Source organism: Desmodus rotundus, chromosome 2 (genome assembly GCF_022682495.2).
Source record: "Desmodus rotundus isolate HL8 chromosome 2, HLdesRot8A.1, whole genome shotgun sequence".
Lineage (NCBI taxonomy): Eukaryota > Metazoa > Chordata > Mammalia > Chiroptera > Phyllostomidae > Desmodus > Desmodus rotundus.
Genome location: NC_071388.1, coordinates 191,784,425 through 192,069,358, shown reverse-complemented (window position 1 = coordinate 192,069,358; position 284,934 = coordinate 191,784,425). Strand labels below are relative to the sequence as shown.

The window sequence follows — 284,934 nt, the reverse complement described above, 5'->3', positions numbered from 1 at the left end:
AAGCTATGCCAGAGGCTGCTTACACTATCCTCATTTTTTTCAATTCTTTTTTCTTCTTGTTTTTCTGCATGGTTGTTTTTTGCTTTTTTATGTTCCAAATCATTGATTTATTTCTTGGCTTCCTGCATTCTACTGTTGTTTCCCCATAAATTGTTCTTTATTTCAATTTGTGTGTCCTTCATTTATGACTGGGTCTTTTTTATGCTGCTGAGGTCCTCACTAAGTTCCTTAAGCACCCTTATAAACTGGTTTGAACTCTGCACCTGATGGATTGCTTATCTCCATTTCATTTAGCTCTTTTTCTGGAGTTTTGATCTGGTCTTTCATCTGGTCTTTCATGTTTCTCTGTCTCCTCACAGGAAGAAACAGACCCTGTGTCTGTTTCTATGTATTAGGTAGAGCTGCTTTGACTCCATGTCTTGGTAGTGAGGCCTAAGGTAGTAGGTGTCCTGTAGGGTCCAGTGGCACAGCCTTCTCTATCATACAAGCTGGATACTCGAGGTGCACCCTTCGTGTGGGCTGAGTACACCCTCCTTTTGTAGATGAGCTTTGGTTGCTGTTGAGCTTTGGTTGCTGTTGGCAGGTCAATGGAAGGGATCTACCCAGGCTAGTCAGCTGCAAGGGCTGGCTGTGACCACTGATCACCAACTTCCATCTTCTGTGGAGGAATAGCTGTGTAGGGGCAGGGTGGTGGTGCTCCGATGTGGTTTGTAGCTATCCACTGGGTGTGTTGGCCCTGGGGTTTCCCCGGTGGTGCAGGCCAAGGTCAGCCCCCACCTGTGTTTTGCCTGGGGGCCACCCTGCCTGAGCTGTAAAGCAATCTGCAGATGGCTGCTAGTTGTGCTGGGTTTGGAGATTCTCAGGTGAAGCCAAGCTGTTGCTCTAATCTGGCTGCTGCTAGCGCTCACTGAAGCCAGCTGTTGCATGTTTGATAGGAGTTAGGAGCCAAGACCAGCCACTCTTGTCAAAAAGTGTGGGAAAGCAGCTTGGGTAGGCACATGAGTTGGGTGGGGTCGAGCCTCTATGGATCTCCAAGGTGGGTCACACAGTATTAGCTAGGTTGATGGAGACTCAGATATAGCACCAGACTATTGGCTCTGTGGTTGGAGGGCTCAACAGAGGGACAATAGCCTCTGCTTGCCCCAATGCCAAACACTTCAGTCTCTCCCTGTGTGCCACTGGTGCCTTTCAAGCTGCCACCCTGTTGCTGGAGTTCATGTGTGGGTTCCCCAAGAGGAACTGCTTAGGGTTCCAGCAGCCTCCTCCACCGAATCAATCCCTGCTGGTTTCTGCAGCCAGAAGTTGTGGGGACTTACCTTCCTGGCACTGGAATCCTGGGCCAGGGGCCTGGTATGGGCCTGGGACTCCTTGCTCCTGATGTATCCCTCCCGAATTTTTACCTATGTGGGTGTGGGGCCAGCCCGTTCTGAGTGTGTGCCCTTACTACCAGTCTGGATGGAAATGGTTTCTTCAGTTCTGTAGTTGTCAGACTTCCATTCAACTCTGACATTCCCGAGTGGTGGTGGTTCTGTGTTGTAGTTGTAATTTTGATGTGGTGGTGCTAAGAAGTGAGCCTTGTCTGACTATGTCACCATCTTGACTAGAAGCCCCTGTGTTGATAATCTCTTAAAGAAAACGGTACAATGGTCTGTCTTCTTCTTCTTCTAGGTCTCGTCTTCCTAATTCTCCCTCTTCATGTTTCATACTCAAGTGCATTTATCTTGTACCTAATCGCCTTAGGGCCAGTTCTCACTTGAAATCTCAAAGTGGTATTTACCAGATGCCTTGTGATTCACAAGCAAAGTTAAGGAAGAACCCTATGGTTTTCTTCCCTTCTCAAAAGCATTTTTTTTTTCTTTAAAAAAGACAATACCCAATTTTAGGTCAGGTAGTAGTGGTGGTTGGTGTCAAAGGAGAAGATATTTTGCTGGAGGTGGGCTTTGCAACATAGCTCAATAACAGTATGGAGGTGGGTGCCTTCTCCGCCGTTATGCTGCACCCTTACGAAGTACTACCTATTGCTTGTCTTAATGTATTTCCATCTACCGATGCTGGCCAGACAATTTTCCTCACATAGAAAATATGATTGCTTTGTCACCAGGGTTTTTGTAGGCCTGAGAAACCATGGGCTAATATCAAAATGAAATAATTGGATTAGGTCATTTGAAAGATGTATTTATTCAACAAACCTTTATAGAATATCTACATGTAACTTGCACTGGATTAGCATTAGGAACATTAATAAAATAGTTTTCAAACCAAAAAAAACTCTTCTCGATGACATGGTAAAATCAAGACAGTGCCAACATTAAATGCAAAATGTGTCAGTAACTTGGTAGAAAATCCTTCCTCTGGGCTTCCTCATGTAAGGAAATAAGAGTGAAGTGTCGTTTAACAAATATTGCATTACTCTTCTCTTGATGGTACACAGGAAGTTATTGTGCAGAAAATCATGGAAATTGATCAAAAGGTTTGTGGTGCTCAACCTCCAAAACAGTCCCCAGTGATGCCTGCCATCTGATCTTCTTAGGCTTGTGTGGCCCTGTCTTGCACTGCAGCAGGGTTGGTCTCAGTGGCCTGAACCCACTGCAGAAGTGACAGGACAGCGTCCTTCTCAGACTCTTGCTTATCCAGCCTCTTGCTCACTAGCTCAGGAGAGGTCAGCAGCCATGTGGGGGGCAGTCCTATGGTGAGGCCTGAGGGCCGGGGAACTGAGGCTCCAGCTGCAGTCCCGCCCTCAGACTTGGGCAGCTGGCTGACAGCCTGGCTACAACTTCACCAGAGACCCTGAGCCAGAAGCACCCTGGTAGGCCACTGCCAGAAACTGCAAGGTGACATGTTTATTGTCCTAAGGTGCTATTTGGGGGAAAAATGTGTTATACTGTGTGGAAATAACTTTCTAGACACAAGGAGGAGCCATGCCTGTGCCCTGGGCTGCTGCCTTGCCGCCCTGGTCTGGAAATAAGTGTGCTGGAAAAGAAGGGTCTGACTTGCTTTGACTAGTCTTCCTGAAATGTATGGATTGCTCACATTTACTTTAATGTTTAATATTAGAAGGGCTTAGGGTCTTTATTTAGAAGTTTGCTGATGTTTTTGTGACCAGAAATATGCTGTGGGACCAAAACTCCTGTTTGTATCAGTTAGCCTGTGGTAAAATTGGGTCTTTGTTTGTCATTTCTGTGCAAGTCCCAGTCTCCAAGAACTTGTGGATGAGGAGTTCTTCTTTCTCCTCCCCAAATGAGGTGGACTCTGAGGCCTTGGTCAATCGGATAGTTTCTATTTGTCTTTTCCTTGTTCTTTATTCTATCTCTCAGAAAAGCTCGCTGCCTTCCACCCCATTTTGCAATTCACCAAAAAGAGATTGTCCACTTCATGAAGTGTTAAAGTTTGTATATGTCACCTAAATTATCTTTTAAAATCATTTATAAATAGCTTTTGGAGACAAGGAATGGGATTCGAAGCTGACTGCTAATGGCTGAGGGGACAGCTAGACCTACAGGCAGGGCGCCAGCAGAACCCTAAGAGTTCACTCTTCATCTCGTGGTTACCGAGGGCTGTGGGTACGTCACTCTGGATGAGCTCTGCTCCCATGCATGCAGCTCTCTGATGCAAAGCAAACTTTATCTTAAAAAAAAATATATATATACACATACACACAGAGAACATATAATATGTATATATAACATATATATATTGAACCCTGAGCTGCCAGGATAGTAGGACATAGAGTTTTCAGAAAGGTTCTGGGCTCCTAGAAAGGACCCAGAGTAGTAATATTGAGAGTGTGCAATGCAATGTGTGGCAGCTGTTGGGGGACTGACAAAGCCTCAAGGTAAATCTGCAGCATAAACTGCTGGGGGATTTAGGGAAGTCACTAAAGACAATAAATTTGAACTGTTTGACCATCAAAAGCAAAGTGGGAATCAACATTTTTTCCATTCCCCCAAGAATCTAACCACTTTTTACGACCACCAATCTGGACAAGAAATTGTCACCTCCCTCCTGGAGTATTCCAACAGCCTTCTAACTGTTCTCCCCCTTTCTCCTCTTGCTCCCTACAGCCTATGCTCAACAGAGTATCCAGGCAGAAAAATCCTTTTAAAGGCATATGTAATCATGATTCAACTCTGCTCTGAAACTTCCAATGGCATCCCCTCTCACTCTGAGTCAAAGCCAAAGTACCGCTACTCACCTACAGACCCTATGCCGTCTGGCCCTTGTTCCCCGTCCTCCTCCATTATTACCCCTCTTCCTTGTTTCGCTGCGACCCTATGGAATCAAGGCTACTTCTTCAACATCCCAGGCATGCATCCACCTTCAGGCTTTACTCCCTTATCAACCTCACATCTTCCCTCATTGTCAACTTTTCAGAGAGGCCATCCCTGACTACACTTTTCATTCACTCAGTATAAATTTACTGGGCACTCACTCCATGCCACACACTACTGCAGAGTCTTGGGTTATAACAGTGCATTATACGGACACAAATTCCTGCCCTCATGGAGTAAGGGGAGGCAGGTAATAAGCAATCCCTGTAATATAGACATAAATTTGACCTTAACTCTTACGGGATAAAAGTAGAACATATGATAGAGTCCAAACCGATGCATTTCAGTGATCAGGGCAGGCCTCACCAAGAGGATGACATCTAAGGAAAGACTTGAGGGAGAAGAGGGAGTTACTACTCAGGTGGTTACAAATCCTCTCCGCACCTTCCCATGCTTTCTATCCCCTTTTCTGCACAATTTCCTCTATATGTAGTCTTATCTCCATTTAATGTATGGTCAATTTTATTTACATGTGAGACGATTTTATTAACTTATTTCATCTCTCAAAGTAAAATAATGGAAGAAAGAGCCTTGAAGCCTCTGAGAGAAGCCTTTCTCATTTGAATGCATGTAAAGTGTTGCTTGGAAAAAAAAAAAAAGATCTCCTTAAGAGAGAACAGACTTGGCAAAAACCAAGTACAAATAGACTTTAGAGAACCTTCTGCTTCTGATACAGAGTCCCGTTGGATCTAGCATAGGAAATCAATCAATAAGAATACCTGATAGAAGATAAGAATATTTATAACATTCAACAAATGATTTCTCTCTCTCTCTCTCTCTCACCTTTTGTCAGATAAAACAGGAAGACCGACTCCTTAAGTTCTGAGAGGGGGTATGTTTTTTAAAGCCAAAGAAAGACTATGGCAGAGAAGGGCTGCAGTGGTTTTAACATTCTTAGAACTATTTTGATGACAGGGAATCAACTGTCCCTGGATAAGCCAATTAATTCAGAGTGAGTTAAATATAAGCCACGGGTAGGTCAGCATCAGATAAAGCTCCAATTTATAACCCTTGGTAAAGCAAAGCTAATTTTTCTATACAAGAGAAGCCCTAGCTATTCATATTTTGGTAAATGGTTTATTAAAACTAAAGCATTCTGTGAAATTTTATGATCAACGTCCTTTCTATCTTTCATTAATTACAAAAAAGTCACTGGCTGTCGGTAGCTCCAGGTTTGATGTGTTTCTGTAGCCCTCATAGCATGGTAAAGAATGCTAGCTTATTTCACTTAGCATAATGCTCTCCAGTTCCATCCATGCCATTGCAAAGGGTATAAGCTCCTTCTTTCTCTCTGCTGCATAGAATTCCATTGTGTAAATGTACCAAGTTTTTGTATCCACTCATTTGCTGATGGGCACTTAGGTTGCTTCCAGTACTTGGCTATTGTAAATTGTGCTGCTATGAACATTGGGGTGCATAGGCCGTGAGGGACAAATACCATGTGATCTCACCTTTAACTGGAACATAGTCAACAAAAGAAAAAAGCAAACAAAATATAACCAGAGACATTGAAATTAAGAACAATGTAACAACAGCCAGAGGGTAGTGGGGAGGGGATAGTGGGGAGAGGGATCTATAGGAGCTACTATAAAGGACACAAGGACGAAGTCAAGGGGGAGGGTAGAGGTGGGGGAGGGAGGTGGGACTGGCTGGGGTGGGGTGGAGGGATGGGGAGAAAATGCAGACAATTGTAACCGAATAAAAATAAAAAAATTAAAAATAAATAAATAAAAAAGAAAAAAAAAGAATGCTAGCAACCTAAGGAACTTGGGAGACACAACTGCGACTGTTTGGGGGCTGATGGACTTGTGTTGCTTCATCCAGATTCTTACTAATCATCAGATCTCTCTTGTGACTAATAGTACAGCATGAGTTTGTAAGACTAGCTTCATTATTTGGGGATCAGATCTGGAGCTTTGGCCTCATTAACAAAGTAAATAACAAGCTGAACTAATTGGTCACAAATCACAGTAAACTTACAAAATGATTATTTATGGTACACCAAAAGTAAAATCTTAAAACTTATTTGTGACAAGCACAACTCGTGGTTTATTTATACAATTTTAAAGTAATAGAAATAATAAAAAGAATAGTGCATCATACTTCCAGGCATGAGGCTTAAAATACTGAATAATTTCTTAAAGGAATGTTTTGCAATCTTTTTGAATTCATAACCCCCGTTTTAGTGGACATAAAATTCTCATGCTTCAGTGGAAAATTATTGCTGTAGTTTATGTATTCTCACCACCAAAATAAAATTATGAAGCTTTATTCAGTGTAGTCAAATATAAGATATTATAATGTTGTTTGCTTTTACAAACTACAAATGTACTTCCCGAAATGTCTGATAATGTCCTTTCTTGTTCTTCCCCTTCTGCGCACTTTATCTCTAACTAACCGGGCTCAGAATTGAAAGCATATGTCCTCTGATATGGTTTTCTGCAAATGTGTGCACGTGTATAACTTCAAAATATAAAGATAATTTGCATACAAGTAAATAGTATGGATTAAAGTTTTTAATTTTTAGTCAATATGTCAACAAAACCAGGGCAAACAAGAATATGAGACTGATTATATGTTTTTAAAAAAGCAAAATGAAGAAAAGGAATTCTGAAATTAGACGGCTAGATTGTATGTAAACTGGCCAGTGTCCTTCATGCTAACGAACCATAACCTTCCGTGTTAGCTGCTCTTTAGGACCGAGATTTGCAGGTGATCACTTCCTACAAGTTAAACATTTAACTTCAACTACCTCAGACCCTAATGGTAGTGATACCAAAAGATACCAGAATCATCTTTTCTCTGAATTTCTGGTAAATTTTCTTTTTTAAAAAAGATTTTATTTATTTTTAGAGAGAGGGAAAGGGAGGAAGAAACAGACAAAACATTGATGTGTGAGGAAAACATCGATCTGTCATCTCTTGCACACCCCTAACCGAGGACCTGGCCCACAGCCCAGGCCTGTGCCCTGACAGGTAATTGAACCTGTGACCTTTAGGTTTGTGGGATGATGCCCAACCCACTGAGCCACCCAGTCAGGGCTCTGGTAATTGTTCTTAATACAACTTATGTAAATGTGAGCGTACGATGCAAATAGTAAGTGAGGAAGGGGAGGGCAGTTTGGGGGCAAGCTTGTACAGTGATCGTGTAGCATCACACTACCCTTCCCGATCCACAGATCTCCCCAGATTGTTCTCCCTAGCGTATTTAGGATACATCGGTTATCTTACTCCAACTCCTGAGGAATCCTCTTGACTCCTGCCCTTTTTGGCTTTCTGTTCTTCCTTATCTCATGTTGTTCTGCTTTGGGACTGACTGCTAACTTTTGATGCTATCAATGCTTACATATTCTGGAGAATAAATAGACCTCCCATGATTGGATGCAGAGGGTAGATGAGCAACTTGCTGTACTTCCCTTTGTTACTCTATCCCTTAATTCCTTACCTCGCTGCACTGGACTGTACAGATATATCTGACACACCTGTTGTGTTGGAAGTAAAGAGAATGATGACATAGAGAAAAATCTTGAACTCTATTTACACATCATTGTCCCTATTGCCCAAGAGAAAAGTTCCCAAAGGCTAGAACCTTGTTAAGGATTCCCTTTGTGGACACAACTCAGATTCTATCCCCAGTCTCCTGCCCTTGATTCCACATTTCCAAGCAGTTGCTTTCTTATCCATACCTACACTATATGAACTTTAATTCTCTTCTGGAAAATCCACTGCTCTCTTCACAGGGATGTGTTTGAGCTTCCTCGCCCACGTGACCTCTAAACATAGTAATCCATGGCTTGCTATTTCTGAATATTCAAGCTGTGATTTCATCCCTGGAGGCTGCACCATGAAGTGGAAGGTGGGCACTAGACTCCAGGTCAAACCTCCTACATTTCCTCTTTCCCACCTCTCTCCCAGTGTTAGATAGAGATACACTCTCATTTTGGAAGACTGCAGTTATCAAATTTAATACATGCACATAGACACATATTTCCCAAGGACAAAGGTGCTTTCAAGAGAGAAAGAAAAACCTTTAGCAAAATATAACAATTTGCCAGGGTTCCTGCTAACATATGCATAAGACTTTACATTTATTACATTGAGTGATAATCAGTATCATTTAACATCGTTATTTTTTTTAAAAGATTTTATTTATTTATTTTCAGAGAGAGGAAAGGGTGGGAGAAAGAGAGAGAGAGAAACATCAGTGTGAGAGAGAAACATCAGTTCACTGCCTCTCACAACCCCGAGCCAGGGATCTGGCCCCCAACCCAGGCATGTGTCCTGGCTGGGAATCAAACCAGCAGCCTTTTGGTTCACAGGCCGGCACTCAATCCACTGAGCCAGGGCAACATCATTTCTTTGAAACTGCCTTTTTCAAGTACTCTCAAGCCATTGAGCCCTTATTCTGTACCCTTTGGATAAACTTTGAAATGACCGCATTTCTGAGAGCAAATTGGATGCTCCATTTCACTTTTTTAAGCAGAAGGAAGAGCCATAAAAGGGTTTATTTTCCTCATGCCAAGTATCATTTTCTCACTTCTTAGTACTCAGCAGGAGACTTCTTCCACTTAAACTTACTCTGTTTGGCAAAAATAGGGCAGAAATTTCCTAAGCCTTGTTATGGGCCAAAAATCGTGCCCCCTCAAAATACATGTTGAGGTCCTAAGCCCCAGTACCTGTGAATGTGAACTTATTTTGAAATCAGGTCTTTGCTGATGTGGTCAAGTTAAGATTAGATGGTGCTGAATTAGGGAGGGCCTTAATCCAATGTGACTAGTGTCCTTATAATAAGAAGAGAAGACACACACACACACACACACACACACAGAAAGTGGCCATGGGAAGACAGATAGAGAATGCAGTTTGCTATCACAAGCCAAGCAATGCCTAGGACAACCATGAGGTGGAAGAAGAAGAAAGGATTCTCCCCTGGATCTGAGGGAGCATGGCCTGCCAACACATTAATTTTGGGTTTCTAGCCTCCAGAACTATGGGGGAATACATTTCTGTTGTTTAAAGTCTCTCAATTTGTGGTGCTTTGTTACAGCAGCTCCAGCAAACTAATACAATCATCATTGTCACCATCATCATAGGTACCATTAATGACATCTGCTATGTGACATTCACTGTATTATTTGCTTGGTTGATTTGTGTGCTAGATGAGAGTGTAAGTTCTGGAGTTGAATTCTGGCCCACACTTCCTGGGTTTGTTACCTAGAGCAAGTTGTATCATAACTGTTACCCATTATTTCCACAAACCATTTTCATAGTCTTGAAAAGCAGATATTAATATTTCCATGTAACAGTTTCCATGTATTTCCTTCTGCAGTATAGAGAAATTCACCATTTATCCATGGAAATGCAGTTAGTAAATGGAACTGTTGGGTATGTTTAAATACGTTTTTTAATTTTGAAATAATTTTAAATGCATAAAAAATTACAAGAATAATACAAATAATTCTCACATATCCTTCACCCAGATTCCTCAACTGTTACTTTTTCTTTTACCATATTTACCATTGGCTTTCTCTTCAGATTGATATAGATATATAGAGTCACATGTATCTTTATACATATATGTCTATATATATATTTTTGGTGCATATACACACACATACACACACACACATTTTGTTGGGTTCATTATTGGGAGTGGAACAGTTAGGTCATAGAGAATGCGTACGTTCAGTTTTAGCACATACTGTACTACCAAATAGTTTACTAAAGTGATTGTCCACTTTTAATCAGTATTTGAGAGTTTCATTGTTTCATTTAATTCTAGCCGTCTGGTGGGTGTATAGTTGTATTTCACTGTGGTTTTAATTTAAATTACCCTAGTGAATTACTGAGGTTCAGTAACTTTTCATATACTTACAGACCACTTGATTATCCTCTTCAAATGTGCCTGTGAAGTGCTAGATTTTCAATGTCCCTGTCTGACCCCAAAGTGGATTTTTTTTAGTTATTATGTAAATTCTTACCCATTATGTAGTAAAGTTTTACTTGGTTAATATGAACTAAGTGAACACTCTAATAACAATGATATCGTAAGGACACTGAGCTCAGTTCTTGTATTGTCCATCACTGCACACACAAAGCTTAGTGCTTCAAAACAACAATAAATGTTTATGGTATTACAAATGTACGATAGGTCAAGAAGGTGGGTGTACCCGAAATAGGTTAGTTAGGCAGTTCTGGTGCAGGGTTCCTAATGATGTCAGAGTCAGCATGTCAGCTGGGACATCTTGGCAGTGCGGAGGTCTTGCTTCAAAGAGGCTCTCCCCCATGGCTGGTGGCAGGAGGCCTCAGCTCCGCACAGCATGGCCTCTCCACGGGGCCGCTTGGTTTTCCTCACCACATTGTGGTTGGCTTCCACCACAGTGAGCGATTCAAGGGAGAGCGAGGCAGAAACTGCCATGTATTTTGACCTGGCTTCAGAAGTCACGCTTCATCACTTCCACGGCTTCATCACTACTGACTACGCAATAGGTGAGCCTATTAGAAGTGACTACGCAAGGCCATTCTGGAGGCTGGCTGCCCCAGTTGTTCTTATAAACTCAATTTCCCAAGCTCTTTTAAAAATGTTAATAGAGGGGCCCTGGCTGGTGTAGCTCAGTAGATTGAGTGTGGGCTGTGAACCAAAGGGTTGCTGGTTCGATTCCCAGTCAGGGCACATGCCTGGGTTGCGGGCCAGGTCCTCAGTGGGGGCCACATAAAAGGCAACCACACATTGATGTTTCTTTCCGTCTCTTTCTCCCTCCCTTCTGATCTCTCTAAAACTAAATAAATAACATCTTTAAAAAATGTTAATAGAGGAGAAAATGCACTTATTTAATACATGTGTATTATCATGACAAATATAAATTTTGTTTAGGGTAAAAAATTCTATTTATTTTTTACAAATATTTTAGAGATTTGTGGGAGTAAATGGCTTTGGCTATTTTTGATAGTTTGCCTTTTTCTGCAGAAGGGGTGCCTTTCTTGTATATTCTTATAAGAATATCTATCAAAGCATCAGAATTCATGTATTCAAAGAAATGTTTGTGTACATTGTATTAGTCTGCTTGGATTACTACAACAAAATACCAGAGACTGGGTGGCTTAATGTCAGAAATTTATTTTCTCACAGTTCTAGAGGTTGGAAATCTGAGTCAGGGGGCCAGTGGGCTTAGGTTCTAGGGAGGGCTGTCTTCCTGGCTCACCGAGAGCCACGTTTTTGCCTTTCCTTGGTCATGCAAGTGGAGAGCAGGCTCTCTCTCTCTCTCTTTTCTTATAATGCCACCAATCCTATTGGATTAGGATCCCACTCTTTTGACCTCATTTAACCTTAATAACCTCCTAAAAGCCCTATCTCCAAATATAGTCCTATTTGGAGGTTAGAGCTTCAATGTATGAATTTTGATGGGGATACAATTCACTCCCTAGCATATGTGAACATATCTTGGGTTCTTCTTTTATTTTCCTCTTAAAAATATTTGATGACATATGGAATAAACAGATTTTGTATATATAAAAGTGTTTTGCTGTGAAGCCCACATCTGTACAGAGGATCAGCAATCAGCAGCTGTTTCTCTATGTTAGTAAGTAAGGGTGAGGAATGAACAGAAGAGAAGAGGGAAGGTTAAGAGAGACAGAGCCTGGGCGGGTCAGAGCTACTGCGTGTTGAAGGTTATATGCCTTGGAAGATATGGTCAAAGATATATGCCTGCCCTATCTATCTATCTATCTATCTATCTATCTATCATCTATATATCTTTAATATCTTTTACTGAGTGAACCAAATAGTCATCTTTCCATTTTTAACCCTTACCTGAGGAATATGTGAATAATAAGTCGGTTTTCACAAAACATTCTTGTTCTTACAGCATTTAAATCCATTAATTTCACCGTGTTGTCTTATCGGGTTGCTTAGAGTTATCTACCATATTATCATAAAGTCCCGTCCTGGCTCAATAGTTTCTCTTGGTTATATGCAAAGCTGAGAAGTACTCTTTAAAATATAGTCTTCTCTTCTGTTTAGTGTTGCTGGTGTGTCTAAATTAAATAAAAAATACTAGATGGAAGCTGTATGAAATAAGATATTCATCACAATATCAACATAATTACCAATTACTGAGGAAACCCAGGCATCATGGCTAGCTCTTTGACAGGCATCATCTTCTTACTATTGCAACCCTATAAAGTAGCTTGCATTATTATCTTAATTTTTATAGATGAGAAAATTGCTGTTTAGAAAGAGTAAGTAACTTGATTAAGGCCACATAGCTAATAAATGTCAGAGCCAGCCAGGATTTAACCAAGTTTGAAACCATCTTCTTAACCTCTGTAAAAAATTAAGTGTTCAACAACAGGGGAATGCTCATATGCATTATAAATTCAATACAATACAATGTTACACAGTCATGAGAAATTATGTACCCAAATAATTTGTATTGACTTTGGAAAGTGTTTGTATTTTAATAGTAAACAAAAGAATAAATATGCACTGACATGATATACACATAATGATTTCATCTATATAGAAAAAAATCTGAATATCCATAGGGGGACAAAGGAAAGAAGTATAAACAAGTATTAGTAATGTTTATCTCTACATGTGGTAATACTTTGAATGATTTTTGCTTTCTTATTATACATTCCTACAATGAACATGTATTACATTTATAATCAGGAAAAACATAATAAAATTTTTAATATTTACAATAGGGGAGAGGAATTGAAGACTTGGTTTCTATGACTAAAGGAGGAAGTCCATTCAGTGGCTGCTGTATCTGTGCAAAGGTGTGAACCATTCTGCCTGAGATCTGTTTCTGATTCGTGTGGCTGTCAGATGTTCAGACACAGTGCAATGTTCTCCAGCTTGCTATAGTCTCCTCTTCTTTCTGCCTTATGGTGGCGATAAAGCAGAAAGTGTGCGTTTCTCATTGGCAAATCGGCATTTGAATGAGATGGCTTCTTTTCTCTGCTTTAAAAAGATAAAAGGAGTTATCAAGTAATGTTTTCTTTCATCTCGGGATGTTGGCCCCTCTCCAACAATTGGGATTTATTGAACTCCAGTGCTTGCAAATTTTAAAACCTAACACAGGGGATCGGCTCACTCTGAATTTTACAAATCAGTGGAAAAACTCAAAACAAAAGCCCATTCCAGAACATGTTAATATTTATCTGTTTGGCAAGATGAATGCTTGTAAACAAGCATTTTCAACTGTGAGCTTCAAAAATAGCACTCCGAGATCTGTATCGATGTTAAAAATTTGCATAGAACAATAAAGATAGGACAAAGCCTAGCCCCGGCTGGTGTGGCTTAGCAGAATGAGTGCTGGCCTGAGAACCCAAGGGTCACCAGTTTGATTCCTAGTCAGGGCACATGCCTGGGTTGTGGGCTAGGTCCCCAGTAAGGGACACATAAGAGGCAACCACACATTGATGTTTTTCTCCTTCTCTTTCTCCTTCCCTTCCCCTCTCTCTAAAAATAAATAAATAAATAAAATCTTAAAAAAAAAATAGGACAAACCCAAAGGAAAAAGTGCTTTTTAAAAAATTAAGTCTTCTAATCCATATTCTTAATTAAGTTATATCTCACTTATCTAGATGTGTCATTTATTTTGACTTTAGCATCATATGAAACAGGCATATTGTTGGTATTTAATTAAATAGTGTAGTTTCATGAAAGCCTATAAACCATCGAGCTAGGCAAAAGAAATGATATTAAATCTATATATCTGATGAGCATAATGATTTCTAATTAGTTCACTATTTAGCACTGAAGTTGTCAAATCTAAATCTTGACATTATATGTGATATTAAGTGCTTTACTGAGATTAATCAAATTGGAGGAAAATTTTTTTAAAAAGACTATATATACGTAGAATCAGTACTTTTGCATAAAAAGATTACTTGTTGGATTTCAATCAACAGACCTTAACATCTAGATCAATGCTTTACAAATCGACATTGATGATAAACCAGGCCACCTCCCACCCCCACCATCAATGTGTTGTAGACGAATACTCTTATAAAATACACGAAGATTGAAGTACCAAAATAACAGGAAAGAGAAAATAAAAACACAAAATGGAACCACCAATTTTAAATAGTTTCAACTGACATACAATTTTGTCTAATTTTCCTAAATGTTTTAAATCCTTACTCTCCATTTCAAAACTCTTCTTGTCGTGAACCAGTAACAAACAATTCTTGGACCTGCAGGGGTGTGCAGACCCCAGCGTAGCGCTGCTGTGGGTTCCTCTGCTCACCCCCAGGCCCCACTCTCTGGCTTGGGCTGGGAATCTGATGAAGGGGTAGAGTGAGGCTGACTTCCTTATTCTCACCTCCAGCTCCCCTTGAGAAGGGCTGCAGGCTGTACTTACAGCGTGTGGCACCAAGACCCATCACCTCTAGTGTCTCATGTTATTCCTGTATTTATAAATGCCGGGGGGGGGGGTGTTCCCCAGGTTCCGTTGGCTGTGGTTTCACGTGATCCCTCCAACCAATGCCAGAGGATCCCAGGAAGAGCACACGCTGCTCAACCAGCAGAAAATGTCCCTAAGGGTATTATTCCTGTATGGATGAAACAGTTAACAGTTCTTGCATTATCTATGACAATCAGGGTCACAACAATGAAGTTTGAAACATTTGTTAGAACCCAATGTAATTGCTGACACCAAGTCTCTTGCTATGGCTTGTGCAGCCAACTTAATCTGATTCGTTTGATTTTTTTTCCCCAGTTCAGAACTGATTCTTAAGGTCAGCTCAGGATTTAGAATTTATGCAACATTTCAAAGCTGCTTCTTGCTTCCTTGCTGGTTGATTCTAACACCCCACAGCTTAAGTCTGCCGGCGGGGGGGTTGTGGTCCACTTGCTTGGTGTTTTCTACCAGAAGTAGGCATCGTTAGTGGCCGTGCTGTCCGTGGCATAGTAAGCATGGCAATTGCTTCAAGAGATGGGGAGCCGAAATTTCTGCAGCTGTTGCTGCTTCTCTCCCATCATCCACTGGCCTGAAGGTCCCCCAGATGACAGAAAACTATAACTATGTAAAAGTTATATTTGGTTTTTGAGTATTTACTTACTTCAATATTCTTGAACTCAGTCTGGAAATGACTTCACTTTTCAGCTATTTTTGCCCACCATTTTTGAATTTAATATGTTGTACTTCTTCATCTGTGACAGAGACAAACTTGTGGCTATATCTGCTTATGCCTCCTGAAGTCCAGAAGGTCAAAATTCTTTTCATCATAATACCACGGTATTATTTTCTTTTTGGACTCTCTCTCTCTCAAGAGTGAAGTTTCCAGTGGCTCCCTGACAGGTAGTGATGTCATTACCCTGACTGCTAATGGAGTGTGTGCTTCTGTCTTCTCTCGTGTATTTTCTGTAATCCCAGTCTTGATTTTGAACATGGCAGATACCGATAGATATGTCCTCCATAAGCTACAGTTGTTCATGGTCTTCAATAATTATGAGAAGTATAAAAGGGTTATGAGACCAAATGCTTTGAAAATGGGCACATTAGAAGAATAATGTGGTAATTTGTGTTTCCAGGGAAATGCTGAGACAATTTGGCCATGAGACCCATAGGAGACTTTTCTTTTTATTACCTGGTGTCTAATATGCCACAGTTATTGAGTAACGACCTGGCAGGGGAACAGATTTACCTTCAGAGACTCCAGCAGGAACACAAATTGCTAAAACTAACACTCACCCCTTGATTTCAGAACTTCTGACCTCCAGAACCCTGACACGTTTTTGTTGTTTTACACCACCACGCTTGTGGTAATTTGTTACAGCCACAATGGGAAGCCAATACAGACTTGTTTCAGAGGAAACAAAAAACAATTTGTTGACTCTCTGCTATGTGCCAGGCCTGCAGCGAGATAACATAGTCAGTGTTTAGAAAAACTAGGATTCAAATTTAGGTTCGCCTGCCTTCAGAGACCAAGTTACTCTCACTAACCTAGCTTTATCCTCCAAAATAAAATGTTATGTACTGAAAACATGGATTTCTCAAAGGATAATTCTAGAAGTCCTTGGCTACTAAAGATCTACTTCATAATGAGTAACTGTACAGTTGTTCAGCGTATTCCAATTAGGAGTTATTTTTCCCCAGATTACTCCATTTATCCCTAACTAGGAATTAACTCTCCAGTTTAGCTGCAGCATGTCCGTTTACCTCTGAAATGAAATGTGCCAGTTGTTGAATGTCAAGCTCTGCCTCACGAGAAAGAAGTTCTAGAGTGAATCTCATTCAACATGAGTGAGATAAGATTATTTGCTTTTTATATTTATTTTTTTAAAGATTTTATTTATTTATTTCTAGAGAGAGGGTAAGGGAGAGAGAAAGAGAGGGAGAGAAACATCAATGTGTGGTTGCCTCTTTTGCACCCCCCACTGGGGACCTGGCCCGCAACCCACACATGTGCCCTGACTGGGAATCGAACTGGCGACGCTTTGGTTCTCAGGCCAGCGCTCAATCCACTGAGCAACACCAGCCAGGGCTATTTGCTTTTTTTAAAAAAAATTGATGGTGAAACATGCTGATTCTTCTGGACTAAAGCTGTGTATTTACCTACTATATTAACATCCACCACCAATGTTTTAAAGGCAGGATTTATTTAACAGCAAATCATTTAGGCTGCATGGCACTTGCTTTGGGAGGTAGCTTAAATGTAAACAAGGTAAAAAACAGATCAAAAGATGCAGATATTCGGGGATATAATTCCGGTGCTTCAGAAACATCACCAATTTGGGCAAGCCACATTGATGGGTCCACAGCTGAAGGCAGTGACCGCATGCAGGTTATCTCCATCTTCATTTTATCTTACTCCTACTTTTCAGAGTACTGAGAGTGTATGTCAGTCATTTCTGAGTTGCTGTTAGGCCAGACTCAAGATCACCAAGTCTCTAAATAGCCTCCTGGTATGATCACAGCCATCTGTACTGGGTTCCTCACCGTGGATACCTGCACTGAGGAGAAGCCCAGGCCCATGAGTACTGGTGATTACTATGAAATATTTGGGTTGGCTCCACTGTGCTGGACTACACAGGGTTGAAAACACCCCTCTGTGTCTTTTGTCAAAGGCCTCACTAAAAGAAGTTCCTCCAAACCTTCTCATTCTATTGTGGGGGGTGAGGAGTGGGGATAAACCCAAAGAAAAGAAAAGGGTGAGTTGGATGATTCTGCCCACTAAGATCCAACTGAAGTGGTCTAATCCTCTACTTTAGATCAGGTCTTCTTTTCCCAAGACAGGAAGTGGAGTTTGGGTGGGTGATGAGAAGAGCAGGTTGAAGGAGTCAATTAGTAGGTTAAAGCAGGGCCTAGCTCTGTTTCTAGAGCAGCAGCTGGTGGAGAAGCTGTTTTAATGACAGACGGTAAGTCAGAAAGGACAGGACCTCTAAGAAACCAAGACCAGCTGGAGAACATTGCCAGAGAAGCATAAAAGGTTTGTGCCCTTTCCTTATTCTAACACTGGAAGTTCTCTCCCACCCCTTCAATACCATGGCCCAACAAAGAGCCTCTTAAATGAACATTGTTTTTTTTAAAAAGACTGCAGGGCAGGGAGGATCGGAGCCCAGATACGACCCCAGAGGCCAACGATGTATGTGTCCAACAGAAGGTTCATGCCGTGGTCATGACTGACCTCCCCAGGCACGTCTGGGGCCTGTCAACTGTATCAGTTGAGAGGTGAACCAGAGCTGGTGCTCTTCCCCACCAGCCTTGCACATTGCTGGTGCTGCCTCATTCCTCCAGCATTCCATTGAAATCGAGGGAGGCACTGGACTCTGCTGGTTTGCATTGTGATGAGAGGTATCTGAGCACAGCATCTGAACGCTCTTGGGATGCTATGCGGCAGTGCAGCTGCAAGCATGAATCAATTAATCGGTTGTTAGGTTCAGACTCTCAGGCAATGGCATAGCCGGCTTCACGCTGGCTTTGTTATATATGAGATCCCCAAAAGAAGAATACCTTATCTAAACTCTCATTATATTTTGTAGTAGAATGAATGGATCGATAATAAGTTTTGTTCCAATATAACATTAGTTTCAGAAGAATTTGCCCTTTTTTCTTTCTCTATCAAGAAATATTATAACCATAAAAATGAAGGCTTTTCTACTTATGGGCTCTGTGACAAGAACAATGGTCTCCTTTCTAATAGTAATATTTAGCTTATATTTTAAAATAAACTTGGGTATTTATACAATGTAGAATTAACTTCATTTCTCAGAACATGGACTTACATTTGCATGTTTTGAAAATTAACCTTTTTCACATGACAGTGAAATTAGATAATTTATTACTAAAATGTAATAATTTTACTTTTTTAATTTAACTTTTTAAAATTAGGAAATACATCAAGTATACAGAAAAGAATAAAGAATAACATTCTGTAAATCCATTATCTAAATATCTACTAAATATGTAAATCTCTATTAAAATAATATTATGCCATTTATACTTGAACAGTTTCTGAAGAAATATCACACTGCAGATATAACTACGCTGTCTTTATATTTCTCCCACCTTGTTACCCTCCCTTGCTCTGGGAAGTAACCACTGCTATGAAATTAATGTTCATCATTTCTGTAGTTTGTATGTTTTACTATGTATACATAGAAACCATATAGTCTTGTTTTGCATATTGTCTTACTGTTCATACCTTTCTCCAACCTGAAATTTAAACTCAACACTTAAGATAGGATTTTTGTCCTGAGGAACTTGGGGTGTGGATAGAGCTGTATAAACCCCAAGCCTTTAAATTGGGATGCACGTTTCAGGTGCTACATGAACTTCTGAAATTATAGGCGCATGTGTATTTTTCTGAAAAGTAGGTCCGTAGCTTTTACAACATTCTCAACTCCATCTTTGACCTCAGAAATCTTTCTTCAAAACGTTGAGATTCCGTTAATGGTCAAAGCGCTTTTTTTTATAATAGCGATGTATAATTTTTTTATTTTTGTATGTTCTTCTATTCTGAGTGCAGCATTAAAAAAATCGATAATCCCATTGATAGGCTGATTATTTTTTTCTTTTGGCATGTCAGCGATGTCCATTTTGAAGGCAGGGAATGATTTAATAAAACGGCATATACCACTCTGACCACTAGAGGGCACTAACACAACTAAAAATAGAGACGGTGTCTGAAGAGTAAAGAAATACAAATGCCAGAGGAGTTGCTTCCAAGATCTTCACGTATTTATTTATCTCTGTTTACAGATTTCTACATTGAGCTTCTAATATGTTCTAAAACTTTCATGTTCCAATTATGTGAATGTTATCAGTCTCATAAACAAACTCAAAGCAGGCCTGACTGAAGGGGAGGCCTTAAATCTAGCCCGCTAGATTCTGGCTACTTATCGAGTCATTGCTGAATTTTTATGATGCCAATTGCTGGTCAATTAATTGACATATTTATTAACAAAAATAAATAACATGACTTAGGAGTTTACATAGACAAAAACTGCCTCTTAAGACTTTACCAAAAATGCTTTGTCATCATTTCTGCAACCCTTGTATACATTCACTCTTTGGGAACATTCCAAGGTTTTCTGATTTCTAGTCAGCTGAGACTGTTTTACTTATTTATTCATTCCTTTCCTTGTTTAGAATAAATTTATTTTTGGGATTTAATTAAGCTGTAGCATGGAGTGTTTTAAAAATGTCATTTTACTTATTTCTTTATTTTATTCTATATTTCTCCCAGAAATCTTTAATTTTATTTTAACTTTTATGTTGATACAGACTAAGAATTATCTAGTGAGGATGTAGCCACTTATTAATGCATTTAATCTGCTGAACAAAACGAAGATCCCCATTCAAATGGAGCTTATGGTCCACAGGGGGGGGCACATGATAAACATAATGACATAATAAGTAAGTACATTGTATCATTTGTTAGAAGGTGCTAAGTGCTATAGAAAAATGGCAAAGAGAAGATAAAGTAATGTGGATTCAGGATTGGGAGTTGCAATTTTAAGTAGGCGGGCCCTTTTGAGAAGGAGGTGAGGGAGCCTATCCCATAAATACCCGACAGGAGACAGACAGAATGGCTAAAAAACAAAAAGCAAAATAAAACCAAAACAGGCCCACACGCCGGAGAGTACCTGACTTACTGCGAGTCACAAAGGAGTGAATGGGGTGGGGGGAAACGCTGGGGAGGGGAGGCAATCGGAGAGTTGCTATGTGGGGCAGCCTGCGGGGAGACTCCCCCCCACTGCTATGAGGACTTTGGCTTTGACTCCGAGTAAAGGGGGTGGCCGTAGAGTACAAGGACGTGACCGAGCGAATATTTTAACAGGATCATTCTGGCTGCCATGCTGAGAATAGTCTGTGTGTAAGACTGGAGGAGAGAGGTAAGAGTAAAAGCAAGACAAGTAAATTCGTTTAATTAGTAAAAGGGTAACAAGGTTTGTCCATGTAAGCTCTTTGGTCCTAGATTTCTTAACTCTAGCAATCAGATGTCTCTCTTAGCCCCTTTGACAATTTTTATAATTAAAGCATTTAATTATATTCCATTTTTGTATTAACGATGATATACTGCTATTGTTAGTAATTGGATCAGAATAGGATTTGGTCTCATAAATATCATAAAATATTTATCAGGAGAATACATTAAAGGCAATTCCTGATTATTTGGGTACCGAGCACGTTTGTTATAGCCTAGTTCTGGGTGGTGTTTTAAATTCTGGAGCTGTTCTTGCGATCCTAAATATTTGCTATCCAATATGTGCCACCAAACAAAAGATGCTTTTAATATCATCTGCAGGGAAACATCATTAGGAAGTTTGGCTGGTAGGACAAATAGACATCACATCTCAAAGAATTTCCCAAAAGCTTCTAAATTTTGGAGAACCTGCCGCATTCTTTGCTTCGCTGGCAGAGAGAGCGACCTTGAGAATTGGTCGTGGAAGTCAAATATCCCCAGTGCTCTGGGCCTTCCAGCACGTGGAGTCCAGTCAGTGGTGTGTACTGGTCAGTGTTTAACGACCGGCACTGGTGGGGATGGGGTGGGAGGGGGAGGGAGGAAGAGCCCTGACGCAGAGTATTTGCTACCTTCTGTGGTATAAATATTCCCAGCTTTGTGCAAGTTTATGCTACTGATGGGACCCACAAAATTCTTGAATGTTTAACAATCACTTGTGACAGCCAGCTTCAGAACACCACAGGGTCCGGTTACAATGAATTGAGCCCCTATCCCATTTACTGTAAGAACGCCAGGCCCCACGTTGCCACCCCCTACCCTTCTGCCAGATCTTCCTGGGAAGCCCCAGGTGCTTGCCTCCTCCAGGTAGGGCTCTCTGGCTCGCTTTTTCAAAGTTGCTCTGTTCTTAACAGCCTCCCATGGCTGCTGGGTCTGCTGCTGAGTGGCCTCAGCACTCATCCTTCTCTAGGAGGACTGTTGTAGGTGACTCTCTCTCATCCTCACTTCCATTCCCTCCACAAGGCTTGCCGACTCCTCCTTGAAAATAGATTCTACATCACGGATAACGTTATTCTATTCTTCTCCCCTACCCGTCTCATCGAAGGCACTGTCATCTCTTTCCTGGAGTAGCCTCATACCTGGCCTGCTCCTTCCCACACAGCAACCAGAGCTATTAAAAAAAAAATCAAAACATAATGTTTTCATGTGCTAAGAACCAAACAAGAGGAATTACTTCAACATAAGAACAGACAAAAATCTTTTCCTATCAAGTTTTTCATACGTCAGCATTTAGCTACAAAACAGGTATCAAAGTACCTCATATTAAAAGAAAGTTTTTCAATGGGTAAGTGTCCCTTGGTTTGATAAAATCCCTTTGGTATGTAATCTCCAATCTCGAGTGGTGGAAGCAGGGTTTGAGTCCAGGCCTTTGTGACTGGAGAATCTATGTTTGACCATCCAGCAGGACGTGGTGCTAGAGTCGTGGCCTGGGCAACAGGAGGACTCAGAATCACCGACCTGCCCTAGGGCTGGCCTCAGAGAGTCCAGATGGCTGTGGGGGATGAACCGCAGGAAATGGGATGGGGGGAACAGTTATAGTTTCAAGATGGCCCGCGGCTGTTGCTGGGGAATCTGAATGCCTGTTTAGGGGTGGTAGTGACGAGTGGCTCCCAGAAACCCAAGCTCTAATGTGGCAGCAAAAGTGGGATTCTGTTCCCAGCTCTGATTTCCCTCCATAGTTTGTTTCATCTAGACCACAGAGGGCAGAACGCTGACACCCCCAGTTCCTGCAACCTGGGGATGGTGCTGGAGGACTGAAGAGGAGAGTGACAGTCCCCCGTTGGCACTGGGACTACGGGGCAGACTCTGGGAGGGGTTATCTACTCACAGGCTGTTACCAGCATCAGCATGAGGCCAATTTGTCCGTTTATCATATAACTCAGGAAACTTGACGTCCTGTCTGAAGTTTCCATTTGCACTTACTGTAGGGCTGGCTACGGAATCACGAGCATCATTTAAATATAATCTAACTTTCACAATAAGACTACAGGGCATTGAGCTGTGGTGTCTTTGTATTTCAATTTTATTGTTATGGAAGAATGGGCTTATTGGCAATTTCTTTTCCTGACAATAATTCATTAGATGCTGTCAACAGCAAAAATCTTAATGGACTTTAGCTATGTGAGCCATATGTGTTCTTTCTTTCTTTCTCACCCTCAGGGCCGTTTGGAATGAAAGATTCTCAGGAAATGGACAACATATTGTCAAGTTTGAAAGCATATGGGGCTGAACAGGATTCTATTGAAGGCTCGTGGTTGTATAATCCAATATTTATAAGCAATTAAAGTTCACCAAAGTCTATAAAAAACATGCCACAGCTGTGAATCAAATTAGTGCCTTGACCTACCCAATTACACAAAGAAAACATCAATATTATAATTAGGCAGCCCATTCCTTTCTTAGAATTAATGTAAATAGTGACTATGCTTTACAATCAAATGAGCACTGTCTTTTCAAACTCGAAGAAAGACGCCTATGCGAAAAGATGCAAAATTCCACGTAGCAGAGAGTGGCTTCATGTCTGATTAGTAAAACATGATAAGGAAGTTGTCTTCTTTTTGGTACTTCAGCCCAAAATTTCCTTTTGATTCCCATTAATCCCTCTCTTCTCTTGTAATGACCGGCTGCGCATAGATTTAAAGTCATTGCTTTGTCAGTTGAGGTTGAAGAGCAAAGAGTTTCAGGTCCCCTCGGAAGCCATTGCTGAATTATGCAGGAATTTCAAACCACACCCAAATGCAGGTGTAAGTCACAGCCAGTCATCTGCCTGTTGAGGTCCTTCATCCTTGTCAATGAGAGAAAGATGCTTCAGGTCTAGAGCGGGAGCTTCTGTTGTGGTGGAACAAGGAAAATCATACAAGTCCTGTACGCACTTCCTGCCTCTCGCTTGTCATTCTCACGATTTCCCCTCTGCTGTCCTCCATTCACTGGTCAAAGTTTCCCATCACAGAAACCATTCACGAAGCATGATCCTGCCAATAAATTTAAGAAATCTAGGTGGAAAAGTATAGTGTAAGAAAGAGTTACTGTAAATTGTCATTTTTAGTTGGAAGGATATTTTGGGGATCTTCTCTAGATGGAAATGGGACTTCCATCAAAATCTTTTGTTCTTTAAGTAGTCATTGAAAGATGCTTAGTTCTATGACTTCTAAAAACGAATTTTTGAAAAGTGTTTTGCTATGGAAGGATGGTGGGCAACAGGACAGATGTTTTGTGAGTTTCGATGATACTTATTTTATGTCTGTATATTCAAAGTAACTCTGCATGAGCCATGAAATGAGTGGGTCTGGTTATTTCACTAATCTCCAGTCAGGCTATCTAGTAATAGACTTGTAGGCTGTTTTACTAACAGCTGTGGCATACCCTTGACACCGTGATTATTTGCCCTTGAGATTTAGGGTGGCTTTTTGCTTTACTATTTTTTCCAGAGCATAACTGGTACTGTACAGACAACTTGACACCTTTTTGGGGGAGATATTTGCACTGGAAGTGTAAAATATGCTATCAGCATCTTAAATGAATCTGTACCAGAGAGGGGCTTAGAACATATCACATCTTGTAAAGACTTTATAAAAATAATTTGAAGATGATGCCAGAAATGGGCTCCGAAATTCAAAATGCTATCATGTATCCTTTTAGACTTGATGCATTTCTTTGACTACACAGGATGAAGGCAACTTATTTGCATCCTTACTTTCCTTTTTATAAGGAACTTGTTTCAGGAAGTCTGAGTATTAAACTCTCCCAACTTGCACTTTTTGTACTAAGTCACATGTTTCAATTCCTCACTCCTCAAGATATCATTGAGATAGCTAGCTACAGCTTGTTATTACTTCTTGACTTGGAACCAATTCTTGTACTGAATAAAAATATATACTTCTTATATTGATCAGAGTAGGCAACCCATTCTGTCATCACCTTCACAGCCGTTGCATTCCTGCCAATTGAATTGTTTTCTAAGTAGTTTACATCTTCTGTTTGAAAGAGAACACCAGAACAATAGCATTTTTTTAGAGTTTATTTATTTATTTTTTGAGAAAGGGGAAGGGAGGGAGAGAAACATCAATGTGTGAGAGAAACATCAATCATTTGGCTTCACACACCACCAATGGGGGACCTGGCCTGCAATCCAGGCATGTGCCCTGACTTGGAATTGAACCGGCAACCTCTTGGTTCGCAGGCCATGGTTTAGTCCGCTGAGCCACACCAGGCAGGGCGACAGTAGCATTTTTTTCCCCTCTAAACTTCCCTGGTTGCTTATTGAACATTGAATGACAGAGTGAATCTATTCTGTATTATACTTCAGTCATTGTCAGACACCACGCTTGATTTATACTTTCAGTTCAGATAAAGTTCATTAGGCATTAAATTGAGTGTTTTGTATAAGTCGAACTGTAGTGCATTAATGTTCAGTTAGGGTATTGTATTTTCCCCACGAATCTATTCTCTCTCCCTCCCTTCTTTTCGTGTGTCTGTATTAGCAAAGGCAAGTGGAAGCTGCAGGTATTTCACTGACCTGAGCTGTCAGTCTCTCCAGGTTGTTCTCGCCTGCAGCTGGAGATCCCATGGCTACAACCAGCCACACATCTATATTATTTCATTCGGAGTTGAGTAGACATCCCCTTATCTCCAGGGAGCTCACAGTTGAGTGAGGGAGCTGATGATCTTTCCCCTTGAAAATCGAATCTATTTTATGACTCTGTGAACTTTCCACAGTAGAGACATGTTACCTCTTACCCATTTGTATACAATTTTCTTTCATTGTTTTCTGCTATGCTGCAAACTATTTTTTTGTGACTTATTTGACGTTAATTGCTTCAGTCAACTCTTTGAAAGATACAATTACATTTGTTTTCTTTCAGTCCTCTAGCAACTTTTCAGTTCTTCGAGACCTTACGAAAATAATTTAGCTCCTGTGAATTCATTAACAACTTCCCTTCATAATGTAGGATTCCTGCCAGACCTGCCAATGTGTGCACAGCAGAATCAAAATGAGCATTCCCCTTAACCTGCTTACAAACCAAAAACAAACGGGAAACTCCTGTTCTTTTAATGTAATTTACCTTGAAATTGTCCATTGTTATTTTCTTTTAAATGAGAGCGTTTTTTTCTTATTCATCTTAGACCACAATTGTTTGAGAATTTTCTTCTATCAACAGGCTTGCGGTGTTTTAAGGGAAATGCATTGATAATATTTGTAAAGCTCACATATTTTCCTAAATTCACTGAAGTGGCATTAGTTTCCTAATTGTTAGTGGTGATAATTTTTACCATGAGAATAATTTGTACTCACACGTCCTGTTGAGGTCGTTCTTGCTTTCCATTTTTCCAGAAATTAGATCCCTTCCATAAGATTACTTGTCAATCATTTTATCTGCTTATATTTTCAGGATACAACAAAAATATTAATCATTTAAATGTTTAAACTTTTTCTAGCCATGAATGTAAGTGGTCAATATCTAGTCTACTATATTTTAAAAGATATTTCTACCTTTTATTGTACGTCATGGGAAGTTATTATTTACTTTCTATTTCTTTAGCTGTCTTACTCATTGATTCCCAATCTTGTTTTTTTTTTAAATTTGATTTTGAAATCATTTCAATCTCACTAAAAATTTACAAGAACATTACAGTGGGCTTTCCATTCCTTTTGCCTAGATTCACTATTTGTTAACATTTTCCAACATTTACTTTACCATTTCCTAGTGCGTGCTCTTTCTCTCTCTCTCCCCCCATCTCCCTCTGTGTGTGTGTGTGTGTATGTACACACACATAAATGTATATATGTATGTATCTTGGTGATAGACAGAGGTACTTAAATGTAGATTTGTCTTCATGAACTATTAGAGAGTGGGTTGCAAGCATCCTGTGCCCTTCCCCCTAAATACCTCAGTGTGCATTCATTTTGTTAGACTAAGGGCTTTCCCTTACATAACCACAGGACAATGACCAAACTTAAATTTAACATGGATCCTACATCATGACCTGATCTAGAAAACATTTTCGAATGTTACAGTTTCGCTAGCTGTCTTACTGATACTTTTCTCCCAGTCCAGGATCCAGTCCAGGAACCACGTTGCACTCAGTTGTCACTCCTTCATTGGAACAGTACCTTCTTTAGCCTTTGTTTGTCTAAAATGACATTCATGTTCTTGATGATTTTTTTGATTGAGAAGATTTAAGTTCTCCTCTCCTAAGAAATTTCAAGTATGTAATACAGTGTTACGATTATAGTTACCATGTTATACATTAGGTACTCAGACCTGAATCATCTTAGCTGCTAAATGTTTACACCCTTTTACAAACCTCTCTCTTTATTTTTCCTACCTTCCAGCCCCTGGCAAGCACGAATCTGTTCTCTGTTTCTAAGTGTTCAGTTTCTTTTTTCTGGATTTCACATGTAAATGAGGTTACACAGTATTTCTTTTTCTGTCTGGATTATTTCCCTTACCATAATGCCCTCAAGGTTCATCCGTGTTGTTACAAACAGTACAATTTTCTTACAGCTGAATAAATTTCATTCTACATACATACCAGTCTTCTTTGTCCACTCAACCACTGATGGACACTTGGGTCGTTTTCAAACCTTGGCGATTGTCAGTAATGCTGCAATGAACATATGAGTGCAGATACCTCTTTGATACTGTGTTTTAATAGTTTTGGATTTATACCCAGATAATGGGATTACTGGATCTTATGGTAATTCTATTTTTAATTTTTGAGGAACCTTCATACTGTTTTCCACAGTGACTGCCCCAATTTATATTCCCACCAACAGTGCACGAGAGTTCCCTTTTCCCTACATAAAATGACATGAATATTTTTGAAGAATAGTGGTTAGTTACTTCATAGAATGTCCCTCAGTTTGAATTACTTTGAGATTTCCTTCTGATTAGATTTAGGTTTTGCATTTTGGAGGAGGAATAGCATTGAAATTACGTCTTTCTCAGGACACATAACTCCTCATCTCAAGATATCCCTTTGTAATTTGTTCCACTTTGTGGTACATGACTAATTTATGGGGAGATGTTTGAGATTATATACATATCCTGTTCCTCATGAAACTTTCATCATCTAAGCATCCATGAATGATTCTTGCCTAAATTAATTATTTATTGATTAATTAATTATTAATCAATTGTTCGAACCATGATTTTCTATATCTTTTATTGCTTCTACATTATAATGGGAAGAAGAGCTTTCCTTTCTCCCTCATTCATTTATTCATTCATTTTCTTATATCAGTATGTATTCTTGGATTTTTTTTTAAAGACTTTATTTATTTTTAGAGAGAGGGGAAGGGAGGGAGAAATAGAGGGAGAGAAATAGCAATGTGTGGTTGCCTCTCAGGTGGCCCCCACTGGGGACCTGGCCCACAACCCAGGCATGTGCCCTGACTGGGAATCGAACCAGTGACCCTTTGGTTCACAGCCTGAGCTCAATCCACTGAGCTACACCAACCAGAGTGGATTCTTATTTTAATTATTCCAGTCATATGTTATTGTCCTTATTATTTATTTATTTTAAATTTTTTTTAGATTTTTTATTTTTAAATATATTTTATTGATTATGCTATTATAGTTGTCCCATTTCCCCCCTTTATTCCCCCCCACCCTGCACACCCCCTCCCACCTGCATTCCCCGCCTTTAGTGCATGTCCATGGGTCATACATATAAGTTCTTCGGCTTCTACATTTCCTATACTATTCTTAACCTCCCCTTGTCTATTTTGTACCTACCATTTATGCTACTTATTCTCTGTACCTTTTCCCCCTTTCTCCCCCTCCCACTCCCCTGTTGATAACCTTCCACATGATCTCCATTTTTGTGATTCTGTTCCTGTTCTAGTTGTTTGCTTAGTTTTGTTTTGTTTTTGTTTTAGGTGTGGTTGTTAATAACTGTGAGTTTGCTGTCATTTTACTGTTCATATTTTTTATCTTCTTTTTCTTAGATAACTCCCTTTAACATTTCATATAACAAGGGCTTGGTGATGATGAAGTCCTTTAGTTTTACCTTATCTGAGAAGCACTTTATCTGCCCCCTTCCATTCTAAATGAAAGCTTTGCTGGATAGAGTAATCTTGGATATAGGTCCTTGCCTTTCATGACTTGGAATACTTCTTTCCAGCCCCTTCTTGCCTGTAAGGTCTCTTTTGAGAAATCAGCTGACAGTCTTATGGGAACTCCTTTGTAGGTAACTGTGTCCTTATCTCTTGCTGCTTCTAAGATTCTCTCTTTATCTTTAATCTTGGGTAATGTAATTATGATGTGCCTTGGTGTGTTCCTCCTTGGGACCAACTTCTTTGGGACTCTCCCAGCTTCCTGGACTTCCAGGAAGTCTATTTCCTTTGCCATATTGGGGAAGTTCTCTTTCATTATTTGTTCAAATAAGTTTTCAATTTGTTGCTCTTCCTCTTCTCCTCTGGCATTCCTATGATTTGGATGTTGGAACGTTTAAAGATGTCCTGAAAGTTCCTAATCCTCTTCTCACTTTTTTGAATTCTTGTTTCTTCATTCTTTTCTGGTTGAATGTTTCTTTCTTCCTTTGGTCCACATCTCTGATTTGAGTCCCAGTTTCCTTTCCATCACTGTTGGTTCCCTGTATATTTTCCTTTATTTCACTTAGCATAGCCTTCATTTTCTCATCTAATTTGTGACCAAATTCAACCAATTCTGTGAGTATCCTGATTACCAGTGTTTTGAACTGTGCATCTGATAGGTTGACTGTCTCTTCATCACTTAGTTGTATTTTTTCTGGAACTTTGATCTGTTCTTTCATTTGGGCCATTTTTTTTTTTGTCTTGGTACACCTGTTACATAGTAAGGGGCGGAGCCTTAGGTGTTCACAGGGGCAGGGTAACCCACATCACTGTGCTGTGATGCTGTATGTGGGGGAGGGGTTGGAGAGGAAACAATGGCACTTGCTCTGCTCTCTGCTGGATTTCAGTCAGTTCCCCCATTACCACAAGCAAATTGGGCCCTTCTGGTGCTGATTCCTGGGAGGATGGGTTTGGGTGCATTCTAGGCCCCTGTGGGTCTCTCCAGTGAACTCTCCTGTGAGGCTGGGAGTTTCTCCCGCTGCTGCCTCAACCCCCACAGGTATTTTCAATCAGAGGTTTGAGGCTTAATTTCCCCATGCTGGAACCCTGGGGTTGTGCAGTCTGTCTGGCTCCCCAGTTGTTCTGCCCGGTTTATCTGCACGCAAATGAGGGACCACCTGCTCTACCAACCTCCACCTCGCTGGGTCCACCAGCCGTGGCCTTGCCTCGAGTCCTCTCCACCTGCCCATCTCCACCCCTCCTACCAGTCTGGATGAATGTTTCTTCTTTAACTCCTTGGTTGTCAGACTTCCATACAGTTCGATTTTTTGTCAGTTCTGGTTGTTTTCTGTTTTTAAATTGTTGTTGTCCTTCTTTTCGTTGTGCGAGGAGGCACAGTGTATCTACCTATACCTCCATCTTCGCTGGAAGTCTCTATCCTTATTATTTAAATCAAAGCACAAATTGTCTCAGATTTGGTTAGTGGGGGCTCCTTTGGGACTTTGTTTTTTTATTCTTATTTTCTTTTGCTCCATACATAGATCCATAAGAGTTTTATTTGCTTATATTAATTTACTATCTGAATCACAAAAGTTTCATCTTAATGAAATCATCAGATAGTAACATTTGGTAAAAGTATAACTTTCAGAAGGTTAAAAACATGACTCCTACACAGCCATAGTGAGTGTTAATTATTTTACTCTTTAGCGAAGGGACCAATAGGGTGATAAATCTAATTAAAAGGGGAATTTGAGGGCCTGAGTGCTTATATTCAATGAAACATGGAATGCTGAAATAAGATTGCACGGTTAGATATCAAACTGGTTAATCATGCTGCATAGCAATAAAATTTTAAGTGTTTGTACTATCTTTTCTATGAACAGAAATCTGCCAACTAACATCTGATTTCACAGAGACCAGGCACATACGAACATTGCATTCTACTCTTCTACTTTGCTAGAAAATCTAAAATTTCCATTGGTGTCTTTTGTGGATCTTCTTAAATCTCTCTTACTGCAGTGTAAGCCCATTTTACCTGGGAAGTTAGGACTTGTCTGCTGTAATAGTCCAGCCTGAATGGGAAGACTCAGTGGACTCTTGGCCTCCTCCTCTTTAAAATAATTAATTGTTTGCATGTTTTCTGTTTCTGTTTTTTTATCTTTGAGTGTTTTTTTCTTTTTCTGAACATTAGAAGTTTTTTCACAATTGTTCAAACTGTGGAATCCCAAACAGGATACTGTATTCCTCTGAGTCCAACAAATACTGAGTACACGTGGCATCTGTGTTACTTCAACGTACCCATAGCTGCAAATGCTGTATGGGGTAGCACTCTAGACTTATTATTTTTTGACCCATAAATTAAAACATAAGATATCATAAGTTGCCAGATTTTCTACTTATTTTTATAAATATGTTTATGTTGCTTACTCTTTAAACATTCATTTATTCATTAAAAATATATTTATTGTTCTAAAAAATACATACATCAAATTGGCTATCTTAACCTGTTCAGAGTGTACAGTTGAGTACCGTTAAATGTGTTCCCATTCTTGAGCAACTGTCCCCAAAACTTTCTTATTTTGAAAAACTGAGACTCTCTACTCATTACAAAATGACTCCTCATTTCTCCAAACTCTTTTGCTGACCACCATTCTATTTTCTGGTTCTACGGGTTTGATTATTCTAGGTAATTCCTGTTAGTGGAATTATTCAATATTTGCCTTTTGGGAACTGGCTTATTTTACTTAGCGTGATGTCCTCAAGGTTCATCCATGTCTTAACATGTGTCAGAATATTTAAGGCTGAATGGCATTCCACTATATGCACATACCACATTTCATTCATTCATTCATTCATCAATGGCTACTTGGGTTGCTTCTACCTCTGGGCAGTCGTGGACAATGCTGTTATGAATATGGTTATGTAATACCTCTTCAGGATTCTGCTTTCAGTTCTTTTGGATGTATACCCAAAAGTGTAATTGCTGGACCATATTTTTAATTTTTTCAGGGACCTCCATCCTGTTTTTCACAGTAGCTGCCCCATTTTATATTCCAACCAACAACACTACACAAGGGCTCCGATTTCTGTACATCCTGGCCAGCCCTTGTTTTCTATTTTTGTGATAGTAGCCATCCCTGTAGCTATAAGACAATGTCTTACTGTGGTTTGCTCTGGCACTTCCCTAATGATTTGTGATGTTGAACATCTTTTCATGTGTTCATTGGTCATATGTGTATTATCTTTGGTCACTCATTTAAGTCCCAGTTTGTGTTCTGAGTGCTAGAGAAACATGTATAAATGAAGAAGTTTCTAGACCTTAAGAAGTTCATAGTTTGCTTAGGAAACTAGTCTGTGAGCAAATGACTGTGAAACAGAGTAAGAAATGTCCTGAGAAAAGTGACGCAAGCACGCAGAAAGTGCTTTCCGGTCATTTGTCTCACCTTGTCACCTGTGATTCTTTCCTTCTTAGTATTTGCTTCTGAACATATGGATGGTCGCTAATACCTTATTCCATCCGAGATAATTTACAAGTTTTCCCTTGCAGCTACTTACACCTACCTTTATTATTCAGTGGCTATTGCAATTGGGTTGAATTTCCTCAGGTCCCTTATTGACCAGAATAAAGCAAAATAGGCCCCTGAAGTTTATGTCAGTTCACACAACTGTTCGTGGCTGTCACGATGCCTCGGGCCTGACATATTGCTTCCCTGTCAATTCCTAAACTCTAGGAATTCCTTACCTACTTTAAATTTAAAAGGTCAACATTCCCTCCCTCAACAATCGTTCTTTCCTTTCTGCAGCGGCAACATGGCTTGGGCACTGGCTGCATGTTTCCCTCCCAGTCCCCTTTGACAGAGTCAGGAAGAGTCAGGAGGAAGAGGAGCACAGGGGAATACGGGAGACCCTCTGTTCCGGGGCGCTGCCTGTCCTTGAGAAAGGGTCACTGACTAAGAAACGTATCCCTTCAGAATTCAAGTTTATATTGAGTCAGCCACAGTGCTTACAGCGTTACCAAGCAAACTACTTGGTACGAACCACAACCCTAATACCTTTATGTTGGGATATCAGAAATCCATTTATTTTCACTCAGGAAATAGCTAAATTAGTAGTAGAATCAGACTTTTGTGAAGTATAAACTAACAAAGGCCCAGAGCAGATTTCTCCCTGCAAGGAAAGTATCAATGATTCCTACGAGGCTGAAAATTAGCCATTAATTGCCTATCAACATTTGACTAAATTTTTTATGTTCTTTAGTTGTATGTATGTCAGTGTGGGGTAATTTGGTATTTCTTGGAAATCACTGCTGCTGCGGTATTCGGGGATAGGTAAGAACAGGGCAGCATTTACTCAATTTGCCAGAAAAATAGTTTCAGTTACAGCCTGTCATTTTCTTTCCACCCTGAGACAAGATTTTCTGAGTATAAGGATATGATCCCACATATTAAGCTGGACAAGAATAGATGTTAAAAGTCACTCACAGTTATACTGACAGTTGAGTATGCCTTCCATTCTAAAATCTGAACAAATGGTGACTTAAAATGTAGAGTTGGAGTAATGTTTAAGAACTCGATGTCAGTCTGTTTCCTGAGCGTTATTTGCTGAAAGGTATCTCAGTAAATTATAGCAAATAAAATAATGAGCAGAAGTCTGTTCTACTCCTGACAGTTTGTAGTGTTACAGCACAATGCTGTCACAGTGTGGTCCTCATCTGGTAGTATCTCAATTTCTAGAAGCTTTTTATAAAGGCAAATTCTCTTTGATATGGGCAATTTGTAAAAAAAGACAGCAATTTCCAAATGAATCTTAAGAAGAAATAGAAAACTTAAATAGCCCTATAACTCTAGAGAATAGATGTGTAAAAACTATATACTAAAAGCTACAAAACTTTGCTGAAGGAAATCAAAGAAGACTTAAACAAAAGGAGATATTTGCCAAGCATAACTCGGAAGTCTCACGACTCAGATAGCAATGCTCATTCAGTTCTCTCCATATGGAACCAATGCAATACCAACCCAAGTCCTGGCAGGATAATTTTAAAGGAATCAACAAGCTTATTCCAAAATCTACATGGAAATTCAAAGAACCCAGAAGAGCTAAAACAATTTTGAAAAAGAAAAACAAGTTTGGTGGACTAATAGTACCTGATTTCAAGGATTACTGTGAAACTACAATATTCAACACAGGTTAGAACACAGATGGAGACACCAGACATACACGCACACATACACCGCCCACCTGACTGTCACAGATAGGCTAGCGTGATTTAATGATGCCAAAACAATTGGATATGTGTCCAGAAAAAAATAAACCTCTATTCATACTTGGTACCAGACCTAAAGCTAATTTGAAATGGACCTAAAAGTGAGAGCTAAAACTGTCAAACTTCAAGAAGCAAACAGGGGATAAACAAACACTGAGTTAGGCAAAGAGTTTTTAAAAAGGACAGGAAACACAAACCATGAAGGTCATGCAATTTCATAGACCTGACTCCTTACTTACTGAACTGTAACCTCTGATTGGTGGAGCCCAGGAACCTGTTCTAACAAGCTCTCCAGGTAACTCTTTGCACACTACAGTTTGACATGCACCATCGCAAGTGTAAACAAAAAAAATTCAGATTTCTCCTCATTTCACCATGAAAGTAATTGGTGAGTAGAAGAAGTATGGAAAAGAAAAGACCTCTGAATGTTTTGGAAAAAAACAACAGACACCGAGAGTTGAGACGAATTAGAGTGCCCAGCATGGTGCACGTTCCAGGAAGCCAGATGACCTGATCCAGAGAGTGGAGGATAGGAAAGGACAAGCATGTGATAGGGCTTACGGAGTGAAAATCATCAGGAGATTGTCTCAGCCTTAAGATGTTTATTACAGGGAGAAGAGGGAAATAAGGGGTGAAATAAGGGTGAGATAAGGGTGAATTTACTTCACCATTCTTCAAGAAACTCAAGTTAATGATTTTAGAACATTTCCCAAGTTCCTTTTGGTGGCTTGATTATATTTTGTTGAACTCAATATTACTTGAAGATTTTCCACGTGGGTCTCTGCGTTCATCACAATTACTGAAGGTCTTTTTGTCTGCTGCTCAATTACCTAACAACTATTCATCTAGTGAATGTGTGATGTGCTGGAGAGCATACTTCTCCAAGGCATTACCAGATTATTTAAAAAGGGTCATTTCAAAAACGGGTCCACGTCAAGGTTGCCGTTGCCATTAGCTTTGCAGAGTTGTGCCACCTCTCTGTACATTACAATTTGGGTGTTAGGTGACATGTTTTAGGATGGTAGGTAGAGTTCACAAGAAAGCTTCCTAAAGGTTCACCTTTACAATGGCCCAGAAACATACCCTGTCCATTTAAGATGTGTGCTTTATGTCACAAATTTGATGTAGTGTTAATTAAAATGCAGTCCAAAATGGATGTGGTTTCTTCAATTCTGTAGTTGTCAGACTTCCATTCACCTCAATTTCTGTCCTTCCTGAGTGATGGTTGTTCTGTATTTTAGTTGTAATCTTGATGTGGTTGCGTGAAGAGGTGAGCATTGTCTACCTACGTTGCCCAATTGACTGGAAGCTTGCATTGTATTCTTAATTTACTTTCTGCCAATTACTTTAAGGTAACCTGTGTAGTAAATTACGTTACAATTCAAACTTTCCCAGTTAAAATGTTAGGCTCAATGTTAATGGTTCCTTCACTCTGTAACATCCTGCTAAATCTTCTAGCACGTTCACTAAAGATCAAGGTTGTCTTCTTGCTTTGTGACTGCCTTGTCCTGGAGAGGCATTGCAAAGAGTGAGGTGCATGTTTTATTGACAGAGGAAATCCTGCACTGAGAATAGCTGTCAATCAAACCAGCTCCCTGCTCTCCTTACTATAAAAAAATGCTGACAAAGATGAATACAATGGACAAAATAAACAGGAATAGAAAAGTAGAACAATTTGAGATCTCCTTACTATATCCTTGTCACAGATCATTGAAATGCAGTTCTATCATGATGTTATTAGAATTCAAAATATATCTTATTGCATTTGTGGACAGAAATAAAATGTTACTTAATATTCTCAAAGCATTTCGACTTGCACCACTTGTCTAGTTCAGCCTATGGGATTGAGTAAGAGACTTGTTTACTGATCTTATATGCTCAGTCTTTAATGAATGTATGACTACAGTTTCTATCCACAGTTACCAAGGGTATTATCTATGCTAAAACTCTTGGCAAAGGAAAAGGCACCATGAAAGAGGGATGCCTCCATGTTGTTATCTTACCTTACAACCTTGACAAATCATCAATAGTCTACGCTGCCTCAGTTCCTTCATCTCCATTGGGATCTTTTCCCAGGGGCTCTCCCTCCTCACCAAAACACACACACACACACACACACACAGGGTGTGAGCTAATTGCACCCTGGCCATTATGTACACTAAATTAGTACCTTCCCTAATGGTATGTCTAATCTAGAAAAATAGCTCATGTGGATTGCAAAGCTTGAGTAGAATGCAGGTACATCTGAGGTACAGAGACACTGGCAGAGGCCAGGTAAAGCTCTTACTCAAAGCTGTGGTGGAAAGACCGATAGCACTAGAAATGGGTTGGAATAGATTGGATTCATTACAAAGATATTCTCTGAGCTTCACTTGTTTACCCACCTTACAGAAGGAGGTGAGAAGAAATACTATTAGAAACTGGAGAGCGCAGCAGGAAAGAACAGTAGGAGAGGGCTCTGTGGTGCTACTCATGACAATTGCAGTTTGTCCCCACCTCTGCCTCCAGTTAGAACAGAGTGCCTTTCAGGGGGCCTTTTTTCAAAAGAGTCCTGGGAATGCGACCTTTTTAGGTTTAGAAGCAAGCCACTAGACTTAGTTAAGGTTTAACTTTCTGTCCTCAGGTGCAAGAGGGCGGAGGAGATCCTGGTGATAATCTCGATGTAAAAAGCATAGGCCTGTAAATCTGGGGAACAATTTGACACGGACAGACAACCATTCAATTCCAAATGTAAACCTGGTTTATATATGTTTTTTGGGGGACTAGTCATCAAATGCTTTACAGGAATTTTATTTTATTATCTTATTTTTTTAATGCTGCGATTTTATGGCAAATCCATAGAATGACTCTATCTGAAATGTTAGCTCTGATGCCTAAAGCTGAATGCATAAAGGAGGGAGAGAAAAGGTCTTAACAATTTTACTTTGCTATATTTTGTATTCGAGTAACTTATAATAAGAGATGTGAGCTAAATTGAAAGTACAAATGGAGTGAGTAGCAGCTAAAACTTCTTCAATTGATATCTTCAGGACTATAAACTCACCCAGGGGTACTTTAGGGCAAACAGATCAAATCAGAGTTCATTCAAATGTCAACATAATAATGTCAGAAGAGCAAGAGCATCCATTCTGTGTGAGGGTGGGAGGGAGGGGCAATTCATTACCCACCAATAAAAAATGCCAAGATGGCCAATAGAATCCCTATTGCTATTTTTGAAAAATATGTGGGTCAGCATTTACAAGCCTGGCAAAACAATCAACTATTTCTTCATAGACTAGAACCAGCTGTATAATGATCAGAAAGTACTTTGCTAGTTGATCATGATTATTAGTAAACTAAAGTTTCTTCCACCATCTGATTTTCTTTTATTTCATACTAGAAAATGGATTACTCCATATCATTATCCTTATTTAATAGTTGGTATACTATATATATTATGTATAATATATATACTTTATGGCCTGTCCAGAAGGTATCCATCCATGTAATATGAGAAAAATAAGACATTTATTGAAGAAGATACAAGAAACATTGTACAGAGGATGATGATGCCTCAGTCTCCTTCAGAGTAGGCACCTTGGGACCTCACACAGTTCTCCCGATCACCATCAGCCGCCCCATCATATTTTCCTGAATCTCATTGATGGTCTGAAATCTCTTCCCTTTCAAAGGTGATTTTAGTTTTGGGGAAAGCCAGAAGTCACAGGGGACCAAGTCTGGGCTGTAGGGGGGTCTCAGTCGCCTGGGTGATTTGATGTTTTGCCAAAAAACTGCAGGAGACGTGATGCGTGAGCAGGCACATTGTCTTAATGAAGCTGCCAATCACCAGTTGCCCATAGCTGTGGCCTTCTGAATCAACTGAATAGTTTCCCAGAGGAATGTTCAAGCTTAACGCAAAATTTGGTGTGGATTCATTGCTCTACTTGCTCAGTCATTTTGAATGCAAAGGCCACACAGTAGGTTTGCTTAGTCAACAGTGTCTACCACCCCCACAAACCAGTACAGTGAAGTCGTCATTGTTTACACATGCACATTCCAGGCCATTCTCCTTGGCTGCCAGATTTCATCGATGTTATGCAAACCATTCTTGTTATATTAACAATGGTTGGACTTTTTCTATACAGATCACACACACACACACACACAATATATATATATATATGTACACAAATGGTATTATATAAAAGGTCGTGCAACTTATTTTTAACAAAATATCAAGAGCGTCTTCTCATGTCAGTTCACATTACGTGGTTCTTATTGGTGGTTGCAGAGTATTCCATAATCTGGGTATTATTTAAATATGCAATTTTGTGATTGAAGTTGTTTCCCACTTCCATTTTTTCCAATTCTTAAAATTATTCACTCAAATCTTTTAAAGTCCCCAAGTGTATCTCTAGAGAGCAGATTTTTGAGTGATGGTAAGCCTGGATACCAGTGGGTTGGCCTTAATTAAACACTGAAGCAAACCTGGCATGATCTTGAACTGAGTTCCCAGAGACATTGGTGGATCTGACAGAGGCTTAATAGTTTTAGCAGTACTGATTATCTCCAACTCTTTGTTGTTTTGAAATATTTAAAAAATAAGTTATGTATTCATTTAAACCTTGTATGCATTGGCCATACTGCAGGTTTTCTTCTAATATTAAACTTTTGTTGAGTGAGGTATAGATTACATAAAATAACAATAGCTAACATTTATTCTAGTTTTCAAATTTTAGTTGTGGTATATATGATACATCACATATACACATATGGTATGCATCATTGTTGGTATGTATAGTTGTATACAGCACATACGTACAAAGTTAAGAATCATAATAAAATGAATACTTATGTACTCAACACTCAAGTTAAGAAATAAAACTTGATTAGCACCTTAGAAAACCTCCAACGCTCTACTTCGATGGCATCTCCTCCATCCCCACCCCAACTCCATGTTACCATTGTACTGATTTTGTGTGAATAACTCCCTTGTTTTTCTTTATCATTTCATCACCTAGTTTTGCTACAGAAGCACCCAGGTGTATGATCCCAAACATTTACTTTTCCTTATTTTTGAGTCATATATACAGTAGGTGGCACTATACAGCATGTATGTTTCTGGGGCATGCTTTTTTTGATCATTCTGTTTTTGAGTTCATCCATGTTGATATTCGCAGAAGATTATTCATTTTTACTAAGGCACTATATTACATTTCATAAATACACCACATTTTATTTATCCATTTTACTGGTAATGAATATTTGTGTTACTCCTAAGTATTTGTTATCCTAAGTATACCCTAACATAATAGTGCTGTCATAGACATTTTTTCTACTAGTCTCCTGGTGCACATATGTAAGATTTTCTGTAGACAATGGTATTCAAACATTTTGCTCAAGTTGCATAGTAAAAAAATATTTTTCTTCACAATTCAGTTAACACATGTGTACATAATGTGTGAAAAAAACAAGTTTGCAAAACAATACTTACTCTTACTAATTGCAGTATATTCTGATGCTTCTATTCGATTCTTGTTTTATTTTTAAACGAGGAGGTAACAACCCACAGTTTGACATATCCTGACTTAGGAGTATGTATACACCTAGAAGTGGAAGTATTATGTGACTGTATATGCACATGTCCAAACTTATTAGAAAATGCCACACTCTTTCAATGGCCTTTTGTGCCTCTTTCATCAGTCATTCATTCCTTTGACTATTTTTCAGTTGGTCTGTTTTCTTTTCCTTACTGCTTCATACTGTACATATTCTGGATGCTAATCCATCATCAGTTAAATATATTGCAAATATTGTGGTCAATTTGTAGCTTATTTTTTCACTCTTTTAATGGTGCCATTTGATGAACAAAAGCTCTTAATTTTTTAATCTTTCTTAAGGCTGTTGAGTTTTTAGGCCTTGCTTAAGAAATCACTTTTTTACCCTGAGGTCATAAGGATATTCTTTTATATAATCTTTTGAAATTTATATATTATGTCTTATAAATCTTTAATCAATCTGAAATTGAATTTTTATATGGTATGAAGTAGGAGCCAAATTTCATTTTTTCCATATGGATATACTAAATTATTTCAGTACTATTTCCTGTAGTACCTTTCCTCCACTTCCGCAGTGCCAACTTTATTATATTATCTGTGTGGGTGTCTTTCTGGACTCCTGGTACCAATGCTTCACTGTCTTAATTGTAGCTTTATAGTAAAGCTTGATATGTGGTAGGTAAAGTTGCTTCAACTTGCTTTTCTTCTTCTGTGTTGTGTTGACCTTGGTCCTAAGCTCTTCTGTACACATTATTTTAGAATGAGTTTGGTAATTGCCCCAAAATAACCTTTGGAGATTTTGATCAGAATTGCACTGAGTCTCTAGATCAATTTGGGAAGAAGTGACTTCCTTAGGATAGAAAGTTTTCCTACCCAGGGAAATGGCTTCACTCCTCATTTCATTTAGGTTTACTTTAATGACTTTAATTTACTTTAATGTTTTATAATTTTCTCTATAAAGATTTTCTACCTGTTGAATTTATTTAGGTGTATGTTATAGGTATTATTGCTATTCTGTTTTTGTTGTGTAAAAATGTGATATATTTTAAAATATTTTATATCTACAACTCTTTACAGTGTAATATTCTGTCTATAAATCATTTGAGGTTTATACTGATACTATCATATCATTGATAAATAATGACATTGTTTTTCTTCCTTTCTGATTTTTATGTCTTTTTTTTTTCACTTCTTTGTTGTAATATCCTGGAGAACTTGAGAACAATTTTGGTTAGAAGTGGGAGAGGCTGGCATCTTGTTTTGTTCCTGATCTTAAAGGGAACCTTTACAGCATTTGTCACCGAGTACTATGCGTGCTCATTCCAGTTTTGTTGTAGTGAAGCCGTCTGTGACCAACACTGTGAAAATGTGCGCCTAGCACTTCTTCCCCTTCTCCTGCCTTATTTTTCCCATTAGCATTTCTCATTATTGCTTGTACCACACATTCAACTCTTTTTATTTTGGGTTCTATTTCTGAAGGAAGCAAGCAAGCCATACAACTATTTGTGACAGTGAATAAATAAATGAGCTGTTATATTTGCATTTTACTCTCATTATTTTTATGAGATATATATCCTAAATATTTATTTTATTTTTTGTAAAGCCTTGAGAACTTCTAGAAGTTTCAAAATCACTATAACTGTTGCTATTTTCTCCATCAATCTGAAAATAAACCTATTCTTTTTTATAAAGAAACTATAAGACAAATTTCTTCCAGTTTAGATATTTCCCCCCCAAATAATATTGTAGCAATAGTGTTTTATACAATTGTTTATAGTAAATTCACAGTATTTAAATTATACATCTTATTAGTATGAACATTTATGACATTTTCCTCCCTAGGAAGATTTCCAGTTCTGAAGCACCAATTTACAATTGGATCAAATTTAATTTATGCTTCACTTGATTGAAACTCTTTCCCCGTCCTATTACAAAAATGTTTTAATGAGACTGAAATCACTCCATTTTAATACTTAATTCAAATTTTCTAGCTCAGTCTAAAATAATATTATATATTGCAGAAAAAGGCATATTTCTATAACAATGAATTAACTAAACAGTTGGATATATGTCAGCAAATCAATTGTGAGCCTCATATTTTTTATCTATAAAAATCCAGTTGGTATGCTGGTTTATTTTCCTTTTCAATCTTCTCCAGTCTTCCTTCCCAGGATATCTTCCAAAATAAAGCTGGCACTAGGAATCTTCTTAGGAAGGAACAATATTTGGTATGGAGAATAATTCTTTAAGTGTCTTTGCTGATGGGGAACAGTGCACATGGGAAAGTGCCTCGCTTAGGGCCAGGGTGGGGAGCAGGAAAAACAAGGGCATCTGGGTCCAACAGCATAGTTAGGGGTTCAAGCCAGAGTTGATAAAAATAGTTAAAAGGGTTTTTAGGGAGGATGGTTAATATTCAATTTAAAATCTTTTGTGTTTCTTAAAAGTAAATATACTCTTTCCAAAATGGTCAGAATGTTAGAGTATAATTTTCAAATTTAATATGACTCATGCAGATATAAAATGTATGTGATTCATTAATTAATACAGGAAACTATGACATAAGGCTAGTTCAAATGAGGATAAACATGAAATCAACAATGCTTAAATGAATTTGCTAATAGATGCAAAGCTGGTTCGTTTCTTATAGAGCAGTAACATTTTATGTTTGCAGTCAGTCTTTTCTGTGAGGCAGAATTGAATTGTATCTTTACTGGACAAACTTTATTTCCATTGCTTGGATAGGAATCATTTGCATTCCTATCAGTTTTTAACAATCCCGAGAGAGTTGTAAAACAGCCTAGTTAATAGAAAGAGCATCAGGGGCACACACCTGTATAAAATCAGGTAATCCCCGCAGGGTCCCGTGGACCATGGCTAGGCCTTCACTGGAAGGACACACAGTAATCCCAATAATCTTCTTTGCTCATTTCCAAGTCACTGAAAATTTTTTCTTGGCAGAAAAGACAAGTAGATAAATTAAGTTGTATGAAAATTAAGGAAGAAGATCGGCATACCTGTTTGCGCTTATGTGTGGAGGGAAAAATAAAATAGCACGGACAGAATGGTGTGGCAGTGCGGGCAGTGACGTGCCTACCGGCAACTGGAGCCCAACACTTAGTTGATCCAAGAATAAAAACTGGGAAGTCTTGGGGGAGGACGTTGGATTACTTATGGGAGGTAAACAGGGGCCCACTCAAACTCCTCTGGATTTTAACTGACTAGGTGACCACACCGCCGCTGATATCTTGGCTGCGTTTGTCATAAAGTGGTATTCAATTGTGAGAGGTAAGAGTTCTACTTCTCTCAACTTCCATGGGGGAAGTTTTGGAAAATAAAACGTTTCGAACCTATTCAGTAATGGTAACATCTTCAAACATAGCAGTGATTTCATTCCTTTTCCAAAGGTCAGTTAGCACTTTGGTTTGTCTGAAGATGAACAGATACGCTTTTATCAGCAATGGCTTTTGAAGTGAACCTGGTCATAGCGGCTGAGGATTATTCTAATCTATTCTGCCCATCTCTGTCCCTAGCAGGGGCTGTGGATGGCCATTTGACTGATGAGTTTGACTTTGGCATCAACTAGGGAGATCAGATTCCACCTGGTGTCGGGTTCCAACAACCACACCAAATTTGAAATTGGCTATTCTAGCTTCTTAATACTATAGTGTCATTTTGCAGTCTTTGGGAAGTATTCAGGGCTGGTTCCAAGATGCAGCATAGCAAAGTGGTTGAAAATTCTGATTCTATAGCCACACTGCCTTGTTTTGAATTATGATGCTCCCCTTTACCAGTCACATATCCCCGAGCGAGTCACCTGACTTCTCAGGATGCTGGGCGTACCATTCTCAGAGAACTGAAGTGAGCGTTAAATACATCAATTTGTGTCAAATAAGCCTGACACATACTGAACACTATATATATATATATGTATATAAATAAACTTTTGTTCTTAATTGACAGTTTTAGCTCAAAAGGCCAAGGTTGATAAAATGTTTTCATGAGTAACAGACTTCCAGACACACACACACACACACATGCACACACACACATACATACATATATATAATTTAGCAGAGATGTATGGTATGTGAATCAGAATTCTATCAGAGAAATAGAACCAGTAGGACACACACACACATGCACACACACGATATGCATGTAACATGCATTACACACACATACACAATATGTGTAACACACATGTATATGACGTGTGTGACACACACACACATACAGAGAGAGAGAGAGGAGACTCACTGCTGTAAAGGAACTGGCTTATGCAATTGTGGGGTCTGGCTGGACAAGCCCAGTATCCATAGGGTAGGATAGCAAGCTGGAATCTCTTAGGCAGCAGCTAACACCCCAGTCCACAGATGAGATTTCAATTGGATCAAATTTAATTTGATCCTCAGGGAAACTTCAATTTTCTTAAGGCCTTCCAGCTGATTAGATGAAGCCCACCCAAATTGTCAAGAAGAAATTCCTTAAAGCTGATTATAGATGTTCATCACATCTGCAAAATTCCTTCACAACAGCTCTTAGATTAGTGTTTGATGGAATAGTAGCCTAGTTAAGGTGACACACACAACTAACCACACAAGAGGCTTTCAATTGTAGATTACACTTCCTGCTGTCTAGGCTTTTTATTTATTTATTTTTAAATTATTGTTCATGTACAGTTGTCTCCATTTTCCCTCCACCACTGCCCCCACCCCACTTCCCACCCTCAATCCTTTCCTCCTTTGGCTTTGTTGATGGGTCCTTTATACCTGTTCTTTGATGAACCTTTCCCTTCTTTCCCCATTTATCCCCCTCCCCCCTTCCCTCTGGTTGCTGTCAGTTTGTTCTTTATTTCCGTGTCTCTGATTATATTTAGCTTGCTTGTTTGTTTTGTTAATTAGGTTCCACTTATAGGTGAGATCATATGGTATTTGTCTTTCACCACCTGGCTTATTTCACTTTAATGCAGGATTAAGAGAAAGGCTTTCATCCTGGCGCTACTTCACAGGCACCATTTATTTTTGATTCAGAGAGATACAATTAAGCAGTAATTTGTTAGCAATATCTAGCCACCAATATCCAGAAGCTATTTTTCCTGCTTGATAGCACTTTAAGAAAATCAAGAAGTCAATTGTTCTTGGCACAGGATTCGTCACCTCATCATCCACTTGGGGGCACAACTTTCCTCACTGACACTGAAGAGAGCCTTGGAGTTGGGGATGGGCCTTGCTCTTCTACTTCTGAGAGGCCCAAAGGATCCAACATCACACAGCAAGTCAGTGTCCGAAATAGGTCCACAACCAGGTTTTCTAATTCCCAGTTGAGTCTTTAATCTCTTCTGATCTTTTCCACTGTCCTATTTTTGACCTACAAATTTTCCTCAGCTGTTTCAAAGTATAATAACAAAAGGGTTAATATTAAATCTAACGATGCTATAAAGCATCTTCATTTTTTTTCAGCAAAGTTAATGTTAAGACAGCTATAATTTCATTATTTTTTAAAAGATTTTGTTTGTTTACTTTTAGAGAGAATGGAAGGGAGGGAGAGAAACATCAATGTGTGATTGCTTCTCAAACACCCCCACCTGGGACCTGGCCCACAACCCAGGCATGTGCCCTGATGGGGAATCAAACCAGCAACCCTTTGGTTCTCAGGCCAGCACTCAATCCACTGAGCTACACCAGCCAGGGCTCATTATTTTTGTTTTTTTCCTAACAGTAGTGGGGTGAATGGTAGAATATTGATAATATAATGCTGCTGATAAGCATAAGAAAATCTGAAGAGAGAATAGATACTTCAATTTGAATCACTAAAAACCTAAACAAATGCTTATATTTCAAATGTCTCAACCTGTGTAAAAGTGGGTAAAAGACATTGTTCTATTGGTGTAGTGACCACTAATGGTTACAAAATCTGCCGTCCGGAATCCAGCAGGATTCTTTCAAGGGAACACTCGTCTGTGTGGACACAGGAGACGCAGTCAGGCTGGTATGAGAATTGCCCATGAGCATGTCTGTCTCCTTACGTGCTCCTTAGAAGCCTTTTGAGAATCATTCATCTTTTTTAACCTCTTTTTTAATGCCTCGAATATTCTTGACACATATCTGGCAATAAATATATGAGATGAATTAAGGGCACTCCTAGAATTAATGGTTTCTACTTGCCTTAGCATAGCTGACCAATGATGGCAAAACACTTCCTAGATCTTTTGAGATGCAACAAATAGTTTGTGTCTTTTGAAGTTCTTTCATGAATTCCATCTTTCTGTCATTTCTTTTTTTAAAACTTAAAAAAAAGATTCAGTTTATTTATTTTTAGAGAGATGAGAAGGGAGGGAGAAAGAGAGGGAGAGAAACATCAATGTGCGGTTGCCTCTTGAGCACCTCCCACTGGGGACCTGGCCGGTAACCCAGGCATGTGCCCTGACTGGGAATGGAACTGGCGACCTTTTGGTTTGCAGGCCAGCACTCAATCCACTGAGCCACACCAGCCAGGGCTCCTTATTCACTTGACACCTATTAATTGAACACCTAACTTGGGCCTGTCTCTGTTCTAGACTTTAGGGAGAGAGCAGTGAATAATATGAAATTCCTTGATCCCACGGGGCTTACATTTTAACAAGGGAGATGAACAGTAATCAGAGAAATTGAATTTTAAATCATGGGGTGATAAATGCTAAAAAAAAAAAAAAAAGGAAGAGGAGGAAAAGGAGGGAAGGAAAGAAAAGGAAAAATTCAGAATAAGAGTTTATGCTAATGGCTAGTGATTGAGAGGGAGGTTGTCCTTCTCATTCTCGGTGATGATTGATCTTTAAGTTCCTCTGACAATCACATCATAATCCCTTTTCAACCTCAATTCTCCAGTGTGGAATCCCAATCCCTGTCCTCTGGAAGCTTCACCTGTCTCCCAGTAAGAAAAGAAAGCTACTTCCCTTCTTGTGTTTTGACAGTGTTAGAGTCTAGATCTTCAACCAGATACAAAGGTATACTTCCCTTTGCATAGGAACGGCAGGCTCTGAAGAAGGGTTGGTGGGTTCTGCTCCCTCAAGGTGGGGGAAGAAGCTGAACCATCAAAGGCTACAGCTAGGCTCCTCCCCGGTTACACAAGGCCAAATCATCTTGCTAGAGCAAACATTAATTTTCTCCTAAAACAACACAGTTTAGTCTCCTATGAGGAAATCGCCTCTTTGTAATGTGGCCTTGACTGCCCAGCTTGCAAAACAGCACCCCGGGGGCTGATCGTGATAAGCAGCCTGGGACTACTTCCTGTGCCGGTTTGGATTTGAGAGCCACAACCCTACTTGGGAATGGTGAGGAAAATCTCCAAGTCGTCTCAATTCATCTCCCCACAGACTCAGGTATAAAATGTGGACATTGATTCTATAGGCCAAAGAGATGAAAGAATTGTTTTTAAAAATCAAAGGACAGGAATCAGCTGAGCTTTAGGATGATCTTAGACTAATGATAGGATGTACCGATAACAACAACAGCAACAACAAGTAGCCAGAAAATGACTGCAGGCTCGTAGATGGGAAGCACTGATGTCTGTGCTAACGTCGTGGGAAAAGCCAGAGACAGATGCAAGGCACATTGCAGAAAGAAGTTACAGAGCTGGCAACAAATGAAATAGGAGCAGCAATTGAGAGACACCACGGTTTCAAGTTTGGAAACCATGTGAAAAGAAATAAGGGAGAAAGAAAGAAGCAAAGGGATGATTAGAGTCGGGATGTGGGGCTGAGGAGAGTCCCTTGGGAACCCGTGCCGTTTTACATGTGCACGGACATTCTACACTGTCCACGAGAAAACTTCTCAGAATCAGTTTCGTGGGTCCTGGCGTTAGATGCTAGTTTGAATCTTGTCTCCACTCCTTGCTACTTATGTGACTCTAGCAAGTTACTCTCTCTGTTCAGAGCCTTCATCTGTAACAGGGAGTTAACAGTTCCTTCTTTCTAGAAGCCAAGTAGACCACTTTTGTGTAATTCTTGGAATACAGTTAATGGTATATAAAAGTCATAATCCTTACTCCTTGTTCACTGTTTTATTTAACCTTACTTAAAATAAAAATCATATAAAAATCCTAAATTATCCACACGTAACATAGGATCACTTCCTCTTTGTTTGGTTACAAGTTTGATTCAAGCTTGGTGGTCAATAACTGAGTTCGTTATATTGATGAGACACTTTTTTATGTTGATGAGACACTGACAGAGTATTTGGCAAAACTCACTGCCTAAAGAGATCAGGAAGGTTTTGTACACTTTTCAGTTGGTATTCATGATGAGAATTATGTGCCAAATCTTAATCAAGGCGATTTCACTGGAACATGTGTTTATCAAAGGGTTGATCTAAAAAGGTGTCTTATGAAGAAGGAGTCCCCGCCCTGATGGGTGTACAATAGCAAATCAGTGTGTTGTGTATGGGCATGAAGAAACAAGGTGTGTCAGGACCATCCGAACGCCCTCACAGCTTATGAATAAATGTGATATGCAGATGTGTGCTCTTGTGCTATTAGAAACAAAATGTCTACTTTGGGACTTGGCTACAATTCCTTAAAGTTTAAATGCTCATTACTTCCTTAAAATCAAATGCAGACCAGGCAATTGTTATACAGTTTATAAATATTTTAAAGAAGACCCTTCATTTATTCAACATTTGAGTGCAGACCCCATGGAAGAAGGAAGCAGACCTAGGGAAATCTGTCAGATCTCACCCTGAAATTTATCTCTGCCTGTCCTTAGATTCCTATACATCCCTGAGTCTAGTTCTCCCTTTAAAATGGAGATAATAAATCCACCTTGCAAAGTTGATGCTATCATTGAATACGGTGATGTCTTCAAAGTGACTAGAACTATGCTTGTATTAAATAAATAGAATTAAGTTAATTTAAATGTTATTATTAAATTAATATAATTTTTATGTTTTACATTATATTTTATTGATTATGCTATTACAGTTGTCCTAGTTTTTCCCCGTTGTCCCCCCCCACCCAGCAACCCCAGTTCCTCAGGCAATCCTCACACCATTGTTCATGTGCATGGGTCATGCGTGTAAGTTCTTTGGCGACCTCATTACCTCTCCTGTACTTTACATCCCCCTGGCTAATCTGTAACTACCTATTTGTTACTTCTTAATTCTCTCACCTCTTCATCCATTCCTCCACATGCCACCTCCTCATCTGGCAACCATGAACACCCTCTCCAAATCCATGATTCTGTCTCCTCTTCTTGTTTGCTTAGTTTCTTTTTTAGATTCAATTGTTGATAGACATGTATTTATTGCCATCCTATTGTTCATAGTTTTGATCTTCTTTTTCTTAAATAAATCCCTTTAACATTTCATATAATAATGGTTTGGTGATGATGAGCTTCTTTAGTTCTTTCTTGTCTGGAAAGCTCTCTATTTGCCCTTGATTCTAAGTGATTTTTTTGCTGCGTAGAGCAATCTTGGATATAGGTTCTCACTTTTCATGACTTTGAATATTTCTTGCCACTCCCTTCTAGCCTGCAAAGTTTCATTTCAGAAATCAGCTGACAGTCTTATAGGAAGTCTCCTGTAGGTGACTGCTTTTCACTTGCTGCTTTTAAGATTCTCTCTTTAGCTTTAGCCTTTGGCATTTTAATTATGATGTGTCTTGGAGTGGGCCTGTCCATCCATCTTGTTTGGGACTCCCTGTGCTTCCTGAACTTGTGTGTCTATTTCCTTCACCAAATTAGGGAAGTTTTCTTTCACTATTCTTTCAAATAGATTTCCAATTTCTTGCTCTTTCTCTTCTCCTTCTGCATTCCTATGATGCAAATCTTGGATTGCTTGAAGTTGTCCCAGAGGCTGCTTACACTATGCTCATTTTTTGGATTCTTTTTTCTTCTTGTTGTTCTGATGGGTTGTTTTCTGCCTCCTTATGTTCCAAATCATTAATTTGATTCTTGGCTTCGTACACTCTGCTGTTGTTTCCCTGAAAATTATTCTTTATTTTAATTAGTGTATCCTTCATTTCTGACTAGATCTTACTTATGCTGCTGAGGTCCTCACTAAGTTCCTTGAACATCCTTATAAACAGTGTTTTGAACTCTGCATCTGATGGATTGCTTATCTCCATTTCGTTTAGCTCTTTTTCTGGAGTTTTGATCTGTTCTTTCATTTGGGGCATGTTTCTTTGTCTCCTCATCTTGGCAACCTCCGTGTGTTTGTTTCTATGTATTGGGTAGAGCTGCTATGACTCCCTGTCTTGGTACCATGGCCTAATGTAGTAGGTGTAGTAGGTGTCCTGTAGGGTCTAGTGGCACAACCTCCCCTATCACCCAAGGTGGGTACTTGAGTTGTGCCCTTGGTGTGGGCTGAGTACACCTTCCTGTTATAGTTGAGCCTTAATTGCTGTTGGCAGGACAACAGGTGGGATTTACCTAGGCCAGCCAGCTGCAATGACTGGCTGTGACCACTGACCACCAACCTTCACCCTCCCTGGAGGATCAGCTGTGTGGAGGCTGGGTGGTGGTGCTCTGATGTGGTCTGTAACTTTACACTGGGTGTGAGGGCTCTGTGGTTTCCCAGGTGGAATAGGCCAAAGTCAGCCCCAACCTGTATTCCGCCTGGGGCCACCCTGTCTGAGCTATAAAGCAATCTGAGATGGTTGCTACTGTGTTGGTCTTGGAGATTCCCAGGCAAAGCCAAGCTGTGAATATAGGCTGGTTGTTGATAGTGCCAGGCCGGGGACCACCTAGCAAGAGGTAAGGGGGTTGAGTGTTCACTGATGCCAGCTGTTTCTAGTTTGATAGGATTTAGGAAGTTGTGAAGAATGAGCCAAGACCAGATATTCACATGGAAAAGTCATGGTTAACAACCTGGGTGGGCCCATAAGTTGATTGGGACAGAGTCTCAGGGCATCTCCAGAGCTGGGTGAACAGTGTTACCAAGTTGATGGAGTCTCAGATATGGCACCTGCCTACCAACTCTGTGGATCTGTGGGGGGAGGGCTAAGAAAAAGAACAATGGCCTCTGCCTGTCTTTCTGTCTGGTAGAAAGCTGTCCCCCAGCTCCCACCTTGATGCCAGACACTTCAGATTCTCCCTGTACATATGCCACTGGTGCCTTTCAAGATGCCACCACAGTGCTGGAGCTCAGAGAGAGTAAATCTGAGTAAGTCCATCTGTGGGTTCTTTAAGGGGAACTGCTTGGGACTCCAGAAGTTTCTTCCACTGACTCAATCCCTGCTGATTTTTACAGCCAGAAGTTATGGGCAGTTATCTTCCTGGCACTGGAAACCTGGTGTGGGTCTGGGACTCCTCTCTCCCAAGATATCCCTCCTGAAATTTTATCCACCACACGTGGATGTGAGACCAGCCCGTTCCTCATCTCCACCCCTCCTACCAGTCTGGATGGATGTGGTTTCTTTAATTCTGTAGTTGCCAGACTTCCATTCAACTCAATTTCTGATGGTTCTGAGTGATGGTTGCTCTATATTTTAGTTGTAATTTTGATATGGTTGTGTGAAGAGGAGAGCTGTGTTTACCTATGCCTCCATCTTGACCAGAGTCTACATCAGGGTGACTTCTGACCATTAAATAAATGTTTAATAAATGGAAATTACTGCGACTATTATTGCATATGCGAAGTATTATAGTGATAAGAGACAAGTACACTGTCCCTGCCATCCAGTGTCTCCAGTCTCATGGGGAAATACACAACCCTCTTCATAGTGATACAAGGTTAATCCCAAATTTTACAAATTAGGAAATTCAGTCAGAGGCCCTGGATGGGTAGTTCAGTTGGTTAGAGTATCGTCCACATAGGCCAAGTTTGCAGGTTTTTCCCCTGGCCATGGTACATGTGAGAATCAGCCAATGAATGCATGAATAATTGGAACAACAAATCAATCAATCTCTTCTCTCTCTCTCTCTCACACACACACACACACACACACACATGAATAAATTTTTAAAAAAGGAATAAAGAAATTCATGTGGAGTACATTTCACAGACTTTGCTGTAAAACATACAATCTTCCTGAGACTGAGCTTGTCCTAGTATTCAAACTCTTTTTAAGAAAGGAGTTTTAGGTCTATCAAAGAGTGATCAGTTTATAGGTACCAAAGCAGAAATAGTTTCAACGTTCAGCAAATACTAGCCTAGTTGAGACCCCGTTGAGTGATGGCCTCTGCCCTTGGTTTGGTCAAGCGGAGGATTTGCTTCTGTTCTGGTGTGCCGCAGTGGATCACGACAGCCTGGTCTCTCTTGCTAATTAAACACTTCTGTGTTTTAGCCACTTCACATTTTCCTTCCAGCACATTTGACATTGCAGAATAGTAAACGTTAACTTTATCAGTCCTGTATACGTGTAACAAAGCTATAAAAGTTTGAAGCACATCTTAAGATGCTGAGGTTCACTTTTCAGGGAAGCTTGCCTGATTTTTTCAGAAGAGAACTGCTTGAAAATGGATGAATATCACAAACCTAATACAGAGCAAGAGAAGTAAGGCACATGAGATTGCATACACCATGATTCATTTATATAAAGTTAAACAGGCAAAATAAACTGTATTATTAAAGGACGGTAGGACTATTTTTTAGACAAAGCAAGAAGACGATGATAAAAAGTGTCAGGTTAATGAGGGTTAGAGAGAAGTTGTGACCAGCTGGACTATTTTTCAACCAGTGCGCATGCACATGGCCCTCCAGGCTGCTCTCAGTGGTGCTATTCTGACTTTCCCATGAACTTGAAACTATCTGGAAGAATAATACCCCTAGAGATTTGGACGGTATTACAGTTACTATTATTGTATAGCACACCACCCCAAGCCTTAGTGATGTTTAAAAAAATTTGTTGTGCTCACAGAGTTACCCAAAGATTAGATAACCAAATTAATGGCTGATCTAGGGCTTGAATCAAGGAGCCCTGAATTTATTAATTACTTTGGTCACTCTGGCTCTTGGCCTCCCTGTGATTGCAGCTTTTCTTATTCCCCTCCAAATATTTTGGTGTTCAGGTAAGCAGGAATAATAGAGGAGGCAATTATTGTCTCATGTTTTTCATTTGCTAGGGAAACTGCAAAGCTGAGGATAGCTTTGAAAATCTGCCTATTGATTTGTCTGAGAGCTTTCATCCGCCAGCCTCTGCTCAGGCCAACACGTTGTCGAGATAAGGCAAGAACAGAAGAATCAAAAATATGTTAAAGGAAACATGTGAGCTGAAACACTAACTAGGGATTTTTAATTAGGACGGAGGAGGGAGGAATGATTTATCTTAAAAAACTGTCCAAGGAAAAATCGTAGGTGAGGTTAGACAGGGTGAGTCGCACCTTCTGGACCTCTACACGAGGCTGTCTGTTGTTTTGACTGTAGAAGAGATCAGTGCAACTCAGAGGAAAACAAAAGCTTGGGTCCGGCTGGGCTTCATCAGGTTCCTGCTGCGAGTGCTCTCTTCCTTACAGGTGAGGTTGGCAGGTTTGCTGACAGACCGGCTCCCCCCTCCCAGGAGCTCAGGCACTTTCTGGTGTGGCATGTGGGGTAAAGGTCACGTGGTAGAAGCCGGCTCAGAGGAATGAAACAGCAAGGAGCAGACTGGCCATACGCTCAGTGTTAGCTGCTGGTTAGCTTTCTTTAAAACGGATTCTCGGAGTAAAAAGAAACACAAACCCCTGTCCCCAGTCCCTTATACCCATGCTAGTTATTGGTTTCATTTCAAAATTTTCGGACACACTCATCTACCCAGTGGACAAGAAGAGATTGTCATAGAGCTGTCGTAAAATATTTATATTTTTAAAAAATTTGGGTGCAAAAGAGTAATAATAATGTTCTATAGCATTGGGAAGTGCTGCTGAGGGAAAGCATCAGAGAATTTGTCCAGACCACTTAGGTTAGTTAACACTTGCCATCAAAAATAAAATTCCAGGGCTTAGAGGATTGAAGAGAATATGAAATACGCATTTTTTAAGATTTTATTTATTTATTTTAGAGCAAGGGGAAGGGAAGGAGAAAGAGATGGAGAGAAACACCAATGTGTGACTGCCTCTCACATGTCCCCTACTGGGGACCTGGCCTGCAACCCAGGTATGTGCCCTGACTGGGAATCGAACTGGTGATCCTTTAGTTTGCAGGCCGGCACTCAGTCCACTGAGCCACACCAGCCAGGGCTGAAATACTTCTTTAAAAATATCTTTGTGTGTATATGTGTGTGACGACTAATATACCAACCAAACGTTATTGTTGACATCACTGTGATTTTTCACAGTGACAACTTCTGAGTCCTCTTCCTTCAAACACACTATGAATGGCCCTTCACTCATGGAGGGACGTGGCTCACACGTGTTCCCACTGTGCAACATTTCTCACTCATTGCTGGGTGGCCAGCTGTGCTGCTTTCTCCACTCCTGTGCTTTCCTGGACCTCCTCGCTGGCTCCAGCTCACCACACCCCCCCCCACCTCTTGACTTCTATGGGGGCAGAGGGGGTCCGCATGGGCAAGGCCCCAGCTCACTTCAGTCATGCCCTTCCTTCTGGTTCTTCTCCATCATATGGCTTTTAAAGGACTTTCAGTGAAGTTAGTAAATAGTCACACATCAATAAAAGACAGGCAGCAGGCTGAAAAAAGAAAGACCAAAGAAGTCTGGGTAATCTGTAAACAGTTGTTAGTCACTTCTTAAAAGATGTTAGGAATACAATTTTAGAAGTTAGCACATAAAGAATATTCCATTTTTGGTCAACCAAAAGATTGTGCAGTCTTTTAGAATCAAACTTTCTCCATTTCTTTCTCTCTCTGATTTTTGGCTACATTTTGGTTCATGGTTATTTGAAATGATCTACCAATTATATGCAAAATAAAATAAGTTCAGCTTGATAGTACCTGCTATTCCAATGATCTCTAATGCACTTTAGTGTTTGCCCGAGTTGAATATGATTGTTTTAATTTTTTACTTAAAGAAATAGAAAGTTCAGTGATTTGCACACAAGATCATTTTTTTCATTATGGGATTTGATTACCATTCCTAAAGTCTGTGGATGGACAATAGTTTTAACAAAAACTGAGCATCCAATTATGTATATAATATCCTATACATTGAAGTATGTTCTGCAGGCCAAGTGAAGATACTGAAATATTTTAGACTATCTGGCAATTTTTTCATTCTGGCAATTTGGTATATACAGGCCCTATCTGAACTTCCAAATTAGCTTTTAGAGTATGAATAATTTTGCCTGCTAGGCAGCCAACAGTCAGTGTTGTGTTAAAAAACAAAAACAAAGTAACAGCTTGTGAATGAAACAGGCTGTAGGAGGAACTGACTAGGATGGATTGAGACCATTAGAAAGGATCAAGAACATGTAGATACTTTGTAGTTTAAAACTAGAAGAAAGCAATTCATGTTTCAGTACAAGCTTGGTACTATTTACATAACTGTCCTATTAAAGTTGAGATAATATTGTAGTTGATCCTTTACGTTTAGGAGCTTTATTATAGAATAAATTTAAAATCAATACATGTGAAGTTCAAGAGAGGGTCATTGTGTAAAAATGTTGGTAGTGATAAAAAATCCTACAATAAATGCCTAGAACATGAAAATTTACACTGAACTTTGCATTTAGATATGAGACTAATATATAAAAATGGGTCTGTATAGAGAATTCTTAAAACCTAACTCTTGAACAAAATTTTGGGGTCTTCTTGCCAAAAAAAAAGTATCTTTCCTGTTAGAAAGACCAGGCTCCTCTTTGTGGTGCACCGAGGTTAGTCTTCCCCAGATACCACCTGGTGGCCGCGGGGGATTTTCCTCTTAGAGACAGACCATGCAGAGGTGCGCAGCCCTGCTTTGTTCCTCACTGTGTTTCCTCCGCACCTCTTTACATCAAGTGCACTTCTGTTTTCCATGTGAAGGTTATACAGCTTGGACTGGACACAAAGTCTCAGAAAGGCCCTTCCAACCACCGAGATGTCTCTTGCCCTGAAATCTCAGGAGGCCCCCTCATAAGGCCTTTGCTCCTCAGGTTATTTGTGTTGTCTCTTTTTTTTCCCTTGAAATAAAAATAACTTTACTTTTCGCTTTTATTATTAATTTTCATAACATTGCTTCTTTTTGTTGCTGTAGCTTTTGTTGGCTCTAAGATCAAAGCTGGTATATTCTTCCACCTTCTGGGATTCCTTTTGGATACCAGGCAAATAGTCATTCCATTCAGCCAGGCACCCCGCTATTTTGTTTTGGGGAAATCTTGCGGAGCCCTTTCCCCCATCATGAGAACATAATTTCCTCCCCCCACGAATTCACTGAGCTGGACTGTCCGTCCATCACTGAAGCACTTTTAGACTCTCTCACCTGCTCTTCCACCAGCAGCGTGAACCGTCAGCACGTAGCCTGCAAAGTAGACACATGTTTGTAGGGAAATTGAACTCACCAGATAGAGTAGACCATCTGAAGGGGGTTGCTCCCACTTTTCTAATGAATAGAATAAGCTTGGAATTAGATACAAAATCATGAGCATTTTTCTGAGTGGTTATTTGTTAGATTTATTTGTGTCTGTTTAGATTCGTTGAGGGGGTATATTTTTTTCATTCTCTTTTCACTTTAGTTTTTGAGTAGGCAACACATATATGTCATTCAAAACAGAAAAGTATATATTTTTAAAGATTTTATTTATTTTTAAAGAGAGGGGAGGGAGGGAGAAAGAGGGGAAGTGAAACATCAATATGTGGTTGCCTCTTGCGCACCCTCTACTGAGGACCTGGCCTGCAACCCAGGCATGTGCCCTGATGGGGAATCGAACCAGTGACACTTTGGTTCACAGGCCCACGCTCAATTCACTGAGCCACACCAGCCAGAGCCCAACAGAAAAGTATTTTAAAACGTATACACAAGGGAGTGTATGCTTTTCCATTTATGCTTTTATATTCACACATATAGATAACCTTCATAATTAGTTCTGGTTTATTTTTTCTGTGTTTCTTTTTGCAAAAATTAACAAATACATGCATGTATGTTTATTTATATTACATGTTATTTTCACTTTTTCTTATGCAAAAGACAGCACTGCATATAGTTTGCTTTTTAACAATAAAAACCAGTTCATAGAGATCTTTCTTGTTTTTTTTGTCAGTGACTACACAATACTTCATTATGTAAATATTGTAATCAATATTTTTAATAAAAATCCCCAAATAAACTTACAATGATGAAAACTTTACATTATAAAACGTGTTAAAGATTGAAAGTCTATGGAAGTCTATTGGGAAAGTGTTAGTGTGTATAGTACTCATAAAACAAAACTAGAAAACTAAAACTCCACATGGTAAGATTTATCAATCACTAAAATCTGATATCAGAATCAAAAAATTTTGACAAAATTTAGAAGTATCAAATTTGACCTGTGAACACTGAGTTTGCTGGAGGAGCTGCTAGAGAAAAAAAGCACAATAGTAGAAGCTATAATTGGAAAAATACAACATTCTCCAGAAATTCAATAGAACAATCATAGCTTCAGAGTAGTATTTAAGTTGGAAAAAATTGATCTCAATAAAATCAATCTCAATAAAAAGTAATTTCAGTTACATTAAAGATAAAAGTGAAAAAAAATAACTGCACTGTATAGAAAATTGATCAAAGAATCAAATTGGCTTAATGGAATAAGCTTCAGAAAATATTTTCTTGATGACATGGATCATGTTTGTGTAATTCTATGTAAAATACTTCATAGAGGATCAAATTATGTGCTGGGATATGAATGGTATCAGAAAATGGTATCAGGATCCCAGGATATGTCCTAGCATATCCTGCGCTCCTTTTCTACAAGTTCTTGACTTTTTTCATCTCCTCTTCTCTTTGCTGTCTTCTAGGGTAGGGGTCCCTAACCCCCAGCCACGGACTGGTACCAGTCCATGGCCTATTAGGAACCAGCCGCACAGTGGGAGGTGAGTGGCGCATGAGTGAGTGAAGCTTCATCTGTATTCACAGCCACTGCCCATAGCTTTCATTACTGCCTGAGCTCAGTGCGAACCCTACTGTGAACTGCACATGTGAGGGATCCAGGCTGCACGCTCCTTAAGAGAATCTAATGCCTGATGACCAGAGGTGGAGTGGAGGTGGTGATGCTTGCTCTGGGGAGCGGCTGCAAGTGCAGATTGTCATTAGCAGAGAGGTTTGACTGCACAGAGACCATAATAAATGGGTTGCTTACAGACTCATATCCAAGCCCTATCAGTGAGTGGCACGTGATAATTAAGCTGCATCTGGTGGCAGGCTCTAAAGCCCCCAACCCTGCTCCATGGAAAAATTGTCTTCCACAAAATGGATCCCTGGTACCACAAGGGGTGGGGACCGCTGTTCTAGGGTCTTTGAGTGTTGTTTCAGAGATGCTTAACTACGAATCAACCGATTTTTCTTTGAGGCTCTTTTGTGTTTTCCCCTTCCAATGCCTAACAACTCAAAGCCTTCTTGCTTTTCAAGCCCTTGACTTTATCAGGTAGGTTTGACTCTTGTTTCCTTCTTTCCATCACCATCACGAGTCACATATCATCTTTGCTGACATTTGCATATTTCAAATATCCACTAGCCTGTTGAAGTGAGGAGCCTGCCTTCCATGCAAGTGCCCTTGCCACCTTTTAAAGAAACTTATCCTGACCGTCTGGCTCCCTGTCTCCATTCTCTCCCCTAACCTAAGCTCTGGATTCCCCAAGCACATTTGTCCCATCTCTGGCTGGGCTGATCCTCTTCTTGGTTGGGTGAATTCCAGAAGCTCTTGGTGAGGAGCTCCCGTGGTTAAACATCTCACCAACCCTGCTGCCATTCCCAAGTTGGCACTGTGCCATGACTTGGGAGTCACATTTAGGCTTGTGCTTTGGTAGATCTTCGATCATGTGTCCTGTTCCGGACTCTGTACAGCTGTCTTCTTACTTTTTGCCTGAGTTTCTGTTTTTGACAGCCTGCTTCGTACATTAAGGCTGCATTGTCAGCCTTTTTAAGGCCTGGAGCCCAACCCTTGAACTCTAGCCTCAGGTCTGGGACCCTGTTTCCTATTTCCAGAGCTTTCTGATGTTTATCAGCCACCTTCCTGGCCAGACCTCTGAATATTAACTACTCTAGCCTACCCATCTCCAGGCTAACTCTTGTTTAATGAAATCCCCACCCTTTACCTCATGTTGAACCTCCCAGGCTTTGACCACTTGACTAGACTCCTTTCCAGGTAGGATGTAGGTCAGATTATAGTTCTTTCCATTCTTAACAACGCGTCTACTCTCTAGCATCTGCTCAATACTAGGAAATAATTTCTTGTCCAAGTCTTGGGTTGAACTTTCATTCCAAATTCCCACTTTGACAAAACCTTTAACATATTTAAGTACCCAGATTAGCATTTTAATATATTATTATTTACTTTTTTGGGGGGGGGGGTTACCCATTAATGTTTATTCCCTTTTGGGAGGGATTACTTTTGATTTGTTGTTTGTTCTACAATGCTCTTATTTATTCTTAAAATAACAAACAATCTGCCTACTGTCTACATTTGTTCAAAGACTTCATATCATCATTGTTCCTAAAATAGGAAGGTCATCCCTGATTAATGTGTTGAAAACTTGTTATGTACCAGACCACATGAGACACAGAGGTAAATAAAATACATTATTTGTCCTTAAGGAGCTCACATACCTCACAATTACAATACAATATGATTAAAGTTTCACCAGATGGGATATGCAAGGAACTCTGGGAGCAGAGAAGGCTTGACTTACCTGCCTTGGAGTAAGAGGATCAGGGTGGTCTCACAGCTTGAGTTGGTCCCTGAAGGATGAGTAAGAGTTTGCCATTGAGGGCAAGATATTCTTGGCTGAAGAAATAGGAAGTAGAAAGATACCCAGCATGCCAGAACATGGCCCATTCCACTGAAAGAAGCATGAATAATTTGGGTGTCCCCATTGTAAGCTCTGTTGAGGGGGAAGAAGCAGGAAATATGGCTGGAGAGACAGGTTGGGGACCGATGGGGAAAGATCTTACATGCTATGCTAAGGAGTTGGGACCTAATTCTATTGGTGGTAGGGACCTATCCCTGACAGTTGAGCAATTCCTCAACTACCTATGGAGTAATCCAGTCCTTGGCTGCCAAAAAATGTATTCATAGCATCGTAAGGAATCAGTACGACTTCTGTATTCTAGAAGTTACATAATATTGGTATGATTCTTCCAAAAGGCAGGTACCATTCTAAGCACTATCCTTACAAATAACCTTTTCTCACATTTTACATTAAAATACATTCTCTTACTTTATGGATAACTTGCAGAAAACTATACTTAATATCACTTGATACTAGGTTATTATGATATTCTGATTTTTATTTATTCACTTCTATTTGAATTTTATGTTGAACATAGAAAACTTTTTATGGAGAGTAAATTTGTGTTTGTGTGTTTGAGCATGCGTGAGCATGTGCATGAGAGTGGAAAAGGGAGAGAGAGGGAGTGAGAAATGGAAGGAGGGAGAGTTTCCTGATATGGCAATGTATGTTTGTTTTTCTCAAGGTTGGTTGTTTTGAACATAGGTGGCTTCTTCTCTGACTTGCTGTTCGGATAAGCTCTCAAATTTTTCCAGCAAGAGACAAATTTAATTTTATCATATAGCTCTATAAAAGGAATTAGCAAGTAGCCATGAAGATATTTTCATAGCTTTTCCCTTTTACAAATATTTTTCAACAGCTGTGCTGAAGAGAAGCATAAAAATACACTCCTGAGAATGGTTGGTTTTCTGCTTTGTATGTGTGAACTTTAATGAAGTGCAGCAGGATGCATTATTTATTTATTCATCATTTATATAGCATTACTATGCACAAGGCACTTGGCTAGGTGCAAGTTTACAAAGATAAAGGGTGATTCCCTGCTTTCTGGTGCCATCTTGGTGTCTGTTAGTTACTTCCTCTTCTGTGCTCCCAGCTTGCGGCTACTTCACTGTTGTGGGTTTGGCCCCACCATCTTCCTCAGAAGACAGTGCCTGGACCACTGGAATTCATTGCCAGCACCACGCCAGAACAGAAAATACAGAGAAGAGACAATAGCCAATGACACAGGGATGTGACATCATCTGAAATTTCTTCTGTGCCTGGCTCCCTATTTTCTCCCAGCTTCTTCTACTCCCTACCAGTTTCCTCCGAGCACCGGGCTGGTTTACAAGCTAAGACACCAGCCATGTATATCGGGCAGGGTTCTCCAGAGAAACAGAACCAATTGGATCTAGATATAGATAGACACATACATGTAGGTACATGTGTGTACAGTCAATTCTTGTTACTCGCAATGCACAGAAGTCATGTTCTGTTAAGTTGCTGCAAAGACTTAAATTAGCACGTACTGAACCATTGCTCCTGGGGGAATACAGAGTTGGTTTCCTGGGGTCACTGGCACAGTGTTTTAGTCACCTGATCAATATATGTTATATATTATAGATTGTATGTTACATATTACACATATTCGATTCATTAACATTGAACTCATGGCCAACAGAACTCTAACTTATGCCTGAACAAAGTTTATCTAACACACATATGTTCTCTGTAAGGCATGTCACAACCTTTTTGCACCAGAAACACTAAACAGCATTTCTGCACTATGCTGGGGTTGGGGGGCAGTTGTCATTTTAAATAGCAAAAAAAAGCATAAAAATGCAAAAAATGTGGCATTAAATACACCACAAAAAGGACTTGTCTTTATGGTATGAACGCTGAAACAAGAAGGTTGAGATTTGCCCATTTGACCTCAGATGGGAACAGGTGCTTTAAGCGACTCAGAGTTTTTGCTCTACTGTGCATGTCCACAAGTGACTGCAAAAGCACCGTGAGTATTGGTGTTGGGGATACAAATACATCTTAGCAAGTAGGCAAATTGCAAATATAGAATCCACAAGTAATGGGGATCGATTGTATATGTGTATCTTTTATATGTATGCGCATATATGTCATATAAGCACATGTGTAACACGTACATGTATAAATATACATATATTATCTACATATACATATGTACTATCAACAAAAGGATGGCTAAACCTATAGAGAATTTTACGAGTTTTTTGAATTTATTTGAGTCAAACTTATGACATGCTGGGAAGCAGGATCTCAAATTCTCTAGACAATGACAATTTTGCAGTTCTTTTTATAGATTTGGAATTAAGAAGAGAACATACGGAAGATTACATGAAGGTGGGAGAAAGCCAGATAGAGGCAATTCTATGGTCGCATTGCAGGATAGTTAACAAGATTATGTGCTCCCTGGAGGGTGGTTACCCACTGAGGGGTCTGAAAGAGAGGATTACTCTGGCATTTCCAAGGTGTGTGAACCTACACGCACAGGAGCAATGGACAGGGTTTGACTGTCGAAGGTATAGGCCTGGGGCATGCCTACCCACCGTGACCTGCTCAGTTAGGCATTTATGGTCAGACCGCCCTGTGAGTTTACTCTTGGTCATTGGACTTGTGAGACTCATGGCAGAGCCCCTTTTTTGTTCACAGTGCAAACACAGACACACTTGCATACAGAGTGCAAACTCCGGCAGGAGTTCCTGCTGCAATCTTGCAGGGTTTCTTCTCGGAGAAACCCCGGTTTTTGCTCTTAAGGCCTTCACCTGATTAAAGAGAGTCCACCCATATTATTGAACGTAATCTCTTTTACTTAAAATAAACTGATTGTAGATGTTATCCACATTTCCAAAAGACTTTCACAGCAAGACCAAATTAGTGTTTGCTTAAATAACCGGGATAACTATAGTTTAGTGGAGCTGATGCTGGAACCAACCCCCACACCCTGTAAATAACTTTAATCTGAGGTTGGTTTCTTCACTCTTAAAATATCTTTTGACTATTCAGTCACCAAATATCTCCACTGACTATTCCCTTGCAGGGTTTCTGTCCCACCAATGGCTAGAGACCTTTCTTTTCTTTAGAAATATAAGATAATCATCATTTTGCTTCTTGGGATTATGCCTTCAGGGCATCATCTTTCATCTCAAGGGATTTAGCTAAGTATTTTCTCACACAGCTAGAAAAGATAATTCAATTTTCATTTTGTTCTATCTAGATGGGGATCCAGAAATAAAAGGTTAGTGGTAGATTTGAGAAGGCGCTTGAAGGATGACTAGGGTTGGAGGAGGCTAGATAGACTGGGTTTGATTCAGCAGGAGGGACAAGTGTGAAGAGTCCAGAGGTGAGGTAAGTGCAGAGTATGATTGAAGCAGGGTGCAGCCAAGAGGAGGGCCCCAAGAAGGGATTTGTAATGGGGTCCAGGACTCGGGGTGTCCAGGAAATATTAGAAAAATGTATGTAGGATGTCCTCACCCCCACAAGCCTGAGCCAAAGGGGATGGGACACATGGAACAGGGCCATTCAGAGCTGTTTTGGGTAGCAAGAGCTTTGCAGCTAACCCCTGGCACAGTCATTTAACATATCTATAACCTTTAACTGGTTTCATGGATGTGTTAAGTAGCTGTGGCCATGCTTTGAGCCAGGGGGATGGGACCAAATTCCACCCAGGATGGGACTGGGAAGTAACTCCCCCTGGTTACAGGGCCTGCGTGAGAGCGTGGAGATGATTGGCTCCATGCCATGGGGCCACACCTGCCCAGACTTACTATGGCAGCCCAGTAAAACTGGAAGAATACAGGGATGCTGGCAGGTGTAGCTGACTGTAGGAGGAGTCAGAAATGGGGCTGCAAAGGAAGATGGGCACTGGGATTTAAACCTAGGCCCGGCAGCCATAGAGGAAGGAGAGACCACGCGGCTTCAAAGAGTGGGGAGGACCACAAGGTTTTGGGGGAGAAAAGAGGAGACCACGCGGCTCCAAAGTAAATGGGGAGGAGACCATGCGGTTCTGAAGTAAATAGGGGGCCACGAGGTTCTGAGGGGAAAGGAAGAGGACCACACGGTTCTGAAGGAGAGTAGAGAGGACCATGTGGTTTTGGAGTGCTTCTTTTTGCCACACGGCTTAGGCAGCAGGAGAGACTTTGCCAGGAAGAAAAGGGGAGAAAGGGCTCTTGCTGGTGGGCCGTGAGAAGGTGACACATGGCTTTGGATTAACTGGAGATTGCAGCAGCCACACAGCTGATGGTGCCGGGAGCCTGAATCACGGACTTCTACTTCTTTCCCTGAGACACAGTACCCCAGACTGGGCACAGGGAGAGGGAAGGACTGTGCATCTGTGGGTATTCTAGAGGACTTTAGTATCTTATTGAAGACATTAAGCCATTACTCTAAGTCTGTGTAACTTTTAAATAAACAATTCCTTTCCTTTTCACCAGTCTCTGGAATTGAGAGACGTCTTTCCTCTGGCGGTGGGCATTGCGAACCTAGCAGGTGGGCGTGGGGGAAGGAACCTCCAGAGACAGAAAGGGGGAATCCTTTCTGTAATAATTTATCGTGAAGGAACCACCCCCTCCCCCGTGCTCTGTAGCATGATCACTGGAAAAGAAATTGTTCTGCACTTGTGGACCTTAAGTTTCATGTTTGTGAGCTGTGGAAGGTGGACACAGAAAGGTGGGCATGGTCCGTATTACAGACACCTTTGAATGAAACAATGAGTGATGAGGAGTTGATTGTACAAATACAGCAGTTTAGGCTGGATGTTTTTATTTCCATTTTCTAAGGAAGAGAAAGATAATACAATGAAAAGAAGGATTTGGGGGCTAAACATTTAATAAATTACTGAAGACAGTAATCTTCACCCCCCTTCTCACTTGTCACTTGAGAAACCCCTGTGAGAGTCCCATGTGCAAACATGGCTGTCGGGGAAGTTGTGGCAGACTGAAAGGGAAACATTTCAGAATGTGAAAAACCAGCCTGCCCCTCTTTATTCCAGACAGTGACCCCAATGAGTGCTGAGTGCGTCCTCTGTTCTGTTCCCCAGCCTGCAAAATACAGAAATCACAAAGTACCTACTGAAAAGGCTCTGTCTTTTGTTCTCTCTTAGGCTATGAGACTTTGGGAGGTATTTACAGGCAGTTCAAGTGCAAACGGTATTGAATAGTTCTCCCTTTTCAGGAAAAAAGAAAACAAAACCCAACCAAAACTCAAACAAGTTGCCTCCAGGTGCGTCCCAAAAGGCACATTGATTGACTTGGTTCAAAAAGAAATTAAGGATGTAAATGTGTTTGAGAAAATTATTACCCAAATCACAACATCCTCTTCAGACAGTGATTTGATTGAATACTGAAAGGAACATTAAAAATCTTCCAGCAAAAGCCTTTGCCAAAGTATTAAATGATAAACTGGTATGAATTCTCTTCTCCCTCTGAGAGAAGATCTTCTTTGCCTTTGATATTAACTTAGGTTCATTTACATGTATAATTCAGACACATTGATATGTGGCCTTCTGTCAAAATGTCGTGAGATTTCATATTTAGAATTACTAATACTCGAAGTGAGGTAATGAACATTAAAATTATTGTCTAGACCACTGTCTGTCACTGATGTCTTAAAGCAAATGGGGTACAGTGTGTCCCAAACTGAATATGCTGACCTGAAATAACAATCATTAAAATAGTTTTCGCCTGTACATCAACCTTTTCAAAAATATTTTATATTTCTTACCTTTTTTTATGCAGATAATAAACACCTGAAGTTTTTCCTGATCAAAGAATTCTGCTGTATCAGTCGATCAGTTTATTCCTTCTATATCCATAAAGGTCAGTTATTGTCAGACCCTAGAGATGTGGTATGAACAAGACAGTAAAGGAAGCTGTTTCTGTGAAGTGTAAATTTTACAAAGAGGAGACAGATGCTATAAATTAAACGAATGTGTAAGAACATCTCAGAACTTGAGCTTCTCCTCCCCCCTTCTACCACTAAATCTACTATTGACGATTAATTTCATAAAACAACATCATCCATCATTTTAAACTATTGCTTATTTGATGAAGTTTCAGCAGTAATTTTGTAACATGCCTATGTGGAGTTAGGAGCAAAGAGGGAACAAGAAAGAATGTGGATTTTTTTCTGATGTTGAATTTTTAAGTACCTAACAGATTGCATTTTCCTGTGCTTGCTCAAGGATGGTTAATGGATAATCCTAGAAAGATATGCTGTTATTTTACTATTATGTGACTGGTCCTCTCATGATGCTCTGTTCTTGCAGATTTGCAGGGACCTAGGAGCATAAAACATAAACAAAAATAATTTGTATTGATCAACAATTCATTCATTTGGTCAATCAACCAAAATTATATGTTGTAAGTATTTCTAAACAATGCCCTGTAACTAATAACTGTAGTTTTCAATACTCAACCAACTGGAAAAAAATGCATTTTTAGTTCTTAGTTGGATCGAGTCTCTCTCTCTCAGCTTCAATAACTTAACAGTTGCTCAAGATTCCCAAGTTGAAGGCAGAAAGTCAGCATCCGAAAGTCAGGGCTATCTCTGGCCTTAACCTCTTATCCCATTTGTTGGGACCTTATCTGTCTTTTTTTACAGGGAAAATATAATTTTTTTCTGTAATATAATAAATGCACATCAGAAATTGAGATTTGGTTGTACAATTATCGAACAGGTTGAGGTCAGAGCAAGCCAGCAGGAACTCAATTGAAAAGCCTGCTATATATCTCTCTATGCAAAATGTGGCCCAGAACCCATGACTCTGGCCTGGTTTCAGTGTTGATACAACTTTCCAACCAAAGGTGCAAGAGGTGCGAGAGACAGAGACTCAGCTTGTTTGAGAACTAATAATGGATTTTTTTTTCATTTGGTTGAGATCTGAAAATTACAAGATTATGGTTATTAGTAATAGGACATACTTTAGAAAGGATTGCATCTTGCTGATTTAATAAAGTTTCCAAATATGCATATTTTCCCCCATTGTGTCATAGAGTGTTTAAATTGTACACTTACGTCTATATCCCCTGCTTTAGAAAGAATAGCAAATTATACTTTTGTAGGGGAAAAAGCCCCTCAAAAATACCAAACACTGAACTTTGAGGCAGAAATCTAGATTAAACAATTGAATAATTCTGTGACTTCGGACATGGCACTTCATATCTCTGGGCTTCAGTTTCTCTCATCTGTAAAATGAGAGGGGTTCTTAGATGATCTCTAAGCTGCCTTTCAAGCTTCTTGGTTCTTCACCCACCTTGAATAATCAGTCAACATTAGTCTAGCTGTGCAGGGTTCCCTCACTCGGTCCCGTCTGAAATCCACTTTCTACCAGTCACCTCTCAGTAAATATGCCGGTTGTCCTCCAGTGACTTACACGGCTACCCCAGTGGTGACGGGGGAGGAAAACATATTTTAAAAATGAAATATTTGGCCTATTTCTGTGAATATATTTATAAAATATTTTCATTAAAACGTATTTTCCTACGGAACAGCTAGCTGTATGGAATGCTGGGGAATATGCAAAGTTCAAATACAATCAATTTCGAGTCCATTTTGTTTTGCTAACTGTCTCCACACATTTGTTACATGAAGAATTATTTCTGTGCCTGAGATGAAAATCAATGAACACTTCTGAAATGCTTTTAAAAAATAAATTGGAGCCGATATTCAAGGAGTGAAGTTCTTCCATTTTCCATGATTGCACATAGGCCTAGATTGCCTTACAGAGAACTCCCTTCTGACAATCCTTCCCCGGGTCCTGCCTGCCGCCGCGTTTCTTAAGTCTGTGAGTCCTCGTCTCGCAACTGCTTCTGCCTTCTCATCGACTTTTAGACTGTCCACCCGCTACGTGAATCTGCCAGTCTCTTCATTTGAAACAAACCTTTCTGTGGAACTGTACATGTTTATAGTTAAAAAAAAATTAACTCACTTCTTTGGCGTACAATTATGTAAGTCCTGACAGATAGTCACATAACCAGCACTGCAAGCAGGATGCAGAGCAGTGCCGAGTACCAAAGATTTCCTTGAGCTGCCCCTTCTTAGACAGACCCATCCCCAGGCCTACTCCTTGTCAGCGACTGATCTGTTTTCTGACGTGAAAGTTTTGCATTTTCCAGAATGTCATATAATTGGAACTACATAGTGTTAATTTTTTGAGTCTGGTTTCTTTCACTTTGCATAATGCGTGTGAGATTCTTTTTTGTTGGTGTGTGGGCCCCTAGTTCATTCCTTCTCATTGCTGGGTAGGATAGCACTACACAGAGGTACAGTTGGTCTGCGCACCTGCTGAAAAAGGATATTGAGGTGTTTCCACTTAGGGGCAATTATGAGTAATGCTGCTATAAAATTTATGTACAGGTTTTGTGTGAATGTAAGTTTTCATTATTCTTGGGCAAATCCATGAGTGGAATTGCTGGGTAGTATGGTAAGTATATGCTCAATTTTACTAGAAACTTCCAAACTGTTTTACAGAGTGGCCATACCATTTTCCATGCTCACTAGTGACGTATGAGAGTTACAGAAACCTCTGATAATACTTGATGTTGTCAAGGTATTTTTTGTTTAAATTTTTTGCCAGCCTAATAGGTATATAATAAGATGTATCTTTTTTTTTTAACCCCAAGAATGTCTTTTACATTATGAAACAAAATACTTACCATTCCCATTTAATGTACTTGCACTTGTTTTAAATCACTACCATCTGGAGCAATCCCAAGGACCCTGAGTGGGCTTTTGTCTCACATCTGCTGGGCCAAGAGGATGTATACTAGAGACCCATTCCCAGCACACAGGCGGGTTTCCACTGTGACGAACCACACATCTTGAGCTATAGAAAGCAAGTGTATAGACTAGCTCTCTTTCCCCTCTAGCCCGCTACCGAGGGTTCAGAAATAACCAAATACTCTGCAGATCATGCTGCTACCAAACTGTTTTAAATTAGGAAATATTTTAAATAATAAGAAAGACACATTTACTTTCTAGTGCAGCCTACAATATAGGACTGCCAAGTTTAATATGAAATATGTGACACCTTTAGTCCTGTTTTTGATAAGAATTACGGCTGAATCCTTTCTTGGAGCTGTCTTCTGCTCTCTCTTGACTGAGAGAACTCCTGGTCTTTGGAGTGAGTGCGCCACAGAGTTACGGTGTTCAAGGCACACTTCAGACGGCTGGTATGCTCACCATGACTTTCATCCTTACAGAATCTCGAGTTCTTCCTGTGTCCCTCAGTTACTTGACTAGCCTGGCTTGCCCTGTCTGCTTACAACCTGGTATAGCCGGGTTTCATATTAAACAGCGGTTAGGGGCTCAAGCAAGCAAGAAAAAACTACCTATAGTTGAAGTTGCTATTGAAATTCCTTTAGGAGGATGCCAGCTTGAGGCCACCCCACTCTCTGGCAGCTGAATTCAGCTCAGCTAGTTTTTCCTCCAGCTTTGGAACAAGCTACTTGTTCTTCAAACACAGTTGGCTTCTGCTTAGGGGCCATGTTGTAAGAAAACTGTCTTCTGTGTCTGAGTACCAGAATTCTATTTAGTGCATCTGATTCTCACACTCTGAGAAGCTCAGTGGAACTGAGATAAACTGAGAGAACAGATTTATGTCTCTCACTTTTACTCATCCCGGGCATCCATTCGGCATATTGAGAGAGATGGCAGGTGGGATTTCTGGCACCATCTTAATTGTTATTTTTCTTTTTGCCTTCCTTGCCTCCCTTTGCCCACCTTCCCAAGGTATATAGGTAGATGTCCACAAGAAAAATACTATAAATGTTTGTGAGCCTACTTATCTACACAGGTAGCATAGTAACTGGCTACTGTATTCTTTCCCATTTCCTCACAATTACATGGGGAAAAGTTGATGGATTTTATATACCTCTTAATGTCCAGTGGCACACTGGGCCAGCCCTACTGCTGCCCTGGGCAGCGCCCCCTGCAAGTGGCACAATGGATGAGCTTACCCACAGAGCAGCCATACCCAGCATTGTTCTTTCGAGAGCGAGAGACGTTCTGCCGCTGCTTCTAGCCTGAGGCCGTAGAGTTCCCCTCTTGAGGTCTGTAAATGCTCAGGCAGATTATAGAGTTGGGCTCATTAAAATCTGGCTTTAGAGCAGTGGTGGTAACTAACAGAATATAATGTGTTATTACTTCCATTTTCATATCCTGAAACGACTGCGGCATTACTCATTGGAGACGCATTAGACTTTTTGGACGTGTTTTTATGTAATTAACTTCACAAAAGTGAAAATGCCAACAAATTTCCAAAATATGGCAATGGAAATTTCCATGTCTGGTTTCATAATACAAAATAACCTGTAGCTTTTATTACATACTGTTTACTAACTACTGTTGGTGCATAATAAACAATAATATGGAAAAATACATAAAAACTCATAAATGCACTTAATATAATTAAAAATAGATAAGAACTGAAAAATTGCTAGCACAGAGCCTTACATGTAGGCCTTCATTAGATATTAATTTCCATGTTTTCATTTATCCTTGACTCTCTATATTTAAAAGATGGTTTTGCTAAAGGGTTATTCATGGCAAAAGGTGAAAAATAAAAAAGAGGGGAGAATGCTGAAGTTAGAAGAATTAGTCTTTGTATCACTCATCTCACTGGTTGTTTTGGGAAGATTGAGTGACGCCATAGAAATATTATGCATCAGACAAACCTTATTCAAATCCCAGCTAGTTGTGTGACCTTAGGAAAACGACTTAATTTTCTGAGCATCAGTTTCTTATTCTTAGAATAAGCGAATATTCTGAAGATTCAAGGCAGTAGACAATAATGCTGCCTCACAGAATCATTGTAATAGTTTAGGATGAGGCCCTTAAACACTCAATTCATTGAATTTGTTTAGCTTTGGTTCCCAACAACCTTCTAACCATGTAGCTCCCTAAGTAAGTCTCTCTAGAGGGAGGTTTTGTAGTGAGCACATGTGATTCTGGAACTTCTCAGTCATTTCTTAGAATAAACCAATGATTTGCACTTACCTAACTAGCCATGTTGCTTTACCATAGAAAAAGACTGCACCCTTCTCAAAGGCATAGGCAGGCTGGCTACCAGTGTGTTGAGATCGCACCCTAAATTATGCTATCTTATCTCATGAGGGTGGCTAAGTGTGTTTCATTTTTTCTCCCAGAGATGGACCAGCATTTTATATGCAGGTGAAATTAAGGTTTTGACTATAAGTTCAAGTGTATATATTTAACATGATAAGGAATGTCACCCAGGGAGACATAAACAGAAGCAATAAACTTCTTTCCAAACTACTTCTGCGTGCCCTTTAAAATTTAAATTTAATTATTAAGAAAGTCATAAGTAGACATAATGTAAACATAAAAAGTATCACTTGGCTTATAATAAAAAGCTCCTGATTCCTGCTACTCAAAGGCAACCACTTACAACTCTTTAAGCTGTTTCTTCTGGTATTCACCTCCATGTTTCCAAATTTCATGCTTCTTGAATCGATTGCTTGATTTTTGGAGTTTTAAGCACTTTCTATTTATTTCATACTATGGAAGAAGAGGATTTTGCTATTTTACAAATACCAACCAATCTTCATCCCTGCTGCTAACTAACACACACACACCTTCGATATAGATAAATCAGTTTTGTTTAGAATCATTCTAATGGCACATAAGCATTCTTCACAGCTGAGACATTGTTTGTGACTATGCTAATTGCACATCTTTTCTTGCACAACTTTTGCTTTTTTCTATAATGAACAGTGAAGAACAGCCATGTCATGTGATCACACTGTAGGACCTAGTTGGGAATATATGCCTCTAACTCTTAAGTTCTTATCCTTTAGTGATCTGTGCTGTTTTCTACTTATAGAGCTATTACTATTTAGATGTTAGATTTCTCAGATTGATTCAAAAAATAAAATTTCCTCTAATTCCAGTATCTCTGCATTTAATTTGTGCATTCTATTTTATTTTTCAGTGCTTCTCTTTGAAAGGTTTCAGAACATGCCACCCCAAAATATGCTAGTTTGGCATAGTGACTCTTCTGTGCTAAAGGCACTTACTAGGCACAAGAAAGGCACTCTGAGCTTCTGTTTTCTTCCTAAAAACGGGAGATCAAGCTCCCATGTAAAGATGCTTTCCCTGCCCTGGTGGAAAGGAACATTCTTATCACCAGAGTCTGGGAATTGAGGCTACAAAGAACCTTTACTAATTAACCTTGTTAAAATAACGATTATCTTCTTTTACCTCCTTATATATTTCAGTTACTTTTTCACAATTGCTACTCTGCATTCAACCTAGTGTATTAGCAGTAGGCCTAACTGCTCTTTTGAGTCTGTATTTTCTTGTGAAGTCTTCAATGTACCTGTAAAACTAAAGTCTGTGTGCTTTTCTCCCATTAATCTGTTTTATGTCAAATTAATTCTCAGGATTAGGGGATGATCCTAAGAAGGTAGAGAAAACATTTTGCCACTACGACATGTTGAAAGGTTTATTTCCGCATCATATATTTAATTTTCTTTCTTTTTTCTTTTTGTAGCAAAACATTCTTTGCTTGTTTTTATGGGCATCTTCTTTTCGATTGTTGCAGCGTCTGCTCTTTGTAGCAAAATGGATTTAAATGCTTTAGTTTCCTTTTGTTTACTCCCTTATCTTTGTTTCTGTGTGTTTCCTTTTTCTGTTTGTTCAGTCTCTGCATTTCATGTTAAACCTTCTGTTGGTTAGCTGGAGGTTTCTGGCTGTTCATTTTAAAAGAACTATTATTGGGAGTTGTTTCTTGACAATTTGGCCATCTGTGGACCTTGCCCCAGGGCAATTGAATGTGGGGTCTGTCTCTCTTAGTGGAAAACTACCAAAATGATTCCTCGAGGTTTTTCTTCTGGGTGGATCCGTTTCCCCAGAAAGAATGTCTTTCATTTTCTACCTAATAATATAAAACTGACTGCAAGCATTTGGGGAGTCCATTAAGGAAAAGGCGCTAGTGAAGGGAGTAGGGGATTCTATAAGCCCTTATACATGAAGAGCTCTGGAGAATGAACCACATTGTATTCGTTCTAGCAACCCCTGTGGCATTGAGTTAGATGCCTTACACATTGCGACCTGGGGGGAGTGTGAGCAGTTTGGCTCGGACACTTGTCACACAATTATTCGTCAGGATTGATTTAATGTTTGCGTGATGCTCCATGTGTATCCGTTTAAAAACGGAAAGAGGATGAAGGGCCTTCCCCAAAGCCCCCCCTTTGATCAGAGTGCATACGTTGCTCAGCTTCTGACTGCACAAGATAAAGCCTCTGGCAACCTCCGTATGAAGGGCTGAAACTAGTTCCTGGTACAGAAGCTGTTATTAGTAGATTCATAATTGTGAGTGACTGAAAATTAATTTATTAATTAAACAAACATGTCATCGAAGCATGCAGTTTTGGTAAAGTGATCTTTACTTTGAATAATGTCCTATCTTCAAGTAGCTTGTATTCTAGAAGAGACACATGAAAAATCGACATATTAAATAATTATACTTAAAATAACATAAAAAATAATAAAATACTTAGGAATAAATTTAACCAAGGAGGTGAAAATTTATAAGACATTGATGAAATAAATGAAAAGATAACCTATGTTCATGGATCAGAAGAATTAATATTGTTAAAATGACCATATTACCCTAAACCATCTATGCAATTCCTATCAAAAGTCCAATGACATTTTTAAGAGAAATAGGAATAAAACCCTACAATGTGCATGAAACCACAAAAGAATAACCAAAGCAATCTTGAGAAAGAAAAACAAAGGTGGAGGTGTCACATTTTCTGATTTCAAACTTTGTAGTAATCAAAACTAAATAGTACTGGCATAAAAATAGACATATAGACAAAAGGAACAGAATTGAGAGCCTGGAAATAAACACACACATACACGGTTAGCTTATATTTGACAAAGAAGCCAAGAAGACTTAGTGGGGAAAGGATGGTCTCTTCAATAAATGGTGCTGGGAAAACTGGATATCTGCATGCAGAAAAATAAAATTGGATCACATTTTACCCCATTTACAAAATTAAAATGATTAAAGACTAAAATGTGAGACCCGAACTTCTAAAATTACTAGAAGAAAATACAGGGAAGAAGCTCTTTGACATTGGCCTTAGCAAGAATTTTGGGGGGTATGGCACTAGAAATGTAAGCAACAAAACCAAAGATAAACAAGTAGAGCTAAAAAGCTTTAGCGCAGCAAAAGAATCAATCAGCAAAATACAAAGGCAACCTAAGGAATGAGAGAAAATATTTGCAACCATCTATCTGGTAAGGGGTGGATGGATGTCCATAACCTATAAGCAGTTCATAAAACTCAATAGCAAAAACAAACAAACAAAAAAACCCAAAACAAAAAAAGAAATCCGATTTAAAAAATGGGCAGAAGACATGAATAGACACTTTTCCAAAGAAGATACACAGATGCCCAACAAATACATGAAAAGATGCTTAGTGTCACTAATCATCGGGGAAATGCAAATTAAAGCCTCAGTTAGTTATCACCTCATACCATTTAGAAGGGTTATTATCGAAGAGATAAAGGATAACAAGTTGGTGAGGATGGGGAAAAACGGGAACTTGTACTTTGGTGGTGGTACGGCCACCTTTAAAAACAGTATTGAGGTTCCTCAAAAAATTAAAAATAGAACTGCCATATGATTCAGCAATCCCATTTCTGGGTGTGTATCCAAAGGAAATGTAATCACCATTTCAAAGAGATACCTGCATCCCCGTTCATTGCAACATTATTCACAATAGCCATAAAGGGAACAATGTAAGTGCCCTTAGAGAAATGAGGCAAGCAGAGGACTTTAGCAAACAGGAAGCTAAAAAGATTAGCATTGTCACCCGAGAGAATAAAGAGGGGAGGGGAAAGGACTAGCACGTAGAATGAAATGATGGGAAACTAGGTTAGACCCTTCAGCAGTGCTGGCCTGTTGTCCTTGGGGGGCGAACTCTGAGACCTACTAGTGCTTTGCCACAGTGAAGTGCTGATCCTCACTGCATTTCCATTCGTTTGAGGGTCAAGGGCAGCTTGTGTTCTCAGTGAAGAGGCCAGGCTCAAAAAGAAGAGGTTGTTTTAAAAAAGATATGTTATTGAAAGGGAGATCTTGCAGAGCTATTGGCACCATTACTGCACGTCGTTTCTGCACGTCGTTTTTGAGAAAGGGGCCCTGCTAATCTTCTGTGTCATTCCAATTTCATCTATGTGCTGTCGAAGTGAGCACATTGCTTTGCTCATGTGTGATGTGTACGGATGTGATGCAAAAGGGAGCTTCTTCCCATGACTGTCCAGGTAAATGGGAAATAGTAATGATTTAAGTAAATGTTATTCATTCAAAAAATATATATATACTGACACTGTGAGTCAGGCCCAGTGTGGGCCCTGGGTCACGACATGATGTCAGTAGGTCAAAGATCCTGACGTGTGTTCAATCCAGTGAGGGATATAGACAGCAGCCAAATAACTACACGCAAAGATGTAAATTGCAACAGTAGTAAATGCTATCAAGGTTATAAGCACAGTGCTATGGATGTTAGATTAGGCATTTTTAAAGGAAGTGATCCTCCCCATCCCCCAAAAAGAAGAAGAGTGAGATCTTCTATGATCTTAGAGATGATAGAAAGTGTGTGCGCGCGGCCCTGGGCCCGGGGGTGGGGGGAGCCTGGTTAGGCGGCACTGAGAGAGGACCAGTGGAGAGAATTTGGGAGGAGGAGGGTGTGAAGAGAGCTGTCAGACCAGAGAAGGTTTGGACCATAGTACGTTTTGTGGCCCATGAAGGAGTTCTGTCCTTTTCCTAAACAGGAAGGAAAGGTACTCAAGGGCTTTAAAGGTGGTTGGTTTCTGACATCTCTACGTCCGGGCTTCGGAAAGATCACTGTGGCCGCAATCTGGAGAGCGACTTGGAAAGGCAAGGGTTAGTTAGAGCCCATAACACTGATCAAAAGTTACTGGGAACTGTTACATGAAAGCAGCACTTAATTTATAAGAGAATAAAGCTGTAAAGGATATCAAGAAATTTAATCTGACATTCTCCTTGCAGACCTGTGGGTGTTGCAAACTTCCAGGACAAATGACTTCATAAAGTCTCCAAGAAGAGAAAAATCTGCCATATCTCTTGGGAACAGATACTGACATTTGACTTTATTACAGAGGATCCCATTCCAGTGTTTTAGAACGTGATGCCTCTTATTGAATAACCTTCACCACAACACTGAGAAGCAAGTTGGCATCATTGTTTCAATTTTATAGATGTGGAGTTTAGGAAATTAGATTTGTTAGCAGTGACTTTCTTCCCAACCTTCCAGTTCCCTGAGTTGTCCAGATGACCTGGCATTCAACAGAAATGTCCTGGAGCAAGTTGGATGGAAGTCAAGTGCAATGTTACTTAGACTTGTTGGGTGTCTCCCTGAAGCTATTTCAACCATGAGGCTACACCCTTCGCCTACGTTTTTACTTTTTACATACACAATGTGTACATTTTCCACTTGACTTCACCAATCCCTCTATTTTACTTGTTGACCTGTAAAGGCAGGTTTATACACAATAGTTTTATGAACTAATAAGGACTTTGCTGAGTTCTCAGCCTTACTCTGTATGGATTCAACCAAAGCTGTGTGTCCAATGTAGTGCAAATGGTGGGGCTTTCAAAGGGTTGATTCATTTTAATCTGATGGAAAACAATGTATGTAAACTTTGTCTATTTTTCCTTAAGTGATAAAACATAAAGTCTACAAATTGTTTAAAAAATTAAATCAAGCCCTGGCTGGTGTGGCTCAGTGCATTGCATGCTGGCCTGGGAACCAGAGGGCTGCAGGTTCCATTCCCAGTTACGGCACATGCCTGGGTGGTGGGCCAGGTCCCCAGTTGGGGGCACATGAGAGGCAACCATACACTGGTGTTTCTCTCCCTCTCTTTCTCCCTCCCTCCCCCTCTCTAAAAATAAATAAATAAAATATTTAAAAAAATAAATTCTAACAGTACTATTCTATCTTAAAAGTTAATTTTAATGAACATTTCTTTTGTGATCTAATTTGTAATATTGACTCCCAACTTTCTAGACTTTCTAAGATGTTTTGACAGTATATGATGCTCTAAAATAATTCCTGGAGAGTGTCAGTGGGAGCAAGTTTTCATTATCTCTCTTCTCCCGAAACAGACATTCCCCTGGCCTAGAATCTGAACTCAGGATTTTTCATTAGCTCTTTTTAAATTGCATCAGAGAAAGTAGTTTAAATAGTTTGATTATTTGCCACAGTAGGGCATTATCACAGAAGAAAATATTTTTGTATCATAAAATGATACTATAATAGATACTAAAATTTATCTTTGAAATGCTGGCCAAGCCTATAATGCTACATTCAGGCTTGGGTCATTCAGCTGCAATTACCTGAATAATTTAGGCAAAAGCCATTTATTTGTTTTTAACTAAAACACCCGAGTAACAGAAAAAAGCCTGGGCTTTATCGAAATTAGGTATATTTTTTACTTGAACTTTTATACCATGTCAAGCCGGTGCATTTTCCTGAAGAGATTTCTGATTATTTAGTCAAAGTATTTTGAATTTACTGGATTCTGTAACTGACTAAGTAGAAGTATGGAACAGTGAATTTAGCGAGTAAAATTAGTAGGTAAAAGTTTAAGGAGCTGCAAGATACTAACATAGTCTCAAAGTATCTCTCCCAAAGTATTTAGCAGACTCCACCTTAACCCAGGCCTCAAGGTTAATATCTGATGTGCGATACAATGACGGCGCCGAAACGGTGTGCTGGAGAGAAGCGTCCTGCTTTTTGGTCACGTGGCTAGGGTAGAATAAAAAGCCTGCGCGAAGGTAAACCCCATCATGTTTATAAGTCAGGGCCATAACCTTTATTCAACATAGTTTATCTATTATACTTGAGGGGTTAATAAGAGTTTGATTCTAAGCAAGTACTAATTTATTTGACACTTAGTGAGCATTTGCATGCAAATCTAGTATAGAACACACACAGAGACAAACATGTTAAGACAGAATTCTATAAAATATTCTGTTACATGATTGGCCTACATGAGGTTCCAGAATTTTGATTTAAGTATTCACAGGGGGTCTTCCTAGTCCAGGTATCTTTAACTCGGGGTTTTATAAAACCAACAAAAAAAGAAATCAGTTAAACATAATTGAAATGAACACCCCAAGTAAAATACATATCCATGAGTCCATATTTATATAAATAATAAATGAATAAATATGCAAAAAGTAGACAAGGGACCACACTCCTTTACAGAGGAAGGTAGGAGATAGAAGGTCAGCATTATAACACCACAGTAGTAGTCGCCGCAGATCCTCCAGTGGGGACTGAAGCTAGTGGGCAAAAACTGAAGCAGGAGCAAGGTGTTTGTGTAGTCTCACAGAACCGCGTCCAAAATAAGTAACTATGCAGTGAAGAAAACTGGCAGACGTCCCCTTGACCAAGGACTCAAGGTTAATGTCACCAGTAATAATATATATTGATGACATGTGCCCTTTGAAATAATGCCCTGAGAAGGGTTCTTCCCCTCTCTGCTATCATTCCCAAGTAATGCAAACCTCACTCTAACCATGAGCAAGCAAGCCAAACTGAGGTATGTTACATTCTGCAAAGTGACTGATCAGCTCTCCACGAAAGTCTCAAGTTCTGAAAAACCAAGGAGCAGCAGCAGATAAGACATGACAAAGCACTGTGGGAGCTTGGAATAGAACAGGAGCTCTTTGGTGGAGAAATGGGGGAACTCTGAATAGTCTGTCACTTAGTTGAAATAGCGTGGTGCCAATGTACTCACTGGTTTTGATACTCGTAACATTGGTCCTGCAACACTAGGGAAGCTGAGTGAAGTGTACACAGGAACACCCTGGACTATTTTCACAACTCCTCTGTAAGCCTAAAATTATTTCAAACTGCATTTTTTTAAGTTGTGTTTTTTTCCTTTTTATTGAATGTGTTGGGGTGATACTCACTAACAAAGTGATACAGGTTTCAGGTGCACAACTCCACAACACATCTGTACACTGTGTGGAGTGTTCGCCACTCCTAGTCAAGTCTCCTTCCATCGTCAATCCCCCCATGCCCTCCTCCACCACCTCTGCCCCCTCCCCAGAGCAATCCCCACACTGTTGTCCGTGTGCATATGTATTTTTTAAACAATGAACATGGAGGCTGACACCATGAAATGAGGACAATGTTCACTCGTGAACAAATACCTTAAGTAGGGAAGTCTAGGTCACTAAATCCTTCACCACCTGTCTTCTACTCCATCTCCACCACGTGAAACATGTTTGTTCTTCAACTGTGGGCCTTTTGATAGATGGCAATGGCTTGATGTGACTGTCATTAGAGGTAACATAATATGCTCTTGATTTTCACTTGTATCTCAGCTTTTATTGCACACCGATTAATTTCAGCACTTCCCTAGAGAGGAATGGTGAGAGGATCTTTAGAGCAGATATCGTGTGAGAAATATTTCAGTCTCCAGATCGATCAGGGTGCTTGTTTCTTTAGCAACTTCTGGGTCTTCAAAGTCCTTTCTTTGCAAACAACCATTAGTTGTTAACATGTCTTGTTATGGGGTATTATTATCTGCAAAGTACAATATAAAGGCTTTTTTCTTGTTCAAGCTAACTTATAATTTGTCCCACCTGATAGCAATGTTCTTTTTGCTAGAATATTTTGTAAGAACATGGCAAAGTAGTTCTCAGATCTCTTGTATAGCAGTCACTTTGGAAAACATTTAGACAATTTTTCAAAATGTTAAAAATAGAATTATCATATGACCCTGCATATGATACTAACATACTCCTATGTATATATTCAAGGGAAATAAAAACATGTCCACAAAAAAATTTATACACAATGTTAAGAGCAGCGTTATTCACAATAGACTAAAAAGTGTACACGCACTCATGAAGTATTCCACTAATTAAAGGCAATGCAGTATGAACAGATGTCACAACATGAACTTTGAAAACATCCTCAATAAAAAAAAAGAAAAAAGAAAAAAGAAAACATCCTCAATGAGAGAAAGTTACAGAAGACCACATTCTTCATGATTCATTTACATGAAATGTACAGAATACGCAAATCAACAGAACCAAAATACATTAGTGATTGCCAGAAGCTAAGGCAGAGGGGAAGTGGCGAATAATTGCTAATGACAACAGAATTCTTTTTGAGGTGATAAAATATTCTAAAATTATGATGATGGTTGATCAACTTTGTGACTATACTAAAAATGACTGAATTCTGTACTTTAAAGGGTGAATTTTATGGTGTGTAAATTATATTTTAATGAAGCTAATGTTAAAAATTTATTTATGTCATATGGATTATTTGTGGTAGGAGAATGATGGGAAGGGTATCATCTTCTCTTAGGGCTAGTAATTTTATGTATCCTGCTGTTCCATGGTTACATGTCTGTTACATGTATGTGGGAACATGCACACACATACAGCATATTCAATAATACCACCAATAGTTAATTTATGATATTCATGAAATCAACATAGTTTTATTATAATAATATAGCGAATGTGATATGATATGATATAATTCAGGAAAAAAATTTCAGCAACATGTTTTCTAGACATAATTTTGTATCTAGGATTTATATCTTCAAATCTTAAAAATTCTTCATCTTCAACCATGAGAAATGTTGGGCAGTATATAGCTTTTTTGTTTGTATTTTAAACCTTTTTAGATTGAACTATAAGACAATTTTTTTAATATTAGTAAAGCTTGCTGTTTTTGCAATGTGATTAATGAGAACAAAATGTGTTTGGGGTACCTCATTTTTCTTTAATAATTTCTGTTAGTCATAGTTTTCATTATGACTGAATCAAATATAATTTATCATGCCTCTTTCTAATAGAATTTTAGAAGTTTTTCTTCTGCTTCTGAAATTCTGAAGAAGCCAAGTTGACATTTTGTTTGTAATTATTTCTCTTGGAATATGAAGATTGCAAACTAACCTTTTTCTTGAAATACTCAAGGCCTCTATATAATTAAATAGCTAATAGTTAAGTGATATTCTTAAAAGTTACTTTATTTACTGCTGTAAATACTAGCACATTAAGCTATTCTACAAAGATTAGAACAGGAGTATCAAACTCATTTTCACCGGGGGCCACATCAGCCTCGCAGTTGCCTTCAAAGGGCTGAATGTAATTTCAACTCCTTAACAGTTAAGGAGTAGTTGCACTTACACAGCCCTAAAATTATTTCGGCCCTTTGAAGGCAACTGCGAGGCTGATGTGGCCCCCGGTGAAAATGAGTTTGACACCCCTGGATTAGAAGTATGGTATGATCTAATTTCTGTTATTGTTTTGTATTATTGCTTTTTTAAAAAAAAAAGGTATAATTGACATACAATATTATATTAGCCGCAGGTGTACAACATAATGATTTGAAAGTTGTGTATATCATGAGATGATCACACCAGAAAGTCTAGTTAACATTCGTCACGGTCCATAGTCACAGAATTTTCTTTCCTTGTGATGCGACTTGTAAGAAATACTTTCAGAGCCGTGTTCAAATATGCAATAGAGGGTTGTTAACTATAGTTGCCAGCTGTGCATTATAGCCCCATGACTTATTTGTATTATCACCCAATTAAAAAAATTAATTGGGTTAAGAATGATTATATTTGTAATAGTTATTCATGATTTGCTACATTAGAAGTCACACCAAAATTAGTGACTTAAAACAACAATAAACACTTATTATCCTCACTTTTTGTGGGTTAGAAACTTGCTGAGTCTTATCTTGGTAGCTCTGGCTCAGGGTCTCCCTGGAGACTGCATTCACAGGCTGGCCAGGATGCAGTCCTCTGAAGCCTTGACTGGGGTGGCAGACCTGCTGCTAGGCTGGCTCACACGAATGACTGACAAGCTGGTGGTGGTTGTTGGCTAGACCCCTCATTTCCTCCCAATGTGCCTCTTCTCAGGCTGCTTGAGTATTGTCATAACATAATGCCTGGCTTCCCCAGGACAGGTGATTCAAGAGAGGGCAAGGCAGAAGCCTCCATGTCTATTTTGACATAATCCTAGAAGTCATACTATGTGATTATTGTTTACGGTGGTCAGTTCTACTCAGTATAGGAAGGTATTCATCAAGGGCAGAAATATCAGGAGGTGAGGGTCCCTGGGGGCCATCTTAGAGACATGGTACCACAGTAGTCTTTTTAAAGGTAGCAAGCTTGTGCATTCTCTTCTAACATTCATATTAACTGTCAATCTATTTTCCTATTAACAATTTCAACATCCTTAATAATTTGTTTTATACTTTAACAGCTTTCAAAGCCCATCATTGTCACCACATTTTATGTGCTATAATGAATATACATTTAAATGTCAATTGACATAGAATTTCAATGACAAGCCTATAAAGAAATTTCATTCCTAATTGTATCTAAAAATTTTACCAATATTTGATAGAAATAATTAAGGTAGTAATAATAAATCCAAACAACATGTCTTATTCATATGACTGACTATGAAATTTTGCCTAGGCATAATGGTAACATGCGCAGTGACCTAACCATAATCACATACACGCACCGGGACGTCTGAAATGACATTTGCTTCAGTGTTCCACACTGTCTTCGAGCGGCTGAGGCTGTAGGACGAATTTCGGTCAAATAATGAGACCAGAGCCAAACTTGAGGACAGTTCTACTATTAAAGAACCCGGTGACTTCTGATATGAAAGTTCCTCCTCAGTAAGGAACTGGGGCTCGCCCTATGGGACTACAGCTGTTTTAGGAGGTCAGTCTGGATCACTGGGTCCCCTTTGCCTTATCCTCCTCCACATTTCCTCTGTGCCCGAAGGTCTGACGTCTGAGGGGGATTCCGGGCACTTGATTCCTGATTGTAATGATTTTTAACCTGTGCTTGGCAGAAAGACCAGTCTTGTTCTTTTAATTTCATGCTGCTGCTTATCACCTTGGCAACAAAGAAATTCTACTTGTACTCAAGAGTTTCACAAAATCTCTTGCGAACATTTCCATGAGGTTTTGACTCTCATCCCTTTAACTTCGCTGATTCACATTTAGTTTAGATTTTCTGAAAAGGAGCAGATGCCATGCACTCCCCTCTTTATCTTTGTGTTCTAACGCATCCTCAAGTAAAATCCCTCCCTTTTCTTACTGTTATAAAACAAACAAAGCCTCTAGGAATATTCATGGACACAATTGGGGAGTAGGTTTGCAGGAAATCACTTGACACCATTAATATTTCAATCCCAGTACTTTTAGCAAAAGAAACATGAGGTGAAAATTTACGCATATGTTGTGATGAGGTTGAAAATTTACGCATGCTGCAAATAAAATGTAGCTTCTTTATTTTCTTTAACAGATCAGATCTTCCTTACAACATTTTAGTTCACTGGATAATGTGGAGGAAAAGACAATTCTGCAAACTTGGTAATGTATCGTTTAACAGTCTTTTCCAGTTTGCATAACCTTTTTATGATGGCTCAATGTGTTTGGGATAAATCCTCAGTTTTTCATATTTCTTCTTACTCCCTGTGATCCTCTCCAAGATGATGAAATTTATGGAGGGCTGGGTTTGTGAACTAGAAGTATCAAGATCAGGTTTAGGAAATAGGAGGCCCACCGTCCCACATTCATTGTGGAACCTCATTGGTCTCCTCTGGAGCAACAGGTCTTGCCTGTTCTCTGGCCTTGTAACCCCTCAGGCAGTTCTCTCTGATGCTGTGGAGCATCATGCTGGTTCCCACCACCTATGGCCATTCACCAAGACTGTTCGTCCAGTATTGAAGTTTCCCTACACTGCAGTCCCTTAGTTGTTCATCTGATGAGGTTGTTCATCCAGTGAAGTGTATAGCACTTGCTTGAAATTTCTCCAGTTCTGCAACCAACAATGCTATTTCATAAGAAGCAGTTATCATTTAAAAAATGTATTGAAACCAAATACCTTTCTTTCCCCTTGAAGTATTTGTATGTAGGTGTAGCTGTTTCAGAAACTTTTTAAAAATCAAGAGATAAAAGAATTTTTGAGAGGTTAGTTTCCAAATACCTAAAAAGTTATGCTGGGTTTAAGTTTTCATTTGATATCAATTTCTTATGACTGCTGAACATTTGCATATCATCAGGTTGTTGGGGCCCTGTGTCACTCAAGGCTCCACCAGGGAAGCAGAACAAATAGATCTATATTAAGACATTTATTGCAAGAAGTTGGCTTATGCAATTGTGGGGGCTGGCCAGGCAAGTCAGAGCTGTGTAGCCTGGGACATCGGGAGGAACAGGCTGAAAGTCTGGGGCTAAACCTGCAGCCTTCATCAGGGAAGCCTCAGTTCCACTCCTAAAGTGTTTCCACCACTGAATCAGGCCCACACAGATTACCTAGGATAATCTGTTACTTAAAAAATTAACTGTTTGTAAACTTCAGTCACATCTACAAAATATCTTTACAGCAACTGAGCGTAGCCTTTAAGTGAATCCCTAGGGATTTCCTGACACATGGAAAGACCATCACGGGTCCCTAAATTCTTGTTCCTAGAATTTCTCAATGTTGCTCATGATCTAATTTTCTGTCCTTTATGCCTTTAAACATAGCAGTTTATGTGCATGTTTACCTGATAATTTTTGATATTTAAATGGATTCATTACTAACTTACAAAGAAGAGTCAGTATATTCTAAATGTAGATAATGGATGTTCATAAAAATCATATGTGATATTAATTTCTATAAACCTTTTAAGACTTTATTAGTTCAGACTTTATATTTAACCAGAACCTTCCAAAGAGCAACCTTCTCTGAATTTGAAGTATAACTAAGAAATCCCAATTGATACTTAGTTTTTATTTTAGTTAAAAAAATTTTTTAATATCTTGTATTTTTTCCATGACCATTTATGTCCTCTATATCCCCTTCCGCCACCCCTCACCCCCACCCCCCAATCACCACGCTGTTATACTTTGTTTCTAAATTGTTATGAACAAGTCATTTACAGCTACTTTCTTTTTTTCCTGTGCTGAAACTAACATTTTTAACACATTTGTGTGCATTTGTTCAATACTATCATGAATGTATAATTTCTGCACTAAGTCCGACCTTCTTTCCTCACTGACCCTATATAATTCAAATAGTACTTGCTTTGCTTCACTATATCATGTTAATGATGTCAAGTCAAAGCCTTAAAATAGATTAAAAAGCAGAAGAAAATTTAGTTATGAATTATCATTGCTACACAGAAGTACTACTTTTATAACTTGTAGAAGAATTAACAATTCTTTTTGAGTTTGAGTTACAATAGCAGATATGTAGCAATGCTGTCGTTTTCATATCAGAACAAGAGAATGTAGAGGAGTTTGTCAATCCATTGAAAGGTTGAATATTTGTACCACAGATGATTATTTGACACTTAATTGTTCATAAGGCAGTCATCCAGATGAAGCAGAATAAGCTTGCTTTAATTTCCAAAAAGTATTATAAGCACAAAAGCTCCAAAATGTTAAATCTTCAAAAAGAATTATAGACCCCTGAGAATATGTCACAGATCCCAGAGGGGTCTATACTCCTACTCAAACTGTCTTAGGGATAGAAAGTGGCTGTATTTCATATGGCCTGATATGTAATTGAATATTGCTCTGAGTTAGAAATAATTGCTGTTGAATTAATCTCATTATCTTCCTTGATTATCATTGTTCTGGAGGTTCCAAGCGATCAAACATTATTTTAGCCAATAATAATAACAGTAAACTATAAGGAGCGGGTGAAATTTTTAGTCCTTTAGGAGCTGCTGCCAGAGTTTTTCATGGAGGGAGATTAGCCCTTTTTCTAGTTACAGATCAGCTTGGGGATACATGCATCCCTCTGGAGTCTGGAGCTCAGGAAGCATAGAAGCTTCAGAGAAGGAGGCAAAACTACTCGGCAAGAGAAACGGAGAGGGATTTAATTGTCCCAGAATGGGAGAAGCAAGATGGAGTAAAGAGAAGAAGGAGATGGGAGGGGGCTAGAGAAGAGGTTGAGCTGGTGAGATTGAGAGATCACACACACTTTGTGACCCACTACTCTGCAATAAAGGTAGTGCACTCACCAAATCCTTTGTGTAGCTTTTTGTTTTTGCTTTCCTGTAGAGGCCACCATGGGTTCCGTTTCTACCTGGGTTGTGTAAGATATTAACTCAAGCCACATGCATAGACTTAAGAACTGGGGGACAGAGAGGCCCAAGCTAACATGCATATTGTTTATATTTATTTGATCCTTTAATTTAACCCCCCATCACATGTGTGGACTAAGCAAAACTACTTTTAGGCAGAGCATTTGAGCTTCAGAAACGGACTTAGCTGGGAACGACTGACTGGCTTCTGTATCCAACTCCTCACTAGACCCCTCTGCTCTCTTCCTCCAAACGCTATGCTGCTTTGCTAGGCAAAACCAGTCTCCTTTAAGAAAGCTCTTGTAGTATTCTCTCCCCTCGTAGTCAGTTAGTGCCTTTTCTTTCACATGATTTGGCATTTCTCACATGGCCCCTAGATTAAGAGATGAAGTTGCTATATCAAAATGGCACCTTGCCAATGATCTCCTGAGGCTGCAGAATCACAGCGTCAACACAGCTACATTTCGTGGGCCCCTTGTGCTACACAAATGCTTGTTGTTTGCTCTGAGCAATGAACTTTCATTATTGAAGGAAGGCTGAAGGCTTGAGGGTCAAGCTGTGGGTGAGAATGGGATTATGTTTCCCATAGGAGCCTTAGTGGTAGGAAAGTTTGTGTAAGCCTCTTGGAGAGTTTTGAACAAGGTTCTTCTTTATTATAGTCTATATATAGATTACGACCAGCTTTCAAAACAATTCCGTGGTCCAGAGAGAAACCCAGAATGGATAAGATTCGCTTCCTTGTAGTCGTTCAATTGTTATTTTACATTGAGATAAATTGTTTCGTGTTATGTGTGAGCACTTCCCCGTAAGAAGGTTAATGTAGGGTGGAAGCAAGGGAGGGAGGTGGGTTTGGCTGGGGTAGGGGGGAGTGGTGGGGAGAAAATGCAGACAACTGTAACTGAACAACAATAAAGTAATTTATATAAAAAAATGAAGCCACTTTAAGCAAAAAAAAAAGGTTAATGTAAAAACTTAAAAATTGATGGACATGTAGTTCTTTCATTTACAATGGTTTGGAATTCATATGTTTAGAAAAATACTGTGGGTGTATCTATATGCTACAAAATTTTTTTTTTTTTTGGTTTAAAAGATCTGTCTAGTTCTCTGGTGCAAGACTTTATTGATACGGCCATATGCTCTATTTGTCACATGCTATTGATAAAGCACCCATTAAAATGCATACCTGGAGGGCCAGATGTTTCATTTTTATTATACACCATTATCTTCACTTTTACAATCCATGTGTGCTTACATAATGTCTAAAATTTTGTGTTTCTTTACATACTTATATGCTTTGTGTCTCTAGTTACATGATTATAAAGAAGCATATGTGGGCATATACTTATGTCTATACAAACACATACAACAATGGATATTTCTGAGTATGAACTTGGGAATTTATTTCATCCTATATAAAAAATGTATTATGTTCAAAAGTCCAACTATCAGAAGCCAATATACATGATGATTAGGTACCCCTTTCCATTTCTACTTGATATCTTTTCTTCTCCTTTGTTTCAAAATATTGCTCGTGGGGGGGGGGAAGGGCTGAGGAGAGGAAGGTGCTATTAAAGGGAGGCCATCTGGAGGCCCCTGAAAATCAGGATCTTAATTCCCTGCAGACTGGCCTATCAATTCTTTCTTCACCAGGCTTTTCAACTAAAATATTTAACTACTGAATTGAATTGAAATCACTGACCAGCCCCTTTTCCCCAGCCCTATGCTTTCAAAGTAATTTAACAAGAGTCAACATGGAAAGCATGTAGAAAAATTGTGTGTTGTGCAACACTGAGGGGACAGATCATGGAGTTTTCTTTTTCCCATACTGAGGGTTTTGAATTTCAAGATACTAGGAATGATCGTTTTCTAGGTTACTCAAGAGAAATCAATTTTTCTAACAAAGCTGGTCACCAAAGGCTAAAACACATGCAGAAATTGGTTATTATATTTTTTTGATAAAGAAAAAAATGACATTAGATAAAAACATAGGTTTGTCTTTTAAAGCTGCTTTAGGTTTTGTGGCAGAGAAGATGTAAGTTCAGGAAACAATAGTCTTTTCATTTTTATGTTTTCCTTTAAAGTAAAGCATTAAAACTTCAGTTTTTTTCATTTTTAATCAATTGGCCAAAAAATACCAATGTTTCTTATTTCTCATTTCCAGAAGATTATAGACACACATGTAATAAAATTAATTAATTCAACATCCTTTACCTGTTCAACAAAGCAAATTATTACTCATGCCGGGTGAGTGGGTGAGTAATTCTTCGCAAGACTCTAAACCACCCTGAAATTCCCAGACTCACACGGCTCAGTGGTAAGTAGGGTAATCAGTTCATCAAACTGGCTCACCTGACAAGACCATGTTATTTGTGATGAAGCGTTCTGTCCATTCTGCCTGTGCCAATTGTATCATCCTGAAGAGAAAAGCTGCCTTATAATTTAGCTGGATTGGGTCCTGCTGAAACCTCCTTAAAATAGATCTTACTTGGTTTTGTGGGTCTTTACCAGTTGTTTCTTGACAAAGTTCATCCATCCCCGTCATCACTGGAGCGTCTCAGTGCTGATAAAGCACCTGAAAATCCAGAATCTGATACCTCCTTCACACCCACCTGCTTCACAGCATTGGCTATCACTGCCTTACATCGAAGGTGGATCTTACGTAATGAGGTATTAGCAATTGGTGCCTCATTATCTTAAATGTCTGGTGGAGCCCCACCCTTCTCGTAAAAAAAAAAAAAAAAAGATGCTGTTATTTTTGCCATGAGTTAGCTTCAGTTTCCCAACTTATTGCATGTTTCTACCTGGGTTAAATGCGTACACTTGCCATGTTTTCTCATCCATGCTTGCTTTATGAGGTCCTGTTGAAGAACAGGCTTTGCAGACATGGAGACCAAAGTTCAAATCACCATTCTGACAGTCAATAGCTGTGTGACTTGGGGAAGATGCTTGACCCATGCTCTCCTATCTGTTGAACATAGATGATAATACTGACCTCACAGGTTTATCATAGAGATTAGATCCTGTATATCATGAGTGTCCCATAGGACCTTAGTGTAAAAATCAATTAATCATAGGGAAAGAGTAAGTAGCCACTGATGCTATGGGCAAAAAATTTGGAGGTGAAAGAGTATATTTACACATCTGCTTACTATTAAATACCGTAAACTATTTCATCTCACCAGTAACTCACTCCCACATTTTTCCCCACTCAAAATAGAGGTTTCAGGTCTAAACCTGAATCTCTTATTCTACTAATATTGTCATCTTCTCACAGCACCATTTCTATCATGCTCTGTCTCTTTACCTGAGTTGCCAGGACTTCCCATCTAAATCCTCAAGATGGTATCCTCTGTTCTTATCATTAAAATCTCTAACTTTTCCAACTGTATCTTCTATCATTTCAAACCAGCACTTAGACCTAGTCAGACCAAGGTTCTAACCATTCTTCAGGGATCTAGAATTAATCCCCAACTCTTACTTTTTCATAAGGCAGGGCCTTGTGTTCAAGGGTCTCAGACTGCAGGCAGCAAGACAGACAGACTGTAATAGGAGCTAGAAAGAAGTAGACTATCTTTATGAACAGAGATCCATGGTAAAACAGATGCAGAGGTGATTAAGTCAGCCAGAGGTGAAGGCGTGGTGGGTGGAAGTGCTGGGAAAGGCTTCAGAGAGGAAGTAACATTGGAGTCATTCATTGAAGAATGAGCAATGAGCAGGATTTCATTTTGGGCAGAGGGAGCAGCCTGACGAAAGCCTGGACGTAAATATCCTCATAGAGGGCATTCCAGCAGATGACAGGACGATGGCTGAGAGTGGAGAGGCACACCTGCTGAAGCTGGCAAGGGCCAGGCTGGGACTTTCTTTGATGCTGTACCAAGAACCCTAAACAGAGCAATCTTCCTTTTCTAAATTCCTGGTGCAATTACTCTTCGTGCACTTATTTTGCTAATAATTTTTTATTTTCAATAGATATCTACAACTGATTTATAGGCTCTGAAAGAACCAGAAAACCCCTGAAGCTATTTACTTTCCTTCTCAGCTCTTCCCATGACAAACAGTGCATAAGGTCGGAGGCAGCAGAGACAGAGATGAAAAGAACAGATTTAGTGTTCGAGTTCCCTCTCTGCTGCTGTTCTTATTGTCTTCCTTCTAACCAGGTGAACTTAGGCAAGTCACATCTCCTCTCTGAATATCACATTTCTCCTTTAAAAATGGGGATAATACTTGTTTCTACATGATAGGCCTCCTATGATGATTCAATAAATGCTTAACAAATGTTTCTTACTCAATTATTCAATAAGCATTAATTAACCATGTACAGCAGGGCAAAACCTGTGCTAGATTTCTACTATACAGTGATGAGTTAAACAGACAAGACAGGGACTTTGTAGTCCAACATTTCTTATCATTACTATTATTTTTTTAAAATATAGATCTCTGATAAATGCTATTAAAACAAATCAGTGTATCTCAGCTACATTAATATCCTGTTCGTGGTTGGACTGATTCCCTCTTGCCTTGGTTCTGGAGAATGCTACATGTGAGTCGACTGACAAGAGCTACTACCTCTAATGCTCAGGGAGCCTGTCAATCACACAGTGTGCAGCCTTGGCAAGGCCATCATTCTAGTTAGAGTAAGCAAGTGAAGTGCCCTGGAGGGAACCCTAGATAAGACCAACTTCCGGAGAATGATCAAGCAAGCTCCAAACTAACTCTGGGCACGGCCCAGTCAAATTTGGGCTGGTTGGTCCACTCTTCAAAACTTGTGATTACTGGAGCTCAGGAATGCAGAAGGCTGGGATTTGGGGATTAGCTAATTTTTGTTCACGCTATTCCATGATAAAGCTATATTTTTGCTTTTAATGCTAGCCAAGTGAATGCATGAAAACAAGCAATGCCTAACTTCTGGTAGATGTGATGATTCTTTGCTTAGTAAAGGGATGGACCTATTGATCACTAAGAAGTAGAGTCGCCAGCAGAGAAAGTGAGTGGAGGCAAATACAATGGACTAAGACTTGGAAGTCATCCTAAAGACACGCTGGGTCTGCTGGCCTCTGGCAGAAGCACTGGAATGAATGACTGAGCAGTGGGGCAGATCACCGTAGCCCTGACAAACACAGTAATTTAACTTCTCGGTACACCTGTACGAATAAAATCTGTGAACGGTTTTCTGGTAAATTTTATGGGTTGTATTTCTCTATTTTTGCCTTGGTTTATTTTCTGCTCAGTTTATCTTTTTGTTTTTTTAAAAAACACGTTTTCAGCAGCTTTGTGTCCTGGAAACAGCTTTTTTTCTGGTTGCGAAATTGTTCTCTTTTCCTTCAAGGGGAAATCCTAAGATACCTGCCAATAACACCCCAATCTACAATCAGGAGTGTATTCAAAACTACATCTTACTCAGTGAAAAAAATTACTGCCTTTAATCTCCTTCCACATTCTCTCTCCCATTTTCTTTTAGTTGGTCTAATAATTACTTCAAATTCTCTTCTGATCAATGGTTATAATTACTGATTTATGTAAGATATAGCTTCCAAGATTCTTGTGAGTCAACACCTTTTCTACAATGAAATCTTAAATTATGTTTTTAAAATCAAATTTTATTTTATTTTTTGTTTTTATTGTATGTTTCCCATTACCATTTAGTTCCCTTATACCCATCCCCCCGACAGTCACCATACTCTTATCCATGTCCACGAGTCCTTTTTCCTTTTTGCTCCGTCCCCCCACCCCCTACCCTCCACCTGCCCTTAGTTGTCATCCTTCTCTTTATCTATGAGTTTGTTTCTATTTTGCTTGTCAGTTCAGTTCATTAGATTCCACATATATGAGTGAAATCATATGGTATTTGTCTTTCTCTGACTGGCTTATTTCACTCGGTATAATATTCTCCAGGTCCATTCATACTGTCACAAAGGTAAAACTTTCTTCTTTTTTACATCTGAGTAGAATTCCATTCTGTAAATGTCCCATAGTTGTTTTATCCACTCATCTACTGATGGCTGCTTGGGCTGCTTCCATAGCTTGGCAATTGTAAATAATGCTGCAATGGACATAGGGGTGCTTATGTTCTTTAAAATTAGTGTTTTGGGTTCCTTTGGATATATTCCCAGAAATGGGATCACTGAGTCAAAAGGCAGATCCATTTTTAAGTTTTTGAGGCATCTCCACACTGCTTTCCACAGAGGCAACAATCTGCATCCCCACCAACAGTGCAAAAGGGTTCCCCTCTCTCCACATGCTCACCAGCACTTGTTGTTTGTTGATTTATTGATGATAGCCCTTCTGACAGATGTGAGATGATATCTCATAGTGGCTTTGCATTTTTATCTCATTGCATTTTTCTGATGATTAGTGATATTGGGCATCTTTTCATAGGTCTTTTGGCCATCTGGATGTCCTCTTTGGAGAAATATCTATTCATGTCCTTTGACCATTTTTTAATTGGATAGTTTGGTTTTTTTGGTGTTGAATTTTGTAAGTTCTTTATAAGTTTTGGATATTAACCCCCTATCAGGTGTATCAGCTTAAAACCAAATTTTAAAAGAAATTTGAGAACCTTAAAGAAAACACTAGAAGCAAATATGGTCCATATAGATGCCAAGATATAGAAAAGTACAAGTACCATATGATTTCTCTCATATGCAAAGCATAAAACAGAAAGCAACAAATGAACAAGCAAAACAGACTCCGAGACACAGACAACAGTATGGTGGTTTCCTGAGGGGAAAGGGGCTGAAGGGATGATTAAGAGCATAATCAGGGTCAAATATATGATAATAGGAGAAGACTAGACTTTGAGCAGTGAGCACACCATTCAATATGCAGACGACGTATTATAGAATTTAACACCTGAAACGTACATAAGGTTATTAACAAGTTACTCTAATGAATTTAACTTAAAGATATAGTTATTCAGAATAGGGCAAAATTTGGACTTCGATTGTCTATGTACCCCAACTTAAACTACTTGGAATTGTATCTTGTGAAAGATTACCCCAGGCCCCAAGGAATAGTGTGTGATGTTTGGTGGTATGCCACGGTGTGCCTTCAAGAATAAAAACAAAAACAACTTATATACATTAACCACCTAATGTGTAGTTTTGAAACTGTTTTTGAAGAAATAATTCTGGGCAGTCCTGAGATATAATAAAATACATTATCTTCATCAGAAAATTTGAGGTAGTAGATGAAAGTGTCTGGGCAAGGGGACAGCCTGAGAGAAAATCTTTTCACCAAAATTAAACAAACAACAACAAAACAGCTCCATGATTATAGTGGAGAGGTGATGAGCAGATGCTGGGGGAAACCATTTGGAACTTTCTGAGTTGACCTCTCACCTACATCAATCATGTGGTGAGTCGGTACTTTTTAACCTGAAGTAACCTGACTGAATAAAGTGACTGTGTGCCAGTAACGTACCTAGACTGTAGAGTCACATCTCAAATTCCACCTTGTCTTCACAACTGAATAATTTTTATGTGTGAGCCAAACCACTAGTGAATTGTAGACTGTGACAGATGGCAGAGAAGGAAGATAAGGAAGCAGGAGTTCAAGTCTTCAGCAAAGCTTGAGAAAGCCAGATGAATCTTGGCACTGCATTTCTGACACTGTCAGCTGTCTGAAGAACACTGTGTCTTTAACCTTGTTTGGAAAACAGTTAAAGGGCCAAATTCTTGATATTCAGGACATAGTGCCTCATGAGGAAAGGAGTCATCACAGTAGGGAAAGAACCACATTGAGGCAATGGGCATGTGCCAGCATGGACTAATCCACTTAGCCCCGGGCTGGCTGTCATCAACACCGCAGAGTTGGCATGGGGACCAGGAAGCTGAACATGAGGGACCAGGAAGGGGAGCACTTGCTGCAGGTGTGAAGGGAGAATTCAAACATTGTTTTAATTGATTGCACAAATAGAGTGATGGAAAAGTGCATTGAAAGAGAGCTTTACCAGCTTTGGCTCGGAGTGAGTATTGAGCACTGATCATGTATAAAGAAGTGCTGTCATGCAAAATAGTCTAAGCTCTCAAAGAATTTGCAATCTAGTGGGAAAATAAGACATACAAAAGTAATGATAAGGCAAAAACGTAAGTTCCTTGAGATAGATAGAAACAAAGAATTATACTGGATTCAAAGGCAGGAGAGAAGATAGCTCTTGAAGTATATCTAAAAAAGGCTTCATGGAATATTTGTTCTAGATCTTTGAAATATGCCATTGGAATTTTAATAGGAATTGTGTTGAATCTGTAAGTTGCTTTGGGTAGTATGGACATTTTAATGTTAATTTTTCAATCCATGAACATAGTATATGCTTCCACTTATTTGCATCTTCCTCAATTTATTTCTTTAATGTCCTATAGTTTTCTGAGTAGAGGTCTTTTACTCCCATGGTTAAATTTATTCCTAGGTACCTTATTTTTGTTATTATTGTCGTCATTGTTGCAGCAGTAAATGGGATTGTGTTCTTAGTTCTTCTTTCTGACTACATCAAAATGAAAAGCTTCCGCACAGCAAAAGAAACTGTCAACGAAATGAAAAAGGATCCCACTGTATGGGAGAGCATATTTGCCAACAATATATCTTATAAGCAGATGATTTCCAAAATATATAAAGAATTCATATAACTCAACACCAAGAAAAAAACAGTCCAATTAAAAAATGGGCAAGGGGCCTGATTAGACACTTCTCTGAAGAGGACATCCAGATGGCCAACAGACATATGAAAAGATGCTCAATGTCACTAATCATCAGAGAGATGAAAATTAAAACCACAATGAAGTATCAGCTCACACCTGCCAGAATGGCTACCATCAATAAATCAATAAACAACTGGTGCTGGTGAAGATGTGGAGAAAAGGGGACCCTTGTGCACTGTTGGTGGGAATACAGACTGGTGCAACCACTGTTGAAAACAGTGTGGAGTTTCCTCAAAAAATTAAAAATGAAACTGACTTTTGATCCATCAATCCCACTTTTGGGAACATATCCTGAAACACCAACTAGAAAGAATATAAGCCCCCCTATGTTTATAACAGCATTGTTTACAATAGCCAACCTATGGAAGCAACCCAAGTGACCGTCAGCAGATGAATGGATAAAAAGTCTGTGGTACATTTACACAATGGAATACTATGTGCTTGTGAAAAAGAAGGAACTCTTACCTTTTGTGATAGCATGGATGATCCCGGAGAGTATTAAGCTAAGTGACATAAACCAGTCAGAATACAAATACAATATGATCTCACTTATATGTGGACTTTAATGAAGAAAATAAACTGATGAACAAAATAGAAACAGAGGCATGGATACATGGTATGTACTGAAAGCTGTCAGAGGGGAATGGGGACAGGGAACTGGATTCAAGAAGGTGAGGGGAATAGCCAACAACACATAGGCATGACCCAAGGGCACAGACAACAGTATGATGATAGCTAGATGGAAAGGGGGGAGTGGAGGAGGAGGGTGGGAGGTGGGAAAAGGGGAGGGATGGGGACATTTGTAATAGTGTAAACAATAAAAGTAAAGTAAAACAAAAAGGCTTCATGGAAGATGTGAACTTGGGAGTAATTTTGAGAGGTAGGAGTTTAGGGAGGGGGAGGGCATTCCAGGTAGAGAAGGTAGCATAAACAAGTCAGGGACCAGCAGGTACAGGTTATGTTTGCCTATTGTAATATATACCAGTTTGGCAAGTGGTCATTCGCTTGTAATAGGCTATTGGGAGGTGAGATTGGAAAATTGGCTGGAGTCAGATGGTAGAAGGATTAAATATTAGAGGGAATGGGTTTTCATTAAGGTGTGTAAGCAAGGTGACTGCTGGAAGCCTTTATGCCAGGCTTCTTCATTACATATCCCCATAATCACTATTAAAATTATTTGGTGGGCCTATGTTTCCTTTAACCTGATTGAAAGAGCTTTTCTATAACATATGCAGGAATCCGCGCTTCCGAAATGAGGAATCCATTGTATGTTATTTATGTCACCTATTGCTACCTTTTATTTTCTGCTTTTTGCTTAACCTAGCAAATTGGGATAAAAGGTGGGACCTAGCCTACAGAGTCACTTCCCCTGAAATCCAAATATTCAACTCAGCTTTAAATTGAACTTGAGACTTTCTCTGTACATCTAATGATGGACTGATATTCAGTTTTTTAGCTTAGCTCTGGTCTTATTGACTTAAACAGCTTAATGACACTGTAGATATTATAATAGTCACTGGCCTAGAGTCTGTAAAATGCTCGTTACATCCTGCCTCTGCGGCACTACGTAGTAAAGTAGGTGAGAGAAACTAGGACAAGTCCTACTGGCCTGGCAAGAGTCCCACCTAATTCCTCATGACGTGTTCAGTGCAGGTGACACCTTCTTGAAGGTGTGGATAGGCAGTTAATTTCATGGAGAGTAGGAGGTGTAGGTTCAGCTTTTTTTTTTTTTTTTTTCACAGTCAGGCTTTATTCAAATGATATTCATTCTCTCTTTGAGTCTGGACTTCATACAACAGCCAGCAACTGGAGGTTATTTTAAAATAAGCAAAAGCCACTGAAAGATCCTGATCTGGGTCCTTATCTGGGAGGAAGAGTTGGTTGAGAAGTGCTCCTTGGTGAAGAATTAAGCCAATCCTTGCATAGGAAAAGAAGATCTGTAGCAGAAAATTGTGGGTTTCTTACCCCAGGTGCCAGGAAAGCTATGCCGTGAAAAGGCTTCTGACCTCTTGTCAACAGCAAGTTGGACCAATTCTTTTTTTTTTTTGAGGGGTGGAGTAAAAAAGACAATTTCTTTTGTTTGGAGTGTTTGAAGGATGGCTTCCCAGTTTCACCAGCTTCGGGTCCTGGTTTGGAAGAATTGGCTCGGTGTCAAAAGGCAGCCGGTGAGTAAAAATAAGGGAGCGGGGCTTGGGGCAGCACTCCAGGCAATCATAAAACATGATATTAATGAGGTAAAAAGAGAAGAGACTTGATTTAATTTTTAAAGCAGGAAATAAGATATTTAGAAATCATCCCGGCATCTGCCTTCTAGCTAAAGGCGCTAGTCTCAACTTGCCCCGAAAGCAGCCTTTGATTTCAGTAAAAGAGTAAACCAGGCTATGTTCTGGGCAAAGGAAAGGATGCGTCTTGTTAACTGGGTGAATTGGATCTAGTGCTGAATTCTAAGTTTCTGGCCAGGATGCCTTCAGAAATTTTCTTAATGAATTTAGTTAAAAATGAGATGAAGAAATGTATTGGATGAAAAGTACAATCAAATAGGAGAGAAATGAACTTGAAAATCAAAAGCAATAGAAAGCTTGGCTGAAAAGTAAGATATAGAAAGGAAATAGTCTGAAGGCTGTTGGTGTTGAAAAGCTCCTAAAAATTTTAGTTATCTAAAAATTACTTACTAGACATGCCGAGCAAGAGCCCATGTATGTGCCATATTTCCAGAGTATTATGAATCACTTAACTTTACTGCTGCAGTCCGTCTACTCTGCTCATTGCAACGTATTTATTTGTGCTCTTACATTCATGTTTGCTTTTTAAATTACAAACCTAGCTATTAGATCCTCACCAGATAGGGTACTGGTAGACTGAGAAAGGAATTGGCTTCTTTGAGTTGCCACCTACTGGGAAGAATGTTTGAAAACTGGAGAAATCCAAAGAGACACTCAATATACTTCATTTTAGAGTGGTAATTCCCAGCCTTAAATGAATAATATAAATATTGTGCAAATAGTATGTATCATAGAAACCAACATTTTATCTCTGCACCTTATCTTATTCTAGGTTTCCTGGTAGTGCCTGACTCCTTTCATAAGCATCCTGGTGTATATATTAAGAGGGAGAAGTAAATGTTCAAACCCACCTTTGTGAATTTGGTGGGTAGAATTGAAGATCATAAGTTGGGTTCTTGGTTTTGCTCCTCACCGGCTACAAGACTTAGGGAGCATAGCACAGTTTCCCTGAGCACTGGCTTCCCCTTTCTGAAATGGGCAGGAGATCTCCAGCATCTATCTCATAGGATACTGGCAACCAAACCTGTTAGTGTATTTCAGACTGCTTTAGCAATGGTGCCAAACACCTGGCAAATTGATTAGAGAGGGATTTGGGGCCATGTGTTGTCATATTTTATTTGCTGTAATGATGAAAGGAAATCTAGAAGAAGGAGTTGTGGGAGAGAGAAATTTATATAAAGTTCTTAAGCGATGAAAACTTAATAGTTTAAAATAAAATCATAGAGGAACTGAACACATATCCATTATTGTTGATGAACAGAATGCTGAAATTATCTATTCTTCTGACAACTCCATTTTACCTAAAACTTAAAAACAAAAACCTCAGATGAATAAAATATTTCATTGAGAAATTTTATCCTTAGAAACTTGAAATTTTATCCTTCGAATCTCTAAGTTTCTTCCTTGCATGTAACATAGCTGATATATTAATTTTCTACTATAGACTTTTTTTCTATTCCAGTCCATTTCTGCTGGACATGGCACATTTAGGGATGGAAGTGAGGTATGCTGAAAGGTTTTCGTTCTGATACTGTATGTTACTCCCATTGGGCCAAAAATCCCTAAAAAGCCCCTCTTCATTATACTTTTGCCTAGGGAAAGAGAATACAAAAGCTATCAGTTTATTTGGGGACATCAAATGAAGTTATGTTCACCTTGAGAGAATGGGACCTGGGGCAGAAATATCTTTGTTTCAGGAAGAGTGATTAGAAAAAGTCCAGAATTTGGGGTAATAAAGAGGATTCCCCTGAATCCATTATGACCAACTACAGGGACACAAGAGGCCTTTGGAAAATAGTGGTGATGTCAAACGGAGAAGGAAAGACAGTTCTAAGTGGGGGGTGAAAGGGCAAGGAAAGGGCCTGGGACTAACTCTGTATCTTGGTAGTGGAGAGACGACTTGAGGACGCAGGTAGAAAGGATGTATGTGGGCCAATGTTATTTCAGAGAGGAGAATGAGAAAATCAAGGGGTTGGAAAGTTAGGGTGAAAGATCTAAAATGAGATGAAATGAAAGAAAATAAGAAATACAGTCAAATTAGAAGAGAGAGAATGTGAAAAGCAGGTGTATATAAATTTAAGGAGAGGACACAGTCTTTCTGTAGGAACCGGGCTTATCCATCTATCAAGAAATTATAATGTCTGTCTTCGCAGCTGTTCTGAATGTGTACTTTAAAATACATGTTTATGCAGAGGAAAACAGGATTTGTTACGTGTGACACTGGAAATGTATAGTCCTTACTGAACGTCAAACAAACAACAACAACAAAATGCTAGCATCACCCCTATGACATTCTCCTCCAGTCTGTTCTCAAGAGGTTCTGTCACAGAGCAAGGTAGTGGGAAAGACAGTTTGTAAATGAAGAAGATAGGAATCTGTTAATGAAGAAACACAAATGATATATAAGAAAGAATAAAAAAGAAACACAAAGAGTAAAAAAACTAGTGTGGGAGTTACTAAGGAAACATAAAAATATACACTATGATAGAAAATGAGGGAAAAATTTCAAACAGCAATACAGTCTAAGAAACAGAATGATAACAGGGTAACTAAATGTTGGATTTGGCTGCTGCAACAGGGGAGATGTGATCTTTACTTTTTGAGGTGGTCATCCTCAAAATTGTTCTTAAATGTTTCTTTTTTTTAAAAAATCAAATATCAGAATTCTGGAATATTGGGATTACCTAAATGCTTTTATTTTATAGTTTCGGAGTATTCAACAGACTTGTCCAAGGTCACACAAGGAATTTAAGGACTCAAAGATAGATCTATTCTATTACTTTCTGCTGCTTCTTTGTTGCTCCTGAGTTAAGTTTCCTTTCCCAATATTTTCTGATCTCTGTTTAGAGTTCAGCTCACCAACAAAAACATCATATTTGCTATGGAGGCCTTAGATATTGCTGTTTTTTTTTAATGTTAGTGATAATATCAATTCTCAGTTACATTGTTAACCTAAAAAGTAAAAAGCAAAGGCAATGGTTTTTATGAGAAAGGGAAGGGAAATAATTACGTGAAGATGGAAGGAATTTCCACTGGTGCTAATAAGCTGGGTTGTTCAGTTGCTCCATGTGGCTGTTCCCTGGTTGTAAAGAAGGCTTTTCATCTCCAGTCTTTGTGGTCCAGACGTCTGCTTTCCCGTTAGCCCCACAAGCAGTCGTTTGCAAGACAAGGCTGCTCTGGCCCAGCCCGAAGGTTATCTTGTCAAAGTCCAAAGTCGAACAGCTCAAAGTTTCAGGGAGCAAGGCATGCACAGCCTTTTCTCTGGGAAGGTGGCTCTGACTTAATTTTGAGTTGGCTCCATTTCTTTTATTTTTCTTATTTCTCCCTTTTAACTGAGATCTTTCCTTGAAAGCATCGCTGATCAACCAGTGGAAAGCAACATTGATCAGTTGTTGAAAGCTTCATTGATCTGTTTGTTGCCGGGAAAGCTCATTTCCAGTATACCATGTCCCATGTAGAAGGGAAAGTAGTTTCCTTAGGAGTCTTAGGCCACATTTAAGCAACGAGGGGGCGCCAGAATAAAGTAGGTCTTACCCTCATGTTTCTTTAAGGGCAAACATCTTCCGTAGTTAGTTCCTTGAGGTTCTTCGTATAAAGTGTCATAGGCCTTAATAATTACCTCAAAACTCAGAGCAATTGTTACTCAAAATGACACCTTTACAACATCAAGCTATGTAAAGCAAACAAAATTTTCTAACAAGATTATCTATAATGACAAATGAAATGCTAAGCTGAATTTGGAGAATAGACCTGCGTAGGAGGAAATGACTGAGCGTAGCTAGTTGAAAAGGTCAAGGGCCCTGGGATGTTATCAATCAGGTATTCAATAAGAGACATTTCTGGGGAAACAAAAGAAAAACAAAGGTTAAGGGTAAGAAACCAGTTTCTGAGCCACAGGGGCAGCCAGTCAAGAAAAATTGTAGATGTCAAAGTTGAAGCATCTTTTGCAGTTTGAAAGGTCTCTGGTGATGTCAACCATTGTTCAGGTAAATTTTCCAGTGGCTTACACAGCATCAGGCATGAAGATTATTCAAGCAGGAGCATTTCTGGTGATTTCTGTGAACTTTATATCAAGTTGTTTACAGTCCGTTTGCAGGGCCTCTGGAAAAATGGCGGCTTTAGTTCTCAATGATTCCAAGTCAAAAGTGGGAGAAAAATTGGAACTGTTAGTTTGGAGAGTTGTAGTCAAATACTTGAGCAAACTAAAAGAATTAAAAATTTAATCCAGTTTACGGGCGAAAACAAAACCTTAGAGACAATTAGCAGAACTAGTATCCATAAGTGTATATTATAGCTTCTATTGAAACATAGTTTTTTCTCTCTCTGCAGTTATCCAATTTTTACCAAACATATTTTGCAAGCAAATTTTTCTATAATTAAGGTTTTCTATAATTAAGTCTAATTTTAGTATACTTGGCCCAATTATCTACGTGTCATCAAGTATAGCAATTGATTATATAGACTCTTTTAAATCTGCTTTGCTGGAACTTTCAATAAGAAATATTGAGATTGAACTTCTAACAGCCTCTTGAGGCTAAGAGTCCAAGCCAAATACTTGTCATCAGACTTCACCTATAGTACCTTTAGATTTGGGTTAATCCCTTTTATCTTGAGGCCCCCAGGATATCCTGAGGTTCCAGTGCCTGCCAGGAAGTGGCCTTCCTTACTCACTTGGTTAGGCTGGGAACCTGTATGTAAGGTCCCATGTTGATTTTTCCAAGGAGGCTCTATTGGCTTCTAACCCAATTCACGACCAACTTACCACAGGTGCCTTTATTTGAGGAGTCTAGTGCCCTGCTGGCTCTTAAATGCTCTACCCATGTCCACTAATTTTGCAGCTCTGTCTTCGAAGGTTCCCTTAGGGGTAGCTTTTACCTCACGTGCACTTAATCCACAATAAAGTTTGTTTAAATAGATGCTGGTCTGGTGAGATCTGCAAAATCTGTCAGTTCGCAAGGGCCAGACCAGACGACAGGTTTATAGAATTTATGCCTGTGTTGTTCCCTTTGGAATCTCTTTCTTATGACAAACAACACAGACAGAGACAAAGAAAAGAACATGCAACAAAAATTCATACCCACCCACCAGGGGGAAAAAATCCCTGTGAGCTGCTCAACACCAGGGAGCTTCTTACAAGCATGAAAGAAGCCCATCCTGAGGAAAATTCCTCATATGGTAGCAAGCTCCTGTGGCAGCACCACACAGGCACTGGGACACTTGTCCCCATGGCAATGCCTAACTGAGGTAATTTTCCCCTCTGGTCTCAAGGAAAGGCACTGACCTCAACCAAAAAGGAGGGAGGTCAGGAGCCTGAGAGAATTCACAGCTTGGGGAAGTGGGTGGTCCATGGACGAGGTGAACACAGAAAAGGCTCATTTGGGCATCTTACCTGGTTCCAGGGGACTCTGGTCCATGAAGGTAAGGTTGCTTCAGGTCCCAATTCTGACACCATATTTGTTAACCTAAAAATGAAAAGCCAAAGTGAGGCAACAAGCATTTGACATCAAAGAACAGTTAACTGGGAAACACTGATTTAGGGCAGAAACCTAAACTGTGTTCTGATTGTGGGGTGTAGGCGATGGGCTTTTATGAGAAAGTGAAGGGAAATAGATGAATAGAAGGAAGGAACTTCTATTGGTGCTAGTAAGCTAAGTTCTTTAACTTTACATGGCTATTTGCTGATTCTAAAGAATGTCTTTAATTTTCAGTCTTTGTAGTCAGGGTGTCCAATTTCCTGGTTAACTCCACAAACGGTTGAAATGTTCTGCCCTGGCTAAAGTTTCTTTTTCCAAAGTCAAATATTTCAAAGGTTCAACGAGCAAGATGCACAAGGCCATTTCTTTGGGATGGTGGTTCTGACTCCATTTTGAAATGGCTCCATTTATGCCCTTTTTCTCAATTGGAAAAATGAATACTAAAAGAGTGTGAAAAAGCACAGTACTCATGAACAGAAATGTTAGGTAATAGAGAAAATCAATTAGATGCACTTGCTACCCTGCTGGGTTTATAATGTAACTCTAAAAATAATGGAAAAATGAAGATACATTCCACTGGAAATGGTTAGCAACAGGGAGGCTCATCTAATGAGATGCTAGTTAATGACAGGAAAGAGCCCCGGTGCAGCCAAGAAGCAGAAGGAGTAGAGAGTGTAAGATGGGAGTTTATCTTTCATTAAGAAGATGGGTTCCGAATAGCATATCAAAGAGTGATTTCCAGTGTCTATGGAGGTGGAATCTAATTCCAGACTGATAATCTGAAGAAGGAAAACTAACTTCAGCTGTTTGTTTTCTGCTGTAACTTTATCTAGTGGATCATTCTTTAGCTCAGTTGATAGAACTATTTTTTTTCTATCACAGACATCCCCACAGCTTGATAAACTTCTAACACTTCAGATCAAGTTTGACACTTCCTCCCCAAATTCTACTTTGCTCATGTAACTTCCCTTCAGAGTGACTAGTGAAAGAGGAAGACTTAGCTTCAAAATTTTGGAGCAGATTGCTGTATGTATTAAAATAATTTTGGGATGAAAACAATTCAGGATTAAACTCTAATCCCAAAATTTAAGATTCTGAATCATATTAAAATAAACTAGGCCTTGTATAATTTACTCAACTGTGTGTTTAAATGTCCCAGGCCCTTTTATCTCTTCTGGGTCTGTACCATGTACTCGCTTAATACCTTTTAATTGTTAAAAAAAATTAGATCTACTTGTTGATTACAGTGCTTGTCACATAGCAGACAGACATGCACATTCTATTAGTTTAGTCAATCAATAGAAAGTAAATGAGATAAAAATGTTTTAGGAATAAGAGCAATAGGGAAATAAATTAGCTTGAAGTCCAATAAAATTATGTTGTTTTTGTGTACACTACAGAAAGTTTACCAATCTCCAAAATGTATTATAATCTATGAGTGCAGATTTCTGAAAAAGTCCTTGATCCCACTTTCCAAATGTGTCACATATATGGATGGCGGTGGTAACAGGCAGAAAGGCCCGGTTAGCTGAGAACTCTCGATACTTCTGTTTTCTTGTTTTGGAGGTTGAACTAAGGTTTATTCCAGATCTAACGTACCAGGCTCTTACTTCAGAATGTGAACTTGGGAATCCTCCTGTTATCATCAAGTAACAGTCATCCTTGACTTATGGGACAATTCACAAAGGTAGGAGTAGAAGAGGAAGGAAGAGACAGTGTACTTTATTTATGGAAGCTTGGGCAAGTTTTATTTTCAAGTTTGTAATAAAAAGTTATGATCTGAAGTTACAGGATGACTTTTAAATTACTTCTAATGCTATTATGGGCTGAACTAATAAAAGTATATTATTGTGGTCAAAGAGAGCTAGTAATTTGTTTTGCAGTGGTTTGGCTACATAGCTTAATGGGACAGGTGCCAAAGCCAGGCACCCTGGGTTCAAAGATCAGCTCTATCATTTAGTAATTTATGGAATGAAGGCTTATTTAGTCTCTTTAAGATTCCAGTTTCCCATCTGCAAAAGGAAATGAGGTGATTATGTTAAACAAGATAATGCATATTAAGTGTTCAACATAGTACCTTGCACATTCTAAGCAATCAATAACTATTAGCTATTATCATTTGGGGTATTATATTCAATTCTGATCTAATTGTTAGGAGACCACTTGACAACAAGAATTTATGATGGGACAGATATTTTGAAATTGTATTTAACAAGATTGCTGAAGGAACTGCATTGGTACCCAGGAAGAGAGGGGCCTTTGTCTCTCCTCAAATACCTGCTGAATTCTCCTGTGAAAGAGGAGGCCAAACTAAGACAAAGGAGTGTTAGTCAAAACAAGGAAGATATCACCTTGATATAAGCAAAAAAAATCAGACAATATGAGTTATTCAATAACAAAGAAGTCTTATGAAATAGTTAACTTCTAGTCACTAGAAGCATTCAAGTAGAGGGTGGATAAGCATATGGCAGAGATGCTTTCCCTGACTCTTAATGCACCAGTCATTCTGGACTGATTTCTTTTCCTGTAATATTTCATCTTCTTTTCCATCTGTGGGCCTTCATCCATATGTTTTCTCTGCTGAAAAGACTCCCACTTCTTCTTCACACTCCATCCAACATACATATCTTTTCTTCTGCCTGATCCTTTCCATCTTTTAGGTTTTAGAATCAGCTCCCCTTGCTTTATCTTCCTTCCACACTCTTTACGTCCTATGTCTTAGCATTCATTATCTGTTACATTTGGTTATAATTATTTTTAATATTTTCTCAAAAGACTGAAAATTTTAATTACTCTATCCTCAATGACTATTATATAGTATACAGTGGGTGCTCACTCATTTTTATCTTAATAATAATAATAACAAATGATCACTATATTTTATATTAAACCCTAAGTTTCCTTAAGACCCCTCAAGGCTTTGATGGAATGGAGAATCTTAATCTTCAATATTTTACTTTTACTTATTTTCAGAGTTAAAGAAGGAATCCCCATTGCAATTTGAAAATTATAATGATAATTACTATAATTCATTTTGGACACAACCAATTTCAAACTACTCTAGTCCATGGATCCTATCTATCTATCTATCTATCTATCATCTATCTTTGTGTCTACATATATTCTACATATATTCTGTGGCTCTGTCTAGGCTTAGAAACAGTGGCATCCCAATAGCAACAAGCACACTTAGCTCTCATCTGTCCACTACAAGAAGCTAGTATTTCCTGGAAAATGGCTATTTTTCGGACTGGGACAGAAAAAGTACACAATGAGGCAGAAACAACTTACAGAACCAGAAAGAAGAAAACAAATGTTATATACACATTTGTAGCAATATTTCATGTCTGTTTATACATTTTTGGAAACCAGGAGTTCATATTCACCTACTAACTTCTAACCCAACACTAAAAAGTTCATCCTTGCTGTCTCCCTTTCCATGTTCCCCTGGTAGACAGTGAGAAGCCAGGCTCCTCTAATGAGGGGTGTTTCCTTTTTGGTCAGCCTCCCTGTACAAAAGGAATTGTTTGCTCTTCACCCAGAACAGACACCTTCCCCACCCAGCTTCGGCGGTGACATCCCGTCTGGTTGCTGCACTGTGGGTGTCCTCTTCAACTTGGTAGGGACCCAACTCCCTCACTGTGTCACTGCAGGGTCCCCAGTCCTAGCATGGACTTATCTTGCTGGGCACCACTTAAGGACTTTCAGGCACTGAAAGTTTCAGGGGGTAAAAAGGGAAGAGAAAGGCAAAGAATGGGACATCTCAATAATAGAAACTAATCCCTGGAGGAATAAAAGGAAACGAACGTCATGGCCTGGTAAGGAATTGTAAACTGCTCAGTGTGCCTATACCTTCCATGTCCAGAATGTGGGGGTGATGGAAGGCAAATGAGGTATAGAGAGAAGTGTGGGGTAAATTAGAATATCCGCAAAAATATGAAACTCTTAAAAAGTGCTTTTCCCAAAGTTTTCAAGTAGTCCCTGTGTGTGTGTGTGTAAGATCAAAATGTTAGCCCTTTCTCTGAACAAACAAGAAGCAAAGCCACGACTCATCAGTTTACTGTTTGGGTCCTTGGCACCACGATGGATTCTAGGTTATTTGTGATCATATTTAGAATGGTACTGAGAGCAATCCTGTTGCTATGAAAATTTGAATTTTGTTTATTTCTTGCTTTTGTGATTAACTTGTCAACCTTAACCTCCCTGCAACCACAGTGTGAACGCTGTAGTATTTATTCTCCTTCTAAAATACAGGATGCAGAAATGTTGTCCAAACCTCTCTGATCTACAATCCCAGAGGAAATCTTGTGATGACAGACTGCTTATGGGTTTGCCGTGGTTTTTACCTATAACAGAGTCAAATTCGCCTTCAACAACACTGATAGAGATTACGTTTCAGTCTGGATTTAAATCATGTCTAAAATTAATGACAAAATTCACCAAAATATCTTCATGAAACCATCAAATTAGATCAACTGAAAGGCCATTTAAAGATATCCCAGGACAGATGACGCTTATTTGAACGTGTTGGTACAATTGATCCCAGTTGCTTACTGATTTCTTATGAGGTCACTGTGGAAAAATGAATTAGATGTTCCTGGAAGTACCTTTGGGACACTAAACCTACTCAGGTGAATTTGTTTTTAAAGAATAACTATGGCCTCAAATATAAGACCAATAAATCCATAGACATTACATTTTTTAACCTTCACTCTTTACAGTCTGCATTTCAAATGAGTCACTTAGAATGAATATGGTACCTTGTATTGTATCTATGGTCTTTGAAGACCTAAATTTAATTTTCAAATATATCAGAAACTAAGCTATAATAATAACACAACTTATTTTTTATAGCACTTGTATTTTTCCAATACACTTTCTGTAATTCTTTCTTATTTGTTTGTCAGACCAGTGTGATAGTTTTTTTAAAGAAAATCATAGCCTGAGTATTTTGATATTCCGATCCTTGCCCTTTGCTCTGCTTCCCAACTGGGTATGTGACTTTGGATAAATTATGCTGATCTTCTGTGCCCCAGAGAATAAAAACGGGAGTTGGGTCGGATCAAGGCCTCTCAACCTTTTCTATGCTATGGCTGTCTTTGGCAGCCTGGCGAAACGTATGGCTCTTCTAAGAATAAATAGGGTTACAAATAAAATGAATTATATTGAAACGCAGTTATTAAGGCATTTAAAAGCAAATTTAGGATATGGTAATGTGTATTTCTTTATAAGAGCATTAAATAAAGAAATACATACCACGAACCCGTAACTGCTGTGATTTTAGTGTCACAGTAAGTGTAAATGGCACTCTGAGGAATCTGCTACAACACGAACGTGATTTGAAAGTATCTGTGGTTTCTATCGGTGACCAAGTCACAGCTACTTCTAATCATATTGGGGTTCGTAGCTTACATCCATCTTCAGTGGAAATGCTAAAGTTCAAATTACCTGCTAGAGAAACTAAAAATGTAATTTGTTTTTTCCTATCCAAGTATATGAATGCCTTGAACTCCACCCATTAGTTGATCTCAAAAGACCTTTCCAACAAAAATATTCCAGGACTTTGTAAACAATCCTGCTGGTTGCGTGGGGTGGCCTGCCTTTAGAACTGCTCCAGTCCAAGCGGGGTGCTTGGGGAGCAGCACCAGCAGCGCCCACCTGCAGCTTGTTAGAAATGCAGGGTTCCTGGCTCTGCCTCTGATCTACAGAATCACTGTGTACAAGATCCTTAGGTGACTCGGTATGCACACTAATACTTGGGAAGAGCTGTGTAGATTAGGCTGTTCCACCAGTCTGGGACCTTTTCAGCTATGATCAAACCCAGCCCCTTAGGAACCTTTACATCAATAGTTGACTTCTTCCTTTTTAAAAAAACTTGCTCTTAAACCCAAAGTCTAAGAATTTGGTGCCAGGCCTTTTAGCAAGGAGACCAGTGCTCTTAGACACACAGTGGAGATTTTCATAGAAAATTTAGGTCAGGAGCTTCTTTAGGATCAATCATTGGATGGGTCTAGATAGTTTTGGAGAATTAAAGAGCCCCCAACAGCATTTTGAGATTTGGCAGAAGCACACCGTCTCTGAAAAGTGAGGAAGGAATAATAGCAAGTCTGACCGTAACCAGGCAGAAACATAATTCCGAGTTTTACTTTGTTAATTATAGACAAGGTTTGTTCTGTTAGGTTTGGTTTGAGTGCTATAACTGTTTGCATATCACAGTTAATGTTCATGTGAATACATGTTTGAAAATTTTTATAAGTTTGTAAAATATTAAGCAGTTAATGTCGTATGAACTGAATCATGTCTATGTGGAGAGAAAAGCCACTCCTGAAGTGTCTTACAGTGAAATTCTCTAATAGAAACGTCAGTGCAACATACATTTTTGAGTATCTGTTTTGTACCCCTGATTGATAAGACACTGTTCCTGCCATAAAAGACTTGCCGATTTATTTTGTGGGCCGGGCAAAAAATTTATTGATGGTAAAAGTATGTTAAGTTCTATCATATTTATAGTGGTATGGTGGGGGTTGTTGAATAAAACTTTAAGTTCCTGTTTACTCATTGACTCAATTATTCATTCTTTTTTGTTGTTGTTGTTCAACTATGTCTATTGAATCATTACCCAATGGTCCATATTAATCTTTACGGCTGGCAGTAAAATGCTGAATTTGGAAACTGTGAGACCAGTGCAGGGGACAGTGGTGTGGGGTGACGCATGCCCTGTTCAGAAGGCTGAGCCGCATCCAGCAAGCAGCTGGGAAATGGATTTTCTGCGAGGCACTTACTGATCAGATTAGAATTTTACGATCATCACTCCAGGGGTGGTCATGAGAGGTAACTGGAAAGGGGTCTTCAGAAGGTCATTTTAAGAGTTTAAGCCTGGAAAAAAATCCTTGTTCATTTCTAGTTCTCTTTCATTTAAAAAAAATCTCTCATTCCCTTTTAATAATAATATTTACCAGCAAATACCTGTCTTGTGTTGGAATTTTATAGTATGGTGTATTTCATGTCAGTTTTCTTTTTTGGTTCAGCAATATAATTAATATTTTTTCCTATCATTATTTTGCAGCTTTGGACACTTGTCTTGATTTTATGGCCAGTCATTATTTTCATAATTTTGGCTATTACCCGGACCAAGTTTCCTCCAAAAGCAAAACCAACTTGTAAGTAAATAAGATTTGTTTCCTTAACTTTTGAATTCTAGTTAAAGTTTATTTGGATACTACTTTCGTGTTTCATTCTAAAATTTGGGGGTTTTTTGAAGTGTTTCCTTTTGAAAATGTTTGTATAAATACTTAGTATGTTTTTCTTCAGTGTTTTTTGAATTCATTAGAAAGATGAGCCTGTAATATTTATCTAGAAAAATACAAAGCAGATAGGAGCCATGCTTTACCTGTGAAATTTTGACTCATTCATTATTTATCTCATACATCTCACCCTGGTATGTGCAATGCAAACAAGCGGGAACCTCGGCTAGATCTTCCTGTACTTTTGTGTTGCATCAGAAAACACAGACTTGCGTTGGATCAACTGAGTGAATGAGACCGAGGTTCCAGGACTGAAATCTCTTAACTTACTTCAGGGCAGATACCAGAGTGGTGCCAATGTATCGACACAGTCTGAGAGAGGATTGGTTTCCAATTAGTGCTGTTTCAGTTACATTTACTCATTGCCAAGTCATAAATTGGGCATAATGCCCAACTTTGTTCATTATTTGCTTTTGGCTCCAGAATGAAAATGCAGAAAAGGCTCAGACAAGTCCTCAGAACTGAGGAGGGTGAGCTTTTAAATGACAATGATTTGACCATTGTTGATTTTGCTCTTGTTCTTAAACTTTGGAGCTAGGTTTCTTAGTAGAAATACTTAAGTATTTTAATAAGAAATACTTATCTTTTACTTAAGTAAAAGTCAAGTGAGATGCTTCACATTTCACAAAATTCACCTTCTAAAGTTTCTCATTAATCAAATTTCTGTCTTTCAGGTAAATTCTGGCCATTTGCTATATAAGGAATACTCTACTGAATTACTTGTAAACATAATAATGAGCTAGTGGCATTTTAAATAGCACAGTCCTTTTCAACCACTCAGTACTAAAGCATAAGATGAGAGCCAGGGTGGAATCTACTTCAATCATACACAATAGGATAATTCAAAATATACATATATCAGTTCAGTTAGGGTAACTGACACATTTAAACCCTTGATGCTAGAATAAACAATTCCTTTTATTTGAATAGGACCTTCTGATTCCTAAAGGAAGTTTGCACAGGTAATTATGTAGAGTTGTTGGTGAGATTTTACTAGGTTGTTTATAAAAACAGTGTAATTTTGTTCTCTTTATATCGTGTGCATATTAGCTTTTTCCAGCAAATTAACTCCATTGTTAGAATTGATATTCTTGCATATCCTAAGTACAACAGCATAGACTCAGAAGTAATGCATTCACTACATAAGGACAAATACTCCGAACTCTTCTGGTTTAAGATGCTAATTATTATTTGCTAATGATAGGGAGACAAGGAATTTTTAGTCCCTTTCCTCCACTTATTTCCACCAATTTCTTGTTTTTAAGCATTTTCAGTTATATAAAGTTCCTCTTATAAAACTTCCGAGAGAGAAATATAAGGTGTGTGAGTGAATAATCTTAACTGGTGTGACCTGATAGGATTTAGAGATTCACAGAGAAAATGATGAAAAGCTCTTACAATTCTGTTAAATTGCAAAGAAAAAAATTAGAAAAATTGTGACAAACGCATCATAGACCTAATCTAAAAGTATCTGGAAAAATACAATAACCAAAATATACCAATAATTTTTGGTATACCAAAAATAAATATCCCAATAATAATTGATATAAAAATACCAATTTTTACTATGGGCCATTATCATACTCTAATAATAATTAGCCAATAATTAGTTATGAGGTGATTAGATGTATGTTCGTGGGTAGGAGAGAACAAATTATAGTTCAAACATTGAAAGTTCAAACATTGAAAATATTTTTGCCAGTCTCTCAGATCTTGTCAGACTCAGTCTAAAAAGTAGTTTACTTGTTTGTTATTAGAACTAGAAGGAGCTCTATCACTTTATAGATGAGAACACAGGGACTCAGGGAGAGTGTAATTTGCCAAAATTCAATTATGTAGGATAGGAGAGAAAGGTTTTGGAAACTACCTTATGCTTTATCCATGAGGTTTATAAAGTATCTTACCCTCTATACAAAGAGCCAAATACAAATTATGCCCAAGAATTCAATTCATCCTATAATCAATAGAGTGTAAAATGTAATTTTATATTCAAAGGTGCTATTTTATAATTTTGAGAACCTAGAACTACCATAGATAAAGCTACCTTTTCCTTTCTCTTGTAGTAAAGAGAATAACTTGAAAATGACAATTTGGATTTAGGTATTTTTATTCTTTTTGTTACTGCACCCTTAGTAAGTGGTGGTGTCAGGATTGGAACCTGGGCTCTAGAATCTGGTTTTAAGCTCAAGGATTCACATTTTTTCTTTTTTAAATTTTTTGGATTTATTCTTTATTGTATTTTTTCCAATTACCATTTAGTCCCCTTATACCCCTCTCTCCCCAGCAGTCACCACACTGTTGTCCATGTCCTTGAAGGACTCACGTTTTTTACATCCAGTATTCAGTACCAATTTCTCATGTTGTGTAACGTAGATTTTACAAACATAGACTAAAAATTGGACGTCAGGAATATGAACACCTCTTCTCTGTGTCATGCAATCAAGAGATAGTAGGGAGAGATACATTGCAATGCCTGCATCGGAGTTACCCTAAATATTAGCATTCAGTGTAGAATGCTGCCTCTGTCTGGCGAACTCTGCGTGAGTCACTGTAGTTGCAGTGCCCTAGCAATCAGGTCCTGCGTGTAAGAGTTAAAAATCCTTCCTGGGAAACTGACTTCTTCACGCTAGTTGGGCAACAGAGAAGTGAAGATGAAACTTCAGACTACACCCCAGCTGAAACTCAGCTGTGGTGAGAACGGGAGTTGTCCTCTTGTGGGCACATTCTGCTCCCAGAACAGCTGGACGGGTCTGTAGGACTGAGAAGTCATTCGGACCAAACTTCGTTAGCCACTCAGAGGATTCCCACCCTTGGTTTTTGATGGATGGGCTTCCGGAGAGGTCTGGATGGGGTAAGGAAGCTGCTGCAGATCCTTCACTGCATGGTCAGCACCAGCCCGGAACAAAATGTTTACTTTTGGCATCATCCGCTCTCACTTACTCCCTTCTGTGTTGCCATCAACAGCTTAGGTAACTAGCCTTTGCAGATAATAAGTTCCAGGTAAAGGTAACTTCCAAAGCCTGCCAGGCAGGGCCTGATGCTTCTCCTTCACATGGGGGGGAAAAATGGGCTGAGGCCCCATGTTTGAATTAATTCCAACCTCTTACAATCTCTACATGAAATAGCTTGTCAAGAGACAAACTTCAAGCCAAAATATCATGGTTAGGAGCAAAGGAAAACAAAACAAAACTCTCCAAAATGCTTTTAGACTAAGCCAAGCTGTAATGTCCCATGAGCTAATTTTGCCTCCTTTAACACGTTTATACCCCTGAAAGTACAGGTGAGCAGTTCCTAATGACTATGGTGCTGACTACTTTTCAAGAACAGTAAAATCCTGCCATAATGAGATAAGTGGACTCCAAAACTTCAGTCCTGCCAAACAAGGAGTTGCATTTTTATGAAGTGAATGAAAAACAATATTTCTCAAGTGGCAGAAAATGTCATTAGAAGCACATAACCACACACTGAACTGAGCCCCAACTATCTCAAGGTTGTCACTTTCCAACACCCCTCCCACTTTGGAAGATTATAAATTTTGCCCATCCCACATGTGAAAATAGGGGCTGGTGGAAGGCAGAAGCCAACTGCTAATTGAATTCTATCCAAATTCATGTCGCCACAAAGTTACACTGAGTACTACCCATCCAGATGTGACCCAGAGGTTTTGGTCCATGCAAGATTGACATTCCCAGCATGTCTTATGACCTCCATTGCATGCCTTTTGTCTTCAGAGACAGATAAAAATAATAATAGGGGTGAATCCTTATCGAACACTTTACCATGTGTCAGACACTATGCTAAGTGCTTTGCATATATTTCCCTAGTTAGACAGACATCATCTCTCTGAACTATGTGATTTGATGGTCCCTATTTTAAAGATGACAAAACTGAGGCACAGAAATGTTTAGTAATTTACCAATGTTCACGTGGTTACTCCGTGACCGAGTCTGGATTTGGACCATACCATTTTTACCTGCAGACAGAGTGGTTTTATCCAGGTCATGGGTGCCAACCATGGCAATCCTAAGGGCTGACTCATCTGAATTTACAGCATCTCCTTTTTCTCCCTTATTCCACCTGCCAGTGCTCTCATAGACTGAATGTGGCTGTGAAACATTCATCCGCTGGTTTTTCTTCTTGTCAGCAGCTCCAGGAAAAAGTTGAGGAGGGAGATTGATATTATTGATTAATTGGTGTTTTGTGGGACCCATGCATGATGTTACAACTACACTACCTGAATGGTTAAGAGAAAACTATTGTGTACTTTTCCACTGAGAGCGTCTAGAAGGCATCTCACTAGTGAGGGCTGTGAAAGTTAGAGGAGCGAGGTTTCTTCTGGCCCCGCTCTCTTGCTGCTGGCTTTTTGAACACACTCTCTCAATCTCTCTCTCTCTCTCTCTCTCTCTCTCTCTCTCTAAATGGAAGCAAAGGCAAGTGCATGAGGACAGGGTCCTGGGTGTGCCGTGCTCACCAGTACATTCATGAATTAATAGTAATAGTAATAGGTGAGGGACCCCTAGTAAATGATTTTCTTTTCTACCTTGATTGGCTCAAAATCAATGTGGATTTTGTTCAGGGAAGCTCAGAACTCATCATCATTCTTCTTTTGCCAGGAATTGCCCCATCCAATTTCTCCATTCTCACATGTGCCCGCACCACTAGGCAGCCTCTCAGGTCAGAAACATCTGAATCATCTCTGACTCCTCCCTTTCCTTCATCTCCCACAGTCACCAGCCTTGAAGTCAGAATCGATCCTGTGAAATGCATCCTTCTGGCAACCTGTCGCTCCAGAATTTCACTGTTTCATGCCTGGGTTTCTTCTGTTATATAACTTTTTCAAATTTCCTCACCAGGTAGTTTCCTAAAATAGTTTTTGGGTCTACCAGGTTTCAACTTCTGTTTGCCTTGGTTTCAAAACCTCTCTAATCAGAATCCATCCACTTTTCTGCTCTTTCTGTCCTGCAGTATGATGTCTGGGCCTGAAGAGGCAGGGTCTGAATGTGTCCCACCACATCCTGTCCTCATTCCTGCTTGGGTCCACATGCTCGTGAATCATCCTCAATGTGTATTAAAAGACAAGCTCACTTCTAAGGTTTACCCTTTGCCTTTCCCTCACCATTCAAACTCCAATTATTTCTCCTTTTTATCTCTTTTGTTGATGTATTGGAATATAGTGGTCTTTGAGTGCTTTAATGGTTTAATCTTAACTGACTTGTTGGAGAGACTATGCATGAATACCAGAAATCATACCACATCACACTCGTATTAAATACAGCATGATTCCTAACGTGGGAAACAAAATAGGAGTTCAATATATTGGCCAGAATTGGATACAGTTTAAAAGATTAATATGGGTGATTGAATTACAAAATACACCAAAAGATGAATAGAAAACACACACACACACACACAGCAACTCAGTGTGAGTCTGAGGTGAGTAAAGGACAAGGAATTAGTTTGTTTTGGGTTTGATTTTGACTTCTCAGATCCAAGTGAATCTCACTGTGCTATCAAAAATGTCCATCATGCTAATAATGTTGGGGAAGACAGTGAACAGAAGGCTCCCTAACTCCTCCTCAGGTAGATGCACCTGAGAATTTCCATCATGAATATGTAAGAGCTCTTCTAAATGCATACCTAAGATTTTTGTGTGGGAGAGATGTTACAATCTACTTCTTGCTTAAGTTCCAGAAAATATCACAGCAGCTTTTGAATTTCACAGCCAAACCCCCATCATTCACTTCTTCCATCAGCAAATCAGTAGTTGACAACTTTTATGGAAACATCAGTGACCCTTTATGGCACATGGAGAGGAATTCTGTGAAACTCATAGAAGCTGAGATCGGGATTACATTGTGACTTTTCTTCCTCTAGCACTCTGCACCGAGCTGTAGGAAACGGGCAGGGGAAGGCAAACATCGGCTCCATCACACTCTTGCACAGGGACCTCTCCAGCTTCTGCTGGTAGTTGCCCAACTCCCCTCCCTACTGACCGGAAATTCTGTCATTCTCTCACGCGGTGCAGAGGGACACACCTTAATGCCGGCTAACATGACAAAAGGATTTCCCAACTGATGCCTAAGAGTAGGCTGAGTTCACAGGGTTGCATCACAGAACCGGAAGTACCTTGAACTGCAGTAAAACTTAATTCAACAAGGAGAAAAATAAAGAGGAAAGGATAGTTGTTGATTGTACACTGGCAGGTTTTTCTCTGTTCATTCCACATCATTTCTACTTTGACGCTGTATCCTACAAGCTTCCCAGAGATGACAGCCTCACTGAAATCGGCTCTGGGAGCCATGTCTTCTCTTTTTCTCCCTTTTCCTCTTCCCTTCCTTTATAAAGAGAAGAGGGGCTCCCATTACTCACAGTTAGGAACCTGTAAGACTCAAGTCTATATTATAAAGATAAATAATTGATTATTTCTAAAATCCTCACCAGTATAGTAATGTTACTTGTTGAGGTTGCCAATATTGACTGATGTTTCCAATATTCCATGGAATCTAAGAGCCAGTTTAGACAAAGTCGTTTCAGCCAATTTGCTTCACTTACCAGAGAGCAGAGAGCCCAGACACAGGCTCACAGGTGAGGGTCTGGCTCCATGGTGGGTGGGCAGTGCATTTTCCTGAGGTTGTATTAAACCTTCTTCTAAGAATCACCCAGGAAACCTGGCCTACTGAACCTTAGTTATTTTACACTTCTCTCTATTCAACTTTTCTCATTTTTAAAATTAGGTCACCTTGTGTCCTGTGCTTTGATAAGTGAACCAGTGTATAATAGACCTCATAGAAGAAATTCCACAGCATACAATAGTCACTGGCCTCTGGTCACTTAGAATTTCATTGTGAATTAGAATTAGGATAACCTATAATATTTTAACCTTTAGAAAAAGTATTTGTTTTAATGATATATTTGTATATTTATATTTATGTATAAAATTACTATTGTTGTTACTATTGTGAGAGGCGATACAGGGGCTTAGAGCACAGGTCCTGGTCCAGACTGCCTGGCTCCAAACACTAGCCTTAGATAATCTCTGGGATGCTCCAAGCCTCAGCTTCCACATGTGTATATCGAGACCAATAATAGCACCAACTTTCAGATTAGCTGTGGGAATTAAATGAGTTAAGACTTGTTATATACTTAGTAAAAGCTACAGTAGTAGGGGATATTTTTATTATATTATATGAGTAGAGTATAGAACCAATCATTGAGTATTATTGAAATCATCTGGTATTTTATTATTATTTGACAGATAAGAAAACTGAGGCTTAGAGAATTTAAGAGACTTGATTGAAGTTTCACAACATTTATTCTTGTCATTACCACATATTTAAATAGTACTCAGTACGTCCATGTGGATCAAATAAGCCGTGGGCCTTGAGAGCGGTCCAGTCTATCGGAGAGTAGTAAGTATGTCAGACACTGTAATACAGCGTGATCAGTTCCACAGTGGAGGTAGGTCCAAGAGCAGACGCAGCAGAGAAAACAGAGTTCAGACAACTTACCTGGATCAGAGCTGGGACTTTGGAAAGGCAAGTGCAGAGCAAAAACTACTTAGTAATCATGATAAATCATATTTCAATACCATATTCTCAAATATCAAAATTAATTTTAAAAATCCATGATGAGCAAACTAGCAAAATTTTATGTATAGTAAAAATCAGGATTACTTGCTTTTCTTTGGCCTCGGGTTCCAATGTGGCTCATATAGCACTGCCTGGGATACCAGGAATGTCTTCACATGGAGGCCCTATGTACTGGTATGAGTCCTGAAGAATGAGTAGTGGTTTGTCAGCTAGACAACTAGTGTCTTTGCGTTCCTAACAAAGAGGCCGACATAAGTGAGGACACAGGACACAGATGAATTGGGTGGGCGGGGGTTGCCCTGGAATGCTATGGGGTTAAAACATCTGTAGACTTCTCCATCACAGCTAGCTATTTTCCCAGACTTTCTAAAACACCTTCCTTCACTCTCTCACTTTCTTCCCAGGTTTTTAAGTCCAGATTTCTTTCACGATACAGTTACTTTTTATGATATGGGGGTTTTCAATGCACAACTGGCTCTAACCCCCTAATTTTCTACTGTCCAGATGAGATCAACACAATTTAGGACAAATTTGGGGAGTGGAAATGCAGATAACTAAAGAGAAAATAATACAGGAATCATACTATATTACCAGTATTTTTCCTCTTTGTCTTTTCTTCTGTCTTTGAGATTTACAGATTATTCACTCTACTTTAACTAAACTCCTCTAAACAAGCCTGTTGAAAGATGTGGATTCCATATTCTTGCCCTAGACTTTTTGAGTTGGCATGTGCTGGAGGAGCCGGTGGAGATGAGGTGAAGAGAGGTAGTGGTAGTGTGTGGGGTGATGTAGAGGACCAGATAGCTTTACAGAACATCCCAGGTCATTCTTAAGCAAGGTAAAGTTTGAGAGCAACCTCTTCTTTTCTTATCAACTTCCTTTTCTTATTTTAAAATAGTTGCATTTAAAAAATTTTTTTAAAAAATTTTATTGTTATTCAATTACAGTTGTCTGCATTTTCTCCCCATCCTCCACCCCACCCACCTCCAAACCCACCTCCCCCCCTTGCTTCCACTCTCCCCTTGATTTTATGTACGTGTCCTTTATAGTAGTTCCTGTAAACCCCTCTCCCCACTGTCCCCTCCCCACTCCCCTCTGCCTATTGTTAGATTGTTCTTAACTTCAATGTCTCTGGTTATATTTTGTTTCCTTTTTTCTTTTGTTGATTATGTTCCAGTTAAAGGTGAGATCATATGATATTTGCATTTTTTACTAGTTCACTGCAGTTAAAGCGAACCAAAAAATGCATTGAATTCTTTGAATAAGTTCGGGGAAGAATTTGCTTTTATTTGAGTTCCGTTGGTTGCCACATTCCCTGCCTCATTTTAGCCCTGGCTCTTTCACAGCTGTCCTCAGGATGTCAGAAGTCTCACACCATGTCTTTTCATCCTTATGTTGACAACATTTTCAGGGCAGCTGAGCAGAGTAGAATGCCAGCCTTAGGAAAGTACTAAGGTTGCTGACTAAGGAAGGAATTGTTCATAATTTCCTGAATTTTTATGTACAGGTGTTTTTCCAAGATGATGCCTTGATTAAGTTACCTGCCCAGGGGAACCCAGTTCCACTCAAACAAATCCTGCTTTATATTCTAACATCACTATGCTTCTAGCTTCATAAATATCAGGAGAAGGAGGAAATGTGAAAAATCATTTCATTATCTTGAAATTGCTGCCCTATGTGGAAATGGTAAAAAGATGCATTTTATTCCACAAGGATGTGCCTAGAGCTGTAAAGGGCAGGTCTGCTTTCCGTCCTCAAGTTGCTTGGAATGGAATGGTGGTTGAAGAAACACACATAAAAGGTTATGTGCTATAATAGATTTTAAAAATAAAAAGTTAGATGTAACTAAAGTAAAAGTGTTAAATACGGCTCTTGGCACAGGGCTTTGTACATAATAGGAACTCAAATATTTATTGATTAATTAATAGTGACAAGTAACAACACTGCAAATACTTAAGAAAATAAGTATTAAATAGCCGCATTGGCAATAAAAATTATTGGATGTTTTAAAAGGAAAGAGATTGCAATGGATTAGTGTCACCAAGAATTACTCCGAGACTTAAATTAAGCTTGGAAGGGGAAAAACATGAGTGTGCTGGATATGCAACAAGAAGAGAGGTGCCCTTCGACAGGGAGGAAGGTCATGATCAAAATTTTGGAGGCAGGAGCTCTCAGGAGTCACTTGACTGGCTGAGGACAGGTAGACTTGCCTGGCCGAAACAAAGCTTTTGCAGGAGAATAGAGGAGATCAAGCTGGGTAGGTTTTCAGTACTAAGCCTGGGAGTTTGGCTTTTCTTCTGTAGTAATAGAAACCCTGGAAGTCTATGAGAAGTTATTTAATTTTTCTTTCTAACATGGGAGGTAAACTAAAGGAAATTTGAAAGGCTTTCCACTGTAATTGTTTACCTTCATCCAGGTGTTTCTATCACAGGCTTTGTTAGGTATCTATTTCTCTATACCAAATTGTCTCCCAAAACTGAGTGACAACAACCATGAACATTTATTTTCCTTTGGTTCTTATGGGTCAGAAATTTGGGAGCGGCTTAGCTGTGCAGTTTTGGCTTGGAGTCTCTCATGAGACTGCAGTCAAGAGTTGGGGTATTGCCTTTGCAACGGTGTGGATGGAAACTGGAGAGCATTATGCTAAGTGAAGTAAGCCAGGCAGTGGGGGACAAATACCATATGATCTCACCTTTAACTGGAACATATTCAACAAAAGAAAAAAGGAAACAAAATATAACCAGAGACATTGAAGTTAAGAACAATCTAACAATAGCCAGAGGGGAGGGGGTAAAGGACAGTGGGGAGAAGGGTTTTCAGGAACTACTATAAAGGACACATGGACAAAACCAAGGGGAAGGGTGGAAGCAAGGGAGGGGGGTGGGTTTGTCTGGAGTTGGCGGGGAGGGGAGAATAAAATGCAGACAACTGTAATTGAACAACAATAAAGTAATTTAAAGAAAGAGTTGGGGTATTGGGGTAGGGCCACCCTCCTGTGGCAGCTTGACGAGGAGGGATGATCTGTTTCCAGGGTGGATGGCACCTATGGCTGGAGAGTTGGTACTGATGGTTGGTGAGAGGCGTCAGGTTCTCCCTATAGTTCGTTTCAGTGTCTTCACGACTTGGCAGCTGGCTTCTCCCAGAGTGAACGATCCAAGAAACAATCAGGTGGAAGCGATCCTTTCTATGACCTGGCCTGGGAAGCCCCAGAGCCTCACTTCTGCCGCAGTCTCTTCATTAGAAATGAGTCACTAAGCCTGACCCATATATAAAGGCAGGGGAATTAGGCTCCGCCTTTTGAAGGCAGGGGAATTAGGCTCCGCCTTTTGAAGGAAAAAGTGCCAGTGATTATGAGAACACAGTTTTAAATCACCACACAGATTAATGAGCGTCAGTGGTACAGTAATAGAGTGCAGTAAACATTCTTGAAATATTCAGGCCCATCATGTCAGAGTCCTCATGGGCTGAGGACCACACCGCATTCCTGGCACCTAGCCCAGTACCTGCACGAGGAGCATCACCTGTTGCTGTTTTATGGATGAAGGTGTTCATTTTCAGGGGTTTTAGTGACAGATCTCGCTAAGTAAGCCAAGATTTAATTCGGTCTTACTGCCCAAATCCTTTTCATATTCACCATGCTATCTGTTAAACAGAATGCTTCATCTCCACTAGAAACAGTTAACGATGCTGTAGGTAGAGCTAACCAAGCGCTCTCTGGAAGACTGCCTGGCACTTAGTAGTCACCCACCAAGTCTTTGTTGAATAAGTGAACAAATTTGGTGCAATAGACGAAGGCTAGAGATAAGCAGAAACCTGTTCAAACAGACTTCCAAGTCAGTGGAAAACGGGTAAACAGGCCAGAATGCTCTCCTCCTGTGCAGGTTGTTATTCTGTCATTCTCCTGGGAAGGACGACTTGTTCAAAGTGTGGAAGTTAGATACTGAAAATGTAGTAGATGTAAAGCTCTTGTGTGAAAAGTTTAAGACCACACACAAAGATTCTATGGAGAAGAAACGTTGTATTATTCCATCGTTATTTCTTTTTTAAATTTTTTTATTGTTCAGTAGTCTTTTCAAGACTGAGAGTGGAGTAGAGGGGGAGAAATTAATGAGCACAGCTGGAATTCCTCTCATGAATAGCATTAAGCATTGGCATTCAACCCACAGACAACGGAAACAAATAAATTTGAGTGCGGCATGGCATACCTAAGCTCCCGTACACTTTTTAAAACACAACTCTAACACTATGTACACTGAAAACATTTTGTAGTAAAGTTGAAGCCACTCTGAAAACTTCACTCACCCCCATAGGATCCTGTGAGCTTTAATTAGCTGTTTTTAAGATTGTGTGCTACACAGAGCTCTGAAAACCAGAAAGAAAACCAAAACAAAACTTTTTACATGGATTACATCTTTTTTCAAAAGCATGCCAAGAGGTGAAATTTAAGGTCTTTATTTTGTTGATTTGTCTTTAGTTTTATGCGGAAATTTTGCATTAAATATGTAATCTGGAGGGTAAACAATAGGGACCAGTGAATTTCAAAGGCAGGCTCAGTTTGGGGGGTATTATAAATTCAGTGTTAACACTAGCTAATATAGCCAAACCTCCAGAACAGTAAGCAGTTTTTCTGCAATGTTAATGCAAACAGTATCACATTTAAGCTCAAGTAAAACCTAAAGCAAATGAAAGAGAGTGAGATTAGGTTAATTTCAAACATTAGGAATGTGGCCGAAGGTATTAGGGCCATTCTGATGCCTACGTTGTTACATAGATTTCTAAACATTTAACTGTGCACATCCCCTGAACACTCAGCTATTCATTGAACACACATTTATTTTAGCGTTATGTGGAATTTAAAGCAGAAGAACACAGGATTTTTAGATAAAAACGTCAATAATCAAGTTATAGGGGCAAAATACACTCCACTTGATCCTAAGCCTATAACCTATTACCTAATCAGCTTTGACAGCAGGAACGAAGAAACACACATGCATTAAGATATTTTTTATTGCACTCTTTAGAGGCTAGAGAAGTTAGAAAACTTAGTATTGTAAGTAGGATTTAAGCTGCCTCCTTCGGAAGACTAACAGGTTTGTTGGATTTGCATGAGAAAAATGGAGAGTTTTTCAAGGGAAGAAAGAATCAACCAAGTTCAAGGTGGTGGAATGTAAGGTGAATGGTCTTACTTTGCCTCAGGGAACCTTTCCTGAATCTCTAGACTAGGTTAGTTTTCTCCCCACACTACCCCTCTTTTATAATTGTAATGTGCTATGTATGTATTTATTTGATGTTTGTGTCCTGGTGTCTCCTTCACGGGGCCTGTACTTAAGCCTGTCTTGTTTTAAATTAAATTTATTGGGGTGACATTATTCAGTAAGATTATATAGGGTTCAAGTGTACATTTTGATGATACACGATCTTTGTATTGCATTGTGTGCCACCACCCAAAGTCAAATCATCTTCCGTCACCATATATTTGACCCCCTCTGCCCTCTCCTGCCCCCATCCCCCTTTTCAGTTTTATATCCCACACATGAGTGAAATCTTACAGTTCTTAGCTTTTTCTGATTGACTTATTTTGCTTAGCATGATATTCTCAAGATCCATCCCTACTGCTGCAAATGGCAGTATTTCATCTTTTCTTATGGCTGAGTAGTATTCCATTGTATTTATATATGTCCCACGTCTTCTTTATCCAATCATCTGTCAAAGGACACTTCAGTTGTTTCCATATCTTGGCCACTGTAAATCATGCTGCAATGAGCCTAGGGTGCATATATCTTTGTGAATAAATGTTTTAAAATTTTTCAGGTAGGCACCCAGAAGAGGGGCTGCTGAGTCATAGGGTAACGCTATTCTTAATTTTTTGAGAAACCTCCATAATGTTTTCCATAGTGGCTCTACCAGTTTACATTCCCACCAGCAGTGAATGAGGGTTCCTTTTTTTCCACATCCTCTCCAACACTTGTTATTACTTGTCTTGCTCATAATAGCCATTCTAACAGGTGTGAGCTGGTATCTCATTGTAGTTTTGATTGATTTGTGTTAAGCCTATCTTTTTTACCAAGTAACAGCAGCACCAAGCACATAACAGATACTCAGTAGATAAATAAATGTCTCCTCCTAATTCCATTAGATTCTACTGAGAAATGAGTTTGAATGGGTAATAATAAGAGTAGGAGACTCAGTGTCTCCAATGCCAGGGTGATGATATTGAGCTACCTTTGCCAGGTAATCAATAAGGAATAACACATGGAAATAGAAATATGGCACTTTGGGTACATTAATCAGATAGTGTGAGAAGGATAGATCAATAAGCATGAGAAAAGGCTGGAGCAAGAGAAATAATTACACAGTTACTAAAATTATAAAAATTGATAGGCATTCTTATCAATACAATTGGACAAACAACAATGGAGAAGAATGAATGCCTTAAATATATTGGGAAGGGTCAGTAGGATAGGGTGGAGATTGAATTCGGGGGGCAAAGGAATGATCAGAAGTGAAAGCACTCCCCTGAACTTGAATCTGGGAGTCTGAGAGAATGTACAGCAATAACTATAACAGTGGTCCCTTTCCTGTAATATTGTCTCTTCATTCTTGTAAAAATCCCGAGACTTTCATTATCGTGACTTCTATTTCATACACAAACAAATAAAAATACTTTTTTTATGGACATGGAAAGAGCGTGATGATCAAACCCACGGGCCTTTGGTGGAGGTGTTCAAATTACGCCTCAGTTCGACCTTGAGAAGTCACTTCATTTCTCCGAGCCTGTTTCTTCGTCTGTAAAATGGGGATAATTAAAGTACTTACCTCATAGCATTTGGCAGGGAGAGTTGAATAAGATAAAGCATGTGAGAATTGGTGATCAATATGAGATTATTATAATTAGATGACTGCCCGAGATCACACATCCAGTAAGGGGAAGAGCTTCTGATTTAAACTCAGGTCTTTTGATGTCTTTGTTATACATATCATGTTGCTACTGCGGAGAATAAAGACACAGGGATGGACCTGTGAAAATATTTGTTGTTTACTACCCAAAGGACACTACTTAATAATTGCAGTCTGTGCTTTAAGAATCACTGATCCAGTATTTGAGGGGGAGGGAAAAAAATCATTGGTTATTATGTTAGCTCTGCCAATCTTAATTATCCTAAGATTTGGGAAAGGAGGTAATTTGTTCTCTGGCTTCTATACTTGCATACCAGATCAGAGGGGTGAAACTGTGCCAAGAGAAACACACTGGATAAAAATTCTTTCAATGCTAAATTAGTTCTATAATCTTTAGCAACAACCACTGTTAATGGAACTTGATTCTCTTCATGAGTCTGCACTTTAAAACTGAAGGCAATGAAGATGTTACATCAACTATTTATAGCTCTGGAGTCAAGTATATTTTCATAGAACCAACATTGGAAGGAATTCTACTCTTTCCAGTAGAATTCAGACGGCGATCACCCAGGAGAGGCGAACTGATGAGAAAATGCTTTCTGAGAGCAGAAATAATCAGCAGCTTTCTGACCTACTTGCTAGCTTGTAGAAAGCAGCCTTTGTTTTGCTAGTATATCCTCACTAGTATTTGTCTTGATTTTCTCAAAGACAGGGGTTTTAATAGTTTTAGAGAAGTAACTGTTACTCCTTTCATTTCGTCATGCTCTGTGCCTATTCTTAAGAGAAGGGACATGAATATCATAGAACAAAAAGCAAGAAAGACTACATAGTTTGTAAAGAGCCTATCTGAGCCTAAGTAATACTTGAAAAAGAAAAAGAAAAACCAGCTTGAGCCATGGCTAAAAAATTCCATCCAACCAGAGGAAGTGTTTATTCACTTTGGTTATTCCTAGCATATTTCTGGGTTCCTTGTTTATACAGTGGCGTTCTGAACTACCAAAGCCTTGTCTGGGTGTTTTAAACAAGACTTGATCCTTACCGTCTTAAATTTGTCCAAACTCCCCTCGCTCCTTCAATGCATATGGCTCTTAGAGATGTTCAGTAAATGCTTATGGGCTGGATGAATGCTTTATGGAATGACTAAATTAGCGCATCATTGATGTTTTCCCCCAATACCAACTCCCAGTTTGTCACTAAAACTCCTTCAAGGAGCCACTGTGCCACAGCACCAACACCATTCAGCATTGACAATGACAAATGCGTGAGCATAACGCAGAATAAACCAGCTTTTTTAAAAGAATAAGTGTCTTCATTCTCATTTTCTTTTTCTTATTAAAATAAAAATTTTCTCCTCCCATTTGTTAAAGTCCTAGATGGGGCTGCTGACAGAAAATACCAAATTAAGCTTCTGACAGCTATTTCCATATCTACTAGTCAATTCATGATAAATGAATCTAATCCAGCTCAGTTCTAGACATTGAAGTCTAATGGTTTGTCATTATGTTAGAGTAACCCCATTTCAATACCTAAAGAAAAATAATTTAGAAAATATGGGCTTGCTCTCAGTGTTCAATAGATTCCTCAACCTTTTCTCAAACTGGCAACTCCATAGGGTGGGGGGTGGTTCCTTTCGACTCCAAGGCACCCCAAGCAGCACCATGGTAGCGTTCCTTTCCGTTCGCTCCCACCCTTCAATCACCAAGTTCTGTCAATTCTTCCTTCCTGATGTCTTTCTGTCTCTATTTCCACGGCCACTGCCTCAGTTTAGAGCCTCATCCTGTCTCCTGCTGTACCTACAGTAGCTTTTCCTTGGGTTTCCATGCCCCTAATCTAGTTCCCTTCAGTCTCTCATTTATACTGATGCCAGTTATTTTTTTAAACAGAAATCTGTTCCTGTCACTCCTATGTGTAATATCCCTCTGATTCAACATTACTTTTGGAATAAAATCCAGACTCTATGGCATTGCACCTAAGACCTTTTCTGATCGGATGCTGCCCTAACTCTTCAGCACCACCTCTGGCCACAATCTCCTCCCCATCACTCACAGCCACAAACTTCACACTCGGCCACTTGCAACAAACGAAAGGAAATGCTGTCATCATAAGTGGGGTCCAGGACATTCAGTCATGTCAAAGGCAGAAGCTGGTTTTGCAAGGATAATGAAATGACCTGGTGAGCCAATTGCTTTATATCTGAATTGAAGCTATTGCGTTATCATAGGGTTTTACTGCACTTCAGGCTCCTCAAGGGCTTTCTCACATTTATGCCTTTGCATATATTATTTTCCTTCTTTCCTGTCATTGTCTCGGCTAGCTCTAACTTGTCCTTCAAAACTCATGGCAGGTACTACCTTCTCTCACACTCACCTGCCCGCCTTACTTTCTGCCCCCAAATTGTATTGAGTCCAAAGTTTATACTTTAATAGCATGCCCAGTATATGACTGTATCATCACAGCATGCACTGTGCCAATTGTAAATGTTCAGACACATGCTTGTCTCTCTTCTTTTGCCTTCCCAAATCCCTCAACACACACACACCCCCTCTGCACATACACACATAGTTTGTAAGGCCATTTAGGAATTTTGTTTTTTTATATCTATATTTGCTCTTAATTCACAGTCCAGTGGCAGGCACAAAGAATAAACTTGTTATGTGAATGGAAGCTAAGATCTGTATTTGGTGTAAACCATTTGAATAAATACTTTCTATTCTGTGCTTTACAATCTTTTTCAAGTATCCTGAGCCAGTTTGACCATTCATGATTATTGGGTTCTTTTTGGTAGACAATATTAATAATTGTGTGATAAGTTGAGATAAGTGAGCTCTGTAGGTTTCCTCTCCCACAGTCTTGCTAGCAATTGGTATATTTACGATGAAAAATCTCACAGTTTGCCATCCACAAAAACGTTTATCAGCAAGCATGCACAAAAGAGATCACGCAAACTCAGTGCAATTCTAGCTCTTCGTCCTTTGGAAAGGTGCATTGTGGGCACATGCAGCAATACAGTTAGCAATAGTGGCATTATCCCCAGACTTCCCTGGTCAGTGCTGGGGCACAGGGCTGAATGGTACTCCTAGACCACATATGCTCTCCAGAGGGTATTAGGATCCTGGCTTGTTGATTCTTTGCTGATGCCTTGTTCATGCAGAGGAGGAGGTGCTTTTACAATATTTCTATCCTTGGACACCAGTTATTTCCCTGATGAAAACTCACTTCTTACGCCCTGTAGGCTACCTACCCATTTTGGGGCAGGAGGAGCATCGCCTTTACAGAGTGCCATCCTGGTTCAGGTCTGCAGAGTTTGTCATTTAGGTTTAATTAATTATGGATGGTGTATTCCTGATTTGGGAACTTAAAAAGTTAACTCACAGCCCCTGGATTTTATATTAGCGTTAACTTCAAAAACTAACAGATATTTGCTAGATTAAAATTAGCCAATGCTCTTAACTCCTGATGCATCTTAAAATAAAGTATAGAATGACATCAGTTAACTCTTGGATTCTCTGGCCTGCCAACAAGGGTTGTTGCCAGTCCCCTCCTAAAAATGGTGTACATAGGTGCTGCTGATAGCGATGGATTCTGGACAAAAGGCTCACTTAGCTCTGGCCAGTGTAGCTCAGTTGATTGGGTATTGTCCTGCAAACTGAAAGGTCATGGGTTTGATTCCCAGTCAGGGCACATGCCTGGTTGCAAGTTCATTTCATGTACAGAGGGCAGCCAATTGATGTTCCTCTCTCACATGGATATTTCTCCCCCTTTCCTTCTTCCTCCCTTTCTTGCTCTCTAAAATTTAAAAAAAAAAAGTCTTTTTTAGCAGAAAAATAGTATAAAATATTTCCCATTCCTTACTCTCTCCCTGTGAATACATTAAGTTGTGATTGTTCTCTCCTTGTCCTGTCTTCAATGTAGGGGTCCTGACTTCTTCCACCACCATTACTACCTTTTATGTTTTATATAAAAACTATATACTGGTCTTTTCACTTATATTTGGGGCCTGTCAATTATATAGTATTACTTGACTCCTTAAGTTTCTATATATTCAGTTTCCTTGTGGAGGCAGATTGATATTTTTCTGAACAATTGTGCCCTTCCCCCTCCCTATCACAGTAACTCTAGTGTGCAGCATAGTTACTTATAAACATAAAGTGCTAAAATGTTTACAGAAGGAATGGGTGACATTCCAAGCTATAGAAGGGAGAACCTTGGCCTTGTGTACATAATGCTAAAATGAAGGAGGCAGAATTATTACTTATAAAACCAAAGTAATTTAGACCAGGTCTTGTTGAAGTAAATCCGATTGTAAAAAATAATTATGTATGAGGAATGAACATTTATTGTGCTCAGGACTATGGTAAATGTTTTACATACGACATCGCATTTGACCTTGACAATATCACTTGGAGGTACATGCTATTGTCTCCTTTTTGCCTTTGAGGAAAAGAGGGAGTAAAATCAGTTAGCTAACATCAGACAGCGGGTAAAGCTGAAGCAAGCTTTAGTGCAGGTCTGGGCTAACATCACACAAATCTTTATCATATTACCTTACCAAAAATACTGTGAAATCTTGATCTGGTTCACAATTTCAATTAATATTTGCAACACTGAGAGTCCAGCACATCTAAAGTGCAGGGAGCTCATTGCAATTGAGTTTGGACATTATAGCATAAGCTTCTCATACAGGCACCAAACCCTGTGTCATTCACTCATTTGTTCATTTGCTTATTCAACAATAATTTTTTGAGCTCCTAGTCCAACCATACAATGACAGATCTATACATGGCATCACACACACACACACACACACACACACACGAAACCTTGCAAGGAAGGTAAATTGCCCTTCCTGGAGAATTGTAACTTCCCACATGTTCCTGGAATCAAATAAACACACTGACTCTTGTGCAGTCGGGATAGTACTTACGAGAAACTCTGTCCAGGCTCTCTCTTTGAATGGCTAAGGGTTTCAGTTCAGCTTCGGTAGGTGAAAAGCTTTAATCCTATAGCCATTTCAGGTCAGTAGAAGATTGTCTTTGACCTTAGCATCTGTAATTACTTCTCCAATTTTTTATCTTCTAGCTTTAAAGAATTACAGGAAGAAAAGTACAACCATTTGTTTAATTTGAATAATAAGACAATCATCTGTTGAGACTAAGATTGACATCTGATGAATGAAAGGTCATTGTACTTTTTTGGCACCTGAAATAATGCTGCCTATAAGCATAAGGTCGGATTCACATGTAAATTATATATTGACATCTTGGGTAGATTGAAAATATTCTTTATAAGAAAGATAAAAGGTAGAAAAAGAAACTCTATAATGATAATCATGAAAATCATAAAGACTAAACCATACCAAAAACATTTCCATTTTGAAATGGTATTTTAAGGGCAAAATATACATAGCAGCTAAAGCGAAGCATGGCATAGCATATACCTTTGTCATTAGATTGAGTACCCACGATAAGCCACTTGACATGTCACCTGAGCCACTCTGCCTCAGTATAGCCATCTGAACTATGGATTTATTTCAACCCCATTATCCCCAAGAGAGCACCACAATGGTAAAGTGACTTCTGGTTAGCATACTCTAGAGAAACAATGAAACACAGTATTATACTAATCCAGAAGACAAGTGGGTATGGTAGTTTTTTTTTTTTCCTGCTGTTGCAAATATTGTGCTGGTTGTCTAGGATAAAGGGACTTTGACATGTAACCTCTTTTGATGTCCAAAGACAGTTAGTTAGTACTTTTGGACCATGGGATACTCCTAGCCTTTCTCCCAGGTTCCCACCGTGCATCCGAGCACTCTTAATTGATGCCTTTCTACTGAGCACCTCTCACTCTGAGGTGCTGCTCAGGGACATCTTTGTGTTCAGGACAGTTCGCAGCCTCCTCTCTCTATCAAATTTTCACCTCTCATCATCCATTTCCACAGACACCTGTTCTCTGCCAGGTGACTCTACATTTTAATGAACAATGGGCAGTAATCCCTGTGAATCTGTCAGGTATCTAATGTTTTACGCATCTCAGGTAACATAATTTATTCATCTAATTTAAATGCGCACATCTCTAAAGAACCATTACTATGTGGAGATGCCCATCATGTTGCCAAGTTAGGGAAGAGGGTTTAATTAGAGGCAGGAGGGGACTTCCATACTTCCATCAGCTTTCAGATCACACAATAGGAGCAGAATAATGTAGTAGGAAGTGTTTAGGATCTGAAATCGTGACTCCCTGTTTAAAATTCCAACTTTATTTACAAATGTCCCTGGGCTTTTAGTACCCAGTCCATAAGAGGGGAACTGGTGCTCACCTCCCATGGTTCTGTGAAAAGAGCTCAAATGTGGTGTTATTTGTGAAAGTTCTTTTGAACCTAAAGAACATTGAAACATGTTGTAGTTACATTTGGTCACACATGTTACTGTTACAGTAATTGAAAAAGAGACCCCAGGAATCAACTCTTTAAGGACATATAACAGGTTATATGTATTAATATTTCAAAAACTACTAAAGAAATGGCAGCTAGCAAGGGGCTTGTGTATGGAACATGGGGTCACAAACTTTTATGCATCAGCCTCTTGATTGGCTCTTTATAGGTCATTGGGCCTTCTTTTCCCTCATCTCAGCCTTAAGCCGTCAGGCTTGGAAGCAGTGAGGAGAAAGAAGTCAAGTGCTTAAACAAGGAGTCCTGACCATGCTTGGCCTACTTTCCTATGAGCTCTGTGGCACAATTACAGAAGTCTTATTGCAAAATAGTAAAAGATGTTTCGTTTTTGTAGGTGGGAGAGACATTCTGTTGTTGGGGGTCGGTAGAGGGTCGGGGCGGTAGGTGCCTTACTCAGCACCGAAGGCGAGAAGGCTGCTCAGAGAAGAGGGCATTGGAACGCCAGGAAGAACGGGCCAGCCGCAGCATTGCGCCTGCGTGGTGTGCGACTGCACGTGGGCCTGAAGACAGGGCCTGGCACTGTCACTGAGGTCTACACGGGTGTGTGACACTCTTCAGAAGAACAGTTCAAGTAGTCCAGTAACAAAAAAACCACTTGTCTGGTCCCTAATGAATTCTGGTTTTGTGTTAGAAACTTTTTAAGATCCTCTATTTTATAGAGAAACCAAACGCCACCTGAATCTCTTCTTCCTGAGTACCCCTCCTCCTCCTGCCTTGGTGTCATCTCTTGCATTTTTTGAGCTCTCCTAAGATACATACAAATACACACACACACACACATGCTAGTACATATATATTACATACGATGTAATAAAATGTATATACCCATGCATTTAAATGTATAACTTTAAGTATTAGCTCTGTGATGAATTATAACGTAAGTAGTGTTGTCAGAGTATCCCTATCTCTAAAAGCAATTCAAGTAGGGACAGAATAATTTGGTCACCTTTACTTGGGGGGAAACTAAGTCTAAATCCTTCTGACCCATTTTTGTTGGTTTGTTTTGTTAGGAAATGAAGGTGCATAAATCAAAGAGCCAATTAAGATACATTTTAACTGGAGCTTTTGAATACAAATATGCACAGTATCAAACTCAGACAGGGTAATGATATCTTTCTTTTCCTGGGCAGATACTGGCATCACAAAACCAGGCTTACTGCAGAAAAAATTATTAATAAAGCAAGCAATTGTTGGGGTCAATCAACTAACTCTAAATTCTTGATCAATCAGTAGGGAAATACCTCAGCACTTATCCAGAAAAGATTAAAAATAATATGATTCTAAGGACGGGGAGGAAAGAGACGCTTGACTTGAACTCCTTTAAAGGGCTGCCTGGTGTTGCGAGGACTGTCTGTGTGAAACCCAGTCACTGCAGCAAGCAGGAACAACGGCCCACTGGATGGGCCGCGGCACTTTAGATACTCTTGGCCTCCCGGTGGAGCAGCCACTGGACACAGGAAGGAACAGACGTTACCTGTGGCCCCTGACTGGGCGTCAGGGGCGTCACTCACTCCTGCAGTGCCTTTCTTTTCTAATCTATACCGTGTAAATAGCAGTTTGTCTCTTGTAAGTAGCTGAGGGCAGTTGTTACCTAGATTTATAAATATATATTTTTAAAGCATTCTGAAACTTAATTAGGAATGTGTCTAGTTCTGTGATAAATCCTTATAAATTTTTGAATTTTAAGTACTCTCAAGCAGGGGTATCCACTTTATTTATTAAAGAAAAAATTTAAAACTACACTGAAGGTATTAATTACAGACCTCATTCCATCAACAAGTAAGAAAAATGATGTGGGACTAAAGATGCAAAACAGGCCTTCCACATGCATGCAGGATTCTCTGAATTGCTGTACTGAACTAGAGAGGAAATCTTCACCTGGAAGAGTTATTGCACGAGTTGAGAAGTGATATATGTCACACGAAGAAATACGAGTTAAGAATACAATAAACTGCAGTCATCCATTTGTTCATTTATTCACTTACCCGCTTATCTCCTGGGACGTGCAGCCCCAACCAGCATTTTGGCATTCATCTCCTTGGTATATCTAGTTTTAATTGCTTCCCAATTTCCTATATTATACCTGATTTTATCAGCTTTTTTTTTTTCAATGTTGAAGGTCATTTGCCTGGAATTTAAAGTTTCTGTGAATTTTTTCTTCTAAATATATTTTGAAGTAAGGTGAAATTAAGAGTTGTGCAATGTTACCAGAAAGAATAATTCCAAAAAGTCTGGAGCTTCTTGGGGAACCTGTGCATGTTCACTAGCAGTAAGCAAAAGCTGGCAACTCATTCTGTTGACTTAAACAATATGAAGCAAGAGGGGAAAAGATCAGGAAATGATAAAACCGAATTGGAAGAAAAGAGTGGGATTCACCCTGACTTACTGTTCCTTTGAAGTAGAGTACGGAGTCAGTGAAGTTGCATCAGTTTTGATATTTGACAGCTGGAGATCAGTTTGAGCTTTCAGATATTGCCTATGTTTCATTTTTATCATTTATCGATATTTCAGGCAGGCACCGAGGACTCGATATTGAATGTTTAGGAAGGCCCCCTCATTTGCACTTAATTGTCTCAGAGCCAGAAAGAAAGTGCTGTGATTTCACAGTCTAAATCTTATGTAGTCCGTCACCTTTTTTATTGAAAAGAAGCCCATGTCCGTCTATGGAAGGATTTTCTTTTGTGTTACAGCACAGCTTTGTGCTGCTTTCACCTTTTCCAGATATTGAACTGGGAAGAGAGAATGGTGTGAGGAATGCAATTTTAGTATCTATTATCTCTGAAGACAAAGCACTTGAAGAGTTTTCACATCCTTCTGTTTTTCTCCACATCATTAGGCTAAGAGAACAAAAGCACCTGCTTGCCTCAGACATAAAAGGGGCTGCTGTAAAGTCCACTAAATATGCATAAAAAGGGACAAGAAGGAAGAAACAAAATATACAATGCCGCTCGCCCAGTTCATGTGCTGATTCATATTCCAGTCAAATGACGGGATTTATGAGAAGGGTTTAATTTCATTGTTCCCTCAGAAATGTCTACTCCTGGAAGGGCACTTCCAAAATAGGAAGAGACAGGTAATTCCATGGAGGTTATTGTGTCAATTAGATACAATACTCAGATATTAATGGCCTCAATAAAGATGGGATGACCAGGGTTTGCTTTGCTAACATGATGTACCCCATTTTTTCCTGTCTCTCATTAGTCTTCCTAAGGGTAGAGACAGGAATGGATAGTTCTCTTGTCCACCAAGGGCATTTCCATATTAGTTACATAAAAGGTGTTCAGTGGCGCTTGATGGATTATTTAAATGAATGAGTAATGGTGCTACGTTAGCTGATGTAGACACAGGTATTGAAACACTATCTACCCAAGAAAGGACAAGAAAAAGCAAACAGCCTAATAAGAATCAAGGACTTTTAAAGTTAAGAAGGGATTGGAAGACAACATTGCCACAATTTAAAAGAGTAACAATTATTCTATGACAGCATCTGTGTGGCAAAGTCAGAGGAGTATTAGAGCAGTACTCTGTCAAATAGTCAGGGACAACAGAAGCTCGATACAATACTCCGTGATCTCGCGTGACTCTGGTCTACTCAATGGTGGAGAAGGGTGACCTGAATTTGACAATGAAAACTGGAGGAGTTAGGGGGAATGAAACGGCATTGCTTCCCTTGGTTATCATTTTTAAAAATCTGAAGAGATGGCAGTATGAAACTGACCTGCTAGTAAAGCTGTATCATTTACCATTAATTGTGAGACTATCTTTAAAGTGCTCCAGCTGGCTAATGGCTAACCTGTTTTTGCAATGTGTGGAGAGAGATCCTGGGAATTCGCATGAGATGTAAGCAATTTTTTTTCTTTAAGCAGGAAAAAAAACAAATGACTACTCAGGCAGCTCACTTGGTATAGTTTTAATAAATTATGTCTTTTTAACCTGCTGAATTTCCTTGGAAGAATTAACTGAATATTTGCAGTTGGAAAAGCCAGTAGTCGGGACTTTATTATGATCTTCCCACAAGGCTGAAAGCTCAGAGTCAAGGGTCCTTTAAATAAGTTGAGGTATAGCAGATAAAGGGTCAGGCCCCAGGATAGTTCCAAAAATCAGTTGAATAAGCAAATATGTAGAGAGCATGTCAATCAGTTTGAACGGGGAGATGACTTTCAGAAACCTAGAAATGATTTAAAAACATTTATTAATAATTCAGAAAAATACAAATAAACAGCATGGATTTGCCCACAACAAGTTGGGAGGGTTGTGAGAAACTCTTGAAGGACTCAATTAAGCTTGGTAATGGGGTAAACACAAGAGCAGATGATGCTCAATGGAGAGAAAGACGGAGGTAATAGATAACGAACAGTTTGGAGGTGCACCTTTAATGAGTTCTGAATTAGCCCTGCCTCTCAGGAAGAGAGCTTCCCAGCTAGTGACTTAATAAACATGGCCAGGAGGACGTGGGCAAAAATCCTAGGTCAATGAGTTACTCACCGCATTTGCAAACAGGGGATGGGATTTATCAACGTAGAGAGCATTGTTATAAAGCTGTTTTTGAATTGGTCTGCAGGTGGGATTACATTATAATGAGTTTTCTCTGATAACTAAAACCTCCTAGTTAAGGTCTAATGTAATTCTAGTATATTATCATTAAAGAGAAAAGTGTGAAGTATTTCAAACACATTGGCAAGCGTACAAATGACACAAACATTCATGTATTCACTACCTAATGTTATCAAACCTGAACATTTTTATGCATATTTCTTTCAGATTTTTGTTTTGTTTTGTTTAAAAGAAATCAAACATTAAGTCACCATTGAGGCCCCTGTGGAAACCTCCCAGGTCAATTTCTCTTTCTTCCTGCTTCCTTCTTTTTTTTTCTTGAAGGAAACAAATATCATTAATTTTTTAATATAATCTTTATTGTATTTTTTTCATTGCCATGTAGTCCCCTTATATGTCCTCCCCGTAGCAATCACCACACTAGTCCATGTCCATGAGTCCTTTTTCCTTCTTGCTCAATCCCTCCACCCCTAACCTCCTCCCCGCACTAGCTGTCATCTGCTCTCCATCTATGAGTCTGTCTCTGTTTTGCTTGTTAGTTCAATATTCTCAAGCTTATTTTGTATATTTGTACTACACCTTTATATACACGACCACTTATATAATATTATCTTGAAGGGTTTTGAAAGATTCTGTGATTCCTGGATTTCATTTAATTTCATTGTCGTTGAGCAAGTTGAGTTTTTTACCCCTTGCAGCTAGGGAGAGTGCACACCATGAGGGACTGCGGCGTCTCAGGCAGAAGGTAGTAGAAAGAAGCTGCTGTAGGATTTGGACTTCAGGTGATAATTGGGGAGGGTCCTAGGAAGCAGGGCTTTGTTCTTAAATTGGAGCTGTCAGGAATCAGGGACAATTCGATGATTCTTTGTAGAAGAGTGTCTTTGAAAATTTCCTTGTATGTAGCATGTCAGGTAGTTTATTTTCTTCTTCTCTTATTAAAAACTGTGTTGTTCTGAACCTTTATTTTATATGTCTCCTAGTACAGCTATATGTGTTTTTCCACTTTTATTGAGATATAATTGACATATGCCATTGTGGGGAACCGTTCCAAGTGTGGGAAATGTGGCTCAGCCCCCACTTGGAAAACCAGTGGGGAGCGAGGTTGGCGGGCAGGACCCACGTCCATGGATAAGTTCTCCAGTGGGAAATCAGGCCTGCATTGTACTTAGACTGCTATGAGACTTGCTCTTGCTGAAAAACTCCCTCGCCCTGAATTAAGGAAGCAAATATTTACTGAGTATCTTTATCTTCCCAGAATCTGGGCTAGACCCTCCAGGTATGGGACATAGCCCTTTCAACCATTTACATTGCAAATGTCCTCCTTGGATGTATTCAGTGACTTCCTCTCCTGTGTCTGCAAAGATAACCACCCAAAACAAACCCTTGTATAGTAAAGAGGACCTTCTTTGATGTTAAGGGCCTCAAAAACCTATAAAGGCTAGTCACCTCAAGGCTCTTGGCCCTCCGGCCTTGAGGGAGTGGCCGAGGCTCTGAGAGGTGCTCTCCTCTTGAGAGAGTGGCCCAGCCGTCCCTTTTCCCCCACAGGACGTCTGTAGTCCGTGTGTATGTGTATTGGAATACTGAAACCTCAACAGCAGATCTTGCTGGCCGAGATCTGTGTCATGCCATTATATAAGTTTCAGGTATACAGTATAATGATTTGACATTTTATATATATATATATATACACACATACACACACGCACAGTGTGAAATAATCACCACAATAAATGTAGTTATATCTGTGGTTATATATACACATCTATATCACATGGTTACAAGTATTTTTTCTTGTGATGAGAACTTTTTAGACCTACTCACTTAGCAACTTTCAAATATACAATACAGTATTGTTAACTATAAACACTATGCTATATATTAAATCCCCAGGATTTATTTATCTTATAACTGGAAGTTTGTACTTCTTAACCACAGGTTTTTAAAGTTTACATAAATGGTACCCCATTCTAGAATCTTTTGTATTATGCTTTTTAAGCTGAACATTATGGTTTGCTCAGCATTGCAGTTTGTATGTTTATCTCCATTGATTTATGCAGCTTTGGGGTATTCATTTGACCCCTTCTTCCTGTAGAGATGTTTTCGCTATCTATCCATGGTCTCTCGCTGAGCATCTTGGTGACTTTTTCAATTTATTTCCAATAGTATCATGATGGATATTCTTTTATGTCTCTTGGGCACATGTGCACGTGTCTCCAGGGTATATACCTGGAGATGTGCACAGTTCAAACTTTGTCCAATGTGGTCAAATGCTTCCCACAGTGGAGTTGCTAAGTTCCCTTTTCCCCGCCAGAGAATACGAGTGCCCATTGCATATATCTGCCCTGACGCTTGACGTTGTCAGACTTTCTAATTTTTTGCCAATCTGTTAGGTATAAAATAAAAGCTCATGGTCTTAATTTGTATTTTTCTGAAGTATTTTCTTTTCAAAGAAACTAACCTTTTTCTCCTATTTTGTTTGTTAGTTTTTTTGTTCATTAGATTACGCGTATCAGTGAAATTATATGGTTCCATATTTTGTCATGTATAATGTGCACTAATTTGTCCAAATTTCTGAGGGAAAAATAAGGATGCACATTATACATGGGTGTAATGATTACATACCATGAGTATAATAATGTATAATGCACACAAAAATGTGGGTGCACATTATCCATGGTGAGATATAGTATTTGTCTCTCTCTGACTGGCTTATTTCACTTAGCGTAACAATCTCCAGGTTCATCCATGCCATCAAAAAAGGTAAGAATTCCTTCTTTTTTATAGCCAGGTAATATTCCATTGTGTAAATGTACTATAACTTTTTGTCTACTCATCTATTGATGGGCACTCAGGCTGCTTCCAAATCTTGGCTATTGTAAATAACGCTGCAATGAACGTAAGGCTGCATGTATTCATTTGATTTAGTTTTTCGGGCTTCTTTGGGATATATCCCCAGAAGTGGAATCCCTGGGTCAAAAGACAGATCCATTTTTAATTGTTTGAGGTAACTCCATACTGCTTTCCACAGTGGCTGCACCAATCTGCATTCCACTTTTCTTTGCATCCTCACCAGCACTTGCTGTTTGTTGATTTATTGATGGCAGCCATTCTGAGATGTGTGAGGTGATAGCTCACTGTGGTTTTAATACACATTTCTCTGACGAGTAATGAGGTTGAGCATCTTTTCATATGTCTATTGGTGATCTGTATGTCCTCTTTGGAGAGGTGCCTAGCCCTTTGCCCATCTTTTTAATTGGATTGTTTGGTTTTTGTATCAGTTGTATCAGTTCTTTATATATTTGGCATATTAACCCCTGAACTTTTTTCTTAGAAAAAGTAGAAAATACTAATTGCTATGTTAGTAATTTTGACTATACAACTTAGGGAAATACCATTGGAGAAATTTTCTCTGCTTTTTCCCCACCTTCCTTTCTAATGAGATAACTCTGATGAGAAGTGGTTGTACATTGAGGGAAAGAAAAGGCCAGTAATATGTCGTGGGTTACAAAGCAAGTCACAGGTCACTTAAATTGTTCTTTCTGATTGGCAGAGGTCTTGGTAAGAGAATCTCTGGTTTAGGAGAAAGTCAAATCTGACAAGACCGTGAGGTTGGTACCTCCTGGCAGCACTTACCTGAAAGAAAAGTTTGCGACATTCATTTTCCACTTGCAAGCTGTCACATGTATCATTGGTAAACAGGTGAATATGAATACTAAACACCTAAGTCTCACACAGGCTGCTGAGGGGGGATAGGATCCGGAACCAGATCCCAAGTGAATAGACAATCTGTCGAATTAGCAAAGTTCCTAAGCTTCTACCTTTATGGGAGGTTTCTTTTATTCTTTCTATACAATGATATAGCAATATATCTCACTGGCTTTATTTTCACACCATAACACATAATATTCTCTGTGATAGTAACTGAGTCATTTTCTGAGTTAAAAAAATAGTTGTTAGTGACATACCTCTATAGATATAATTATTCAATTTTTTTCTGCATATTATTATTCTTGGGTTACTAAATCACAAATTAAAATTTTTTCTTTCCATGTATTTTTATTTTTTTAGTTCTTAATTTAAAAAGCTATTTTTATTGTATTTTTCCATTACCACTTATCCTCTGTATACACCTCACCCCCTGCAATCACCACATGTCCATGAGTCCTTTTTCCTTTTGACTTGATCCCTTCACCCCTAACACCCCCTCAGATCTGTCAATCGTAATTTTGATCTTATATTACGTATAAGATCAAATATAAGATTACGTAATACTTATATTACGTATTTTTGATCTTATATTTGATCTTATATTTGATCTTCACACTTCAACATGCTAATCTTCTTTTACAGGAGATTCTTCTGTTTGTAATTGCTGTGATGGATGGGTAGTCTAGATTTATTTTGCATGCTAAGTAAGGAAATGATTCACGGTAGAGGGTCGTGGCTGTATAATAAATAATAGGAGGATGCTTTTAAACTCTTGTTCCAGTCCAATGCTTCACTCATTAGAGTAATTTCTAAAATTTCTGCCAATATGTAGCTTCTGGCAACAACTCCAAAGTTAGTCTAGTGACCACAAAGACAAAGATTTGAGAAGATGAAGGGGCCATCTTTCTGACAAACCACCAAGCAACTTTACACTATTTTCATTGTCTTGTTTGGAATTCTGTATACCATCCCATGATGACAGTGCTTCACCTTGGCAGTGACCCTTTACTGAGGTGGTAAAGGGAGAACAGCCTGTTGGTTTCTCCCCAGTCTTTGCCTTCTGGTGGCACATGCCTTCAGGATGGGTCACTCACTCCTCATCAGTGTTGGGTCCCTGGGATGGTCAGCCACTCTCATTGGTGCTCCTGTTCTGGCTTTGAGTCTTAACATACTAAAATTTATCAACTGTCACCTCACTACCTTGGCTTAACTATAGTGACTCAGCGAGCCCCTTCGTGGGGCAAATACGCTAGTACCCACTGAACTACAGTTCTTGTTGCCTAAGAGGTATGCTTTCTCTCTGCCTAGAAAAAGCTCTGCCTCTCCTGGTACATCTATTTATTTTTATTTTATTTTATGGACACTGTAAACTAGGGAAATAATCATTTCTTAGTTTCTTAGGACATTCAGATTCTAATTTGCAGCTAGCATTGGATGTCACACAGACCCTCGCCTCCTATTATCCTGCCGGCTTTATTTTTTCCCTCCCTTGTTTGTTCTCGCTCTGATTTCCTCATTGCCTAATTTTTTCCCATTATAGCATGTGTACCTTTATAAGCCTCTCCAAATCCTTCTGGCATGAAATTCCCTTCTCCAAGCAATGTCTCATACAACTTTTGCTATAGGACTCCCACAAATAAATGCTGAGGTGCTTGCTGAATTACTGTAGCTAAGCCAAGTTAGTGAGGTGGCAGTTGTTAAGTAGTTTCAGTATGCAAAGACTCAAACCAAGATATTTCCTTAAGTAAAAACTTTCCTTGTGGGGAAAAGATTAATACATTTTCATTTTCCAGGTCCCTTTGCAGTTGGGAATATGTGAGATCATGGGTTAAGGCACTCTTTTCTGAAGTGTGCCCCATGGAATATTGGTCCCCAGGATATTATTATCCAGTGCTACCTTAAGAAAACAGGAAGAAAAAGAAAAAAAAAAAGAAAGAAAGGAAACAGTATGGTGTGCTCACCTATGTGGAGATGTGAATTAACCAAAGTTATTCAGGATTTTTACTGAAGAACTTCTCAGAGTCTTTAATATGCAAATATATTCTGGCTTCCCCAGAACAGAAGATCCAGTTTAGTTTCCTGAACCTATTTGGCCCCAGAGTCTTTTATTTATGCAAATCCCCATGCTCCCCTGCTTCCCACTCCCCCTGCCCCTAGTCTCCAGTGTTGTGATGGGAGAGGATTTAACCCTTCATTTCTTCCCCCTAGTGCAGGCTTTGTGAGTTAACTACCTAGATGGCTGGGTGATATGCAATGTGGTCAACAATTGGAGCAGCCCGTCCCTCACATGTCAGAACAGATGTGGAGGCACTGAGGAAGCACGACTCCTCCAAAGCAACCCCCCAATTGCTAGATGTTAGCGGATGCTGGATCTGCCAAAAGGAGGCAGCATCTCTGGGGAGGGACTGCAACTGAGGGGGCTCAGCCTGGGGCTCTCCACCCACCAGCGCCAGCTCAGCCATTTCAGCCATACCAATGTGTACCCCGCTCCCTATCACCCCTTGCTATTATTTATAGGGCACTTTCCTGGTGAGTCACATGTAGGGAGAATGAGGAGACTAAGTTTTATAGGAAGAATATCCTACCATAAAATAAGGATTTAAGGTTTCTTTTCTTTAACTTTAATTTAGATTTAGAAGGAAATAAAACAGTTGCCAAGATTGTGGTTGCAAGGGCCACGGCAGGGAGATTTTTCGAATGCAGCTGTGAATCTCTGTTACTGAAAGATAAGTTTCAGAACAGTAAACGTTAGTCACTATCAGGCCCATCTAACAATGCGAACAGAACCCACTCACCCGAGGTGAGCCACAGGGCTCAACCTTCCTTGCCAAATAGGAATATTTTGAAGTGAATTAATGAGATGCTTATTTTTAAACTTCTCCAGATTCAGTCTATGTGGGAGTTTTTATCTGGCATGTTTGTGTTACTGCTCTGTCTCCAAACCTTTAATCAAACCATTCTGTTTACAATTTAAATAGATCAGGCCATGGACTTTGGAGTCCTTCACCTAACAGGGTCTCCTTAACAGTCAGAGAGGAGGCAGGCACATTCTATTCTGGAAAATCATTAAGGTGGGTTATAAAGCCCTTTAGACTGACTGTCAAGTCACATAGACACTTTAACATCAAAGAGATACATCCAAAGTGATAGCAAGGTCCTGAGTCCAAACTACCTCATCTTCTTATCTTAAAAAATAATAATAGTAGTAAGCTAAATCTATAAAGAAAGCAGGGATCTTCTTCTGCTTCTTTTGCACCTGCAATGCCATAGCCAAAGTCCCCATATTATCTTCACAGGGGCACTTTTTACATCTTTCATAACTTGTTGAAAGATGCAAAAAGTGTGGTACTTGAAAGAAGCCCTGAGGGATGTGGGGAATGTAGGAAAGATCCCAGCAGGTAGCACACCATCTGAAATGACCCAAGGTTTGTTCTTGTTCTCTGTGGCTCTGTTCCTTAAATATGTACAGATGCCAGCCTTTGGAGTATAAGATCTCCTTACATAATCCTTTAAGAGTTAGGCATCTTGCTTCAGCCCTCGCTGTCAGTGCAGAAACAGTCTACCTTTTTGCCAATGGATCTGAACTTGGAAAAGCACCTGCACATGAAGCAAGACTTGCCTGGGGAGAATTAGGAAGAATGTGTCATGGCACCACACCCACTAAGCAAGGTGTAATTGAAGCCCTGCACCGGTTGGTACAGGTCCATATTATGAATTAGTAGGGAGAGAAACACATCATGCAATACTCCTAGCCATTCATTGGCTCAAGGCAGAGATGAGAGACCAGGTAGAGCAGCAAAGCCCCAGCCACTGAGTGGAAAATAAGACAAATATTGCAACAGCAGTCTGATGAGCAATGGTAACTCATGATTCTCTGGGGCCTTTCCTCTTCCACGTTTATGGTAGCTTACACAAGCTTTATCTAATTAATCTTCTCTGTGCCCTGTGAGGTGGCAAGGCCCATTATCCATAATTTCGTGGATGTGGAAATAGAGACGGAGAGAGGTTAATTTACCTCTGGTGATTCAATGAATCAACAGCAAAACCAGAAGTGCTGTTTTTCAAATTCTCAATCTGTTCAGCCCAAAATATACTGAAACTCAGCTGAACAAAATGTTGTTTTCACTATTGTCATATATCGTGTAGTTCTGGCTCTATCTCTGGCATTTTATCGTTCACATGACCTTGAGCAAATTGCTTGTTCTCTCTAAGGTTATCTGCAAAACGGGTATAACACTTCTCTCGCCTATCTTTAAGACTGTCATGGGGCTCATGTGAAATTATGATTGTTTAATTTCTCAAAAAATGAAGTTTTTTAAAACAAGTTTTTACTATTTATTTTCAAATACATGTTATTTTTATACATAATATTTCTGAAAGTTAGAAAAACAAATGACTTCTACCTCCATTTTATTTAATGAAGGTATGAGGAGCTCTGACACCAGGCTTTCTCTCTATTCACTCTCTCTCTCCCTCACACACACACAGACATACAGGCAGAGATGCACTAATAACCTGGTTACTTTCTTTTAGTATTTAAATGAAAAAAAATGTTAATAGGAGAATGAACCTTACTTAGCACCTTACTTAGTACCAGACACACAGTATCTGCTCCATAAATGTTTATTGAATAAATGATAAATTATAAATGGATTTACTTTGTGGATAATAAATTCACTTGTTGACATTATGGATGTCAGTGTGCAATAGCTAGACTTTTGAGGAAGCCAAGAGAAAGAGCCTATACCAATAAATGCTACTGGCTTTATGAGTCAGCACCAACCCATCCATTTTTATAAGGCACGTGAAGGTAATGCCCTCTACTTACTATATGCATTGATATCTTTTGACCTTACTATAATATTGGGACAAAATTTGAATCTTTATCCAACAAATAATAAACATAAAGATGCAGATTATGTTAAAGTCCCAAATAGCACAGTATTCCTGGGTAACATCAGGGCATTTATTCATTTATGGATTCATTTATTAGTATAATTAATAATTGCTTACGATGAGTCAAGCACTGTGCTAAGAACCATGCAAGCATTTTTTTCATATAGCTTATTCTTTATCCATCTCTCAAAAAAGTACATATTTTTGAGTGAGCATCTATCCACAGATTCAAAACCTCATCAGCATTTAACCCGAGCCTGAGGCCTCTCTGGGCCACAAAGGTCTTTTAAAAAGCCTCATGCAGAGGGACTGGAATCAGAAGTGTATTTGCTGTGACCTGGTGATGGGCAGGAACAGGATCCTCCCCCTGCACAGGAAACAAGCCACCCTACGAATGGAAGGTGTGTGTACCGGAGAACAGGGGCCATCCTGTGGGGTCCTGATACCGTGTTCTGAAATAACTTGAAAGACTAGCTTTATGCCATCGATAATTTTAATTATGTCTTAAAAAAATGTAATTCAGAACAACGTATGCTAAAAACCACAAGGATAAAAAGATTTACTTTAATAAAATATACTTCTGAGATTAATTTCTTTTTCCATATTTCCTTTATTCATATTTGGTTATTTGGTTATTTGTAGAGGATGTTTCTGGACGTGTTCATCTCATTTCGTACTCTTGTTATGATGGCAATTTTTTTTTTGTGGTGTTTAACAAGGAGTCTTATCATTTGTCTGATTAGAAGGCTTGATACTTATTCTGCCCATGTGACTCTGTATCCAAAAAAACTTACGAAAAATATAATCCCCAAATGAATAGTTTCATATTTTTAAAAAGTCAGATATTTCCTTTTAAGATTTCTCATTTGTGTCTTCATTGGAATAAAGACCAAATTCTTTTCACCTGGAAACACAAAAATACCACCTAGGTTGTGTTCTGACTGGCTTTGATAAAAACACAATGAAACACAGTGGAAGTTCTCCAATTGTACAATTACTGTAATATCTACACATGTCACCCAGGCAACCTACAGAAAGCTTCCTGAGCCTAACGGTGTCACATGGAAGTGGCTTCTTTACTGAAAAGACTGTGATATTCCTTTCTTTAATAATATAATAAACAGAAAGTAGCACTTCTGTAGACTGTACCAATGAGCAATGTGCTCCCGAATTTATTATGGAAGGGGGTAAAAATCCTTCTCTGCTGGTGAAGAAGGAAAAGGAGTAAAGGAGGATGTTGGAAGAATGTGCACGCTCGACTGTCGATGAGGAGGAGATAGAGAGGTGACAGGGAGGAGCAGGAGGTAGAGAGAAGGGGGACTGGAAACAGTAAATAGAGGAGGTGGTGAGTGGAAGCAAAGAAAAAAGATAGGAATAGAGGAAGGGGGTATTTAGTGGATTAGATGAGATGAGAGAAGAAGAACAGAAGTGAGAGCAAGAAGTGAACAGGGCAGGAGCGGGAGTGGAATGAGTGTAAGAAAGGTCATCCTTCCAAAAGGCACTACAGCCAGTAGGCCAAATCCAGCCGATTGCCTTTTTTGTAAATAAAGTTTTATTGGAACACAACCAGGCCCATGGATGCACACATTGTCCACGGCTGCTTTCATGATACAATGCCAGAGTGGAGGAATTGTGATGGAGAAGTAGATTGTATGTGGCCCCAAACTTAAAATATTTACTTTCTGGCTCTTATGAAGAAGTTTGCAGTCTAATCCAGTTGTTCTCAAACTTTAGCATGCAAGGGAATTGCCTGGAGGGCTTATTAAGATGAAGATTGCTGAACCCCACCCGCAGAGTTTCTGATGAAGCATACCTAGGGTGGGATCTCAAATCTTCATGTCTAATAAGTTCCCACGTGATGCCGATGCTGTTGGTCCAGGGACCACACGTTCAGAACCTCTGCCCTAGTCTTTACATTATGTCACACTAAGTTTGTTCCGAATAAGGGCTTGTGAGCAGAGAGAGAAAGGGTAATCGAACTTGCTCTCTCTCTTAGGAAAAGATAGATGTATTGCGTATTGCTTGATATCACAATTGCTTACAAAGTTTCTATTTTTAAAAATCTTTAGAACTGGATCTGTTTGTAAGGCTGGTTTCATTCTTAATGAAACATAAGTTTGACTTAGTTGAACTCTTAGGTCACTGAAGGTTTGTTCCTAAAAATATTTTATAGTCTGGTTTGATTCAACTCCCTGAAATAACATTGGTTTCTGTCAATGTCATTACTGCTCTGTGTCAGTAATGTTGACTGTATCCATTCCATGAGGATGACCTTTCCCCTCCCATGGATGACTCCTTAGACAACCTCACTGCCTCTGCGTGGAGCCCATAAAAAAATTAAGCCATAAGGGCTTGGAATTTTGTTCCCCACCTAGCCTATCTCACTCCCGAACTACACTGGAGGCTTCTGACTCTAATTTCCCCATGGAATTGCAAGGTCCTCAATAGCTTTTCTCCAAGAGATGGGAGAAATGTTGTCCTGGGTGTGAGACATTTAGAAATTATGGTACCAAGGACTTTATCCTGCCTACACACACCATCCCAAGACCCTGAGTTTCCCCCCTGCAAGTAGTGCTGTGGTTTGCACGGTTAAGACCTTTATTTGTGTCCTTAAGTCTGTGCTCTGGCTGTGAATTTGGGCAACCAGTTACAGGCCTTAAATTTGCATGATTCATGCTTGATTTATGAAAGTTCGGTGAGGGATAAAGAATGCTTCTCTGTTCCCTGCATCCTAGGAGTGAGGATAGAAAGAGGAACATAATTTTAAAACTGGAAAGTGCCAGAGACACCTTCAGAATAGAATGAGTTCAACTCAGTGTTAGCAGCTCTCTCAAATGTGTGATGGTTTCATCCCACCCTTGCTCTGAGTGGCTACTCCCTTGCACACATAACAGATGGACAAGATTGAAAATTCATTTTTTTTACAAGAAAGCTTCAATAGAGTTTAATATTAGTTGATTCTGCCTTAGTTCTAGAGGATTTATAGGTTTTGTGAAAGTCAATGTGTGTGAGAAAATATATTATGGATATCAAAGAAGGATGGATGATATAAATGTATGTTACATGCCTAGCACAGCATATGGAATACAGAAGATGCTTAATAAATCAGTGCTATTGTTGCTGCAACAGGCCTCTTTGTCTTTATTGAGTGTACGGTTCTTGAAAAAAAAAACGGTGATAAAAGAAACAATGCGGGCAGTCCATGCTCTGCACCGCACGGTGTTAACTGAAACCTGGGCACATCTAAACCAATCCCTCCTTTGCATAAACCCATTATGACTGGTTGAATATCAGTTATCCATGTAATTGTACAAAGTGTATACAGTCTGCACTGTGAAGATCATGGGAACTTGTTTTTAAAAAAATCCTGAGAGGAATTTTCCTGTTGAGTAGGCATGTACATAATTAATCATATCAAAGAATATTATGGGTTTAAGTTCTTTCCCAGTCTTCTCTGGGAAATAATTTGCAAATTGTAATCAATGCTAGAAAAAGGAAAATCAGATGTAATGTACCACCTCTTCCCAGGTCCTTTTTCCATGACATCTTCTTCCTTCTTTTCCTCTCTTCCTGTTACCATAAAGCTTCTCTTGAGCTTCTGTCGTTTTCAGCACTGCCGGGCTGGGCCATACCATCACCTTGATAAGTGGCCTAGAACAGAGGGGTCAGTGTTTCTGTTGCCCTTCTATCTGCCATCCACTTAAACAACCCACGGCCTGTGTTAGGGAAGGAATAGGAATAAGCCCATTTGCCCACCCACACCCCGAGTAAGCGGCCACAGTTTTGATCTGTGTAACAGGGTGGAATACCATTAAGAATGAAATTCCACTGCAGAATTGTAAAGGTCACGCTGCATGCAGCTCACTGGGGCAGAATTTTGTTACAGAGGGATGATGTGAAATGCTAACAGGCAATTTGACTGCCATTCTCCAGCTTATGCAAGAGAATGTATTACAATGAAGATATTCCAAGTTCCCTGCAATTTTCACTTGGGTGTAACATTAGGAGAGACACTGGCCTTTCTGGCATCAGAAAGAGACGCTGCTTAGAAGGAAGTACTGAGTAGTCAGGTGGATTTGTCTTTCTAATTTCTTCTGTATTTTCAAACCTTCATTTCAACTGGTATGATTTTATGTATTCGTTATTTCTGTGACGGCTATAACAAGTCACCACAAACTTAGTGTCTTAGAAACAACACCAACTGATTATGTTACAGTTGTGGAGGTCAGAAGTTCAAAATTTAGCCTTAGCACGTATGGTGTTGGCAGGGAGAATTGCCCTGGGGGCTCCGAGAAAACCTGTTTTCTTGCATTTTCCAGCTTCTAGCCGTCACCACTTTCCTGACCCTTGTCACTTCTCCACCTTCAAAGTGAACAGTATAGAATCTTCCAGTCTCTCTCTCTCCTTTTCTTCTGGCAAACTTTCCTATTGTCCCTTCTCTTTTATTTCCGATTTTCTTTCTTTGTGTGGAGCTTTATGTGAGTTACAGGAATCGGATATCTATTTATTATTGTCTCTGCTAATATGTTAATTCCTACTTAACCATGTCACTTTTTCATTCTTTTCTTACTTTTTTGAAATGAAAACAGACACTTTTATAATGAAAACACACTCTTTTTAACAGATTCATGAGGAAAGTTAGGTTTTGCTTGTTAGTCTTCAGTTTGGAATTACAGTTTCTAAATCTGCCTTTTTAGAAAGTTCAGGGCCCCCGTGTTTCCCCCAAAGGAGGGATCTAGAATTTCAATACCAAAACTAATTGTGGAAAGATTCTAAGTTCACCTATGGCCTTGACTCATGTATATGCCATCTTCATATTTCATAAAACAAATTTTAAAGTAAAGGTTAAAAGCCCTTTACTCTCATAGTTTTTGTTTTCTGTGATATTAGTATTGAGGAAAATCTGCATATTCATTCACACTGTTATTATTGGTTTTCAAATAGAAAAAAATACTGTGTGCATAGGATAATTAATTTTGCTATTATATTAAATTCTGAAAACAAAAATATTTCCTGGTAGCTGGAAGATTGGGTACATTTATAATGACTTTAATTATAAAGGAAGATATATACATTGTGGGAAAAAATAGTTAATATATAGTCAAATACAAGTAAAATTCACATGAAATATACTGCCTAGAGGAAAAAAATCCCTAAAGAATTTTGTATATGCATATATTAATATATTTAAAAAAGATTAGGACTATTCTGGTCATACATTTTTCTAATTTGCTATTTTTAATTAACAATATATTATCAACATTTTCTATATTTGACATTTTTATTGGCTGCATTGTCTTTTATCATATGGGTACACAGTAATTTGCTTTGAAGACACACTAGAAAACATTTTTGCAGCTATTTCCTTAGAATAAATCCCAGCAAAAGCAATTCATGGTATTTTTAATTCTTCTGGTGTGAAAGGGACCCAAACAGTTACAATGCAAAGTTAGTTTCACAAAACAATGTTACTACTTCTCTTTCCCTTCCCAGGCAAACATCATAGTGACATTACTGTTTGTTTGTTTTTAATTTCAGGTTACCTTGCTCCTCGAAACCTTCCTAGCACCGGCTTCTTCCCATTCCTGCAAACCCTCCTCTGCGACACAGACTCCAAGTGCAAAGACACGCCCTACGGCCCACAGGATCTGCTTCGCAGGAAAGGCATCGATGACGCACTATTTAAAGACAGGTAGGGGCGCTTCCCAAGCGTGTTCAGTTGTTCGGAGGGGTCAGATCTTGTACCCTTATGAGGTACCCAGAAAGTCATCCTATGTTAGATATGTAAGTTTATGTATCTACTAAGGGACTGCTCTAAATATGAATGGACAAGGTGGATACTAGCTGGAATTACCATGTGCATGTGGGATTAAACATAGTCTATTTTGGATGAATTCCCCAAACTTTGCTTTTTAAACTGTGTGCCCAAGGTAGTCCTCTTCGACTTCCCTCAAAGATTCTCTGTCCCACCTCAAGATGTCAGTGACATGTTGCCCTGTGGCTTGATCACAAGCATAAGACGTAGGGCGATGTCAGGGGCACGATTTCCTGGAAGAATAACATATTTATTTTGCTCTACGTGGTATTTCCAAACATAATAAGTAAGCAAATAAAATAAGCAGCATAATTACTGATAGTACTTGTGATAGTGAGAAAATAATGCAGGTTAAGAGGTAATAGTTGAAAGGTGGGAATTTAATTGAGTGGCGAGGGAAGGTGGCATTTAGGTAAAGCCTGACAAGGAGAAACCAGCACCTGCTTGTGACCATCTGGAGCAGATTGCTCCAGGCAGATAGGTGGCCAATGAACCTGAGGTGGGCAAACATGACCATTTAGAGGAACAAAAACTCAGCTAATAGAGCTGCAAGAATAGAGCTGCACAGTGAGGAAGGATGAAACCCGTAGGGAATATGTTGAAAGGAACACAGGAGAAACAGCACGCAGAGTCTAACATGCAGGGAAAGCGAAAGGATTTGCATTTTGTTTGCGGTATAAAGAGAAGCCACTGGAACGTTTTAAGCAGAGAACTGATGACATATTGTCTACGAGACTAACCTGTTCGGCCTATGTTGTACAAGCATCGCCTCCACTAGCACTAGTTGTGGTTCTCTTAAGGAGACCAAAAGCGAACGAGAGTCTATGATCTCTTGTGTAGTCACTATAGAAGTAAGGTGGCAGTGTGGCATTCTTGGTCATCCAGCCCGCTCACGTCACACATGGTCTATGTGTCCCCATGTGTGTGGTGACTTAGGCATGATCTACACCTATGTTCTGGCAGGGGAGGTAAAACATTAAATCAATAGCAATCATAGGAGAAAGTGCAATGGAGAATGCCAGAACGATGCAGAAGCTAGCACCCTCCATACCTAAACTTTCAGCTGGGTAATCAGGTGATCCTTCATGAGGAGGTGTGACTTGAAATGAACGTTTCGTGAACCAAGCATTAGAGAAGATGTGGGGAAGATTAATGTCCACTGTTTGTAAGTTAGATTACAGCTCTGCCTGGTCCTTCTTCTTTACCTTTTTTAAATGAAGAACTCAGTATGAGGGAAATAGTTAGCACTATCTAAGAAGTATAGAAATATACATCCTCCAAAAGGATTATGTAACAGAATAGAGAACCAAATTCATGAGAGCTGCCTGAGATGGGCTACTGAGTTAGTTTGGCAACTCTGATTAAAGTCCAGGTTTATTTTATTCTCTGTTGATTATATTCTCTAGACAGCTGACCATATCTGCTTTTTAAAATTTTATTCTATCCTCCAGATAGATTGTCTCGCTCAAGCTATATACTCAGTATTTTCTCCAAACTACCAAGTAATTGGAGCTTAATTTAGAAAATTACGTACAATAATAAAATTGCATTAATGATATTTCCCACCATGCTGTTAACTTTTATGCTTTATACAGCATGCAGTGAAACTGAGCGTGGTTACTGCATAAGCTGTTCCACTAAACTGCTTCCCTTTGGTGAAGAAAGATTCAGCAGCATAGCCTCATTAAGAGATAAAATGGTCTTCCTTTTCTGTTCTGTAAGTGAGGCTAAAAATTCCGTCTTTGGCCTCATCCGAAGAGGCCCACCGTATTTACTGTAATAGGGTGCTCTCTGAAAGACGCGGCGGCCGCATGGCAGTCACTCGCTGCCGGCCAGCTGCCGCGTGTGCTTTGATGTATTTTTGCATCGGCACTAGCCTTCTCCCTCTGTTATTAAGTTCAGACTTCTCTAGGCATTAGCTTCAGGATGAGGGCCTTTAACAATAAAATCGAACACTATACTCAGCACCAACTCTAACTAGCTGTCTGAAAAAAAGACACGATCACATTTATGGTTTTCGTGCTCATTTGCACGATGATGTGACCATATCACAGGACTTACCCGTGTGGTCCTTCCTCCCGGCAGTGCCTCCAAGAGCACCTCAGAACAGTGGGAGACTGGCTGTGCTACAGCTCACACAGCTGGTGGATGGCAAAGGTCTTCCTCCCGAGCTCACAGGGCCATTGTTTGGAGAAGATCCTGTAGGGGAAATGCCTCTGTGGGTTGGCTCCCCATCAATGTGTCAACACTCATCCGTGACCCATGGTTTCCAAATTCAGGTCTCTGTTCCTATCGAAAGGCTCCTATAGAACTTGGAACATAGCTAATCAGGTTTTATTCAGGGATAACTTTAAACTGCCAAGGCTTTTGTTTAGTATTTAAAAAATATGTGTTTAGAAACTGACCTGAAGATATTATTGGGAATGTGAGGTAACAGGAAATAGAGAAGCATGTGTCCTCATTTGACTATAAAGATGCAGTAGGATGTACAGGTCAAATCCTGTACTGAATTAATTCTAGAGTAATTTATAACCATTTAGTAAGAATTTTAGTGAGTATTCATGTAAAAATAAAGGTTGAAGTTTTATTGATCCAAAAACAAAGCGGGAGGATGTCTTAACTGCCATGCATATGTTTATTCAAAGTCTCTCCTGGTATCAAATACCTTAAGACAAAGCAACATGCAAAGACATTTCTAAATCTTACCATCTTAATGTATGTTAGTTGTCGATTGTTAAGTGGGCAGGCAGGATTATATTGAAGCATGGATGACCCTGAAGAAATAAAGTCAGGGTGAAATACAAGAAAATAATGAAAAAAAATCACGTTTTTCTGTAAATGACTTCTAGCTGGTGGTAGGCAGGAAGGACAGTCGTGTCGATCACTGAGAGGACCTCCGTGCCGTTGCAGCATCCTTATTTGTAGTTACAGGTCAACCATGAATGTCATCTGGACATTCATGAGTCAAAGTGGGTCTGGAGCGCATCCTGCATCTTTTTTTCAAGTGTCACTAGATACCCACGTGACTCTAATTATGGGGGAAAGGGAAACATAAATAGAGAGTTAACTAATCCTTGGAGACAAAAAAACTTAATATCAGGATTTTCTTTCCAGGATTTGCCATATGTGTCTTTCCTGGCAGGTATTCCTTTTATAGACGCACAGAACGTGCCATGGCACACGTGGATGCCACCTACACAGGTAGTCCTTCCACCCGCAGGAAATACAAAGACACCCAGGAGAAGTACATGAGATGCTATAGAATTTATAGAAATGTGACATTTCCCAAATGTAACTGTTGGTTGACATGTCTGAGAAGCAGTAAAATCTACCCTGGGCCTGCTTTCCCTTCCAGCATCTTAAATTTCACATTTTGAATCCAAGAGTTTTCTTTTATTTATGACTTCCATTGCAAAACAGAGCCCTTCGAGTACCACTGAGGCAGAATCTACTTCTTCAGCATCTTAAAGGAGAGGCCCTTAGCCATCTCCCTGCTACTCTACATGTGCTTGTGTCCAGTAAAAGTAGTTAAATGGTGCTGTGGGCCCCTTGGAGATTTGATGCAGGGTTTCTTGCGTCACCTAGAAGGTTGAATTTTCTGGACTCACGTTAGCTTATATGCTGGACTCAGGGACATCTAAGTGTTGCATAACGTTCTAATACCTCCAAGAGGTATCCAGCATGGGGTAGGTTCTCTGAGATTTCCTTAGAACTATTCAGAGTTCCCGAATGGGACTTGTAAGTCTCCTGAGTTGATTTTAGGAAGGGGATGTAGGGGCGAGTCATCATAGAATAAATCCACATCCGCCATAATTCTTTTTTTGTGTTTCTGTGTTGTGCATTGCAGGATGTTTGGCGGCATCCTTAGCCTCTGCCCCTACCCACTAAGTGCCAGTAACAACACCCCCTTCCAGTTGTGACAATAAAATATGTCTCAAGGCATTGCCAAGTGTCCCCTGGAGCTAAGGGCAGGAAGTGTCTACAGCTGATATCCACTGGCCTAGTGAAAGGGTAAAGGAAAAAAATTTAAGGTAGCAAGAGGGTTGAATTATGGTTATGATTGTAGAATGTTGCTCTATAAGAAGCACAAATGATAACTCTGATTTAGTGGCTCCTGTAATGTGTTCCCGTTGTTTCCCATGCGTGTTTTTACTTAGTCAATACAGTTAATGCGTAATGCCTTGTTTTCTTATGTGACTTGCCCAGGATATTATATATGGTGGGAACTTAATAAATGTTGGTGAGTTAATGAATGAATGTGGTGGATACAATGTAAGATTATACATTAGGGTCTGTGGTGTCATCCCTGGGATTTTTCCTCTTTCAAGTTCCTTTGCAGAACCAGACATACAGCAATGGAAGGCAGACCAGGCTATGGAAAAAAGATGCTTCCTTAGCTATCAATTCTTTCAAGTAATAGTTTTTATTATCCAGTATCTACTACTTGTCGTGTGCTAAACACCCTACCATCTGCCAGCACAACGCACTGAGTTTTCTGAAGAATTGTAAAGTTGAAGAAGTAGGCTGATAAAGAAATTAAATACTAAAATTAAGGAAGTATTACAAAACCCTGGGTGAGGTCCTTTGCCTCGTCCCATCTCACAAGCCAATGCTTGCAAGTTCCAGGTCTGTGAGTAATGGGGGTGCATCCAGTCACTGTCCAGAGATGTTGAAGGTTCTGGTGTTCTGGAGGGACTGTGTGTGGAGCATAGATGCACAAGCATGGGACTTCAGCTCCTTACTGCTGGGCAGGGCTGTTTCCTGTGCCATCTCCTTTTGTGGGTGTTTGACAGGTAATAGTTTGGCGAGTGCCTATGACAGGGCCCAGACAGGCCCTTTATAAGCACATCTCATAGAGTATTGACAACGACCTTGCAAGGTAGCTGTGTCATTCCTCATTTGCAGGTGAAGGAGGCAATGACTGAGATGTTTTAGGAAGAGGCAGAGCTGGGATTCCAAAGATATCCTGCTACCCCTCAGCAGTACTGTCGCTTTTTATTTAATCAGCCATCTGATCTTGTGGTCCAGTACCGCTCTAGGTGTTTGGAATAGAAAGATAGGTGAGACATGGTGCCTACTTCCCTAAAATGGAGAGGTGGTAGGAATAGGTACACAAATAAACATAAAACACTTAAAAGTGGTATAAAAGACATATGCAAAAGTTCTTAGATTGTGTCAAGTAAACAGGGTACTGTTTCCCACCTATGGTTTGAAATGTATAGTGCCCTGTCTATAAGCATTGTCATGCTAATCACAAAGTTCAGAGATTACCATTATTCACTCAGCGAGACTGGCTATCTTCCTGCCCTCCTCTTGTAATTTAAGGGAGAGTTAATGGAATTAATTACATTTGCTTGGGGGGAGTAGCTGTATTTCAACTTATAGCTTTAATTTACCTTTTTACCTATACTACTCTCCATTTTACATTTATTTTATGGTTTGCATTTTAAAAGTTTAGAAACTAGTGGTATGTGTGTGTGTGTGCGCGCACGCAGTGGACACATGCCATCATAGCTCACGCTGTAAATGCGAAGTAAAACTGAAGGCAGCTTGCAGGCAGAGAAACAATAAAGCACACACCGTATCCTGAGCTCTCAGCCCCAAAAAGAAACAGCCAAGACCACATAAAAGGTGATAGGCCACCTCCTCACTGCTGTGATATGCAAGTCATTCACTGGTGACCATGGAATCCTGGACCCTTCCTGATCAAGGACAGGTCTTGTTAGTAAAGAGGCCACCATTCACTGTTGAGCAAATTCAGAACTGCTGAGCCAGCGGCTTGCTGGGAAGGCATGCACTTGTTTTCCTTTGGTGTTTGAAGAACAGGTATAGTTTGAGAGCTCTTAGCTGACTGAGGGAAGATGGGCAAGGTGTCCTCTGCAGAGTACATGCAGCTGTTGCTTCTCCAAGCTCACTCCTTCTTAGTTTCCTGCTGCCTCTTCTTTTCTCCCCCCTCCCATTTATTATTCAGTCTTGTTTGGCTCTTGCTCTTTTTTTATTCATTTTGATCTTTGTCATTCTCCCTTTGGTTTTTGTTGCTGTCCCTAATCCTTAAAATTTTTATGAAGGCAGTGTTTCCTTATGTTTTCAAAAATTGTTGATATTCTTCAATAGTCTTTTTTATAGTGTTTCAAGCTGAACTAAAAGAAAAAGTTGATAAAAAGAAAAATGAACTTGACTTTTTCAAATTTTCTAAAAGTTCTGTATGAGTGAAGGGAAAGGGTTCAGGTCAGTTCTTATTTTTATTTGAAAGCTTCCCATCCAAATAGTCAGCATAAGGAATGCAAAAAGATTTAGGGAAATACCGTCACGGTCATGAATAATTCAGAGATACATTAACTTCTGACACAACCTACACATTTTAAAGAGAATATTGAAAAACCACTAGGTGATGAAAACAAATATCACCTCTTCTTATCTTGTGTAGTAAAAGGACAGACAGAAAAAACACAGGTTTGTTTTGTTTTTTCCCAATTACAAATCACACAGTACCCTAGAGCCAGGATTCAGATTTTGTTTCTAAAAAGGAAGTCGAATTGAACCACAGTATTAAGTAGAACTTCTTGCTTTTCCGCTGTTATCTTTTTATATCCATCTTTATGTAAGAACAACACAAAATTCACCAACTTTTAAGAACTGTGAAAAATATTCACATCCAGGTATCCTGACTGATTTTACTCTTGAAATATATATATACATCTATTTAGGCAGTTCCTTTAGGCATATCAAGTTTTCAAGGAAATATGATATGCTCATTTTGTAACAATCAACTAAACAGGAGGTGAAGTTTTTAAAAAGAGGCTTACTAAATTGTGGGGATGGCCACAGATCATTTCTTCCCAAAGCTGCTGTGATCATGTTGCACGGGGATTCCTAACAGCACAATGTTGTTGTTATTGTGCTGATACATTCAGTGCAGTTAAAAATCAGCCTATATCATTATTCCTTTAACACGTTGGCGCCTCCCGTAATGATGCAAACCATAGTGCCTGGAGTAGATTAAATACTCAATAAGTGTGTGTTCTTTTTCTTCTGCCTTAACTGCCTCACAAGCATTCATCTTTGACAGTCTTCAAAATGCCTCTATAATTTAATATAAAAAATTGCTTTTCTCTTAAAGTTGACAAATTAACAGTTTTGTCTCCATCCCCGAAGCACCCTTGCACTCATCTATTTAAAACCCATCATCTTTTTAAAAGAAAAAATATGTATCATAAATGCTTTCGACATTTAGCTCCAATGCCTTAAAAATAATTGATTTTCTACAAGATTAAAGTAAAAACAACTATTTTAAACCTCACCTAAGTCATTTTCTCTGAGTAAGATTTAGCTTGTAGGATATCTTATACATTGGTGGGTGTATGGTTAGGTGAGCTGTTTCATTAAAATCCTGGAAAGTAAATTAAAAATGTGAAAGTTCTCCGAGAGCCCCGGAATCTGCCACATAACACATTGCTATAACTAACTGAAATTAATGTGAGCAAAGTTATAGAGTTCTTGCTTTTTTCCTGTAGTGCAATTCTGAGAAAGTCATCCAACCTGCAGAAGGACGGCAATTTATCACTCCAGAGCACCAAAGCTCCAGAAAGAAGACATGCGTCACCAGGTAAGTTAGCCTCTCCCGCCGAGTTCAGAACAGGTCTTTGGAACAGCCGGTAAAGGTCTACTATTTTAAATGGTTTATACTTTTAGCTTTTCAGCAAAGATGGAATTCCTAGAATATTCTTACAAGATCTAAATGTTGACTATGGTTGCCTAAGTGTGGAGGTGCAATTATGCAAAATGCTTGAGAATAACTGCAAATTAAGTTCTTAGTGAAATACTTGCTGGGAGCAAAAGCCTAGCTGGCACTAATATGATGATGAGAATTGCACGCTTTGCCAGAATTGGCTAAGGACTCTGTAGTTGTTTCTGAGATGATCCTGGGATGGTAAGAAAGCTCAGAAATCAAAATTATTGGGTGGAATCACAGGTATTCGTGCAAACTTTCTGTCTTACAGATGAGGAATAGGGGCCTAACGGGGTTAAGTGTGGAGACTACAGTCATCCCGCAGACCTGGTTCTAGAACAATGGCCAGGCCTGGGACTCTTTCAATTTGACTCTTACTCCTCCAACACAATGCTCAGAATCCCAGTGGTTCAGTGTGATTCTGTACTTCCTTCATTCACAGCAGGCCCATGGCCCATAAAGTAGTGTTTAGAAGACCTAGAGGCTGAGATTTCTGAGCTTTACACCAAGTGATTCTGATGCAGATGGTCCTGAGAAACACTCAGTAGAAGCCACAAATTGAGAAGTAACTCTTGAAACAGTAGGATGGGTTTACCTACATTTTAAGATATTTATTGGGTGCCTGCTATTGAGTCCCGATGGTCTTAAGTCTTGGGGACATATTAATGAACAAAACAAAAACTCCTGTATGTTGGAATGTGATTGTACTTGGGAGAAAAAGAATACCATAAGATATTTAAGATTTTATGGCATTAAATAACATTGTAATACAAGTTACGGACCAAATGAGAAAAACCCTGTGTTAATGTGGTAGGAATATGGTAGTGAGTGGTTTTGAGGCATTAAGCTTCTGCTGTGAATGATCTGTTTGGCTGAACAGGTTAAAGCACAGTAGAAATAAGAGCATAGTGCTGTGGTCCAGTAAGCTTTGCCTTGCTCAGTAGCCACATATTTCGTTTTTCACTGTGGCCAACCATCTCACAAATGTGTTGCCTTTGTCTACAGAAATCAGTTGGTAATTTAAAAAAATGTATTGGGGTAACATTGGTTAGTAATACTATATAAGTTTCAATTGTCCAATTCCATAATACGTCCGTATATTGCATTATGTGCTCATCACAGATGGTAAAGTCTTCAGCCCCATGAGGACCATAGTAAAGCATAGACCCTAGTGATGAGTCAATGTATCTTTCTTTTAATATGAAGATTCCTTGCTGTGAGACTAACAAAGGTTTTCTATCCAAAATTTATAATATTTAACGGCCTGGCTTAATGAACATCATGCTCTAGATATGAACATGCTCTTCTAGCTAATGCTCCTAACCCAGAACTGTCCGCCACAGTCCATGCAGTACGAGATGAGGTCACTTCGGGATTTACTTAAGTGGAATGTACTGTAGTCTGAACTGAGCGCTTTATCCTGTTTATGTGACCCGAAATATCATTCAGAAACCACTTTTGGGAGGAGAGAATTTATGATCCTAAGCAGATTTCAGCCTCCCAGTTGAATAATTAAAGACAAAACTATTATCACCAGATGTGCATTGGCAGATCCTTTGAACAGATGTTGGATATGATGGATCTGTGGAGCTGGTGGAGGCACCTCACATCCCCTCTGCCTGCACAGAAATTTCAGTTTACTATACGGCAATAGTGGTGATGAAGTTTAATGACATAAACTGGGATGAAAGCAAATCATGTCTGAAATCACTGAAAAACAACCAAGAGCAGACCAAAACCATCACAAATTTATGTGGAAAAAATAAACATTATGGAAGGTACCATTTTGCCATATGAAACTTTCATGGACGATGCATATTTGAGCACATTCTCGTTGTGGGGCACAGGAGGGCACAGTGATACGTATGGATCCTTATGTAAACCTGCTCGTTTGCGTGTATGTGTTTAACGTCTAACCTGTTCTTTCTTTCTACTACAGCCATAGTATTTCCCAGTCCAAGTTCTGATTTGAGAAGTACAGGAACAGATACTTTTAATAGTAGTGAAGTCCTTGCCAGGATCCTTGGTTTGGAAAAGGTAACTTCACTCCGTTTTGTAATGAACTGATAATAAAGAACAGTTGAACAAATACCTCTTAAGTTAGTAAAGGGATCTCCCAAATAGAAAGTAGTTTGGGCCATCTTTCCCATTTGGAGTAATATCTCAGGAAGATTCTTTCCTTGGGAGCTCTTCAGTAAAAAAGCTTAATTCTGAGACTTCTGAATTCCTTTAGGTCTTAGATATTTATTTACTTCCCTCTTAAGTCCCTTACTCAAACTTATGATTTTCCTTAAGAAATAAGGCAGTATTACATGTAATCTTTTTTATTTTCATAAGCAGGAAAGAAAAAAGCTATATGAAAGCAAATGAATCTATAACACTCATCAAACTTGCTGCCCCATTCATACTGATAATACCTTTGGAAAAATTTCAACAATGGAAAAATATCTCTCTAAAGTAGTGAAATCCTTCCCCTGAACAGAGTTTAGAGAGCTTATCTATGGATTTCCCTCTATTTGCTAGTCATTTACCTTAATTCCAGACTGCCAGATAATTCACATAATTTCTATCAAAGGTGTAAACTGTCAGCCTATGAGCTGTGTGTGTGAACAGAGATCTTAGATTCATTCATGAAAGTTATTTGTCTGGGTCCTGCCATTCGAGTCCTGCTTTACGCACGCTTCAGACATTAGGAAGAGATCATTTTCAACATTTTGCTATAGACATCTCTCTCTCTGATACACACACACACACACACACGCGCATTTTGAATACCTCTATGTCTTATGTAGTATACATTTGTTCCTTCTGAATTCTGAGGACATATCTCTGTCTTTTATTCATATTCCAGTGACTATAACTACTGCTACTTAATATGCCTCTGTTAGTTACCTTTAACACTCTGTATAACTAAGGCATCTCAATAAACTGGTTTATATAAATAAGCCAAAGAACAACACAAAAATAAACTCCAGAAAAAGGCCCCATATCAATCAAACCAGTTCTGTCTGTGCTGGTTGAAATATAAGACTTTCCCATTCAGTCTAGTCTAAATGTTGAACATCTAGTTTCAATAATAAATAATAGTTGAGATACCTAAAGTGTCCTGTCTAGCATAAGAAACCTCTGATATAGTCTGTTAATTCCAATTTAAAGCCTCTCCACCCCAAACAGGCTGGTGTGCAAACTAGGGAAAGTTACTTTATTTCATTCTATTTCTTATATGTTGGCTCCTATAAGTAATCAGCCTTGCATTGGTTCAGTTAAATTCTTTAATATCTAGAAAAGAAATACTATTCTCAAAGATACTACCTCATTGTGTTAAAACTCCCAAGTTCTCTTTTTCACATGGAATAAAATTTCAGGATTTTGTGAGGCAGCACAGAGTCATACATCCAGTGGAGATAAGTCAAAAATGAATTTTCTATGTATAGATACATATTTTTAGAGTAGTTGGAGCAGTGAAGGGATGTAAAAATTAGGGTGACATATTGATGCCCATGTCAGCAATCTCTGATTCCTCTCTCTTTTTCCTTACTGCTTTCTGCAACCCCTGCAAGAATGAGTAGAGAAATCATTTTGGGGTGAGTTTATGGGCAATGATAGGAAGTAGAAATGGATGAATGGCTAGAAGACCTGGCACTTACATCCTAGAATAAGTGGATGCTTTTTTGTTCCATTACATTTAGAAGTTAAGTCACTGGAAGGCAGAGCGTAGATTTTGTGATGTAAACTTAAGGGGAAAATAAAGTTAGTTGGCCATTACTTCACAGGGTTATAAGAATTAATTATTAGGAAGGACCCATTAAATATTACAACTAAATACAACTGGCTCTGTAAATATCTAGAGCTCATAATGGTGAATGTGATCAATATTATAGCTGAAAATTTTGCTGCAGCTGTGACTGGTCTGTTGTGAAATATATGGGGGACTTACAGTGATTCCATAATGTAAATGCTTTCTAATTATTGCCTTTGGTAATTGTTTACTTTTATGTATTTTCATACACATGAAATATATATAGCTGTTACTGTTTTCCTTTTTTCTTCATAAGCATAATTCTTAAATAAAGTAATTGCTTTACAAATGAAACATAACCCATGGTTTTCCACTTCTCAAATAATCTGTTGGTCTTGAGAATAGAGTCTGAAGCTGTTACTGTTTGGAAGTCTTCCAAAGATCAACTTTCCATAAGTGTCACAAAGAGTTAGAAAACCTGAGTCTCTGCTGCTAAATGCCCAGGAAACACTAAACTTTTTAAGCCTGAAGATTTCTTCCAGAGAAGATCTGATACATTTAGGTTCTCTGGTCAGAGACAGGAAATGAGTTCAGTTAAACAAATTCACGCATTTGATGACTTTTCATGGGTAAACCGGTGTCTTTAAGTGTTATTTTGCTATAAAGCAGGACCTTAAAATGACTACTGTGAAGATAGGTCAGTTTCGTTAAAGACTAAGATACTTTAATATCTATATTTGCTAACAAAATTATTCCACTCTTTTCACATACATTTTTAGCTATTGAAGCAAAATTCAACTTCAGAAGATATACGAAAAGAACTCTGTGAGACATATCCAGGATATATTGCTGATAACACCTTCTCTTGGACTACTTTAGGGAAAAATGTTTTAAACATATTTTGCATGTCCAACATGACCCTTTTAGAGTCTTCTCTCCAAGAACTAACAAATGAATTCTCTCAGGTGAGTGTAAATATCTTAATATGATCAAGATCCCATAAACAATAGAAGGAACTGTATTGTTTTTACTCTTGTATACACAACGCAACTCAACCTGAGTCAAAGAGCAGGTCAGTAGCTCACCTGGACTGTAAAATGCTGCCCAGAATATTTGCCGACTTTTGGTATGGATTACTCACAGAGATTCATACACAGTGTCAAACTCTAAGGAGCTTTTGCTTTCCATTTTAATGTGTAGAAATGAAATGATTTTGATGTTGAACCCAAAATATTGCATTTTGGTTAAGGTAGACATATATTTGTAAATGAAATACGGCTTTGTTTTATATCAATGCAGATTGATGGTTTTCCCTGAGATATTTAGGTGAGAATACTCAAGATGTAAGTTTAACAATGAAACTATTAAACCCATGCAAATCTCGGAAGATAGAATAAAGGGTAATGTCTTTAATTTTTCTCACTAACACTGAACCTAATTTGAAAAGTTTATTTTTGATGAAACAATATATTTCTCTCCCCAGAATATACACTAGAACCCAGAACTTTACTTTATGGCGTGCTAATGACCATTTTTAGAAGCTAGTCTTAAACTATAATGTGAAAATAAAACATTGATCTACATTTAGTGCAACCTCACAAAAGATGAAGTATTACAAAAATATGCAGAATTGTCTTGAAATTTTAGAAATAAGAATAAATGATACATCTCCACTTCTAATATTTTCCCCTCAATTCCTTGAATTTTATTATAAGTAATATTTATTAAGTACAGAATGCTTAAATTACCCTTCAATAATCTGAGTTTTCCAAAAGAATCCAACTAGAGGCACTGTTACAATAATCCCCATTCATTGTAGAGCACTTAAAATCCTTTCTTAAGAAACTCAGCAGTTGTGTAGAGTTCAAGAGTGGTTAAGAATACATTGTTCAAGGAGGGTACACACAGCCCACATTAGGGGGTGCAGCTGGAGTGCCCAGTTTGGGTGAAAGGTCAGACTGTGCCACGAGGCCCTACAGGACACCTACTACATTAGGCCACTTTACCAATTCCAGGGGACATAGAGGGTCTCCCTAACACAGAGAAACAAACACATGGAGGCTGCCAAAATGAGGAGACAAAGAAACATGTCCCAAATAAAAGAACAGAACAAAACTCCAGAGAAAGAACTAAACAAAATGGAGATAAGCAATCTACCAGATGCAGAATTGAAAATACTGGTCATAAGAGTGCTCAATGAACTTAGTGAGAGCTTCAACAGCATAAAAAAAGACAATGAAGTATACACTAACGGAAACAAAAGATAATTTATAGGGAATCAACAGTAGATTAGATGAAACCAATAATCAAATCAACAATTTGGAATATAAGGAAGCAAAAAAGTACCCAATCAGAATAGCAAAATGAAAAATGAATTAAAAAAATGAGGATTATGAAAGGAGCCTCTGGGACAACTTCAAGCATACCAGCATTTGCATCAGGGGAGCCAGAAGGGGGAGAGAGAGCAAGAAACTGAAAACCTATTTGAAAAAGTAATGAAAGAAAACTTCCCTAACCTGGTGAAGGAAATAGATATACAAGTCCAGGAAGCACAGTGAGTTCCAAACAAAATGAACCCTAAAAGGCCCACACCAGGACAACTAATAATTAAAATGCAAAAGGTTAAAGACAAAGAGAGAATTTGAAAATCAGAAGAAAAAAGCAGTTACCTACAAGGGAGCTCCCATAAGAATGTCAACAGATTTCTCAACAGAAACTTTGGAGACCAGAAGGGATTGACAAGAAATATACAAAGTGATGTAAAGCAAGAACCTACAACCAAGATTACTCTACCCAGCAAAGCTATCATTTAGAATCAAAGGACATATAAAGAGCTTCTTAGACATGAAATAGCTAAAGGAGTTCTCATCACCACCAAGCCAATATTACCTGAAATGTTGATGAGTCTTTTTAAGAAGGAAAGAAACAGATCAAGAGTATGAATAATGAAAACAACAATAAAACACATCTGCCAAAATTGACTCTAAATAACAAAATAAACAAACAAGCAGAACAGAAAGAGACTCATAGATACAGAGAACATTTTGACAGTTGCCAGATGGGAAGAGGGTTGGGGAAATTGGTGAGAAAAGATGAAGGGATTAAGAAGTATAAATTGATAGTTACAGAATAGGCATAGGGGTATAAAGTACAGCATAGTTAATAATATTCTAATAACTATGTATAGTGTCAGGTGGGTACAAAATATATTGGGTTGATCACTTAGTAAGTTATATAACATTTAATCACTGGGGTGTTTAAATTAATATAATATTGTTTGTCAACTGTAATGAAAAAATGTTTAAAAAGATTTAATTGTTTTTTAAAAGAGGACATGACTATAGGGGAAATTGCCAGCATGTCAAACTTTCAACAAAATAGAAAGGAGGAAATTATTCATCAGTCATGGTCTTGAGGTTAAAGTCTCTGGAGAGACAAGAGAAATTAAATTCAATACAAGGATGACAAGCAGAGGGAGAGAGAGAGAGAAAACGCCATATATATAATGTACAATATATTTTTAAAAGCTCTCATAAAAAGAAATACACAAATAGCTCAGTAGAAATTAGCAAGGATCTAAACAGGAAATTCATAGAAAAATACAAATGACTAATAAATGTATAGAACACGATAAGACTCACTGATAATCAGGGAACAATTAGATGTTACTTTTCTCATAACTAAAAAGAGTTGTTACTATTCGGCAATGAATAGATTGTGAGAAAGCATGTGTTATAGATGGTGATGGGAGTATAAAATGTACTGTTATCTTAGAGGGGATTTAGAAATATTTATCAAATTGCTAAATACGCATAATTTTCTTTGATTCAGCAATATCACCACTAGAAATCTAGAGAAACATATGTGCAAAAAATATGTGTACAAAGACATTCGATAAAGCATGTCATTCCCAACTGGAATGATAGCTACCTGAGAGCAGGGACTTTGTCATTTGCTCCTGTATTGTTAGTAGCTACATCACTTCGGTAACATAGTAGATGCTCAGCAAATATTTGTTGAATTAATGAGTGGTACTGAAAATTGGAAATTAATTTTCTGTTACCAGGAAATATTTACATCTAATCTATGGAATACTACAAGCTGTTAAAATAAATGTGGTAAAATCATATGTACTGACATTGGAAAATCTCCAAGATCAAATGTTAAGTGAAAAAAAGGATAAAAGTAAAAAGTTAAAAACAATATAAGTTCCATTATTAGAGGAATGATTTACTGAATTGTGATTTAAATAAATTTAATATGAGCATCCATTTTGAAAAACAAAGCAAAACAAAACAAACAAAAAGAGAATACATAGTTCGAGCACATTCTCAGCATGAAAGACCTTGAATTAAGAAAGAAAGGCCTGACTTTACTAGTATGAATAAACTTATTAAGAAAATTGCTTTGAGTTGAAAAAAATACTTTACTTCTGAAAGTACTAGCTGGTTCCTATGATACAGAGTAAGAGCAAATGTCATGGTTTTGTTTATTTGTGTGCTTATGGTACAAGATGTGATCAACTATTACATAGGTTCACTCACTATATTTATTATAGCGAAAGGTCCTGATATTGCAAAAAAATGTAGAAATATTTTATTATGTGTCATAAAGTAAACATTTTAATTAATATGTATATGTATACTATATATATGAATATGTATATATAATATTTTAAGGGTTCTCCACCCAAATAATAAATAACATAAGGTCTACTAATGAATAGAGGGCAGATATGTCTGTAGCTCCCAAATCAGGTCCTAGAGAAAAACTAAAATATTACTCAGAAGCTATTTATTTTAAGAAATTCATTTCCAAAAATAAAATTTCAAATATAGTGCTGTTTAACTATAAACATGCCAATTTCTGTAGGTATATGGGAAAAATGCAATCATGTTTAAGAACAAAAAAATAGTTACTGTCTTTTCAAGTGAAAGATGATTTTAAACTGAATGAAAATCTGAAAAAATTGCTAATGTGAAAATCTAGGTGTTTGATGCTGTCAAAGAAACTAAGCCACGTGAGTATAAATGTTGAAGTCTCATTTTGTCCTGTCTGTGGTTTTATTTTTTAAGATATCAGGGGACCCCAACAACCAGAAGACAGTATTTCAGGATCTGGTCAAAGCGCTGGCCTTCTTCTCCAAAGTGCAAGAGCAGACAGCGGTGTGGCAGCTGCTCTCTAGTTTTCCGAATGCACTTCAGAATGACACGACACTAACCCATGTATTTGATGTCCTTCGACATGCAAACGGGTAAGAAAATGTAAGAAGTAAGTGAAATGTCACTATTCACAAAAAGTCCGTTTTTAAAAATATTGCCTGCGAAGATCACCGGTGGGAAGGTAATTTAAACACAGCAAATAACACTTCAGCACCTTATTACAGATGTTAGCATATATAACAGGGAGATTTGACAATTTTTGATGAAGAAACCTCTTTAAAGTTTGCTTTCATCATAAAAGAGGTCAGAACATGGTAGCATGTAGAGTTTAATAGACTTGTAGTTAGGTTTTGACTGTCCCGTCTAGTTAATTTGAAAATGTGCACTTAAAAAATCAACATCAACTACATCAACAACTGTCAATTATTGAGTGTCCATTACCTAGCAGACATTTTACTAGCCCTTTATACGAGGTCTGTCCAGAAGGTACCCAGCCATGTAATACGAAAAATAGAGACTTTTATTGAAGAAGATACCAGATTCAAGAAACATTGTACATAGGACAATGACACCTCAGTCCCCTTCAAAGTAGGTGCCTTGAGACCTCACACAGTTCTTCCAATTGTCATCAGCTGCCCCCTTGTATTTTCCTGAATCTCATCGACAGTCTGAAATCTCTTCCTTTCAAAGGTGATTTTAATTTTTGGAAAAGCCTGAAGTCACAGGCCGCCAAATCTGGGCTGTGGTAGGGCTGAGTTACCTGGATAATTTGATGTTTTGCCAAAAAACTCTGCACAGGATGTGACGCAGGAGTGGGCATGCTGTTGTGATGAAGCTGCCAATCACCAGTTGCCCATAGCTGCAGCTTTCTGAATCATCTGAATAGTTTCGGCGGAGGGATTTTCAAGGTTGACACAAATTTGATGTGAATTCGTTGCTCTACTTGCTCATTTTGAATGCAACAGCCACTCAGCACACGTGCTCACTCAGCAGTGTCTACCACCCCCACTGACTAGTACAGTGAAGTCATTAGTGTTCATGCATGTGCACTCCAGTCCACTCTCCTTGGCTGCAGGTTACATCAATGTAGCACAAACTGTTCTCGTTATATTAACAATGGCGGCACTTTTCCAGACAGACCTTGTATGTATCACATTGAGTCCTACCACTAAACTATATTTATTTTATTAATGAGGTAACAGAGGTCCATAAAAATATTATTGGATGATCATGCAGCGAGATGGGTTCAAACCTGAGTTTTCTAACTCCAGAACCCAGGCTGCCTCTCTAAAATACCATTAAGAGTACAGTGTATTCCATTTCTAATGTCTGATACACCACAAGAGAGTGTTCTCATCTTCTTTGGAAAGCTTCCAAGAGCTTATGTTTATTCAAAGACCTTATAATGAGTCCTTATGTTTGTCCATTAATCTCATTTAATTCTCGCAACAGGGTTTTGAGATTAAGACAACAGATATGCCCATTTTATAGAAGAGGAAGCAAACCCTCATGGAAGGCATATGACTTCCCCAAGGTCCTACAACTAGTGAGTGGCAAAGGCAGGGCCTGACTGAACTCAAGAAATCTAAGTCCTGTTCTCTTTCCACAGTAGCATGTCATAACTAGATTATAGAAGGGGCAGTATATTAGGAAATTGGATTTTCTAGATTGGTCCTCGTTTTAGCACTGAGGAAAATTTTTACTCACCCAGAAATTTTACACTTCCTCTTCCTCTTATTAAATTCTGTCTTAGAAAGCAAATAGGTAAATCAATCAAAGGAGAAGAGGCATTATTTGAATAGCATAGCAATGAAGAGTCAAAAAATACTCAGACCACACTGCACACAAACTAGAATGGAAAAAATTTTCACAGATGGACAACCCCAGCTGTTGGCAAGAATGTAGAGCAAATAGGACTCTCATACATTGCTAGTTAGAGTGTAAAATGGTACAAGCATTTTGGAAAACAGGGACAGCTCTAATGAAGGTAACATAGAGCCATATGACATAGCTTTCTATCTTTAGGTATTTACCCAAGAAAATGAAAACATACCCACACAAAGACTTGTAGGCTAATATTTATAGCACATTTACTTGTAAGAACTAAAAATTGGAGGATAAAAACAAATATTTATAAACAGAATGGCAGAAAATTAGTTTATTTATAAATTGGAATTCTACTCAACAAGAAAAATAAACACATTACTGAACCACCCAACAAGGTGGATAAATCTTATGATTATTATACTGGCAAAAGAACCCAAACCAGAAAATAAAAGAAACACACCGATGTGTAGATGTGTATTATTTCATTTAAATGAACTTCCCATACTGGCAAAATTAATTTAGAGTGTTGGAAATCAGATCGGTGCACCCTGGAGCAACTGTTGGGAGAATGAGCAAATGTAGGGGGCAGGGCTTATCAAAGTGCTTTGTATCTTATTAGCATGGTGGTTACATAAGTACATAAACTTGGCAAAACTTATTGAACTGTAACCTGCGTGTATCATATTATATGTGAATTGTACCTCAATGAAATGTGGTTAAAAAACAACAAATAAAAAACAAAAATCCCACAAAATATTATTCAGTAGAAGATAGAAGATCCAAAAATTACTTTAGGGTCAAAAATAAATGAATAAATAACAAAATAAAATACTTTAGGCATTATTTTGGTGAAATATAGTACATAGGAAGGACATTGCACTATAGCTATTTTAATTCTCTTAAAATCTAAAATAAAATAATTGAATATTATAGCATTACACAATAGAGTTTGCTGTCAGGTAATGATTATAAAAGTTGTAAGCCAGCCTATATATTAATGAAGGAGAAAAGGGAAGTAGCTAAAAAGAAATAGCTTCAAGTTATTTTTAAAGTAGATGACATTCAACTTTTAACTAATCAGAACCACTCTTTGTGTGTGTGGTTTACTTATTTATTTCTTGCTAATTTATATACTCATTCTTTTTAACATGATAGCCTCTAGCCATATGTAGTTTTCAACTTAAGAAACTAAATTTTTAACTTTATTTAACTTCAGTTAATTTAAACTTTGAATATTGACATGATACTGTAACTGGTAAACCTTTTCGTATGTTTGGATCAGTGGGAGAACCTGCTTATTCACCTGTAAATGTAATAGAATCTAAATACAGATTAAGTGTTTTTAAATAAAAATTTAGCATCTGAATTGAAATGTTCCTTAAGTGTAAAATACATGGTAAATTTTGAAGACTCAGTACAATAAAAGATTTAAAATATTTCATTAATAAATTTATGTTCATTAAATATTAAAATGATATATTTTGAATGTACTGGGTTAAATAAAATATGTTATTAAAATTAATTTCTTTTTTAATGTGACTACTAGATAATTAAAAATTGAATATATGGCTTGCATTTTGTTTCTGTTGGAAAGCACTTCATATGCCATTTTTTAAAAGTTAAATGTTATTCACTGTTGTTATTAAACCAAGGGTCATTAGAAGCCACAGTTTCCTCATAAATGAGTATATTTTATCACCAAACTACGGTCTCGTTGGTTTATCTTACTCTATGAACTCTATAGCGATTTTCATCATTTTCTCCAATAACTTTTCTAGTTGTGAATTGTTATATAACTAAATCACCAAAACCAGGTTATGTAATGCTAGGGTTATGCCACAAATTAGCAGAAATAAGCAATCACAAAAATCAAGAGGGGTATATAAACATACTTATTACTTTCACCATTTGTGAAGAAGCTTTGCTGAGGTATGTATGAATCATGGAAGCTCTTTTTAAAATTACCTTCATAAGGCAACTTGTTTTGGGTAACTTCCATTATTATAAGATGACTAGCAGGAGAAATATCTAAAAAGTAAAATAAAAATATTCTGATCAATGGTTCAAAGGATTTTAGAGAGGATGGGGTCCGTGTGTCACTATTATTAGGTTACATTTTAGTTAAACAAAGATGGATTAAGTCTACTGACATTTTGTTAATGATACTAACAACGCTGATGCTGACCGTCTTAATGAGATTGCCAAGTTTTCGGTCTGACGGTGTCTCTTCGGGGCAGCACATCGGGCAGTGGGCCCGGCTTGGAGAAGGCTGGCAGAGAGCTGGGGCCTGCGACTGCTGAGCTGCTTCCGTGGTCACCAGGGTTCAAAAACAACTAAAGTCTAAGAACCACGAAATTTTGGGGGCAAATAGAACAATGCCTGAGGCATTAACAGGCATCGTGTTGCCTGTTACATATACAGAACCAAACACACAGCCGGCACAACATGTGGACTATGCCTATGAGCTCTGTACAGAAAAGTTCTACCCTTCTCCTCCTCTGCCATGTTGGAGCAAAGCGTCCATGCCAGAGGCAAGTGGTAGAGTAGAAAGAACATGAACTTTGAAATTAGACAGAATCAACTCTACTTATTAACAGGATAAAACTGTGTAAGTTATTTAACTTTTTCAAATTTACTCGACCCCTCTTCAAAACAGGAAAACAAAATTGACTTTGTGGGATTATCACAAAAATAAATGAAATCATCTATATGTTTATATTAATGTACAAATACACCCATATCTATATGTATACCCTAATATTATACTAGAAACTAGAAGAAACTCAGAATTTGGCACTCTTAATGTAGCTCTCATTCATAGTTAGGAAGCTAAAATTAAAATAATCTAAATATTAAAAATGCCAAAAATAGTATAGAATGCCACAAACATATATGCATACACCATATCTATTGCTAGAATGAGCCTTCAGTTGGCTGAGATACATAAGGAAAAACTATTAGCTAATTTGTACTACATTTAACTTTACAATGACAAATTGTTAGCAAAGCCTTTTCTTCTGCAGTTACTACTCCTGCAGATCAAAGCATTGCCTTAGCCTTGATCATTGGTCATAGTATTTGACCAATGATCATAGTATTTGTGAAATTCAGACATACATGTACAATACCAGCATTTTTAGATATATTAAGACAAAAAGAGGACGGCATTTCTTAAGTAACTAATTGCTTTTTAGAAAGATGGAATGAACTCAAGCATAAGTGAGTTTGCTGATTGCCCATCCCCAGTGCAGGCTGCCCATCTTCTTGGTAACATAACGTTGGAAGACAGTGTCGGTTAGTCTGGGTATTAATTTTGAGCTACCCCTGGAGTAGTGCCTGTGGGCCACTTAGAGGGGAGAATGCAGTCTTTAATTAGGGCAAGCTCCATTTTTTTCAAAAACATTACCATTTATTTAGCAAGACATAAATATTTATCAAATGCTTAAATAACAGTTATTCCTGAAACTGGGTCCTTTATCTGGGTGTGATTGTTAGTGACAATAATTTCCAATATTTAATTTTTTTCTTTACTTAAAAAAAAAGCGCTATCCTTTCATTGGAAGTAGCTCTTCCTAATCACTTATCTTTAAGTCTTAACTGAAACAACTGCTGCAAAAGTCTCCCTTGCCTTCAGGGCTTCGAGTCCCAGTCTCAGCTTTAGAATCCTGGAAACGTGAAGTGCTCTGTGTAGTTCGTGAATCCTGTGTTGGGATTTTGTGCACTAACTGGCAAACAAGTAATTAAACAATAGCAGCAACATCTTGTCTTTTTATGTTATAAGAAAATTTTCTATACGGTAGGCATTTTCTCCTTGAATAACCTTTTGTTTCTGTCTGCACACCTTGAAATCAATTTGGTTGAATTGTTCTTTGACTCTTTAGTGCGCTGCTGGCCGTGCAGAAGGTGTATCCACGTGTCACAAGGAACGAAGGTTTCAGAACTCTCCATAAATCTGTTAAACATCTGCTGTACACCCTAAGCTCCCCAGCTCAAGGTAGTATATTTCCATCTTACTATATTCCATTCTGTGTCACAAAGCCTGTTAGAAATATAAAAGACTGCATTTATGGATGATATTATTCTTAGCTGGGGGCATATACTAGGACTAAATCTGGACATCTGGCTAATAAAAGTGTGGAGAAAGGGAGAAATCGCTGGAGAAGATGCTGTGAGTTTCTAGGGTTTTTATTTAGGTGAAAATGGTCTCTCAGTTTGTAAAATGATGCTTATACTTGGTACGGTAAACAAATATCAAAGGTAAGCCTGAACAAAGAGATTTCTACCAGTACAAAAGCCTACACTGAATTGCAGAATTTTTGCCTTCATTTCTAAACGTTGGCTTTTTAATGAAGGGATTCCTTTATTGGTAAAAATAGACCAGTCAACCAGCCATTTTCAAAATGCATAGTGGACATTGGCGTGTGACTAGATCGATATAAATCTTGAGAAAGCTATGGCATGTTGCTAGTGAGTCCGAAAATATCACCTTTGCATATATAGAATAGCATCATGTACCACACACATGGAAATATACAACATATAAACACACAGAGAGATTTCAGGCTGTAACGAGTAAGTCCCTATTTCCCAGGTAAAATGTTCAGTTGGCATTTAGGTCTTCTGAATGAGTTTAGAATTCAGTTTTCTCAATTGGGTTTTGTCAGCTTTTAAATATGTGGACTTTATAAACAAGTGTCCTGAGAGCATCGGTCACAAGCTCATTGTTCATTGTAAGGTGTTGAACCATGAGTTTTCATGCGAAAAGCAGGTTTGCAAAGGCTTTGAAGAATTCTCACTGTGGGGTCTGACACGCTCTTGGTTACCGACTTCTGTTAATCTAGAGCATTTTGTTTATCTACAATCGCAGACTTAATGACTAGCTTTCAAGACAGTTGTTAAATTCAAGGTCTTGAAGAACATTGGAAAACAAAAGACTTATCCTCTGAGAGAAAAAAAAAAGTCCAGGCCAGAAAACCAGACAGTGCACTAACTAACATCAATTATTTTTCTTCTTATATTTGCATTTTAAGGACTTGAGAACTTCAAGTTTCTCCTTATCATTCTTTTCCTTTTCATCTTCAGACTCACACCTTGTAATTATATAAAGTAAAAAGATAAAGTTAAAAAGTGTTTCACAAATGACAAAAGCTCATCAGTGCTTTAGAAGCCAGAGAATTAAGCTGCACTTACTAACTGAGGCAGCAAACCATTTTTTTGGTGAATCCATTTTTTAATATTTGACAATAACCATGTTTCATGTCTATGCATGTGCTAATTTTTTTCATATATTAAAACATGTCATTAGATGATCAAAAGGACAAGGAAATACACACCAAGGAGATGTGTTTTTATTTGAAAATTTGATATGCTTAATTAAATTTGTGTTTTAATTTCCTACTGTGACTCCATCAGTCTGAGGGTACCAGTACAGTGGCATTAATGTTGATTTTTAAAAGTCTGTAACCCCAGGTTCCTACCTGCTTGAGTAGAAAACTTTGGGATTTTATAGTCCTTTTTAGGTAATTGTGGAAATCCTTCCAGAAACCAGAACTTGTCACTGAAGGCTGACCCAGTGGTGGTAGCTCAACAGCTCAGGGGTCTCTAGCCCCAACTCCAGCCTCCTGCCACATTGCCAGGCCACCCCCTGCTTCGTGTTCACGGCCTTGAACAGCATTTGTGAAGTGAACACGTTTTCTCCCTTGGCTTTACTTCCAGTTAAGCTGGAGTGGGGTGGTATCTCTTAGCAGAGCGGCTTGGGTCCTCTCTAATGTATGACAGGGTGGATGGAGCTGTGAAAGTCTCACGCCACTCATTCAAAGAAGGAAAATAAAAAAGTCGTATTTTTTGTGTGTCCATGGTAAGTGTTTTGTTATCTTAAGTCCCTTTTATCATCAAAACAACCCCTTGATATACAGGTATTAACTCATTTTACAAACAAAGAAACTGAGGCAAAGAGAGGCAGGGCACTTTGCCCATGTTACACATCCAGCAAGTCGGATTAAATCCTGGATCTGTCTATGCCCAAAGTCAGGTCCCTTGAGCTCTCTGCTAGATGGCCTCACTCATACTTACCCCCTGGGCCATATACACACTTGATTCCAGGGTCTCTCACGCCAAGTACCTGTCACCACCAAACCTCACAATGGCTCCACTTTCAGTCACTGCTGAAATCTGATTTATTGTTCCAGATTCCTTCCATGTGATAAATTTTCCCACAGCCAGCCCCTCATTCCTCCCCACACTCTGATTTCTACAACCTCCCCCACCCCATGTCTATCTCTGATTCAGCCTCGATTATGACCACACTTTAAGGTTTCTTCAGGAGCCTGTTCAGCAACCATGAAAGTCTGGAGATGCTAAAAAACACTTGGGAAGAAGGTTGTCTTTTAACTTCCTGTCTTAAGGAATTTAATTCTCAGCTCTGCCTCAGTGAGAATCCCTGCTTCACAGTTTAGTATTTAGCACTTCCATTGAAAAACTCTGAATTTAAATTAAATGAATAAAAATAAATGAAGACACTGAGTTTTCAGAGCAAAGGTTACCTTTGTGACTCACTGAAAGTTTACTCTTTTGCAAAGTAGTATATTATATGAAATTATATCTTTAACTAGAAAGCCATTCTTACTGGTGAAAAGAGGTTATCTGTGTGCCAGATATTTTTTCTATGTCTATGGGCACCGTTTTTAAAGATGCCTAATTCTATAAATGAAAAAGTAAATTCTCACTTTTTAAAAGTGTATAACATTTCCCCCAATATTAAAGCCTATTTAGTGCAGTATTTTTCTCCAAGATACTTTATACTCCAGAAGAAAAAGTGACCAGAAGGAAAGTGCTTACTAACATCAAGGTCAAGTCCATCATTGATATGTACAAAGTTCATTTCTATTAGTACTCATTTTAGTAGCTCAATGAGGGAGAGAAACTCCATGCAATATATTATAGAAATGACACTGAACTTGTTCAGTATCACCTTGGAGTTCAAAGTGAAAAGCACTTGGTTTTAGAAACATGGTTTTATATACTTTTATATTGCAAAAGCATAAATCTAAACAGAGTCCTACCCTTGATTATTCTGTCTATGGATGCCAATAAATACTCAGTGTTATCATTATGATTATTAGGCTTATTTATTCTGTGTATCTTCATTCGTGGTCCTTTAATTCACTGACGCATTGCTATCAGAGCAATAATATTTAGCTGCACCTTGAGCTGAACACGAGAAAACTCTGCTTTGCTGAACAGGAAAACTGAAAAGGCCACTCTGCCACTTACTAGGGCTGGTTCAAACAGTACTCACACATGACTGATACAAAGCTAAATAAGAAGGTCTTTAATTCTGTGATACTCTTTTACACACATGCTAATTTAAATAGACTATGTGACCAGCACTGGAAAAGTATGGATGATTCCACAATTTTGCACTAGGACCTTTTTGGAAGGCATTAGGACACACTAACTAGAGAGAATGGGAGAACTATTAATGCTGGGAATAACATTTCCTATTGAAAATGATTAGGCCAGTGTTAAAAATGACAGCACTGAAACGTACTGGATTATTTATAAGGAGTAAGTAGTGTCGGAAGAGAAGACAAAGAAGTGATACTGTTTTCCTACAGGGGCTGAATGAAAACATTGGGTAGTAATGTTTTTATTTATGCAGTAACCATTTCAAGTATTTTCATTTTCGATTTTTCATGTGACTGTTACTGCACAGTGTTATGCAGCGAGCTGAGTCGGCAACCTATTTGACTTCTAAGGGCAATTCTCAGTGTTAAATGAGATCCTCACGTAAGGTTTCCCAACTTAGTGATTACCTTTCACACTCCAAAACTTCATAGTATTTGAAACCACTCAAAACAGTTCTGTTAAAATTAGCCAATTTGCATTCACAGCTGCATTTAGTTGAAACCAGTGGCTGCTTTTTGAAAGATGAAAAATATAGATCAGTGATGGCAGATGTTCCTACGTTCTAGACAACTGAAGGCAAAGAAAATCCCGTGATCCATGATGGAATCGGCTTCATTTGGTTAACAAGCCACATGGTAGTCAATCTGCATTATAATACTCAAGAGTCACCTATGTACCCTTGTCTTAGGATAAAACAATGTAACGGTTTCATGCACAAAGAAAGAGTTTGTTAGAAACGCATGTACTTGACCATTGGGATTATTTTGATTAGTAACCATCTATTTTCTATAAATATCCTAAATGGTTTCAACAAAAAGAGCATAGACATCATTTGCAAAGTCTTTCGGAGAAAAATTCTGCAGATTTTCTGCATTTTTTCCCCTTTAATTTTACCTGAAATGATTTTTTGCTAAGAAAAATAATTACTGTAAGCCAACATGTTAAATATTTACCCGTATAAATGTTGATACTTTAGGTGGCTCTGACAATACAACGTACTCATGGAGCGAAGAGGATGGGCAGTCACTTTCTCCAAGCAGCCTGGCGGCCCAGTAAGTCTTTGTTGTTTTGTTGGTTTGTTCTAAATTGGAAGGCAACTTGGCTGAAGCAATGAAAACAATTCATAGACGTAAATTCTTTTATGTATGTAAGACTATGGAAAAGAAAAGTCAGTTATTGACTGACCAAAGAAATGGGTATAGTTGTGTAGTAAAGCTGAAACTTTTAGGGATCTCTTTTTCAATTCTAAGATTGCATAAGTAGATCCAATTTGTCCTATCTGTATTGCTTGGTTACTTTAGGTCTATGAGGAAAATCTAGCTGGAGTTCCAATTTCCAACTCTTTTAAGGGTTTTCATCACGAAAAAGGTATAAGCCTTCAATTTTTCACATTGCTGTTTATTTTGGTTTTAAAAAATCAAAGTATTTCTTATGGCCAGTCCAGGTAATGCAAAAATTTGTTTGCTTCGGTAGTATTTGGGTAGCAAACGTTTGATAGGTAATTTAATGTTGGAGTGTCACTGGGGCATGTAAATATGGCATCCCAGACATAGGCAGTGGCTATGACAGCAGCAATCTTGGCTTCTAAGGACCATTAATACAGGTAGTTCCCTGTAATAACTGTAGCAGTTATTGTAGGCAATACAAGCAGTTGCCTCTAGAAGCTGATTGAAGTAAATTCCTATATCAAGGCAAATTTAGAGACTAGATGGCCTGTTGTGTAAAAATTGTTTAGGCCTGATAAGTTATACTATTGAAAATTTTCACTTTAGTCCCAGAGGATGCATTTTTATGCTAATGGAAATTTGTATAAATAGTAACAAATAGTAGGACTTATTTTTAACTATGAATTTTTTTCTAAAATCAAATTCATGCAGTTGTTTATAATCTTCCTATTACTTAGCAAAAAGTTCTCCCACTCTGGGTAATTCTAGGCAAAATCCTTCCATAAACAACTACCTCCTATTTCTGTTCCACCTCTGTTCTCCTCGAAGGTGGATGGATCACATGCTTCTCGCAGAACAATTGGGCAGCCTTGGGAAATTTCCTCCTAGCCAGGATGCCATGTTCCAAATAGTGTTTCATAGCTATCGAAAATAAATAAATAAATGGAAAGCCTTGAGTTGAGATAACTGGTGATTATTGCTGAAGCCAGGTATCTCCATCAGAGCCTTGAGGCATCCGTAGCATCAATAATGCTGACACCTCAGACCTGCGAATTTCACAGCAAACATCGTTAGTTGCTGACAGCTAGCTGACAGTTTATGAGGAAGAATTCAGTACTTATAAGATAGTTCTTGTTGAGATTGATACAATTAAGGGATTTCTTATCTTTGGACTTCCTTTCTGTTCCCACTTGAAAATAATTGCAGAGTGGCGTACTTGGCATAAAATGAAAAAATTGTGGTCCAGAATTTTCTAAAGCAAGCTACTCAAAAATATTTTTTTCTTAGCTCTTTTCCTTCCTCATTATTTTTGTTCTAAGGCTATAGTTTTTATTGTTTTGCATATATGTGGGTATGTACACTCATGCGTGCACACATCCATAAGCTTATCTTTTTAATGTAAGCATTCATGGGGAGTAGACAAGATTACATATACAGGACACATAAATTAAATGGCTTCAAGGAGTAATTGGATGTTTATACCAAGTCAGTGGCACGTAGCTATGGAATCTTAATTTGGGGGGTATAGTAAATCCAATCTCAAAAATCCTGTCAATCAAATATTATGAAACTCAGAGAATGGCTTAGATGATATTTCAAGGTCACTTCTAGCACAGCATTCTTTCATTTTAAGCTCGAAATGTTATTGTGAGAACCTCTCGTGCCATTCCATTTAGAACACAGGTAGTAAACACAAGGCCCGCAGGCCAAATCCGGTCCTCCACCTTGCTTTATCCGACCCAGCCTCTTGTTGCTACCCAGCGGTAGCGCTGAGCTCCTTGCCCCTCGTTAAGGAGTGGTTACATGTATACAGCCCTAAAATTACATTTGGCCCTTTGAAGGCAACTGCGAGGCTGATGTGGCCCCTGGTGAAAATGAGTTTGACACCCCTGATTCAGAAGGTTAGGCTAATATTTTGCTATTGAGCACTACATCGGAATGGAAATGGCTCTACGCTATAATAACTGGCAGAAAGGAAGACAAACACAAGAAAGACAACACTGGGGAGAGAGTCTCTGGTCAAAAAATGCACAAGCAAAAGCAAGAGGGCTTGGGAATGGTTGCTATTTTCTTTTACTGTGCAGGCTGTGGACTGTATTTAAATAAGGGTCAGCCATCGCACCAATCAGCTGTGCTCTGACTGCCAAGTTAGAGACTTTCGTGACCTAGATTTCTCTCTGAAGTTCCTGGAGGACCCAGTGTTGTTAACCCATATCTAAACACCCTGAGACTTTTTTCATGTTAATGCAAACATTTTCCTTCACATTTACTAGTTATGCCAGGATAAATCAAAGTTAAACACATCTGACAAAACTAGTTAATTTGTATATTGTACAGTCTGATTCAAGTTAGATGGTCTCCAAATCAGTCATTGACATTTATCTTCTATCTACCAAAATAAAATTCAACAGTAGACATCAAGGGAAGAAGTTACAAAATAAACAGAGGAACAGCCTCACAGCGAAGTGAAGGGCATTCATAACACACACATTTGTTCACTTACATACATTTGCCTCAAAAATCTTAGGCTGTGTTCTCATATGCCAGGCAGAAAGAAACCCTAAAGTGGCTAATTTTGTAACACAGAATTTGTTGATTGTTTAGAATTAAAAAAAAACTTTACTGTTCAAATGGATGCCACGCTTCCTCTTTCATCACAGTGAAATGAATTTAAATGTACTTAGAGAATGTCATAGGTGTGAAGAATCTAGCAGATCATCCAACCCCTCATTAGAGCAGAGAATATGATGAGACCCAGCGTGGGGTTGCCAGGTTTAGAGGGAAAACGAAAAAGACATGGAAGACTCACAGGACGTACTTACATCGAAAAGTTATTTATTGTTGACATGAAATTCCAGTTTAACTCGGAATTGTGTATTTTATCAAGCACCCTTAGCCCAGTGATTATATTCTTCCCCATACATTGGCCTAAAAATTATCTTAATACTAGTTATGACTGGATATTAAAATAATTAAAGATACTGATAATGCCCGTGGGAAAGGCAAGTGCTCAGAGAACCCAGGGTCGTGCTGTCACGGTGCACTTGGGCTGGGTGAGGGAAGACGTCCTGTTTCATGGTGTTTTGATGCTCAAGTCAACCTACGTCTAAAAACCAGGGACTCACATGGTCTCAACCAAATGGCTTTGCTTTATTTTTATGTGACTTAATTATATATTCTTTTCTAATTCTATAGGCTCCTAATACTGGAAAACTTTGAAGATGCCCTCTTAAATATATCAGCCGACAGTCCTTATATTCCTTACTTGGAATGTGTGAGAAATGTCACTGACCACTTGGCCAGGGGATCACAAGGTAATACTTCCCTTAATATTCTTCTAATTCTCTTCTAAAGTAGTAAGTCTTTTAAGACATTTGCTTAAAAAGGAAAGAAAATTTTAAAATCTTAGTTTCCGTATGTATCGATTTCAGTTTGGTGATTTGATATATCAAAGGAATATATAATCATATTATTATAATATTACTTCTCTTGCTATTGCTAGTACAACCTGGCCCCCTGGACAAACTTTCCAAAGATCCAGAGTCATGAGGGGCTCATCCAACCCTTCATACATTCGCTGTGCCCTTAGTAATTTTAGTTGTCAAAAAGTAACGAAGAATGAGAATACAGACTTCCAAAAGCAGATGCAAATTGCATACACAAAGGGATCTTTGTGGTAGACTATTTGTACCTCCTACTGCTACACACTGTATTTTCAGTTTTCTTCCTACATGGGCAACCATAAAATATTGCATTTAATCAAATGTTTCTTTTCTTTTAAAGAGAAAATATCTATGTTCTCACATTTCATAGGAGATAAGTATTTACTTTTCCTACACCAAAACCATTTTTTGAAACTTAATGGCAAGCAAATTGCACAACAGATAATTAACATGGTCTCCGTTTAGCAGGCACAAGTTAATTAAGGTTGTAAGGGTGTGTTTGTGTCACAGTGATCATACAAGCTATTCTGCCCCAAACACTTAAGCTTCACAGTAGATCCAGAAGTCATAAATAAAAACATACTCAGCTCACAGAGAGCCAAAACTGTTTAGCACCTTTGCTGGAAATATTTTTGTCTCAAAGTAGAATATGTGAATATTTTTAAAATAATGAACTCTGTAGCTTCATGGTTCAAGGAAAAGTTAAGTTTTTACTTATCTTATGTTTAGCTTGAACTAAGCTATTATTGTAGAAGAAGTAATAAATTAGGATAAAGGTATCTTTCAAACTGGTTTCCTAAATGACCTTGCAATTCACATAAGGTAACTTTTCTTTCCTTTTTTACAGAAAATTTAAGACTCTTGCAGTCTACAATTCAATTTAAAAAATATATTCTTCAAAATGGTTCCTACGAGGATTACTCTCCTTCACTTCCTGAAGTCCTGAAATCAAAAGTAAGCCCTGAAAGAAAAACATAAACATCAACCCGTCGGCAAGATGGATTTTCGTTTAAGTTTTAAATCTCTGTCTTCGTAAATATTGGTCCTGTTTGGACTCTAGATTCACACTGGGAATTGGCGACAGAAGTGTGCAGGTGTTAAGATATTTTGTTTTTAATTGGTGGATGTGTCTGCATGAAATGACCCAGAAGAGCCGAGTTACAGTGTGCATACACATAAAAGAATGACTAAAAATATAGTCATCTCATGAAGCTTCATGACTTGAAAAAGGATTCATAATATTATTTCTAATTTGAGTTGTCTTCAGTTTCTTAAACTATAAAAGTTGACTTCAATAGCTGGTGTTTTAGACTTTACAGTGTGCTGAAAAAAACCTCAGAAGTTGACTTGCCTTATTTTTATGATTGTCAATATAAGAAGAAACTAATAATTCATATTAAAATTTATGATATTGAAAAAGGGGAGAAAGCAAGAAAACAATTAAAACTCTGGTTTGGATAGGCTCATGTTTATTTGCATATTATTCTTTGTTTAGCTCATGCATATAGTATGCAGGTTATCATGAAATTCACTTCATTTCTTAAATAACCCTATTACATTTTGAAAGCAGTTTTCCTAGTAAGAACAGCAGTTTAATCTGATTTATGTAGCCAGGGATAAAGTAAAATTAGACCTTGTTTATTCAGGGCATGCAAATGACTTGCTGTCAAGTCAACATGAAGCAGGCATCCAAATCACATGTCCATGGATATTGCAAATATATATGCTACTTAGATTGCCCACATTGTAGTCCTAAGTCTTCTACACAAATCGACATTTTTAATGTACTTCATTTAGCACTATCTTAATTTGTGCAAATAAGAAGGAAGTTATGCATTTATACAAAAAACATCTACTCATCCTTCAAAGACAAGTTTGTCATCCCAGTAATATTAGAGTATCGTCCTTCTTCCTGTTTGTCGGCCAGGATAATGGCTTTGTGGGCATCTAACATTTATCCGTTCTTGCATTCGGGCTATCATCTGTGCTCCCATAATACTAATCTATTTCTTCAAAAGGCATAATTTCTACCTGCAAAATTCTTATCATCAATTAAAGAACTTGGAAAGGCAGACCAATAATTATAACACGGTGAGATAAGTGCTGTGGTATGTGGAAGGACAGGATTCTGTGTGGGGAGGAGGGATATCTAAGTCAGATTGCAAGGGATGGGGACAGAGGGGAAAAATGTTGTGGAGGAGATAATGCTAACTTGGAGTCTTGCAGGACCGTGTAGAATTAGGTCACAATCCTGCATTCCAGACATAGAGACCTACATTCGTGGGATGACAGAGGTGTGAACCTGAAGGACGGATGCAGGCCACCTGGCATCATGTGTCCAGCTCAAGGAGAAGGTGCCTGTGGGAGAGGCAGGAAAGGGGGATGCAGAGAACCTGGGCCCAGATCCCAAAGCCCTCTTTGTGTGTAGTCGAGGAGTTTGAACCTGATCCTGAAAAAGTTGTGAATTTTAGGGTGATAATTGCATTTTAGAAAGAGAGCTCCCTGGGAGAATTGTGGAGGATAGGTTGGAGGAAAGCCAAATAGGTGATATTTGAAGTAAACTAAGCAAAAATTGAGAGAGTGCACTATGTCAGTGGCAGAGAATTAGAAGACAGAGACACTTTCAAGGATGCTGTACGAGGGGGAGTTGACAGGAAATGGCGGCAGCCAATAGGGTGTGAGGTGTAAGGAAGAGATTCTGATGACAGGGAGACTTCTGGCTTTTGGAACTTATTACAGAATGATATAATTTTTTGTATATATAAGGTCTGTTTCCCTTACTAGAGTATAAACCCTGATTAAATTATGCATCTGCATCTCTAAAGCCCCTAGCCCAGAGTAGGAGCTTAAGACTTGACTTCTGAATACATGAACAAGCGAGATGTTAAAGTCGAGCCTTGGCCATGTAATTGTGTTACCTGGACAACTACTCATTGTGTTTCTCAACTTGCAAAGAAACTGAGCAGTGTACAAAATATGCTAGGGAAATGGAAAGAAAACATTCTCAATCATTTACTCTAATGGAATGGGAATGGAGCTAAGAATAATATAAAACAGCATCTACATTTTTAATATACTGTTCCCCTAGAGGGTTATATTAAGAAAAAAATTCTAGAAGCCACCGAGATGGAAACAAATTACAGTTTTGTCCCTCGGATAGAAAATGCATTGTCGTTTATAAAAGCATGGCTGCTATTTGCCATTGACAACCCATTCATTCCAAGACTACAAGCTCCATGAGGAATGTTGCTAAGTCTGTCCCTTTACTGCTATATCCTCAGCACCCGACACAGACTGCAACACATGGAAAATATTCAGTACATATTATTGAAAGAATGAGGACAAACTATCCTAGAGTTTTACAGTAATATCCCCCTCTTTGCCCTCCCTGGTAATTAGGGCTCTGGTTGTGACAGTCGAGGCCAGCCATTCAAAAACTTTATTCATGGTATTTCTAAGAAGGTTTAGACCTTCCAAAATGTCAAATGCCTGTTACTCGTTGGTGACTTTTCCTTTGTTCCCACCGCTCTGTTCTAGCTATAACATTCTACTCTCGAACTTTTGTGTCCTCTCCATCATTCATTGTCTATTGTATTCCTTTTTCTTTCCAGTCACTTTGGTGGAAGGGTAATATGATTGGGGAACTACAAATGAAGTAGATGTTCCCCATGTTGGGCAGAAATACACATAACACAATATTTTTATTGTTAACACTTTTACATTTTTAAATAGTGCCCTTTCCCCCAAGAGGCCAGGAGTATTGCTGTTTTATAATTTTTATGTTTAACAATATTCTGAGGTGTACACCATCATGTCACTTACAATTCTGATTCAGATGCATGTGGGAACCATAAGTACTGGGGAATTCAGTTGCAGCTGGAGATGGAATTAGCTAGAGTCATTGTTCCAGTGAAGCCTGAGTCTTTACTATGTGGACCAGGTTGGCGGTAAAGGAGAGGGGGCTCTACACGAGGCTTGACAAACCTTCAGTCTGGACTTGACCTATATGTTTGAAGAGAGAATTATAATTCTCTGAATCTATGTTGATTACTAATGACCCATACAGCATTAAAGTTCAAATACACATATGAACAAATTTTAGAAGGCAGTAGTACACAACGATAAATATTAAATGGATGTCATGAAGCTCCTTGCTAGATGGACCTCCCAGCGCGTTCTACAACACTGACCCTGAATTAAACTGTTGTTTCAGAGAACCAGATCCGCCTCAATGGCATGGCAAGATTTGCATTTCACTTCTGCTACTTTTATCTTACCAAGCCAACATTATGCTATATGGACTTTTCCTGGCTTCTCATACATGTATGCCAAACTTGCGATAAAAATATATAGCTGGGTCTCTACTGAGGAGTAAAAGTCATTCAAATTTACTGCATCCTCAAAGTCTCAATTAAAACAAATATTTTGGGCTACCAGTATTTATCCTTTTATTTAAGAAATCACTAAAATAAAAGTCACTGGAGGATGTGACAAGAAGGCTTGGCTCTGTTCATTAGAAGTTTAATCATATCTACTATCTGGAAAAATCCAAGGAAGGGACAGAGCGTAATGGAAATTTCTCTTAGCACTAAGACTAGTGAGTAGAATTTTAATACATGTGAGTCCATTTTAGATAGTTCAAAGCTGGAAATCAATTAGAATATTAAATAGAGTTGAAAACAGGCCAATAATATTTGCTATGTAAGACGATTGGTGTTTAATTGCTACCGCCTGCACGTAGTTACTATAAACCTCTCATCAAAGACACGGTCTTGTGCCTTTCTCATTTGATACATAGAAAGAAACATTCCAAACATTTGCCTGTATCACAAAATAATTCATTTCTGTCAAAATGCAACTTCTGACTGGCAACTGAGCTGCAGTGAGTGATACATATACTTGCCCTTTCAGATGGTGCTCCAATATTTTTTACTTCTTAGAAGGAACAGCTCAAGGGTAGCTTCCCTGCACAGTAGACCTGACTTTCGCAGAGGCATGATTTTTTCCTTCAGGAAGTATGACTAGGGAGTCTATCCCCAAAACACACCGAGCATAGTGAACCTCAGTGAGTATAGGTGACAAGAAATTAGCTGATTTCCATTTTTCTCCTCTTCCTTACGTGTGGAATTTTAAGCCCTTTTAAAACACTTTTGTTCCACACCACTGACAAATGCACCTGTTTTTCTCAATAGATACGAGTGTAGAAGATAATGTTAGTCACAATGCAGACACTTCTGAAAAACCAGGTGTGTCCCCATCCATATTTTAAATTGTAAATGCAGTCTTATTAAAATGCACTGTGGTAAAATACACATAACATAAAATTTAGGGTCTTAACCCTTTTAACTGTGAAGTTCATTCTTGCTGAATGCCTCCGCATCACTGTGCAACCAACTGGACTCTTCATCTTGTAAAACTAAACTCTACTCTACAACAGCTCCACACCCCTCCCTCCCCTCTAGTCCCTGGAAACCCACACTTTTATTTTCCAGTCACTATGAATTTTACTACTCTAGGTGACTTATATAATAAGTAGGATCATCTGTACTTATCTTTTTGTGACTGGCTTACTTCACTTGGCATCATGTCCTCAAGACTCATCCATGCTGTGGCATGTGTCAGAACTTCTCTCCTTTTTAAGGCTGAGTGATACTCTATTTTGTGTGTACACCACATTCTGTTCATCCATTTATCTGTCCATGGACACTTGGGTTGCTTCCACCTGTTGACTATTGTGAATAATGCTGCTATCGACAAATAGCTGTTTCAAATTCAACTTTCAATACTTATAGGTATATACACAAAAGTAGATTGTATAATAATTCTATTTGTAATTTGTTGAGGAACCACCATATTGTTTTCCATAGTGGCTGCATTATTTTACCTTCCCACCAACAGTGTACAAGTGTTCTGGTTGTTCCATATCCTTGCCAACACTTGTTATTTTCTGTTTTAGTTTTTGTGCGGTTTGGGGGGGATTTTTAAAAACAGTACCTATCTTAATGGGTGTGAGGAAGATGGACTTTTCTGAAGTTCCAAACCAAACTTGCTTTGCTGTCTTCCCTTACCCATGACTAACATGTAAACTAAAATATAAAATTAGTTTAAGTATTGTGATTTAAATAGATAAAATTAAATGACATCTTTTTAAACTTTGAATCTATAAGATATGAGTACAGTTGGGAAAGATATGTCTGATAGGTCTAAGAGTTTTATAAAATTTAAAAAATTAATTAATTTTTTAAAAATTTATTAGGGCAGCATTGGTCAGTGGATCATATAGGTTTCATTGTACATTTCTATTATACATGATCTGTATATTGCATTGTGTGTTTACTATCCAAAGTCAAACCATCTTCCGTCACCAAATATTTGATCTCCTTTAACATTCTTAAGAGGAGAGGGGATTACAGGAACTACTATAAAGGACACATGGACAAAATCAAGGGGGAAGGTGGAGGTGGGGGAGGGAGGGGGGTTCAGCTGGGGTGGGGTGGAGGGATGGGAAGAAAAGGCACACAACTGTAATTGAATAACAATACAAAATTAAAATTAAAAAAAACACACGAAACCAAAAAAAAAAGATAACAATAACCTCACCTGACAGAAAAAAGTGCATCATTCTAACTAAAACTGTTGCCAAATGCCAACTAACTAAACACATGAATGAATTTTTTGGAGTAAACCAGTTGTGCTTATTATCAACTACTAAGTATTTAGAATAATGTAACCTTGATTTCCCACTCTTTACCTCTTTTGGAAAGGTGTCTCAACTTCGGCACTTGACAGAACTCCTTTGCGAACCTGAAACTTTCCGTTCAGTAGAGAAACTGTGTCCACTCTCTAACGTGAACTTCAGAAACCTGTGTGAAGAGAGTGCACTTCATGTGCAACTTCTGGAAGCAGCAGAGCTCAGCACTGAAATAGCAACCAGCTTCCTGTACAACGACATCCTCTCTAAAAAACTGAAAGATTTGTTTACTGGGGATCCAATCAAAATTAATTTAAATATGGATCGGTATGTTTTTCCACTGTCTTCTTCCTTGTTGAAATCCCTTCTCAAATTATTGAAATGGCGAGTTGAATTTCCTCTTCCGTTCTGTTCCAGGTTTCTAGAACAGGCATTGCAAATGAATTACTTGGAAAATATTACACGATTAATACCGGCCATAGAAGCCACACTGCATGTCAATCACAGCGCAGACACTTCTGAGAAACCAGGTGTGCCCCCATCCGTATTTTAAATTCCATCTTATTAGAATGCGTGTGATTCTCATGCTGCAGTTTAAGAAAAGCTTTTTTGAAGTTTTCAACAAAGCCTGCTTCATATCTACTCTTTCACCTCAGAAACTTGAAGCTTTCAAATATAGTTACTCATCTAAAGTAAAGACACAGAAAGCTAGCAGAGAATGAAACAGGGAAATTTGATTTCACAACGAAAAGGTCTTCAAACATTTAACTAGTTAGATCAGTTACCTTTTGTTTCTCTGATATATTAAAGTGCATTCGACGGTCTGTCGAGAAAGGCAGGATGAAATTTATTTACTTCTGTGAGAATAATACGATTTAAAAAATGAAATAGATGCACTGTTCTCTACAGAAATCTAAATTCAGAACCTCCTATTGGTATTCTGAGCACGATGCATCATGTAATACGTTTCTTCTTTGTGTAATACCTCAATACCGAACAGAAAGGCACTTAGAATTTTGGACAACAGGCAGCCACCGAAGAGGAAGGTCACTGAGTCCAAAAATAAAGGCAGTGTGTTTGCATGAGGGACACTTCATAAAGAAGGCGAATGGCATTTGCAGAATGGAGATCACCATCTGCCAAAATGAAGTCAAAATATTATGCATTAAATGACCCACATATGAAGTAATTATAATTACTGTCCTAAAAGAGTTTGAAGTTAAATACATTCTATCTGAAGACTCCTTTTTTAAAAGAGATTTTATTCATTTATTTTTAGAGAGGGGAAGGGAGGGAGAAAGAGAGGAAAAGAAACATCAATGTGTGGTTGGCCTCTCAGGCGCCCCCTACTGGGGGCCTGTCCTGCAGCCCAGGCATGTGCCCCTACTGGGAATCAAACCAGCCACCCTTTGGTTCACAGGCTGGTGCTCAATCCACTGAGCCACACCGGCCAGGGCTATTTGAAAACTCTTTATAAACTGTAGCATGCTGGGCAAAGTTATGGGAAAATGCCCTGTGCCCTGCAGCCTTGTGTTGTAGATTTAACACACCTTCCCCCAAGTTGACAATGTTATATGATCCAAGGTTAGAAATCATGTTGAACGTGTGTGATGTTTTAAATCAAATGGATATATATATATATATTTAGTTCACTATGTGATCAGAGTCTCTGAGGAAACCATATTGTCTTTGAATGAATCTTGAGTTGCAGATGTCTAAGGAACGCGGACTAATCTGTTACGGCAGATTAGTGATATTGTACTAGGGACAAGTCTAAATCGGATAGAAGTACATTCTAAGGATGCAAAGCTTGCCAAAACTGGGAGACATTTGTTCTAGACACGAGAAATATATGTTGAATATATGTTTTAGCCAAGCAGGTTTCTCTGTTTTAGTTCAACTGAAAAAATTACATCACAATCAACATGTGAGGTTTTTTTTCTTTCTTTGTTTTCCCCCTTGCAGGACAGTTGATCGAAATGTTTAAAAATGTGGAAGAGCTGAAGGAAGAACTGCAGAGATTGACAGGACTGTCCAATAGGAGTATCGACCGTATGCTGGCCATTCCTATCCCTGACAACAGAGCTGAGGTGGGGTGGAATGTACCTGTACTTACATCCAGTATTTAAAAGTCTAACTAGCATTAAATATTTGTCAGGTATTATCAGTAAGACACTGAGTAGTTGAATACAAATCTGGTGAATTTTCCATGCAAGTGATAAAATTAGAGGGCTAGATCTAAATGAAGATGGAAGGAAAACCCTGAAGCAAGACAATTGCCACTCTCTGTTCCTTCCATTCTAGTCTTTCTTCCCTTCCTCTTGCCTCCTCGTTCCTCTCCTTTTCTTTACCCCCAGATGGTTTTCTTCAACAAGCGGTGACACCAATTCCTTATGTTCACTGTCACAGTCACCTTATCAGAGGTAAATTTGCATCATCAACATCTACTATGATGATATCAAAGTAAAGTTTCAGTAACCTAATTAAGGGACAAAACAGCAAGGCATTTACAATTCGTGGAAATTAAAATAAAAATGAATACTCATTTTTGGTTTTTACTTTTTAAGAGTCCCTAGGCAAGACGATATGTAACATAGATATGGTCAAAGGAGGTTTGTGGAAGTTTGCAGGTGCGCTAGACATTATTAGGGCTGTGAAAATGGAAGTATCATTTCTTCACAGGCTGATAATAGGGTTTTCTACTCGCAGTCGCTTATCTTTCATCCCTTTTCTAAGTCCATTATCTGGAAGTGTCATAGAAGTTTTCCAAAAGAGCTGCCTCATCCATTCAAATTTTATATGTGACAGAGTGTGCCCTTCCTAAGCACAGCCCAGCCATTCTCCAATATTAGATAATGTTTGTTAAATGCCCTTAAGGCTGCCTTTGGAAACTACTTATGTTCCCTTTTGTCACGTTCATTGGTTCCCCAATCCAAAAATGGAAACTGCTTTGACTTTACTTTTTCCCTCTGGTTCTAGCAAACGACATTCCTTCACTTTTTCCCTTTGATCTCATCTGTTGCTCATTTGACCTTAAGATTTAATTTCTGCAATTCTGCTTTTAGCTTCTGAAGAGCAGCTTCATTTTAATAAACTAAAGCATGTGAATGGATAGAATACATTCTTATTGCTTTCAAAAGGAAGAAAGAAACTTTCTGTAATCTGGAATTTCGTAAGCTTTTCTCTTCATTTCAACTTGGTGGCCATGGAGATGGCATCTTGTTTCCCATAGTTATTCCCCACTTTTCACACCCACATTACTGCCCAGGCTGATTCAAAAGGATTCACGGGTGAAATATTTTTCTTCCTCTGACTTGCAGATTATTTCTCGTGTGTTCTGGTTGCATTCTTGCGATGCTAATATGACTGATCCCAAACTGGAAAGCGCGATGGAGGAATTCTGCAGCTTGCCTCTTCCAGAGCGATCCCGTCAGTCTTACCTCATTGGACTCACCCTCCTACACTACTTAGACATTTACAACTTCACGTATAAGGCAAGTTGCTGCCGATGAAAAATTTTGATATTCATACTTTAGTATAAAATAGGTAATTACACATGTGTGCTGCCTGATACTACAAGGAGTAAAATCCATTTATATAGCTTGTGGAATTATAGCTTTATTTTAGAGTGACATGAGACCTTAGAGATCATACATGGCAAATATGCACATTTATAGATGAATAAATGAATATTATTAACTCATTAACTCTCAGTTTGTGTATCCAAGAGCAGGAATTAAATTTGATACATATATAATATATAAATTTAGTATATACTATGTTAATGTGTGAAGTGCAGGTGTTATGATAATTTTGATAGTGAATAAGCATTAATTTGTTAAGATAAAATTAAAGATTAGAACAGTTATTTTATTCAAGTAAACCAATAAGAGATTTTTGGTGTGTTTTCCATAAAAATTTGTGTTCCTTTCATCAATTTCTGTAGAGTTTACCATTATTATCCAGTGGAATAAAACAAATGGTCATTATTAGGGCTCAGTAAAGTCAGCAATGACTTCATCTTGCAATAAGTAGATGCTTTATTAGGACTTATTTAATAAAAAACTGAAAGAAAAAATATAAACTAAGAAAACTAAGCACTCTGTTCACCCAGTTCTAAAGTAGGTCAAAAATACTTACACGTTATTAAGAACCCTGAAAAATATGTCTGTCTCTTTTGGTACAAAAAAAACAAAAGCAACCAGCTGACTTACTTTGTTGAATCATAGCAAAAGGGATGAAAATGTTTTAAGACTACTTGTAAATAATCCTTTTCTGAGTCACTACTACACCACATCTGTATTTCTGCAATGACCTCTTATCTGGCCTCCCTGCCCCCACGCTTGCCCACATTTATTTGATAGCTGTTTCTCCTCCTAGACCAAAGCTCTCTATCAGAGGGAGGGTGTCAGTTTGAGCACCACTGTATACCCATCACCTCACCCAGTGCTGGAAACAGAGCAGGCATTCAATTAATTTTCACATAATAAATAAATGAATAAGAGGATAAAGCGACTTTAAATTTTTTTAATATTTTTAGTGGGTTTTTTTTCTGCAGCAGAAATGGAATTAGGATTTATGGGATTAGGATTAAATAAATCATGTGAGCTTGAGACAGAGCTTTTGTGCTTTTGAGTAGCACATTATATGATTTTTTGACCAATAGTATACATGAAGAATTATGTAATTGATATTTACCTTTCTGACTTTTAAAGTCATCTATTTTGTCAAGGTTATTGAGGTATTATTTATATGCCATAAAATTCACTCATGTATACAGTTTAATGATTTTTTTAATAAATGTGAAAAATTGTGCAACTATTGCCACAGTGTGATTTTAGAACATTTCCATCAATCCAAGGAGAAGCCTATGTCCATTTGCAGTCACTTCCCATTTTGAACTTAAGCCCAGCGACCTCCACTCTATTTTCCGTCTCTATAGATTTGCCTTTTTTAGACCTTTTACATAAATTGTATTATATAATACATGGTTTTTGTGTCTGATTTTTTTCACCTAGTATAATGTTTTTGAGTTTCATACATGTTGCAACATGTGTAAGTATTTCATTATTTGTTCATTGCTACGTAGCATTCCAGTTTAAGGGTATATATTGTATCCATTCTCGTGGACTGTTTCCACCTGTTGGCTCTGGTGAGCAAGGCTGCTGCGGACCTTCAAGGCTTTGTGTAGACATATTGTTTTCACTTCTCTCAGCAAATCCCTAGGAAGAGAACTGCTGGGTTTTATGGTATATTTGTGTTTAACCATTTAATAATCTTCCAAAATGTTTTCCAAAGTGGCTTTCCCTTTTTAATATTATCACCAATGGTGTGTGCAGATTCTGGTTTCTCCACATAAATCATTTATTTTTGTTCTGTTTCTGTTAGGTGTTTTTCCCCAGGGAAGATCAAAATCCAGTAGAAAAGATGACAGAACTCTTCGTGAAGCTCAAAGGCATCCTCAATCAGCTGGCTTCCGGCACACACCCACTGCTCAGCAAAATGAGGTCCCTGAAACAAATGCACCTGCCCAGAAGCGTTCCCCTAACGCAGGTGGGGAAGTCACCCAGTGGTGTTCTTGTTGGAAAATTCCTTTTGTCATATCAACTTGTATTTAAGATTAGTTATAATACATTGTTACAAATAAGGTACACTGCAAAAAAAAATCTACAAGAAAACTCTTCTACTCTGGCTTAAATTGAAGTTTCACAGTCTGCATTTCCACTTGGGATACATGTTTCAGAGGAATTGTGAAGTATGGGAACTATAAGAATACTCTTAAGTATTATCAGGTTTTGTTTCGAGACTGTTTTCAGGAAATCTGTAGCTCATACAATGTTCATGAATCGTGGGTTTTGGTCTCACAGGCAATGTACAGAAGCAATCAGATGAGCACAGCCCCGGGATCATTTAGCACCATCTCCCAAGCCTTGTGTTCCCAAGGAATCACCACTGAATACTTGACTGCCTTGCTGCCCTCTTCCCAGAGGCAAAAAGGCAACCGCACCAAAGATTTTTTGACTTACAAATTAAGTAAGGAGCAAATTGCGGCAAAATATGGAATTCCCACAAATGCCAGTGAGTATACTTCAAAATCAGCATGGTAGCATCACCTAACAGCATTGTCTACTCTGTCTTAGCTTTTTACAATCAACGAAGTATCAATCTTCTCCAAGTATAAAAATAGACACCATTTATAGAGCACTTTTCCCATGTCAAGCATGTTACGTATATTAACTCACCCGCTCTTCACAACCACCCCGCGAGGTACGCAGGCCTGGCTCTTCATCTTAGTAAGGGGACAGAAGGCACAAGGAGACTGAGGAATCTGATCACAGTCAGCCAACTTGGAAATAGCAGAGTTGTGATTTGGGCCCAGGCAACAAGTCTGCTGTGAAGTCTAGCCACTTACCCATAACGCTGAGCATCTGTCCGTCATAACTACACCTTCTTTGCCAAGACAGAACGTAAAGACACACTTTAAATCTGTGCAGTCAATATTTTTTTGTAGCATTCTAGAATTAGAAATCTGCATCAGTGTAGAGAAGGCCCGCGAATGCAGCGGGACTATGAACATTTAGTGGCACATCAAAGTCATTTACTTCGTCTACAAGCTTTGAGATGTGAAACAGGATCTGCTGAGCTCTTCCGAGTAATACATAGATGTTCAGCATAGCAATTGATTGACTCGCTTCCTTATCTTCTTATTTATTCAGCAAACATTCATTAAACAGCTCACGTATCTGGTACACACACACGCACACGTGTGTGTATTCTAAATTAAGTGCTGGCGAGGTGGATCTATTGGAAGCAGTTTTGCAATTTGATTTTCGATCTTTCTAACTCCTCTCGACAAAGTGCCATCACTTCTTATGAGCTTGTTTATTGTGTTAAAATTTCATACCTAAAAAAAAATTGTTACTGTGCTTTCTAACTTAGATATCAGATGCTTCACATCTGTCAATAGTGCTAGGGCATTATTTTGGGGTGCGATAACAATAATCTGTGTCAATTTACCATCCAGAAATAGATTGGAAATACATACACTAAAATTGTTTATTACACTTTCTTTCCAGCACCATTTTGCTTCTCCCTTTACAAAGACATCATTAACATGCCTGCTGGACCTGTGATTTGGGCTTTCTTGAAACCTATGTTGTTGGGAAAGATTCTGTATGCGCCATATACTCCGGTCACAAAGGCAATAATGGAAAAGGTTTGTCCATTATAAATCAAAGTTTCTATCTTGCATATTAAAATGATTTTTAAAGTAGCCAACTTCCAATTTTATTCTAGCTGACTCAGATTTCTTTATATCTTACCTACTATTACCTTTGGCTTTCTGAAACTGTTCGTACTTCTCAGCTTGCGTCCTGTCTGTAGATTGGGTGGTAGCTCTTTGAAGAGAAATGAACCATGTTGATACTTGACAATGAGGTTAGTGAAAACAAGGCCTCGGATTTTTCATCTTATCTCCCAAAGCAGAATGTTTCTTGACAACTCTTGTCTAACTTTCTAAGTATGTAACAAGAATGAACACTAGACAAAATAATATTGAAGCATTATATAACTAAGTTAAACAAAAACAATCCCTAAATAATAGATTCTTGACTTCATATATATGGTTGTACAATATAACATCTTATATAGAATACAGAGGTTGATCCCTGGCTGGTGTGGCTCAGTGGATTGAGCACCAGCCTGTGCACCAAAAAGTTGCATGTTTGGTTCCTGGTCAGGGCACATACCTGGGTTGTAGGTCAGGTCCTCAGTTGGGGGTGTGCAAGGAGCAGCCAGTCGATGTTTCTCTTGCACATCAATGTTTCTCCCCCTCTCTTTCTCCCTCCTTTCCCTTCTCTAAAAATAATAAATAAAATCTTGTAAAAAATACAGAGGCTGAGAAATTCAACATTATTAGTTGTAACCATTACTTATCTATCTGATTCAACCGTAATAACATCTCCCTCTCACTTTTAAAATTGGCTTTAATGATTTGAATTATACAGTTAATGCTTTTAAAATGAGAGAATAAAAGTAAAAACAAATCTCTGTTTTACCATTACTTGTTTGCTAAACTGTAGTTTATGTAAATATAACATTATTTTTATGTCTATAAAAATGGACATAAGGGCATCACTGATTTCTAGAATGTTCTTTTTATTGAAATACATTTTAATATCTTATTTGCTGTATTGACTACACACTTCTACACAATTTTGCATGAATGAAGTGATTGCATGCTTATTTTCTAGTGCAGTTTTTTTTTTCTTTCCTTTTTGCTTGGTTCTCACCTCCTCTTTTTGCCCCCCTCTTATTCTGCTCTTCTTTCCATGAAAACTAATGAATGTTAGCATTCAAGGATGTGCCTTTTTATAATTTATGACATCTCTCTCATCCTTTTATAAATTATTAAACTATATATACATTCATATGCAGAGTTCTCTGGTCATTGTTTGAATTATTAAAATTAGGCTGCATTATAATACTTTTAAATGTATTGCCTTACTCATACAACAATACCTTGTGGAAATTTCTTCCAATTCAATAGGTGGAGTCTAAGTCATTCTTTTCTGAAGATTGAAAATTTTCGTATCACAGAATTTACTCAGCCAGTCCTCAGTTGTTGGGTGTTCATTTTATATCAAGGGTTTATTTTTGATTGTTGCTAATCTAAATGATGTGGCAACAAATACTCTTGGGCATTTGACTTTACACAAGGGTATTTTTATTTCAGTGAGATGAATGTTCATGATTGAAAGATTAAAAGCTATTGTATTTTATTTTAATGACCAATGTCAGATTGCTTTCCAAAAAAGGCTGTAACGTCTGTTTCCACCAGCAATGCAAGAGTGTGTCCTCTCCTTACAGCCTTCCACTTTGCTGTTTTCTTTAGCAGTAAATTTAAGGGTATCTTTTGTAAAATGAACAGCTTGTGAGAACTGCAGAAAACGTGCTTTTATTTTGGCCATAATTTCACTCTGGACATGAAGCAAACCCTAAATTTTCCAGAAATTTTACAAGTGATCTTGACCCTATAAAAGCTGCTATTTAAAAAGTTTTGACTATCTGAGAAATTTCTGGCAATACGTTTTACCTTTTAGAAGTGTTTCTTTAAGTTATGTAACAAAACAACCTCAAGAGACCTTTTTGAAATACAGGAAAAATACTAATAAACAAGATCTGTTTTTTATTTATTTATTTTTTATTTTGTCTTTAAGTCTAATGTAACTCTGAGGCAGCTTGCAGAATTAAGAGAAAAATCTCAAGAGTGGATGAATCAGTCACCACTTTTCATGAATTCTTTCCACCTGTTAAACCAGACGATTCCGATGCTCCAGGTAAGAGATGGTTCTGTCACTCACTTTCGTACGACTTATAATTCTTTGCGATTTTAATCACCTTCATTACAGGAATAGTAAGATAGGGGCTCAGAGTCTATATTCAGCTGATTAAAATTCCTCTTCTCCAGAGAGCCGGTCTGGGGCAGGATAACAGATCTGTCACTCACGTCCGTAATCATCCCCCTCTCGGATCACAGCTTTTCTGTAATTCAGAGATAAGCCATCGTACAAGTTGATCTTGAGACAGCTAGTGGTGGAAATCTGTTTTCCAAAAATAAAATGCTACAAAAACGAGTTAAAATATACTTATTTCTTTATTTCTGTACTTTAAAATCACGCTTTGCTATTTTAACAGAAGCAGATGTCCTACAATACTAGTACACTGGAAAAGAATGTTACATTTGGGGAGTTCTTTGGTAGAAACATATGACACTCTAGTTTTGGTTAAAGATTTGGCCATGCAACTCAAAGAGAGCGCACACTGGTTGAAAAGTGTAATTTGCTGTTCTTGTGAGAGATGCGGGATAGTTGGGAGGTGATGCAAGTAATGTGGGGAAATCACACAAAGAGCTACTGATAATTACGGACCAAGCAGAGCTGGATCAGTTATCTGCTGGAGAAGAGAAAATTTGCAGGAATGACAGCAACACAAGAGCTTCGCAGGAGATTGGCTTGTCTATCAAGGGATTGACAGAGGCCCTTGGAAAAATGATGGAGCCCTAAAATATATATATTTTTAATGCCTTTTTAAATAATCATGCTCAAGAAGTCAATCATAGAATAAAGGATTTGAATTGTACAACTTTGTCAGGAAAATTATAGCCTAAACATTCTGTACTCAGTCCTTGTTTTTACTAATAATTAGTGCATAGTTATAATTACAACCTGATTTTTTATTATAAATAATACAAGTTTCTAAAACAGATATTTAATATATTTGATTAATATACAATAAACGTTTCATCAAACATCTTCCCCACAATTACTATTAAATTTGGTTTTAATTATAAGGACATTCATTTTAAGTGTCCTCTTTCAGTGAATCTCAGAGAACAAAGGCTACTTAGTACTTTATCAGCATATGTGGAAGATTGCTTTGTCTGTGAACAGATAAAAAGCCCACACATAATATTTCATTAAAGAAAGCTTTGTTAGCTAAAGTGGCACATTAACAAAGGGCATGATCCACGCATGGCAGGCCTGAAGGGCAGTGATTTCCTAAGAAGAAATCCCATGACCATATCCATAAAGGGGCCGTCACCTAATGAACATATCTTCATTCTGTTCTAGACCAGAATACATCATTATTCTTAATTATTGAGGAAAATGTTGTTTCTGCAAATGTGCATGGAATTTGAAGTTTCACACTTGTAGCGCCAGACCTGGCTTTTCCATTTGTGAACCCTTAGGCCAGTTCCTTAATCTACTTGGTCTGAAGTTTATGAATCTCTAAAATGGGTACTGATAACCACTTCAGAGACTTATAAGGATCCTATGTGTGGAAACACTTAAACATGGCATTGTATCTCAGAGAGAGGGATGGTTGGAAAAGGAGAGATGGGGGAACGGGAATCAGCTTCGATGGATCATCTCTGAAACACTGCAAACACAGTGCCTCGCTTATTAGTTATGCTCTGACTCAGTCAGTCTTTCCGTGAAACACCATTTAATTTCTGGTAAACAGTTAGGTTTTCAAAGGACTCGGTATCATAGAATATAGCTGTGTGATAGACATCAGTCTGCAGGGTACCAACTACTCTTAGACTCCTCAGCAGCTATGGATTTAGCAAATTAATTCTATTATATATATGTATGCTTTATGAATGCGTATTATTCTCACTCATTTATGTCCATGATGACAAAACAGAAGATATTGTTAAGAAGGATAAAATAAGTGGTACTGAACTGACCTCTCAAGGGACTTAAGAAGTTGACTTTAAGAAGGGACTTAAAGTCGACTTATGTGAGTCAACTTAAGCCTGACTCACATAAAAACTGGGCCATGAGTTGACCCATAAGACACACATAAACATTTCTTTAATCAAGTTGAAGTCTCTTCCTTCAACTTTCCCCTTGGGCCTTATTGTGTGTCCTTAGGGGAATTTATACACTTTGGTTTTTTTTTAATTTTATTGAACTTATTGGGGTGACATTGGTTACAAAATTATTGAAGCTACGGGTGTACAATTCTACAACACATTGTCTGTATGCTGTACTGTGTGCTCACCACCCCAAGTCAAGTCTCCCACCACGGGGACTTACACACTTTTGTTAGCCCTAGTCTTGTCCTCTGTTATCTGGGCATAATGATAGTACTTGCCGCAAGGTGTTACTGAAAACTGAGAAAGTCACGGTAAACTCTTATTAGACAGTGCCCTGCACATAAGTTCCCGGTAAGTAATACCTAATACTACTTTTACAATGATAGAAGTTATACGTCCCAATTTTGAGAGAGAGCTATAAAAGCTTTTATATTTTAAAGCATTTATGTTTTACTTTAAAATTTTAAGTCTTTCCATGGAGTAATTTAAAGTTTTATTATTAGTTTATTTTTTCCATGTTCAGGTAGTTGCAGTTATTAGCATATAGAACAACATTATAATAATTTACATTTCACTGTTTTGATGAGTCATTCATCTCTACTTTCCAGAAAAATAACCAGAAGCTGGGAAGGCTGAATGCTTGCTGAAACCGTCACAGCTAGAAAGTAGTAGAGCTAGTATACCAAAGAGTTGTGAGGTCAAATTCCATGTAGCCAACCCAATTTTTAAAAAATTGTTTTTGTTTGCATCAGCTCAACAAAATTCAACTATTAACTATCAAAATTTTGTATAAAATATGTTAAAAAATGCTATAATATCTGTGGGAAAAGAATTGCTAAATTGAATATGATCTCCTAATGTAGATAATGGTCATATCTGGCTGTTTTCGCGTGCCGACCAATTTGTGTCTAGAGAAGCAAACGCCTAGCAGTCCAGGACATCACCAGCCACATTCCTTCTCTTTCTTTCTCTAGAATTTGTATGTGGCCCTTTGCAATGTGGGACATTCGGAACGCCCAGTGGTGGTTCCTTGATTTCATGGAGGGTATTATTAGCTGATGAGTAAACGTGTTTTCCTCTTGTAGTAAAACTAATTCTCTACTATTATTTGTTAGAATACACTAAGGAACCCTTTCGTGCAAGTGTTTATCAAGTTCTCCGTGGGACTTGATGCCGTTGAACTATTGAAACAGATAGATGAACTCGGTGAGTCTGTATTCACATAACTTGTATTCATTAGTGGTGTCAGAAATGTGAAAATCACTGCCCCATATGACATCTTCTTTTCCTTTTCTTTTGTATTTGTTTTTTTCTCAGGAAAGTAAACTCCTGGATATATATCCATTTTCTTCCCCATTAGTTGTACAAGTAGTAATGATTATTTGGATACCCAGTAACTGTAGTTAGTTTCAGTAATTATAAGGTGATATATTTCATGTAAGTGCAGCTTTTCCTAAAATCACAGATAGGCTGGTTGGTTGCTAAGTGTAAGAAGACACTTTTTATTTTTTGGTAGCTTAAAGAAAAGCAAGTCCTTAAGGACAAAGGAAGATGAAATGGTTTATTTCTGGATACATCTAAAGTTTTTTCTCCACTGGCCTCAGAATCACTTTGACTAACCCAGAGTGTAACTGGAAGAGGTTATAGAGTTAGCAAAAGCAAAACAAAAGCAATACAGAGCTTCAAAAAAAACCCCAAAAAACAAAACCCCAAAACTACATCAGTAGTCGAGTTGGATCCTCCTCTCATGGTTGTTTAGAAGGACCAGACCGAAGAGGATAAAAAGAAACCATCTGAACTCATGCATTCTCTCTGCCATTCCTACCTTCAACCTAAGGGATGCAAGGCATCTAGTTCAGTCTGTCTGATTCACTGTTGCTATGCAACCATGGGTATGAGGAAGGGATTGGGAGCATCAAAAACTGGCAGCAGTAGAGCAAGTACCCTCCTCCTCATTCCTGGAGCTACAAAGACATAGTGCCTTAGGTCACAAACCAGTGGGGAGGAATTATGATTACATTTGTTTTGTACAGTGTGTATAATTATATGGACTTTATGATACCCAGCCCAGTTTGATTAAAGAAAGATGTTAGTGCATTAGTACTCTAAAAGTATCATTTAGGTAAGGAACCAAAATATCAGGGATATACTACAAAGTTCTTATATAAATTTTATCATTCATAACTTTAGATATAGGATGGGATTTTTTTAGAATTAAAATAGCTAAAATGAATATAGCAATTGATGTTTGTGTAGTTGTATGTGTTGTATATGTAACTCAGTGTCTAAGGCTCTGTATTGTGTGAGTTTGTGGATCACTGACCCTCATAGCTTTTCTTTGAGACTGTCTACCAACATTTTTAAAGAATCCTTGGTGTTGTGTTAATTTCCAGTGGCCACTGCAGGCCACTGTTCAACCACAATTTTGCCCCTCCCCCACCAACATCTGTATCCAGCAAAACATTTCCCTTTAAATTCTAATGAGAAATTCATTTAAGAAGTTGCCCTGTGTTAGAAATTTAGTCTTATATTAGACTGAGGAAGACAACTGTTTGGGTTCTGTGAGGAGGGATTTATGATATTCACAGCTTTCTCAGTATTTATAGTGGTCAAGTCAGTGAAAGTTTAACTGGCCAAGTGATTTATTAACTTCCAATTTCATATTCGCCCTTTGTCTCAGTTGATTTCTTCATAAGAAATCATGAAATTGAAGAGCAATTAAATTCTCTTTCTTCCCAAGTAATTACCTGAAATAAAATGTTGATCATTTAATCTAGATTAATACAGATACCAGTAGAGATAACCCACATAGGTTTTATTTTTATTTTTTATTTAATCTTTACTGTATTTTTTCCATTACCGTTTAGTACCCTTATACCACCCCCCAACAATCACCACACTGTTTCCATGTCCGTGAGTCCTTTTTCCTTTTTTGCTCAATCCCTCCACCCCCCAATCCCACCCCGGCCACTCCTTGCCAGTGCTTGTTGTTTGTTGATTTATTGATTATAGCCATTCGGATAGGTGGGAGATGGTATCTCATTGTGATTTTAATTTGCATTTCTCTGATGATTAATGACATTGAGTATCTTTGCATACTCTATTGGCCATTTGTATGTCCTCTTTAGAGAAGTGTCTATTTAGATCTTTTGCCCATTTTTAAATTGGGTTGTTTGTTTGGCATTGAGTTTTATAAATTCTTTATAATTTTGTATATTAACCCCTTATCAGATGTATTGGCAAATATGTTCTCCCATTCTGTGGGTTGTCTTCTTATTTTGTTGATGATTTCCTTTGGTGTGCAAAAAAACACCTTAGTTAGATGTAGTTCCATTTGTTTATTTTTTCTTTTGTTTTCCTTGCCTGGGGAGATATATCTGATAAAAAATTCTATGAGCAATATCTGAGATATTGCTGCCTATGTTTTCATCTAGGATTTTTATGGTTTCTGGTCTAACATTTAAGTCTTTGATCCATTTTGAATTTATTCTTGTGTGTGGTGTAAGAAGGTGGTCAAGTTTAATTTTTCTGCATGTATCTGTCCAATTTTCTGAACACGATTTACTGAATAAGCTACCTTTAGCCCATCATATATATGTGCTTGCTTCCTCTGTCCAATGTTGACTATAAACGTGTGGGTTTATTTCTGGGCTGTCTATTCTGTTCCATGGATCTATGTGTCTGTTTTTATGCCAGTAGTAGACTGTTTTGATTACTATGGTCTTATATTACAGTTTGATATTAGGTAGCGCGATTCCTCCATCTTTGTTCTTCTTTCTCAGGATTGCTGTTGCTATATAGGGCCTTTCATGTTTCCATATAAATTTTTGAAGTATTTGTTCTAGTTCTGTGAAATACATCATTGGAATCTTGATAGGAATGTTATTAAATCTATAGATTACTTTGGATAGTATGGACACTTTAATGTTCTTCCTATCCATGAACACTGTATGTACTTATTTGTATCTTCAATTTCTTTCTTCAGTGCCTTGCAATTTTCCAAGTACGGGCCTTTTACATCCTTGGTTAAATTTATTCAAAGGTATTTTATTATTTTTGAAGCAATTATAAATGGGATTGTTTTCTTAATTTACCTTTCTGTTAGTTCATCATTGGCATATAAAAATGCAACTGATTTCTGGATATTAATTTTGTATCCTGCTACTTTGCTGAATTCATTGATCAGATCTAGGAGTTTCTTGGTGGAATCCTTGGGTTTCTCTATACATAGGGCCATGTCATATACAAATAAAGTCTTCCTTTCCAAATTAGATGCTTTTTTTTTTCTTCTTGTCCAATTGCTTTGAGTAGAACTTCTAGTACTGTGTTGAATAAGAGAGATGAAAGTGGACATCCCTGTCTTGTTCCTATTCTTAAGGGGGATGCTCGTAGTTTTTGCCCATTGACTATGATGCTGGCAGTGGGTTTGTCATATGTGGCCTTTATTATGTTCAGATATGTTCCCTGTATTCCCACTTTCCTGAGAGTTTTGATCATAAATGAGTACTGGGTTTTATCAAAAGCTTTTTCTGTATCTATTGATATAATAATGTGTTTTTTATCCTTCATTTTGTTTATGTGATGAGTTACATTTATCGACTTGCAGAAGTTGTACTAACCTTGCATTTCTAGAATAAATCCCACTTGATCATGGTGTATGATCTTTTGGATGCATTGCTGTTTTAGTTTGCTAACATTTTGTTGAGGATTTTAGCAGCTATGTTCATCAGGGATATTGGCCTGTAATTTTCTTTCTTTGTAGTGTCTTTATATGATTTTGGAATTAGGATAATTCTGGCCTCGTAAAATGAGTTTTGGAGCCTTTCTTCCTCTTAAATTTTATGAAATAGTTTGAGAAGGAGAGGTGATAGTTCTCAGAATGTTGGGTGAAATTCACCTGTGAAGCCATCTGGCCCAGGGCTTTTGTTTGGTGTTAGTTTTTTGATTACTGTTTCAATTTCATTGGGTGTGATCTGTCTTTTCAGAATCTATGATTCTTCTTACTTTATTTTTGGAAGATTGTATTTTTCTAGAAATTTATCCATTTTGTCCAGGTTTCCCAGTTTGTTAGCATATAATTGTTCATAATATTTTCTTACAATCCTTTGTATTTCTTTGGTGTCAGTTTTTATTTCTCCTTTTACATTTCTGATTTTATTTATTTGGGTTCTTCCTCTTTTTTCCTTGATGAGTCTGGCTAAAGGTTTGTCAATCTTGTTTATCTTTTCAAAGAACCAGCTCTTGAATTCATTGATCTTCTGTATCATTTTTTCTAGACTTTATTTCATTTATTCCTGCTCTAATCTTTATCGTTTCCTTCCTTCTACTCACATTGGGCTTTGTATGTTGTTCTTTTTCAAGTTCCTTTAAGTGTGAAGTTAGATCATGTATTTGAGCTTTTTCTTGTTTTTTGAGATAGGCCTGTAATGCTATGAGTTTCCCTCTTAGGACTGCTTTTCCAGTGTTCCACAGATTTTAGATTGTTGTGTCCTCATTTTTATTTGTTTCCAGGTATCTTTTGATTTCTTCCTTGATCTCATTGTTGACCCACTCATTGTTTAATAACATGTTATGTAGCTTTCATATGTTTTTCAGTGTTCTTCTTGTGATTGATTTCTAGTTTCATAGCATGGTGGTCAGAGAACATGCTTGATATGATTTCAATCCTCTTAAATTTATTGAGACTTGTTTTGTGTCCTAACATGTGGTCTGTCCTGGAAAACATTCCATGTGCTCTTGAAAATATGTCTATTCTGCTGCTTTGGAGTGAACTGCTCTGAATATATCAATTAAATCCATTTGATGTAGTGTCTGCTGTCTTTTTAAGGCTGCTGTCTCCTTGTTGATTTTCTGCCTGGAAGATGTATCCATTGAAGTCAATGTTGTGTTAAAATCCGCAACTATGACTGTATTTCTGTTTATGTCTCCCTTTATGTCCATCAAGATTTGCTTCACATATTTAGGTGGTCCTATGTTGGGTACATACAGGTTTACTAGGGTTATATCCTCTTGTTGGATTATTCCCTTTATCATTACGTAATGTCCTTTGTCTCTTACTATAGCTTTGGTTTTAAAGTCTATTTTGTCTGATATAAATACTGCTACCCCAGCTTTTTTTCTTTTCCATTTCCATGAAATATTTTTTCCAACCCTTTACTTTTAGTCTGTGTGTATCTTTTGATCTGAGATGGGTCTTGTAGGCTGCACATGTATGGGTCGAGTTTTTTATCCACTCAGCTACCCTCTCTCTTTTGGTCAGAGCATTAAGCCATTTACATTTAAGGTGATTATTGATACATAGGTATGTAGTGGCATTTTATTTTTAGACTGTTTTCCTCTTTTTTTTCTTTCTCTTTTCTTCTTCTTCTTAAAGCAAAACCTTTAACATTTGTTGCAGTGCTAGTTTGGTGTTAACAAACTCCTTTAGCTTTTTCTTGTCTGGGAAGCTCCTTATTTCTCCTTAAATTTTAAATGATAGCCTTGCTGGATAAAGTAGCCTTGGTTGTAGGTCCTTGCTTTTCATCACCTTGAATATTTCACACTACTCCCTTCTGGCCTGAAATGTTTCTGTTGAGTAATTTGATGCCAGTCTAATTGGTGCTCCCTTATAGATAAGTCCTTGCTTTCCCCTTACAAATTTTAGGATTCTCTCTGTCTTTAAGCCTTCCCATTTTAATTATCATGTGTCTCGGTGTTGGCCTCTTTGGGTCCAAATTGTTTGGGACTCTCTGAGCTTCCTGGACTTGTGGCTTTTTCCTTCACCAGATTAGGAAAGTTTTTGGTCATTATATTTTCAAATAGGTTCTCGACCCCTTGCTTGCTCTCTTCTCCTTCTGGTAACCCCATGATGTGGATGTTGTTATGCCTTATGTTGTCCAAAATATATCTTAAGCAATCGTCATTTTTTTAAATTCTTTTTTCATTTTGCTGCTCTGCCTGGGTGATTTTTCTCCTATCTTTTCTTCCAAAACACTGATTCTCTCCTCTGCTTCATCTAACCTACTGTTTATTCCTTCCAGTGTATTACTTATTTTAGATATTACATTCTTTATTTCTGACTGGTCCTTTTTTATAGTTTCTATGTCTTTTTTCATGCGGTTGAGTATCCTTATCATCATTACTCTAAACTCTCTATCTGATAAATTGCTTGCCTCCATTTCATCTAGTTCTTCCAGAAAATTCACTTGTTTTTTCATCTGGGGTCTGTTTCTTTGTCTTCCCAGTTTGGCTGCTTTGTATTTTCCACCTTAGTTGTTAAACTAACCAGTCATTAAACTGAGCAGTTGTTAGTCTGATCAAGCTGTAATCAGCAGCTTGGCTTAAGCACCACAGGGTAAGGCAGAGTAATTCCTGTGGGTGGAGGTATTGCTTCTCCTAGATGATGCCATTCAGAGAGGAGTGTTCTGCCTGAGAGTAATAGTTCCTGCAGTATGAGGAATAATTCAGCACAGGGATCCTGGTGGCTTTCCTTCAGTTTTCTCCCTAGAGCCACCAATCCCAGACTCTCCTCAAGTGTCTAAGTCCACTCTGCCCTCCTTTTGCTGGTGCCCAGAGTAAGTGGCTGTGAAAAATATTTTGTGCTTTGGTCCTTTAAGAGCTTTCTGCATCTCCAGCCATCTCTCCCTGGCAGGCAGAAACCCTGCTGCTTTTCACACCTGGATATTATCTGGGTTTCTTTCTAGCTCTGGTGCTATAGGTTGAGGAGCCCAGCTTAAGGTTTAGACGCCATACTTCTCAGGAGGAACCCCATGGCCACTGAAATATCCCATCAGCACTTCAGTTGCTGCCTGTGGGAGCCCAGCCAGCCCTGTTGCATCTCCTCCACACTCCCTACCAGTCACATTGGGGTGAGGTGGTTTCTTCTCTCTGTCCTTGGTTATAAGGCTTCTCTCCAGTTAGTGTTCAGTTGGTTATTCTGGATGATTTTTCTACAATTCAGCTGTAATTCCAGATTGGTCCTAGAAGGAGGTTAGTGTAACATGGATCCCCCACATAAGTTTTAAATCAAACAATATTAGAAAGTTATGTGGCATAGATCTCACAGTCTCCTAAAAAGTGATTCTGTAGCACAACTTATTGAATAATATAGTTTATTTGTTCTATACACTCTGCATAGACTTTCCTTTGCTTATATCATTACATTTCCATTCCCTGAACAAAGCAGGCATTACTGTGTATTCTAAAGTTTCATCTCTGGTTTGTAGTTTTCTTCCTAACTACATGCATATAGATTTTTTTTCAATTATTCACATTTAGTCACTGGTTAATTAAATTGTGGCAGAATACACTTTTAAATTATCTTGTACTGTTGTTTGAACTTGGGTTTACTATACTTGTAACCGAACATTCTATTCAATGAATATTTGCACAACTGGACACATTTTCCTAAATTTAAAGTACTAGATCTTTCTAGAGTAAATTCTACAACTTTCTATTATTTATAGTCTAGTTTGGCATACACTTACCAAATCATTGTTTTGTCTCACTACTACTAGAAGAAACATTATAATATACCATTATAACAGGCTTTCCGTCTGTCTGGTTTTGCTTCTTCAGATACCCTAAGGCTGAAATTGGAAAACAGCATCGACCTCGTTGACCATCTGAACACACTGTCTTCCCTGACAGTAAATATCTCCTCCTGTGTATTATATGACCGTATTCAGGCAGCAAACAGTGTGGACGAAATGGAAAGAGAAGCTAACAGACTCTCCAAAAGCAACGAACTCTTTGGAAGTAAGTGTTATTCTACCAAAGTTTGAGCTTCTCTTTGTACTACAATTGGCCAAATTCTTCCCTCACCTCTTTTATCCAGAACTAAGAAAAGTAGTCTGGGTTGGGGGTGGCGGTCACTGTCCCCTCTGATGTCCTTAGAAACAAGAACCTTTCATGTAGCCAAACAACCATATCATCTGAGCAGCTTTCAATTTATGTGTAATTTTGTTGGTATGCTTAAAATTAAGACTGAAAAGGATTTCATGGTTACAGGGCAAAGTTGAGTCAGTCCTTATAATTATCAAGATTATTCATTGTAAAGTATGTGTTAGTTGTTTTTTATTCCAGTAAGTGGCTCAGAGTGAGATATTTAATCTGGCCACTTAGTTTGTAATTATATCCTCAAACTCCTGCTTTGAATATCTGAGGTTGTTACTCCCAATTAGCCATCTTTTCTGTAAATTGGGAGCTGAACTTACTGTCACATTACTACTCAATTGCCTGTTTGGAAATCCCCTATGTGTACCTTCCAAACAATGAATAATGTCAACCATAAAATAACCTTTCTGCTGTTGTTGCCACTTTATTTTTAGGTGTTATTTTTAAGCTTCCTTCTAACAGAAGCCAACACAGAGGCTATGACTCTGAAGATGTCTCTCTTCCTCCTGTTGTAAAATACACCATCCGCATGAGTCTCAAGACTTCACAGACTACAAGAAACATAAGGACTAAGATTTGGGCCCCAGGGCCACACAATTCTCCATCCCACAACCAGATCTATGGCAGGGCTTTTGTTTACTTACAGGATAATATTGAAAGAGCAATCATTGAATTGCAGACTGGAAGGAACTCCCAGGAAATAGCAGTCCAGGTCCAAGCAATTCCTTATCCCTGCTACATGAAAGACAAGTAAGTCTGTGCACGTTCAGCCCTTGTTAACAATCAGTCATTTTTGGAGAACTCATTTCTGTCCATTCATTCACACGCATCAAGGGAAAAGGATAATATTCACCAAACCTTTGTCAAATGCTTGTTTCCAGGGAAGGGTCCCATCCACACTACAGGGCACAGCTCCACCAAAGCTGCTCATGGTTACCAACACGATGGGATTGATCTTACCAAGTGATCTATGTTTTCTTTATCATAACTCTTAAGTTTTCTGAGGACTTTGGCTCCAGAGTTCCAAGCATTGGACTCCAGCCTTGAATGCATGACTGCATGATTTCCATGTTACCTACTCTACTGTCTTACCTTTCTCTAGTCAAATGAGGGAGTTAAACAAGAGGATCTTAAAATTTCTTCCAACTCTCATTTAATTAAAAATCTGTGAATACATGGTCAATTGTAAAGAAAATTTTGATGGAACACATCATCAATCAACCCTCTAAGATAAATATTGTGCTACTTAAAACTGTGTAATGTACTATTAGTCCACTTGCTAGGAATCTTTATCTAAAGTGGTTTTGCTGAGTGAACAAAAGACGTAAGGATCATGTTTTTAGACAACCGAATTTGAATGTTCAAGAAATCTGCCAGGTAGTACTGAACGGCTCCTCCACTCTCACCACAGTTTAAAAACAAAACAAAAAAAAGGTTGGAGGACTTAGTTTTTTCAAGCTCATTCTCATACAGAAAAGCTTGAGACAATACTACTTTAAAGAAATTGTATTCATTATTTAGCCAATCTATTGCATTTTACATATAATTGAGATGCTTCTGGAGTTTTTCTTCGCCTTTTGGTGTATAGCTTCAAGAGCTGTATGTAGATGAGAAGAGGTTAGGTAACGCTTTGTGCAGCAGTGACTGGGGGCAGGGAGGTGTGGATTTTGTCAGTGGGTTGTCAAGGGGAGGTGCAGGTTGGGAGGCCAGTCAGGACTCTGCAGTCTGGACCACGTGTGAAATGCAGTGACTCGCATTAACAGTGAGGAACTGTGAGTTCACTTAAATGAAAATTCTTATCTATTTTCCTGCTCACTATTTTTTCCCCTTGTCAATTTTGCTACCTGGGATGGTGGGTATGTGGATGTTTCTTTGAAGACTAAAAATCATTGTACTATGCATTTTTTATGGGAGAATGTATATGATTATATACATGCAATGCTTTATATGTATATATAAACTTTGTTGTATACAACGTGCTTTCACATACGCCATTTCATTTGTTCCTCCCAAGAACCTCAGAAGGTAAATGGGGGCAGGTATTGTCAGACACACTTTCCAGATAAGAAAAAGAAAATTCAGAAAGGTTAAGTAGCTTGTCCAAAGTTGTAAAACTGGTAGCGCACTGATCCTTACATTATAAGACCAGCATATTTTTTGTTTATCTTGTATCAAATCTAAAATACACAGTCACTTAAAGGAATCATTACAGGGGGTTGCTATTAACAGATGAGGGCTTTTGCCTAATACTAAAGCCAGAAACAGCATCAAGGTTGGATCTGAACCAAGACAAAATTCATTCAACAAATATTCTTTAAATGCGTACCCCATGCCTGACAGTTTCCTGGGAAGCAAAGCATTGGATATGGCCCCAACCTTTATTCCTTCCCATCGAAAAACCCCTCATGTCTCTGATGGTGTTACACTTGGGATGCTAAAGTGAGAATGAATGATGGTGATGTCATGTTCCATGATTACTTATATTTTTCATGGAGAACTTGAAGGTAATTCCTTAGCCTTATAGATTAAAAAGGAAATGGCCTTGGGATCTTTCTCCAAGTAAAAGCTTCAGCGGAGCCTAATAATGCAAAACAAATCAATTTAGAGTTTCGCTCATTGAAAACTACTCATTTGCTTAGCTCATAGTGAAGTGGCTAAAGCAGGAGGCTGTGGTTCTCATGGTGTAGCCCCTGGACCAGCAGCATCATACCTCCAAGAAACTGTTGAAAATGCAAATTTCTTACCCCATCCCAGATGTAATAAGTCAGAGGCTTAGGGCGGGGCAGTGCTCAGAAATCAGTGTTTCAATAAGCTGTTTGGGTGTTCTGATGAGTGTTCAACTTTGAGAAATACTGACTTGAACTTTCAGGTATCATAGGCAGGTCACTGAGGAATATATATGGGTCCTGATGAGGTCTTTCAGTTACCCTCTAGTTAGCATATTACCAGCATAGGCATTTCTGTACTGTTTATGAAAAATCTCCTGAAGCATTATTTTAAGGGATCCAAGTTCTTTGTCTGCATTTTAAATGGAATGCTTTGAGTTTTATTTTATCTTATTTTGGATAATTTTGTTTAATAATCCCTATGAGCTTCCAGAGTAGGTGGATACACTAATTTGGGAAGATACAGTTTTTAGCTAGATAAACCAATTACCATTTAATTTTAAATTTGCATTTTAGATAAGAGTTTGGTTTAAGCAGAAGGATTTCGAGCCTTGCAATTATATCTATATAATGATTATTTTCCTGGACAAGACATATTCAAACACACTTTAAACAATTAGGCGATTTTATCTAGCAATCCAGAGCTGGGGTTTTTTTGTTTGCTTGTTTTTTGTTTTGGTTCTTGCAGCATTAGAGCATGAAAATCATGGGCTTACTAAGTCAGCTTCATAAAAGAGTTATATTAATGATGATTCTCAATTTTAAAAAGCAATATACCTTAAATGTAAGAAGCGTGGCGTTCCTTTTATTGCTATCTGCAAGTATGACATTCATTCTGGTCACTGGATTTCTCTTTTTGTTTGTTTGTTTTTGTTTTTTTACAGCTTCCTAACCAGTGTCTCTTATTCTCTTCCAATCGTGCTCATGGTGGCCTGGGTTGTATTTATAGCTGCCTTTGTAAAAAAGCTTGTTTACGAGAAAGACCTCCGGCTTCATGAGGTAAGTTGAGGATTTCTTCTTATTATGAATAAGGTATATTTCTATAATAGTTACTATGGTTTTCATTGCACCTCTACAAACTCAGAAGACCTGAGCCATACCTTGTGAATTAGAAGTATATCTTATGAATCATAACAGCAGCTGAAAATGCAGCACTTCCCCCCCAAATTACAGAGATCTTATTTATAAGTGTTTCTGAAAAACAAAATCTGAATAATTCTGAATAAAATCTAAGTATAATTTATAATCCTAAGAGTAATTTTTTGCCCAGAAAGTTACCTATAGGACTTCAGATCTAACAGAGGAAGTTTAAATAATAACAATAATACTATTAAAGCAAGAAGATTATCGGCATGGTAACTAAATGAGTCCAAATACTGGTATGAATGTTGGTATATATACACAGTTGACCCTTGAATAAGGAGGGACTAGCAACACTGACCCCTGCACAGTTGAAAATCCACATATAAGTTTTGACTGCCCCCAAACTTTAGTCATCCCTTGGTATCCACAGAGGACTGGTTCCAGGACCCACATAGATGCTCAAGTTCCTTGTATAAAATGTCATGGATCAGTGCATACAGTCAATCCTCTTCAACCTCAGATTCCCAGCCATGGAGTGAAAATACTGTTTTTGATCCACAGTTGGTGGAATCTGGGAATATAAAACCCAGTGATACAGAGGGCTGACTGCATATTTATTGAAAAAAATGTGTATGTAAGTAGACCCATGGGGTTCAGACCTGTGTTGTTCAAGGGTCAACTATACATATAGATAGACATAGACATAGACATTGACATTGCCTCAGACACAGACATTGACACAGACATAGACATTGACACAGACATCGATATTGACATAGACATAGACATATATATAGACATATGGCTTGTTTCTGCTCTCAGGAAGCAAATTCTCTTTCCAGTATAACTTGTCTCCTTCAATTACCTTCTCCTATATCTCCCACTAATTCATGATTTATAGGCTAAGAATTTCATGTTAAGCTACTAAGTTAATAATATAACAATGGCAGATAGTATTTAGGATGTAAAGCATGAACTCTTCTTGAGCATATTCTTCATCATTATCCCCAAATCCAAAATATATTACTTCCTTTTATAATTTATGAAAAAGCATTGTGTGGGTTTTTTGGATTGTGTTGGAATAGAAATTATTTTATCTTCTCGTCCTATAATGAGTCCTTTCCTACACTTGTGAGTGAAGAGAAAGCGGAGACATTTCAAAACTGGAGCACAGTAATTATTGCACGTCCTGGATGACAATCTGAAATAATGAGGTTAGAGTAACCTGTTAGTCTACTTGTACTTTTCAGACTAACTTTGCCAATGCTTCTAGGCAGTTGATTATTTCTCCTTACGAGGTACAAATTACTGCTTCATACTTTTGTTAGTTCAACATCAGGTTTCCAAGGTTGTCCTACAGTCTGAACCTATACTTCTTAGCGTTTTTGTTCAAATTCTGGTTGATCCTCACAGCTGCATTTTTAAATTTCAGGTACAAGTCGGTAAATGTCTCATCAACTGCTTTGAGCCCAGTTGTATTCAGGACTGGGCACGATGGTTTCTTAATTCTGATTTAAAAACTTGGATCCACACCTTGGACCACAATTTTGTTCGCAAGTCTTTACCTAATATTTTTCTTTTAGGTTTCTGGTACTTAGAAGTGAATCATCACAGATTAAAGAAAAACTTTGTAGTACAAATCCATGATAAAAACTAAATTATTTTCTACTTCAAAATGAACATCTACCTTAAAGATACTATTTGTCATAGAAACAACATAGTACATATGTATATATATATGTGTATATATATACATATATACAAATAAAATACACACATTATATTATTTTTTTGTTTAGGGATGATACTTTCTAAGTACATCTATGTATGTCACCAAAAATTTTTCAAAGCATAATGAAGATTTCTTTCTAAATTTTAGACATGAAAGACATTTTAAACAATGAACTAGCACTTGCTTGGTAGCTCTGTGTGTTCATTCTTCAGGCATCTATCTTCAAAATTTAGCCACCTGATCTTGGGGGTCAAAGTCATATAATGGAAGATCAGTGAACTTGAAATCAGAGAATCAGGCTTTGAGTCCTCCAGTTCATATTCACTTGGGCCCAATCCCTTAAATTTTCTGAGTGTTGTCATCAAACACTTCACTCAGCACTATATTTTCAGAATGTAGCTCTCTCACTGCCAGAGGAGAGAAGACATTCAATTATACATATTTTATCAGTTCCAAGGTAATGATTTTTTTCTACACATTTTAAAGCCTCTGAAATTGGGATGCATTGATAGGGTGTTATAATTTATTTGGTAGTGATTTTTCTTTCTTGGTTGCATGTAAAATATTGGCACAACTTAAAATTGGTAGTGTCCTAAATTCAAAGGAATCTGGTCTATTTGTGAGATGAATGGAAGGAGGTGAGGAATGACTAGAACATGCCCATTGCCCCCTGCTCAGCCTCCCTCCACAGTCCACAGTTCTAAACTAACCTCCTCCCTTTTAAAGATAAAAAGACTGAACCCAGAAAGTAATAAGTGACTTGCTGAAAACTATGGGGCTAGTTAATGGTAGATCTGGCTAGAACTCAAGTGCCTTGACTTCCAGTCAAACCCTACCCTTCCTCTCACAGTCTTATGTTACTAGCGTAGAATCTTAAGGACTTTTGAAGGTGATAATAATCTCTTAGGCTACCAGAGATTCAAAATCACTTTTTAATGCCATTGTTTTTATATTTGGTTAAGGTGTAAATCTACTCATTCTCTGCTTCCTTCTATTCCAAATTAAATCAAAAAGGTAACAAAATACCTTTTTCTTCTGAAATTGTTTTCAAATCTGGACAAGAAAACCAAGTTAGTTGTTATTTCAATGAAACCATTAACCTTTGACCTTCTTATGATATGACTCCACTGAATTCCTTTAACTTGCTGAAGAAGTTAGCATAAATATTAATGATAAGTAAATTTATTGATGAAATTAAGACTGTAGTTTTAAAAATGTTTCAAAATGTTTTTCAATTGGGTTTTGTTATACATTCCTTCCTTTTGAAAATTAAAAATTAAAACCATATGAAAGCTGCTTCTATAGCACCTGGAAGAGCTTTTTCTACATATATTATATATGTGCATATTATATATTATTTTCCTGATTTATGGGTTAGTTTCATCCATTTGATCTAATATAAATCATTTACGGAGATTTTAGTGCTCATATTTGGTTGGAGTTGCTCGCTCGGTTTAGACAGGTGCACTAAAATATCTGTTGGCTGCGGAGATGTTACCAAGAACTACACAAGGACTTTTAGTCCTTTGGTGCTTCACTTCAGGCAACCTTTTATGCTTTTTTGACATACAATATCCATCCCCCTAGTGGAAACTTGGAACATTCCAAGTAATGATCACAACATCCTGTGCATCTTACTAAAACAATATATAAATATCTATTTTCGAGAGAGTTTTTAAAATTGAGGTAGAAAATATTATTCTTTGCAACAGCATGGATGAAACTGGAGAGCATTATGCTAAGTGAAATAAGCCAGGCGGTGAGGGACAAATACCATATGATCTCACCTTTAACTGGAACATAATCAATAGAAGAAAAAAAGCAAACAAAATATAACCAGAGACATTGAAGTTAAGAACAATCTAACAATAGCCTGGGCGGGGGGACAGTGGGAAGAGGGGATTACAGGAACTACTATAAAGGACACATGGACAAAACCAAGGGGGAGGGTGGAGGTGGGGGAGGGAGGTGGGTTCAGCTGGGGTGGGGTGGAGGGATGGGGAGAAAAGGCATACAACTGTAATTGAATAACAATAAAAATTAAAAAAAATAAAAATAATAAAAATAAAATAAAATATTATTCTTTACAAATTGGTGCTTGACACTCTTATTGAATTGAATAAGTAAATATTCAAGTAAAAATATGAATACTCGTGGTTTATTTTCCTGATAGCACTAATGCCAGTCCCTGTGCAGAAGCTTCTCCTGAATGGGACAATACGTTTATGTAAAATCTTACTGAACCTCTTCTCATTCTTTTCTGCCATAAACTGGGACAGACTTGGCCACTGTCCAGAAGGGCTTTCCTGGAGCAGCAGGTTATCAGGTACTGATGAACTGCTCTGGCAGGTTTGGAGGCTTGAGACACGTGACTCTTCTTACAAAGTGGGCACCTGACAGCTGTCACTTTGAGGAGGAACCAATGACATCCAAGAAAGCATAGCCAACCATTCTCTGTGTGCCATCTTCCATCAGCAAGTTTGGTCTTGTTTACTATAACGTAGTTGGCAGTGAATCTGGATAATTTATGGGTGGCTTCCATGCTCTGAGTCTTTATGAAAGCAGCCGTTCTCCTCATGGCATAAAATCCTGGAGTTTCACACTGAAGTTTGTTTCATGCTAGAATGTTAACTAGTGAGTATTTTTTAAAGCACTGAACTCAATTTGTTTCTATCAAAGGCAATAATGAGTCTCCAACTTTTACCAGTTCTTGGAAATAGGTATCTGGTCTTGAGTCTCAAAAATTTCAAAACTACAATGATAAGCACCGTTAGTCCTGGTCTTCAGGTTTGCCAGATTATATTTTAACAGGGCTATAATTTTCTAGATATATAAATGTGACCTACTTCAGCTTTCAATTGACAGGAAGGGAAAACACATTTATGCTTATGGAGTCAGCTTTATTTCATGTCCTCGATGGTGTCCTGGATATTTTACACTCACTTTGTGAAATATATTGACATTGTCTCCTACTATCGTACATATGGCTTTGGAATAGCCATATGGGTTCCATAACTCATTTAATTTTATTCAAATGGGCAGAAACTCAGTTAAAAAAAACCCCCTCAAAATACAAATAGGAAGAAAGGCAAATAAAGAGCTAACATATCATGATCATACTTGAGTAGGTGAGTGTCTCTGAAATGTAGTGTTGAGACATGACACAGTGACTATCTCAAATGGGCTGGCATGCAGGGAGAGAATTTCTAAAATAAGATCTATATGAGGTATTTTTTCACACCAAAATGTAATTTTGTTTTCAATGGTGGATAAGTAACAATTGGAGGAAACTTCCGTAGTGAATCTTTGCTCCATGCTGACTTTTTTTACTTTAACCCACACGTCCATTCCTATGGAAACATAGGTTGAGTCTTTACAACAAAGGGTGATAGGGCCTGGGAGGAGAGACACAGTAGGGAGAAAAGAGGGTGAGGAAAGGGCAAAGTTAAGAGGAAGAGTCAGAGGCTTTTTCTCAGTGGTGATTAGCTTAAGGCCCACAGCTTACACTGTTGGCAGTCAGGTAGCTGTTTCCATGGTAACAACCAGAACAGCAGAGTTATCAAAATGTGGTAAGTTGCAAAGGCAGAAAATAAAATTCACTCTCTTGCTTATAAAGCAAAAGATCCAGCACATTTCCTATTTTTTTTCTAGACAAGTTAAGAAGGTAGGGCTTGTAAAGTTAGTGGAATATTTCTTTGGGGTTATTTTCTATGAAATATTGGATTCGTGAGCTTAATTTTAATTATGAATTATTAAAACTAGAAACCAGGGTATCCAGGTTCTCCGAAAGCACCACACATATCACCAAGTTCAAGACAGCCGGTGTCCAGGGGACTTTAGATCTTTCAGAACCCTTTTGAGTTAATGCACAAACACATCATAGTGACCTGTTTTTCTACGTTTATAAATACCTTGGCCTCCACGAGTACCACCAAGTTATAAAAGAATACTCATTGAGAAGGAGCTATAGAATATCTAAGGTACATAAGTTAATTTTGTGTGTATGAATGTCTTTCTGAAAACAAAGATGACAAATCAGACCTAGACCACCAGTGATTTTAAAGAAAGGGAAGGTGTGGCAAAGGACAGAATGTCTCCCTTCAAAGTTCCCATATTTTAAGTTTTTAGGAATCAGGTCTGTTTTATTTCTCCCAGGAACATGAATATTGATTAGTAAAAAAAAAATGTGTAGGTTTATTATATGAGTCCCAACATTGAATTTGTCATAGTTTTTTATCCACTGGAAATAATCATGACTGCACAAATGTCATTTTCATGTAAAATTCTCCAGGGGATACCATCAATTTTGATAGTGTACTCCAAACTAATTTAATCTGTAGACATCAGTTAGATACCAGTTATAAAACTGAATTGTAAAAAAACACCTTCACCACCCAAATTATTTATTATTTCATTATATTTTGTATACTCTGGGAGCATGCAATCTAAGACGGTCTGGAATAAATGGTCATGTTAATATCCTGTAGCAAGTATAAACCACTACCTGACTTATGCAAATGATTAAGGTGCCTACCTAATTCATATGTGTGAGGGTTTTGTGGGCACTTTTGCGTGGTACTGAAAAATTGTTATTTGGGAATGCATCTGCTTAAGCAACATCTAATACATTTTCCTTGTTACAGTACATGAAGATGATGGGTGTGAACTCCTGCAGTCACTTTTTTGCCTGGCTCATAGAGAGTGTTGGATTTCTACTGGTTACCATCGTCATCCTCATCATTATACTCAAGTTTGGCAATATTCTTCCTAAAACAAATGGGTTCATTTTGTTCCTGTATTTTTCGGACTACAGCTTCTCGGTTATTGCCATGAGCTACCTCATCAGTGCCTTCTTTAACAACACCAACATCGCAGCTCTGATTGGAAGCCTCATCTACATCATCGCTTTTTTCCCCTTCATCGTTATGGTGACAGTTGACGATGAGCTGAGCTACGTGGTGAAAGTGTTCATGGTGAGTCAGCGGTCACGTGGAATGGCCGGTGTGTAAGAAAAATGGACCCTTTTTTGCTGTTGTTTTTAGACGGTCACACTGAAATGTCATGTGTACTTACTGAAATTTAAAAGTTTAGTGATTGCAAAATAAGCTTAACTGTCCTAATGATAGTTGGTTTTTCTACATCATTGTATACCATACAATCACAAGGCTATGGAAAGGACACAGTTTCCTGTAGTTCCTAAAACCATAAGTTGATACTGTTAAGAAATAGTTCCTAAAGAAAGAACAGTTAAAATATAATATGTCACATTTTGAAGGGCACCAAGAATTCTAACTTGAAAGCCCCCGTTACTAGAATTATTCTCATATATCAATGATTTTCATGGTTTTCACGGCATACAACATAACTTACAAGCATAAAAACAAATGCATTGACAACACATAGTCAATTTTGAATTTTTTTCTGCCTTTTAATTCAAAAGAGCTCAATTAATTTAAGAATTTTAGTGAAAGCATTGAGATTATGAATTTTGGAAAGTAGAAGTAAACCTCTTTATTGACTAAGAGTCATATTAAAACTTTGCTTTCCATAAAGAAATGAAAAGTGATAAATAACTTTCATCTAACTTTGACTACTTTGGGTTTAAACAAAATTTTAAATTTTAACTTGTTGAAATTATAAGTTTTCAATCAATTGCTATTTTAGTGTATTTCTATAACTTCTGTTACCCGAAATCAATTAATGAAGTAAAAACATAGTTTGGCTTCTAACATTTCATTTGGTTTTAGTCTTAACATTGTATTACTTATCTATTTTACAAATTGCTGAGCAACATTTAGTAAGTTTAGACATATATGTTGGACATATGGCAATTTTTTTCAAGTTATAATTTTCCTACTGTTGTTTTCTGCCATTTCCTTTTCTCTTCTTTCAGAGTTGCAGCTGCTTGGTTAGGGACCTCTGTATTTTTAAATACGATTTTATCTACACGTGCCCAAAGTTTAAGTGTGTTAAGATCCATCCGGGTGAAAAGCATGAAATCTTCAAGAGCTCTAATGGCTGTTTGTTCTCTTCACAGAGCCTCCTGTCGCCAACAGCGTTCAGCTATGCCAGTCAGTACATCGCACGATACGAAGAGCAGGGCATTGGTAGGCTCCTTTCTGTGAAAGTGGATTTTTGTCGTTCACGACTGCCATATAGCTCACACAGGAATAAATGTGTGTGTGCACTTTGTAGGTCTTCAGTGGGAAAATATGTACAGCTCCCCGGTTCAGGATGACACCACCTCCTTTGGCTGGCTGTGCGGTCTGATTGTAGCCGACTCCTTCATTTATTTCATGATTGCTTGGTACGTCAGGAATGTCTTCCCAGGTATGAACATACTTCCTACACACGCCTGCTTTTTATGGTTGTCACTGTTATGAGTTGGCTAATATCTATTTTCTAGTGTTTGATTTACCACATATAATCTTTAAAAATAAATATTTAAATTCCAAAATTAACCAAAATTTCTTCAGGATGAGATAATGCACCTAGGGTTTCCCTTCTCTGATGTTTCTTAAAAGGATGGAGTGAGTTAAGAAGCATGGAATCCAGTCTTTCCAAGTGGGATTACAAGGCAAAGGCCAAGTCTCTTCATTTGAAGGAGAATTTACCAAATTCTAATGGGAAGTGACTAGTTGGGTTTCCCCTTCCTAGCTCTCAAGTGGCCATCACTTCTAGCATGCTTAGGAGTTTTCCGTTAAGCAATATTTATATTTGTACAAATGTGTAAAGATAGCAATACGATCAGTGATTGCCTGGGACTTGGGTGGGAGCAGGGATTATCTGCAAAGGGGCCTGAGAGAACTTTTTGAAGTTATGGAAATATTCTGATATGTGGTGATGGTTGTCCAACTTTAAAAATTTACTAAAATCATCTGACTCTGTACTTACAATGAGGAAATTTTATGGAGCATAATTATATCCCCAAGAAGCTGTTTGAAAAGAAAAGAGTTTTTTTAAAGCTTTTTTTTACTTTGAAAACTGAGAGCACTCTTACTTTTATACAGTATCAAAAAATGAAACTACTTCCTGAACCATATGTAGTCATCTGTTATTTAGCTGTTGATGCTTAATGTTAACAATCATTAATAGCCCTTTTTCCTAATACATTTTTATTACAGGTACATATGGCATGGCAGCTCCGTGGTATTTCCCAGTTCTTCCCTCCTATTGGAAGAAGCAGTTTGGGTATGCAGAGGTGAAGCATGAGAAGAGCAACGGCCTAATGTTTACTAATATCATGATGCAGAACACCAACCCCTCTGCCAGCAAGACAAGTAGGTCAACAACATGCATTGTTATGAGAGAAGTGATACAAAATTTACATGACTAGTGATTTTAATTATGTTTTCCTGAATGGCAAGATTATTCTTTTCATCATGGATGAATATGTCTACACATATGTGTTTGGACTCTTATGGAGATTAAATTGTGGCTTTTTCTGGGCTCATTAGCTTAGGTGGTTAGCATATGGTGCTAATTAGTCCAAGATTGTAAATCCCTTTGTGGTCCAGTTAGACTCACACAGAGAAAAATTTTCTTGCTTGGCCACAGGCTGCACCCCAAACTCCAACCATCTGTCACTAGTCATAAGGAGTAACCAAGTAATAAGTATGGATAGTTTAGCTTAACCTATCACCAACACTGGACACTTTCAAGTTCATGTCTTACTGACACTGGGTGAGTAGTGTCACCTTTATAAAGCAAGGATGGCGCACATAAGTAGTCCTTTTGTGATGCCTGAAGGAGATGTAGATAGTAACAAAAGAGCTGGTTTCTATAAACCACAGGTCTGAGCTAAAGAGCCAGCCTTGTCACTGTGAAATCACACCTCGTAGACATTCCTTTCATAAGTTGGTATCGTCCTGTCCAATCAGAGAACCAAACCTTAGACTCGTTTTGTGAATACTTGAGATTTGTTGAATAAAACAGAATTCACTGTAATGTTACTGTTTGTCTGGGGCTGTGTTTTCTGACAAGAGAAGGGTCATGAAGACCTTAGAGAATGTAGCCGCACATTCTTTAACCTAGTGAGGAGGCTAAAAGCTGTAATAGTTCATTTGTTTCCAGAATTATATTTTATCTAGCAGATTGTCATTTCAATTAAGAAAAAGTCTGACTCTGGCTGTGTTTTCTTTCTTGGTGAGCTTACAACAACTTCTCTTGATTTCTCGACAGGTCCTGAGTGCTTGTTTGCTTCCAATATTGAACCTGAACCTAAGGATCTAACAGTCGGGGTGGCCCTGCATGGAGTCACAAAGATCTATGGCTCAAAAATCGCTGTTGATAACCTCAATCTGAACTTTTACGAAGGGCACATCACTTCACTGCTGGGGCCCAATGGAGCTGGGAAAACTACTACCATGTATGTTACTTCATAATACTTATCATGGAAGCATATTATTCAATATTTCCTCAACCCTTTCAAAAAATTAAAGCCATTACATCTCCCAGATAGATTAAGATGGCTCAGCTTACACACTGAAGGATGGAGTCTAAATCAGAGATCCCAAACTGTGAGCACAAAGGCCAGATCAGGCCCACCAGGCAGGTTTACCTCTCCTACCTGGTATTGCTCCCCCTACCCCACCCCGAGTGCCTCTTAAAATGTTTAATTCAGTGCCAATACTTAAAAATAAGGGAGTTTTCTAACTAAAAAATATTCTTGGAATCTCTTATATAAAAAAAAGTTTTGGCAACATTGAGTCCACAGTCTTGGGTTGGGACAATGGGTTGGGGCATATTAGAAACTTTTCTCTTAAAGGACATATCAGCTTTCTGGTTTATTTCTTGTCCTTACCAATTCATACAATCTCATGTGTCCAGTCTGTTTTCACTTATTTGCATTACATGCTACATATAAGCTTGAATTTACATGCTCTGGTGTAAACACACTCAGCCCCAGCCGCTCCCTCACAGGGAAGCCTTGCCTTGATTCATAAAGAAATGAAAGAATCTCCAGCTCTCAAATGTAGATCAAAAAGGGCAGAAGTGGCACATGGGCTCCTCTTTCTCCATCTTCACTTAACGAGCATTTTCCTGGGTCTGAGTGGAGAAAAGATTCAAATGTTTTGAAAGTGACATTGTTTAGATTTTGTGTTGTGGTTATTCACCTCCCACGCTCCACACTGCCTGTCTGGGAGTCATCTCTAAGATGCTGTTGGCACTCTAGCCCTTATTTAAGAAAAAGAGTCAGTAGCTGGATATCCTATTTAGTAGCATCATGCATAAATTCAATGACTACCAAAGTGTTTGCAGATTAATTTGTTTTGCAAATAAAGGGGGGAAAAGTAAGGTCATGAAATGAGTGAACATGATATAACTGTATTATATGACCTGTTTAAATTCAGAGTTGGCTTTCTAGTGTTAATAGAGTGCTTAAAAGGCAAGATCTCTCACAGGCAATGAGAAGCCCATGAAGAAAAGAGATAGAGAAAGCTTTGGAAGAGGCTGTCATTTTGGCTGAGAAAGTCACCATCTTATTCTTCTGAATATGAACCTTTAATATAAAGAATGAGATATTATATATGGTTTAATGGGAAGGATTGCATATTGTACTGATTCCCTGAGAACACAGTAGTCACTGAAGTTCTCAGCACTAGTTAAGTACTGAGACAGAGCAGTGAGAAAACAGGTCCTTTCCCTGACCTCACAGAGCTTATATTTTAGTGAAGAAAATGGATATTAAGGAATTGCCTACTTTACCTACCACCTAGAAGATTACCTGGAACTATCTAAGTGAGAATAGTCTAGCCACAGAGTGGACAAAGGGGTTAGAGTTGGCAAGTGAGCGTGCAAGAGGAGAGTTAGAAGCTGACAGTAGCACAGGCAAGTGGTGAAGGTGGCTTGCGCTATGGCGTGGCTGGGAAAATGGAAAAACGTGGGTGGAGTTATGAGACTAAGAGAGGAGGAAGATGCAAAAACAGCTGGATCTGTGGCTTGTGCAACCCCTGTGTTAATTCACTAGATGGTGAAGGAGATAACACCAACAAGGACAGGTATGAGTGCAAAGACTGTAAGTTAATTTTAAACACATTGAGTTAGAGGACCCTGGAAGATATCTTCTGGAGACATAGCATAGCCTCTTGGATATACAAAGCAAGCCTGGAAGTGAGTGATGAGACCAGGTCTAGAGATCTACATTTGAGACTAACAACTTATAGACACCACATGATACCAAGGAAGGACATTGGTTTGCTAAAGGAGAGAATGTGCTGGCAACTAAAAAGCCCCATTTCTGTCATTATTATAATCATCCTTATGTAGTGTTTATACAACACCCTAAATTATTAAGAGCTTAAAAGTAATTTTTATTTTTTATTCCCATTTAATACCATTTTCCTTCATAGTTTTACCTTGCCTAAGGATATAGACTGGTAATATTTTTCTGCTAACAGCTGAGTTGTGTTTATTCCTAAAACCTAGCTTCAATGCTTGGTTTACACCAACTTTATCATTTCTCTATTTCCAGCTCCATGTTGACTGGGCTGTTTGGGGCCTCAGCAGGTACCATCTTTGTTTATGGAAAAGATACCAAAACGGACCTACACAGTGTACGGAAGAGCATGGGAGTCTGCATGCAGCACGACGTCTTGTTTAGTTACCTCACGACCAAAGAACACCTTCTCTTATATGGCTCCATCAAAGTTCCTCACTGGACTAAAAAGCAGTTGCATGAGGAAGTAAAGAGGTCAGTTATGGGAGGACTGAGAATATGTGTTGGCAACTCTTCTCAAAGAGAAATTGAGCTACTGTCATAATACCAATGGGAAACATTTCCTCACAAACCAACTGATTTTTAGTTTTTTACTTCTCTGATAGTGAATACATTCAATATTATATATAGGGATTGTTAAAATCTCTTCAACTCTGGCTTCTGGATTGCCCCAAATCCTGTTTGTAATCTCCATGGTTTCTATACCGGTCCAAGCCCCCAGACTGGATCCCCAGCTTCTGTTCTCCCTTATGTAGTCTATTCTGCACAGAGCAGCCAGGGCGACCTTTGGAAACTGAAGATCAGAGGATGCCGTCCCTGAGGTCAAGGCCCTCCAATGACTCCTCACCACACGCAGCGTGGAACTCAGTCATGTATCCAAGCCTACCCCTGAGGCCCTACTTGACCTGCCCCCAGTCTCACTTCTGATTCATTTCTTTCTAGTCTCCCCATATTGCCTCTGCCCTAGGCACGCTAGCCCAGTTTCACACTTGATTATGCTAAGCCTGCTCCAGCCTCAGGGCTTCTCACTTCCTGTTCCCTCTCCTCAAAGCAGCTTTTCCCAAACAGCCATTTGACTTACTCTTCCACTTCCCTGGTCTCTGATGAAATGTCACCTTTTGAGGAGACCTCCATATATAAAACAGGTGCCTACAACAGCATGCCCCAGGTACTATTTATCTCCTGTCCCTTGCTTTATTCATTTTTATCGCGCCTATCACCACCTGGCATATTATAAACTTACTTGGCAATACGTTTGTCAACTAAATTTTCTCTGCATCCTTCCTGATGCATACACATATTAGAAATAATCTGTTTATGGGTAGGAACATTATCTGCTTACTTCTTTCCCCCAGCACCTAAAACAGAGTCTGGCACTAAAAGGCCAGATTCTCTATAAATATTTGTCAAATGAGTGAACAAAAGAATGAGCCATATATTCCCTTATGTTGTTCCCTGAGCAGTAATTTTATAACTCCAAGTAGATGATACATAATAGAAAAGTATGTCAAGAATTTTCAATAGTTTATTGCACCTTGCTGAGCACATAATGGTTGTTTAGTGAATATCCATCATTTAGGGTACTTATTATATTTTTCCAATATTTAAATGGTCTGTCTGTAAAAAATAACCACCATTCATTATTTCTGAAGGACATTAAAAGATACTGGACTATACAGCCATCGTCATAAGAGAGTTGGAACATTGTCAGGAGGCATGAAGAGGAAGTTATCCATATCCATAGCTCTCATTGGTGGATCGAGGGTAGTCATTTTGGACGAACCATCCACTGGAGTTGACCCATGTTCTCGTCGAAGTATATGGGATGTTATATCCAAGAACAAAACTGGTATGAGTACCTTCTTATAACTTCTCCACCCAGCAGCCATAAGTTTGCTCTCTGGGATACACACAAGCAAACTGAAGCCTTTCTGTTTATGACACCCATTAAGGCCTCACATGGGTTCTTCCTTCTCCCAAGTCTTCGTTTCTCCCAACTAAATTTCTGGACCAATTAGTTAATATCAACGTGTGCCCACTGTGAGTTGACCACTTAACTGGCTTTTTTGAGAGCATGCAAATCCAATAGACATTCCGAGTTCTGCCCAGAGGAGCTGAGAATCTAATTAGAGATACCAAACATACACAAGGGAAAATAAACTGAAAACAGAATAAATAAATGCTAACAGGATGTGAAGCAAAGAGCAATCAGAGTAGAGTGGATTAATCAGAGAGGAATATTCAAAAAGTCTTTAAAATTAATGCTTCTTTATAGTGGCGAATGAAATGGTGGGGGTGGGGTGCAGGAAGGAGGGTTGGAAAGAGAAAAAGAGAGACCTCCAAATATTTTAGGAATAGCCCTGAATTTCTCTTTGATCCTTTTGGAAGCTCCTTCTGGTCAGTTTTTCGTTATCTCATAAATGTGAGTCTTCCCATAAATTGCAAGATTTACTTGTGCTAATTCTCTGTATCTTGGGAACCATATTTTCATTTTTCATCCTTGGTCGTTCCACTCTGTATTTTCAAGCCAGAACAATCATCCTCTCGACACACCACTTGGACGAGGCTGAGGTGCTGAGTGACCGCATCGCCTTCCTGGAGCAGGGGGGCCTGCGCTGCTGCGGGTCACCCTTTTACCTCAAGGAAGCGTTTGGGGATGGCTACCACCTCACGCTCACCAAGAAAAAGGTTTGGAGGAGAGAAAATACACCTTAGTATGGGGTCATAAGTTAATTTTGTTTGAAACAGAGGCAGCCTCTTTCCAACTTTATTCACTGCTAAAATTCACTATTAGTATGTTAGAGTCATATTTCTCAAACCTGAGCAAGCCTCAGGACACCTGGCAGGTCTAGGGAAACTCAGACCTCTAGCCCCGCCCCAAGAGTCTCTGCTTCTGTAGGTCTGTCTGGGATAAGGCTCCAGAATTTACTGCCTTTCTAACGAGGTCCCAGGTGGTGCTGATGCTACGGGTCTGGGGTCACGCAGTGAGAGCTGCTGTGCGAGGTAAAAAATGATTTATGTCCTCAGGTTGCTGATGAGGAATCAACCCTTTCTTTTCCCCAGCATTTTATCCTGTAAGGCTAAAAGTTAGATTTTCCATTCTATCCAAAGCAAATGAAGAAAATATGCCATCACATACCCACTCTCTGATCAGTACTCCTCAAGTGGCAACGTGGAGTCCAACTCAGACAGGCCCCTGGTGCTTGTCTTTTACATCTTTGAAGACCAAAAATGCTGACTCAGGGTCCCTGTACTGTCTAAAATTGCACAGGGTGTATCAAATTGTGCGAGGTGTATATTCTTTCAGTCAGGTTTTGACAACTATCATTTATTTATCTAATCATACTGGTGTGACTTCCAAAATATAAAAAGTAGTTCCTTGCTATATTTATCAATGCATTCAAAAATTTTTGCTTTAAGTGTGTGTTATGCCTTATCATGTGCCCAAGACATTATTCTAGGCACGGGGGATAGTGCAGTGGGCTGATGACATTAAAATCTCTGCCCTCCTGGAGTTTACATTCTAATGAAGTGGGGAGAATTCAGGTGATACAACTGATAAGTGTATTATTTAGTTTATTAGCAGGTGATAAATGCCATGGGTAGAAATAAAGCAGAGGAAGGCACCTAGGGAATACTGAGTGGTGCCACTTTAAGTAGAGGAGTAAGAGAAGGGGTCAGGTGAGCCAAGAGTTAGAGCCCAGGAGAGAATGAGCCATGGCACTATCTGGGGGCAAAGAAGCAATTGCAAAGGCCCCGAGGACGGGCTGTGCCTGAGCCTGAAGCACTCTTAGCACAGAAAAGAGACTGTGGTTTCAGGTGACAGGGAAGATGGTGGACAGTGAGGATGGAGAAGGGATAGAGTGAGATGGGAGAGTGGAGCCAGCGAATGGTTATTTGCAAGCAACTACAGGGACCCCCAGGGGGACAGGGAGCCCCTGAAGGAGTGACGTGAGACCTGAGGTCTGGGGTGGCTGAGAAGAACTCACCACCCCTGACGAGGGCCCTGGGACGCTACAGGGTGAAGACAAAGGAGTATTGAACTTCTGGGTTTTTTTCCTTCCCCTAGAGTCCAACTCTAAATGCGAGTGCGGTGTGTGACACAGCGGCTGTGACAGCGATGATCCGATCCCACCTCCCTGAAGCCTACCTGAAGGAGGACATCGGGGGAGAGCTCGTTTATGTGCTTCCTCCGTTTAGCACCAAAGTCTCGGGGGCCTATCTGTCACTCCTAAGAGCGCTGGACAACGGCATGGGCGGCCTCAACATCGGCTGCTATGGCATTTCCGATACCACCGTGGAAGAGGTGCTCCCAGACCTTCCTTAAAGCTGATATCATTGCTGTTCTCTGAAAATAAAGCTGTACCATTTTTTTAAAAAAGAAAAGAAATATTTCTAAGTGAACATTTCATAAAATCTTCAAATTACCTCAATATCATTCTTATGTAAGACTGACTTCTGAGAAAAAAAAAACAAAACAAAACCATGTCGCTCCAATCAGAGAATGCCTATCTTTTACGTACAAATATGTTCACTTCAAGCCAAACTTACTTGTCTCGATAAATATGATAAGAATTGAAAGTCAAAATTGAACCTAGAAACTAAAGATACGCATGTTACATGTTAATGAAGTATAATGTCTTTTCTTTCCAGGTCTTCTTGAACTTGACGAAAGAGTCACAAAAAAACAGGGATATGAGACTTGAGCACTTAACACAAAAGAAGATTGGAAACCCCAGCACCAGTGGCACCTCGACCCCGGACGACCTGTCTGTGAGCAGCAGCAACTTCACAGACAGAGATGGTACAAACCTAAGCATGTGTTTTGCTTGATTTCAGTAAATGACATAAGTAAGAAAATGCACATGATGGATGTTGGTTTTTAAAACTCAATTTTAAATTGTCTCTCTAAATTCAAAAAACTTAAAGAAACATAAGCTTTCTTTTTAATATAAAAATATTTACTCAAACTGTATATTTTTAAATGTTTATTTATTGATTTTTTTAGAGGTGGAGAAAGGGAGGGAGGGAAAGGAGGAGAGAGAGATTGGAGAGAGAGAAACACTGATACATTGTTGCACTGATTCATGCGTTCCTTGTTTGATTCTCGTATGTGTTCTGACTGGGTGACCACACCCACAACCTTGGCATATCAGGAGGATGCTCTAACCAACCTAGCTAGCTGGCCAGGTGTCTATTTCAAAAAATACTTTGAGAATGTTGAAAAAATTCCTTATTAGGACAATGATGAGTATTCCTCGACCCACCAGTACTTGTTTTCAGCATGTAACTAACAAAGATCTCAGATTTGTGTTCAACAAGTTAAAATCCTTCTTGTAACTGGTACTATTCCACAATGGACAAAGTAGCCTTTTAAAGTTCACTCACTCTTAGCGGATATGTCTGAATGGAGATAATAGTCATTTCTAAAATAGTCATCACTCGTTATGGAACCTCATTGGAAAAAATGTCTATCCTTCCCACCTCTCCTAGCAATTCAGGTGCTGAGAAGAAATTCAGGCTCTGAGAAAATGCTTTTGGAGGAGGGTCTCTGAACTGATGAAGTTGGAGCCAATGGCTATGACTCTACAGTAATAGGTCTCTCTCCCAATTCTTCACGCAATACATGATTGAAAAATCATGTATCTTAACACAACTTTGAGGAATTGAACTCTTTTGAAAATAACTTCTATTCAGTTATTCTCTTTCTGACAGTTAATTTATTCCTTTGAAGACACTATTTAAGGAAACATATAGTAAAATATTATATAAATTATGGAATAGTCATTTCAACAGTTTGTTTAAATTGATAAAATCTCTAGGAACAGAACTTTTAATTAAGTATTTGCCTGGCTCTAAAACTCAGTAAAGATCATCTCTAATGTTTGTATAATTCTGGAACTTGGAAGTTTCACTTGTCTGCTGCCTGATTCCTCCTGTGTCATCTTTTGGGGAATATAATTGTCTACTCCATGGAATTGAGGACTTTGAAAGTGGTCATCTGCTTCAGGAAGTAAATGTTATAGATTTGTCTCATAATTTGAAACTCTTCTTTAGCCAAAATGTACCCATTATTGACATGATATTTAGAAATCGTACTTGCTGCATTTGATACATCTGTAAGCCATCCACCTATAATTTCTCAAGAAACAGGAAAGCATACTAATTAACTTAAAATATTTAGCTCTGGCTACAATTCCCCTCTGCAGAGATATGCGTTTGCATTTAAATTTCTTCACTCTGTTCAATTGGAGTTCATTTTAAATTAAGCAGCTTTGTATTTTTCCTTATCAGCTAAATGATGATCGTGATTTTTTGTGCTGCATAATTTGTGATGAAGAATTTTAACTACCCACAGAGCTGACAAATACTGTCATCTCCTCATATGGCTTGCTTGGCAGCAGGCCTTAGGAAAGAATGTTTATTTGGTCCTATTTTTTAAAGGGTGCCGCTGGGATTATCAGTTGGAGGGGCACTGACAAGGAAACGGTTTATGATCTCCACAGCGGCGCTTACTCTTAGAAGCCATGGAATTGTTCTTAGCACCTGAAGAGCATTTCAGAAAGGATGAGGGTAGACATTTTGCCTAATAAGTTCTTTTTGTGATTCAGGTGGTAAAAATGGAGTTTTGAAACACCATATAACTACTCCAAATTTCTAAAAAGAATGTAATGAATAGGTGTTTGAACTAGAATTATACTTTAGAAGAGAGCATTTTCCTTTTGTCACGTTTAAGGCGAATCCATTGGACTTCACATTAAGAGTGAGAGCCCATGAGACTTATAATCACTAAGTTTGCCACAGTAGGAATGAGTTCTTAGACTAGGTTGATGTTTTGGTTTCCATTTGTTTTATTTGAGTTTAATCTCTTGGTGGAAGCAACTCTTCAGTATTAATAATTAGTAATGCATACTGAGCCTGTATTGAGACTGGAGGTTGGAAACAATGCTCATTTACAAAATTCTAGATATCCCTTCGACATGTAAAATTACTATGTACATGATAGTAACATTTTGTGTATAGTGACTTACAATTTTCAAAGCACTTTTGCATGTGGCGCTATGGCATGAAGAGGCTCAGGCTCGAAGCTGATAAATCCAGAGCTGAACTAAAATCCAAATCTTTAAAATATAAGATTTCCCACCGTAGCACATTATACTATCTGCCTATAGGTTTTGGAAGTCACTTTATGACTTGATTTATCAAGACTCCCCAGAACCATATCAAATCTCTTTTTCTTAACCAGACAAAATCCTGACAAGAGGTGAGAGGCTGGATGGCTTCGGACTCTTACTGAAGAAGATCCTGGCGATACTCATTAAGAGGTTCCACCACACCCGCAGGAACTGGAAAGGTTTCGTCGCTCAGGTTATCCTCCCCATTGTCTTTGTAACCACTGCCATGGGCCTGGGCACACTGAGGAACTCCAGCAACAGTTATCCAGAGATCCAGATCTCCCCATCTCTGTATGGTACCTCTGAGCAGACTGCCTTCTACGTGTAAGTTTCCTTCCTTTGCCTGAAACGATCTTCCCACCTTGCTCCCAGAGGCACGGTTGTACCCGAATGAATGCAATGAGATGCTGAAGGATAAGAACTTAGAGGCCACAGTGCCTGATTCTGTCACAGGATTGGACAGTTTGATTTATTGTGACATGACACGCCTACTGCCAACAAATAGCTTTTAAGAGTTTATGTGTTCTCCTAAGGATAAAGTTATAGTAGATCTTTATTTTTAATGACTAGACTTTAACCAAGAGACTCAGGTTAGGTATGGCTTCCCAATCTATTGGAATGTACAGCAAATAATTTTTATTGGTCTCACAAAGTAAATAGTCATGTCACAATTTTGTCTAATATAATGGTATGTATACCATGTGTAATCACTAAGTGCACATGGCAATCAGAAGAATAACAAGGCAGCCAAATGGAGATGGGTGTTTTTTTTCCTGTGACACTTTTTATTTCTGTGATTAAGTCTTAAATTTTTAAAACAGTGGTCCCCTAGAGAGCCTGTTTTATTTACTCTGTTACTTATGAGCCATAGGTTAATATGGGAGGCTAGTGAAGGAATCATGGATTTGTTTCTGTCCATTAATGTTGCAGGAATTCTAACCCAAGCACAAAAGCCCTGGTCTCAGCAATGTGGGCCTTTCCTGGCATCGACAACACGTGTTTGAACGTCAGTGATATGTAAGTGCTTCTTGTCCTTTGTCTTCTTTTCGACATTCCACTTTGTGTGTGTGTGTGCGTGCACAGGAATGTGTGAGGGTGTGTGAATGAGTGGATGTGTATCGTTTGGCTGGAGAAGGGCAGTGAAGTGACAGAAATGTGTTTAACAGATATATTCTGTGTTCTTTAGTTCACTCCCTGGCTATGCTGTAATAATAATGAAAAGGTGCTTTATAACTTGTAAAGTTCTTTTCTGTACATATTTTCATTTCACAATCACAGCCACCCTGTGAATTACTAATCCCATTTTTAAGATGAAAACACAGAGGCTCCTAGGGACTAAGATTCTTATATAAAGAAGTTTAGGTAGGAAGTCGCACAGCTAAAGCTGAGACCCAGGTCTTGACTCCAATTCCCATGCCTTTGCACTATGTAGCGTTGCTCATTCAAACTTCCAAGATAGTACACAACACATGTAACCCGACATTGACACATAATTTTGCTAAAGTATCCCCTTTCTGTCAGAGGGAATGAACAGAAAAAAGAGAAGAAAAGCCCCATCCCACCGTACTAAGACAATTCCCTGAGCTTTGGTTTTAACATTGTTTAATTATTAAGTGCTCTCTCTCAGCTCCCCCCAAAATGTCAGGTTACTTGAAAATTTTTTCTGTTTCTTAGTTACAATGTACATTCAGCCAAGAAAACATCAGTAATTTGTACCTAGGACCTGAATATAACACCAGACACTTTTTTCTGTGTATGTATGCACATACATAAACATGTGAATGCACATAATCCTCACTTTGATACCATTTTCACTTGCAGGAGTTGCTTAGAAAAAGACAGTCTGGGAGGATGGAACACCAGTGGAGAACGTATCACTAACTTCGGTGTTTGCTCCTGTTCGGAAAATGTCCAGGTAAGATGGGATTCTACTTTAGTGAAATGGGGAAAAGAAAGAAAGAAATATCAAAACCTGAAAGATCTATCTAGGTTACCAAAGAGTCAGTATAATTTCATTTTATGGAAGCTAGTAGCTCAGAGATGGGGACCCGGGCAGCTCAAACATGCTGGCTTTGAACTTCAGGTCACTGTTGTAAATCCATCTCAGGACAAGTTTCCAAAGGTAGGTAATTCTGTGATGGTCTTTGCGGAAACTCACCGAAGATGAATTTTTGGTCTCAGTTCAGTTCTAGCCAGAAAGCTTTATATTTCATACAACAAAATGCCACCATAACTGTCATATTTGAAAACACGGTGAGACCGCGATCTGAGTGGCCAGCCAGGGAGTCAGTAATGCGGAAGTCTAGAAGGAACTCCCTGTGTCTCTAAGCAGCACCTCCAGAATGCAAGGAAAATTCATGTCCTGAAAGAAACAGAAAAAATTGTCCAATTATCGTTTACCCTGTCTGTGTTCTATACATATACACCGTAGGCCTATCAATTCAACAAACTTTTAAGAAAGCCAAGTTCACTGGGGAAATTAAAGAGAGCTGAAGAAAAGAGATCACTGTTAGTCTCTGTGAGTCACTGTGTTGTCAGTCTACTTCCCCACGGGGAGGACTCTAGCAATATTTTCTTCAAAGTTATCACGTGACTGTACCCTGAACTCTTTGTACAATATGTTGGAATGAAAATGTTTTCAGTAAATGCAGCCTACTTTTGTGTTTTCATGCAAGACAATTACTAACAATAAAAGCTGAGCTTCAACAGGCATTTTTTGGAATCCTTGCTTATTTAAATATTAGTCTTAACTGGTACTCAAAGAGTTTTCTAATCTCTCCTCTAATCTATTTAATTTCTGAAATACTTTATGTATTTTGTTTTGCTTACAGTAAAAGTCAACTAACAGTATTTAAACTTAGAATCTGGATACATTTTTTTTTAATAAAAAAGAAAAACCCCAAGAGATTAAAATTTTTTCAACCTAATACTCTGCTGATAAGAATCTAAATTTGTGTAAACAGTTTTTAAAAGTGTGTGGCAGTATCTACTAATGCTGAAGATATACCTGCCATACGGGATCAGTAATTCCATTCCTATTATATGCCCACCGGAAATGGGAATAGGTTCCCCAAGAGACGCACACTAGAATATTTATAGCAATACTGTTCCTACTAGCCACCCAAATTCTCACCGGCAGTACAGTGGGGAAATCAAATGTAATACATTTCTACGATGGGATTCTCTACACAACAAAATGTGAATAACTGATCTGCAACAACATGTCTTATTGGAAGATTCTCACAAACAAAAGATGAGTAAAAAAGCCAAATAGAAGGGAGTGCGTATAATATGACTCCATTTACGTGAAATTCGAAAACAGGGCAAACCATGCTGTGCCGGCTGCGTTGCAGGTGGTAGTGATCGGAAGGGAGTGTGATGAGGGGGCATCGTTCTGTTTTCTAATCTAGTGGTGGGTTACGTGGCTTCAGTTTATCAATTCACCAAGTGGTATACAGTTTCATGTGTGTGCTTTTCTGTACATATAATTCAGTATAAATTAAAGCTAAATTGTTACCCTGCACATATAAGGGTATCTTCTGATTTGTGAAACCAGTGGCACTCTAGGATGTGATCTTCAGGTTGATACAACTTGATGTAAGGCGAAACTCAGCAGTCATTTGTTAGAGCAACCTGCAACCCTAGGCTCTTGGCCTACAGGTGTGGTACTAAGCTCAAGGTGTGGGACATTGTGTGAAGGGATGGAAGGAAAAACTATAAAGATGCTACTAGGTTTTTCCCAAACTACACTTCATGGCAATGAAACATGGGAAGCTTCAGTGCAAAGTAAGTGGTCAGGAAGTGTAGAAAGCTACAACCATAAAAATAAGGGATTAAAACTAAGCTCTGAGATTGATTAGTAGTAATGTACCAAAGCGCTTAATTGTAACAAATGTGCAATTATAATGTGAGATGCTAACAGTGGGGCAGCTGGGTGAAGGGTCTACAGGGACCCTGCATTATTTTTGCAGTATTTACATAAACTTGTTATTTGGAATAATTTTAGACTTCTATAAATAAATATTAGATTTAGATTTGCAGAAAAATAAATTAAATTTAGATTTAGATATATGTAAAATTGAGTTCTGACACATAGGTTTGGGACCTTAAAACTAATATAACTCAAGCTTGCTTTCTTTCTTTCTTTCTTTCTTTCTTTCTTTCTTTCTTGTTGTTCAAGTAGTCTCCATTTCCCCCCATCACTCAAATTTGTTCATCCACTGCCATTAGACCCTGAGAATTTAAGCCTGTTATCTTTTCAGTTTGGGGAAAACTTTTTTTTTTTCCCTGTGAATTATTGAGGGAATTTTGAGTCATCTTAGCATTTAATGTTTTCTTCTAACATATCAAGCTTGTCAGTACAGTAAAAGAAAAATCGCACATTAGTTGTATTCTTTTTTAACTTCAAGTGAACCCTAAACACACGTATAAGCTCTCTTTATATAATAACGGTTTGTTCTAACTACTTGGCTTAGGCAAGATGCCTTCCTTTCAAAGCTCTTTGAAGTCACAAGCAGACATCACCCTCTGCCAGTGACAATTAATAGACAGATGATGAGACAGAAGTCCTTGACATTTTCTGTTTGATTTGCACTGCATTGGCCAGAAAGAACTTATTTTTTAACTTTATTTTTCAGGAATGTCCTAAATTTAACTATTCTCCACTTCATAGAAGAACTTATTCCTCCCAAGTAATTTATGACCTCACCGGGCACCGCTTGGAAAATTATCTTATATCAACTGCTAATGAGTTTACGCAAAGAAGGTAAAAATACTCTGTTAATAACATTTAATTTATGTATATCTTGTTTTCTAATTTTAATGCTAACTGCCTTCTGAACGTGAGACGATAGATGCAAATGTCTACTGATTATTTACATGGTTAAATTATCTGTTTTATCTAAACAGCTTTATTTATTATTTAAAATATAAGTAATAACTGTAAATTAAGATTCATTTGAGCAAATTAAAAAGCATTGATTTTTTTCAGCCTCAAAAATATATTGTAAAATTTGTACATTTTTTTCTTGAAGCAAAAGAATAGTTATTGAGTGAATTATACCAACTTAGAGAATTTTAAGGCATTGCTTTCAGTGACCAACAGCCGTAGTTCCAATACAAATATCTGCCTGTGGATAAAACGTGTACGTGTGTAGCAAGGCCCTGGGAAAATACTTAAGTCACTTAAACATTTGCCATGGAGGTAAGATTGGTAAGCTTGCATTTATGACAACATCGGTGGACCTGGAGGACACCATGCTAAGTGAAATAAGCCAACACAGAAAGACAAATAGTGCACGATGTCACTTACATGTGGAATCTAAAACAGTCAAACTCATAGAAGTAGAGAGCAGGGTGGTGGTTGCCAGAGACTGGGGGGAGGGAGAAATCGGGTCAAGGATGTAACGGTTTCTGTTTACGAGATGAGTAGACTCTGGGGCCCTAATGGACAGCAGTGTGACAGAGTTCGCAGTACCGTGTTGCATACTTCAGATTCTCTAAGAGCGTGGGTCTTGAGAGTTCTCAGCTCATACACACAATACACACCACGAAAATGGTAGCTATGTGAGGTGATGGATATGTTAATAAGTTTGATTGTGGTGGTTATTTCATAATACGTATCAAAACATCAAGCTGTACACTTTAAATATACACAGTTTTTATTGGTCAATATACCTCAATACAGCTGGGGAAGAGAGGAGTTTGATAGTCTTACAGTAGCTACTCTTTTCTCTTTTCTTCTAGCTCTTCCCACTTTTATTTTTCAATGTATGTAAAGGACTAAATTTAGCTGTAAAATAATTAAAATGCACAGATAAACAAAAAAAGAAAAAATAGCCTCTCTCTCCCCAGATACAACCACTATTGATTGTATATCCTTCCAGAAATTTTCTAGTCAAAGATACATGTAAATATTTTCAACAAAATGGGGTTGATTCTAAAACCTGCTTTTTTAAGTGAACAATATGCTGTAGTGTTCTTTGCATGCCCAAACTATAGCGCTACAGCATCCCATTTAGGGTGAGTCACAAGAAGGTCACACCAGCGTGACGCACCGTTATTTATTTAACCCAACCCCTCTTGGGACAATTAAACTAATCCATTCTTTAAATTGCCACTTGGACTTTTTAAATTCCCTTTGTATTATGAAGAGACCATGAATTGGCAGGCAGTTACAGAGACACAGCTCACCTCCAAACACCCAGGAAGAGAAAACACATGGCAACAGGGGACAGACTTAGGGAAAAGTTTGGGGAATAAAAGAAATGGGGTCATTAAAAAAACCCCAATGTTATATCTCTTTAGTATTAGATTACCTAAAAGAGGATATTTAAACGCAAGGTCTTAAGATTGTTGAGATGGTACATATCCAGTTAAGTGGGAGGAATTGATTAGATTATATGTCATTGATTTTCAGAATGATTACTCCACATTTGCTATTATTTAGAAGGATTTTTTACTTCTAGTTATAATGTACATTTTAGACTAAAATATGATAAATCAAATTGATAAAAGTGTAAAATATTTGTCAGGCAGTATTTACTTCATCCTGTAAATGTGTTCCTCATGGAAGGAAAAGATTGTGCTCTTAGCCATTTTAGATCTATTTGTGACTATTTTCTCCATTAAACAAATATAAATTTTATTCACTCTAGATATGGAGGCTGGAGTTTTGGGCTGCCTTTAACTAACGACCTTCGTTTTGATGTAACAGCAATTCCTGACAATAGAACACTTGCCAAGGTAAGTTATGAACTTTCTTCTGGGTTGTCATGTGAATGAGAATGTAAACTTGAAATGTCCAAGCGATTTTTTGAGGTAACCATTTGGTAGCAAGAGACATATACAGACTTGGGGCAGTGGAGAACCAATGTTCTCTTAGTTACTGTGTTAAGCCAAGCAGTAGCATCACCTGTTACACAAACTACCTCATTTCATCCTCACAGCACCCCTCTGAGATAGGCATTGAGCCCATTTTAGCTGATTTCACAATCAGAGAAAGTAAATAGTAGGATGGAATATTTGAATGCCAGCCCCTTTTGTCCCTTTTCCCCCTCCCTCAACACACACAGTAAATATTGCATAAACAAAGCAGTTCTAATATTTAAATAATTGCTGTATAAATCAGATTTTTAAGTTTAAATTATCAGTGGGGTTTGTTGAATGAAGACCTACCAGTATTTTAAATCCCTCTGTTATGGACAAAGAAAGAAAAGTAACTCACTTCTTTGAATGTTATCTTTAGGAATAGTGAGTGGGGGGATTTCAAGGTTATCAATCTTACTGCTAAGGACACAACGCTTATCTATGTATTTAATTTCTTTCTATAGCCTGGCATACATGCCATTTGTTTCTACTATAATTTTTAAGAGCCAGAATGCCTTCATGTTAGTCCGAGAATCACTATAGGCCAGCAACAGAGATGGAGATAATAACACATTCTCCAGTTTATTTAAAGCTTTGCCTACGGGGAAGATCAGGACAACTACTAACTTGGTGCTATCATACAAAAAAATTATTATTTCCCCAGTTTTTGTCCATCTTTAAGTTGGAAACTTAGAAGTCTGCAGTCCACACTCTGGGGGGTGGTTCATAATCTTCCAAGACTAAATAAGCGGTTGGGAATAGGTGCTCTTCTTTTAAGTGTAATTCTGTAGGCAGTCAGATGTAAAAACAGCCTAATTTACTTGAACACGGTTCTGACCTTGCCCTCTTTTGGAATTGAACAGGTGTGGTATGATCCAGAAGGCTATCACTCCCTTCCAGCTTACCTCAACAGCCTGAATAATTTCCTCCTGCGAGTGAACATGTCAGAATATGATGCTGCCCGACACGGTAGAGTTACTTATACAGAGCTTCTTGTGTTGCAGCTTTTGCCACTCTCCATATAAAAATTCACATTAGATCCCACTTTTCCCGGTGGGAGGTATTTCATGGTACCTAAATCACAGATCTTTAAAAGGAGTTTAGAAATTGCTACTTCCAAACTACCACCAGATGGAAGATTTGGGATAATCCCCTTAACTTCAGGTTAATTTAGTTCCCTTACTTCTTAATTCAGGATAGTAATGCTGACTTCATGCTTATTTCTGTTCTCCTACCTACTAGTTTATACTTCATAGGAAAATATTTTATAACTACTTACTTGTGTATAGGCCAAAAAATAAAAAAAATAATGTCTAAATCTAAACATGAAGGCAAAACGTTTAAACTAAAAAGTTCTGTACTTGACCAAAGTGTTACCGTTAATGAAGCACTTACCATCTGACCCATGCTTTCTGTGGAGTCTTGCCAACCCTCACAAGCACCCTCTCAGGGTGAGCGTTACTGTTCTCTACCGCTATCTGTCGGGAGGGGGATTTGAAACCATGTCTGTCTGACTCTTGACTCTTCATTTTTCTAATACGTGACACCTCATATTTTTACTACTTCCCTATACTCAGCCCGTTCTACTTTAGTAGGATTTCTCAAGAGGCTTGCACATAGTTTTAAAAATAGAGTCTATAATTTGAAAGAGACTGATTTATAGTTTTCTAATTAAATTATTGTCATTCAGGTCATGTTTTCTTCTTAAGCCTTGCTCAAATTATTTTGCCCTACTGATCCTAAAAAGTAATAGTAAAGATGAAAAAAACTAAGTAACATATTTGCTGGCCAAGGCTGAGTTTCTAGCCTGGTAAATAAGCTAACAAATAACCTAGTGCATAGGAAGAGAAGACACAGCAAGTCTTTGAGAAATGCTGAGGCCTACTTCTCTTCATCTCCTTGCTGTTGGGCGTAATGGTGTATGCCGGATGTTCTGGTGTCTGTACCAGTGAACTGTGGGGTCAAGTAGGCACTCTAGAAACAGGATCTCTTGGAATCTGTGTTTCAGAGAAAATAGCATTTTTGCCCCAACTGCTTTGGTATTTTCCTAGCAGGAGAAGCCATAAAGAGACAACAAGATTGATAGAGAGTCCTGATCTAGAACATCAGTAAAAGGCAAAGTCAAAAGGGGTAAATTAAGTTAAATGGTGACCAAAGCCAGGTGAATCTGGTATGACCTCGTGTGAAAGACTACTGAACACTTGACTTTCGGTAGAATGTCTCGTTCAGAGCAAAAGACATTTATTTGTTGCTGTGACAGGTATGGAAGAGTAAAAACTATAGCAATGACTAAGGGGAAATGTAGCGAGGTATGTAAGTGAGAGAGAACAAGAGACCAGTTCCACTTTTGAAGGGTCACCTATTGAAACCTGCATTCAGAGTTCACTTACTACTAGCGCTCTTTACCAAGACCAAAGCAATGTGAACCACTCCGGACTCCACAGGCTAGTTCTGGCTCCTACCATTGTATTTTTAAGTTAAAGAGTATAAAGAATTAAGAATTGTGGAATACACATTCATATTGACCCCAAAAGGAAATATATTTTTATTTTTAATTTAAAAATAAGGCTTAGCTTTAATTATATAGAGATTAATAGTAATTAATGTCTTCTATTTTTTAATTAACTTTTCTTAGGTAGACTTATGAAAGTAGTAACCTTCCACCTTCTCTGGAAAGAGTTTGATTTCTTTAGAAGAACAAAATCCATGTCACCCAAATACTCTTGTCATTTTGTGATGTATGGTTAGGGGCTACCATGGCAATACTGTCCTTAAAAATCAGTCCAGCTCTTCTCCTGCCACCCACCCACCCCCGCCAACTGCTTTCCACTAGGCGTAAAGCATTTTTTCTTGGATTCTACATGAACTAGGGTTTTTGCTTTAGTTGTAAAATCGATGTTCTTTGAATTCTCACATGCTATTAAAAATCTTTTAATTAGCTTTTCTTTACAATGTCAATATCTGTTATATTCATGTGGTTTCCCTTCATGGTTAATTACACAGGAAAATTCTGTTCTTGCTTCCCAAAGAATAGGTTTGCTTGTTTTTACCAACAAATGTTATACAACAAGACTCTTTTTCAAAATAACTGATGCATTGTTCTCTCCCCCCTAGTGTTTATCCTTCCCCTTTATCGCACTAGTACAGTGGTCAATGGGAAGCGTCTCATTTTAGATTTACAACAACTGTAGAGACAGCATGGAATGTGTTACTTTTAATACATAGTGTATGTGGGGGAAATAATTGAAATTTTAAGATATACTAAATTTAATAAGCATTCATTGAATAATCACTGTACTGAAAACATTATGCTGGATGCTGGAGAACCCACAGAGAAGATTTTTACATAGATCCTTAACCCTGACACATTTACTTGATCTATCAGCTAAAGATATGTATGAAAACAATTGGTTCAGCACCCTTTTTTGTAGTGGATTAAACATCTTTGCAAAGATTCCTCTAGTGAAATAGAGTATTTCTTGATTCTAAAGCACAAAGCAGAAATTTTAAAAAAAATGTTTTTCCCCTGTCTATATTAAAATTCAGCAACTAGGTTTATATAGGGTCTCAAAGAAATATTGAATCTCAGTAAAAAGAGAGCCCATTAATTTACTAAAAAAAAGATAAGAAAAGTTCATTCCCCCAATGATGTGATTAAAATTCTAGGCCAAAGTGGTTATTGTTGCTGTTAGTTTCTTTGTTTTACTTCAACTACATACTTTTTTCTTTAACATATTACAATTGCAGAATTCAACTTCAAAACATGGAGTGTTTTGAACATTCCACTTAATAAAAAATGGATGTTTAAGCTAATTGAGAAAGGATAACTTTAGGATAATTCTGTAACATTTGGGCGTTGTGAAGGGAGGGGCCTTAATACACTAATACAGGGTCCAGCAGAAGTAACGCCTGCTTGAGTGTGGTTGGTAGGGTAATAACATGGGTGTAATAATTTATGGTTTTAATTTGAACATTTTACCTAAAATGTGATATGGTGTGCTTGAGTGTGACGTTGTTATGTTATAGAATTACATGCTTATGATTTTGTAATAAAAAAGGGGCATTATTTGTGTTGGACCCTGTATAATGAACATATGCTATATGAGCAAGAGGTAAGAAAGTTCTCCCTCAGCTAATGGCTCTAGGAACAAGTATTTAAGGAATATCTTCCTTCCATTCCTTACCATTCTTTTCCAAAGTATAAACTTTGCCTTTATACTGTGGTCCCTCGGGAAACTGTTGCCAGCCCATTCTGACTCTGGCTAACCAACATCTTCTAAGGAAGAAGAGGAGAAAAGCTTCCTTCTAACTCAGGAAGTGAAACTAACTGTGGGGGACCCTGATAATTTAGGACCATATTGGGATTAAGTGACTACTTTTCTGAAGCCAACTAGTCTCTCTGAATCTTCCTTGATCTTTATATTTCAATGAAAATCCCTTGGCATGGCTGCAGCTCCAAGCCATGGATTGGAGAATTCTAGAACAATAGGTATCTTAGAAATATTATAGTTAAAGAGTAGGAGGGATCCTCTCAGGAACTTATTTCCCCAGCACAGACAATAGCACAATGAAGAAGCATGGGGGTGGTAAGTATCTGTTCTTCAGGAGATCCTCATATAATTTACCTCCCTTTGAGTTGCTTCCTTACATGCCATAAATTTCTGAAGGACAGTAAAGAGAAGAATGTCGAAAACAATTACTTAAATATAACAGAAAGGAAAATGCTGTATAAGAAATGTAATTTCTTGCCCCTTCCCTCAAAATTCCTTACACAATCTGAAAACTTTTTTTTCTTTTTATGTGTCTCCAAATGTATGGCATTGATAAGATTGGAAGAAAACCACTTTCCTTTAAAAGTGTGTCCCCAAAGTAAAATTTTTGAGATCATAGCATAGGGAAAAATGTATTGTGTGTTATTCTCTAAAAATTGGTATTTCTGCTGAACTGAATACCTACTAATGAAAAGAACTGTCTCTTCTTTAAGGTATCATCATGTATAGTCACCCTTACCCAGGAGTGCAAGATCAAGAACAAGCCACGTAAGTACATATACACGGCATGACTGCTTCCTCCTTGGCATAGTCGGGCCTCTGCCTAAAGTACTATAATTGGGAATCACAGTTGTATCTGAATGAATCTAGAAAATCTAGTGTAATATAACTCAATCTAGAAAAGCTGGTGTAATATAACTCACTGACTGGGATAAAAGGAAATTTCTGAAAGAGTGTACAGTGGGAGTTCCAAGTTGAACTTGATATAGATTCACAGAATCTGCTGCTTTTGTAAGTCAGGTGCCTAAGTGCTTCATCATCTCAATTTCCCTGCATAGCATTTAAGCAGTATTTCTGTGCTCAAGAACTATGTATCCCTTGATATATCCCATAACCCTTGGAGGCTGAGATTTTCCTGTCAAATATCCCCAGTCAGTTCAGATGTGCTAGAGTTACATTTATTCCAGGGTCACAGCCGAGTCATGTAGGAGATATTATCTGGCTGCCTTGCAGGAAGACTTACTTGTGTCACAGCCAACTCTTAGACCGTTTTGTTTATGGTTTAGCCATGAATCTCCTTGAAAGGAAAAGAGTTCCCAAAACTTATGTGTGCTTTCTTCTCCCTATTGCTCACTATAGAATGAGCAGCTTAATCGATATTTTAGTGGCACTCTCCATCCTGATGGGCTACTCTGTCACCACGGCCAGTTTTGTCACCTATGTTGTAAGGGAGCATCAGACCAAGGCCAAGCAACTGCAGCATATTTCAGGCATCGGTGTGACATGCTACTGGGTCACAAACTTCATTTTTGACATGGTGAGTAGCTTGTGTATTTGCAGGAAGACGGGATTGATTCGAGTAGAAGACATCAGTTTTATATGAGATGTATTTAAGCTAGTGTGTTCAGATTGTTACCACAGTATAAGTGAATTAAGAAAAAATGCTTTGCATTAGGCTTATTCATCCCATGGCTGGATAATGTGCTAGAGCTGTCTTTATTTCAGGGTCACAGGAAAATCCACCTGCCCTCATCTCTGTGGTCACAGGACCACCGGATCATATCCCCTAGGACACTGTTGAACGTAGATTTCTGGGCCTCACTCCAAGCCTGGTAGATCCCTGTCTTGGAAATAGACCTGGAAAATACGCACTTTTAATAAAGTTCTTCGGATTATTTTGTGCTCACTGAAGTTTGAGAACACTACTGTGGAGAAACAGAAGTTTCATAGAATACCCTTGGCCAATGATACCAAATAATCAAGGTTGTAAAAATTTTATCAATTAATTATGAAAATTTTGAAGTAGCAGCCCTTGCTGAATGACATATTGAAAAAAATTAGTAAGAATAATAAAAGATGAATTTTATTGATAGCTCTCTCATTTGCATAAAATGGTCCCACCGTTCAGGGTTTCTTTTTTGGTTTTGTTTTTGTTTTTTAATAACTCTAAATGGGCCAAAAGCCCTGGATGGGTATGATTTATTTGCCTGGCGATTTTGGTGAAATTGTCAGGGATGCTGTAATGATCATTGGCTTACAGGATTGGAGAACAATTAAATGCATATCTTTTTTGTGAACGTATCCAGTGAGGCCTGAAATGCATTTGTTGTGGAAGTCAAATCTGAAAGAATAGTGATTATTCCTCTGGATGGAATAGAAGGTTTAATGTTAAGAAAGCCTCAAAGTGTACACGCTTCTGTGAAGGGCTCCTGTGTAGATTCTGTTGCTGTGTATCTGGCGCTCACTCCCATTGGGAGCTTCTCCCCGACACCGAAATTAAATTATCAACTCTCTTATTGGGAACATCCTGCTGTAAACTCTAAACACTGAGTTCTTTGTTCATATGCCTGTGACTCCAAGAATGCGTGGGCCCCGCTGCTCTGCTATTTGGCAGACTGGCTCACACTGATAACCAAGCCTTAGAAATCAACCATCTGAGAGAGTTCCAGCATTCAAACTGAAATAAATTCTTTGAGGACTGAGTCTAATGCCAGGATACTTGGCTGTCTTTCTTTGTCACTGAACCTCTGGCACCAAATCCTTCAAAGTCTCAAAGCCTGGAGGCAGGAACACTAGGGACACCGTGTGTACCTGTACAGATGAAGGCTGGCTTGACCTCGTATTGCAGGAGACAACTTCTAGAGTGAAATCAATGTAAAATAAGCTGAATGTTACAAGCAACAGGAACATAAGTAAAAATTCATTCCTTCAAATATTTCCAGGTCACCTTGTTATAGTTTTAAACTAGATGGCCTATTGATTTTTCTTTAAAAATCCTTGCAACATATTGAACATTGTTTTACATATTCCCATAGGTCTTCTACTTGGTGCCTGTAGCATTTTCAATTGGTGTCATCGCCGTTTTCAAGTTGCCTGCTTTCTACAGTGGAAACAACCTAGGCGCTGTATCTCTCCTGCTCTTGCTGTTTGGGTAAGCTGCAGGGCAAGAAGAATAAACAGAATAAAGCTCTCCTAGGCACAAACAGGACCCAAATCTCATTAGCTAATTTACAACTGCCTTGGGTTTTCATTAGCCATGAGTGATGACTAACAATGCATCACTCTTGCTAGTGTATAGTTTGTAAAGTACAATACTTCTGAAAGTCAAAGTTATCATTAATAGTAATACCTGCCATTCATTAATGAATGCTTACTGGGTACCAAGTGTCATGCTTAACTATTTACATATGTAACTTAATTTTCATAAATAATGGAGACTTTAGAATGATCAGAAAAATGTATATATGTTTATGAATTTATGTATTGACAAATTTTGAATATATATAGCATTATAAGGTATATATATTTATTTTATTTGTATTTTTACAGATGTCTACACCACACACATAATATTGTTTCTATATTAGGTTAATACAGGTAATACGGATTGATACAATCAATGCTTAAAGTAGCACTTCATTCTCTCCTGAATGCATGGTTCTATCCATTCAGTTAGCAATTGCAGCTGATGAAGGATCTCTCTGTCTCCAGTTCTACTTCATTACCCCAAAGATTGCTCAAGTATTTGCTCAAAACCAGACAGGCAGCTTCTAAGCATACCCTGTCTGCTTAGCTTGCTTGCAATAATACCATTGTTTCCCTCAACTTTAAATTGTAAGATTTATATTGATTAAATCCATATTCTGAGAAGAAAAATAAATCCTTGCCTGGGGGGGGTAACACCATCTCTAGGAGGAATTAATTTGAAACTATGATGATGTAGGTCTTCTCAAGTTTCCTTTAAAGAGAGGATTCCTATTGTTATTTTTAAAACATCCTTTGGATTTTTGTTGTTGTTAAAGAGAGTAGGAAAAAAAAAGAGGAATCTAGCTACATAGTTCTTAATGTTTATTTTCACATTGGAACTCCATCTAAGTATGCATGTATGTATGTAGGATGTATGCATGTATTTAATAAAGGAGATAATGAATGCATAATTTTAATTCTTAGTATTATTAACATACAGGTATGCCACATTTTCTTGGATGTACTTGCTGGCTGGGCTCTTCCGTGAAACAGGAATGGCTTTCATCACTTACGTCTGCATCAACCTTTTCTTTGGCATCAATTCCATTGTTTCCTTGTCGGTGGTATACTTCCTGTCCAAGGAAAAGCTTAATGATCCGGTAAGGTGCTTTATTAGCCTGCTAAACTTCAGTGGATGTCTCAAATTCTTCAACACGTCCCAAGTGGAAAGATTTTCTGTATCTTGCATTTTCTAAATGGAAAAGAGGAATTTCATTAGATTCTATTAAGTTTAGTAGAGGAAAGCTACAGCCTTTAAAATGCTTTTTAGGCTCCATCTAAGTTAATAACTATGATTGCGCGCACGCAGTGGCAAAACTATTGACGTATGATGGAACTTGAGTGGGGTGATAATGATAAAGGTGCAATCAGGTGTATTGTATGGCGCTACAAAAATCATGCAGTCAATCGGGCAGCTAAACTCTTTGCTCATTAACAAATTGTTACAGAGTAGTAGCGACAAGGACAATGGATTAAGTTATATGACTATGGATTAAGATTCATTTCAACATTCGCGGAAAAAAATATCTTAATTCATTCCCTTTCAATCATGTGTTGAAGACTACTTTATTGTAAGCATCACTTTCTATTCAGAGCTGACAATTATGATTAGTGAGAAAGGAAGCACTAACAGTGCCAGGCAATTGAATGGAAAAATAGAGAGGAAATGAAGTGAACCGAGGAAAAAACAAGCACACTCCAGGAGGAAGGAAGAAATTCATGAGGTGTGCGTGGTTGGCACCAAGTGTGAATAATGTGAAAATGAGCCATTTGCTTCGCATTAAGATGGGCTGCTCTCTCCTTCCATCTCATTTCACCATTTTCGTCCCTCTTCAAATAGAAATAACCTTAGATTCTGAAACCATACTTTTCTAAATTCTTCCACTCAAGACACCTACTGCTGATACCGTGTGTCAGACCCCAGCTATCCCTACATTCCTATGATCTAAAACAGGTCTAGACGTGATTCTGTCTTCAGGGCTTGTCCTGACACCTTAAATCATCCCAAGAAAAACATAATTCTTTCTGCTTGTAGTTTAGTAATGAATTCCCACCATTTATTTGGTTGCAATAAATATTTATAAGCAAATTCAGCATATATGTGAAGTAATTGCCAATCTGGACAAACTTTTCAGGTTCCAATATTTGTCTACATCTAGTTTTAAATTTGTGTACTTGGTTGGAAGTCTAACACTGAGCTTCATTTTTCTCCTATTTCAGACTTTAGAACTCATTTCGGAAACCCTCAAGCGCATTTTCCTGATTTTCCCGCAGTTCTGCTTTGGCTACGGATTGATTGAACTTTCTCAACAACAGTCGGTTCTAGACTTCTTAAAAGCATATGGTGTGGAATATCCAAGTGAAACCTTTGAGATGGATAAACTAGGTGCAATGTTCGTGGCTTTGGTTTCTCAGGGCACGATGTTTTTTTTCTTACGACTTTTAATCAATGAATGGCTAATAAAACAATTCAGGTAAATACATAGTATTTGACATCCATGACAGAACTCAATTCAAAATATTCAGGGAGGGGCCAATATATCTAAACTTTTCCATTAGTATAGAAATGTTTTGCTCAAAAAACTTTTTCAAAAATTGTTGTATAATATACCATTCATTTCATTCAAAAAATAGTTATCAAATCTTACTATGTGTCTGCAACTATTGCTGTAGACTGGAGAGTAACATGAAGCACAATTGTGAGCCTTAAAGAGATTGAGACTGAGTGGTGGAGAGAAATATGTACATAAACAGGAGATGCAGTCTGTGTATGTTGCTTGAGTTTGGAAGGATAGAAAAAATGGGGAAAGGAGATTGAGTATGTAGTATGTTAGAAATAGACTTAGAAAAAGAACATTAAAATATTGAGGACAGAATCATAAATACACCTATCATTAACCCGGCAATTCCATTTCCAGGAATTTTTTTCCTGCAGACATGCTCCTAAATATGTGGAATTATGTATGTATAAAATTATTCATCATAGCAAGCATTTCCTAATAGCAGAAGAATGAAAATGATTTAAACATTCTTTATTTATGGTCTGGTTAAATAAATTATATACATACATTCATAAATTAAATACCATGCAGCCATTGGACAGAATGATACAGTTATCTGTGTAATATTTGGGATTACTTCTAATATTTATTAAGTGAAAAATGCAGGGTTTAGAACTATGTGTAAAATATATTCCCATTTGAGGTAGAAAAGAAATATGTTATTTATGCAAACACGTGCATATACTATCTAATTAGTTGTACCTGTGCTGAATGGAACTGTATATGGTTGAAGGAGTTTTAATTTTTGCTATATATCCTTCAGTACCATTTTAATTTTAATTTTGATACATGATGTACACATATCACCTATCAGAAAACAAAACTTAAGTTAATACTAATGAAAGGAATGACAAGAGCAAAGAAAGAAAGAAATGTTGGGACATATTTAAGAAATGAGTAACGCAGTTTGTTTAGAACAGAATAAATACAGTGAAGTTAGAGCTGGAGTGTGTGGTTGGTAGATTATGGAGTTTATTGAATGCTTGGTCATAGAGATATGGTTTGGACTTCGTTCAACAAACAGCCCAGTAAAGGTTTTTGAATAGAGAGCAACTTACTCAAATGGTGCTCTAGGTGTGATTTTGTAGATGTAGTACAGATTGGAAGACAAGAGTCAGAGACACTGGAGTAATTTGAGGTTCCTGGAAAAGTCTAGGTGAGAAAGAGTGAAATCCTATCACAGTAACAGAAATAGACACAAAATGATCGATGGCGATGACTGGGCATTGTAAGGCATTTCTGGTGCTAGCAGACTGACTGCATGAGTGGACTTTGGAATGGAGGAGATTCAAAGAAAGCACCATAGTTGGAGTCTGTGGGGATATCATTAAAATACACAGGAACATTGGGAAGAAGACCTAAACTGATTTGTTGGGTTTTTAAACTTTGTTTTGTTTGGTTTGCTTTGGTATTTGTTAAACAAGGTACTGAGGTGGGTTTTAAACCTAGTGAGTTTTCAGAGCTGATAACCTTAACATATTGCATAGATCCTAGGTAAGACATTCAGAGTCAAAGGAATATAGAATAACATTCATATTGTTGATGATAAAAGAAGAAATAGAGAGGATTTTTTAAAAGGTGATCACTGCTTGTGGAGTTGTAAGTGTTGAGTCTTATTAATGATTCTGGTGTGAGTTAAGAAGTAAATTTCCAACCCAGACTGACCTCCTTGTTACTAAAATTAGGGATCTGAATTGTAACAGTGAATCTGTAGGCATTCAAGGCTTGGAGAGCAAAAGCCGTTTTTCAAATATCATAATGAATAGGGTGAGAAGCACTTACACTAATTTTCAAGTTATTTGAGGATCAAAATGTATAACAAATTTAAAACCTAGTACAGGATAGCACACTTTTAGTGAAGTGAGAACCTATTAAAACCTGCCAAAATTGAATGGTGCCATTTCAAAATCATAGATGCAAATCACTGGGTTCATTCTTTAGGCTCTTCTTCCGAAAATTTAGTTCTTCACCTGTGATCGAGACAATAGATGAAGATGAAGATGTGCGTGCCGAGAGATTAAGAGTTGAGAACGGTGCAGATGACTTAGACCTGGTCCAGCTCCACCGTCTCACGAAGACGTACCAACTCATCCACAAAAAGATCATAGCTGTGAACAACATCAGCATTGGGATCCCCGCCGGGGAGGTGAGGAAACAAGTTTGTGTCTGATCGCCCTCCATATCGGCATGATAAGTGCCAAGTGCAAATCTTTATCTTTCCTAATTTTTTTTTCTAGAAATATGAAAGTCAACTTCTGAATCTTTTGATGGGTTCACTATATAAAATATACACGGGTCCATGTGTTACTCATCCTATAAGTCTTCCCTCTTGGTAAAGAGGATTTATCATACACTGAGTCCTGAGCACCTTCCCAAGCTCCTATCCCCCCCCCCCCCCCCCCCGGGGTAGGCTGGCAGGCAAGAAGCCTGGGTAGGGTGCTATCTTCAACGTCTAGTTTCCACGCCTCTTCGAAAGAGAGCATAAAGAAATCAGTTGTCGGAAGTGAGGTACCAGGACTGCATCCCTATTTATTCTTGCTGTTTTCATAGAAGGAATGTTAAGGCAGCTTGGAAAGGAGAAAGAGAACGCGGGCATTTCCCTTAGTTTTCCCAGCAGAGCTGAGAAGTAAATGTATCAAATTTATTCAGCAGCATATAGAAATTATTGCTTCAGTAGCCTTTTTAGTGGAGTTGTGATTAAAGTTTGTGTGAATAATGTGAATTCTCTAAGTACGATTACTTTGTCAGGTTAGCTTATCTTCCCTGGGTATTTTATCATGTCACACAAATGTATAAAGGGAAAAGAGGAAAAAGATACATAAGTACCCATGTGTTTTTAAATTGGTTCAGTTATATTTGACATACAATATATTAGTTGCATGCATACAACTCAGTGACTGGACCTTCATAGAACTTATGAAGTGATCACCCAATCAACCGAGCACCCACCGGCACCGTACAGAGCTGTTACAAGATTACTAACTGTGTTCCCTTTACTGTACTTTACATCCCGGTGGCCATTCTGTAACTAACAACTTAGCACCCTTTTCTTTTAAACTAGAGGGTTTTATCAAGTGCCAACTGAGCAGTACAATGCCCTTGACTATTTCCAGTGATTTATTTTTCTTGGTAGTTTATTTGACCCAAGGAAAAGGAGGAGAGAGATACAACAATAAGATGTCTTTGATCTGAATTGAGGTTTCCATCTTTTCTTTTCCCTCCCACTAACCAGTGTTTCGGCCTTCTCGGGGTGAATGGAGCAGGAAAGACCACGATCTTCAAGATGCTGACTGGAGACATAATACCTTCAAGTGGGAACATTCTGATCAGAAATAAGGCTGGGTATGAAAAACAAATGCTTTACTGTACCCAGAACAATATAATTGCATGAGAAAAATAATTAAAGATTATTTATGTTATTATAGGATCATATTATTAAAACCTCAGGGAAAAAAACAACTATCCAAGCAAGTAGAGATTTTTAAGACTTTAAGTGTAGCTGTGATGGTGGGATTATTTTACCTCTTTTTATCACCGATCATCATGGCCAAAATGGAGCTGCCTTCCCATCATTTGGGGACGGAGAGGGAAATACCTTTTGAAACTCATCTGTGTTTTTCATTCTCCCAATTTAGATCTCTGGCTCACGTTGACTCTCACAGCTCCCTAGTTGGCTACTGTCCTCAGGAAGACGCCTTAGATGACCTATTAACTGTGGAAGAACATTTGTATTTTTATGCCAGGATACACGGAATTCCAGAGAAAGACATTAAAGAGGTGAGTATAAGTGTAGCCAACAAGATTATTTGAATAGCGTATTGTTTCTGCTTCCCACCTGCCCACCCTCAAGATCAAGTTGACATCTGCAAAACTATATGTTTCCTCCTGACAGTGACAGTGGACAGAGTATTAGCTTGATAGCATGTATCGCATGCACAGCTATGAGCTCAGCTGTAGAAGCTGCTCAGGGGTGTGTGTTCAGTTACTTTTTCAGAACTATCCAATAAAGGGTTGCACTTACCTTGGCTGTGGGTGGAGCATTGATTGGTGATGCCTGTACGTACTTCTGAGTCCAGATAAGTACTGAAACGTGGAATTACCTACAAAATACCCAAGTAAAACAGAATAATTTCCAATTTGATTTTTTAAATGTGGCTTTGTACTTCCCTACAATTACTTGCTTTTGTAATGGAATGGTTAACTCTTAGGGTCGTTTCCTCTATTTTTGCCACCCAGGAACCTGTTGAAATCCTCCTAGGATTCCTCTATTTGCCGAGGCTATTTAAGTACAAAAATAGCCACAAGCACTCATTATTCCTCAGCTAATGTGCTAAAATTCTGGTACTGGGTCAGTGTGAGAAAGGCGTAAAGCCTTTGTGACAACTTGCCCCTGAGTCAGAAGAAAGATGAAACAGTGCTGACAATTGATGGGAAACCTGCCCTGAGAAACGCCCGAATTCTGTTTTAGCTCTTTTAAGCTTTGCAAGGAAACCCTGTGGTAACATAGCAGCAAGAACCATCCGCAGTCGTAAACACAGACACACAGACACTCACACGCACACACCTTTGGGGGGGCATCCTGCTTGAAAATGAACCTCCACACCACAGAATCGCTTTTATCTCTTAACTGACTATTCATTTTAAGTGAACCTGTGAAAATAAAAATAAAATCTATGTTCATTTTAAGTGTTTGAAGTTTTTAGGTGTATGTTCTCTAGAAAACTTTCTTTTCACAAACAGCTTTTATGTTTGTTTGTTTAGTGCTTTAAGGGTTTTGGCAGGAGAAGGTCAACCTAAGTCTCTTTTCCGCCCCACAGACTGTTCATAAACTCCTGTGGAGACTTCACCTGATGCCCTACAAGGACAGACCTACCTCTATGTGCAGCTACGGCACGAAAAGAAAACTGTCCACCGCGCTGGCCTTGATAGGGAAGCCTTCCATCCTGCTGCTGGTAAGAGAGTCGCTGTGGAGCGGCCTGCTCTGTGATGAGAGACACCCGTCCAGCTGTGGGGGTAGCATTTCCTTCTCACTATTGGAATACACATCGATAAAGAGCTCACTATGAACTGGTGATTCGGCAAAGCATTTTACCTATATTCTCTCATTAAAGGAACTTACGTCAGCAAATAATATCTTGCCACAACAAAGGGCCTTCAAAAATGTTTTGTCTGAAGCTGTGTTGCAGTTGGTTTCAGAGGAAACACTTGGCTGGGAATGGGAAGTAGCTGAAACAAATCCAGGGAATGCAAATGAGTCGGTAAGGGAGTAGGGTAGAATTTGATTACCAGTTGCTGCAGGAAGCAATTCTATTGGTAACCAGTCAGATGGGCTAGCATGTTTTTAAACTTCTAGAAAGGAGGAAAGACACATTTTAAAACGATGTGTTGTGCTAAAATTTTATTCCCTTGTTACTTAAAACTATGAGCTACCGAACTTGGGATGTGATCAATTATCTGCCATTTTATCTGAATTTTTTTAAGGCACGAGTTAGGAAATTAAATTAATCACCTGGAAATGTAAATTACACACAGGGGTAATGTAGCGTTCTTCCCAGGTCAAATATTGTGAAAGTGTTTACCTGAGAGAAATAAGCTTGCCCTTATTTTGGAAGATCCCCTTCATTTAAGGACATCTAACTCCAAAAGAGCCTTAACTATATGCAATAAAAATCCACTTATAAATCATACATCATTCCAGAGATTAAGCCACGCAGAGGATCAATTCATGTAAACAGCCCAGATACAGTGACGCACAGCCCATGTTTCTGTAATACCAGCTTGTAATGTGTTACATCCCTGCCAATCGATGCTTGTAATGGAATTTTATTGTGTAAGTGTCCCTTAAATTGAACAAAACAATCCTTAGGCACTCCTGTGAGATAACAGATGCAAAGTACTTCGAAAAGTTAAAAGCACTATGCAAATATTATGTATTAATGAGCCTCACTGAAATACAGGCTATTTCAGTAAAGATACCATTCTTTTGTTTTATACGTGTTTACTACATATGCTATCGCCTTCAAAAATAGAATCTGTATCAATATACCCTTTCCTGTTTCCCCATATTACCACTCATTTCTTTCTTTAAATTTTAATTTAAGCCTTTACTATAAAACAAGCCTCTGGTAATCTGTATAATACTTTCCATTACCGATACATAGTTTTAATTTTTACCTAATCTTGACCCCTAATTTGCTTGTTTAATCATCTACTAGGACCTATTATTGCTTGTTTAGATTATCCATTGCTACATTTTTAATTTTATGTCTGAACAATCTTTGAGACATCATTTACTTTTGAAATATAATTTGTATCTTTCTACTTGGTAGTTTCTGTAAATCTCATGCTTATTTCCCCAAGGAGTATGAAATTTCAATTAATGACATAAAACTAAAATTAGTACATGTCAAATATATTAACTGAATAATCAAATTGTGTTCTTTTCACTTCACACAGCATATTATCACCCACAGCCACATGTCTGCAATCTAGTTGCTGCAGCTTCAAATACATATGTGACAATGTAGCATTAACTGTAAAAACTCTGCTTTGTCAGTAATTGAAGCAGAATTTTTTCCGGAGAAATATGAGACAAGTGTAAAGTAGCAGGATGTCAGCTTCAATGAGACACTTTTTAAAACAGATTGACAATTTTAAATGATTGATTTTGAGCTTTTTGACAGCAGCAGAAAGGAGTCTATTAAGTATAAAACAAGTTAGTCATAGGACTTTGCAAAATGATTCCTGTTCTAGGGAAGGGAGATTAGTGATTTATGTGAAGAACCTCATCAGAAATTAATTAATTTGATAAATTTTTCTTGTAACTTTCTATTAAGGATGAGCCAAGCTCTGGGATGGATCCTAAGTCAAAACGGCACCTCTGGAAGATCATTTCAGAGGAAGTGCAGAATAAATGTTCCGTCATCCTCACATCTCACAGGTAAACTGTGTGCGGGGAACCTTAAGGTCAGGTGGCACAATTCTAGGAAGATAAATGGGAAAAGGTAATTCCCATGCATATATATTGATGATGAATGTCCAGAATTAGATGAAAGTATTTTATGTTTATAGTCTTAGGAACAAGTCAGGCAGGTTACAATGTGAGAATCTAGCACCTGAGGTGAGGCAAGGCCTAAGCAATCTTTCTGTAAACAAATTTCTTATAATTTTTGACCCTCACAATTCAGCTATGACTCCGCATTGCCTACCACATCAAGTTCAGCATCTTTCGACTTGGTGTATAGGGACTTTTATTATCTAAACGTCTGCCCTTTTCCCCCTGTGATGCCCTCTTCTATCAGTCAGTCTGATGTCTTGGGATTCCATACACACTCCTTGACCGTTCCTGTCACCTTGCCCTGGAAATGATCTTTCCACAAAGTCTCTCCAAGTTCTAATCTTACCAGTCCTTTACGATCCAGCTCACAGACCTCCTTGCATGAAGGAGACCCTTTCAGTCGGTTAAGTAGAAAAGCTACTGGAGTATTTTGTCCATGCTTTTCCCATAAGGTTGACCTTGTATGAGGTTCATCCTTTTGTGGTCATTATCATATCATAGAAAATGTATTAGATTTGCTTATAATGAAGAGACTTGTTTCTATCCTAACCTTGCCCTAGCACACTATATCACTATATGTTCTGGGGCCAATAATTTATTTAATTTTCATGAACTTTTGGATGAAATGGACAGGGTAATACTGAAGATTCCTCCAGTCATCACAGTCTATGAAATTAGAGATTATATAATCACATGTAGGTTAAGTAGTTTTAAATACAAAATCGTAAAAATCAACTGAGTATGGATTATGAAGCATAATGAAAAGAACTCAGTATTATTTTGGGAACATTTCTTAGGAAATGTAGGTCTTGAGTCAAAGCTTGAAGGAACTTGAAAGAATAATGTGCTTCATGGAGAAGGCATTCCAAGTGAGAGAGACGGCCTCAGGCTTCAGGAGGAGCCATAATAAACCCTATGTGAAGACATTTAGTTTATGTTAAAAATGATTTTAATTCTTCAAGGGAAAAGCCATATTAAGGAGCTACAAGAGTGTGTCTAAAGTGCCATAGTGAAATAGTTAAGCTTGTGTTCATGAACTGAAACCCAATTTTCTGTGCCCAGAACTCTGATATGATTGTGCTGTTTTTCAGCATGGAAGAATGTGAAGCTCTCTGTACCAGGCTGGCCATTATGGTGAATGGAAGGTTCCAATGTATTGGATCTTTGCAGCATATCAAGAGCAGGTGAAGAACAAAAGTGCTGTATAACATATAGTGTAGGGTAATCCATCCAATGGCACCCTACTCACCTTCCAGGATCACTTCAGCAGCCAGCCCTGCAATGAGTAGCAAAACTGGAATGGAGAAGCTAACCACTGAATCATCTTAAAGTTAAATTATCTTAGTGAGAGTTGGGTATATTTTTAGTCAATATCCCCCAAACCTACAAGGCCTGAAAGCTTTAAAAAAAAATTAATCCACAACCGAAATACCATCAAGAAGCAGTTTCACAAGTTTACTCGATAACATATTAGACCTTGACGGGTACATGAAGGCATAGACTTTTATCTAGCATGTTTATTGGCCATTGCACAGGCTTGCAGTAAGCTATTTAATGTTTTTATCACATTCAAAACCTTTTGATCAAGATACATTGGGGAAATGCTCATATATATCATATTAACAAATTAAAATTAAATTAACAATTTATATTTCCCAGACTGCCTATGACTTTATCTCCAAACTTCATGATGTTATACCTTTGTCTGTACAACTGGCTTTCTTACACAATATTATTGACCAAGATGAGAAAAAAGGATGGATGAAGCCTTATAATGTTGTTCACAAAAAGTCTGTTGTGACTTGTTTGCAAACTCTACCCTTGGTGCAAACAGTTAGCTGGTACATGTATCTCTTATCTATGTTTAAAACCCAGTGACGTCAGTCCCTGCCATCGACACCAAATCTCCAATGACTTGCCTGTCAATACCTTGTTTGCTTTCAGTTATAAAGTGTTTAATCCTAGAAATTGGCATCGACTGTCAATTCGTGGATTCAAAGAAAGCTAAGAGTTTATACTTCCTTTCTAATGCAGCTTTTGTCCCAAGAGCCTGACCCTATAGAGAGGTAGACACACATTTTTAAAAATCTTGGCAGTGCACTCTTTCCAGTTCGCAGCATGCCCTGAACTTTGATGGCAAAATAACAGTCTTTATACAAGAAACGGACTCTAATGGTTAGCTTGGGTCCTATTTCATTATCTAGAATCCCAGGGGAGCGATTTCAGCAAGATGCAACTTACACAGTGTTTCGCGCTTTCTCTTTCTAGGTTTGGACGAGGATTTACGGTCAAGGTTCACGTGAAGAATACCAAAGTTAGCATGGAGGCCCTCACAAGGTTCATGCAACTGCACTTTCCAAAAACATACTTGAAAGTAAGGGATTAGCCTGCCTGTTCATGCTGACTGCTTCTGATAGTCTTGTATCGTAGCGGATGTTTGCCACTTGCAATGTGTCCATAGCTTTATTATTAATCTTAATATATTTGTTAAAAATGCATGAGATACTCTGAAGCATACTTAGTATACACAAATGGGAACTTCAAATTATTCTTTAAATGGAATCTTTAAATATCTTCAAATATAATGACAAAAGTTATATTTTTGTAACTATTAAAGGTAATGTTGTGTTTTTACATACCTTTATTTATTTCTTCCATGCAAAGGCTTTATGACCATACTGTATGAGTATTTGAGTTATATGAACAAGTATGTTTCTTCTGAGAAAAAGAATTACGGAGTTCCAGAATGTCACAGCCAGAAGATATTATCTCCTTTTCTCCCCTCATTTGAAAGATAAGCCCATGAAGGTTTGAGCAGAACTGCTTGAAAATCAAGTTCTTAAAAGCCACACCAGTTGAGACGTTGTTCAATTAATTTCATTTTACCTGTACATTTCCATAGGATGGACACATACAGATATATGGCTATATATCTCACATATTACAAAGTTAAATAAGTGTACTTGACAAAAATGTTATCATTCTATAACATCTTGGATGTACAGGTGATTTGTACAAGGTGATTATAGCCAATGCCTGTTTTAAAAGGAAATCATCTGTGGAATGGTGAAAAGAAATTAGAAGTCTCGGGCTGAGGTCAAGCTCTCCCTGTATGATTTCCAGCAAGACATTTAAAGTCTCTGAGCCTTGTTTTCTCATTTATAAAATAGCAATAGTGACATCTATGTCACGAGCCTGGTGTGAGAAATAAATGATAAAATGTCCACAAAGATTCTTATTTAAGGCACCATAGTGATGTGAAGTGATTAGAGACAGTAAAATACAGTGTATTTTTAAAAACAATTATTTTATCTCTGCCAAATACTTTTGCCTCAACCTCCCAAGCTTTGTCTAACTTCTTCAGGAAATAATAGCTTTTATGATTCTTATCAAAACCCATTTGCTATCATCTAAATTAAAATATAAATTAAAGGACACTTTCCTTGCACAAATTGCCTGGTCAAGTGCTTTTTCTTTCAGGGACTTTCTGGTTTGAAGTCCTGCTCATTCATTGAGCAAAACGATGACATTGGCCTTGTCTGTTCTTCATGGGGCCAGGGCTGCACCAGGCAAACAGTGGTGATAAAAGGCTCGGTTCTCCTAAGCAGACTATTCTCTATAAGGGTGTGGTGGTTTATAGATATCTAGAAGGGAAATAGTAAGAAAAACTACTGAGGAGTAAAAATAAGTAAGAACCTGACCACAGTGACATGTGTGATGTGGAAATAAGTCAAGGAGAGGGGCTACGTGGGGAGCACAAGTGTGAGGGGAGGCGTTTCCAGTAACAGAAGTCTTGAATACCAGGCTGAAATACACAGTGTGATTTAACCCACATAGCTTCAAGGGGTAGATTATGGAGCAAGAAAACACCCTGACTCAACTAGTGTTTCGGGAAGATTACCCTGGCTGCTTTGGACAATACTGTATTTTGCTGAGTATAATGTGCCCTGTGAATAATACGCCCCCGTGTTTTTGGCCCAAACTTTCAGGGAAAAAACCTTTCATTTTAATTCAATTAAAATGAAATTTTAAAATTCAAGTTTTTTAATTCTATTTTTATTTATTTATTTTTAGAAACAAAACCGATTATCATATTCCAGGGTATTATTTTGCATACAAATATTGTTATTGCTTTATAGAGTTACACTTTTAATGCATGAGCATGAATAAAAGAATTAAAGACATTTATGTAGATACAGAATTAGTACTACCCCTGTATAATATGCACCCTTATTGTTCCCTCAAAAATTTGGGCAAAAAAGTGTGCACTATACATGGCAAAATGCGGTGTATAAGAGTATGTGGTTTCTAGACTTCCGAAGAGGCTGTTGCAGTATCTCAGATGTGGAGTGAAGAGTCTTAGGTTAAGATGTTGATGGTACAAATAGAGAGGAAAGGTTAAATTTGAAAGTTGTTTTAGAGGAAAAATATATGGAATACAATGACTGATCAAATATGCAAAAAAGCAACATGTTAAAGATACTCCAAGGAAATAAAATAGATTACTAAGTAGATATATGGCCTAACATAAAGAAATTGAAGAGAATTTTAGGGTGAGCGGTGAAAAAATGTAGTGTTATCCGAATGAGGTTTTTCCTAGACAGGTTGTTGAAATCTAGCCTCTTTAGCCAATATAAATTGAGCAGCTAATCCTTGGCCTTTTGAAAGAATTCTAACATTTAAAAAAATGAAATTTCTAAAAGTAATCTCTGAAGAAGTTTATGTGAGCTGAGAGGATAATCTGACATCTGAAATACCATTCCACAGAATTTTTTTTTACAGGAAAGACTATAATGGCTTTATAAGTGCATATCAACGTCGAATGCTTTGGAATTTTCATTACCTTTTAATTTGTTTTCTCTTTGACATCCATAAAACTTTTCATCTCATCTTTGCAAGCTGTTAGTTTCAAAACATACCCATTATTTACACTGTAGTGTCATTTTCAGTGGAATGAATTTCAGTGTTTTTCTTGGCTCTTGCTCAAGTATGACTCGTCAAATCTGTATTACCTGACATTGCAAAATACATTTTTTCTTTTGGTTCCCACAGGATCAGCACCTCAGCATGCTGGAGTATCATGTACCCGTCACGGCAGGAGGAGTAGCAAACATTTTTGATCTGCTGGAGACCAACAAGGCTGCTTTAAATATCACAAACTTCTTAGTGAGCCAGACTACTCTGGAAGAGGTAAGCATGTGCACCACATCACATTAGTTATTATACACTCTGCCTGTCTTTGCAGTGACATTCCGTCTGCTCTTCGCTGGAGGAATATCTAATCTTCTACCCGAGCAATTTAGCTTCATTTATGTCTATCCACGTTTTGGGATGTTAGGGAAAAAATATTAAAAGTATTAACTATTTTTAAGAGACACAAGAAGATTTTTTTTTTCCTTTCTACAAGATACCTATATCCATCAAGTTGTATGTATGTGTAAAGCAATAAAACTTTACTTTCACCTGTAAAACCAAACACTTTCCTTATTTTCTCCTCGATGGGTTTCTTGTACATTTCTGTTGGTGGGCTTCCTGGGTTAGGGTATGATGGGGTATCTAGAGAGAATTTGGTGCCAGAGTTTTAGATCGGCTAGATTCAGGGAACCAAAGTGACAAAGGCAGAATTCTTCTGTTCCAGTCGTATCATGTCTTCATTACACTCATGTTCAGCAACTCGAGGCTTCCTTGGCGGTCCTTTATGTCCTTTGCACTGTATTAATTTTGTTTGGCTCAACCAACCTGTTATATAGGGCATTTAATTACATCTGACTAAAATGGGCCTGAAAGTGAGGCCTTCGGAGCCTGTGAGTCAATATATGGTGCTACACTTTACGGATAATAATCTGTGGGGGCTTTAGACAAGTATTTCTTTTCTGATACGGAATATTTAGCCTTTGGCTTCTAACTAACTACCAGCTCCCATGTCCAGCACAAAATAGACTCTTGATATTTTCTGGATGAATTGATGACTAATAGATTTAATAATTTAAGCAAAGGGATAAAGATCTGCCGGTTAACTAATTAGCTTACTGAACATAAAGTTAATGTGATATTTCTATACAAATTTTATTTTAATTCGTTAGCTCCTGAAATGAGTGAAATTTCTCTCAGCAGCACCATAGAAGCATTTGATAAAGGCGTGAGTGGGGCTCCCTGTTTACACTTGATGGAGATAATTGAAATAGATCATATAGATAAAGTGGCTATAGCTCTTCAATTAAAACGTTGGATTTTTTATGATTATAAATATAAATATAGTTATAGATTCAGGTATTGTTTTCAAACTCCAATTAAATTTGAATACCTAAAGGAAGGACTCCTAGTGAGAGTGTGTATATAAGTGCTGGCATGGCCTATAAAACCTAATATTTTTATTTGATTTTACAGGCCATGTGAGTGTAAGCATGTGTGTGTGTGTGAATTAACCAAATTTCTTCCTTTTGCTTATCAAGCACTAATGCCTTTATTTCCCTTGAAAAAATCAGGTTTTCATCAACTTTGCCAAAGACCAGAAATCCTATGAAACTGCCGATACCAGTAGCCAAGCTTCCACCATCAGCATTGACTCACAGGATGACCGGTTGTAGCCTTAGTGTCTCCAGCAAACTGATCTCGGCAAAGCCAGTGGCTTCATTTTGAGGAAGAACTGCAGAAGACATCACTTCCTTGAAGATACTACTTCCTTAAAATATCTTAATTTTGAAGTATTGTACTGTATAGAAACTTTCAATTGTGTAAGACTAGCAAATATGTAAGCAGAAAGTTTTCTTTCTAAGGTCACTGAATGTTGTTGCTACTGAAATGAGTTCCTCTATACTCAACACTGTGAGCATGCTAATGTATATGGTGGTGATTTTTTATGCCAAAATTAACCACCTGCAGATAAATGTCTTAATTTATTACTTTCAATAAAAAAGAAAGCTGAAAAAGCATGGTTATTAGTGGTTGAAAACTAAGAGTGGAAAAGAAAAGTAAGGTAGCTTGGGGTAGGTAGGATTGGGAGAGCAAACAAAATAATTTATTTCCAGAAAATATCAGAATGAACATCATCATGAATACATGTATCTACTGTGATGTGCAAAGTGCTGAGGGCGAGATCAGCATTGGCAGTGGGCACAGTGTCTACAAAGAATATGTCATGTTCTGTACCTGTAAATACTTGGAGACAAACTGAACCACCCCTCCCAAATGGCTTTCTACAAGAATGCCGTAGGAGGGCAGTTTACCCTGGTGGTAAACAGAACTGAGAGGTGGTCCTGCCATGCCGCGACAATAGGACGGCATAAGGCAGAGCAAGAAGCTGCTTGCTCCTTGGGGGGAAAATGGGCGTGTCAGCTGGGCAGATACAAATCCTGAAAACTGATGCGGAATCTATGTGCTGCTGGCAGGCAAGGTCATTTTTTTTTAAGCTCTTACAAAAAGCTTCGTATTCTGGGTCTCTCTGCAGAAAAGATTCCTCTGGAGGAACAGTGAATATGAAGATAATTTTCAGCTGATCACCCAGCCGACCCAGAATTATCTTTATGGCTATAAGATTGACTTCATAATAATGCCAGATAGTATGGCCCTCGAGGGAGGTGTTTTATGTAACATTTGTTTGTGTGTGTGCGTGTATAAGTTTTCTGGTTTTGGCACAAGTGTTATTGTTTTGAACATTAATAAACTTGAGGTTCAGAAAAAGAAATAATTCATGGAGGCACTTCATTGGTTAGGGAAGAACCAGGAACCTAAAAACTGGAGCCACGTGGCCAACAAGGTCCCATGTGATCTGCTTCTGCTCTCATCCCTTTCTCTGTTCTCATCCCCTTTCATTCTTCTCTCCCTCCTTAGCATCTAGCCATTCCAGCCTCTTTGCCACTTTTCCAGAGCAGTACCAAGCTCCTTCCCATCTCCAGGCCTTTGCTTATGCTGTTCCTCCCATTTGAAATGCTGTTCCCCCACTCTTTATTCCTAGCTAACAATCTTCAGAAATATCATTCTTTCTCTGAGAAGCTTTCCTTCCCTGTGTCTTAGTTCCCATTCAGTCCCCTACCCCATTCTACTACTGTGCTTACCGTACCTAATACTTTTCTATCAGAGCATGCATCCTAATTTGTAATATATCCAGACTAACAATATACTTGTATATCTCAACAGATGGCAACAGAATTCCTCTTGGGATAGAAAATATCTTTGTTGAGTGCAATACATAAATAAACCTTTGGAATAGAAGGTGTAACTCTAAGAGGATAAGTGTGTTCAGGAGCCCAACTGCCAAAAAAAAAAGAAGGAAAGAAAGAAAGAGGGAAAGAGAAAGAGAAAGAAAGGAAAGGAAAGGAAAATAAAGAAAGAAAGGGAGGGAGGAAAAGAAGGAAGGAGGGTGGGAAGGAAGGAAAGAAGGAAGGAAGGAGGGAGGGAGGGAGGGAGGGAGGAAAGAAAGAAGAAAGTCAGGCTCCATGAAAGAACAAAGGGATGGGATTGGTTTATTATTCATTTTGTTCATTATTGCAGCTGTTGGTTGGTTGCTGGCTTCTGAGCAATGGTAGGGTGAGAAGCAAAGGGGAAGGAAAGGAAAGAAGTGGAGGAAGGAGGAACCGGTGAGGTGATGGAAGGCTGAGTACTAAAGAGAGAAGAAAGTCTGGTGAGGAAGGGGAGAGGTTCAATGGACTTCGAAACTACGAATATCCAAATGTGTTTTCACTTTCGTTTGTTGTGCAGCCATGCTGTGGGCTGTGCTCATTACCCGTAAATCTTCATTAAAGTCAGCCACATTTCTAGGGGCTTAATGTGAATGAGCATCTAGTGGAAACTGAGCAAGGGATGTGTTAATGTCTTCTTTGAAAGGGGTGCTGAACAATGACTGCCTCACCACAGAGAAGGGGAAGGCTACCAGGTACATGCAGAATGGAGCTTCCGGTCCCAAAGATCACAGGTCTGGACATTTCAGCCCATTTTATCTGCCTCTCAGCAGGCAAGGAAGCCCAGGCTGCCTTGGGACGACAGTAATTGCACTTTTATTTAAGTATGTATTTAGTATTAATCTCCCTCACTGGACATGAAGCTCTGTGAATACAGAAGGTCTATTTTATCTTCCTCCTGTTCCCACCAGTACCTACATGCAAAATAAATATTAGTGGCACTCAATTAATATTTGTTGGTTAAATGGATGAATAAATAAATGAAAGAGAGGTTGCATGCAGGCATGAAAACCAAGCATCTGTATTCTGGGTAAGTCTCTGAAATGCAGTGAAGTTTCTCAGGAGGTAGTTTATTCACGGAGAAGAAAAAGGAAAGACAACACTTGATTCCATTATACAGAAATTACTGTGATTTGATCTGGATGGGAGGATTTTTTGCATATTTTTTGAAATCAGAAGTCTAGTGCTTTCTTCTTGGTCTTTTTGCCTGTAGAATGTATGATATAAGGATTTCACAGTACATTTTTACATAGAGTAAGGAACATACATGAAAAACAATCGGACCCACATCCCTTCCATGTTCTCTGTGAGAGGTGGTGGAGTGGGGAAATGGAGCAGGCTCCTGTCCTCTCACCCCCATGGGACCCCAGGAGCCTGCATGCTTCACGTGGGTAAGCTTCTCAACATAAGTGTTTAAATACAATGACAGCAAACCAAAAGGGAATGTTTCCTTTAGCATCATTTGTCGCAAAACTAATCTGTCCCTCCCTTGCTTGTAAACCCAGACTGGTTTTCCGTAATCTGTAGGATTAAATGCGAACTCCTTTACTGATCCTCGAAGCATTTCGTAATCCAGCCCCCAGTGCCTCCACCTCTCTTCCTCCAGTAGACTATGCTCATGCAGTCTCTTTAGGGAAACCTTCCCAGAGAGCCTCTGGCAGCGTTAATTGTTCTACCCTCTGCTCGAAAGGAGTTGTGTGCATGCCTCTGCGGAGGCATTTCCATTACAAATCATCTCCGTGTGTGTCTCTCTCTTCCCACTACACTCTGAGTTCCTGAAGAGCAGTGAACTGTTTTTCTTCATCATTGCCTCTCCCATATTCAACACGCTATCAACACATTGGTGCTCGATAAATCTTTGAAGGACCAAATAAGTCAATTTACAAAAACTTTTACAATTTTTGCTTTCACTTTTTTGCAATTATGTTTATTTTAGTTTGAGGAGACTAGCTATGAAAATTTAAAGTAACTGCTGGAGAAATTAATTAAATTAAAATGTTGACTCTGCATAAAGTATACTTCACTAAAATGTCAAGCATTGGGCATGCTATTATTTTATTAACAGTTTTACCTAATAAGTCATTTGCCCGAGTATAGTATATTAAAATGAAAATATCATTTAAAATCACATACGTTCACCCAGATAGAGTTATGCTTAGTCACTCCCATTACACGGTTAAAAAGACCACTAAAGTAGGACATATAGTTAAGACAGCCTCAGCCCGCACTTACCGACAATGTGTTATGTGTGAAACACTGAGTCAAGTGTTCCATACTTTTTATGTTCTTATTTAATTTTCACAACACACTTTCAACTTATGAGCCTTTTTTTTTTTAATTGACAAGGACACTGAAGGTTGGAAAAGGTCATTATTTTGCCCAGAATCAAACAACAAAAAAGTAAAGTTGACTCCGAGGACCCCCTCCTCCCCCGCAAAAAGACTTGAACATGTTGACTTGGACCCATACACTCACTAACAATGTAGACACGAGCTGTGCTCACATCAGGTTGACCCAGTCAGGGAAGCGCTGGCCCCGGTGGCTCCCATTGCTGCGGCTCCATTGCCTGCTGCAGCTCAGATCTCGCACACACGGGGAGACTGTCCCTGGCCATCCTCTGCCGCAAGAAAGCCTAGCCTCCCACCCACCCTGTCCGATATTTCTCACTGAGAACCCCGGCCACATCAACTCCACATGTATTTACTAATCGTTTACATTTATTTTAACTCACCCCCATGGGACCCCAGGAGCCTGCTTGCTTCACGTGGGTAACCTTCTCAACATAAGTGTTTAAATACAATGACAGCAAACCAAAAGGGAATGTTTCCTTTAGCATCATTTGTTGCAAAACTAAAGGCCTAGCCTCCCACCCACCCTGTCCGATATTTCTCACTGAGAACCCCGGCCACATCAACTCCACATGTATTTACTAATCGTTTACATTTATTTTAACTCAAAAGAGTTTGCTTAGTACTTACTGGGATTTTGTTGTTGTTTTCAACAGGACATAATTTTGTTATTTCTTCCTCCATTTTATATCTATTTCCATTTTTATGTTTTTTTATTCTATTCACACAGGAACAAGAACTCTCAGTCTAAGGGAGCCAGCACTATGAAATAGTCTACACCCTAAACAAATTATATCCAAAGTGGCTCTTTTAATACCTCAAAACAGATTTTCAATTACATGGGGTCCACTGAGAAGTTTTAGTGAAAGAGAAAAGCCTCTACTTAAACCGCCACCCTTGGCAACTGAGTAGAGTCGTAGGCCAAAAACTTTCTCAGAGATGAAAGCTCCCCTAACAAATCTAGAGAAAATATTTTGATCTAGCAGAGAGGTTTTCCTTTCCTTTATTAAAGCAATTCAGTTACTAAATGATGGTATTTATTTGTTATATATTATTAGACTTAAAATTACAAGCAAGATGTCCTGAAACGTTCTATCTGGCTCTTTGCTGAGATGCATACTAACAAGCACGAACAAACTAAGCTAGGAAACTTTCTTTTTACACTAACCTGCTTTAAGAATGTATCTTGGCCTGTCTTAGGCAGGGCTTTAAAAATACTTTCCCATTTACAGAGGTTTCCCCCAAATCCTTTCTTGATAATAAAGTTAAAGGATCAGTCATCTTATTAAATAATTTATCTTTATTAAAGAGAGAGCTCAAAACCTTTCTTGACAAATGTGACCTGTCTAGCATTCTCAGCTCCCTCTGTGAACAGGGAATCTGCAACCTGATCTACATGTGTGACGTGCATTACAGAGAGTTAGCAAGCTTGCTTTTGCTTTTCATTAAATATTCTTTTGCAAATCCGACTAAGGCGAGAGAACAGGCTGTCATAGTACAGTGAACACGCTAAGATGCCCCCCCCCAATCATCCTTGCCCCTGTTCTCCTGTTCTTGAGTGATTAATTTCCTCACTTGAGTGTGGGTAGGGCCTGTGGCTTGTTTCTGACCAATGGCTTATCGGTCTGAAGGAGATTACTTCATGCAAGATTGTAACTTCCCAAGAGGTCATGTCGGGGAGGCCCACTGGCAAGGAACTGTATAGGCAGCCAGCCTCTGGCCAAAAACTGGAAGGAACGAAGACGGCCTCCAGCTGACAGCCAGCGAGACACAGAGGCCCTCAGCCCGATCACCTGCAAGGAACTGAACGCTGCCAACAATCGCCTGAGTTTGGAAACAGATTCTTCCCCAGATGCACATATGGATGACAAAACTAGCCCTGGCCCACACCTTGACTGCAGCCTCGTTTGAGAACATTCTTCACTGAAGTAATTCTTCTCAAAGTATGTACCTCTAGTCATTACTCACTGAAGTATGTAAAAAGCAATCCTATTCACCTGATTTTCAAGATGATTTGTCTTCATCTCTCTCTGCTAAATGTGTTAACCCTTTCGCTGACTTTTGTTTACACCTATACCATTGTTACAAGTGACAGAAAGTCATCCTCTGTGTCACCATCAACTGCTGACGGACTAACCTCAATTTAATAATAGCTAACATTTACATTACAGGGCTTATAATTACATTCTTTACAAAGCAACTTTATATGTACAAAACCATTTGACCCTCACAGAAACAGCCCTGTGAAGTGTTATTGTCCCTAGATAGAGAAATGGGATCAAAGGAATTAAATAACTCACTGCAACAAACACAATATTAAATTATAATAGCTAGCTATATTGTTTGTTTGCCCTGAATTATTTTATGATTTCTGTGGCTTTCTTGCTCCTGTTCAAGGTTGTCTCAATGAGGCTGTCAACGATGGTGGCCCCACTCCATCCCAGCAATTGGGTTAGTCACGGGACCCCACGATTAGTTTAGTGATTGACATGTGACTCCAGCAAAGTTAGCAACCACCCTTTATTAAAATTTAGATTTTGGGAGAGCTATTTCCTTTTTTGGGGATTGGTATACTGAGTAGAGATGAGTCTAGGGCTCCCAGTTGCCTTCATGTCCGTAATATTACAAAGAGCTTGCATACCAGATAAAGTCAAGCAGAGACAAGCAAAACTGACAAATGGAACAGTAAACCAAGTTCTGATGAGTTTTTTTTTTTAACCACAGGATCCAACCAAGCCCGAAGGACCACTCTGAAGGCTATGGAGGACACGCTGTAGTGAGGCCAAGTGGAAGTCAAGGCAACCTAGGATACCATGCAGCAGAATAAGGTGATAGCAGAGATGGTAAGAAAGAGTCAGATGTACATGTATTGTGGAGGCAAAAATGACAGGACTTGTTTAGTGAGGAATATGCAAGAAAAAAAGGGGGACAGGAATGAATTCAAAGGTTTTGATCTGAGCAATGGCGTAAACAGAATTGTCATTTTTTGAAGTGTGGTCAAAGTGGAGAGGCCAAGGCAGGTTTAGGAGAAAAAAATTAAGAGCCAGGTTTATGGTACATCAGGTTTAAGGTGCTTGTTAGACATTCTAGAGGAAATGTTGAGCGATCCAATAGATCAGTACATCTGGAGTTTGGGAACATGTTCGTACTGGAGAAAAACTGTGGAGGTCACTGCCATAGAGATGGAAATTCGAGCCACAAGTCTGGATGGGATTATTCAGCCAGAGGAGTGCACCCAAAGCAGAGAAACCATCTAAAGGGGGCATTACACTATTTTTCAAGTAGAGAAGGAACATTCAGAAACAATGTGTAACGTGCAAGCCAAGGGGAAAAAAAGTGTTTCTGAAAAGGAGGGAGTGACCAACCTTGTCTAGACAGCTGCTTGGGCAAATCAAAGTAAAAACTGAAAATTGACCATTGGATTTGACGTGTTCAGGGGTGACCATGACAAGCGAAGTTTCTGTGGAATGATAGGAAAGAAGGCTTAGGAATGAGTTCACTAAAAAAATAGAAGGAGAAGTGGAGACGAAGTACATAATTGACTTCAAGAGAGTAAGGGGAAGGGAAGCAGAGAAACAGGCAGAAGTTGGAGAATTGCTAGTTGTCACAAGAGAGAGCTTGTATATTCTAATGGAGGCAGGAAAGAATCAAGGTTCCCAGGGGTAGAGCCTGCTGCCTCTGACAGTTTCCAGGATGAGTAATGTTCCCAGTTCCTTGGGTACCATTTTCCTTGTTAGGGTTAATGACTGAAGCCTGGACTTACATATCTTGTGATTTGGTCTTCCATGGCTTGGTCAGAATCTGGTAGTGTTTCCTGTATGTTTGTTACGTGTTCCATTTTTCCCTCAGGCACCGCAGGTCACCCTTAGCTCAGAGGTCACCTAGTCCTGCCAGGGTGGGGACTAAGACAGGAACACTGCTCTCGAGTCGGTGCCAATGCCAGACTCAGTCGTAGGTGGCCAAGCCGAGACCCAGTGTCGTCTTTATTGAACCGTCCCTTGCAGTCTAGCTTGCCTTGATGTGGCATGTCCCAGAGTGACATACAGTAGCTCACCTTCCACATTAAACTTAATTAATGAACATTTAACACACAGAGACATGCGCACTCTCATGTCAAAGCACAGAGTGTAGAAAATTAGCCCTAAGTTCATTCCTCTCTCCTCTTACCTTCTGTCTCCCTTTTCCTTGATTTCCCAGAATGAAAAGCCAGCAAGCCTTCTCCACATCAGATCCCCCTTCTACAATGAACAACAAATATTAAGAATGAAAGTATATATTTTTTACATTACAAGAAAACTCTGTGACCCTAAACTTACTCCCCATTTTCCAGTTGAAATCATTAATCTACAAAATGGGATGGAGGGAGGAAAGGTCAAAGAAATGTAGCAAATTCATTCCTAAAATAATGCCCTTCCTTCGTGTTACAATCCTGCTTCATTCTCGCATTTTGTTTGCCCAAAACTGGGTATTACGTGGGTCGTTCTTTCCACATCCTTTCTGAAATGTTTCTAATCCCCGAAATTTCCTTCCTTATAATTCCCCACAACCCCCAACAGATAAGTGCCTTGGGCTACAGTGAGAGGCGTCATAATCAGAAAGGCTCGTAAGAGAACACTTCAAAGGCCAGGGGCTGTGGCAGGCCTATCCAGGCGGTTGTTTTCCTCACAGAAGGGCAGGCGTTACCTTCTACTGCATCTCTGCTCTGCAGGCTCAGAATGATGCCTGAGCAGCACACAAAGACAATACCTCCCATGGGGGGGCTCACATGAAAGGCCAGCATACTGATGGGTAAAATCTGAGGGCCAGATTCCTAATTTACAACGAGATCCTTAACTGAACATTTCTACACCCTAGCCAGTGTATTTTCTGTCCCCACAAGCACACTGCATGGGAAGCCAAGCTTTAATCAGAAGGTTGCTTGCTGAGTAGAGACTTGGGGCAAGTTGAGTTAATTATAAGATTCCAACATTTAATGCCACTAGGCTTCTTGAGCCTGAAGCATCCATCTCCATAGTAGGGTACACCTTCAAAAGACTCATCCTTGACTCTGAAGACTTGTTTCCCTCACAGATCTGAGTGAGCCCTGAGCTCTGCCATTCTTTGTCTCTCAGAAGCTCTTTACAATGCTTCTGTGGCCAACCAGCTGCCTTTTGATGGATCCTTATTTCTGTAGACATGATAATATAGCACTTTCGATTCAAGATATAGCATTTCAGCTGTAGTTAGTGATTTTGTGTCGTTATTTATTGATTACCATGCTTAACTCAGAGCAATGTTCCCTAATAATAAGAATCAATTAGGACCCTTTGTTTAACGGTACTACAGCCTCCTGGGCCCTTCCCTGGAGATTCTGATTGAGTAGGTCAGCTTAGAGAATGCTATCTGCTATAAATAATTGATATCTCACTGAGAAATTTCAAAAACAATATATAACTCCTCAGAGTCTTATCAGACTTTATTTGTCTTTGGTTGCCTGGACAGAATTATAAATTGCATTGCATATGTATATCCCAGTTACTAAATTCCTTGAAAACTTTTATTGTAATTGTCACATTGAATTAGAATTGGAAAGGAACCTTTGAGATATTAAATAATGGTGTTAAGTGATGTAAAAATCAAGTTATGCCCTAGCCTTTTCTATCTTAAACTTATGTTTAAAAATCAATGCAGCTTTTTAGAAGATGGATATTCACTCAATTGCCATATACAAAAGGAAAAACAGCTGAGGGTGCTTAGGAGTCATTTCCCAAAGAAGCTCTTCCCAACAAGACTACAAAAGCAGAGACGCCTTTGCTTTCACAGCCAGGTGGTCCACAGCACTTACGGGTAACAAAACAGCTTCTAAAGTATGTGTTCCATCTGCTTTTGTAGTAGTTGCTCCATTCTTTCTTCTTTTCTTGAAATATAGCACAGCATATGAGTCATGTTGAGCTGTTCTTAAAAAGGAGGCTTTGTCTCAGAATCATATGTGAATCATTTCAATCCTGCCTAACAATCCAATTAAGACATTAGGCATTATGTTTTAGTTCAGTGAGCAAGAACTACCACGGAAAAATGTTTTGTTTTGCTTTTTTAGTAAACTGATTACTTTCAGGAAAGTGGCAACAGAAGTATACTTCTATCTCTATAGATTTTACCACTGAAAAAGGAAATAGTTCTTATGACATTTCAGCAAAATAAGCTTTGTGAATAGTTTTTCAATTTTTAACATTTAAATATCTTTTAATAAAAGCAAGAAGCACAATATAACATATATTTTTAATCTTTTTAGAGTTCCATTAAAGTAATGTTACATCAATAGATGTGTTAATGTGATAGGGCGAAATGGGATTTGGCTGCTAGCCGCCATACACAAGTGTAACACAGAAATCAGTGGGGAAAGAAAAATGTTTATATTAATAAGCCCAATTGAGGGAGCGGGGGATCCCCTGCGTCAAGCCATCCGCTTCTGCAAAACACAGAAATCCCCTTGTTCACAAGAGGACTGAAATCTAAATCCATGCCCAGTCACTCCCCTCCATTCTTACCTGTAGTCCAAGGATGGGCCTCATCTTTCCAGCGCCAGGCTTTCTCTCTCTGCTGGGCCCCAGCATCCAGGGCTTCTTGTGCCTTCAGGGGCCAATGGACGTTCCAGCTATCGCACCTGTGCACTGCTCCCAGGGCGAGAGAATGGGAGCAATCCAGGACCCATGCTGTGTGTCACAGGGCCAGCATCCTGCCTGAGCCCGCTGCTGGCGAGGTGTATGTGCCACACAAGCCTGCTCAAGACCACAGGAGCAGGGCAACACAAGAGCTGCAGGCAGGGTCTGGCGTGCTGTGGGCCCATCGCTGGCTAGGTACACATCCTATGGACAGAACTCAGCCTCCGCTGGCTGGTCCCTGACTGTACAATTGAGAGCAATGCAGAAAGAGAAGGGCTTCTGCACACCCTCCATCTTAAGTCTTTCCCCCAAGTCCTACGTGCTGTGGGGGTGTTCAAATTCCCATCCAGTGTCGGCCAACGTTCACCCTGAGTGTCAGCCCAGCACACTGTGTCTCTGCTCCTCCTCCCACTGCCAGGATCTGGAAGTGGGTAGAAGGGTTTTCTAGCCGTGCAGGGGCACTGTGCTGTGCCAGGGGTGGGGTGTCACACTGTTACACTTGTGTTTTGACCTTTTTAACCCCTCACGGGCTCTGTGCACACCGCCTCTGGCTGTGTCATGCCACGCAGGCCGCAGGCCCGTAGCCAGGGCAATGCACTCTGGCACTTTCAAAGCTTATTTACTCTTGCCTCAGGGGTATGGAGTCATGCCCCAGCTCTGGTTTCAATCCCAGGCTGCTTTAGGTAGTTCCCAACCCTCTCAGGGGTCTCCTTCTCAGGTCTCCTTCTCCAGGGAAGGCAAACTCCTTCACAGGCTGCTGCTTCAACCCACTGCCTTGGGGTTTTCTGCAAGCCCTGCCTTCTCCTGGGAAGTCAGCTTCTTGCCCAGATCAGGGTGCCCCCAGCCCCCAGCAATCTGGCCAGACCCCCCTTGTTACATTCAGGTTTAATAAAGGTAAAATCATTTTCCTAAGTTAAAAACTAAAACGCATAAAGCATCAGATATTTATAAAATACTTTCATTCATCATTCTCATTACGTTTTATTCCATTAATATTTAAGTAATTTTTAAGTTCATGAATTAATATATTTTTACAATCTCCCTTATAACTTAAAACATTACAGGAGATTAAAGTGGTTTTGACACCACTCACAATTTGGGCTCCCTCCTCATCTCCCCAGAGAAAAACCGCCATAATGAGTGTGTCTCACTCAACATTTTAGAGTTTTAAATAACCTCGCAAATGTGCATGCATATGAACAATGCCAATGGAAAGCAGAGAAGCTGGCTCTCAGTCCAAGATCTGCTGGACCTACCTCTACCAAAAAACAATAGTGGTAGATAAAATGTAAAGGGGAAAAGAAAACCATACCTGGACTCAAAACTTTTTTTTGAAGATAGTCTCATAGACCAGAAACAGCTGAAACAAGGGCCACAGCTTTCTGAAACTCTGGGTCCCAGAGCAGGCAAGCAGGCAGTGGGGAGGAAAGGGGACTAAAATTACCCCAAATCGGATGAGGGATACCAGAGTTTAGTTACTTATGCATCCTCAGTGAATCCTTCTTTAAATAAAAACAATGACCTGCCTTAGCATATGTAGAAAATCAGACCCAGAGGGTTAATCATAAGGTAATGTGCAAATACCTCCATGAAAGTGGAGTGGGAGCTTATGGGAAAGGTCATGTGGTTATATTATACTCTTCCTCATTTATTTCTTTTCCTCCCTGTGTTTACTACTTCTTTCCTACCACCTTTCAAGGGTGGCAGCGGGATCTGTCCACTCCAGGGCAGATAAAGTTAGGGTACAACGTCTGTAGAGAATTAAAAAAATAATAATAGAACCAATTAAAATATGTTGTTTTTTATTTCCACTTAGCTCCAACAATTCCTAACAAGGCCAGTGATAAAATACCTCAAAACATCTTTAGCCAATGTAAATTCTAAACAATTGATGTGGTTACTACTGAGTTTTAATAATATATAAACTTCAAGTTAGAAGTTTAAAAAAATTATTTATCCTTTAATGAACATTGTATTTTTTTTATATTTTCTTTTCTTTTTTCTTTTTTAAATCATTTTTAAAATTATTGTTTGAATACAGTTGTCACCATTTTCCCATTGCCACTTTTTCCTACCCCCACCCATTCCCACTTCCCCACCCTCAATCCTACCCACCTTTGGCTTTGTCCATGGGTCCTTTATACATGTTCCTTGTGGACCCTTTCCCTTCTTTCCTCATTATCTCCCTCCCCTCTCTCCTCTGGTTACTGTCAATTTGTTTTTTATTTCAATGTCTCTGGTTATATTTTTCTTGCTTGTTTGTTTCGTTAATTAGGTTCCACATATAGGTGAGATCATATGGTGTTTGTCTTTCACCACCTGGCTTACTTCACTTAGAATAATGCTCTACAGTTCCATCGATGGTGTCGCAAAGGGTAGGAGCTCCTTCTTTCTTTCTGCTGTGTAGTATTCCATTGTGTAAATGTACCACAGTATTTTGATCCATTCATTTACTGATGGGCACTTAGGTTGCTTCCAGCACTTGGCTATTGTAAATTGTGCTGCTATGAATATTGAGGTGCATAGGCTCTTTTGAATTAGTGTTTCAGGATTCTTGGGTATAAGTGGAAGAAAATTTGGAGAACTCCTGGTTATAAGTTCAAGAAAATTCAGAATTCTTCCTTTTGTGTGGGTTCAGTTTCTGTCTATCCTGGAACTATGTATTCTTGCTTAAATGTTAGTTTTTTAAATTTACTTTATAATATTTTTATTTGTTTATTTTTAGAGAGAGGGGAAGAGAGGGAGGAAAGACGCATCAATGTGTGGTTGCCTCTAGTGTGTCCCCCACTGGGGACCTGGTCCACAACCCAGCCATGTGCGCTGACTGGGAATCAAACCAGTGACCCTTTCGTTCAATCCACTGAGCCACACTAGCCAGGGCTAAATGGTAAGTTTTATTTATTTAGTTTTTAAGATTTTATTTTGAGAGAGAGGGGAAGGGAGGGAGAAAGAGAGGGAGAAGAACATCAATGTGTGGTTGCCTCTGTGCACTCCCTACTGGGGACCTGGCCTGCAACCTAGGCATGTGCCCTGACTGGGAATCGAACCTACAACTCTTTGGTTCACAGGCTGGCACTCAGTCCACTGAGCCACACCAGCCAGGGCTAAATGGTAGGTTTTAAATAAACAATATCACTATAATTGTAAAAATAAAGAAACAACACTGGTTAGTTCAATTCTGTCATTCTATGTAGCCACTTTGAGTTTTTATTTATTCAAAATTGTATTTTATTTTTATTTTGCATCATTCAAAAATAGTTGACTGCACAGACATTTGAAACTGCTACAATCAATCCCATGAAAAATAAAGACATGGTGAGCATTGGGATAGCTGGATTTATTGTGAAATGAGATTTTTGTAAATCTCTGCAAATTATTTTCTTATTTTTAAGAGTTTTTCTAAGCATTACATAATTGTTGCTTTGAGTGAGAAAAATATTTAGGAGTTAAACCTAATAAAATGTGTTCTTTGACTGTGAGCAGATAGATTAAACAACCAGACTATAATTGTAAAGAATTAAAATATGCAAATCTGTTGTGATGAAACTGAAACCAGAATAGACACCGGAGTTCGGGCTACCTGCCACTACCAAACCCAATAAGCAATGACAGCGATTGAATCTTTATAGGCACTTGATTCAGATGGCCAGCAGTCGAGAAGATGGCGGGTTCATACCCTAATAGACCATCTTCCCTTTTCTTTCCAGGCCAAGGTTTTTATAGTGGGGAATAAACAAGGTGTGGTGAGGGACTTTGAAATTCAGGGAGGGTCAGGTAGAAGAGACATTCCTGTCCTGGGCGGTTCACTGTTCCCAGGGGCAGGCGGTGTTTGCCTGTCCCTGAAACCCAATGGCCTAGATGCCTCCACTTGTCCCCAGGCTACTGCAGTGCTGCAGGAGGTCTCTGTTTTCCCAGGAGCCAGGATCAGCCATATCTGCAGTTTCTGGAACAAAAGCTTTAACATATGCATTACTTGCTAGGCTTATAACTATTTACCTTAAAGTAAAATTTTCCAAATCGTAAGTCCCCTATCAAAACCATTGATAAATTTGCAGCAGGTAAGACTTGAACACAGGAACTGCTATGTTATTCATGTAGTTGTAGATTAGTATGTAGATATGTTGTTTTTTTAACAAAAAATAAATGAATTTAAGATCATTAAGAAATACAATTTATTACCTTTTGTGTTAAACATATTTATTTAATTTAAAAAATGATTTAAATTTTGAATATTTTATTAAATTGACTATGAAATTTAGTAACAGAAATTTTCATTGCTTTCATTGCTTTTCTGGTTACTATTAGTGTTATTTGATGATACTTATTAAAAATAATTTTGTCATAAAGAGAAGGGGAATTTTTTTAAAAATCCACTCTCAAAGTCAAATATGCTACATAAGCTCCTGCTCATCCCCTAGTCAAACCTCCCAGTTCCGAAGCTCATGGCTGCAGACGTACTGTTGTAACCAAAGCTATCATTTCGCAATTGAGAGTCTCTCTCTCTCTCATTGAAACCGCAAAAGCCAGCATTCACGCTGCCTGTCACCGACCCAATAAGCAGAGACAGAGACGGAATCTTTATAGGCACTTGATTCAGATGGCCAGTGATCTGAGAAGAAGGTGGGTTTGTACCCTAAGAGACCATCTTAAATTCCATTTTAAACTGGCCCTTTTTATAAGGAGAAGAAAATAGGTAAGGGGATTGGAATTCAAGGGAAAAGTTAATAAAATAAAAGCTGCAGCATTCATTCCTCTTTGTCCTGGGTGGTGGTCTTTATCTGTGCCCCGGGCAGTGAGCATCTCACCCTGGAGCACAGTGGCTCAGATACCGTCTTGAATTGCTTGCAGTCCTCCTGAGGCACAAAGATGGAACTGCTTATGGTCTCCTGGAGTCAAGGTGGGTCATACTTTCAGTTTCTGGGGGAAAAATAAAGCTTTTTAGATATATGGATTAGTAAGCTTATTAGCTATTACCTGAACCTAAAAATTTTCCAACACTTGAGTCCTCCATCATCAGCATTATTTATTTCAGAAAATTATCCTAATGAACTTCCAACTATATATGGAATTAGAATTATACCAGAGGCCACAAATGTGCCAACCAAAACCCAGATTACCTAAGTCACACAAATTTATGAAAAAGAATGAAGAGCCAACATATTATGTCCTAGGTATTAGTTTGAAATTCAAATTTCTGGTCTTGAAAAACTGCAAGACCTGACATCACTGGACTTTCATCTTTGTCAGCAAGTGGCTGAAGCTTATCAGTAGCTAGGGATTTGGGTGGAGCACAACTCCCATAGCTGCAAGAATTTACCCCTTGTTGGGTTCTTTCTATCTTGGACTGGTCCTAAAAAACATTTGAAATTGAGACTTTACAAAACGTCCTTGCCAAGAGTTCCTCCTACCTACTTTCCTTTCAGCTTTTAATCAAATAACATTTATTGAATATGAATCTTCATTCATTCATTCATTTAACAAATCTTTGTTGAGCATCTACTAAGTTCTGAGCAGTGGGGAAACAGCAATAAGCTAAACAAAAGATTTGCCTCTATGAAGCTTACATGGTGTTTGGGGAGCGGTGAGGGACAGAAAACAAATGTGAACATAGTACATTGTTTTCAGGCAGTGGAAAGAGTGGCCAAGAGAGGGAACAAGAAGTTTTTGCTACATTAACCTCCAGTTGGGGTGCAGAAGTGATGTACATTAACTCAGTTACATGTACATTGGAGAAGTTATTGATGAAAATTTGACTAGACAAGGTTTCCTTATTTGCAGGAAAAAGGAATTGATTGTTTTGTTTGCTTACAAATATGGACTCTATAAATGGGAGAAAGTTGCCTGTTTGACTGAGGAAACTTAACTCTTCTTTAGCTTAAGAACATGCTTCAGAGGTACGAACAATATGCATCGTGGTTTGCCTAGGATAGTCCTGATTAACATCTGTGGACCAAGCTTAGTTATTCATAAGGCTACCTTACATTCTCAAAACTGCACAATAAATTATATGGTCAATTATTTATTAGGAGGGCTATATAAAATGTTAAATCATATCAAGGCTTTTTAAAAAGTATATGATTACACTGTTTATTTAGAGGACAATAAACTATATAATTTAAATGTTAATTATATCAAATACCATTAATCAAATGCATCCTAATTTTGATGAATAAAATACTTTCGGAAATTATATATTTCCCAATAGCTGACGAATGCTGGTCTTGTGATCATTACATCATTTTTTTGTGATAAGGACTAGGCAGAAGGCTTGGGGTTGAGAAATAAGAACTTGTAATAGGGGAACTCAACAGTTAAATATTTAAGCCTTAGGGATAGTCGATGGGCATAAGTGATTAATGCATGTGGATAGCATTATTCCGGGAACTGGAATGCATGACCTATATGGTTCTAGGAGGTTGACAAGCAATTCAACCTTTGCACCCTGGGGTCTGTAAGCAAGATGTTATCTGAGCCATTGTGTTCTAGTGACGGAATGCAAATGAAGTATGTTGATCAACAAATAAAGAAGTACTAGGAAAATCACCTCCTAGTGCAACTCTTATCCCATTAACTTTTTTCCCAAACCCCTTATCTACCCGTTCTTCTCCTTATAAAAGGTCAACGGGAAATGAAATGTTAAGACAGTTTTTGAGCGTAAATAACCCATCTTCTCAGATCACCAGCATCTGAATAAAGTGCCCATAAAGATCCAATCCTTGTCTCTACTTATCCCGATTATGACAGGCAGCAGCAATGCTGATATTTCTGGTTTCACTTGCTCTAGAAAAAAGGTTAATACTAGAGAGTATAGATAAAAAAGGAAATAGAATTTACTTTCATGGCATGTTTTAATCATTGGATGGATCATATCAGTTGAGGTTACAAAGTATATTTTATTTTATGCTGAAGGATGTGCCTTGGAGATGGAATGATAAGCTGTTCTTTAGTCAATACACTGATTTTTGGTGAGGAAGTAGATAAATAGTTTAAATATAAGGATTTGAAAGGGGTTTTCTCAGAGCACATAGGAACTGTACACAAAAAGCCTGGGAGCTAAGAGATTTACTCAGCTATTTGCTTATTGTCTTTAAAGTGACTTAACAATAATCAAACCATGTATTAGTGGCCAGACTGGAGAGAGAATAGTAGGTCCTCAGACCCAAGATCCAAGCACGGCTGGCACTTTCATCCCACTAGCAAGTCCACACCCAACTGCAGCTTCTCCACACAGTCTGTACCGAATCCCTCCCGGCACCAAGATCTAACTTCAGAATGAGCTCGTCTCCCAGGAAGAACAACTTGTAGCCCATTACATCTCCAACTAGACAACAGAACAGAGAGGTCAGAGTGGCTTTCTTCAGGAACAAAGTTGTCTTCAGTTTCTTGGAAAGGAACATCGATGCAGAGCATGCTTTCTGTCTGGATCAATACTATGTGCTGTAATCTCTTTAAAGAACGTGACATTCACTACAAGTTTCAAAAGAAGAAAAGAAATATACCGAAGCTAACTTTGAAGTGGTTTCATTCCAGGTGTAAATATGCTAACTAAAACAGCATGTACCTCTCCTGGCCGTAAGAATGACCATGAATGTACAGAAAAGTCAAAATAAAACCAGAACAAAGAAACTAAAAGCAATGAAGCCCTTTCAGGTCGGTGTGATTTTCCTAACTGGGTGCAAGCCTCACAGTAGAAGATTCTAGTTTTTATTTCGAAATGAAGTGGTTCCCGTGTAAACTCTCCTCACCACGGGGGAGATTTCTGTCCTCTCTCTCAGCATCGCCATTATCATTCCCGTCTTTAGCATAATGGAGGATCTCATTGCCCCTTAGCAATGACCTCTGTCCTTGGTGAAAAGTAAAGAAAGATTTTCTTTTAAAAAGTTGGATATTCTTTTCTTTTCTTTTTGCTTCTTATCTTTACTTTCCCTCCTCCTCCTCCTGATTGTGTACCTGCTTCTTCCTAAGCTATAAAACCTAAAGGGGGTAATTATTTTAATTTTTAAATATATGTAAATAATTTGTTCTCCAAAAGAGTTTATCCTAGATAGCTTTTATTCAATTACTTTAATAGCTTTTTCAAAGATCCCAGTATTTAATATACTTTAGAATCTACTTAACCTTAATCAATGTTTGCAGATCCGAAAAGTGTAAGAATTAAAAGAAAATCACAACTTGGTAAGGTGTCTCAGAAACTATCATCTGACTGTAAAACAAATATGATGGGGGAAAAATCTTCCCTTAATCACATAAACACATGGAAGACTGCCAATTTTTTTCCTTTCCAGAACTAATGGATACAAAACTAAAAACACTCTTATCACAGAATCTATCAATTTCATTCCTTGGAATATATCCAAAAGAGTTAAAAACTTATATCTACACAAAAACTTTATAAAAATGTTTATGGCAGCATTGCTCACAATTGCTAAAACTTGGAAGCAACCAAAATATCCTTCAGTGAAGGAATAAATAAACTGTGATACATCTACACAATGGAAAAAAATAAGTTATAAGCTATGAAAAGAAATGGAGGAACCTTAAATATATATCGCTAAGTGAAATTAGCCAATCTAACAAGGCTCCATACTGTGTGATTCCAACAATATGACATTCTGGAAAAGGCAAAATTATAGACACAGTGAAAAGATCAGTGGTTCCAGAGCATGTGGGAGAAGCGTGCTGAAGAACACAGGATTTTTAAGGTAATGAAAATACTCTGCATAATATTGTAATGATGAATATATATCATTACGTTTTTGTCCAGACCCATAGCACGTACAACACCAAGTGTAAACCCTGAGTTAAACTAGGGGCACTGGGTGATTATGATATGTCGATGTAGGCTCCTCGCTGGTAAAGGAACTTTCCATTCTGCTGAGTGATGTCGAATACAGCTAAGGCTGTGCATATGTACAGGAAGGGGCAGAGGAGAAATCTGTGTATCTTCCTCTCAATTTTGTTGTAAACATAAAACTGCTCTAAGAAGAGAACATTTTTAAAAACCTAATAGAGTATTATTTACAATACTTTCTGTGCTTCAAGGTGGGAAGAATAAAGGCTCTTCTCAGGCATGGTGAGGTATTAACAATATGTGGCATGATTTTTCTAAGAATCTTAGCCAAGGTCTGACATTTATGCTGAGAAGTGATGAAGAATTTAGACAGATAAAGAAGCTATAAAAAATGATCCCAAGTAAACCTAAAATGGAGCAAAACTGAAAATGTTATGGTTAAATATAATTTACTTCCTGCTATAAAGTATATGTTTTAATTTTATAAAGCTTTACTGACAAATCTACATACGACTTCCTCACTAAATCAAAGAACCTATATGTTCAATTTTTATTTTCTTTCCTTCCACTTATTTTAGTTAAACCAAAAGAGAGGAGATGAGTGAAAAATTAATAGAGTTAGAAACATGCTTACTGTGATCCATAAAATAATCTATGAATAATTTTAATCATCATACTGATTACCATTAATTTAGTTGCCATTGCTTTTGTGTCTACAAATAGAAGGATCATCACATTTCATGGAATATCCTGGTTAAATGGTAAATATCATCTGTGGAAGCTATGTCCGCATATAATCTGATAAAAGAGACCAGACCATTTCATTACATTTGCCCTAGATAACCTAGACCAGAAGGAAGACCTACAGCAGAGGTTGAAAGCCTGGCCACCCTCTCCCCTGATCCAGCTCTCCCTTGTACATGGTTTCCAATGGTATAGTATTGGTTGGCAAAGTATTTTAAATTTTAATTATTTGCTAACATTCTGAAAAGCAAGTTCCTTTTGAAATCCAAATTTCAAAAGAGCCACATCCAGCATCATGGTCTCCCCAACCCTGACCCATCCCCCCTAACTACAGAGTGGAAGTGGTCTGTCCACAGGAGATCAGGGGTACGCCTTGCTTCGGATGACACATGCATATCTCCTCCATCACTGTCGCCTCCAGCTCAGAGTTTTTCCTAATCCTAATGCGCAGAGCTTTTCCTAATGTGGCTAGTCTCAGATAGCTGGCCACTCAAACTGAAGAACTTCCCCCTTCTTTAAACTGAGTAACTCTCTAGCCCATTTTATCCTCTTGTATTTTCTTGATGATCCGTACCATTCTCTGAAATGACCTTACTTGCTTACTTGTTTATTCTCTGACCCCATTACAGCTGAATTGAAGTTCCAACCTAGCAGAGATCACAGTAGCTTAGAACGCTGCCTGATATATTACAGACACCCAATAAATATGTGTTGGATAAGTGAACAAATTTATTATCATGTGTGCATTGTTGTTGCTCGTAGAGCAGAGAAATTTTTCTCCATACTCATGCCCTTGTCTAAAGGCCCCGAGATAAGGAGTTACATTTTAAGCAATGAAAATTCCAATTGACCTTGGGTTGTTTGCATTAAATTAAAATAAATGGAAGAGAATATTTATTAACATGATATTGAAATCCATGGAAGTCCGACCTAATTAGATTAATGTGTATATTGTTGGAAGGAAGGAGGATCAAGGAAGGGTGGCTGGATAAAGGTCTATGAAATCCGTGCGTGTTTATCTTTTTCTGAGCCCAGTAGTATCACTGCAGAATGCCTCAACACTAGTTTCAGAATTCTCTCCTAGATCCTAAAGAAAAATAAACAGAGAGAAAGAAGAGTGAACGTTGAAGGCGGGACCTATGACTGGTTCACTGCTATGTCCCCATAATTCATCACAGCGTACTCTAGGTGTTTAATAAATATTTACTGACTTACTGACTGGCAGGAGAAATAATCAGATGCTGGGTTCTTGATGGCTGCTGCTGGTTCAAATACTCCACAGGCCTAAACCTAATACCTTAGGCTCAATTAAGCTGTAATGAAATAAATACTGTTTTTGCTGTATTGTGTCTTGGAGGAAAAGCCATTTGTCACCATGAAAAATAATGATTGTTTTTAGGCTGTTGAAATGCCCTGTTGGAGTGCACTCAGCTCCAGCCGTCCGGATGCGACGCCAGCCCTGTTTTTCATGTTAGGTTCCACACGCATTTTAGAAAGCATATAACAAGGTTCTGCGTCCTGTCGCCAGCCAAATCCAGAGAGAATTGAGTATAAATATTCATTAGAACTTCCCTTCACCTCCTCTTAAAAACACTCTATTGAAATGGAGATTTTGACTTTTAGGATAATGAAGACTATGAAAAGCCTTTATTCTTGAAAAATTAATAGATTAATAAAGTGGAATTTCTCTCTTTTCATTAAATGAGCTTTAGTTGTTTTTTAAAGGAAATTTCAATGTATTGTGCTTCTTTTTATTAGAAAAGCACCTTGTCGTTCAGGAGGTGAAATGCTCTTTAATAATGTGCTATAATTTCTGTATCCTCTATTAATCCTCAATTAAATGCAGCCGAGTTATATTTATTTTGGTGATTAGTAAGACTTTGAAGGTCCTCTTTGGCATTGGTTAAAATATGGCAGGACTTGGTCTCTGCTCCTTGAGTTGGGGACTTACTAAACAAGCCATCCTAAGTCTTCTTTGCATCCCGCAGAGTGGTTTTCTTTTCTGTCAAAAGAGGAATAAAACAATAAAACAATAAAGGAAGTCCCACAAGGATTCATAAGCTCCTGCTTCCACAGTGTTATTGAGTAACATTGTGCACTGAAGCTTATTTGGGGGGGACAATCTGTATTTATCATGGATAACTAGAAAATGAAAAAAGAAAGATGAATTAAAAAATTTTTAGAATAGGGACATTTGGAAAAAGGTAAAATCTTTGTTTTGTTGTTTGATTCTTCTCAGTTGTCTCTTTTGTCAGGAATGGAATTGCCCCACCCCTGGGAAACCTAGATGCCACCTCAGAGAATCCTGTCAGACTAAAAGAGATGATTCACTGTTGCCCTCTGCCTCTCAAACTGTGTCTGTCACGTCCAGCTTCGGATTGAACAAAACAGGTGCCCTGGTATTTTCCCTTCTACATCTGTTGTGGACTGTGATTACAGTACCGATGTCTGTTTAATCCGATTGGTTTCCATTGTGCTTTGGCCTCTACTCAGGGCCTTGTTTCACAATTATTTTACTAGTCAGTTGGTCTTTGCCACGTTTCATTGACACAGTGTGATTGGGTTTCTCAATTCATCACATCCTATTCTTCTTTATTACTTGGAACGGTAATATCATGATGAGGTTTCTTTTCTTCAAGTGTTTTGAAGGGAATTTCTATAATTTACTTGAAATAAATTCAAGAGGTTTAATTGGAATTAATTTGTGAATCTCTCATAAAAAATATCTGCAAAATATTGATACTAATTTTTTTAATACTTTTAAATTTTATTGTTGTTCAAGTACAGTTTGCTGGCTTTTCCCCCCACCTCTCCCCGCAACCCCAGCCATCCCCACCTCTATTGGTACTAATTCATCTGCAAAAACAAACAAAAGTTTACTTGAAATAAAATTACACTTAATTCTTTGAAACTTTACAAACATAGTAATTAAATGCGATGTGAACTGTTGGGAGAAAACCGCTGTCTCCCCAGATGTCATGCTCCTCCCTCTCCTCACATCTCCCTTGGGAGCCCTAATGACACGCAACTACGGAGTCTCAAAATGCCACACATCCGTTTCTTAACTTTCCTTGCATCTAGGTCAAAGGCATGTGACCCAATTCTAGCAGAAGGCACCCTAAGGAAAATTGGTTAGGACACTTCTAGAAAAGGTTTTCCTTCCTATTAACAGAAGATAGGTAGAGGGAATGTTGTGCAGATGTTGTCAACGTGTGATACCCAAACTACAGCTGCATTCTTACATCCAAGGGGTTTAAGTAAACTTAAAGTCCCAGATAATTCTCAGGGAATGTGGAGCTGAAGTATAGAAAGGCCCAAGTCCTTCGTATTATTACTGAGCTGTTGAACCAATCCTGAAAGCCCCCAGCCTTTGGACTGTGTGTATGGGTGTATGAGTGTATGAGATAATTATACCACTTCTGTTAAGCCATGGAAGTTAGATATTCTATTAGTTGTAGGCAAAAATACATGAGAAAGCACCACATTGATAGTAAATTTGGTTATTATGATATAATTAATGCTGAGCTATAACTATATCAAATAATATTTTCCTAAAATTCTAAATTATAGTTTTTTGAATGATGTCTGTTGTGTTGTCTTACTGAGGCTAAAGCAAACCTGTGCAATACCAATTATTTTTCTGATTTGGTACTGAAAAATCACTTTTAAATAGATTCAGGTTCTAATGGCACTTTCCGTCTTAAGTATGGCATTGATAATTTGGCCAGAGTTCTTTGTAGAGTAGTTTGTGCTTATTCATTTGTTTGGTTTTGGTTTTGGTTTTCATTCTAAACTGGTTTGGAAAAGAGTTTGCTCGAACTCAGCTAGAGCTCAATTAAAATACACCGACAACTGGGACTTGGTAAAATTAAGATATTGTACACCTGTATACACCTAATGCAACAATGAGAACTACAGATTGCAAGGATGAGCAGTTTTTTAAGTGTCCTAAAGTTAGATTCATTTCAAGTATACACAGAAAAAAACTTCTCTTAATTTTCACACAACCATTCACATATGTTTCTGGGAAAAAAAAAAGCCTTCTCTTATAAGTTAATACCAACAAAACAAGTGGGTAATTTATAAGCCTCTTGCCTCCTCACAACTGAGAATAACCAAGAGTTACCTGATTTCTTGCAGCGAGGTCAGAATAGAGCTACAATCTAGCATGGGTGATTTGGGGGGAGACTGGCTTTAAGGAGAAAGTAAACAAGCACTCCACTTTGGCTGATAGCCTAGATAAATTTAATGTGTGAGTGGAGCCACAGAAATGGGATAAGGATTAATGGAGAGAAGGAAACATGAATTTCACATTAAAAAGATTAGGGAAATCCCAACCTTTATTATAAAATATCTGTGAGCCTATAAAGATGATTTATAATACTGGCAAAGCTTTAGCTATGCTTTGGTTAATGCTCCTGGGAGGCTCAGAAAACATAATCCAATTTACTAGTGGTGTACAAAAGAGACATACTTTAAAATAATTGCTATTTTAAACTGTAGCCTTTGTGGGGTATTGGCATCTAACCACCACATAAGGATTAACAGAAATTGTTAAACTGCCACTTTAAAAATGTGGTATTTTGTGTCCTGTATTCCATAGCCCGTGGCGTGAAAAGCCAACTATGTAAAAGAATTGTTTCAACTAATGCGTGTACCTTACCTTGGTTGAGTCACCACACAAAAGGAG

General features: G+C 38.5%; 1 protein-coding gene and 1 non-coding gene across 2 annotated transcripts; one reads left to right on the top strand and one right to left on the bottom strand.

The window, feature by feature from the left end:
* Nucleotides 1–25,276: 25,276 nt before the first annotated feature.
* On the bottom strand, nucleotides 25,277–25,403 carry LOC112308142 (small nucleolar RNA SNORA44). The gene has a single exon (XR_002975141.1). It is a non-coding gene; the product is annotated as a small nucleolar RNA SNORA44 (small nucleolar RNA).
* Nucleotides 25,404–96,067: 70,664 nt separating this feature from the next.
* ABCA12 (ATP binding cassette subfamily A member 12) lies at nucleotides 96,068–261,222 on the top strand. The gene is made up of 53 exons (XM_045198539.2): nucleotides 96,068–96,443; nucleotides 109,101–109,194; nucleotides 148,969–149,122; nucleotides 156,760–156,851; nucleotides 158,914–159,011; nucleotides 161,493–161,678; nucleotides 165,789–165,967; nucleotides 171,584–171,696; nucleotides 176,086–176,161; nucleotides 179,471–179,589; nucleotides 180,566–180,672; nucleotides 186,483–186,736; nucleotides 186,827–186,939; nucleotides 188,375–188,499; nucleotides 189,730–189,903; nucleotides 191,798–191,962; nucleotides 192,277–192,487; nucleotides 193,486–193,625; nucleotides 195,628–195,747; nucleotides 198,908–198,998; nucleotides 206,349–206,528; nucleotides 207,101–207,416; nucleotides 210,217–210,331; nucleotides 216,791–217,120; nucleotides 218,185–218,254; nucleotides 218,343–218,477; nucleotides 219,272–219,427; nucleotides 220,329–220,515; nucleotides 222,622–222,840; nucleotides 224,019–224,215; nucleotides 224,894–225,054; nucleotides 226,436–226,672; nucleotides 227,020–227,170; nucleotides 229,613–229,865; nucleotides 230,472–230,558; nucleotides 231,363–231,456; nucleotides 234,179–234,306; nucleotides 236,198–236,285; nucleotides 237,272–237,377; nucleotides 241,393–241,447; nucleotides 242,039–242,216; nucleotides 243,715–243,830; nucleotides 244,866–245,025; nucleotides 246,146–246,399; nucleotides 248,428–248,632; nucleotides 249,719–249,828; nucleotides 250,122–250,263; nucleotides 251,304–251,438; nucleotides 253,323–253,426; nucleotides 254,635–254,727; nucleotides 255,812–255,917; nucleotides 258,596–258,733; nucleotides 260,029–261,222. Exons 1-53 carry the CDS (start codon nucleotides 96,375–96,377, stop codon nucleotides 260,128–260,130), a joined length of 7,788 nt encoding a protein of 2,595 aa, XP_045054474.2. The 5' UTR covers nucleotides 96,068–96,374; the 3' UTR covers nucleotides 260,131–261,222.
* The last annotated feature ends 23,712 nt before the right edge of the window (nucleotides 261,223–284,934 follow it).

Excerpts from the sequence above, each read along its gene's own strand:
- ABCA12 (XM_045198539.2), top strand. The coding sequence starts at position 96,375 with ATGGCTTCCCAGTTTCACCAGCTTCGGGTCCTGGTTTGGAAGAATTGG. Across the intron at positions 210,332-216,790 it reads AAGACCTCCGGCTTCATGAG|TACATGAAGATGATGGGTGT; the intron begins GTAAGTTGAGGA and ends TCCTTGTTACAG. Across the intron at positions 250,264-251,303 it reads CAGAGAAAGACATTAAAGAG|ACTGTTCATAAACTCCTGTG; the intron begins GTGAGTATAAGT and ends TCCGCCCCACAG.